This window comes from Symphalangus syndactylus, chromosome 19 (assembly GCF_028878055.3).
Source record: "Symphalangus syndactylus isolate Jambi chromosome 19, NHGRI_mSymSyn1-v2.1_pri, whole genome shotgun sequence".
In the NCBI taxonomy this organism is placed as follows: Eukaryota; Metazoa; Chordata; class Mammalia; order Primates; family Hylobatidae; genus Symphalangus; species Symphalangus syndactylus.
Window position 1 is genome coordinate 91,087,008 of NC_072434.2, and position 276,182 is coordinate 91,363,189.

Below are 276,182 nucleotides of genomic sequence, written 5' to 3' on the forward strand. Positions count from 1 at the left end.
TTTTAGTTTAATAGTAGAAAAAAGGAAAAAATGATACCCAGAAGGGAAAAAAAGGAAAAAAATAGAAGTAGCTACCTTAATTGACAATAAAAGCACTTAGTTTCTGTTGCATATCTAGAAGATCAGCCTGGACTAACTCCTTTTCACTGTGCCATTCCAGCATGATGTGCAGAGCTTGGTATTGGGAGGTAGGCCTGTGTTGTACTATTGTGCAACTTTCAGTATGCTGAGACAACATGTTCTAAAATGGGGCAGCTGGCAGAGCATGGTGGCTCACAGCTGTAATCCCAGCAGTTTGGGAGGCTGAGGAAGGCAGATCATTTGAGGCCAAGAGGTCAAGACCAGCCTGGGCAACATAGTAAGGCCTCGTCTCTACAAATAATTGGAAATTTAGCCAGGCATGATGGTGTGCACCTGAGGTTTCAGCTACTCGGGAGGCAGTGGTGGAGAATCACTTGAGCCCGGATGTGGAGGCTGCAGTGAGCTGTGACAGTGCCACTGCACTCCAGCTTGGGGGACAGAGTGAGACTCTGTCTCAAAAAGTAATGGTAATAATAAAATAAAATGTGGCAGTACATGATGGAATTTCTGAATTGGATTAGCTACTTTCCTTGCTTTTTGTTTCTTTCTCTTATCCACTGGAGATCAGCAAATAATTCAAGTAATCAAAAGTTGCAAAAAAAAAACACCATGATTTTTCATAGATGACTCCCCATGACTTCTTCCCTTCACATTTAGCCACAGCTGCCATACTGCTTCCTAAGCATGGCAAGCTCAGCTTCCTTCTCACTTGCAGCTTCAAATGGACTTTTGGACTATCTGGGTGTTCCTTTATTTGTCTCTTTCTGATTTCCTATGTCAAAGATAAACAAGGTGGAAGGACAGATTTTAATCAGTAATATATTATTGCAATGTGGAAAAGAGTCTAGCATGAACTGAACTCAACTTCTGAACCCAATCAGAGGCATTTTGAAGGGAGGATGAGGGAAGAGGGAAGAGTAAGTGAGGGGTCAGGAGAGTCAGGGAAACAAAAAATTACAAAAAGTAGAAGGGGGGGTGGTAAATTAGTCCATTCTGTGTTGCTATAAAGGAATACCTGAGACCAGGTAATTTATCAAGAAAAGAGGTTTATTTGACTCATGGTTCTGCAGGCTGTACGAGAAGCATGGTGCCACATCTAATGAGGACCTTGGGAAGTTTACCCTCATGGCAGAAGGTGAAGAGGGGGCAGGCATGTCACATGGTGGGAAGCTTACCATCATGGCAGAAGGCGGAGAGGGGGCAGGCATGTCACATGGTGAGAGTAGGGGCAAGAGAGAGAGGAGGCAATACCTGGCTGTCTTAAACAAGTAGCTCCCGCATGAATTAATAGAGTGAGAACTCACTTATTACTATCGGGATGTCACCAGGCCATTCATGAAGGATCCACTTCCATGACCCAACTGAGAGGTGAAGCCAGCTGGGCTTCTGGGCCAGGTGGGGACCTGGAGAACTTTTCTGTCTAGCCAAAGGATTGTAAACGCACCAGTCAGCGCTCTGTGTCTAGCTAAAGGTTTGTAAACACACCAATCAGCACTCTGTAAAAACTCACCAATCAGCACTCTGTGTCTAGCTAAAGGTTTGTAAATGCACCAATCAGCACTCTGTAAAAACGGAACAATCAGCACTCTTTAAAATGGACCAATTGGCACTCTGTAAAATGGACCAATCAGCAGGATGTGGGCAAGGCCAAATAAGGGAATAAAAGCTGGCCACCCAAGCCAGCAGTGGCAACCCACTCAGGTCCCCTTCCACGCTGTGGAAGCTTTGTTCTTTTGCTCTTCACAATAAATCTTGCTGCTGCTCACTCTTTGGGTCTGCACTACCTTTATGAGCTGTAACACTCACTGTGAAGGTCTGCAGCTTCACTCCTGAAGTCAGCAAGACCACGAACCCACCGGGAGGAACAAACAACTCTGGACGCACCACCTTTATGAGCTGTAACACTCACCGTGAAGGTCTGCAGCTTCACTCCTGAAGTCAGCAAGACCACGAACCCACCAGAAGGAAGAAATTCTGGACACATCTGAACATCTGAAGGAACAAACTCTGGACACACCATCTTTAAGAACTTAACACTCACCGCAAGGGTCCATGGCTTCATTCTTGAAGTCAGCGAGACCAAGAACCCACTGGAAAGAACCAATTCTGGACACACAACCACCTCCCACTAGGCCCCACCTCCAACACTGGGGATCACATTTCAGCATAAGATTTGGAGGGGACAGGCATTCAAACTATACTGGGGGACTTGATCAACATGAAACTTCTCTGGGTTTGCTAACTGACTGGTGCTTTTGTAAGCTAGGCACCTAGCCCCCCACGGAGGCTGGGCGACAGGGGCCCTGTCTTCAGGTGTTGGTTAGAACAAGCAGCAAATTCTTGGGGCAGCCTTGAGCTTTCTCTCAGGCAGCTATGTGAAGAGTGGGGGTAGGGATGCTGGGGAAGGGGCGCTGAGCTCTTAGAAACTGTGTTACTGTTTGTTCAAGTCTTTACAGGCCAAGGATGAGACTCATGCAAAACCAGGCTCAGAGGAGCCTGGTTAGAGTTTGGTCACGGAGAGGATCTTTGTCACCTGGCTAGAGTGTGGTCACGGGGAGGATCTTTGTCACCTGACTAGAGTTAGGTCCAGGAGAGGATCTTTGTCACCTGGCTAGAGTTTGGTGGAGGAGAGGATCTTTGTCACCTGGCTAGAGTTTGGTCAAGGAGAGGATCTTTGTCACCTGGCTAGAGTTTGGTCGAGGAGAGGATCTTTGTCACCTGGCTAGAGTTTGGTCGAGGAGAGTGAGAGGTGAAGCTGGCTGGGCTTCTGGGTCGGGTGGGGACTTGGAGAACTTTTCTGTCTAGCTAAAGGATTGTAAATGCACCAATCAGTGCTCTGTGTCTAGCTAAAGGTTTGTAAACACACCAATCAGCACTCTGTGTCTAGCTAGTCGGGTGGGGACTTGGAGAACTTTTCTGTCTAGCTGAAGGATTGTAAATGCACCAATCAGCACTCTATAAAAATGGACCAATCAGTACTCTGTAAAATGGACCAATCAGCACTGTGTAAAATGGACCAATCAGCAGGATGTGGGTGAGGCAAAAGAAAGAAATAAAAGCTGGCCACCCTGGCCAGCAGGGGCAACCCCCTCAGGTCCCCTGCCATTCTTTCGCTCTTCACAATAAATGTTGCTGCTGCTCACTCTTTGGGTCTGCACTACCTTTATGAGCTGTAACACTCACCGCGAAGGTCTGCAGCTTCACTCCTGAAGCCAGCTGAGACCATGAACACACTGGGAGGAACGGACACCTCCAGACGCACCGCCTTTAAGAGCTGTAACACTCACTGTGAAGGTCTGTGGCTTCACTCCGGAAGTCAGTGAGACCACGAACACACCAGAAGGAAGAAACTCCAGACACTTCTGAACATCTGAAGGAACAAACTCCGGACAGACCATCTTTAAGAACTTTACCTCTCACTGCGAGCGTCCGTGGCTTCATTCTTGGAGTCAGCAAGACCAAGAACCCACTGGAAGGAACTAATTCTGGACAAAGAGGATCTTTGTCACCTGGCTAGAGCTTGGTCAAGGAGAGGATCTTTGTCACCTGGCTAGAGCTTGGTTGAGGAGAGGATCTTTGTCACCTGGCTAGAGCTTGGTTGAGGAGAGGATCTTTGTCACCTGGCTAGAGTTTGGTCAAGGAGAGGATCTTTGTCACCTAGGAAACAGTCACAACTGATGTTGGAGGCATTCTTCTATCTTCTCATGTCCCTAGTCCTACCCTTCACCCCCGAGCTTCAGAAGACCCAGCTTCTGATTTTGTGAAGGTGGTGGCTAACAGCCTGTCCATAAGACAAACTTGTCTTCTTTTGGAGGAGAAGGGGGTCTTCCCTTTTTCTTGGCACTAACTTTGGTGCAGAAATCAAGCTGTCTGCTGGCCCCTGGAGAGAAGGAATTCCTTGGAAATCCTTTAGATGAAGAATTGCTTCAAGAAGGGCTAGACCTGGGACTGCTCTACACAAAAGCAAATTGTTCCAAGATTCCTATCCCAGTAAGCCGGTTTTGTGTGCTTTTGAGCTTTAGATGAAAGGAATGACACAGATATTCTCTGTTTGGCTTTCTGTTCGGATTAGTGTTTGTGGGATTCATTCATACTGTTGTATGTCATGATGGACAAAAACATTAAGTTCCCTGGAAGCAACAGGAACATGGCCTCAGTGTCAGAGCTGCAGATGGCGGGGTGTGATTCCCACAGCTGCCCCTCGGGCCCTTCCGAAAATCAGCCCCTGCTCCTTTAAAAAACTTACTATTATAAATTATAAAATAATTATTATATAAATTATTGTTAAAAAGTTTGAACAATATAGAAAGGTAAAATGTATGAACCCCTTTCTCTTGCATAATTTATACAAACCCACTTCCCAGTAATAATCACTGTTACTATTAATAATAGCTAACACTTATTGAGTAGTTACCATGTGTAAGACATGTTTCTAAGCATTTTACAGTTATTAAGATTTATCGGTGGAGCCAAGATGGCTGAATAGGAACAGCTCCAGTCTAGAGCTCCCAGCGTGAGCGATGCAGAAGACAGGTGATTTCTGCATTTCCAACTGAGGTACCAGGCTCATCTCACTGGGGAGTGTCAGAAAGTGGGTGCAGGACAGTGGGTGCAGCGCACCCAGCATGAGCTGAAGCAGGGCAAGACATCACCTCACCCGGGAAGTGCAGGGGGTCAGGGAATTCCCTTTCCTAGTCAAAGAAAGGGGTGACAGACAGCACCTGGAAAATTGGGTCACTCCCACCCTAATACTGCACTTTTCCAATGGTCTTAGCAAACGGCACACCAGGAGATTATATCCCGTGCCTGGCTCAGAGGGTCCTACACCCATGGAGCCCCACTCATTGCTAGCACAGCAGTCTGAGATCAAACTGCAAGGCAGCAGCGAGGCTGGGGGAGGGGCACCTGCCATTGCTGAGGCTTGAGTAGGTAAACAAAGTGGCTGGGAAGCTCGAACTGGGTGGAGCCCACCGCAGCTCAAGGAGGCCTGCCTGCCTCTGTAGAACCCACCTCTGCGGGCAGGGAATAGCCAAACAAAAGGCAGCAGAATCCTCTGCAGACTTAAATGTCCCTGTCTGACAGATTTGAAGAGAGTAGTGGTTCTCCCAGCACGCAGCTGGAGATCTGAGAACGGGCAGACTGCCTCCTCAAGTGGGTCCCTGACCCCTGACCCCCAAGCAGCCTAACTGGGAGGCACCCCCTAGTAGGGACAGACTGACACCTCACATGGCTGGGTACTCCTCTGAGACAAAACTTCCAGAGGAACGATCAGGCAGCAACGTTTTCTGCTTACCAATATCCACTGTTCTGCAGCCTGTGCTGCTGATACCCAGGCAAACAGGGTATGGAGTGGACATCCAGCAAACTCCAACAGACCTGCAGCTGAGGATCCTGACTGTTAGAAGGAAAACTAACAAACAGAAAGGACATCCACACCAAAACCCCATCTGTACATCAACATCATCAAAGACCAAAGGTAGATAAAACCACAAAGATGGGGAGAAAACAGAGCAGAAAAACTGGAAACTCTAAAAATCAGAGCACCTTTCTTCCTCCAAAGGAATGCAGCTCCTCACCAGCAATGTAACAAAGCTGGATGGAGAATGACTTTGACGAGTTGAGAGAAGAATGCTTCAGGCGATCAAACTACTCCAAACTAAAGGAGGAAGTTTGAACCCATGGCAAGGAAGTTAAAAACCTTGGGAAAAAATTAGTTGAATGGCTACCTAGAATAACCAATGCAGAGAAGTCCTTAAAGGACCTGATGGAGCTGAAAACCAAGACACGAGAACTATGTGATGAATGCACAAGTTTCAGTAACTGATTCGATCAACTGGAAGAAAGAGTATCAGTGATGGAAGTTCACATGAATGAAATGAAGCGAGAAGAAAAGTTTAGAGAAAAAAGAATTAAAAGAAATGAACAAAGCCTCCAAGAAATATGGGACTATGTGAAAAGACCAAATCTACATCTGATTGGTATACCTGAAAGTGACGGGGAGAATGGAGGCAAGTTGGAAAACACTCTGCAGGATATTATCCACGAGAACTTCCCCAATCTAGCAAGGCAGGCCAACATTCAAATTGGCCTTTGACGAGTTGAGAGAAGAATGCTTCAGGCGATCAAACTACTCCAAACTAAAGGAGGAAGTTTGAACCCACGGCAAAGAAGTTAAAAACCTTGAAAAAAAATTAGTTGAATGGCTAACTAGAATAACCAATGCAGAGAATTCCTTAAAGGACCTGATGGAGCTGAAAACCAAGGCACGAGAACTATGATTCGATCAACTGGAAGAAAGAGTATCAGTGATGGAAGGTCACATGAATGAAATGAAGCGAGAAGAGAAGTTTAGAGAAAAAAGAATTAAAAGAAATGAACAAAGCCTCCAAGAAATATGGGACTATGTGAAAAGACCAAATCTACATCTGATTGGTATACCTGAAAGTGACGGGGAGAATGGAGCCAAGTTGGAAAACACTCGGCAGGAAATACAGAGAACGCCGCAAAGATACTCCTCAAGAAGAGCAACTCCAAGACACATAATTGTCAGATTCATCAAAGTTGAAATGAAGGAAAAAATGTTAAGGGCAGCCAGAGAGAAAGGTCGGGTTACCCACAAAGGGAAGCCCATCAGACTAACAGCTGATCTCTCGGCAGAAAATCTACAAGCCAGAAGAGAGTAGGGGCCGATATTCAACATTCTTAAAGAAAAGAATTTTCAACCCAGAATTTCATATCCAGCCAAACTAAGCTTCATAAGTGAAGGAGAAATAAAATCCTTTACAGACAAGCAAATGCTGAGAGGTTTTGTCACCACTAGGCCTGCCCTACAAGAGCTCCTGAGGGAAGCACTAAACATGGAAAGGAACAACTGGTACCAGCCACTGCAAAAACATGCCAAATTGTAAACACCATCAAGGCTAGGAAGAAGCTGCATCAACTAAGAGCAAAATAACCAGCTAACATCATAATGACAGGATCAAATTCACACATAACAATATTAACCTTAAATGTAAATGGGCTAAATGCTCCAATTAAAAGACACAGACTGGCAAATTGGATAAAGAGTCAAGACCCATCAGTATGCTGTATTCAGGAAACCCATCTCATGTGCAGAGACACACATAGGCTCAAAATAAAGGGATGGAGGAAGATCTACCAAGCAAATGGAAAACAAAAAAAGGCAGGGGTTGCAATCCTAGTCTCTGATAAAACAGACCTTAAACCAACAAAGATCAAAAGAGACAAAGAAGGCCATTACATAATGGTAAAGGGATCAATTCAACAAGAAGAGCTAACTATCCTAAATATATATGCACCAAATACAGGAGCACCCAGATTCATAAAGCAAGTCCTTAGAGACCTACAAAGAGACTTAGACTCCCACACAATAATAATGGGAGACTTTAACACCCCACTGTCAACATTAGACAGATCAACGAGACAGAAAGTTAACAAGGATATCCAGGAATTGAACTCAGCTCTACACCAAGCAGACCTAATAGACATCTACAGAACTCTCCACCCCAAATCAACAGAATATACATTCTTCTCAGCACCACACCGCACTTATTCCAAAATTGACCACATAGTTGGAAGTAAAGCACTCCTCAGCAAATGTAAAAGAACAGAAATTGTAACAAACTGTCTCTCAGACAACAGTGCAAACAAACTAGAACTCAGGATTAAGAAACTCACTCAAAACCACTCAACTACATGGAAACTGAACAACCTGCTCCTGAATGACTATTGGGTACATAATGAAATGAAGGCTGAAATAAAGATGTTCTTTGAAACCAACGAGAACAAAGACCCAACATACCAGAATCTCTGGGACACATTCAAAGCAGTATATAGAGGGAAATTTACAGCACTAAATGCCCACAAGAGAAAGCAGGAAAGATCTAAAATTGACACCCTAACATCACAATTAAAAGAACTAGAGAAGCAAGAGCAAACACATTCAAAAGCTAGCAGAAGGCTAGAAATAACTAAGATCAGAGCAGAACTGAAGGAAATAGACACAAAAAAACCCTTGAAAAAATCAATGAATCCAGGATCTGGTTTTCTGAAAAGATCAACAAAATTGATAGACCGCTAGCAAGACTAATAAAGAAGAAAAGAGAGAAGAATCAAATAGACGCAATAAAAAATGATAAAGGGGATATCACCACCGATCCCACAGAAATACAAACTACCATCAGAGAATACTGTAAACACCTCTACACAAATAAACTAGAAAATCTAGAAGAAATGGATAAATTCCTCGACAAATACACCCTCCCAAGGCTAAACCAGGAAGAAGTTGAATCTCTGAATAGACCAATAACAGGTTCTGAAATTGAGGCAATATTTAATAGCTTACCAACCAAAAAAAGTCCAGGACCAGATGGATTCACAGCCAAATTCTACCAGAGGTACAAGGAGGAGCTGGTACCATTCCTTCTGAAACTATTCCAATCAATAGAAAAAGAGGGAATCCTCCCTAACTCATTTTATGAGGCCAGCATCATCCTGATACCACAGCCTGGCAGAGACACAACAAAAAAAGAGAATTTTAGACCAATATCCCTGGTGAACATCGATGCAAAATCCTCAATAAAATACTAGCAAACTGAATCCAGCAACACATCAAAAAGCTTATCCACCATGATCAAGTGGGCTTCATCTCTGGGATGCAAGGCTGGTTCAATATACACAAATCAATAAATGTAATCCAGCATATAAACAGAACCAATGACAAAAACCATATGATTATCTCAATAGATGGCACAAAAGGCCTTTGACAAAATTCAACAATGCTTCATGCTAAAAACTCTCAATAAATTAGGTATTGATGGGATGTACCTCAAAATAATAAGAGCTATCTATGACAAACCCACAGCCAATATCATACTGAATGGGCAAAAACTGGAAGCATTCCCTTTAAAAACTGGCAAAAGACAGGGATGCCCTCTCTCACCACTCCTATTCAACATAGTGTTGCAAGTTCTGGCCAGGGCAATCAGGCAGGAGAAGGAAATAAAGGGTATTCAATTAGGAAAAGAGGAAGTCAAATTGTCCCTGTTTGCAGATGACATGATTGTATATCTAGAAAACCCCATTGCCTCAGCCCAAAATCTCCTTAAGCTGATAGGCAACTTCAGCAAAGTCTCAGGATACAAAATCAATGTGCAAAAATCACAAGCATTCTTATACACCAATCACAGACAAACAGAGACCCAAATCATGAGTGAACTCCCATTCACAATTGCTTCAAAGAAAATAAAATACCTAGGAATCCAACTTACAAAGGACGTGAAGGAACTCTTCAAGGAGAACTACAAACCACTGCTCAATGAAATAAAAGAGGATACAAACAAATAGAGGAACATTCCATGCTCATGGGTAGGAAGAATCAATATCGTGAAAAAGGCCATACTGCCCAAGGTAATTTATAAATTCAATGCCATCCCCATCAAGCTACCAATGACTTTCTTCACAGAATTGGAAAAAACTACTTTAAAGTTCATATGGAACCAAAAAAGAGCCTGCATTGCCAAGTCAATCCTAAGCCAAAAGAACAAAGCTGGAGGTATCACGCTACCTGACTTCAAACCATACTACAAAGCTACAGTAACCAAAACAGCATGGTACTGGTACCAAAACAGAGATATAGACTAATGGAACAGAACAGAGCCCTCAGAAATATTGCCGCATATCTACAACTATCTGATCTTTGACAAACCTGACAAAAACAAGACATGGGGAAACGATTCCCGATTTAATAAATGGTGCTAGGGAAACTGGCTAGCCATATGTAGAAAGCTGAAACTGGATCCTTTCTTTACACCTTATACAAAAATTAATTCAAGATGGATTACAGACTTAAATGTTAGACCTAAAACCATAAAAACCCTAGAAGAAAACCTAGGCAATACCATTCAGGACATAGGCATGGGCAAGGACTTCATGTCTAAAACACCAAAAGCAATGGCAACAAAAGCCAAAATTGACAAATGGGATCTAATTAAACTAAAGAGCTTCTGCACAGCAAAAGAAACTACCATCAGAGTGAACAGGCAACCTACAGAATGGGAGAAAATGTTTGAAATCTACTCATCTGACAAAGGGCTAATATCCAGAATCTACAATGAACACAAACAAATTTACAAGAAAAAACAAACAACCTCATCAACAAGTGTGCGAAGGATATGAACAGACACTTCTCAAAAGAAGACATTTATGCAGCCAAAAAACACATGCAAAAATGCTCATCATCACTGGCCATCAGAGAAATGCAAATCAAAACCACAATGAGATACCATCGCACACAAGTTGGAATGGCCATCATTAAAAAGTCAGGAAACAATAGGTGCTGGAGAAGATGTGGAGAAATAGGAACACTTTTACACTGTTGGTGGGACTGTAAACTAGTTCAACCATTGTGGAAGACAGTGTGGAAATTCCTCAGGGATCTAGAACTAGAAATACCATTTGACCCAGCCATCCCATTACTGGGATATACCCAAAGGTTTATAAATCATGCTGCTACAAAGACACATGCACACATATGTTTATTGCAGCACTATTCTGTTGCGGGAAGTCAGAGACCCCAAACAGAGGGACCGGCTGAAGCCATGGCAGAAGAAGGTGGATTGTGAAGATTTCATGGACATTTATAATTAGTTCCCCAAATTAATACTTTTATAATTTCTTATGCCTGTCTTTACTGCAATCTCTAAACATAAAATTGTAAAGATTTCATGGACTCATCACTTCCCCAATCAATACCCTTGTGATTTCGTATGCCTGTCTTTACTTTAATCTCTTAATCCTGTCAGCTGAGGAGGATGTATGTTGCCTCAGGACCCTGTAATAATTGCATTAACTGCACAAATTGTACAACACGTGTTTTTGAGCAATATGAAATCTGGGCACCTTGAAAAAAGAACAGGATAACAGCAATGTTCAGGGAACAAGAGAGATAACCTTAAACTCTGACTGCCGGTGAGCCAGGCAGAACAGAGCCATATTTCTCTTCTTTTAAAAGCAAATAGGAGAAATATCGCTGAATTCTTTTTCTCAGCAAGGAACATCCGTGGGAAACAGAATACGCGCCTGGAGGTATAGGCCTATAAACGCGCCCCCCCCTCCAGGTGTACCTGTCTTTTATGGTCGAGACTGCGGGGGTGAGATAGACCCCAGCCTCCCATAGCGCTCCCAGGCTTATTAGGAAGAGGAAATTCCCACCTAATAAATTTTAGTCAGACCGGTTGAGCTCAAAACCCTGTCTCTTGATAAGATGTTATCAATCACAACGATGCCCGAAACTTCATTAGCAATTTTAATTTTGCCTCTGTCCTGTGGTCCTGCGATCTCACCCTGCCTCCACTTGCCTTGTGATATTCTATTACCTTGTAAAGTACTTGATGTCTGTGACCCACACCTATTTGCACACTCTCTCCCCTTTTGAAAATCCCTAATAAAAACTTGCTGGTTTTGCCGGGCGCGGTGGCTCACGCTTGTAATCCCAGCACTTTGGGAGGCCGAGGCAGGCGGATCACGAGGTCAGGAGATCGAGACCACGGTGAAACCCCATCTCTACTAAAAATACAAAAAATTAGCCGGGTGTGGTGGCGGGCGTCTGTAGTCCCAGCTACTCGGAGAGGCTGAGGCAGGAGAATGGCGTGAACCTGGGAGGCGGAGCTTGCAGTGAGCCGAGATTGCGCCACTGCACTCCAGCCTGGGCGACAGAGCGAGACTCCATCTTGAAAAAAAAAAAAACTTGCTGGTTTTGCGGCTTGTGGGGCATCACGGAACCTACCGACATGTGATGTCTCCCCTGGATGCCCGGCTTTAAAATTTCTCTCTTTTATACTCTGTCCCTTTATTTCTCAAGCTGGCTGACACTTAGGGAAAATAGAAAAGAATCTATGTGAATATCAGGGCAGCGTCCCCAATACTATTCACAATAGCAAAGACTTGGAACCAAGCCAAATGTCCATCAATGATAGACTGGATTAAGAAAATGTGGCACATATACACCATGGAATACTGTGCAGCCATAAAAAATGATGAGTTCATGTCCTTTGTGGGGACATGGATGAAACTGGAAACCATCATTCTCAGCAAGGACCAAAAACCAAACACTGCATATTCTCACTTATAGGTGGGAATTGAACAATGAGAACTCACGGGCACAGGAAGGGGAACATCACACACTGGGGCCTGTTGTGGGGTGGGGGGAGGGGGGAGGGATAGCATTAGGAGATATACCTAATGCTAAATGATGAGTTAATGGTTGCAGCACACCAACATGGCGCATGTATACATAGGTAGCTAACCTGCACGTTGTGCACATGTACCCTAAAACTTAAAGTATAATAAAAAAAAAAAAGATTTATCGTGTATTCTTAACATTTTGTGTGCATATACATACTTTTTTTGTCTTAAATATACTCTTGTAATGTTAGGAAATTTGGAAGATTTTCCATGTCACTATACAGTTCTGTTTTGTTTTTTTTTTTAGAAACATAGTCTTGCTCTGTTGCCCAGGCTGCAGTGCAGTAGTGTGATCATGATTTAATGTAACCTCAAACTCCTGGGCTCAAGCAATGTTCCCACCTCAGCCTCCCAGGTAGCTAGGACTACATATGCACATCACCACACCCGGCTAATTGAAAAAAAAAAAAAATTTTTTTTTTTTTTAAGAGATGGGGTCTCGCTACATTGCCTAGGCTGATCTCAAACTTCTGGACTCAAGTGATCCTCCTGCCTTGGCTTCCCAAAGTGCTGGGGTTACAGGCGTGAGCCACTGTGCCCAGCCTACTTCATTCTTTTGTTTTTGTTGTTGTTGTGTGTTTTTTACCTAGAACCACCTGAATAGTCATACTTCATTCTTTATAGCTGTACAGTTCCTATTGAATGACTAGGACACCATAATTTATTTAATAATTCCTCTGATAAAGGACATTTCAGTTGTTTCTACTTTTTGTTATTACAAAGCAATGCTGCAATGACCATTATATTAGTCCATTTTTGTGTTGCTATAAAGGAATGCCTGAGGCTGGTTAATTTATAAAGAAAAAAGTTTATATTTTGACTCATGGTTCTGAAGAAAGTACATAAAGCATAGTGCCAGCATCTGCTTCTGGTGAGGCCTCAGGAAGCTTCCAGTCGTGGCAGAAGGTGAAGTGGAGCCAATGTATCACATGGTGAGAGAGGGAGCAAGAGAGAGAAGGATGAGTGCTCTTTCAACTACCAGCTCTTGTATGAACTCACACAGAGAGAACGTACTCTTTATCCTGGGGATGGCACCAAGCCATTCATGAGGGATCCACCCCCATGACCAAAACATCTCCCACCAGGCCCCACCTCCAACGCTGGGGATTACATTTCAACATGTGATTTGGGGGGGGCCAAACATCCAAACCATAGCAAGCATTCTTCCCCCCCCAAAAAAATAGATGTATATACATACACATATATATATATATATATATATATTGTTTTTTTAGTTTTTGTTTTTGATTTTGTTTTAGAGACAATGTCCCACTTTGTCACCCAGGCTGGAGTGTAGCTCACTATAACCTCCAACTCCTAGGTTCAAGCAATCCTCCTGCCTCAGCCTCCCAAGTAGCTGGGACTGAAAGTGCATGCCACTGTACCTGGCTCTGTAAGATTATTTTTTAGTGACTGTTTACTCCACTAGAATGTAAACTTCTTGAGGGCAGGGGCTTTATTTGTTGCCATATCCCCAGTACTTTATTCCTAGTGCCTAGTATATAGTTAAGTGTTTAATAAATACTTGAATGCTTACTACTTTATACCCGCCAGATGGACAAGCATGAAGTCTGAGAATACCAAGTGCTGACAAGCCCGTAAAGCAAGAGGATTCTTGTATCCTGCTGAGAGCGAAAATTAGTGCATGTGCTTTAAAGAGCAATGAGATAACTCAAATGTGAATATTCTAGCACCAACCATTTTCATTCCTGACATATATTCAATATACTTTCGCACAGCTGCTTTAGGAGAAATGTACAAGAATTTTATTGTAGCATTCTTTGTATTATATTGCACAAAAGCACTATACAAAATTGTACAAAAGCATTGTAGAATTTGGTGTATTTCTCTCTCTCTCCCTCTCTCCACACACATATCACAGACATTTTTTTTTATTTTGAATCATTTGGGAATAAGTTCACGACATCATGATCAAATAAGAAAGCTGCAGGATTAACATTTACAAAATATTCAAAATATGCAGAAGAGTACTATAGTATTTATAAATACATATATAACAAGCAGAAAGATGGAATAATGAACACTGAATTCAGGCACGTGGCCGCTTTGGGGACGGAAAAGGAAATGTGTTCAGGAACGAATACCTGGAAACCTCGCTATCTGGAGTATTTTTCTTAAGCTGTGTTGAGGGTACATATTCGTTATTGGCTGTACCTTTTTTGCAAGACATATATTTCAAAATTTTTAAAAGCATCCATTTATTCCTATTTTAATGAGAGTTTTTAAAATCAGGAATGGGCTGGGTGCCGTGGCTCATGCGTGTAATCCCGACCCTTCGGGAGGCCGAGGTGGGTGGATCACCTGAGGTCAGGAGTTTGAGACCAGCCTGGCCAACAAGGTGAAACCCCACTTTTACTAAAAACACAAAAATTAGCCGGGCATGGGGGCGCTCGCCTGTAGTCCCAGCTACTCGGGAGGCTGAGGCAGGAGAATTGCGTGAACCCAGGAGGCGGAGGTTGCAGTGAGCCGAGATCGCACCACTGCACTGCAGCCTGCGCGACACAGCGAGACTCCATCTCAAAAACAGAAAAGAGAAAAGAAAGGGAAAAAAAGGAAGAAAGGCAGGAAGGAAGCAAGCTCGAGGGTTCTCGGCGTGGGCCATCCCCGAGGCCATCGGCAGATTTTCTCGCACTCTTTGCTCCACCCCCACGTGCAACAAGAACAACCGGCTGCCGCCTCCAGCTTCCAGCGGGGCTAGAAGATGCGCTGCCCCGGGCGGCCAGAGCCGCGCAGAACAAACCGCAGGACGGAATTACCGGCCGCCGGCCGCGCCTGCCAGGCTTGGACGCGGACTCGCAGCCAGGGCCGCCGCCCTAGGAAGCCTCCCAAGCAAGCCGCTGCCCTGCGGCTCCCGCGCGAGGCGGAGTGGGCGTGGGCGCGGCCCTGGCGCGGCGGCGCGCGCGGGGTGAAGGGAGCGCGGCGCGCTGGCTGCGGCGACGGCGGCGGTTGCTGCGCCGGGTACTGGGGTCGCTGCCTGAGGCGCAGGCGCTGTGGACTCAGCCCGCCCCGGGCCTGGGCTGGCTGTGGACTCGTCATGGCGACCGAGCAGAGGCCTTTCCACCTGGTGGTGTTCGGCGCCTCTGGCTTCACCGGCCAGTTCGTGACCGAGGAGGTGGCCCGGGAGCAGGTGGACCCGGAGCGGAGCTCCCGCCTGCCCTGGGCCGTGGCGGGCCGCTCCCGGGAGAAGCTGCAGCGGGTGCTGGAGAAGGCGGCCCTGAAGCTGGGTACAGGGGCGCGGCGGGACGGGGCTGCGCGGGCGGCTGGGCCGGGGACCCCGCCTCGCCCCAGACGAGCGTTTCTCCCGCAGGGATGCGCCTACGTGTCCCCGAGCCCTGCGTGAGGACAGGATGAGGAGAGGGAGGGATGTTTCAAATATTGCCATAGCTTTGTTCCACCTTCTTAACTATATATATATACACACACACACACACACGTATTTTTTTTTTCTTTCTCCTCTTTCCCGCTTTTTGCATTTCTGCCTCAGTTTGGGGAGCTCTCCTGGCGACATGGTCAAGGACTTGAGTTGTCCCTCTCTCTGCTTCGTCCTGCCCCGCAGCAGGGGCACCTGTTGAGCCTGCGGATTTGTTGATATTCGGTCGGAGAGGAGAGGAGGGCTTTGGTCTCTTGGAGATCGGAGTCTCCCTTTGCCTCGTGTTTTGAGGACGGGAGAGCCAGTCTGAGAGACGGGAGAGTTGTACTGACAGTGTCTTTGTGGCTATTCTCTTTTAGTTTCTTGTTTTGTGTGTAAGAATACTCCAGCAGTCTTCCTCTTCAGAGAATAAAAAGTGTGTATTTCTGGTTTACATGCTTACCTATTCTTTAAGCATTCAGGTAGCATATATTTATTGATAATCTAAGCATTCAGGTAGCACATATTTATTGATAATTAAGCATTCAGGTAGCACATATTTATTGATAATTAAGCATTCAGGTAGCACATATTTATTGATAATCTAAGCATTCAGGTAGCACATATTTATTGATTCTCTAAGCATTGAGGTAGCATATATTTGTTGAGTGACCTTGTCCATACTAAGACCTGTCCCGAGTCTGGGGTGCAGGATGGGACAGAGAGGAGACAGACACACGGATCCTGCTGCCTTCGTGGCTGGGGAGACATCTGACTGACGACTCTGTGGCCTTTAAATTTGGCTATTAATGCCCCACCGTAGATTTCGCTTATACAGACACCCATTAGAGTTCTGGAAATACTACATTGTTTCTGTTTAATCTGCTTTCACACGATGCCCTGCTCGGAGTGCTTTTGTTCGTGGTTATGTACAGAAGACACCACGTAGGCTGGACTCTCCTACAGCTTTTGGTGCTGACACTACCAACACATAATTCTGACCAAAGAGCTTTTTGGTCGTTATTTTTCCAAGAGAAGTAATTTCACTATTAAAATATATGCTTCCATTTCTTCTTCCGTCTCAGCAAGATCCTATCAGTACAGCCTAGTCACTTACCATATATAATGCCCAAATCAAGTTTTATTGTGGGGGATATACCTTCACCTATTGAGACCTGCATCACTTAGTTGAGCCAGTTAATTCCAGTTATTTTCTTATGAGCCTGTGTGTGTTTATATAGCGTGTGCTTTTCACCTCAGAGTTCTAATGTTTTTTGTTTTTGTTTTTGTTTGTTTTTTTTGCCATTCTTCTGCCTCAGCCTCCCAAGTAGCTGGGACTACAGGCGCCCGCCACCACACCTGGCTAAGTTTTTGTATTTTTAGTAGAGATGGGGTTTCACCGTGTTAGCCAGGATGGTCTCGATCTCCTGACCTTGTGATCTGCCTGCCTTGGCCTCCTGAAGTGCTGGGATTACAGGAGTGAGCCACTGCACCCGGCCCTGATGGTTTTGATGTTAACAGTCAGTCCAAGACTCTACATCGCCTACAACTGGATCATAGTAATTGTTTAGTAGTTGATGAGAAACTTTATTTTTTTAAAGACAAGGTCTCATTCTGCCACCCAGGCTGGAGTGCAGTGGCGTAATCACAGCTCACTGCAGCCTTGACCTCTGGGTCTAAGTGATTCTGCCACCTCAGCCTCCTGAGTAGCTGGGACTACAGGATATGCCACCATGTCCGATAACTTTTTTTTTTTTTTTTTTTTTTTTTTTAGTAGAGACAAGGTCTTGCTATGTTGCCCAAGCTGGTCTGGAACTCCTGAGCTCAAGAGATCCTTGCGCCTTGACCTTCCAAAGTGCTGAGCCACTGCCCCTGGCCAAGAAACTATTTTTATGACATAAATTTCTTGTTGGAGAGGAAGTCTGGATAGTTAACTGCTCAGCATTAAAACTTGATTGTGAAATTGTCATGTTACACAGGATTTGTTATTTACACAACGCTTTTATTCGATTTTTTTAAAAGGTCGGTTTTTTAGTAACCTTAGTGTTAACTCAGTTTTCCTCATAATCTTTTCCTTTTGTATTACCTGATTAAAAACAGTTTTATCTTTTGTCTAAGCAGGAGAGCTAGCTTTCAGTACATCAGTGTATTTAGTAATTTGCTGTCACTGATTACTGTAAAAAGAAGATAGGAAGATGTAATCCACTACCAGGATTTACTTTACTTCATTTGTTTCTTATTTTAGGAAGACCAACACTGTCGTCTGAAGTTGGAATCATCATCTGTGATATCACTAATCCAGCCTCGCTTGATGAAATGGCTAAACAGGCAACAGTTGTCCTCAATTGCGTAGGACCAGTAAGTAATCAACCCTTTGTATCAGAACAAACAATCCATTCATTTCTAGCAAAATATTCCAGAGGAACATAAGGACAGAGGACAGAATTGTTGGTTGAAGGTCTTAACCCCATATGGGGAGTTTTTTCTTCTTGGGAGGAGCAGCTGGAGATGACCAAAGTCTCCTGAGAGAGAGAGTGACAGGCTCTCCATGACGCTATCCTTAGGGCATGTGTGCTGGCTTGTTGATTGGTTACATCTGTGATTCTCAGACTTTTCTTTCCTTTTTACTATATGCCCCTTTGGTAAAAAATGTTTGAGTGTGTATCCCTAGTATATTTTTTATTTATAAATTATATTCTTGTATTACTGGGTAAATATATTTTTAAAATACACAAAAAGAAGACTAGAAAACGACTCATTTATTGAATAAATATTTATTGATACTTACCATATGTGAAATGCATTATCGTAGGCACCTGGGACACAATGGTGAACGAAACAGAAAATCCCTCATGGAGATTACATTCTTGGGGAAGACAGAAAAATAGGACTGTAATAGAAGGTAATGAAAAGTGCTTTGAAGAAAAGTGAAGCTGAGAAAGGAGAAAAGGTGTTGGCATATCGGTGTTTTTAGATGGATGGTCAGGGAAGGTTTCTGTGAGGAAGTGACATTTGAGCCGAGATCTGAATGAAATGAGAGCAAATTGCATGAACGTTTTGAGGAGAGACTTTTCCAGGGACAGCAGGCACAGAGGTCCTGAGATGCAAGTGTGCTTGGCAAGACCGAAGAGTGTGACAGAGGCCAGTGTGGCTGGGCTGGGCAGGGCAGAGAGGCGGAGAGTGGATCAGAGAGAAACCCGGGAGCTGGGTCATGTGGGATCTTACAGGCCATGGCCAGGATGTGGATTTTTTTTCCAGGTGTGACCAAGAGGCGTTGAATGGTTGAAAGGAAGGGCTTCATCTGATTTAAATTTGAAGTTCTTTGGCTTCTGAGTGGAAAAGTAGATAACAAGGGATGAGCAATGGAATGGTCCAAGCACAAGCCCTGGGGTCGTAGTGGTAGAGGTGCTGAGAAGTAGTTAGGTCCAGAGTATATTTTCAAAGGAGAACGGCTTTTGCTGTTGTACTGAATATGAAAAAGTCATCAAGTCACAGGCCATCAGACTTTTGGCCTGTGTAACAAGGTGAATGTTGGTGACATTTAGTGATCTGAAGAAGACATCACAGTTGGCAAGATGTTTAAAAATTATCTAAAATATTAATTTTTAATTGAGAGCAAAAGGGTTTTTGAATTGCTATTGAATAAAAGTGTTGTTGATTTAGATTCATCTCATTCTTAACTAGCTTGGATTCCATCCATGAGGTCCACTGCTCCACTCTGTAATGGATGCCCTCATCTATCTCCCTTGCCTTTTTCTCCTCAGTACTCTGGAAAAATCCCAGCCCTGGTTATTCTCTTTGCCTGCTCCTCACCTGAACATGAGTAACACAGTGTGGCTGGAGAAAAATGTATCCCCCTGCTAACTGGTCACACTTCAAATATCTGTTTACAAACCTCGTGTGGTGATCAGCACCTCTGGCAGCTCTGCTCTAGTTCCCTCAGGAATTCTCTCTCCTGCTCTCTGAAGCAGCTCACAGCCTTGTTTTCCTTGAACTTTTAGTATCCCATCTCTCTTTCCTTGTTCTTATCTGATGTTTTTTTTTCTTTTTTTTAAACTATGAAAATAGAAGCTGGTTAATAACAGAATTTCTTTCTTCATCTTCCTACCACCAGATCTATCTACCTGCCTCCCTGTCTGCCAATCTGCATCGTACCCTGTAGTCTGCCATATCTCTTATTATAAGGAAAAACTGGTCCTCTTCCTATTGGGCACAGTTTTCAAAGACTTTATTATCGGGGGAACCAGCCCCCAATATTTCAACATAGGGTCTTTTCTATTTTCCCTAAGTGTTGGCCAGTCTGAGAAATAAAGAGAAAGAGTACAAAGAGGGAAATTTTACAGCTGGGCCTCTAGGGGTGACATCACATGTCGGCAGGTTCCGTGGTGCCCCTTGAGCCGCAAAACCAGCAAGTTTTTATTAGGGATTTCAAAAGGGGAGGGAGTGTACAAATAGGGAGTGGGTCACAGAGATCCCATGCTTCAAAAGGCAATACAATATCACAAGGCAAATGGCAGAGCAAGATCACAAGGCCAGGGCAAAATTAGAATTACTGATGAGGTTCCATATCCCGCTGGGCACACATTGTCATTGATAAACATGTTAACAGGAAACGGTTCGAGAGCAGACAACCAGTTTGACTAGAATTTGCCAGGCTGGAATTTCCTAATCCTAGCAAGCCTGAGGGTGCTGCAGGAAACCAGGGCGTATTTCATCCCTTATCTCCAACTGCATAAGACAGTCACTCCCAGAGTGGCCATTTTAGAGACCTCCCCCTGGGAATGCATTCCTTTCCCAGGGTTATTCCTTGCTGGGAAAAGAATTCAGTGATATTTCTCCTATTCGCTTTCTGCAAGAAGACAAATATGACTCTGTTCTGCCTGGCCCCACAGGCAGTCAGACCTTATGGTTATCTCCCTTGTTCCCTGAAAATCACTGTTATCCTGTTCCTTTTTTAGGATGCCCAGATTTCATATTGCTCAAAGACACATGTTTTACAAACAATTTGTACGGATAACACAATCATCACAGGGTCCTGAGACAACATACATCCTCAGTTTATGAAGATGATGGGATTAAGAGATTAAAGACAGGCATAGGAAATTATGAGTGTTGATTGGGGAAGTGATAAATGTCCATGAAATCTTCACAATTTATGTTCAGAGATTGCAGTAAAGACAGGTGTAAGAAATTATAAAAGTATTAATTTGGGGAACTAATAAATGTCCATGAAATCTTCACAGTTTATGTTCTTCTACTGTGGCTTCAGCTGGTCCCTCCATTCGGGATCCCTGACTTCCTGTAACACTTTATGTTTACAGTTACACATTGTCTTGTCAAATTTCTCCTCTTTACTGGATTATTTCGATCAACATTTAAATATGTGATCTCTCCCATCTTTTAAAAAAAGCTGCTTGATTCCACATACCCTTCCAACTACTCTACTTTTCGTGCCTCCTTTTTAGCAGCCTCCTTGAAAGAATTCTCACAACTCACTATCTCTGCTTCTTCACCTCCTACTCTATCTTAAATGCCTCCTATTGGGCTTTTGTTTTCCTCCCTCCTCCAATGAAACTACTCTGCTAAAGTCCCACCCTGTCAAATCCAGTCTTCATCTGAAAGCTTGCAGCATTCCATCCAGCTGACCACTTTCTCCTTTCTTTTGCTCGGCTTCTATGTTGTCATCTTCTCTTAGTTTTCCTCCTGTCCACCAGCTTCACCTTGGAAGTCCTCACCTCCTCCACTGCGTCTTTATTCCCCCCACTCTAAATGCCTGAGGCCTCAGCGTTTAAGCTTTAGAACCTCAATAACCTCATTGCGGCATTAGGTTGCAGTAAAGTGAAAATGACTGAATGAATGAAGAGTGGTGCTGAGGCCCCCTCTGTGTGATGGAAAGTCTCCCACAACCCCCTCAGGATACCTGCTGTGTCCTGTCTTCAACACATGACCACTTAACATGGCCAGGGAATGGCTCGTAGTCAGTCCATATAGTAACTGTTAATAGAACGTCATGTTTTCCTTTGTGTTTTTTGTAAACATTAGCATGAATAAAAGTTCTGATATTTACTTCCACCCTCAGTGGATCGTTCTGCGCTTCCCTTGGGGGAAGACTACTTGGGAGACCACTGGGTTAGAAGATGGAGCTTTGAGGGCCAGGCGCGGTGGGTCATGCCTGTAATCCCAAAACTTTGGGAGGCCGAGGTGGGCAGATCACTTGAGTTCAGGAGTTCGAGACCAGCCTGGCCAACATGGTGAAACTCTATCTCTACTAAAAATACAAAAAATTAGCTGGGCATGGTGGTGGGCACCTATAATTCCAGCTACTCGGGAGGCTGAGGCAAGAGAATCACTTGAACCTGGGAGGCGGAGGTTACAGTGAGCTGAGATTGCACCATTCTACTCTAGTCTGGGCAACAAGAACGAAACTCCAGCTCAAAAAGAAAAATGAAGAAGATGGAGCATGGAGAGCAGGATTGCAGTTCTGACCTCTGAGCTAATTGGCCTCACTGGGGAGAAGTGTCTCCCCAAGATGAAGGATTGCTACTCTGACTGTGTTCACCTGTCTCAGACAAGCACAGGGAACTAAGTGAAGAAAACTCTAGCAAGTTCATAAAATAGGAATAAGTTAGTGAGAAGTCTCAACTCCAGATTACTCAAAGAAGCGGGCCAGATGTGACAAAATGCAGTAAAAGTAAGGGATGGGCAGACTGTGGCAAATAGGAAAATGCGTTTTCTTTCTAGAAGGAACTACGATTATTTTAATAAGCTCATTAATGCTTCACTGCAGCTTGCCAGTACTTGTAGATAAACTGCCTAGCTGATGGGCTCACTAGCCAGACATGAGAAGTGAGCCTGTGGCTATAAGGCAGAGCCTGGAGGAGCTGGGAGTTGGCCCAGCAGAATGGAGGGAGGATGCTCCAGGTCGTGGAAGGAAGCACACTGGGTGTGAAGAAGCAGCATGCTTGGGGAATTACATGGAATTTAGGACTGCTGGAACATGAGAATTAAGGGGCTGTGGTATGATATGATGCTAAGGACTCTCTGTGACATGCTAGGAAGTTTGGACTTTGTACTATATACTGTAGGGTTTTTTTTGTTTTTGTTATTTTTATTATACTTTAAGTTCTAGGGTACATGTGCACAACATGCAGGCTCGTTACATAGGTATACATGTGCCATGCTGGCCCGCTGCACCCATCAGCCCGTCATTTACATTAGGTATTCCTCTCAATGCTATCCCTACCCCGCCCCGCACCCCATGACAGGCCCTGGTGTGTGATGTTCCCCACCCTGTGACCAAGTGTTCTCATTGTTCAGTTCCCACCTATGAGTGAGATCATGTGGTATTTGGTTTTCTGTCCTTGCGATAGTTTGCTCAGAATGATGGTTTCCAGCTTCATCCATGTCCCTGCAAAGGACATGAACTCATCCTTTTTTATGGCTGTATAGTATTCCATGGTGTATATCTGCCACATTTTCTTAATCCAGTCTATCAGGTTTTAAGAGTAGATATGTTATAGGAGTGAGGCAGGAGGAAAGGTGACATCAGATTTTTATTTTAGAATAACAATTTGTTATGTATTTGGAGATGGGGCTAGCTGGCTGCAGTGTAACCAGTTAGGGCCTATTTGTAGTAAATTAGATGAGTGTTGACAGGGTCTGAACTAAGATATAATTGTGTAGGGGAGAGGAGACTGATTTGAGATATTTTTAGGAGACTGAATTGATAAAACTTGGTGACTTCCAGGATAGGTAGCATGAAAGACTGCTTCCAGATTTTTTTTTTTTTTGAGACGGGTCTTGCTCTGTCACCCAGGCGGAAGTGCAGTGGCACGATCTAGGCTCACTGCAACCTCCACCTCGCAGCAATTTTCCTGTCTCAGCCTCCTGAGTAGCTGGAACTACAGGCTCATGCCACCACGCCCAGCTAATTTTTATATTTTTAGTAGAGACAGGGCTTCACCAAATTGGTCAGGCTGGTCTTGAACTCCTGACCTCAGGTGATCCACCCACCTTGGCCTCCCAAAGTGCTAGGATTACAGGCATGAGCCACCACACCCAGCCTGCTTCCAGGTTTTAACCTGAGAATTATGTGGGGAGTAATGCCATTAATAATAACAAGAAGCCATCTGAGTGCCATGTGCCTGGCCCTGCGCTAAGCTCTATGTATTCTCTTATTTCGTCCTCACAACTACCCAGGGAAGTGGGTATTGTTATTCATCACCATTCTTTGATTGAAGAGGTCGATGCTTAGAGAGGTAAAGTGACTTGCCCAAGGTCACACAGCTAGTGGCTGCGGAGCCTAGATGTAAGTCTGGCCTGACTTTAAAGCCCACACTCTAGACCACTCTGCTGTTCAGCCATTTGCACAGTTTTGTCTCAGAGTCTTCCCTCTTTTGAGCACGTCAGGAAGATGTTAGAAGTGGGACCCAGGCAGGCTGAACTAGAGGCTATACTTTGTTTTTTATTTTTATTTTTTTGAGATGGGGGTCTCACTTTGTTGCCCAGGCTGGAGTAGAGTGGCACGAACACAGCTCACTGCTGCCTCAACCTCCTGGGCTCAAGTGATCTTCCCGCCTCAGCCCTGCAAGTAGCTGAGACTATAGGCTCGCGCCATCACATTTGGCTAATCTTTGTATTAGGGACAGGGTTTTGCCCTGTTGCCCAGGCTGGTCTCTAGCTCCTGAGCTCAAGTGATTGACTCGCCTTGGCCTCCCAAAGTGTTGGGATTAGAGATGTGAGCCATTGTGCCTGGCCATGTGTTTATATATATATGCCATATATATATAGTCCTTATATGTATAATATATATATATATAATATGTATATGGCCTATATATATAGTCCTTAGCATCATATTTTATATACACACACACACATTTTTTTTCTTAGAGAGACAGGGTCTCAAAGTGATCCTTCTGCCTCAGCCTCCCAAAGTGCTGAGATTACAGGTTTGAGCCACCACACCTGGCCTAGAGGCTACACATTGAAGCATGTGCTAGGAAGTGGAGGAGGAGAAATAGGTTTAGAGAGAGAGATGATGAATTCAGTTTTAGACTTGCTGAGATTGAGGTGTCTGCTAGATACCTTGCATCAAGACAGAAAATACAAATAATATACTGTTTGTATATGATGTTTTATAAGTAAGTGAGAAAATCAGGGGGAAGAGAAAATAAAAGGAAAACGTAGGCAAAGTGAAATTAATTTTATGTGTGACTCATGCCATATGTCCTGTGCTCTCACTGGTCCTTTCTAACAAAAACACAGAGAGGGAAACCCTATCAGTGAGCAACTCTAGACATAGAGGTTGGAGGTCACAGCACAGATTTTATTGCAGTTGGGAGAGTAGGTGAGATTTCCTGGGAGAATGTCTGCGGCAGTGATTCTCCATCTTTGAAGTACACAAAAATCACCTGTGAGGCTTATTGAAAATGCGAGTTACTGGAGTCTACCTCAGAAAGCCTGATTCTGGGGGTCTGGAGTGGGACTGAGTGACCAGCATGCGACCCAGGTGATTCTAAAGCAGGTGGACTCATGGCCAACATGAGAAATTTTGGTGTGAAATAACCAAGAGACAGGCCACGAAAGCTCCAAATGAGTTTTAAAATGGATGTGTGCAAACCCTAAGGATCAACCAGGATAATCCACTGGGCGCAGAAAGAATATGGAGCTTCAACTTCTGTTTTAATCTCAACTTTAGTTCTATTTAAATATATTTAAAATGTGTATTTTATTGATTTGGTAGGCAATTTAAGTGATTTATAAGTAAATTCATATAGTTAGTAGGTGATGGATTGGGTCTTACTGCCTTGAAATCCTTTGTTCCATGATACCGTACTGCCTCAGAAGTAAAGTTCTTCATTAATTTCATGTGGTTTGTTAATGGGAGGGTAGGAACGCGAATTTCACACACTTCTCCCAGTCCTGTAATTCCAGTGTTATCCGCCATTCTTGGTGAGAGGCGTGAGGTCTTGGAGTCAGGGAAGAGGACGGCCCATCTGACCTGTTTGTAAAGGTCGATTGTTGCATTGCCCTGTCTTTTAAGTGTCCCTTGTTTCTCAAAGGCTGGAAGAAAGAAACAATTTCCTTTCTCCATCTTTTGCGGCAGGAATGAATAAAGCAGAGGAGTTTGTGCTTCTAATCTACTTCTTCACAAAGGGAAAGACTTGTCATCCTTCTTTGGAAATGGGACTGAATTCTGATGTATTAGCTTTTACATATGAAAATTTTTATTTTAATTCCTTGAGTTTGAATAACATAATATGGGAAATCTAATATACAGGCTCAGAATATCTGCTCTGTTCAGTATCAAACTTATCTTTTGCAAACTCTTTTCTTCCTGTTTGTTTGTTTTTAATTTTGGCCAATACTACCACTGGTTCTTGGCCCCCATGTCCAGCCCAGCTAGTCAGGAAATCCAGTCATTTCTGCCTTTTTAGTGTTGTATGTCTCATCTTTAGTATGTCATCTGTGCTATAAGTCTTATACCACTATCCTGTTTAAAATTCTCCAGGAAAGCCAAGTAAACTAGAAGGGATAAAGTTGAAACTTGTTAGCATGGCACATGTGGTCCTTCCTGATGTGGCCGTAGCCTGCCTTTTCAGACCCATCTCTTTCCATTTCCTACTCAAGTGTATTTGATTCCTGCTTCAAGTAACAGGAACCGCTCCTCTTTCTTCACCTCTGCATTTACTTTTTCCTGTATCTGGATTTTTCTTTTTCCTGGAAAGTTTTTATTTTTTCTTTAGGGTTCTACTCAAGGGAATCACTTGTATGAAACTTTTCCTTTTGTCTTCAGGTAGAGGTAAGCATACATTGCTCAGTAATTCCATCATGCCTTTATTTATTCACACTGTGAGAGATGTTATTGTGCAGTTATCTTATTTTCTCAATTTATCTTTTTGTTTTTGAGACAGAGTCTCACTGTTGCCCAGGCTGGAGTGCAGTGGCGCGATCTTGGCTCACTGTAATCTCCACCTCCCAGGTTCAAACCATTCTCCTGCCTCAGCCTCCCGAGTAGCTGGGATAACAGGTGCGTGCCACCATGCCCAGCTAATTTTTGTATTTTTAGTCAAGATGGGGTTTCACCATGTTGGCCAGGCTGGTCTTGAACTCCTGACCTCAAGTGATCCACCTGCCTCGGCCTGCCAAAGTTCTGGGATTACAGGTGTGAGCCACTGTGCCTGGCTACTTTCTCAATTTATCTTTAGGCTATTTTATTAAAGTTGATTTCTTGATAACTAGGACTGTTTACTTCCAGGATTAGATGGAATTTTATTCATTTAAACTTGTCAAGCAAAAATAACCTCTTTGTTATTTTTATTTCCCTAGTATCGATTTTATGGAGAACCTGTAATAAAAGCGTGTATTGAAAATGGAGCCAGTTGTATCGACATCAGTGGAGAACCTCAGGTATATAAAATGAAAAGGAAAAAATGTAGAATTAACACATAAATTTCTGTTTAATGAAGTGGAAATATTTAGTGCAATTTTGCAGACATATTTAGAAGCCGGCAGCTCCTTTCTGGCGTTCAGAGATGGTATTCGGATGGTATTCCATTGACAGCTCAAAGGAGAGCACTGATGCTAAGGTCTTAGCTTCAGTTTTCTTGAATTTTTTTCCTCCCTACAACGTCATTTCTTTTAGGTGCATGCTTATTATAGCTACTTCATGCTTTAAACTGAATCAATTAAAATAGCAGACTATGCATAATTCTTAGAATCTCATTTCTGTAACGTTTTCATTTTGAATTCCCTTTTAAAAATCAGGTACCTTTAGGCCGGGCATGGTGGCTCACACCTGCAATCCCAGCACTTTGGGAGGCCGAGGTGGGCGGATCATGAGGTCAGGAGATCGAGACCATCCTGGCCAACACGGTGAAACCCCCATGTCTACTAAAAATACAAAAAATTAGCCGGGGATGGTGGCAGGTACCTGTAGTCCCAGCTACTTGAGAGGCTGAGGCGGGAGAATGGCATGAACCCAGGAGGTGGAGCTTGCAGTGAGCTGAGATCACTCCACTGCACTCCAGCCTGGGTGACAGAGCGAGACTCCGTCTCAAAAAAAAAAAAAAAAAAAAAAAAATCAGTTACCTTAATAACGTTACAGAAAAATAAAGGTAAAATTCACTAGTGTAAAATCAACCTAAACATTTTAAATGTTCACATTATTGAATGCTTACCATATGCCCAACATTGTGCTGTGTTTTATGTAACTTTTAAAAAACATACCTATAGAGTAGTTATCTTCCTCCATTTTTTATACATGAGGAAATTAAAGCTTCGAAGCTTAAGTAACTCGCTCAGTAATGCACCTAGTAGGTAGAAGAACTAGGTCTTCAGGAAGTTATGTGTTAACAGGCATTAAGCTCTACTACAGCCTTTAAAATGGTAACCTCATGTGTCTCTGTAGTAACTACTGATTATCATCATCAGTGTGCCAGTGTGATATTAATATGTATTTGCAGTTTATCAATTGGCAAAATACTGGAAAATACCGAGAAAGTGTAAATTACCAAAATTGGTTCAAGAAGGAAGAAACAAACAAACAAACAAAAAAGGCCAGGTGAGGTGGCTCACGCCTCTTATCCCAGCACTTTGGGAGGCTAGGTGGGAGGATGACTTGAGCTGGTGAGTTAAAAAATTAGCCAAGAGTTGGTGGCACACACCTGTGGTCCCACGTACTCAGGAGAATGAGACAGGAAGATCACTTGAGCCTGGGAGGTCAAGGCTGCCATGAGCTATGATCACTCCACTGCATTCCAGCCTGGGCAACGTAGTGAGACCCTGTCTCCAAAAAACAAAAACAAAAAAAAATTCGCAGGTTATTTAAAATAACCCAGAGTGTAGAAAATGGTGAAAAGCTTTCAAGTCATCTATAAACTATGATACAAGTAGTATCGAACCCCCCGCTTTTTTTTTTTTTTGATACAGTGTCTCTCTCTGTCACCCAGGCTGGAGTGCAGTGGTACGATCTTGGCTCACTGTAACCTCTGCCACCTGGGTTCAAGCGATTCTCCTGCCTCAGCCTCCTGAGTAGCTGGGGGTACGGGTGCACACCACCATGCCTGACTAATTTTTTTATTTTTAGTAGCGACAGGGTTTCACCATGTTGGCCAGGCTAGTCTCAAACTCCTGGCCTCAAGTGATCCACCTGCATTGGCCTCCCAGAATGCTGGGATTACAGGCACGAGCCACCGTGCCCAGCCATAACATCAAAACCTAATAAGGAGTTGGGCATGTTGGCTCATGCCTGTAATCCCAGCACTCTGGGAAGCCAAAGTGGGCGGATCACTTGAGGCTAGGAGTTTGAAGCCAGCCTGGCCAATATGGCAAAACCCCATCTCTACTAAAAATACAAAAATCAGCCAGGCGTGGTGGTGCATATCTGCAATCCCAGCTACTCAGAAGGCTGAGGCATGAGAATCACTTGAACCTGGGAGGTGGAGGTTGCAGTAAGCCAAGATTGCGCCACTGCACTCCAGCCTGGGCAACAGAGTGAGATCCTGTCTCAAAACAACAACAACAAACCTAATAAAGAACCAGAGGGCTGGGTGTGGTGGCTCATGCCTGTAATCCCAGTGCTTTGGGAGGCTGAGGCGGGCGGACCACGAGGTCAAGAGATCAAGACCATCCTGGCCAACATGGTGAAACCCCGTCTCTACTAAAAATACAAAAATTAGCTGGGCGTGGTGGCGCACACCTGTAGTCCTAGCTACTCGGGAGGCTGAGGCAAGAGAATCACTTGAACCTGGGAGGCGGAGGTTGCAATGAGCCAAGATTGTGCCACTGCACTCCAGCCTGGCGACAGAGTGGGACTCCGTCTCAAACCCAGAATATATAAAGAACTTTTACAAGTCAATAATAGAAATAAAGACAATTTATTTTAAAAATGGGCAGGGGGTGTAATCCCAGCACTTTGGGAGGTCGAGGCAGGTGGATCACTCGAGGTCAGGAGTTTGAGACCAGCCTGACCAACATGGAGAAACCCTGTCTCCACTAAAAATACAAAATTAGCTGGGCGTGGTGGCAGATGCCATAATCCCAGCTACTCGGGAAGCTGAGGCAGCAGAATCACTTGAACCCAGGAGGTGGAGGTTGCAGTGAGCCGAGTTTGCACCGTTGCACTCCAGCCCGGGCAACAGTGCAAGACTCCGTCTCAAAACAAAACAAAACAAAAAAGGCAGGGGATGAGAAGAGACAAATCTTCTGTGTGGAAGAATTCCAAATAATTTATGTAGCTTCTCCGCATTTATGTGCAAGCAGCTGTGTGTGTGACTGTGTTAATGTGTTTGTGTGTATGTGTGAGTGTGACTATGTTAGTGTGACTGTTAATGTGTGTGTGTATAAGCAAGTGTCTGTTGATTGTGTTCGTGTGTGTGTTTGTGTATGTGCACGAATGAGTGTGTGTGTGGTGTGTGTTTGTGTCTGTGCATGTGCTTGAACGGGTGTGATTGTGTTTGTGTGTCACCCTCTGGGAGAGGGAGCATAAACTGACAGTGGAGAAACCTGGCGAACACTGCCTCAGCCAGGTGTTCAAGTCAACATCAACCCTGGTAAATCATGTTGACAGTGCGTAGCCCCAATGTGATATGATATGATAAGAACAGCACTTTACCCCTGTGGTCTCTTTCCAGAACCCATAACCCCAGTTTAATAATGAGAAAAACATGAGATAAATTCCAGTAGAGGGGTACTCTACAAAATGCCTGACCAGTACTCCTCAAAACCGTCGAGGTTATCAGAGACAAGGAAAGTGTGAGAAACTGTCGCAGCCAAAAGAAGCCGAGGGAGACCTAACAACCGAATGTAATCCTGGATGGGACCCTGGAGCAGAGAAAGGGCTTCAGTAAAAACCAAGGGAATCAGAATGAACCGTGAACTTCAGTGAATTAAGTCATACGTCAGTACTGGTTCATTAATTGTAACCACTGTGCATGTAAAAGATGTTAGAAATAGAGAAAACTCAGTAAACTATCACAAGGACAAAAAACCAAACACCGCATGTTCTCACTCATAGGTGGGAATTGAACAATGAGAACTCATGGACACAGGAAGGGGAACATCACACTCCGGGGACTGTTGTGGGGTGGGGGGAGGGGGGAGGGACAGCATTAGGAGATATACCTAATGCTAAATGACGAGTTAATGGGTGCAGCAAAACAACATGGCACGTGGATGCATATGTAACAAACCTGCACATTGTGCACGTGTACCCTAAAACCTAAAGTATAATAATAAAAAAAAAGATTAAAAAAAATAGAGAAAACTGGGTTTCAGGGTACTTGGGAACTCTCTACTATTCAATTTTTCTGTGAATCTTAAACTGTTTTTATTTAAAAAGTAATTTCCAAAAATAGGCAGAAGATCAGAGCAGACATTATTACCCTGTGCCCTCTGCCATCATCTCCTTCCCTGCTTTCTGTCTGTACATGTGCAGAGCTTTATGTCTGTGATAATGTTCATCTGGGTAATGCTGTTGTGGGGTAATTTTTTTTTGCTTTCTATTTTTTATATTTAATTTTTTATAATAGGCATTACTTTTATATTTAAAAGTCATCCTAAAAAAATTAAGCATCATAAAGTCAGATGAACATCTCTTCCATACCACCTGGTGCGCAGTAGGCTCTATATTTGCCGAATAATTCAAAAAATATTTTGACAGTTCATGTTTTGCTGCAGAGCCACATTGGTTAGCATTTTCAAAGTTTGATTGCTTTGTTTTTAAAGATAAATTATTTAATACTGGTCTATGTCTTTCTGCATAACTCTAATTAAAATTCTTATCCTGGATTTTTTAGTTTCTAGAACTAATGCAATTGAAGTATCATGAGAAAGCTGCAGACAAAAGGGTTTATATCATTGGAAGCAGCGGCTTTGACTCCATTCCGGCAGATCTGGGAGTAATATATACCAGAAATAAAATGAATGGTAATTATTGATCAATAAGCAATAATGGAATTTAACAGTACAGTGCAAAGGCTTCATGTTTGTAACTGTGGTGAACTAAAATCTAGTTGAAAAAAGAAACATAGCCATAAATGGGTAATATTAAAACACGCGTTTTGTTTTTAATATAGCTGCACTTTTAATAAAATGCTATTGAGACTATTGTTGAGACATGGATAATATTGTATTTTACAGTGATATATTATTGTCTCAGTATAGTTTGGTTTGAACTGTAAAATTTCGAGAAAACAACTTTGGCAACCATTATAAATTCACAATTGCTTTCTGTAGGAATCAGCACATTTTAAAGCATGATTTATATATTATAGTTAAAAGGCTTAAAATTTTTAACCATGAAAGCTAGAAAGTATTGAACACAGAATCGGAGACAGTTATTTAAGAATGGAGAAAATAATCAATGTTACAATAAAATATTTGAAGTTATTAATGTTTTGCATATTTAAGAGTGTCTGGTTTAGAAAATTACCTGAGCAGGGCATGGTGGCTCGCACCCATAATCTTAGCTACTTGGGAGGGTTAGGCAGCAGGATCTCTCGAGGCCAAAAGTTCAGGGCCAGTCTGGGCAACATAGCAAGAGTCGTCTCTAAAAAATAAAAAAAAAAATTAGCCAGGTGTGGTGGTGCACAGCTGTAGTCAGTTCCAGCTCCTCAGGAGGCTGAGGTGGGAGGATCACTTGAGCCTAGGAGTTTGAGACTATACTAAGCTATGATTGCAGCACTGCACTCTAGCCTGGGTTACAGAGTGAGACCTTGCCTCTTAGAAAAAAGCTAAAAAAAAAAAAAAACCTGAAACAGGTAACTTCAGTGCCATCTAAAGTGTTCTAGACTTAAAAAATTGGAAAATGTTCCAGCGTATATTGAAAAGTTAGCATAACTATGAAACCAAAGTCCAACAAAGATAGCACACACACACACAAAAAGCTACAAATCTTGCTTGTGAAATTAGAAGTAAAAAGAAAATACTATATAAAATTTTAATAAATCCAGTGCCATTTAAAAAAGTTTTTCAAGAGACAGGATCTTGCTCTGCCATAGCTCACTGTAACGAACACATGGGCTCAGGCAGTGCTCCCTCCACAACCTCCTAAGTAGCTAGGACTGCAGGCTTATGCCACCATACCCGACTAATTTTATAAAATTTTTGTAGACATGAGGTCTTACTATGTTGCCCAAGCTGGTCTTGAACTCCTGGCCTCAGGTGATCCTCCCACCTTGGCCTCGCAGAGTGCTGGGATTACAGACGTGAGCCACCATGCCCAGCTCATCCAGTGGCATTTTAGAAGAACAATATATTGAGACCAAGGTTTAGCATTAGGAAGTTATATAATCATATCAGAGGTGAACAGCTATATGCCCATCTCAAAAAATGATTTGAAAACTGAGAATTCACACCATTTACTGATTTTACATTTTTAGGAATAGAATAGTTTCTTACATAATAAATGTCAGGGCTGGGCACGGTGGCTCATGCCTGTAATCCCAGCACTTTGGGAGGCCAAGGCGGGTGGATCACCTGAGGTCAGGAGTTCGAGACCAGCCTGGCCAACGTGGTGAAAGCTTGTCTCTACTAAAAATACAAAACAATTAGCCGGGCGTGGTGGCAGGCATCTGTAGTCCCAGCTACTCGAGAGGCTGAGGCAGGAGAATCGCTTGAACCCAGGAGGCGGAGGTTGCAGTGAGCTGAGATCGCACCACCGCACTCCAGCCTGGGCGACAGAGACTCCGTCTCGAATGAATGAATGAATGAATGAATGAATGAATGTCAGAAGGCAGTAGCTGTATCATACTTAATGAATGGTGAAACACTAGAACCGTTCCAATTAAAAAGTGAAATGTGAATTGAACATCTTCAAAATATTCAGTGTTCCAATCCTTAGACCTAATATGTCTCCATTTATTAAAATAATGCTTTAAAGTCTGTGAAGTTTAGAAGTTTTCTTCATGATAATCCTGTTTCATGATGTTGTTCTCTGCTTTTATTTTGAATAAGACTTTTTTGCCTTTATAAGGGAGAAATATTAGTTTAAGGTTTGTTTAAAAATTTTTTTCAGATACTGACATCTAGAAGTCAGCATTTTAGCAAGTACACCAGCTGATTGTTGATGCAGGTGGTCCACTTTTATTAGATTTCTGCTTTAGGTGTTCTGTGTTCTTTCTGTGGATTGGGTTAGATCACAGAGCTGCACACTCAGGCCACATTCTTTTAGTAACCATCAGAATCGCCTCTAGTGAGTTATACTTTAATGGTCTGTTTTTTTATTTTTGTCTGTGGTCAGACTAATGACATTTATCTGGCTGTAGTTCTCATCTGCTATAACAGCTTTGTTGATGACGTGGTTATTTATTATTTTGCTTGGTGTCAACTTTGTAAGGCCACATGTTTAATTTTCTCTTAAAATTAAAACCAGGAGCATTGCCTCTTAAGGAATGAATATATTTCATTTATCAGATTTTGAGAGTTAGCCATTATATTTTTCTTTTGCCTCTTTGTTCTTGAGAAACTCAATAGTTAATTAAATACTTAACCACTGTGCCTATGTATTAGTCTTCATGGTTAATATACTTGATGTCCCCTTTTTCCTGGCTTGGTTTCCAATTTTTTATTTTATACTTATTTTTATTTCATTTTAGTAGTCTTGTTTTGAGTGTTTTATAAGCTATCACAAAGGGTGTTTTGATAGTTTTTGTGTACATTCATTTAAGCCACTGTTAATAAGCCTTTTGAAAGCTGTTACATTTTAAAGCAGAATAATTCCCATGGATCTAACTTCTTTTTTTTTTTTTTTTTTTTTTGACAAGGTGTTCTTCTGTCACCTAGGCTGGAGTGCAGTGGTGTGATCATGGCTCACTGCAGCCTTGAACTCCTGGGCTCAAGCAGTCCTCTTACCCCAGCCTCCCTAGTAGGGTGATAGTAGTAGTCCCTAGGACTACAGATACATGCCACTGCAGCTGGCTAATTTTTTAAAAATAAATGGGGGCCGGGCATGATGGCCCACGCCTGAAATCCCAGCACTTTGGGAGGCCGAGGTGGGCAGATCACAAGGTCAGGAAATCGAGACCATCCTGGCCAACATGGTGAAACCCCGTCTCTACTAAAAATACAAAAATTAGCCGGGCGTGGTGGTACGTGCCTGTAATCCCAGCTACTTGGGAGGCTGAGGCACGAGAATCGCTTGAACCCAGGAGGCGGAGGTTGCAATGAGCCGAGATCGCGCCACTACACTGCACTTCAGCCTGGGAGACAGACTCCATCTCAAAAAAAAAAAAGAAAGTGACCCTCCTGCCTTGACCTCCCAAAATGCTGGGATTATAGGCATGAGCCACCATGCCCAGCCTCATAGATCTGTTTGGTAAATGTGTCCTAAAGAGCCTTCCAGAATTCGAGTGAGCTCAATTGTTGCTTTATTGGGAGAGATTCTTACTGTCATCAGTTTTTAAATACTAGAAAAGATTCTGTCCGTACTAGCAGATAGAGTTTATGCTAGACTACTCTTTCTAATGGTTTACCTGGCCATAGCTACTTCTTAAGTCTGTGTACAAAAACATATAAAACTGTTATCTGTAGAGATTTTCTATGTCAGCTGTAGGCTTAGAAAAGCTAGTCCCTAACTGAATACACATTGTTTATTATTACTTGCCCTAAATAATTTAGATTTTATTTTATTTTGCTTTTTACCATTTTCCTACTCTTTTAGGTACTTTGACTGCTGTGGAAAGTTTCCTGACTATACATTCAGGACCTGAGGTTGGTTTTTCGGTTTGTCTTGTGTTGTTTCAAGTTAATATTAAAAATATTTTGGAAATGATACATGCGTCTTTTATGTATGTATAATTTTTAATGTGTGAAAGTCACCATGTTTAATTTTTAAAAAGATACATTACCAAGATTACTTTGACTTAAAATATACTTTATTTTCTTTTTATTTAATTTAATTTAATTTATTTATTTATTTATTTTTGAGATGGAGTTACGCTCTTGTTGCCCAGGCTGGAGTGCAATGGCGTGATCTCAGCTCACCACAACCTCTGCCTCCTGGGTTCAAGCTATTCTCCTGCCTCAGCCTCCTGAGTAGCTGGGATTACAGACATGTACCACCACGCCCGGCTAATTTTTTTGTATTTTTAGTAGAGACGGGGTTTCTCCATGTTGGTCAGGCTGGTCTCGAACTCCTGACCTCAGATGATCCGCCCACCTCAGCCTCCCAAAGTGCTGGGATTACAGGTGTGAGCCCCCATGCCTGGCTATTTTATTTTATTTTTTTGAGACAGGGTCTCACTCTGTTGCCCAGACTGGAGTGCAGTGATGCAATCTTGGCTCACTCAATCTCTGCCTCCCGGATTTAAGTGGTTCTCCTGCCTCAGCCACCTGAGTACCTGGGATTACAGGCATGTGCCGCCACACCTGGCTAATTTTTGTTTTTTGTCTTTTTTAGTAGAGTTGGTATTTTGCCATGTTGGCCAGGCTGGTCTCAAATTCTTGGCCTCAAGTGATCTGCCCGCCTTGGCTTCTCAAAGTGCTGGGATTACAGGCATAAGCCACTGTGCCCGGGCCCTAAAATATAATTTCTTTTAAAAACAACTGCACAGTTCATTGTATTAGAATGAATTATCATGATCTCAACACTAAAGCATTTATCACTGGTGCACAGTAAATGTTGTTAGCCAGGAAAGTTTTCACCTTAGTGCAAGTCAGCGTAGTTTTATCATGCGCCTAACTTAGGTACTGTTGTGACCAAAAAGAGGTGTATGAGGTAAATCTAGTCTTACTGAATCTACAGTCTATTTGGGAACGTAAGACGTTGACATTGGGAACATAAGACAGTTGCATTTCTGGGAAAGGACCATGTTTTATGACAATACTTGTATTGCTGATAGTGCCTAACCCAGTTCTAGGTCTGCACTGTGGCTTCAGAAGTATTTGTTCTAAATTATATTCATCCAACAAATATTGTATAGCGGTGCAAATGCATATAGTAACTGTGCAAGAGAAAGTGACATGTAAATGAGTAAGATGCAAACCCTGCCTTTAAAGTGTAATAATTTAGTTTGGCAGGAAAGAAAAGTTTGTTATTAAAGAGATCAGATGAAATACTGTAGGATTCTGAGAATGGCAAATACATCTAACCTAAGAATCCAGAGATCAAGAACTTTCTGGAGAAGCTGGGATATAGACTGAATTTCAAGGGCTGGTGCTGTGGAGATGTGAAGGAAGAGGAAACAGTGTATCAAAGACAAAGGTGGGGTGGTGCGGGACGTGTTTAATAAGAGGAATGACTTCCTTCATCTAGACTGTGGGTTCAGGTTAATGTAAAGAGGTATGTAAAATGCGCTAAAATTTGTGGTTACACAGACTCTTTAGTGGAGTATAAGTGTAGTAGGACAAGCCACAGACAAAACCCCTCAGACACCGAGTTAAGGAAGGGCTGGCCGGGCACGGTGGCTCACGCCTGTAATCCCAGGACTTTGGGAGGCCGAGGCGGGCAGATCACAAGGTCAGAAGATTGAGACCATCCTGGCTAACACGGTGAAACCCCGTCTCTGCTAAAAATACAAAAAATTAGCCGGGTGTGGTGGCGGGCACCTGTAGTCCCAGCTACTCAGGAGGCTGAGGCAGGAGAATGGCACGAACCCGGGAGGCGGAGCTTGCAGTGAGCCAAGATCGCGCCACTGCACTCCAGCCTGGGCGACAGAGCGAGACTCCATCTCAAAAAACAAAACAAAGAAAAGAAAACAAAAGAAGGAAGGGCTTTATTTGGCTGGAGCTTCAGCAAGGCTCACGTCTCCAACAACCAAGCTCCCCGAGTGAGCAATTCCTGTCCCTTTTAAGGCCTCACAACTCTAAGGTGGTCCACGTGAGAGGGTCATGATCGATTGAGCAAGCAGCGGGTACATAACTGGAGGCTGCATGCACCGGTAATCAGAATGGAACAGAACAGGACAGGGATTTTCACATACAATGTCTGGAATCTGTAGATAACATAACCGGTTAGGTCAAGGGTCAATCTGTAACCAGGCCCAGGGTGTGGAGCCGGGCTGTCTGCCTGTGGATTTCATTTCTGCCTTTTAGTTTTTACTTCTTTCTTTGGAGGCAGAAATTGGGCATAAGACAATATTAGGGGTGGTCTCCTCCCTTATAAGAATAAAAAGAAGTGGCTAGGCACAGTGGCTCACACCTGTAATCCCAGCACTTTGGGAGGCTGAGGCAGATGGATCACTTGAGGTCAGGAGTTTGAGACCAGCCCGGCCAATATGGTGAAACCCTGTCTCTACTAAAAATACAAAAATTAGCCAGGCATGGTGGCACATTCCTGTAATCCCAGCTACTCGGGTCATGGAGACAGGAGAATTGCTTGAACTTGGGAGGCAGAGGTTGCAGTGAGCCGAGATCGCACCACTGCACCCCTGCCTGGGCAATAGAGCAAGAGACTGTGTCAGAAATAAAAATAAGTGATAGTGGGCCTGAGTAATTTGGGAATGCTCCATAGAGGCCTTATTGAAATTAGCTTTGAAAAGTGAATAGCATTTGGAAGGTCAAAGGCAGCAACTGGGACAAAGGCTCAGAAACAAGAATGAGAAAAGCATGTTTGGGACCCTTGGTAGCATGTGTTAGAAACCCAGTTTAGGGGCCGGGCGCGGTGGCTCACGCTTGTAATCCCAGCACTTTGGGAGGCCGAGGCAGGCGGATCACGAGGTCCGGAGATCGAGACCACGGTGAAACCCTGTCTCTACTAAAAAAAAAAAAATAGAAAAAATTAGCCAGGCATGGTGGCGGGCGCCTGTAGTCCCAGCTACTCAGAGAGGCTGAGGCAGGAGAATGGCGTGAACCCGGGAGGCGGAGCTTGCAGTGAGCCGAGATTGCGCCACTGCACTCCAGCCTGGGCGACAGAGCGAGACTCCGTCTCAAAAAAAACAAAACAAAACAAAACAAAACAAAAAAAACCCAGCTTAAACCAACAAAACAAAAAAGAATCTATTGATTCATGTAACCAAATGCCTGCAAGTAAATCATATGGCTGGATCTAGATGTTCAGATGATACTGTCTGAACTCTTTTATTCTCCTGTTTCTCCCTTTTTGTCTCTTTCTTTTCTTCTACTTTTCTCTGTGTAGGCTCCGGACAGAGCAGGGAAGGTACTGGCACCCCCAAGTATACTTTGTCATAAAGGTTCATGATTTCTTGGGAAGAGCTACCCCGTTTTTATGTCAAACAATAGAGAAGATTAGTCATTTTGTTCATTCTTAAGCCAGTCGATGTGACCTGGGGTAATAAAGTGTGAACCCAGAAAATCTGAGACAGGTTCCAGTTAATTAAGAAAGTTAGGCTGGGCACGGCAGCTCACGCCTGTAATCCCAGCACTTTGAGAGGTGGAGGCAGGTGGGTCATCTGAGGTCAGGAGTTCAAGACCAGCCTGGCTGTTAGAAATAAATTTTTGGTGCCGCAAAAGAAATAGCACTCAAACATAAATTTTCTCAGCAAGGCAACTTTACTTCTATAGAAGGGTGCATCTCGTGGATGGAGCAATGGTGAGAGCACACCTGAACAAGGACGGGGAAGGTGTTCTTATTCCTGACACAGGTGGCCCCTACTGCTATGTTGTTCCACCCAGGCGAGTTAAGGAAACGCCACACTTTGAGACGAATTAAGAGTCCTTTATTAAGCCGGCGGCCAAAGAGACAGCTAATGCTCAAAATTCTCTCGGCCACAAGGAAGGGGCTCGATTAACTTTTATACCTAGGTTTAGGAAGGGGAGGGGGACTCAAATGTAATAATTCTACAGAAGTAAAAACATGCAAGAATCAAAAGCAAAATGGTTACAGAGTGATAAACAACTTAAAAGACAAATGGTTATAAGAAGAGCAATGGTACCAGGTGCAAGGTTCTAAATCTTTCATTATAATTAGATACAAGGTCTATGCCAGACACAAACTCAAGGTTTTATGTTGTTATCTCTTGGAGAAAAATACTGGGAACTTCACACATTGTTGGTGTTGGTACCTTATCAGTTAATTGGGCTCCTTCAAAATGCTGAGGATCTGTTTACCCAGGTCAAGTCCTCACGAAAGGGGGTTGGGTGAGGAGCCGGTAGTGTCTTGTAAATTAAGGGGTCAATTGGAGTTTGTCCAGCCTTCCTAGCTAGAGAGAGTCTTATTTACATGAGAAGCAAGGCTAGGTGATTCAAGAGACAAGCAGGACAAAATTCAAAGTAACGAGTTAAAGTAAAAACAAGGTTAGGCATTTCAGTGTCATTCTCCTGTTGGCTAGTGTTGGACCGCACAGTCTAAGCTAATTCCGATTGGCTATTTTAAAGAGAGCAGGGGTACGAGGAAGGGCGGTTACAGAGCAGGTGGCTCAGGATGACTAAGAACAGAGCAGGTGACCGAGGGTGACTAAGATGAGAGCAGGTGATAGAAGCTAGGGGGTTGTTTACTGAAACTAGGAGCAAGGAGATGTAAAGAATGAGGAAGTTAAACTTTAAAGAACAAAGAATGGGAGCGGAACATAACTGACACATTGGTTCTTTGGAGAGGATCTCAGGACTCACTGTTAAATTTACAGGCTGAAACCTTTTAAGAGGAATTTATTCTATCCTACAATTTCCCGCCTTTCAATTTTCATATTACTTCCTCTTCAAACTTTTTTTTTTAAACATATCTTGGCTTTGCTGCTTGATTTTATCCTGTAAAAGAAAAAGCTGATCTGAATAGGGTGGAGGAGAGCTAAGGGAGGTTTTAGTAAGTGCTGCATCTATAAGTCTTTGACTAGCCCAGAGATGCACGGTATGACACAACACCCAACAAGAATGAGTATACCTATTACAGCTGCAAGAGAAGTAAGAATTGAGGCTGAGTTCTTTCCATTTATCAAACCACCTTTCTAGCCACCCGGAAAAAGGGTTATCGGCTCCAGAATTTTAGCTAGTTCACTGGATAAAGCGGTAAGTCTTCGTAAGGCCCTCGTTATGCTCCCAGTGGGGACAGTGTTGTTTGGGATTAAGGTACAACACTGAGTTTCAATCATAACACAAACACCGCCTTTTTTGGCTAATATCCTATCTAGGACCATTCTGTTTTCCTAAGCCATCTGGCTAGTGGGCCCCAATTGTTCTGCTATCCCTTTGACAGTATCCCTGGTGTAATTACTAAACCACTGCTGATTATAATAGATGTAATTTATCCAGTCTTTGTTTTTATTAATTGTCACCCATGAAAATATTGACTTAAATCCTGCAGCTATTTGATCTCGGGCTTTAAATTCATCTGGTTCTCCTCGTGGAACTCCAGTAGCGTTTATATAAACATGGAGGTCAAAGGACTCATGTGGGCACTTCTTCTTTTGTGATTTTCTTTTTTATCGTGTTGACGGAATGCTAGGGTGAAAGGGATTGCCAACTGGACTAGAGCACAAGTGCTGCTCTGATTACTTGCAGAGTCCCCAGCAATAGTCCCCTGTAATACCACCACACACCTGCTCCAGGATGAACAAGGGCAGACTGATGGGTAAGCTCTGGAAAAGGCTTGGTTTCGCTGCACCCTGTTAAGTCTCCATGGAATGCTAACTTTTCCCTCTGCCGTGAAAGGCACGAGGTGAAGTTAATGTCAGGGGCTGGAGGCTGGATGGCTCTCGGGGGCTGACCACAGGGCTCTTGACCTCAGGGAACAGCAGTGAAAGAGTCTTGCATGACTCATTGCCCTAGGCTATGGGGTTTTGGAAGAGAGCTACCACACAGCTCATGCCCGGTCGTGAGAGGACCACCCAAGTGGAAAGGGGACAATTTGGGTATCTGGCCTGCCTGTTGCACAAGCATAACGGTTGCTTTTGTTTAGCATGCAAACAGAATATTTAATCCACTCCAGCCAAGCTTTTGCATCCAGATACCCTGTTTCAATTGCTATAGTTTGTTTTAAATCTTTAACCTCTACAACAGCTACTTAGGTTTTATCATTGGGTATATAACGAGAGAAGGTTTGGTTAGTGGAGAACTTAGAAGAGGGAGAAGGGGGTGCAGGATGTGAGGAGGCAATGAAGCGCATTTCCAAGGATCCTGTGGGGTCCTTCCTTGAGACTTCTACACCGTAGAAACGGCCTAATGAAGGGGAAGAATTCTGGGGAGCAGCAATGGTCATCTGTGCTGGATTACATTGGTTCAGCTGACCATGGGGAGGGGAAACTCCTTTAGTAAAATGAATGTGTTTTTAAGAAACTGCAAGTACTAGTTGGGGCCATCCATCCTTGCTCTTTGGTTTTTCATAGAGCATTGGACCGATTTCGGCAGAGAGGCTCTGCTCTAGAGGACAAGATTCCCAGTTCATACTGGACTCTTCGTCAAAGTCCTCCCAAACTAACTTAATTAACAGATTTCCAGTCTGAGGAGAGCTAGGAAGGATAAAGGTACTTTTCTGAAGTGGAGAGTTGCCTCTGGTTTGACAAATCTTCACAGGGCATCAGAAGGCAGTCGTCAAAAGTAATGGTTTGGGGTGAACTTGACCTGGTTACGCTAATAACGAGAGGACTAGCAATAGAAGGGGAAAAGAAAGATTTGCAACATAAGAGGTTCAAACCTGTTTTCGCTTTAGCTTGGTTGGAGTTGGCCCTGGAATAGCTGTCCATGATTCTGGAGTGGGTGGTGCTCTTTTGACCCAGGTGTGATGAGTCCATCGTCTTTCTGCTGTTCAAACCGTGGTCTCGGTGCTTAGAAGCACTGGGTAGGGTCCTTCCCAAGCCGGTTCGAGTTTTCCTTCCCTTCAGCTTTTGACAATGACATGGTCCTCATGCTGAAGTTGGTGTACTGGAAACTCTAGGGGTGGTACCTGTGCTAAAAGACCTGTAGTTCTGAGGGACGAGAAAGTGGAAGATAAACCAAATATATAATTTCTGAGGTACTCATCTTTTGTTTTGACAGTGGGAGTGTCAGCAGTGGAGTGCAAACAGGGCAACCTATACAACACTTCGTAAGGGGATAAGCCAACATCTTTCCGAGGGGCAGCTCGGATTCTCAGCAGGGCAATGGGATGGCAGCTAGTCTGTGGCACCCGAGTCTCTAGACTAATTTGGTTAGGTGGCTTTTTTAGAGTTTGGTTCATTCTTTCCACTCTTCCTGATGAAGGTGGGTGCCAGGGAGTATGATATTCCCATGTTGTATCCAGTACCTGGGCTAATTTCTTAATGACATGTACAGTGAAATGAGTCCTATTATCTGAATCAATGCTTTCTATTAATCTAAACCTGGCTATAGTATTTTCAACTAATGCCTTGACTACATTACTAGCAGTTGTACTTGAAAAGGGAATAGTTGTACTTGAAAAGGGAATAGATACCAGTAAGGTGATCTAATATTACTAATAAATACTTTAGCCGACCGACTGGAGGCATCTCTGTGTAATGAATCTGGATACTTTGGAATGGCCTTAAGCCTGGACTTCTTCCCCCAAGGGGTAATCTTTTTATAGTTTGTTTATTGGTTTTCTTACATACTGAGCAACTGTCTGTTTGGCCAGGGTATAAATTCCTGTGCACCCATAAACTCTGAGGACTGCGTCACACATGGCTTGGGGCCCCCAGTGGGTCCCTTGACGCAGCTGGAACAACATTTCTCTGATAAGGGATTTGGATAACATTTCTCTCTGGTCTGGCAATATCAATTTTCCTTCAGAATTCTCTTTAACACCTATTTTTATTAATTTTTTAAACCAAAGAAACCCAAACACCATTTTGTATTGGACAATTGCCAGATCAGCTAAATGTCACCTTTCTATTAGTGTGCTATTAATGTTAAACTCAATTTTAATAAAACCTTTTAGACATATTTATCCAATTTTAATGTCTGACCATAAGTTAAGATTTTTATAGATTCTTTTTAACCCTTTATAATTTTTGTTAAAGAACAGGTTAGTACTTTAAGAAAAACCCGTTGTGCTTTTATTTTAATGTCCAGTTTACAGAAACTTTAGCCAATATGTTTACACACAGAATTTCCTTTACAATTAAGTTTTCAAAACTTGCTTAAACCTTCAAAACAATTTTTAACCTTTTAATGTAGGTAAAAATCCACATTCTTATGCCTCCTTATAATCCTTTTACCGAAAGTATATTTTGCTTTCCTTATACACGTTGCACATAAACTGTTTCTTCAATAGTTTTACATTCAGGAGGCCTAATTACTTTTAAATTATACAACATTTTTTGCATAAATTCCCTTTTATAACATTTTTCACGACTTTTACAGACAATCTTTGACATGCCTTAACTTTCTGTCTTGTAAATATCCCTTTCGTTAAACAACCAGTTAATTTACTTTAGGACAAGAATTTACCATATAAGATTCTTTTTACATAAATTCTCCTTTTTTTTTTGAGGTAGCTGGGACTACAGGCTCCCGCCACCAAGCCTGGCTAATTTCTTTTTTGTATTTTTTTAGTAGAGATGGGATTTCACCATGTTAGCCAGTATGGTCTCGATCTCCTGACCTTGTGATCCGCCTGCCTTGGCCTCCCAAAGTGCTGGGATTACAGGCATGAGCCACCGCTCCTGGCTAATTCTCCTTTTTTTTTTTTAATGTCAAAGATGATAACCATTCTTTTCCAAAGCAAACTTCCTTCATGTCTGTGGACTAGACTGTCTAAGGCCACAAGATTAGAAGTTAGGATAATACATGTTAGACTGTTAACTTTCAGCAAACTTTACTTTTGTTGAAAACCTTGTAAGTTTGGGATTTTAATTATGTGCTAGGTGTAGAGCCTAGGACCTAGACAGAAGTGCAGATAAGGTCTGGCTTCTTGTAGCATTTAACTCCATGTGTCCTAGGCTTTCCCTAGCTGCAAAGCAGGCCAGTTGTACAGCTAAGACACGGTAGCCTGTTTGGCTGTCTGATTAACAGCTCTAAGTTCTTGCACTAACCAGTATGAGCCATCTGGCTTCTTTACAGGCAGAATTGGAGTGTTATAGGGAGACATACAGGGTTTAAGCAGCCCATCACAGAGAAGGCCTTCAATTATCAATTACAGGTTTTAAATTTACCCTCGCTTTTAAAGGAATAGGGTATTGCTTTCTTTTTTCTACTTCCCCAGGGGTTTTTAATTTTTTTAATTTAACACGAATGGTAGGAATCTGTAACTTTCCTCGATTCCCGTCTTTTGACCGTACCTTGGGATGAATGTGTTCTTTGCGGTGGGGAGCAAGTTTAGGGAGGGGAGGAATTTTCCCTAATCAATATAGAGGCGTAAGCCAAATTTTAGCACTAAATCGCTCTCTGATAAGTTTGTTCCTGCCTCTGGAATTAACAGAAATTTAATATGAGCTGATTTGCTTTTATATATGACTTTTGTTCTTTTTCCCATTTGGGACATTCTCTTTTGAAGTGACCTATTTTTAATTGGAAACATTTGTTTTGTCCTCTTTCTCTCCCTTTGCCTCTCCCTCTTTGTCTCTGCCTCTCTCTCTGCCTCTCTGTCTCTCTCTCTCTTTGACTCTCTCTCTCTCTCTCTTTGACTCTCTATCTCTCTCTCTCTGCCTCTCTCTCTCTTTCTCTTTGACTCTCTGTCTCTCTCTCCTTGACTCCTTCTGTTCACTCTGTCAGTCTTTCTCTTCTAGGATTTTTTTTTCTCTACCTTTGAGTCTCCTGGCTGTACTCTTTCATCCTCTTTATGTTGCCTGGAGAGTGGGGGTCTAGGTTCTTTACAGGTTCTGGCCCCTGGGTACTTTGTTGTATGGTAGACAGCAGAATTTTTGCTTTCTGCTTTTTTCTTCATCTCTCCTTACATACCCTTTTTGGGCTTCTCTTAGAAGCTCTTCTATAGGTTTATCTTTCCAGTTCTCTATCTTTTGTGATTTCTTGTTAATATCTGGCCAACTGTTAGTGACAAAATGCAGTTTTAACATTCCCTGCCCAAGAGGATCTTCGAGACCTAGACCAGCATATTTTCTCATTTGTTCCTTTAATCTAAAAAATTTATAGGCGCTTCATCTTTCCCTTGCTTTATATAAAATGTTCGGGTAAGATTCTGCGACACTGATTCTTTAATCCCCTTTATTATCAGTTCCCTAAGGTCCTGCGTATTTTCTTGAGGGGCTGCGTTGTTATTGTCCCACCTGAGGTTTTGGGCGGGAAATTTTTGATCCACTGTAGGAACGTTTTGGCCAGAGGGGTGTTCACGTCGCAAGGCCCCCATAGCAGTTCTGCGGATCATGGCTCTTTCTTCCCCCGAGAAGAGGGAAAAGGGACATTCTGAATATCCTTTTTACATTGCTCTATCTCACGTTGAAGTCCTTTTAGGGAAGAGTACTTAGGCTCGTGGTGAGTGGGCTCCTGGGAGAATTCCCAAGAGGCAGGGTTATAAGGAGGGGGACAGTGGGGATAGGAGAAGGGTCTGGGACAGCAGCTGCTTTTTCTTGTTTTTGGTCCTTTCATTATCCTAATAGTATTTTAACATGAGACCTAGGGGGCTCTCAAGGCGAACATCCTTGTTATCTTTGTCCTTCTTGGTCCCATGTTGGGTCTGGTTAGGCCCAAGCGCTCATCTTAGAGATGACTCGCCTATCCTTTAGCGCCACCTGCTGGAGGCTCCTTGCACTCGCACACACTTTCAACCCCCGCGGAATATCCGGACCACCAAGGAAATACTTGGCTGCTCCTGTGACGTTTCTTACCTTGGTCTGTGCACAGAGTTACCTGGTCGCTGCGGTATGTGAGCATCCCTTTCCCCAGGTCGCCGGTCAGTTTCTTTCTGCATTGCCGAGAGTCCGGGTTTATTTGTCACACGGGTTTACCCCTGAGGCCACTGCAACAAGGCAGTGGGGCATGCCTCCTCATGGGAGAGGACCGGACCCTTCCCCAAGGGAGAATGGGAATCCCAGGCGGGCCCCTACATTTGTTAGAAATAAATTTTCAGTGCCGCAAAAGAAATAGCACTCGAACATAAAGTTTTTCAGCAAGGCTGTAGCAGGACAAGCCGCAGACAAAACCCCTCAGACACCGAGTTAAAGAAGGAAGGCCTTTATTCGGCCGGGAGCTACGGCCAGACTCACGTCTCCAGCAGCCGAGCTCCCCGAGTGAGCAATTCCTGTCCCTTTTAAGGGCTCACAACTCTAAGGGGGTCCGAGTGAGAGGGTTGTGATCCATTGAGCAGGCAGGGGGTACGTGACTGTGGGCTGCATACTCCGGTAATTAGAACGGAACAGAACAGGACAGGGACCTTCCCAGTACTTTTTTAATGCAAATAACCGATTAGGTCAGGGGTCGATCTTTAACTACCAGGCCCAGGGCGCGGTGCCGGGCTGTCTGCCTGTGGATTTCATTTCTGCCTTTTAGTTTTTCTTCTTTCTTTGGAGGATGAAATTGGGCATAAGACAGTATGAGGGGTTGTCTCCTCCCTTAAGGCAACTTTACTTCTGTGGAAGAGTGTGTCTCGTGGATGGAGCAATGGCAAGAGCACACCTGAACAAGGGAGGGGAAGGGGTTCTTATCCCTGACACAGGCAGCCCCTACTGCTGCGTCGTTCCCCTGTTGGCTAGGGTTGGACCACACAGTCTAAGCTAATTCCGATTGGCTATTTTAAAGAGAGCAGGGGTCCCAGCCAGAGTGATGGGGTGAGTAGCTTGGCAGGAAGGATGGTTACAGAACAGGTGACTCAGGGTGACTAAGAACGGAGCAGATGACCAAGGATGACTAAAGTCAGAGCAGGTGACCAAGGGTGACTAAAGTCAGAGCAGGTGACCAGGAGTGACTAAGGTCAGAGCAGGTGACCAAGGATGACTAAAGTCAGAGCAGGTGACCAGGAGTGACGAAGGTCAGAGCAGGTGACCAAGGGTGACTAAGGTCAGAGCAGGTGATAGAGGCTAGGAGGGGGTTATTTACTGAAACTAGGGGCAAGGAGACGTAAAGAACGAGGGAGTTAAACTTTTAAAATAAAGAGCAAAGAACAGGGGAGCGGAACATACTGATACATTGGTTCTTGGAGAGGATCTCAGAACTCATTGTACTTAACAGTTTACAGGCTGAAACCTTTGAAGAGGAATTTATTACATCCTACGTGGCCAACATGGTGGAACCCCATCTCTACTAAAAATACAAAGAATTAGCCGGGCGTGGTGGCAGGCGCCTGTAATCCCAGCTAGTCTGGAGGCTGAGGCAGGAGAATCATTTGAACCCGGGAGGCGGAGGCTGCAGTGAGCTGAGATCACACCACTGCACACACTGCAGTGAGCTGAGATCGTGCTACTGCACTCCAGCCTGGGTGGCAGAGCAACACTCCCTCTCAAAAAAAAGTTTATTTTGCCAAGGTTGAGGACACACCCATCCCATGACACAGCCTCAGGAAGTTGTGACGACATGTGCCCAAGGTGGCTGGGACACAGCTTGGTTTTATACATTTTAGGGAGACATGAGGCATTAATCAATACATGTAAGAAGTACATTGGTTCGGTCTGGAAAGGCGGGGCAACTTGAAGCAAAGGCAGGAAGACTGGAAGTGGGGAGGGAGCTTCCAGGTCACAGACAGGTGAGACACAGTAGTTACATTCTTTCAAGTTTCTGATTAGCCTTTCCAAAGGAGGCAATCAGATACGCATCTATCTCAGTGAGCGGAGGGGTGAAGTTGAATAGAATGGGAGGCAGGTTTGCCCTAAGCAATTTTCAGCTAGAGTTTTCCTTAGTGATTCTGGGGCCCAAGATATTTTCCTTTCACAGGAGTAATCAGAATCAGTCTATGATTCAATTTTTTTTTTTTTTTTTTTTTGAGATGGGGTCTCACTCTGTCGCCCAGGCTGGAGTGCAGTAGCACGATCTCAGCTCACTGCAACCTCTGCCTCAGCCTCATGAGTAGCTGAGATTACAGGTGCACGCCACCACTCCGAGCTACAATTTTTTATATATAAATAAAAAGCTTAAGAGAAAAAGGATAAGGAGTAGTTGCAGAACAACAGTCTGGTGCCAGGCCTGGGCGACCTGTCAGGAAATGTGTTAACCCTACCTTAAGATATGTCAGAATCTGACCTTTTTTTTTTTAACCACTTCCCTTGCTACCACCTATTCTACAGTCTACGCTCAACATAACAGCCGCTGTGATCCTTTTCAGACATAACCTAGACCATGTCACTCCTCAGTTCAGAATTGCTGCATTCAGAAAGAAAGCCTAGTCCTTAGTAGTGTGAATGGTTGTAAATGATCTGGCGCCAGTTACCTCTCCAGCCTTCTCTCCCACACTTTGCCCCTGTTTGTTCTCCACTGACACTGACTTCTGCTCCGCTCCTTGAACACACCTGCACACTCCTGCCCTAGGGCTTTTTTACTGGCTGTTCCTTTGCCTGCACACAGTTCTCCCAGATATTGCATGACTAACTCCCTCAGCTCCGTCAAGTCTTTTCTGAAATGTCACTTTCCTAACTGAAGCCTGCCCTGACCATCCTATTTGAAATTGCAAACCAACTCCCTTGCCTGGCACTACCCGTTCATTTTATCTGCTGTCCTTTTTCTTTTTTGCTGTGGTACTTCCCACCTTCTAAATTCTATGTGTTGTATTTTCTGTTGGCTTTATCACTCTCTGTAAATGTGAGCACCGCAAAAGGAGGAATCTTTCTCTATTTAATTCACTGAACATCTAGAACAGTGCTGGTCACATAATAGCATCTCAATAGTTGTTTGTTAAGTGAATTCAGTGGACAAGGCTAGCGTAACTTTGATTTCAAAACCCTGCAAGAACAATTCCATAATGGAAAAAGTTCAGTCTAGTCTCACAGCAACGTAGATGTAAAAATCCTAAACAAAATTTAGTAAATTAAAAGTAGCGATATATACACAGAATAATATATTTTGACTAAGTTGGTTTTAGAGCAGGATTGCAAGGTTTAACACTGTATAATCTCTATAATTTACCTCATTATCAGGCTAAAGTTAGAAAATCATATGATCGTGTCAGTAGGGAAAAGTAGATAAAATGTAGTATCTAATCACGATTAAAATTTATAGCAAACTCACAATAGAAGGGAATATTATTTTTTTTTAAAAGCTGTAACAACCTGGGCGTGGTAGTGTGCACCAGTAGTCTCAGCTACTTGGAGGGTGAGGCAGGGATAGCTTGAGCCCAGGAGTTCAAGGCCGCAGTAAGCTATGATCATACCACTATATTCCAGCCTGAATGCCAGAGCAAGAGACCCCATCTCTTTAAAACAAACAAACAAAAATTGTAAGAAGTGTGATACCCAGTGTTTAACATTAAAAACTTTCTCTCTGACATCAGGAATAAGACATAGATGCCCACTATCATTACTTCAGCCAGATCCTAGCCAGGGGAGTAACGCAGGAAGACAGAAGTGAGCTGCAAATAGGTTAGAAAGGAAGAAACAAAACTGTTTTCTATGGATGATATAACTGTGAATGTAGAAAATTAAAAAGAACCTACAGATAACATTAGCATTAATAGAAGAGTTCTGCGAACTGCTGGAAAAACTCTTTTCCAAATAAGGTCATATTCTGAGGTGCTGGGGGTTAGGTCTTCAACATATCAAGTTCTGATTCTGGGTGGGAATGCAATTCAGCCCATAACAGTGTCCTTCTAGGAATGTGTCTGTTTCACCTAGGTTATCTAATTTGTTGTCATACACTTGTTCATAGTATTCCTTTATACTTCTTTTTATTTCTATAAGGTTGGTAATAATGTTCCCTCTTTTATTGCTGATTTTAGTAGTTTAGGTTTTCTTTCTCTTTTTTTTGGTCTGTCTAGCTAAAATGTGTCAGTTTTGTTGACCTCTTCAAAGAACCAACTTTTAGTTTTGTTGATTTTTCTATTCTGTTTCATTTATTTCCGCAATAGTTTTTATTGTTCCTGGATATGAAGTTAATATAAAAATCAGCTGTATTTCTGTATGCCAGCTACAGTTAGAAGGTGATTATTTTTGTAAAAAACACCATTTATGATAGCATTAAATAAATCAAGTACCTAAGAGTAAGTAATAGAAAGTGTACAAGATTTCTGTGAAGAAAACTGTAAACCTTTATTGAAGGACCATAAAGAAGACATAAATTGAAGGATCCAGCATATTCATGGATTAAAATATGAATCCATTTTGTAGTTAATTTTCTTCGAATTTGTTTATAATCTCATACAGTTCCCATCAAAATCACAAACAGGTTTTTTTGTTTGTTTTGTTTTGATGTGCATCTTGACAAGCTGTTTCTAAAATGTATGTGGAAACTCAAAGGGCTGAGAACAGGCAAGATATTCTTGAAAGAGAATAAGGCAGAAAGACACTCTTGGATGTCAAGACCTGTTATTAAGTCAGCGTAAACGCTTGACATATGGTAAAGGGGCTTTTCCTACCACTTTTCTTTTCTTTTTACAAATCCACTTTTATTGGTATTTATTTACTTTTCACTAGTTCATATCCTTGAGGAGTACAGCATCACGGAGCCACTACGACTGGTGGCCTAAGCAGGAAGGCTGCTTTGGAATTAGGCACACATTGTGCCACTGCTTCCGTGGGCACGCGTTACCTTTCTCCACGTTACTCTGGTTTTGTTTGGTTTGCTGCCAGGAGTCAGTATTATTCTTTGTACACATAAGCGCATCTCCTGCCCAAATCAAATCTCATTTTATCTCAGCCATAAATACCTTCGGTTTTAAGAAGAGCTGTGTCCTCCCTTTGGTTCTGGAGATCCCGCTGACGGCAAAAATGGCCTTGGACCACAGCTTTCCAGGCATACTTGTCGTTTAGAATTCCTCCTCCCAGCAGGCCTCCAGGCTTCAAGATGGCAGGAACAGCAAGGGGGCTTTTCAGTAGATGATGCTGGGACAATTGAGTATCTACTTGGATTAAAAATGGAATTGGATTCATACTTTTGCACCCTGTACAAAAATCAAGTTTAGATGGATTATGGATGCCATCACGGTTGGGAATGGCTTTTACAAAAAGACAAAGAGGCATTAAATGTAATGAAAAAGTGATACACTTGTGTACTTTTAAAATTGAGAATGTTTCCCAAAACACATGGTTAAGAAAGTCAGAAGGCTAGGTGCAGTGTAGGAGTTATTTACAACACAGGATAAATCCTGACATCACAATTTTGAGCATAAGAAGCCAAACGCTCAGTAATAAATCTTGCTTGATTGCATTTCTGTAAAGCTTAGAAACAGGCAAAACTAATTGTACTGTTTAGGGATGAATTCTTAGGTGATTAAACTCTAAAGAAAAGATTTTTTCTTGATTACTGTAAAGGCAGGACGGAAGGAGGGCCTTCTTAGTTGCTGGCTACCTGTAGTTCTTGACCTGGATGTTTACATGTACGTTGGCTTCGTAACATACATGAATATACAATTTAATAAAATTGCATTAGGTACATCTGTATATTTTTCTGTGAAAGGCAAATAGTTTTTTTAATTGAATGTAATTTTTTCCTTTTTGATGGCTTAGTTGTATAAGAAAATATTTTTAGATTTTTAAAAAGCTGTTTTCTCCTGGTGTTTGGAATCTTCACATTTGTAGAGATTCACATAGGCCCTTTTGGCTAGGCTCAGATTGAGTAGATAACAAATCAAACCTTTAAGACTTTAGTGCTGTTGTAGTTTTAATAAAACAGAAGAAATAAATCTGTACCAGAATGAAAGTTAGATTTGGTATCTCTGCTTTTCAGTATCATCAAAGCTGAGATAGGAAAACCTGAATCATTGGATGGTTTTATTGTTTCTCTTATTTTGCTTATTAACAATGAAAGATACCTTCATATCTGCCTCACAGATATCCCTCTTTGAAAATCTTGTGACAGAATTAGTTTTGAATCTTTCTGAATTACTGTGTTCACCTAAACAATGTAAACAACATAGAAGGAAGGACATAATGCAATTATGTACAATCAATATAATAAATTAAGTTTATTCCTGTATTAGAGAATTAAAAGGCCCACCTAGAGGTTGGGAAAGAAAGGTCAGTGCTAGGCCGGGTGCGGCGGCTCACGCCTGCAATCCCAGCACTTTGGGAGGCCGAGGCAGGCGGCTTGCCTGAGATCAGGAGTTCGAGACCAGCCTGGCCAGCATGGTGAAACCCCGTCTTTACTAAAAATACAAAAATTAGCCAGGCGTGGTGGCGGCCACCTGTAATCCCAGCTACTCGGGAGGTTGAGACAGGAGAATTGCTTGAACCTAGGAGGCGGAGGTTGCAGTGAGCTGAGATCGTGCCATTGCACTCCCATCTGGGCGATAAGAGTTAGACTCTGTCTCAAAAAAAAAAAGGGCCAGCACCGTGATAGTAAATTCAGAGGTCGTGTCCTCTCCTGGGGCCTCAGCCACTCGTTTCTCGGTGGCGCTGGAGGTAAGGGTTGGGGAAGCTGTAAAGAGTATTGGTAGAATGGAAGGCACTGACAGCCCAAAGTCTCATGAAAGGATGAAAAATCAGTGAATAAATGAGAGTCTGAGTAAGATCAAGCAAATACTAAGGACTCTGTACTGGCTGTGATACCAAACAGAAATCAAGGGATTGAGGAAAGCAATTAAAATACAAATCATTATTAGTGAACTTTAAATTTTTTAAACAATTATTTTACCAAGACTTCTGTAGGAAGACAGATCTATAACTTGGGGCTAGAGTAAGAGGTGTTGGAGGTAGACGGGGAACCAGGTGTAACAGGATGGAGAGATGGACAGTACACAGTGTATGTATGCATAAATGTGCACACGGACATAGCCGGAAATGTTGAGGAATTTGTGTAGGATCGAGAGAGGATTAGGGTGGCTATTCCTGCAGGTCATATGCGGCAGAAAAAAAAGGATTAGAGTGGCTGATCTTGAAGGAATATGGTCAACTAGTTGAGTAAAATTGATGGACTAAAACTAAATAACTTATTACAGAATATAAAGAATGATAGGAGGGGAGAAGAAAGGGCTTCTCTTGGTGTAAATATTGGGTATGATCAAGCTAATGAATGTGACTGCTCCCTAGCTGGTCATGAAAATTCACCCCAAGATTATTAAATAAGGGATTATGTCTTGTCCAAATGTAAGTGAAATATTGTTTGTAACAATGATAAGTTACTTGGCTTTACATTTTAGTAACTATCCCTTAAGACATGTTTCTTTAACTCTTGAAATATTTTACTAGGGGTTGAGCATTCATGATGGTACCTGGAAGTCAGCAATTTATGGTTTTGGAGATCAGAGTAATTTGAGAAAACTACGAAATGCATCAAATCTGAAACCTGTCCCACTCGTTGGTCCAAAGTTGAAGAGAAGGTATATTAACTTAAAATCCATGTGTTATATATCTAGTCTAAGTATATTGTTTTTGGGTTGGCTATTAATAAAGTATGTTACTAAGAAAAGCTTGGAGACTATTTTGTAGTAAGTTCAGAATTGTTTTCACAGATTAATAAGATATAATTAATACATTACCATAAGCTTAAGTACTTCATATATAATAAAACATTTGAATCCTAGGAAATAAGTAAATTTTATGATGACTTTTCACTATCAATATAGAAATTAACTGTCAACTAAATTTTGTGTGAGAACTTTTTTCTTTTTTAAAAATTTATTTTAGTTTAGTTTTATACTGCAGGACATATGTGAGAAGTTTAGAGGTAAGAATTTAGGGTTGGGCTGTTGAAAGGAGCTTTCTGTTTTTTTTTTTCTTTTGAGACAGAGTCTCTCTTTGTTGCCCAGGCTGGTCTCAAACTCCTGGCCTTAAGTGATCCTCCTGCCCCGGCCTCCCAAAGTGCTGGGATTACAGGCGTGAGCCACCATGCCCTGCCACTGATTTGCTTATTCAGACATTTACCAGCCAAAGTTGTAATTGCAGGAAATGCAAAATATTCATAGGTCTGTCTTTCAGGTGGCCAATTTCTTATTGTCGGGAACTCAAAGGTTATTCCATTCCTTTTATGGGATCTGATGTGTCTGTTGTAAGGAGGACTCAACGTTACTTGTATGAAAATTTAGAGGAATCACCAGTAAGTATATATGGTTTATTTATCAATAAAGAATATTCTGTGTGTGTTACAGTTTCCCTGTCTATTCAGTGTGGGATATTTTTGTTTGTAAGGCAGAAAAAGGAAGAGCTAAATAATACATGTTTCAGCCTCTGGAAATATACAGAATCATTAGGGTAGAACACTGTATTTTGTAGCCTTGTCTTTTGATTCAGATCTGGCTGCTGAATATCTTTTTAATGTAACACAATAGCAGCAAATTCAATACGGGAAATCCTGCTGTCATAAGCACCCCAGAATCCATTTAGCGTTTCAGTTGCTAGAAACTCTTCTGCTTGTGGAAATGTCTGGAACCCTTTGTGTCCCCTCTCTCCTTGCCACGCCTGGAGTTCCATCCTGCAGCTTTTGGTGAGGAAAGTAATTGCTTTCATTGCCGAGACTTCAGGAGGAAATTGTATTTCAAGTTAAAAGGTGGAGGGCATTTTCTCATAGGAGTCTACATTCTGTAATGTATAATTGCTAAGCTCAGGTATATTAGGGGTTATGTAGACTTCTGTGTCCAGGTAGGGGAAGCTAATTACTATTTATAAACAATCTTCTTTAAAAAGTAGACTATCATACTTCCTGTTCACCAGGTCTGACAAAACAAACAAAAAATAGGCTCCCAATGTCTGGTTTCTGAACAAGATTTCAGAACATAATGCATTTGTAAAGTGGAAACTGCTTTTGTTCCACATTTGTGATGGAAGAGAAAGGTACAAGTAGCTAACATTCTTACTTGGTCCAAAATGTAGGGAGTAATGTTCTAACTTTGTATTCTACATCATCTAGGTTCAGTATGCTGCGTATGTAACTGTGGGAGGCGTCACCTCTCTTATTAAGCTGATGTTTGCAGGACTTTTCTTTTTGTTCTTTGTGAGGTTTGGAATTGGAAGGCAACTTCTCATAAAAGTAAGTAAGATTTTATGAAATTAGATTATTTTTATTAGAAGTATTTTCCATGGGTTTTAAAAAAATATCACTGACAGTTTTTTTTTCCCTTTAGTTCCCATGGTTCTTCTCCTTTGGCTATTTTTCAAAACAAGGCCCAACACAAAAACAGGTAATCCTTTCTTTTGTATTCAGACACTAAAATAATATTTTTCTTTGTTTTTACTTTTCCTCAGTGCAATGACGGTATCATCTAACACTTGACAGGGCACTACGTTTCAGACACTCTTTTAAGTTCTTTATGTAAATTAGATTATTCAGTCTTTTCAAACACCCCTTGAATGTAGGTGTTATTATTATCTCCATTTTACACATCAGAGAACTGAGGCACACAGAGGCTAAGAAACTCGCCCAAGTTTCTCCAGCTAGTACATGGCCCAGCTGGGATGAGAACCCAGCCATTTAGCTCCAGAAATTGTGTTCCCTTCACTTCCAGAAATCTCAAATATTCTTCCTCCTCCATTTTTCTCCTCTATTGTGCTTTCCTTTGTGCCTCCTCTGCCCCCAGTTTCACGTCTTCTTCCACATGCCCTGGATTCCGATGGGGGATCAAGCGAGTTTCCGTGTGTCCAGTATCCCCAACAATAGGACTGCCTCATTTGCTACCATTTGGCTTACAGATCCCAACCCTGGCTCAGGCCTTGGGTCATTAGCTTTCACCTCCTTGACACCAGGCACTCCTGGGGGGAATCCCACTGCTGAGCAGATGGTAGCAGCAAGTTCCCGCGCCCCCTCTGTGGAGTGTGAGCATCACTTGCGGATTCTTCTCCTTTCCATTAGTCTTGCCTCTTATCTCCTCTCAGTGGCTTTTTTCAAAATCTACCCAACTGCAGCTGTCTTCCCTATCTGCAAAGTATCCCAACTCCTACCTCACTAAAATAAGTGAGAGCACTGTTTTGTATCCCCTCAAATTCCTACCCTCAGACCTATCATCATTGCTCCCATCCTGACCTTCTTTCCTCCTCTCTGGATGATATATTCCCTTGTACAAGGCTAATCCCCGCGCCTGTGCACTTAATGTAGGCACCGTGCAGGAATGCGCCATCACACCCGGCTAATTTTTTAGTATTTTTAGTAGAGACATGGTTTCACCATGTTGGCCAAGCTGGTCTTGAACTCCTGACCTCGTCATCCACCCGCCTCAGCCTCCCAAAGTGCTGGGATTACAGGCGTGAGCCACCACATCTGGCCTCTTTTTTCTTCTTATTGTGGTAAAATACACAAAACATAAAATTTACCATCTTAACCATTTAAAAATGTTGAGTGGTATTAAGTACATTCAATTTTTGTGCAGCCATCACCACCATCCATGTCCAGAACACTTTTCATCTTGCAGAACTGAAACTCTGCACCCATTAAACAGTAACTCCTCATTTCCACCTTCCCCCAGCCTCTGGCAACCACAGTCCACTTTCTGTCTATGAATTTGATGACTCCAAGTGCCTCACGTAAATGGAATCAGTCTTTGTCTTTTTGTGACTGGCTTATTTCACTTAGCATAAGGTCTTCAAGTTCATCCATATCGTAGCATATGTTCGAATTTCTTTCCTTTTTAAGGGTGAACCATTGTCTATTGCCTGTCTGGATCACATTTTGTGTATACATTCATTCATCACTGAACACATGGGTTGCCTCCAGCTTTTGGCTATTGCCAGTTATGCTGCTGCAAACATGGGTGTACAGATACCTCTTCAAGACTCTGCTTTAAATTCTTTTGGGCATATACTCAGAAATGGAATGCTAGACTGTATGTAAATTATATATTTAACTTCTTGAGGAACCACTAAACTGTTCTGCAGAGCTGCTGCACCGTTTTACCTTCCCACCAGCAGTATACAAGAGATCCAGTTTCTCCGCATCCTCACTGACATCTGTTATTTTCTGTAATGGCCGTGAGGTGGTGTCTCATTGTATTTTTGATTTGCATTTACCTGATGATTATTAGTGTTGAACATCTTTTCATTTGCAATTATTGGCCATTTGTATATCTTCTTTGGAGAAAATATTTTCAAATCATATATTTGACAGAAGATTCATATCCAGAAAATATAGAGAACTAGAACTGAATAAGAAAAAACAACCCAATTCAAAAATGAACAAAAGGACTTGAAAACATTTTCTGTTATTCTTTGGGCTGCCGTTTTACTTTGCGGATAGTGCAGGCTTCCGTCTCGTGGTTGGTAGTGCAGGCTTCCATCTCTTGCTTGAACTTTTCATAGCCTTCCTATGGTTTCTTTCTAATCTGTCTTCCCACTGCTGTCCAAGAGATCTTTCTAAGACAGAAAATCTGACCTTGTCATTGCCTTCTTTATAAACTGTTCCTGACCCACTGCTTCGGCAGTGATTCTTAACTGAGATTTCATATATCAGAATCATGATCGGGCGCAGTGGCTCACACCTATAATCCCAGCACTTTGGGAGGCTGAGGCGGGCAGATCACTTGAGGTCAGGAGTTCAGGACCAGCCTGGCCAACACGGCGAAACCTCATCTCTACTAAAAATACAGAAATTAGCTGGACGTGGTGGTGCATGCCTGTAGTCCCAGCTATTCAGGAGGCTGAGGCAGGAGAATTGCTTGAACTCAGGAGGTGGAGCTTGCAGTGAGCCGAGATCACACCACTGCACTCCAGCCTGGGCGACAGAGCGAGACTCCTTCTCCAAAAAAAAAAAAAGAATCACTTAGGGAGCTTTTTTCACCGACACATGCCCTCGTCCTGCTTCTGGACATTCTGATTCGGTAGGTCTGGAGTGGGGCCTGAAAGCATAGAGCAGTGGTTCCCAACTTTGGAAGAGAACCCAACACAGATGACCAGAGACTCTGGTTCAGTTGGTCTGGAATGCAGCCTGGGCACTGGGGCTTTCTAAATCTGCCCAGTGATGCTAATGTGCTGCCAGGGTTGAGAATCACTACTGTGGAGGAAGGAAGAAGGTTCCAGATTTGAGTGGTTTTGGTACCCACCCCTGGAGCACAACTGGCCGGAAGTCCATCTTCAGAGATATGAGGCCTTCCTAGACCCTTCATGATCTAGTTCTGGATAGCACATAGGTTTCATTCTTCATCCAACTTTGTTTAATTGGTAGTAGCCACCCAGAAACTATGCTAGGTTGGATAGTGTGTGTAGCCTGAGAGAGGATTAGAACCCATTAGTGTGGGCGCCATAGCAGGAGAGGGGACAAGTGTGGCATGTGTATCTGACCTTGTCTGTACCTCTTGAATTGCATGTTCTGGAAAGGCTATGCTACTGCATCCCTCCTTCCCTTTAAATAATGGGTTCTGCTTTCTGGAGTCCATCTACTTTTGGGGTTTTAAAAAAACCATTAAAATGTGTTTGCGTGTGTGTATATATACAGTTTAGAACCATTGCCCTCTGCCCCGGTAGCTTAATAACTCCCTCCTCTGAGCTATTCCTGTATGTTTTAGTTCGTGTCTCATTGTTATTTAATCTGTTTATCTCTCTCTCCCACTTCCCTCCTACTAAACCGTAAGCTCCAGCAAAGGCAGTGATCATATATTTATGTCTCAGGGCCTCACATGGTATCTGACCCTTAGTTGATACTTAATAAAAATGTGTTGATCATGATTGAATTCTTTATCACTTCATTCCTAAATTTAGTGATTGTGAAAGATGCTAGAATAAGTCCTCTAGAACTTAATTTTTTGAGTCAAATTTTTACATCTTTAAGTGGAACAATTATATACCTGTACCCCAGGCCCACATGTCCATTACTTGCTGGCTGTTTTTGTCTTGTCACCTCAAATAGGTGTCTAAAACCAGATTTCTATACTCTGCCCCCCAATAAAAACTATCTGCAGTTCATCTTTATTTCCTCCCTATTTCTTACCACTCCCCTTCCCCCCAACATCACACCAGTCTTCAAAACTTACAGCTTCAAAGAATTAATTTTCGCTCCATGCTTGAATAATGACAGGATATTCTGGCAGATAAAATAATGTTTTCATCTATTGAAAATGTCTCACTTGAAATAGAATAGTCAGTTTTACTATGTTCCAGGAGGAAATGACATATTTATGAAATGCACCCTTTGCTTTCTCTTTCACAGATTGATGCTGCCTCATTCACATTGACATTCTTTGGTCAAGGATACAGCCAAGGCATTGGTACTGATAAGAGCAAACCAAATATCAAAATTTGTACTCAGGTGAAAGGACCAGGTATTTCACATATCACTTAAGAATGCTTGGGAATTTTATACTCTTAAGCTATAAAGTAGAATGCCATTACAATATATTCTTTTTAAAGCTTAATTGTTTTAGAAATACATTTGTACAAATTAAGTAACTTAAAATTATTCTGTCAAAGGAAGATTGAAGTTATTGATATAATCCAATTTTATTAGTGCATCCTTCCCTCTGGCTTTTTTTGGAGTATGATTCAGTAATTCAGAATGGCAAATTTTAATTATTATTAATAGGAAAAGGGATTGGTTAATATTTACCTGTTTGAGTCTCATATGCAAGCAGTGTAATTATAACATCAGTCAAATCTGTGATCTAGGACTTCTTTAGAGTCTCTGAACACCCTGACATTGTTTGTAAAATGTGTATGCACACATGCACTCTTCAAGGGAAGGGAATGGCTTCTGATAGGTTGTTAAAAGAATGTTGCCCAAAAACGTTCAAGAACTTTTGCTATATATTTTAGAGAACTATGCAGAGACAGACAGGTCCACTCGTGAACTGTGGTATAATTATTGAAAGAGACAGACAGGTCCACTCGTGAACTGTGGTATAATTACTGTTAGAGACAGACAAGTCCGCTCGTGAACTGTGGTATAATTACTGTTAGACAGGTCCACTCGTGAACTGTGGTATAATTACTGTCAGAGACAGACAGGTCCACTCGTGAACTGTGGTATAATTACTGTCAGAGACAGACAGGTCCACTCGTGAAATATGGTATAATTACTGTCAGAGACAGACAGGTCCACTCGTGAACTGTGGTATAATTACTGTTAGAGACAGACAGTTCCACTCGTGAACTGTGGTATAATTACTGTCAGCCCTGATAGGTCACAGACTATTATTTTTTATTGAGACAGGGTCTCACTATGTTGCCTAGGCTGCGCTCAGGCAGTCCTCCTGCCTCAGCCTTCTAAAGGGTTGGGGTTATGGGCATGAACTGCCATGCCTGGCCCACGGGGGATTTTAATCAAGCCAGATGAGAGTATGTTTCCATCTTGTCCTTTTCTCAAATTCCCACCTGACTTTTTAAGGTAAGTTGACTGTATTTTCATTATTTGAGAGGATTACAAATGCTAATGTTCCATTTGTTTATGAACATTATTTTAATTTAGTTGACTGTGTTTTCATTATTTGACAGGATTACAAATGCTAATGTTCCATTTGTTTATGAACATTATTTTAACTTACTCATGTTTAGTCGTTTTTCTTTAAGAAAAAATTGAGAGGGTTTTTTTGTTGTTTTTATGTGAAGTGTGTGAATACAGATAGGGATTGGCTCGGTGTACTCATAGAGAAACAACAAACCTAGGATTATTGGCTTCAATGATTGTCAAGAAGCAGTGCGGGGCAGTGGGTGGGAGTGTGGGCTCTGGAACCAGCTGCCTGGGTGTGATTCTGGCTCAATCGCTACCTGTTAGTTTGGGCAAGTCATTTAACCTCTCTCTCTATGGGATAAAAGTAATATTGACCTTAAATAATTGTTATGAAAATTAAATGAGTTTAATAGATCTAAAGTACTTACTACAGTTCGTAACACTTAATAAATACTTTCGATATGTTATTTTTGTTAAGTGACCAGAGTATCTATTGAAAAAAAATCTGCACACTTAGATATAAAATCTACCATTGGATTTTTGATGTTGTTGAATGGATACTTCACGAATGCTTTCTTTTTCCTTGATCAACTGTTTTCTGCAGAGGCTGGCTATGTGGCTACCCCCAGAGCTATGGTTCAGGCAGCCATGACTCTTCTAAACGATGTTTCCGATCTGCCTAAGGCGTAAGTTTGGTTTTCTTACAGTTAGGAGATCTTTTTTATCTGTGTTATATTTTAGCTTATTTTGATTTGATTTTCAGGCTTTGGGTTTGCATGTAAGCATTTATAGTTCAGTTCCTTTGCTTCAGAAATATAGGTAAATAAAAACCGTGAGAAGGACACCCAGAGCTGGTCTCGGAGGAACACCTGTGGAGGTGAATGAGAGGTGACAGAAAAGCTGGGGAGCCATAAGTTAACTTCAGCTCTTGATAAAGATAGCTCAAGTCCAGAGTCAGCCACTCAAAAACGGTCCCTGTTGTTAAGTAGTATTACTAGGAGCCTCCGTCAGTGCCGAACTCTACCAGCTGGCAGTGGTAACCCTGACTGACACCAGCATAAATGGAACCATGGGATCCTGGCTGGATGATTATCAGACGTACTGTCTTACTGGAGCATTTAGCTGTCACCCGAAAACCAGGCCAGCTTTTCAGATGAGCATAGGCCTGCTCCTGAGAAGTAAACCAGGCATGACCTAAAACAGGATTAATAAAATTTGTATGTAGTAAAACCTAATTAAATTTTTTCAAATACTTAGGTCCCCCTTGAAAATATTTAGCATTTATGAATGTCAGCTATTATATTTTTAAACACTTCTTTTTCATCCAATTTAAGTTCTGTTTACACTTTAATAATAATTGATTACCTAAATTTATTCCATTCGGGTCTTTCTTTAATCCCCCTGAGTCTGAGGACCATCCTTGTAAACAGCAGCAGTTCTTCTGGGTGATGGCGCACAGTGCACCCACTGAACACATGCACAGAATGGAAGCAGTATCCCCAGGAGCGAAGCCAGTCTAGATAGGGTTGGCTGTGGGGCAAGTTTCTCCTGACTAATAGCTACTCGCTCATTTGGCTGATTTTAGGAAGGAATCAAAGGTAGCCGTGATTACCATGAACACTTGGGTTTTCAGGGGTTCTGTAGCAATTTGATAATGAGGCCTGTGAAATAGGAGACTGGAGAGGAGCTGAGTGCACTGTTTTCTCTTGTTGTTGTTTTATAGGGGCGGGGTCTTCACACCTGGAGCAGCTTTTTCCAAAACAAAGTTGATTGACAGACTCAACAAACACGGTATTGAGTTTAGTGTTATTGGCAGCTCTGAAGTCTAAACACTGGAAGAATTAACTGAAGTCATAACGTGCGCGAATTAACAGCTTCTCTATTTGATATTTGAAATTCTTCTGTAGGCCTGTCTGAATGTATGTGGAAATGATTGTCAAATCTAAACTATCTATATATTAAAAAGCAGGAAATTGTCCTAGCTTACCCTAAATTTCAAATCTCAGTTGATTTTGTGATTTTATTGCTTATAAGAGAGAACTCACATTTGACATATTTTTTTCATTGATGTGTTCCTGGTAGATTTTCACGAATGAGCTGGCAGGTCGAATGGGGGAGGCAGTGTCCCAGTCTGCGTTGCAGCAGCATTGCCCATCGAGGGTGTGCACACCAGCGTTAGTGTCGGGCAGTAACTGCCGCTTGCCTCGCCGCAGTAGGAAGGAAATCTCACCTTCCAGTGAGCTTCTCCACATACTGTCTTGAGCCTTTGCTAAATTAAACTGCACTTTTTGCTATTTTTGCCTAGTTTTTCGCCAGTCTACACTGATTTTGGACTGTTACTTAAGTTGAAAAATAAAAGGTTGTCAGTCGAATGGTGGTTTAGTGTTTGGACCTGCCTATGTATTTGTATAGTGGTAGAAACATGCGCTGAAGTGGCCTAACCTGTTTCTTGCCAATAAGCGGGCTTATCATTTTATCTTTACCTAATTCTGTATCTGTGACTAGGTTTAAGGATACAGCTTATAAGTTGCTATCAATTTTCACTACCTAAGCAGAATTTTTCTCTAATTTACTTTTTGTATTTTAACTAGGTTTTACATGGAAGCCCTAAAATAAGGCAAAAGACTTTTTCTTTTGTAATAAGCATATAATAAACACATATATACATAGCAATCATGTTGTTCATTACCTAAACAAGACAGCCACTCCTCTATGGAATTTCTGCTAAAAAGTGAGGAACATAAAATATTTAGGAATATTATTCGTGTTGGGAGACCCTTCTGTCTGCCTGTAAGAAGAAGGCAGGGGGGTATCTAACTCGAAGAGGCCTGTAAGAAGAAGGGGGGGTATCTAACTCGAAGAGAGGGTTCTTGGTGGTAGTATTGCCCCCCACCCCCAACCCTCCTTCCTCTGTCCTGGCCTGGTCATCACAAGATACAGATCTTCAGCTGTGCCCTAACTTGTGGGACCTTAGAAAAGGTTTTATCGGCTCTGAAATTAGAAAGCAGTACAGGAGCAATAGAGCCCACGACTAGCTGCACATCTGAATCACAAAACAGGAACAGGTTCCTCAGTGCCTCCAGCAACTTGCGTTCAGGAGGTCGGGAGGTCGGAGCCTCTGTGTTTTTGATGCGCGTTTGGGAACCGCTGGGTGAAGCTACATATCCTGTCCCTGTTTCTAGCTTTGCAATGTATGCTGGAGCATTGACTCCGATTCTGAAGGTAGCAGTGTGACCTCGTTCTCTGGCTTGAGGGACATGTGTGTCTCATCCTGATTTTCCTTTTAATCCCCCAAGGTTCTGCCTGCTCCCATTTGCTGAAAGTATATGACTCACCTCAGGCGAGTAAACTGCTAATTGTCCAAAACGTTGAGGCTCAGTTCAAGAGACAGAAGCCATTCCTGCTCCAGGCCGAGAGGACTGGAGTCTGCCTAGCCTCTGCTGTTACTGGGTCTCACTGACCCAGTGAGTCTTCCCAGGATTCTGTGATGCCTTTGCTGGCCCTGTCCTGGCTGTCACCACGAGGTGCTCCACACTTGGGCTCCAGGGTTACAGCAGTGTTTTTAGTTCACTTGGGTATGTGGTCAGGACCTGAGCTGCAAGCAATACCCATGCCTCCCTTACGAATCCCCGGACCCTGCTCTTCAGCTGAAATCACTAGCCCAGATTCCCTTGTCTTTCTAGAGCTTCCCTTTTGGAGCCATTGACGGCCCCTCCTGCCAGTGCAGCTTTGGCGTCATCCTATTTGACCTTCCTTAACTTCATATTTTAGGGAGCAAGGATTGAGGTTGTCACCGCTTATTTTCTCCTTCCTGATTTTTTCTGCATATCAGCCAGGACTCCCAGGGACAGTCCTGCACCGTCAGGTAGCAGGCCATCACGGTTAGGAATGCAGGCTCTGGCATCAGCCTCCGTGCTTACAGTGGCCTGGGCACGTTACTCAACCTCATCGAATTATTGTGAGAATTAAATGAGCTAACATGTTTAGCACTTGGATTAGTGCCTGGCACATGGTGTAAGCACTTACTAAGTTTCAACATTATCACTACTATTGTTATTAGAAGTCTGTCTTTGGGCTGGGCACGGTGGCTCATGCCTGTAATCCTAGGACTTTAGGAGGCTGAGGCGGGTGGATCACTTGAGGTCAGGAGTTTGAGACCAGCCTGGCCAACATGGTGAAACCTCGTCTCTACTAAAAATACAAAAATTAGCTGGGCCTGGTGGCAGGTGCCTTGTAATCCCAGCTACTCAAGGAGGCTGAGGCAGGAGAATTGCTTGAACCCAGAAGGTAGAGGTTGCAGTGTGCTGAGATCACGCCACTGCACTCCAGCCTGGGTGACAGCACAAGACTCCATCTCAAATAAAAAAAAAGAAGAAGAAGAAGAAGAAGAAGAAGAAGAAGAAGTAGTCTGTCTTTGGCCACAAAGGTTTCTTTTTTTTTTTTTTTTTTTAACTTTTTAAGTTCCAGGGTATATGTGCAGGTTTGTTATATAGGTAAAGTGACATGGGGGTTTGTCGTACAGATTATTTTGTCACCCAGGTATTAAGCCTAGTACCCATTGGTTAGTTTTCCTGACCCTCTCCTTCCACCCACTGTCCACCCTCTGAGAGGCCCCAGTGTGTGGGGTTCTCCTGTATGTGTCCATGTGTTCGCATCACTTAGCTCCCACTTATAGGTGAGAACATGTGGTATTTGGTTTTCTGTTCTTGCATTAGTTTGCTGGGGATAATGACCTCCAGCACCATCCGTGTTCCTGCAAAGGACATGATCTCATTCTTTTTATGGCTACGTGGCATTCCATGGTGTATATCTACCACATCTTCTTTATCCAGTCTACTATTGATGGACTTTTAGGTTGATTCCATGTCTTTGCTATTGTGAATAGTGCTGCAATGAACATACACATGTGTGTCTTTATAATAGAACAAGTTATATTCCTTTGGGTATCTACCCAGTAATGAGGCTGCTGGGTCAGAAGGTATTTGTTTTTCAGTCTTTGAGGAAGAACCACACTGTTTTCCACAACAGTTGAACTAATTTCCACTTTCACCAACAGTGTGTAAGCATTCCTTTTTCTCTGCAACCTCGCCAGCATCTGTTTTTTGTTTGTTTTTTGAGATGGAGTTTTGCTTTTGTTGCCTGGGCTGGAGTGCAGTGGCGCGATCTTGGCTCACCACAACCTCTGCCTCCAGGGTTCAAGCGATTCTCCTGCCTCAGCCTCCCGAATAGCTGGGATTACAGGCATGCACCACCACGCCTGGCTAATTTTATATTTTTAGTAGAGTTGGAGTTTCTCCATATTGGTCAGGCTGGTCTCGAACTCCTGACCTCAGGTGATCCACCTGCCTCAGCCTCCCAAAGTGCTGGGATTACAGGCGTGAGCCACCATGTCCAGCCTAGCATCTTTTACTTTTTGACTTTTTAATAATAGCCATTCTGACTGGTGTGAGAGGGTGTCTCATTGTGGTTTGGGTTTGCATTTCTCTAATGATCCGTGATGTTGAGCTTTTTATCATATCCTTGACTAAGACCCATCAGTCAATTTGTGGAATCAAGGTTGGCTTCAAGATAGACTAACTCCTAGTAGATTTTTTCACTAACAGTTATAATCCCTGAACCGCAGACTCTACACTGAAAAGGTCCCATCATATGGGCACTCCTGCTGCTGAAAAAATTGAACATAACAGTATTTCAGATAAACCTATGAGAAGAGGAAGCTAAGTGGAGGTAGAATTCAAACTTGTTCAGAGAAAGATACAAAACGAGAGACGTGAAATAACCATTGTCTGTAGGTCTGACAGCAAGAAATAGAGATAGAAGAGCATCATTTGAAGTTTTGAACGGTTTACGGTAAAAATATTAATGGTGAATGCTTATCAATCACGTCTGTGTGTCAGGCACTGTTCTAAGTGCTTTATGTTCATTAACCATTTGCAGTAAATACTGTTATCCTTCCCATAAAACAAGTGAGGAAAGAGAGGCTTAGAGAGGGGAAGTCAGTGGCCCCAAATCCTGCAGCTGACAAGTGATGGACTTAACCAGGATTCAACCCTAGGCAGTCTGATCCCAGAACTCCAAGTGCTAATCGTTCACCCTCTCCCTCCTCCCACCCTCCAACCTCAAATAGACCCCAGTGTGTGTAGTTCCCCCCATGCGTCAGGAACGTAGGGCCATTGAAGCAGCCTTTAGCTTATAGAGATGATTTACAATCACGCGGAAGGAGAGTTTTGCTTAAAACTGGTAGAAGAAATAGGTAAAGTAAGTGGGAAATGAGGTAAGCTTCTTAGCTACACAAATCATCTTCACAACTCAAGGCTTGAATATCTTCAGTGTTCAGTTGATGTATCTTCACTATTTGATATGCAATAAATATTCTCTCTTCTTTTTCACTATAAGAGCAACGTCATTTTTCAGTTTCCACAAGCTGGACTCAGGTAGATCCCCCAAATCCTTAAACATCTGTGACCATTGGTATACGACCGGTCGAAGCATTTGATCATCTTCCTAAAAAAAAAGTGAAAAAAATTATAGTGATAGACTTCATGTCATCAGAGTAAAAAATATTGTGTATATATGATGGGGTGCCCATTAAGTTCCCCTTTGGGATAGAAAACTGCTTTTGAAAGCTGCTAGCAGAGGCAGTAAGTCACCTAGGAGCAGCTTTGTTTCGGATGACCCTAAGTTACTGCCAGTAGGGAAAACTGGCAAGATAATTCAAATATTTTCAATTGGAATGTTACTTACATAGTGTTTTAATACTGTCAAAGGAGTATTAAAGGAGTCTTGAGGAGCCAGTGGGTGTAGGAGCTCTCCCAATGGTAGGGTTTTGCCGATGCTTCCCCTAACTGTGGAGGCAAGTACCCCTGAGAACTAGGAATGCCCTGGGGCAGAGTCCTGGAGACAAGTGGTGGAGGAGATGGTACCACACTGGCTGAAATTGAGAACAGCAGAGAGCAGGTAATGTGATATAGTGGAGGAGATGGTACTGCACTGGCTGAAATTGAGAACAGCAGAGAGCAGGTAGTGTGATATAGTGGAGGAGATGGTACCGCACTGGCTGAAATTGAGAACAGCAGAGAGCAGGTAGTGTGATATAGTGGAGGAGATGGTACCGCACTGGCTGAAATTGAGAACAGCAGAGAGCAGGTAGTGTGATATGGTGGAGGAGATGGTACCGCACTGGCTGAAATTGAGAACAGCAGAGAGCAGGTAGTGTGATATGGTGGAGGAGATGGTACCGCACTGGCTGAAATTGAGAACAGCAGAGAGCAGGTAGTGTGATATGGTGGAGGAGATGGTACCGCACTGGCTGAAATTGAGAACGGCAGAGAGTGGCACTGGGATTCAGTTTCTGTTTCCCTGAGTATTAGTGAAATGCCTGTTCAAATCCTTTGCCGATTTTTTTCTAATGTGCTTTCCAACATACTATCTTTTTTTAATCTTAAAAGTAATTGTATTCTGAATACTAATGCTTGCTAAATAATACTAATATATTTTCCAGGCTGTGGTTTATTTGAAACTTTGTTTATGGTGTCTTTCATTTAAGCAGTTATTCTTTTTTATTGTGAGATACGTAGAACGGAAAAGTACCCTAAATGTATTGACAGGCCTAAAGTGAACACACCTGCTCTAGAGAGCCCACTGCCTGGAACTCCTCCTGTCACCTTCTTCCTGTCCCAGAAGCAACTGCCAGCCTGACTTGTGTGGTCACCGTTTTCTTGCCTTTCTCAGTAGTTTTGCCACCTAGAGTATATCCCTAAACAATATATTTTGCCCTCTTTGAATGTTTATAGAATCATACTGGATGTCATCTTTCATAACTTGGTTTCCATCACTATTGGAAGACTATTCTTGTTGCCTGTGGCAGTTGTTCACTTTCATGGCAATGTAGTGTTACACAGCACAGAGGGGGCCAAAATTTACCCATCTTCGGTGAACATATATTAGGGATGTTTCCAGTTTGGGGCTACTATGGAAGAGGGTTTTATGAACAGCAGTGCACATCAACTAAGATTTCTGTAGTGTTTTTCAACTGGCCCCTCATCTGAACCACAGAACGGAAGTGATTTGAATAACTGTTTTCTCAGTTCTTTCAAGAATGGTGTGTAACTAGTGCCATGCTAGACATGTATGACAGAGTTAGCTTATTTCATAGGTTAGATGCCTCAGTGCAGTAGGTTCTCAAACTTGAAGGCAGAATCACGGAGAGGGTTTGTTGAAACACGTTACTAGGCCTCACACCCAGAGATTCTGATTCAGTAGGTCTGGGGTGGGGCCCTGGAATTTGCATTTCTGACAAGCTCCTAGATGCTGCTGAAGCTGCTAGGCCATAGGGCACACTTTGAGAACCTCTGCCTGAGGCATTAGGGCTTAATTCTCTGCAGAACCAGTTCACCCGTGAAGGAAGGAAAGTTGAATTGCAGGCTTCTAGGTTCTAGTATCTTCAACTTTTAAGTAAATGACAAATAATTTTTAAATGGTTGTACCAATTTATACTCCTCTCAGCCACACGACAGTTTCTGTTACTTTATATCTTCACCAAAACTTGATATTGTCAGTCTTTTTAATTTTTGCCAGTATGGAAGGTTAATAATGGTATCTCATTGTGGTATCAATTAGTATTTCCCAAACTATTAATGCAATTAAGCACTTTTCCATATATTTATTGGCATTTTTAATTTCCTCTTTTGTGAAGTTCCTGTTCAAATCTTTTGACCATTTTTTTTTCCTATCGGGTTGTCTATTTTTCTTTTTGGTTAGTAGTAGTTATTTATTTTGGATATTAGTCCATTATATGTTAAATGTGTTGCAAAGAACTTTTCCCATTCCTTCTGGCTTTTTCATTTTGGTGTCTTTTGATGGACCAAAGTTCACTATTTTAATTTAGCTGAATTTATCAGTCTCCCTCTTTAAAGCTAGGGATGTGCCTGTGTGTGTATGTGTGTAATGCATAAGAAATCCTTTTCCACCATGAGGTCGTAAAGACAGTCCCCTGAAGTATCTTCTGAAAGCATTAGAGGCAGGGCATGGTGGCTTATGCCTGTAATTCCAGCACTTTGGGAGGCTGAGGCTGGAGGATTGCTTGAAGCTAGGAGTTCGAGACCAGCCTGGGCAACATAACAAGACCCCATCTCTATTTAAATAAATAAATAAAAGCATTAGGGTTGTGCCTTCCACACTAAGCTCTTTAATTCTCACCTGAAATTGATTTCTGGGGTAGTTTTAGATAGGGATCCAGTTTCATTTTTCCCCATACATATTCCTAATTCCCCAGCGCTGTGTATTGAAAAGTCAATCCTTGCCACATTTATTTGCAGTTCCACTTGGTTGTATATCAAGTCTGTAGTCCTGAATAAATCTGTTTCTGAGCCTTCTATTCTTTTTCTTTGGTTATTTATCTATCTTTGGGCCAACACCTCACTTTACTGCCTCTGTTACAGAGGCATTAAAATGAAGTGTTGATAACAGGTAGGGCAAGTCTTTCTGTCTTGTGCTTGGGTCTGGTCTCATCTTGGCTAGTTTTTGCTTTTGCAATTCCATGCAAATTTTAGAATTATCTTGTTAAGTTCTATTACATTTGATTGGAATTACAATTACACTGATTCTGGGGGGAGAGTTGACAGATGTACAATAACAAATCTTCCAAACCATGGAGAGGTGGCAATTTCTCTATCTATATCCTTTTAAACATCTCACAAATAAGTTTTAAAATTTTCTCCATAGAACTCTTACATATTTTATGTCAGCTATAGGCCTAAGTATTCCATATATTTGATGCAATTATCAATGGTGTCTTTTATTTTAAAAATAATTTTCTGCTTGCTGCTGTTATATTCAAATACAGTTAATTTTTAAATTTTGATTTTTTGTATCCGGCAACTTTGTAATTCATTTATAAATCCTTGGGGATTTTCTGTCTGTACAAGCAGGTCATCTGGGATAATACTAGAGGCAGCGCAGTATAGACTGGGGAACAGCACCGGCAGGGTCTGGACCTCAGCCCTGCCACACATGAGTGATGTGTCTTTAGACACGTTCCATGAACTGTAAAATAAGGTCAATAATAGTACCTGCCTCATAGGGTTGCTGTGAGAATTGAGTCAGTAAATGTAAAGCACTTAGTAAGTGTTACATAAGTGTATGCTATTATTGTAATTACTTTTCTTTCCTTCCCAGTCATACTTTGTATTTCTTGCCTTACTGCATTGGCTAGAACCTAAAGGACAGAGGTCAAGAAAGCTGGCGTCCCTGACCTCCCGATCTGAAAGGAAAAGCTTTCAGTCATTCATCACTAAGCATTGTGTCCACTGTGTGTTTAAGATTGCCTTTATCAGATTAAGGAATGTCCATTTTATTCCTAGTTTGCCAAGAATTTTTACTGTCATAGGATGTTTAATTTGGTCACATCTTTTTCTGCATCTGTTGAAGTAATCAAATTATTTTATCTTATAATCTGTTAATATGATGAATATGATGAATTATATTTGGTTTTATAATGATAAACCAAACAGGGTAGTCTGTATATTGTATTGTAAAGTGAATGGACATCAATCGTGCAGTGACCATGGTTGCGTGGAGCCAGCCGGATGTGCACTAAAATAAAAAGGTCAGAGCAGGGACGGATGGCGGCCTGAGAGGGCAGTAGATTCGCGCTCACAGAGGTCAAGCAAGGCCTCCTCACCTTGCTCTTCTGCTTCTGCATACACGTCCTCAAGCTCAGGAAATACAGTTACATCAAATGTCTAAATTGGATGGAAAGAAATTCTGTGTGCTCCCAGGATTCCAGTTACTTACAAGAGGTTGATACCGTCTGAGTCTGAAAAGCTGCCCTCTGGCTGTGTTCACGCGTTGGTAGAACCTTCAGAGCCTTGGCAATCTCTTGGTCAGAGCCAGCTTGCTGTGTGCACATTTGGCTCATCTCCCTGGCGGATGGCAGTTGCGCAGTCATCCCGCTGATCTTCAGAGTGTTGGAAGGCTTCTGGGCTGAGGTGGAAAGAAAAAGGTAATATTGACTATGGGCATCTCTATATTTATTTATTTTGGTGGCATTCTACTACATGAGCATTTATCAGGCACCAGTTTGGATCCATCCAAGGGAAAGGGGAAATCTCACAGGGCAGAAGAAATGTCCAGCATTTTTTGTTTATGAAACAAGATACGAATTAACTCATTTAAAAGTTTGTTTCTTAAAAGACAAATACACATCCCAAATGTAGGAGTCTAGGGATAAGCTACACAGCCAAGACTGGAGCAGTCTCTCACCTTGACCAGAAGCAGTTTCCGCAAGTGATGCTTTGAGAAGCATGTTCTCCTCTCTCAGGCTCTGTTAATGGTCCTGCTCTAGCTTGAGCAGCTACAGATAAAGTTCTGGTATCTGGTTTGATGCTGCCTACGAGAAAACATGTCAGTTTCGTCTTTTGTTGTATCATCTGCATATTCTTTGATACTGGCAATGTTTGTACCGTGGGAAAATCAAATGGGATGGGAGTGTGTGTTTGGTGAGCAGAGTTGAAGCCCCTCAGGGTACACAGGAGTAAATAAAGAAAACGTTTGTTAAGGGGGAAGGAACGTCAAGCAGCTGTCATCAGAGATTTTCTAGCCACCTGGGATGCCCATTTTAATGTCCTATGTACACACCTGGCTTGTATCCTTCACAGTGGAAATTTTCTTGGTGTCTACCAGGATGTGGCCTTCACCTGTGACCATGAGGCCCAGCTGGGAGCAGCTCAGCTCAGCGCAGCCTTCTGTAGTGGGGAGAGACACAGTCAAAGAAAGAAACATCCCAGTTGCCCAGCTCCAGTGTCATGTGAGAAGTTGTTAAAGCATATAACCACCCTGCTGGATGAGAACCCAGAGGCCCAGGGGAAGAGATGGCTCTGGCCCACCGCTGTTAGGACCCGGACTGCCTCGCTCCTCTACCCCTTCTGCAGCCCTGAATGTATGGCATGTCTGATGAAAGCATAAGTAAGCAAGGTACCTTGAAGGCCCCATAGGTCAACAATAAGGGCATTTGTCTGCAAATAATTCAGAAACTCCTGAGATGCAGTTAAGGCTGCAAATTGGACAGTCTCTTCAATTTGTGGATTCACACTTTTCCATGCAGGTTTGGTATAGATAGTGTTTGGAAGGTCATAAATTCTGTACCTGAGAAAAACATAAAACATAATTTAAAACCAGAAGGGACACATTTGTAAAGAAAAGGGACAGATAAGCCAAAGATTTACAGCCCATGTGTCAGATAAAAGATGACCTATGATTGATTCTCATGTTTATCAGCTCCAACATCTTATTCAACGTGGATATCATCACTATATAATGATTTTTTTAAAAAGCCTAGGCTGGGCACAATGGCTTACGCCTGTAATGTCAGCATTTTGGGAGGCTGAGGCAGGCAGATTGCTTGAGCCCAGGAATTGAACACCAGCCTGGGCAACATGGCAAAACACCATCTCTGTAAAAAATACAAAAATTAGGTGGGTGTGGTGGTGCATGGCTGTAGTTCCAGCTACTCAGGAGGCTGAGGTTGCAGTAAGATGAGATCGCACCACTCCATTGCACTCCAGCCTGAGCAACAGAGCAAGACTGTGTCTCAAAAACAAAAACAAACAAAACGGATTTCAATAAATCCCTTCTACTTAGATAATCAAAAATGGTTAATTTTCCATGTGAGGCGGTGATTTGGTTTTTGTTCTTCAAAGTCTCCCTTTATTGCCTTATCTTTATTTATTTATTTATTTTGAGACAGAGTCTCGCTCTGTCGCCCAGGCTAGAGTGATCTCGGCTCACTGCAACCTCTCCCTTTGGGGTTCAAGCATTCTCCTGCCTTAGCCTCCCAAGTAGCTGGGATTACAGGCGTATGCCACTGCACCTGGCTAATTTTTCTACTTTTAGTAGAGCCGGGGTTTCACCATGTTGGCAGGCTGGTCTTGAACTCCTGACCTCAAGTGATCTGCCAGCCTCAGCCTCCCAAAGTGCTGGGATTACAGGCGTGAACCACCACACCTGGCCTGCCTTATCTTTCAATATCCTTTTAGCCTAATTTGTTTAAGCATATCTGGTGCTTCTGCCATATCATAATACAGTCCTTTTGTTTCCAACTAAAACCCAAAAACTGTTTTGCTTAGATAACATGGTTTTACTGGATATTCTTTCTGATAATTAGAATTTCTGCTTCAGTTCCGTAAAAAGTTCAGTACACACTGACCACAGGCCAGAGACCTGGAGGGACATGTGGCCCCTCTATAAATAGATGGGAAATAGTCGTCTCAAAGTTAGACAGAGAAACTATGAGGGAAAATAGTCATCTTAAAGTTAAACAGAGAAACTTCCTCTATTAAATAGGTGAGGAAATAGTCATCTTAAAGTCAAACAGAGAAACTTAAGAAAACTTTGTGATAAGTTCATTTTTAAAACTTGAAGAAAGACTGGACTGCCCCCCTCAGGGTCCACACGGCAGGTGGCGTGTGTGGCTCTGTTCCGTGGTGCAGGCTGGTCCCCTATCTGAATGCCCCGCTTTGCATCTTCCTTCATCCAGTTGACGCCAAGGCACCGGACAATGTGAATCTGAAAATCCATCCTCTTGCCCAGCAGCTCCAAAGGGTCGGTAACCACATCCTCCTCGCCATGCGTTCTACAAACGGAAGAGGTGAACGCTGACCTCGGGTTAGGCTGGGTCCAAGCAAGTTAAGATTGTGATGTTAAGGGGGTTCAATAGAATCCTTAAGAGAGAGCTAATTTCACTGAAGACAGGATCAGTAGAGTTCATTCATGCATTCAAGAGACACTAAACAAGAGCCCGTTACCCTGGCACGTCAAAGTAAGATCAGGCCTTCTCAAGGATCTCCCTGCCTGGAGGAAAAAGGAAGATAAACAGCCTCATGCGATAGATGCACACAGATGTGGATGCTAAACTTGCATTGAAGATTTAGGTAGGTTCCCAGTGGGACAGAGTGGGAAAGCCAGTGGCTGCCCAGATGCAGCCTCTCAGGTTGTCATCTTCCTTTTCCTTTGTTTCTTTATAGTCTAGAGAGAACCCCAGGCCTACAAGCTCAGAAACTGACTCAGACAGCTTTCCAACAAGGGACTGCTGTCCTATCAACCAGGCTCACAAAGTCTGAAACCTTTCAAATTAAATTCATTAATTTGCAACAGGAAATACAACTTGCAGGGCAGCCCTGAAGCTCGAGGTAGCCAAGTGATCAGAGAGCTGCTTGGAGTAAAGGCAGTGAGTTGTTGGGCAGCTTGGTTTCTTGGTCATGGAAACTTGAGGTTCTCTTCTTGAGCTGATTTCTTCTTCAGAAAGATGGAAAGGTTGCACTGAGTGCCTGTAAGGGCCTGGCACCCAGACCAGGCCCCTGCCAGCCTCTCGGCTTAGGATTGCTAAAAGACTTTTGCTTTTGTAAAAACTGGCTGTGACAGCTGAGTATCCAGAGAGGACAGTTGAGGGTAATGAGGCAATGTTTAGGACAGCACTGATAGCTCAAAACAAAGCCTGTGCCCACAGAAAGGTCAGGTGACAGCACAGAGTGAGGTCGGCTTCATAGTCCCTACCTCGAGAAAAGGGCTGAGCTGGAAAATCAGCTTCTACTTCCGGCTCTTGAAGCAGGTTGGGCCTTCAGCACGGGAAAGCATCCCACGCGGCAGATGCCAGGCCCACAAGGCCAGGAGGGGAGTGTGGCTGGGGAGGCCCCGCAACCCACTTGGCTTCTCTCCTGAGGGTTCATTGTTTGGAACCCACCCAGCTCTTTCGGTTTTGTCCAAGGCTCCTTCCACTATACCTGCCTCTGCTAGATGTCCTCCTCGTTCCTCAGGTCCCCCAGGGGATAGCAAAAATCAAATTTGTTGAGGCCAAATGGTGAATGAATGAGCTCTTTCATTTGTCTTATGAATGACCTGTTCAGGGTACCAAGTTGACCACTCCGTCAGGAGAACTCAGGCCTGCTCTGGATTTTCTGTGTGTGACTGACCCAGAAGTAGGCAGGGGGGAGAGGGAGACACTCACTGTCCTGTGAGGCAGCAGGGTGCTATGCAGACACGCAGCACCGCCTCCTCCAGCCCGTCACAGTTCAGAAACTCCACTTGCTCCTCCAGCTTCATGCAGTAGGCCAGCGACTGGAGCCGGATGTGAGCTGAGCCCAGGTGGACGACCTCGCCAGGATCCCAGAAAGGGTGGTCTTCTTGAGCCACAGGGCCGTTCATCTAGAAAGTGCTGGTAAAGTTCCTCCATTAGGAATTTCCTATTGATGAACTTGGCTTTTGACCATATCCACACCTGGAAACAGAGAGGTAGGTCACCAGTATTTGATTTCATCTGCTGCTCTAACAATTCATCACTCTGATTTTTCCCAGCACGCTCCCTCCATTGACTGGGTTTGGGGTACTCATGACCACATCCCACTCTCTCCAAACCTAGCTTTGCTGACATCAAGAATACCGTATTCATTCCTGGACCTGTTACTTCACCATTGCTTGAGCCTAGGAAATGACTTAGAGGAGATGATGAAGGGGGTAGAAAACAGACCCTCTCAGGAGAAATGAAGGTTTGGGGCTTATGGTGTGCAGAATGGTCCTCAAAGATGCCCACGTCCTAATCCCCAGAACCTGTGAATATATTACTTTTATGGCAAACGGAAATTAAGGTTTGTCATCAGCTGACCTTAAAATACGGAGATTAGCCTGGAGTGTCCAGGTGGCCCCGATGAAATCACAAGGGTCTTCAATGTGGCCGAGAGAGGTAGAAGAGAGATTCAGAAAGAGATATGACAATGCCTGCGGGGTCAGAGAGAGGCTATGTGGTGGCTTTGAAGATGGAGGGAGGTGGCCTCTAAAAGCTGGAAAGGTGCAGGAAACAGATTCTCTTCCTCAGGCCCAGAAAGCAGTACAGCCCTGTCGACACCTTGCTTTTAGCCCAGTGAGACCCAATTTCGACTTCTCATGTGTAGAACGATGATAAGGTAGTAAGTTTGTGTCATTTAATGAGCCTGGTCATTCATTAACAGCAGCCATGGAAGATGATGCAGGGGTAGTTAGTCTGGAGAAGAGCTGAGAAGTGGCTCTCCCACCACGATTGGAGTGCACACGGGCAGACATCCACACACACAGGAGACACTCCCCACAGCCTTCCCAGCCCAGCATGGCAGGCATTCTAGGCTCCATTCTGCAGAGACCCAAGCAGGCGTCCTTCCTTGTTCAGGGGTTCACATCCAGTGCGCAGCAGATCCAGGGCAACAGCCTGCCGCTGTCTTCCTCCTCACTGGGTGAGGACAGGGTCTCTGTCAACACTGGCTCTGGAAAGGGGACAAACCTGAAGCCACAGGATGAGGGATTCCAGGTAGGTCATTTTTAGACCATAAATATCAGGTTAAAGTAGCAACTCCTGTTCTGGGCAACTTGAAAAGCAAAAGCAAAAATCAACAGATAAGTCATTCTATGTATGATGTCTCTTCATAAAAAGGACATTCTCAGGACTCGGAAAACAGATTGCATCTTTTTCTGTTGGCCTCACAGTGAAGAACCATAGTGCTCTCCTAGAGGCGGCACCACCGTTAGATAAGAATGTGGGGGGCCGGGCGTGGTGGCTCACACCTGTAGTCCCAGCACTTTGGGAGGCCGAGGCAGGCGGATCACGAGGTCAGGAGATCGAGACCAGCCTGGCCAACACAGTGAAACCCTGTCTGTACCAAAAATACAAAAAATTAGCCGGGCGTGTTGGCGGGCACCTGTAGTCCCAGCTACTTGGGAGGCTGAGGCAGGAGAACGCCTTAACCCAGGAGATGGAGCTTGCAGGGAGCCGAGATCGCGCCACTGCACTCCAGCCTGGGCGACAGAGCGAGACTGTCTCAAAAAAAAAAAAAAAAAAATGGGGCAGCAGGGAACAACAGGAGTTCTAGTCATTGTGGTTTTTCTGTTTGTGTTTTTCTTTTCTAAGACGTGATCTTGCTCTGTCACCCAGGCTGGAGTGCAGTGGCCCAGTCTCAGCTCACTGCAGCCTTGAACTCCTGGGCTCAGGTGGGCCTCCTGCTTCAGCCTCTGAGTGGCTGGACTGCAGGTGTGTGCCACTGCACTGGCTTATTCTGGTTTTTCTTAAAGACTTTAGGGAACTAAGATCATGGGAATCTAAATAATAAATGAATTCGCTGCCTCATTACCTCTGGATATCAGACCACAGGGCTGGTGTCAGTTAAGATTGCATGTCATCCTTGGCCTGAGGAGGAAACAGGTTGGCGAGGTTCCGGGATAGGCTGCGAGCCCATGTGACTCCCGCCCGCTCCCAGGTGGGCTCTGCAGGCCTGGCTCAGAGTTCCCTGGCGGGATGTGCTGCTCACCAGAGCCAGCAGCTATTGGGTGAATACTGCTGAAAAGTAACCACAAGCTGGCAGCATTTCCAGGTCAAAAAACCCCCCCAACCCTCACGCAGCCGTGGTCTGCTCGTGAGCTTGTCTATGATGTGTGACTCCCAACAGCTGCACAACACTGCATCTTCCCTGAGAGCCGCAGCAGCAGTCACCGTCCACAGGGTCAGCGGGGGGACAGGTAAACACGTACAAGATCAGCCGCAAAGTACCATTTGTGTTTCTAGCTGGGACCCACAGCTGTCTCTGCTGGTCTTCTAGTCTTCAGAAGTGCCTGTCTCACATGCACTGCCCACATCTACACACCGTGTCACAAGAGACCCCCAGACCACAGCCTTCCAGAAGCCTCCATCTACACACCGTGTCACAAGAGACCCCCGGACCACAGCCTTCCAGAAGCCTCCATCTACACACCGTGTCACAAGAGACCCCCGGACCACAGCCTTCCAGAAGACTCCATCTACACACCGTGTCACAGGAGACCCCCAGACCACAGCCTTCCAGAAGACTCCATCTACACACCGTGTCACAGGAGACCCCCAGACCACAGCCTTCCAGAAGACTCCATCTACACACCGTGTCACAGGAGACCCTCAGACCACAGCCTTCCAGAAGCCTCCTGAGGAAAGCAGGGCTTCATCTGAAGACAGATCACTGGCAATAAGCTTACTTGTTTTTTTGAGACAGCGTCTTGCTCTGTTGCCCAGGCTGGAGTGTAGTGGCGTGATCACAGCTCACTGTAGCCTCAACCTCCTCAGGCTCAGGTGATTCTCCTACCTCAGCCTCCCCAGTAGCGGGGACTCCAGGTGCTCACCACCATACTCAGCTAATTTTGTATTTTTTGTAGAGATGGGGTTTCACCATGTTCACCAAGCTGGTCTCGAACTCCTGAGCTCAAGCCATCCACCCACCTCGGCCTCCCCAAATCCTGGGATTACAGATGCGAACTACCATGCTGGGCCTAATCTTACTTGTTTTAATGTAAAAATGGACAGTCTTGAGGATGACAGATTGGTAAGATTCATATCTTCATGAGGAAAAAAAATAGAAAAAAAAAACTGTACGACCCCCTAAAAGAGAACCTGGTGTGTTTAAGCAGAAGCAGTCCTATCAGACGCTACCTGTCCCAGTGACAGGATGCTGGGCTGAAGGAAAATGACGTTTCAGCATGAATCCAGGCCCTCAGCCCTCCCATACAGTTCTCCCAATGATGAGTGTGAGAACACCGTCTCCTGTCCTGTTTCTGGTAATGACAGGCAGGCACTCATGAGTGCCTTCGTGTGCACTCAGTAACCCTTCTGCTAGCAACAGTTTAAAAGGCTATTTTTCGAACTGCCTTAGACTATAATACAAAATGGAATAGCACGGAAAATGGTTTTTTAGAATTACAAATTTTCTTAAAACAAGGTCAGACAAGACAGGAAACCGCCAAGCCAAATTCTACGGGAAAGTGGCCCGAAAGAGGCACGTGGAATATCGGGCACCAGAGCCACTTTGCCCCAGTGGCCTTTGCTGGAAAAAAATGCAAAGTACAAACACTCTGAGGGGTGCCCTCCAAGGCCGCACGGAACGTGGCGGAGAAGTCCAGGCTGACTCCCCAGGGTGAGGGTCTCATGGGAGACCGTCTCCGCATCACACAGACCTGCAGGAAAGGGGTCGGTCTCTGAGGAGCTGGGCTCCAGGGGGATCCTTGCTGGGTTTCCTCCCTGGGGCAGGATCTTGGCAGCCCCAGCACCTGGAGGGCGAAACCCCGTGGATGAGGTGGTGGGTGCACAGGTGCTAACCACATGGCATGCACACACATGCTTATAGTCATCTCATTTCACAATTTTTAAAAGCTTTACAAAAATCGGTCTTGGCCCAGAGCATTTTGGCAATTTTCGGGCGATGAGCAGAAAAGTGAAACTCAGAGAAGCTTCAGTTGCTGAGCAGGGAGAGAGCAGCCCGGGGTGGGGGCCGGAGGCGCAGTCTCGCAAGGCAACTGATGAGTGTGCTGGAGCCGGAAGCCTGAGGGCTGCTCCAGGGGCCTGATGTGCACAAGGGGTGCTGCAAGATGGGCCTGCATTTCTGTTTCCTCCGTTGGAGGCAGAGGGAGAGGAAACAGGGTCTTAAGCTTCTAAAATGGAACCTCCTGATAGTAAGGTCCAGCCAGTGGAGTTGGTGAAACAGCCTTTTCTGGAGTCCCTAGGAGGATGGCTTTTCTCATTGCTGCAGAAAGGCAGTCTGTGCTCTCATGGGCACGTGTACACACAAACACACACTTGCACACACACACGCACATACGTGCATGGACAGACACCACTACCACTTGCATAAACTCTCAGGCTCCCTTCTGGTTCAAAAGCCTTTGAGTCATACTCAGCATGAACAGATGCTCAGCGCAGGCTAGGTTAGGAATGCTCCCAGGAGCTGGTGCTGTGAGGAAGGGTCCAGGACAGGGAACGGGAGAGTGGATCCCCCTGTTCCCCAGAGCTCCAGCTCATACTTGGAATACGTTTTGCCCTTGACTGGGTCTCCGGAGGCCGCAGCTGGTAAAGGTAACCTGTGTCCCCGTGGAGTCTCACCTCCTGAGTCCCGTCCCCGTGGATCCTCACCTCCTGGGTCACGTCCCCGTGGATCTTCACCTCCTGGGTCACGTCCCCGTGGATCCTCACCTCCTGAGTCCCGTCCCCGTGGATCCTCACCTCCTGAGTCCCGTCCCCGTGGATCCTCACCTCCTGAGTCCCGTCCCCGTGGATCCTCACCTCCTGAGTCCCGTCCCCTTGGATCCTCACCTCCTGAGTCCCGTCCCCTTGGATCCTAACCTCCTGAGTCCCGTCCCCTTGGGGCCTCACCTCGTGAGTCCCGTCCCCATGGAGTCTCACCTCCTGAGTCCTGTCCCTGTGGGGCCTCACCTCGTGAGTCCCGTGGTGGGTCACCTTCACCAAGACCTCCTTCTGTAGGTCATAGCTCCTGGAATCTGACGATGCCAAATTCTTCACCTTCGATTCCATGTTCAGTCCCTGGTAAAAGAAACACTTCTCACTAAATAGTCGTACATTCGGCCGGGCACAGTCCCTCATGCCTGTAATCCCAGCACTTTGGGAAGCTGAGGCAAGTGGATCACTTGAGCCCAGGAGTTCAAGACCAGCCTGGGCAACATAGCAAAACCCCACCTCTACTAAAAATACAAAAATTAGCCGGGCATGGAAGTGCATGCCTGTAGTCCCAGCTACTTGGGAGGCAGAGGTGGGAGGATCACTTGAACCCGGGAAGTGGAGGTTGCAGTAAACCATGATTGCACCACTGCACTCCAGCCTGGGTGGGAGATTGAGACCCTGTCAAAAAAAAAAAAAAAAAAAAGAAAAAGAAAATCCTACGTTCACAGCTCATACCACCTTTGCAATTTATTTTTCATTCTCCCACGCTCAGGCTTCCTAAATGATGAATGAATAAGACTTTCTCTAAGATGTCCCACTCTTGCCCCTTGGATTTCCCACTAAGAGGAAAGACAGAGCACCAGATTTTCTCCATTCTCTCCTGGAACTAACACCTGGAGTCCGTACCAAATTGATTGAATCTCTTACAAGGTTCCGGCCAATGGGAGCTCATGTGTCCAGGGAGCTGTCCCCAGCCCAGGTGGTCTCTGTGGCACAGCAGCCATCAGGGCGCCTACACTGGAGAGCTCCCAGGACCATCTGGGAGGGCCTGCTCATGGCCAGCAAGAGTTGATCTGGGATCCCGGTGGCCCTGGTAGGCTGTTGGTGAAAGGAATGGTCCTTGGGACTGGGCCGGGCAGTCTGGCTTCTGTCGCTAGTTCCCTGAGAGTCCTTGGGAAGGCACCGCTGCCCCACAAGGCCTTGAGGCCCTTTCTGCACCTGGCATACCAGCGCCTGGCTCTAGCTAAATTACCTTCTTCAGCTCTTCACTCATTTGATTTGCTTCTGCAACCAGCGGCATCAGTTTGATGTAGTCCTGGAACGCAGCCAGGACACCGGGATCTGCCTTGCCGTCTCCACCGTCCGCAGCACCTGGCAACAATCACAGTGGAGGTGAAAGTCAGTCACTTGTTCCGCCATGAATTTTTTTTTTTTTTTTTTTTTTTTTTTTTTTTTGAGACAGAGTTTCACTCTCGTTGCCCAGGCTGGGGTGCAGTGGCGCCATCTTGGCGCACTGCAACCTCCACCTCCCGAGTTGAAGCGATTCTCCTGCCTCAGCCTCCTGAGTAGCTGGGATTACAGGTGTGCACCACCACACCTGGCTAATTTTTGTATTTTTAGTAGAGACGAGGTTTCACCACGTTGGCCAGGCTGGTCTCGAACTCCTGACCTCAGGTGATCTACCCACCTCAGCCTCCCAAAGTGCTGGAATTATAGGTGTACAGGCATAAGCCACCATGCCAGGCCCTTTTTTTTTTTTCTTTTTAGACAGCTGTCTTGCTCTGTCATCCAGGCTAGTGTTCAGCGGCATGATCTCTGCTCATTGCAGCCTCCACCTACCAGACTCAAGCAATCCTCCCATCTCAGTCTGCTGAGTAGCTGGGACTACAGGTGCAAGCCACCATGCCTGGCTAATTTTTAAAATATTTTGTAGAGATGAGGTCTCACTTTGTTTCCCAGGCTGGTCTTGAACTCCCAAGGTTCAAGCAATCCTCCTGCCGTGGCCGCCCAGAGTGCTAGGATTACAGGCATGAGACACCACACCCAGCAACCGTGAATAAATGTGTATGCTTTTTTGTTCATTGATTCGTTCAGCTGTTCATCAAATATCTACATTTTAAAATTACAAGCATATAATTAAAAAAAAAAAAAAAAAACAGGAAAATGACTCCTTACATGGCTGCTTATCTCGACCCATGAATCCTGGCCACAGGCAGGAGGTCCTCTGCCCCCAGTTCCCATTCTTGGTCTCAGGGTCCTTGACCCCAGGTGGCTCCAGCCTGGAGGAGGGTGGGGCTAGGTGAGACATGGCTGGCTAGACAGAAGGCCTGGAGGTATCCTCAAGCTGCTGCTGGCACAGCAAGCGACCTGTGCTTCTCTTATAGTTGGGGTGGCTTGAAGGAGGGGCTCATGGAGATTATGGGAGGATCAATCTCCCTCCCAAACCCAGGCTGGTACTGCCTCTAATCAGGAAATCTCACCTCTTAGGGACCCCTGGCCTGTGGGTGCACACAGTGCCCTTGGCCCTGAGGTCTGACTCCAAACTGCTCACATAGCTGCTGCCTTGGTGGGGACCCAAGTCTTCCCTAGGGTCCGAGCCAGGGTCTGGGGCTGGTTCAGCTTCATGGAGCCACCAGGGCCACGAGGGCAGCGGCACGGTCAACCTCTGAGAACAAGTCAATGAACAGATGGCTTTTCCGGGCCTGGTATGACAGAGTCTTGCTGGTTCGTTGTTTTGTTTTGTTTTGAAATGCAGTCTCGCTCTTTCACCCAGGCTGGAGTGCAGTGGCACGATCTCGGCTCATTGCAACCTCCTCCTCCCAGGTTCAGGCAATTCTGCCTCAGCCTCCCGAGTAGCTGGGACTACAGGTGCGTGCCATCACATCCAGCTAATTTTTTGTATTTTTAGTAGAGACGGGGTTTCACTGTGTTAGCCAGGATGGTCTCGAACTCCTGACCTTGTGATCTGCCCGCCTCAGCCTTCCAAAGGGCTGGGATTACAGGCATGAGCCACCGCGCCCAGCCTGGTTCGTTTTTAAAAGTCGAGAACTTCAGCAGAAGAAGAGCAAGGAGGTGAATTTCAAATCAATTTATTTTGCTGAGATTCTGAGAGAAACACTGGTGTAGGGAACAGGGAGGAACTCTTTTGCATACACACAGGTGGATCTGCCCACTTTCCACCAGGGGTTTCATTACTGCGAGTTCAGGCAGAGTCCGGGTGCTGAGCAAAGCGTGGGGCCCCTCCAGGAAGCCCGCACATCACTGAGATCTCAGCGGGCTCCAGCCTCACCTGGATTCGGGGGAGCCGCCTGGAGCACGGTGATACGGGGCTGGGGAGAGGGGCGGGGAAGGCGTGCAAAAGCCCCAGCAGAGACAGGCAGAGGCGGGCGGCCAGCGTGGGATACTGCCGGGGGCGTTCAGGGGAGAAGGGGAGATTCTGTCTCAGAAGACTCGGGCTGCACGTTCTTCTGGGCCACGCATTTCCAGCCCAGAGCAGCCCCAGCCGGCCCCTCTTGAGTTGGGCCACTGCTTCTGCAGGCCCAGCAGGTCCCTGGGGGCGGCCCGAGGCCACTAACTGGCTTCTCTAGCTCAGCATTCTTCCCTCATTTGCTGTGTACCCCACTCTCTTCTCTACCCCTTTGAAACATCTTTACCTTCGTCAGGGAACCTTTAACGAGTTGAATGTTTAACGTGTGCTCACTCTATATGGAAATCATAATTCAATTTTGTAAACATCAGACTTTGACAAAACAAATGATGATTTTGTTAAGGAAAGCAGAGAGACAGAGTGTGAAATCGCTGCTCTCAGATCGGCACACGGGAGAGGCCGGCAGTCAGGAGGGGGCTCACCGAGTTTGTGCTCACTCCCTCCACGGCCGCCCTCTCCAGCTGGAAGAAGTCGTTAATGGAACCTGCTGAGGTCCTCACTGCCCCGCTCCGAAGGAAACCCCACGTACAGGTAGGTGCTGTTGGATCCCAAAATCAGGCGGTCCTGGGGAGGAGACGGTGGGCTCAGGAGGGGTTTGAGGCCAAGGAGGGTGAGGTGAACCTCCCCAGTGAGAAGGATCTGAGGAATGTCCTTCCCACAGGGATCCCCCAGACAGGGAGAGACCCAGAGAGGAGGGAGGTGGCCTCTGGCTCCTGCGTTCACCTTCATTGCACCCATTGAGGGCGTGACTCCCTTGGCCCTCCCTCCACGCGTTTCCAGGCTGGTCTGGGCAAGTGCAGCCAGGGCTGCAGGGGGCACCAGGTCCTAACTCAGACTGCAGGCTACAGACGGCCTCTTCCGAGGGGTGATGCCCAAGCTAAGCCCTCCTGGGCGGTAAGTCTTGGTGAGGCAGAGACGGCTGCTGAAAGAAGGGCAGTGTGGCCAGGGACAGGAGGCCGAGGGAGGTCACTGAGGGGGCTTTCCAAAAGGGGAGTGGCCAATCCTCATTTGACTGTCCTGTCTGAAAGGCTCTGGCCACCAGGGAGGGGAGAGGGCTGTTGGGAAGCTGGCAGGGGCCCCAGGGTTGGCAGACTGGAGAGGAAGAGGCAGCGATGTTTGCAAGACGCTGTTCAACCCCTCTCAGTGACAGGCTCTTAGAAAAATCTAAAATGGCACAAAATGTTAGAGCTGGAAGGGACCTGGGAGGACACCTAGTTCAGCCTCCTTGTTTTCCAGGTGAGGTCAGAGGAGTAAAGTGACTTGCCCAAGACCACAGAGCGAGGCAGGAGCAGGCCTGTCCCTCCAGCAGCGGTGCCATGTCGTCCCCGGGCCGTGGTGGCAGAGGAACCGGTGTGAAAGCCCCATCCTGTCACATCTGTGATGTGGGCACCTCACATGACTGTCCCCTCCCAGCTCTTGAGGACCTAGGACATTCTGTGAGCCCGCAGGGAAGTTTACCAAATGCTGCAGCTTTGTCCTGGTGGTGATGGGCACCCCGTTAACGGCAACCTTGCATTTGCTGTGTGGAATGACCATCACTTTACCATCGGCATTTGTGAAGGAAGCGTGTTTATCTGAAATTCTAAGAAGACAAGAGTCAGTCTAAGACACCCAGCAAATGGTGGTTTTCGTGAGCAGGTAGGCTGATCTTTCTCATTTGCACAGGAGGGAAGATCTACAGCTGCGGAGGATGGCAGGTGGCATCTCGGGGCCTCCTGTGTGCTATGGCCCATGATGCATGGGGACAGCAGCGGGTGCAGAAGGACCCTGCCCTTGGGGAGCACGAGGAGCTGGGAGACAGCAGGCAAGGGCTTCACTAACAGAATGAACACCAGCTGAGGGCCTAGCACTGCGGGGAGCCGGCCAAGGCCACACTGGAGTCCTCATGCTCCCAGGCTAGTGGGATGGGGTGGTGGGAAAATGGCAGCAAGCAAGCTTCAGAAGAGACACTCGGGAGGCGACTCTTAACGAGCTCATCTACTCCAGGTACGTTTCTATCTGTTTCTGCGCCCTCACGGTATAAATTCAGACCTTGTAAGATCTGGGGCTGGACATCAGGGGTGTCAGGTTGGTGTCCTCCCTCCCCGCCCCGCTTCCCCACACCGGATGTCATCTGTGTGTCCTGAATGACTGGCTCCCTGCCTTAGCATGTTCCATGTTCCTGCACTCCTAGGCCATCAAGGAATGTTCTGGATGTGGAGACCCGTGTGCATCCAAACCTTTTTTGCATGGGGCCCAGGGGTCCTGTGGGAAAGGTTTTGGCCTCATCACTGGAGTTCAGACATTTACTCACCTGTGCATTGGACCAAGGACGTGGTCTGGACTTGAGGGGGATCCCCAGGGAGAGGTCCCGAGAAGGAGGCTGGCAGTGCAGGACGAGGCGGGGCCAGCCGGCCCCTGGGTCAGCACCCCTCCCGCCACGACGGCCCGTGGGCTTTCGTACGGGGAGGGGTGATCTGTCTGAAGGACGTAGGTGATGGTGCTTCCCAGCTGGAGAGCTGGAAGCAGGAGGAGGACCCTCCAGCAGCGGCCTCCCAGGCAGGGCAGCCACAGAGCTGGGGACAGCTCTCGACTGCGTGAGGCCCGGCAGGGGCTTTCCCAGGGCTCCTGCAGGGGCCTCCTGAGGGAGCCCTTGGGGTCACTCCACAGCCTGGGCTTTCTGTAGTCCAGTGGGTCAGGGCTCCAAGCACCAGGAGAGATCCAAGGATGCACTTATGTTTGGGCCACGCCCGGTGGGCTTGTTCATTCGGCCCCCTTCGTTTCCTGGCCAGCTCTACTTGCTTCTGTTTGTGAAGAATTATTACACAGAATCTAGAAACCAGCTTTCCCTTTTCTCCCAGGGTTGCAGCCCAGGAAGCAAACCAGCACTGCACCCTGGATTTCAGCCAGAGGACGAAAGCCCTGCCCTCAGCTTTCTCAGACCAGCCCTGGAGCAGGTGGCCTGCGGAGACCTGGGCAGTGTCCCTGCTTGTCCTGCAGACTGTGTGGCTCTGCAGATGTCTAGATGGAGGAATCACAATCCTCTAATGCTGGACGAGGACACTGATTCATGCAAACTCACCCCAAACCTTGAATCACGATAGCATTTGAGGCAGCCCGGCGGGCATCACATGAACCTGAAAAGAATCAAGATATAATTTATTTTAAAAATAAATCGGCCGGGCGCGGTGGCTCACGCTTGTAATCCCAGCACTTTGGGAGGCCGAGGCGGGCGGACCACGAGGTCAGAAGATCGAGACCACGGTGAAACCCCGTCTCTACTAAAAATACAAAAAAATTAGCCAGGCGTGGTGGCGGGCGCCTGTAGTCCCAGCTACTCAGAGAGGCTGAGGCAGGAGAATGGCGTGAACCCGGGAGGCGGAGCTTGCAGTGAGCCGAGGTCGCGCCACTGCGCTCCAGCCTGAGTGACAGAGCGAGACTCCGTCTCAAAAAAAAAAAAAAAAAAAAAAAAATCAGACACTTTCAGAATTTGACCATAAGAAGTTAACATGTCTGATGTGTCGGAAGTGACATTTTCTCTACAGTGGATGGTACTGAAGGGATTTTTCCAATTGGGATTTTCAATCATAATGGTACTTAGACATACTTTTCTTTCTGCCTTGTGTGTGGGGGGAAGGGGGGGAGTTCCTAACTTTTTTAAAGTTCCACCTTCTTCCATGAGCATTCTGGAGGAAGACACTATTAGGTCTGGGCCTCAGGAGACCCGCTGAATACTGGCCACGGGAGAGGTTCTGGTGTTTGAAGCTCCGTTTCTGTGTAGTGACTGACCCCAAGGAGTGCAGACATGTCACCCCCCACATCCCCACATCCCACGGCCATCTCGCACGGAGGCCTCACAGCCATCCTGGGGGTGCACGGAGCCCTCGCGGCCGTCCTGGGGGTGCACAGTCGGGGAGGGGAAGCCAGGGGCTCCTGCAGTTCTGGGTGCTGTGTTCCAACCTGTTCAGCACTCATTTAGGTCAGGAAGACGATTCAGCGGCTGATGCTCTCCACAGAAACCGCTAAACAAAAATGTAACAAGAACGATGCCAGGATAATAGATGAATAAAACGTGCTGTATACATCCGAGGGAATGTTTTTCAGCCTTCGAGAGGAAGGAAATTCTCACACAAGCTACACGGATGCACCTTGAGGACATTCTGCTGAGGGCATAAGCCAGTGAGAGAAGGATGAAAAGGTCCTTACCTGAGGTCCCCCCACTGTCAAATCCACAGAGACAGAAGGTGGGGAAGGGGTTACCTGAGGTCCCCCTACTGTCAAATCCACAGAGACAGAAGGTGGGGGAGGGGTTACCTGAGGTGCCCCTACTGTCAAACGCACAGAGACAGAAGGTGGGGGAGGGGTTACCTGAGATCCCCCCACTGTCAAATCCACAGAGACAGAAGGTGGGGAAGGGGTTACCTGAGGTGCCCCCACTGTCAAACGCACAGAGACAGAAGGTGGGGGAGGGGTTACCTGAGGTGCCCCCACTGTCAAACGCACAGAGACAGAAGGTGGGGGAGGGGTTACCTGAGGTCCCCCCACTGTCAAACGCACAGAGACAGAAGGTGGGGGAGGGGTTACCTGAGATCCCCCCACTGTCAAACGCACAGAGACAGAAGGTGGGGGAGGGGTTACCTGAGGTGCCCCCACTGTCAAACGCACAGAGACAGAAGGTGGGGGAGGGGTTACCTGAGGTCCCCCCACTGTCAAACGCACAGAGACAGAAGGTGGGGGAGGGGTTACCTGAGATCCCCCCACTGTCAAACGCACAGAGACAGAAGGTGGGGGAGGGGTTACCTGAGGTGCCCCCACTGTCAAACGCACAGAGACAGAAGGTGGGGAAGGGGTTACCTGAGGTCCCCCCACTGTCAAACGCACAGAGACAGAAGGTGGGGGAGGGGTTACCTGAGGTCCCCCCACTGTCAAACGCACAGAGACAGAAGGTGGGGGAGGGGTTACCTGAGGTCCCCCCACTGTCAAACGCACAGAGACAGAAGGTGGGGGAGGGGTTACCTGAGGTCCCCCCACTGTCAAACGCACAGAGACAGAAGGTGGGGCATGGCTGCCGCGCTGGAGGGGGAGGGGCAGCTCGCGTTTCGTGGGTACGGAGTTTCCTCGGGGAAGATGAAAATGTACTGCAGATGGATGGTGGTGATGGTCACACAGTGTGAATGTACCGAATGCCACTGAGCTGTACTCTTAAAATGGTTAAAATGAACTTTATGTATATTTTACCAAAATGAAAAATATTTAAAAAACAAGAAAGAAAAACATGCCTGTGGGGCAAGAAGCATGAGAAGGGCAGGGACAGGGGGGAGGGCAGGGGAAGGGCGGGGCGGGCGCAGCGGGAGGGCAGGGCGGGGGCAGGGGGCCGGCTGGGTACCAGCTTGAATGAAACCCGGCGAGCTGAGGGTCCTCGTTGACGTTAAGAAGGTGAGGGAAGGTCATCATCTGCTGCTCCTGCAGAAGTGGAGAGGGTGGGCGTCAGCAGTCCGCACCAGCCCACCCGGGGGAGAAATACTTCTTTCCCGTCTCTGTGCACCTTGTCAACCGCCTGGGGAGGGAGGAAAGGTGAGAGGGGCTGGGGCATTGCTGATGGTGGGGTGGAGTCTCAGGCAGTCCAGCCGTCAGGAGTCAGTACATCTGGACCGGACAGTTCCAAGGCACCGTCTCCCTGCTGCCCTCCCCAGCTGTCTGCATGCCCCGCTCTGGTCCCCCGCCTGGGCAGCCCCTCCCCATGTCTCCATGCAGCCTCTCATTCTCCCGAAGTGCTGCTGGCTGGCTGAGAATCAGATGTTGATGGCAAAAAGTGGGGTACGGCACGAACCCTCACCTGGGAACCTGAACATGTCATTCGTCCACACAAGGATTGTTGTGGCGTAGGGATTTGACAGTAAACAAAACGGGGATGATTATGCATGAGGAAGACTTTTACAGCTTGAAATCCTCTCTGACAAAGAGTAAAGAGGGCAAAAATCCTTCCAATTTTTTTTTTTTTTTGAGACGGAGTCTCGCTCTGTCGCCCAGGCTGGAGTGCAGTGGCGCGATCTCGGCTCACTGCAAGCTCCGCCTCCCGGGTTCACGCCATTCTCCTGCCTCAGCCTCTCCGAGTAGCTGGGACTACAGGCGCCCGCCAACACGCCCGGCTAATTTTTTGTATTTTTAGTAGAGACGGGGTTTCACTATGGTCTCGATCTCCTGACCTCGTGATCCGCCCGCCTCGGCCTCCCAAAGTGCTGGGATTACAAGCGTGAGCCACTGCGCCCAGCCCCAATTTTTACTGTATATGCAGAACCCAAAATCACGTATTCCTCCATGTGACCCTACTTGACCCTTGAAGCTGAGCGTCCCAGCCACCACTTACCCAGAACGTGACTCAGCACAGCCTTAACCATCTGGCTTCCTGATGCCACAGACCCCACCCTGCTCCACCCCCGAGGCCCTGAGGCCGTAGTTAGGCCGTATGAGCTTCCGGAATCCCCAGCTCCAGTCCCCAAGTACTCCAGGTCTTATCCTCAACTTTGGGATTTTCCCAGGGCCTCGTGGCCATGGGGAGCGGAGTGGGGTGGAAGCCGGGGTGGCGAGGGGAGGCCAAAATTCACATCACAGCCCATTTAGGGTGTGATCTCATCAGCAAATGCCAGGATCGATACCCGGCCTCACGCCCTGCCAGGCACCGAGGCCTCCCCGGTTCCCTCGCTTGCATGCTCTGACGCTCTCTCCCTAGCTCTGCCAGTAGCATCATTACCAGTCACACGTTACACATTCATTGAAAAAGCCTCGCCACAATCGGGCCTGGCCAGCCGGACCGCAGCCTGTGCCCAGCCCCCTGCCCTGGGCTGAGCCTCCGCAGGTGGCGGGAGTGAAGCTCACCTGGGCCTTCTCCAGCAGGTGTGCCCGGGTCACCTGATCAGGAGCCCCCAGCTGCTGCTCTGCCTGGAGACAGGCCGACGGCTCTGGAAGGAGGGAGGCATTTTAAGCAGCGGGTCTGCAGCGCCAGGGGGAGGCACGGGATAGCTAGGGTGTCTCCGGCTCGGTTCTCAAAGCCCAGGACCCCGGCAGCAGCAGGAATGCACCACACTTATGCGTGAAGACGAGATCTTTCGGTAAGTCCTACAAAGAGGACTTTTAATTCTCCTCCTAATTCGTAAGACGTTAGTGCAAGAAGGTCCTTTAAGGGGGAGGCGTGAGTTCAGTGTTCTGTCTCTTATTTTTTACTTGCTCAGGTTTGTGAGGGCGTTTCACGTGATTCCTCGCTACAGGGATTTCCCATGGGGTCGGGGGATTCGGGAAGAATCATAGGCTTACACTGTTTCCCATATAGTCCGTGTCTGTGCTTGCGAGCAGTGGGGGTTACGTGCTACGTGTAGGTCCACATCTGGCACGTCCAGTTTTTGATGGTACGGAGATTTGTGACAGGCAGAGCCAGGCCCAGGCCAGGACACACACGTGTGCACTGATTCTGATTTAGGGAGCGCTTTGTTGAGGTTGAAGCCTCAGCGAGTCGGGTCGTGTGCCTGGGAATGGGCCAGTGGGGCTCGGGGCTGGCCCACCCTCTGTCTGAGCCTTTGGGTAGCCTGGCGTGATGGGTAGGGCAAGGGGCGCAGGAGGTCCTGCCACTACCCGAGGGCCCCCAGGAGGGAGGGAGCCCATTCAATATTGCTGCTTTGATACCGGACGTTCATGCCAATTTCACCTCAGTAGTTTTATTTTACCTTTTTATCCATCTCATTTTAAATCATTAATGAGCATAAAACGATATATATATTTATGCTGCCAAACTGCAATCGAAGGTCTTTTACCTGTCACAGGGGTTCTCAATAATTGCGCATGTTGGAATCACCTGGGGCGCTTTAGCGCTGACGCTGCCCGGGATTCTGGTTTGTGAGGTTGGGCGGAGCCCTGTCACCAGGTGGCTGGGATGCACAGCCAGGGTGGAGCTCTGTCTTGGAGGAGGTGGCCAACCCTCCGTGGGCTTTCTGCGTCATCTCTCCGCAGGAAGCCCTCTGTGGGCAGACATCAGATGGCCACTGTCCAAATCCGGTAAGGAAAAACATCCTGGGAGAAACGATGATCTCAAAATAAAAACGAGGCTGGTCACAGTGGCTCACGCCTGTAACCCCAGCACTTTGCAAAGCCGAGGCAGGAGGATTACTTGAGCCCAGGAGATTTGAGGCTGTCGTAAGTGGTGATCACACCTCTGCACTCGAGCCCGGGTGACAGAGCGGACCCTGTCTCAAATACTAAATAAATAAACTGTCAATAAAAATGAGAGTAAGATGACCATCTTAAAATGCAGGGCTATTATTTCTCACAACTGCAAGTGAGTCTACGTCTATCTCAAAGTTTTTTTTAAAAAGGATGGAACCACAATATCCTGGACAAAGCCCCAGTGCCCCCCACTGTGCCCCAACCACTCCCTCAGATTCGAATGCAGGTGTTCCCTCCACCCCCAGCCTCAGGCTTCGGCCAGGTCAGAACCCCCGTTGCTCAGGGCATCAGCCCCTAACTCGATTTCCCTGACATTATGGAGTTTCTGCATCTGGCCAGCAGATGACTCTCTCATCAGTGTCCAGGTGTTGACCACTGCTTTGTTCTGGATCTTTTTAGCCCTTTCATGTGCAAAGATAGACACAGTCTTAGGCCTGGAGCCCTTTGCTGGAGCAGCAGCACCCCCAGGACACACTCAGGTCTCCCCTACCCGCCCCAGATGACTTGAGATTCCGCACCAGGTCTGGTTCCATTCAACCATTAAGACCAAAATGACTTGAATCACCTGCACAGTTCAAATAAACACGTGCAGCTCAGCCAGGCCGGACCTCAGCCCCGACATGTCCTGAGACCGGAACACAGCCAATTGGGCTGACTTGGTTAACCTAAGAACCTGCCCAATCCCTGTGGCTGCTGAAATGACTCCTGGCGTGGAGGCTGTCGGCAGGCTCTGCTCTGCGCCTGCGCCGGGCTGGGAGGAGCCTCAGAGGTGTTCTAGGTCACTCCTTTCGATGTCGTCAGAGAAGACAGATGCCCCCAAATGTTGCGTGGGATATACAGTAAAACATTCCTTTTCTCTGAAATTTCAATGTAACCCAGCACCTTGTATTTTTATTTGCTAAATCTGGTAACTGTACCCCTTTCATTTTACACAGGGGAGATGGAATCAGAGTTTACAAGTCCCACGGGCTGTGGGCACCATTTTCTCTTTCCTCTGTATCACATGGTCTCTTGTGTAAAAACTGGAAGCAACGGATTTGCATCTGATAAGCAGGGAGAAAACAAATGTTCTGGATACTGCTTAAGGCAAAATTCGATCTAAAGCTCTGAGCTTGGGCTGGGCATGGTGGTTCATACCTGTAATCCTAGCACTTTGGGAGGCCGAGGAGGGAGGATCACCTGAGTCTGGGAGGTTGAGGATGCTATGAGCCACGATCATGCCACTGTACCCCAGGCTGGGTGACAGGGTGACACCCTATCTCAGAAAATGAAAATAAAACCTGAGCTTGTGTCAGATGCTGGAAGAAAATGCCTCATGGTGTGCCACAATACTGAGGCTGTGCAGTGAAGAATGAGAAGGAAGACATTTGTCACCAACATGCAAGTGCCCCTGTGCTGAGAAGAGGGCCACAGAAAAGACCAGAAGGGAGGCAGTTCCTGGGTGGCATCATCATAACCACACTTCCCAAGCCTGACTCACACACCAGGCAGAACTCTGCTAGGCACAGGCCACACATGACCTCCCGCAGTCCTCTCACCAGCGCTGTGAATGAGGAATGCTCACTCAGTGTAACAGGTGATAGGGGAGAGGTTCTATTTCTTGCCCATGGTCACAGCTGCTAGGGCCAGACTCTGTCTAACCTCTAAGCCCATAGACCTGGTGAATGACATTATCAGGGCTGGCAAGTAAGTTTCACCTCACATGCCAACTCCAGCTGCCCAGAATCAGGCCTGACAGTCCCAATCTCCTGCCCGTACTCAGTGGGGAGCTGTGCTGGTGGATTCCCAAGGCCGGCCTTCGCCCGAGGAGGGGCAGGGCAGCATGTGGGGAGGGTCCTACAGAGGCCACAGACTCCCTTCTCCCCACACCTCCCTTTCTTAGAAGGTTCAGGAGAGCAGGCTTGGAACAAGCTGCAGAGGAAAAAACACGTACTTCAGAACCCTACAGATTCCTTTGCTGGCTCCATGACTATGTGCAAACAACTTACCTTTTCAGAGTCTCAACTTCACAGTGGTAAACCAGTGATAGAAACACATTCCTGAGATGTTATGAGGGTTAAAGATCACAGAGGTAATTGTTCTAGCACATGCCTGGCATGCAATATCAGGTGTTAATATCACTACTGACCCCAATAGACAGAGTACGATGCTAACTCTCTTCTTTTTTCCTAGCTGATTTCTTCACTTGCCTCTAAAATATCAAGTTAAAAAAAATAGCAGGGCAAACCATATATAAAGTTGATGAATTTTACTAACATTGTGAAATCAAATGAATAGTACTTAAAAGTTTACCAAGTTCCTTAAAATGCAATATCTTATTCAAGCTTCCTGACATGGAGACACTGCAAGGAGAGTGTCTCGTCTCATCTTACAGAAGAGGAAACTGAGGCTCAGAGGCTATTTCCCAAAGTCTTAGAGCTGGTGAACAGAGGCATCCAGACTTGAACACAGTCCCATGTTTTCCCCTTATTCCTGCATAGAACGGAATTCTTTTCATTGATTACTGTTCTATTACTGGTACTATGACTTAGGGGACAGAGGTGGTAGGATCATAGCTACATGTAACATTGACCCAGGATTTGTGTATAGCCATTTCTAGATCAGATTGGTGGTATTGTAGAGATCACTCTCTGATGTCCGCCGAGGTACCAGTATGGAGGATCAAAGTGTGCTCTAGTTGATCAAAGATTCTAGTTAGTGGAATGCTACATGAATTGCTTGGTTCCAAAGAACTTATCTTGGTGCGGCCGGGTGCGGTGGCTCACGCCTGTAATCCCAGCACTTTGGGAGGCCGAGGTGGGCGGATCACCTGAGATCGGGAGTTCGAGACCAGCCTGACCAACATGGAGAAACCCCATCTCTACTAAAAATACAAAATTAGCCAGGTATGATGGTGCACGCCTGTAGTCCCAGCTACTTGGGAGGCTGAGGCAGGAGAATTGCTTGAACCTGGGAGGCAGAGGTTGCAGTGAGCCGAGATCATGCCATTGCACTCCAGCCTGGGCAACAAGAGCAAAACTCCGTCTCGAAAAAAGAAAAAAAACTTGGTGCATCCACGCATGGAAAGGGTACTTCAGTTCCTGGTGGTCCTCAGGCTCATGGGTCTGAACGCTGGTCTCACGGTGGTAATGCACAGATGTGCTGCTGACACAGTTCTCCAGGATAAACCATGGAGATGCTCTCATACCTTCACAATTTGCTTCTTGATCAAATTGGGGTCAAAGCTTATTCCTCCGAGCACTGGAATATACTTGAGGGAAAACAGCTCTTAGCCCTATGGGCGCTTTGGGGCTCTGGTAGGCTCACTTAGGCTGGGTGGGGTGTGACTATTGAGGTGGGAGGGAGGCAGGAGAAGGGCACACACGTCCCCTTTTCCTGTTTCTGGCTCTATATGCTGTGGTTGGAAGAGCCACCTTCATCCATAGGTCAAATCTGCAGGATCCTGTAATACCCACCAGCCCATTATGCCAGGGGGAGCCTTCTGCAGGGGGAGCTTTCCGCAGAGCGGCCTTGTGTGGAGATGCCACCAGGGGGAGCCTTCCGCAGGGGGATCCTTCCTCAGGGAGAGCCTTCTGCAGAGCGGCCTTGTGTGGAGATGCCACCAGCTCATTATACCAGGGGGAGCCTTCCGCAGAGTGGCCTTGTCTGGAGATTGGGACAGTGGCGTCCATTTGGCTCCCATCTGCTTGCACTGGATGGTGATGACCAGGTGAGACCGGCTGCTGCTGGCATTCATTGGTGGAAGCCGTGGTCCTTATTTTTGTTCCTTGTTCCATCAGCCTTTCAATTTGGGTATAGTTCTCACAGGGCACCGACTTCAGGCCTTCCAGGTAAAAGCCCAGCTGTTGATCTTCCCTTACTCTGAGCCCACCAGGTTTTTTGGTTCTGGACAGTAAATCTCATATCTATAGAAAATAGAACAAATAATGTAAACTTCAGGAAGGCGGGGATTGTTGTTTACTTCACTGCTGTATCTCTGCCTATATAGATGCTCAATAATAGTTATTGGATGAATGGATAAATTTCTGTAGGTATTTCATAATTTAGCGAAGTAAGAAATAGGGAAATTGCAAGCAAAAGGATAGGAAGACTGCTGTAATTAGTGAAGTGAGAAGCATGGTTTTTTTTTTTTTTACCTGAGACAGTTTTGCTTTTGTTGCCCAGGCTGGAGTGCAATGGCATGATCTCAGCTCATCGCAACCTCCACCTCCCTGGTTCAAGCTATTCTCCTGCCTCAGCCTCCCAAGTAGCTTGGGTTATAGGCATGCACCATCATGCCTGGCTACTTTTTGTATTTTTAGTAGAGACAGGGTTTCACCATGTGGGCCAGGCCAGTCTCAAACTCCTGACCTCAGGTGATCTGCCTACCTCTGCCTCCCAAAGTGCTAGGATTACAGGCTTGAGCCACTGTACCTGGCCAGCTTTTCTTTTTAAGTGTAAAAAAAAAAAAAAATTATCTTTTAGAAATACAGTTTTATTGTTGTCAGGTATATACCTAGACCAATCCAAACAGACTGAGTTCCCTAAGGGTGGATGTCTTTTTACCAGTGGATCCTCACAGTTCCTGACGCAGAGCACACACGATGCTCATTGCATGCACAGTGCAACTAGGGCTGGGCTAACACCTGACACTTAGTTCACTGCACCCGGGGGCCAGGGAAGTGGTCTTTGCAGCGTGATGAGGCATGTGAGTTGGTATCCACAGCGGTCTGTCTATAAATAGGTGCTTCTGGAGTTTTTGCACTTGAACACATTGTTCTCTTATTAACATAAATATTCTCCTAGCAATCTTGTTAACTCTATTTAATTAGCAACTCCTTTGCAGATAGTATAAAAAAAAAACCCACCATAGCCTCTTTCTAAATTCTATATTACAAAGTAATGAAGTCTTAACTTTACTGAGAACAGTGATAAATAATAAAAATAATTAGAAGTTAGTAATGTTCAAAGTACCTAATATACACAGAAGACACATTCCGCCTAGGTTAAGTCATGGCACAACAAATACCACTACCTTGAGATCTCTACTTCCAAGGGAAACTTATTCAGTCTCAATAGTATTTGTGGCCAGGCACGGTGGCTCACACCTGTAATCCCAGCACTTCGGGAGACTGAGGCTGGTGGATCATTTGACGTCAGGAGTTCGAGACCAGCCTGGCCAAGATAGTGAAACCCCGTCTCTACTAAAAATACAAAACAAATTAGCCGGGCATGTTGGTGGGCACCTGTAGTCCCAGCTACTCAAGAGGCTGAGGCAGGAGAATCACTTGAACCCGGGAGGCGGAGATTGCAGTGAGCTGAGATCACACCACTGCACTCCAGCCTGGGTGACAGAGTGAGACTCCGTCTCAAAAAAACAAACAAACAAAACCCCAGTATTTGCAACAGCCTAACCAAACCAGAAAATCTGGGTAATTCTTTGGATTTTATTATGGGAGGTTTGTGTGATGATGCTTACTCCAGGGCCTTAGGGGAATTCCCATGTCCCCTTGCTCTCAAAAAAGCCATGCTGAGAAGGCCAAGTAGAGTCATGCTGGGGTCCCAGTAGAGCCGGAGCAGTCTGTGTTACTTGGTGCAGAGCAACCCAGACTGAGAATCAGACCTGGCTTCTTAGTCCTGGTTCTGCGTCCAACATGTGAGACCTTTAGAAAGTCTGACATTCCCAGTGTTCTCCTTCTAGGAGGACAGATTAAATGATCTCTCAGCTCTCCCCGAGCTCCAGCATCTGTGGCTTTAAGTCCTACAGTCCAGGCAAGATCGCAGATTGAAGTTTGGGGGAAGCAAAATTAGGATAACAGACATAAGGTGCCGGAGATAAAACATCAAAATGGGGACAACTGCTGCCTTAGCTAGGAAGCCTTTCTGTAATTTCCCCCGAGTGATAGAAATGATAGGAAGTGGCATCTCATACTGAAGATATGACTGAATAAGGCTTATTAGAAAAAAGGCAAGTAAGTTTATCTGGATGGAATGAAGTACAGGGACTTGCTGCTGGCAGCAGCACCCTCCAAGTTATGCCTGGAGATCAAGAGTGACGATGGGCCGGGTGCGGTGGCTCCTGCCTGTAATCCTTTGGGAGGCCGAGGCAGGAAGTTTACCTGAGGCCAGGAGTTCGAGACCAGCCTGGGCAACATAGTGACATCCTGTCTCCACAAATTGTTTTTTTTTTTTTTAACTAGCTGGGCATGGTGGTGTGCACCTGTAGCTCCAGCTACTTGGAGGCTAAGGTAGGAGCATCACTCGAGTCCAGGAGTTTAAGGTTACAGTGAGTTATGATCGTGGCACTGTACTCCAGCCTGGGCAACACAGACCTTGTTTCAAAAAGGAAAGAAAGGGAAAAAAGATCACCACACCTTGTCCCTCACCTGGGCCATGGAGAGCCTCCTAACTCCTGTTCCGCTCCATCTGGCACTCCTTCAAGTCCAGCTTCACTCTGCCGCTGGAGAAATACCTAAAACCCCGATCTGATGGTTTTACTCCCCCTTTGGAAGCCTTGCTTGCTTCTCCGTTGCCTGCTCTTTAAAGGACCTTCCTCCTTGGCAGCCATCTCCGGCTTCATCCTCGGATGCTCCCCCTACCCTCAGCGGCCACATACCCCCTCCCGCCACACAGGGCACTCGCCCGACCCGTAAATGCTAACTTTCATGTGTTAATGATTTAAAATACACATCCTGCTGCCTGAAGTGCCACTATTTCTATTTGCACCCTCACTTCTCTGCCTCACCAAACTCACAACCCTCTTTCAAGGCCCAGCCTAACTCCTCTGCAGACAACACGGAACAGCCCCGGCGGTATTAGCTCCACCCCCGCTTCCAAGCCTCAGTCTCGGTGCCACTCCTGTGCCCACCTCGGTCTCGGTGCCACTCCTGTGCCCACCTGGGTCTCAGTGCCACTCCCGCACACACCTGGGTCTCAGTGCCACTCCTGCGCCCACCTGGGTCTCAGTGCCACTCCCACTCCTGTGCCCACCCGGGTCTCAGTGCCACTCCCGCGCCCACCCGGGTCTCGGTGCCACTCCTGCGCCCACCTGGGTCTCAGTGCCACTCCCACTCCTGTGCCCACCCGGGTCTCAGTGCCACTCCCACTCCCGTGCCCACCCGGGTCTCAGTGCCACTCCTGTGCCCACCTGGGTCTCAGTGCCACTCCCACTCCTGTGCCCACCTGGGTCTCAGTGCCACTCCCACTCCTGTGCCCACCCGGGTCTCAGTGCCACTCCTGTGCCCACCCGGGTCTCGGTGCCACTCCTGTGCCCACCCGGGTCTCAGTGCCACTCCTGTGCCCACCCGGGTCTCGGTGCCACTCCTGTGCCCACCCGGGTCTCGGTGCCACTCCTGTGCCCACCCGGGTCTCGGTGCCATTCCCGCGCCCACCTGGGTCTCGGTGCCACTCCCGCGCCCACCTAACATTGTGTTACTTTCTGCAGTGAGTGCTGCATCCTCCACTAAGCTGCTCCAGGGTAGGAATCGTGTCAGGTTTTATTCATCCTCAGAGTCTAGCATTCTGTCTAAAACATTAAGGATATTTAACAGACCTTATTTAATTGACTGCTGAAAGAACTGATGGAAAAAGGAGGCCTGAAAACGATATTAGCGTCAGGCCTCTGAGCCCAAGCTAAGCCATCATATCCCCTGTGACCTGCATGTATATCATCCAGATGGCCTGAAGTAACTGAAGAATCACAAAAGAAGTGAAAATGGCCGTTCCTGCCTTAACTGGTGACATTACCTTGTGAAATTCCTTCTCCTGGCTCATCCTGGCTCAAAAGCTCCCCCACTGAGCACCTTGTGATCCCCACTCCTGCCAGCCAGAGAACAACCCCCTTTGACTGTAATTTTCCTTTACCTACCCAAATCCTACAAAACAGCCCCACCCCATCTCCCTTTGCTGATTCTCTTTTTGGACTCAGCCCACCTGCACCCAGGTGAAATACACAGCCTGTTACTCACACAAAGCCTGTTTGGTGGTCTCTTCACACGGACGTGAGTGAAACTTACGATGCCCGATTCGCTGCTTTTTTTTTTTTTTTTTTTTGAGATGGAGTCTTGCTCTGTCGCCCAGGCTGGAGTGCAGTGGCGCAATCTCAGCTCACTACAAGCTCTGCCTCCCAGGTTCACGCCATTCTCCTGCCTCAGCCTCCCGAGTAGCCTCCTGGGACTACAGGCGCCCGCCACCACGCCCGGCTAATTTTTTGTATTTTTGGTAGAGACGGGGTTTCACCGTGTTAGCCAGGATGATTTCGATCTCCTGACCTCGTGATACGCCCGCCTCGGCCTCCCAAAGTGCAGGGATTACAGGTGTGAGCCACTGCGCCCGGCCCCAGTTCTCTTACTTAGAGATAAGGAAGCAGAATTCCACAGAGATTATCATCATGAGTGGGTGTCAGTAGGGGGATCATGATAAGATGTCCTTCCCCCCATTCTTCCCCGTGAGAACCTGGTAGTAAAGGGAGTAAGGTCAGGGCTTTGGTAGTAAAGGGAGTAAGGTCCAGGGCTTTGGACAATTTCTGGGGTTCCACTGAAACTATTAGCATATGGCTTCTGACCATAAGAAACCTAGAATTATAGGTACATTTGTCAATTTATCCATTCAGCAAACATCTAGGAAGCACCCATTCTAGACTAAATATTGCATAAGTCCTGCAGATGAAAAAGTATTCAAAAGGAAATCATTATTTGGAAATCACATACAACTATGTGAATAAAATTTTAGAGTACGATGTAATAAGTGCAAGGGGAAAGGGCAGAATGAAAAAAAATGCTGAAGATCCAGCTTTGGATAGGCACGGTGTTAGACATTTAAAAATTTAGTACATCTTCAGATGTAGTGTCTTATTTTAAATTCTCCTTATGAAAATGTGAACTGAGCTCTGAGATAAAATGAGTTTCCAAAGTCACACAGCTAGGAAACAGGACAGCTGGGCTTTGAACCACCCTCTTCTGACTCTCCAGGAGCTGGTGAACCACAGCCCGTAAGCAGAGTTCAGCCCACTGCCTGCTTTTGACCCTTGAGCTCTGAGTATTTTTCACGTTTTTAAATGGCTGAAACAAATGTACTATTTTATGACATATGAAAATGATGTAACATTCAAATTTAGCGTCTATAAGTAAAGTTTCATTGATACACAGTCAGTTGCACCTTCTCACGTCTCGTCTATGGCTTCTCTTGAACAATGACAGCGAGTTGAGTGCCTGCAGCAGGCACAGCGTGGCCGCCAAAGCCTGAACTATTGACTACCCGGCCCTCGTCGGGTAAAGTTTGCCAATCCCTGTACGGTGTTGCGCCGACTGAAGCTACCTGCTTCAGAGCGAGGTGCTGACCTTGAGCTAGACCTTCAAGTTTAGTGGTGTCTTTAAGGAGAGAGAAGGCAGAAACGGTGCTCCAGGCAGAGAAAGGATAGATGCGAGAAAGGAAAAGGAGGAACGGTTCCATGTGTGAAGAGAAGGGCACGCTGACGAAGTTGGAGAGGTACGTGGGGCTGGGCGGTCGAGGCCAGGCCAGAGTTTATAGGCAGGACAGGCGACTGTGAGTCCCAGAGGTTCACTGAGCTGCAGAGTCGCCCAGATTTGCAGGTCAGAAACCTCTCTATTACCTGTTCATTATAAATTTCCAGCCTACTGAACGCAACCTGTATGGAGAAGAGCATACAAAGTAAATATTCTTTTGAAACAGTTATTTTGGGGGCGGAGAAGTGATAGGGAAACAACATAAATGTTGAATAACAGGGAAAAAGCTGATAATAAAGCAAAGCTCTGTTTCAATGTGCAATATCAGGTTCTCAAATAATGATATGGGAGAAGTTCTTACTATAATTAAAAACAGATATAGGCCGGGCGCGGTGGCTCATGCCTGTAATCCCAGCACTTTGGGAGGCCGAGGCGGGTGGATCACCTGAGGTCAGAAGTTCGAGACCAGCCTGGCCAACATGGTGAAACCCCACCTTCACTAAAAACACAAAAATTAGCCAGGCAGGGTGGCGGGTGCTTGCAGTCCCAGCTGCTCGGGAGGCTGAGGCAGGAGAGTCACCTGAACCTGGGAGGCAGAGGTTGCAGTGAGTTGAGATCGTGCCACTGCACTCCAGCCTGGGCAACAGAGTGAAGCTCCATCTCAAAAAAATAACAACAACAAAAAGATACCAAACAGTAGTATATTTGTTTTGGTCTCGACTGGGGACAGAGAAAGGCGGTTCTTTCATGTTCACACCCCAACCTGAACATAGGTAGAGAGACTGGTCTCCACCCTCCCATGCAACCTGAACATAGGTAGAGAGACTGGTCTCCACCCTTCCATGCAACCTGAACATAGGTAGAGAGACTGGTCTCCACCCTCCCATGCAACCTGAACATAGGTAGAGAGACTGGTCTCCACCCTCCCATGCAACCTGAACATATGTAGAGAGACTGGTCTCCACCCTCTCATGCAACCTGAACATAGGTAGAGAGACTGGTCTCCACCCTCCCATGCAACCTGAACATCGGTAGAGAGACTGGTCTCCACCCTCCCATGCTCTTGGACTCCTGCTAGCCAAGCTCGCACCTCTTAAGCAGGACTGGGGGACTCTGAATGGCTCTAGTCTAGAGCAAAGGCCTCAAGTACTGGCGTTTTCCCACCTCCCCCAGGAAAAAGCTGGCTTGTCTGTGAGTCACCCTGCAGTAAGTCTTGCTAGTCAGGCCCTGCAGCCACAGAGCTTCCTGTTAGCTTCTGTGTGTCTCATGTTTTTTTATTTTTATGTGTAATATATCCATGTAAGAGTGTCTCATGTTTAAAAATGAACAAAGGGCCAAGCATTAGCAGACAGAGAAAGCCTCCAATATGAGAGAGGGGCCAAGGCAAACAAGTAGAAAGAAGGAACTCGGAAAACAGACTGAGAGAGTAGAAGACAACGTTTTCTTCTTTCTTTTCTTTTTTTTTTTTTTTTTTTTAAGACAAGGTTCTGCTGTCGCCCAGGCTGGAAATGTAGTGGTATGATCTCAGCTCACTGTAGCCTCAACCACTGGGATCAAGCGATTCTCCTGGCTCAACCTCCCGAGTGGCTGGGACTACAGAATCATGCCACCACGCCCGACCAACTTTTGTATTTTTAGTAGAGGTGAGAGTTTGTCGTCTTGCTCAGGCTGGTCTTGAACTTCTGGCCTCAAGTGATATGCCCCCCTCGTCCTCTCAAAGTGCTGGGATTACAGGCATGAGCCACCGTGCTCAGCTTAGAAATATTTTTTAAAGCCCTAGAAGTAATAGCCTCAAAGAAAGAATTATACCCATGGAAGAAAAGAGGATTTTATTTAAAAGAACAACCAGAGAGTGAAAGAAAGTGCTTGTAAGTTAAATTTATGAATGACAGCCAAAATAAAAATGCAGGAGAGTTATAATATCATTAAGGGAATCTTCTAGAATGCAGAATAAAAAAGAGCAGTGGTGGCTCACACTTGGAATTCCAGCTACTTGAGAGGCTGATGCCAGGAGGATCCCTTGAGCCCAGGAGTTCAAGACAAGCCTGGGCAACATGAGTGAGACTCCATCTCTTTTAAAAAAGAAAAGACCAAGAAATAGAAGATAGGTTATAAAAGATAACAAAATTAGAATATTAGTACAAGAGGCCCAAAATCCAATTAGTAGGAATTTCAGAAAAGGAAAACAAGAAATACAGGAGATGAAATAATAAATAATATAAGAAAAGTTTTCCAGAACTGAAGGACAGGAATCTCCAGACTGAAAAAGGTCCACCAAGTGTCCAGCATGAAAAGTGAAAAAAGAATCATTAAGATATCAGAACATCAAGGATAATGAGAAGACCCTGAAGGCTGCGAGAGATAAACTGACCCTCAAAAAAGGTTACATACGAAGAACTGGGGATCAGAATGGTAGCCGACTTCTCAGCTGCAACACTAGAACTTAAAATATAATGGAGATCTTCAATACTCTCAGAATTCTATTCCAGGTAAATGTCAATCACATGTGGAGGTACGAAAACATATTTTCAGTTGTGCAAAGGATGAACAAAAAAGTATTCTGGATGCACCTTTTCTGAGGAAACTGCAGCAAAAGAGAGTGAATCAAGAAAGAAGAATACATTGGATCCGGGAGTCAGGGGAGCCAGTGTAGATGAAGGTTGAAGTCAAGTTCCAGAATGAGGGTTGAGGTAGCCCTGCAGAGACAGTGCTCCCAATTGTGCCAATACAATTAATACGATTGGAATAGGAGAATTGAGGACTCCTGCTGAAGGAGACCCCAAAAATCACGGCACCATTACGTTCGAGTGTATGGAAAAGATTTGTCAATAGGCATGTGACAGTGATTTGGAGCACTTAGAAAGATTTATAGAAAAGTAAACATCATTAAAATGGCAATTTAAAATTCCAAGAAAAGTAAAATGTGGAAAGGATGTATGCATTATTTGGTGCAGCAGTGAACAATACGTGTGCTGTTAAAATGTTAACAATTAAATCCTGAGGCAGAAACTGTTAAGAAAAAATAATAAGATGTCAACAATTATTGATTTAACCAAATGTTATAATAAGCATTGTCCTAAATGTAGGGAGTATGTTGGGGGAATGTATTGTGGTTGGGGAGTATGCGGGAGAATGTACTGTGGTTGTGGACTACGTGGGGGAATGTATCGTGGTTAGGGAGTGTGTGGGGGAACGTATTGTGGTTGGGGAATATGGGGGAATGTACCATGGTTGGGGAATATGGGGGGGAGGTACTGTGGTTGGGGAATATGGGGGGGAAGGTACTGTGGTTGGGGAATATGGGGGGGAAGGTACTGTGGTTGGGGAGAATGTGGGGAGCGTACTGTGGTTGGGAGTATGTGGGGGGAACGTACTGTGGTTGGGGAGTATGGGGGGGACGTATCATGGTTGGGGAGTATGTGGGGGGATGTATTGTGGTTGAGGGCATTGGTGTGGCCGAGTTAAATTATCTTCTACCATGGTGGGAAGACAGTAGATGGTGTCCAGAACTGCTTTTGCAGAAGAGACAAACCAACGTTATTTATAAATATGGAGATGGCTACCAGGGCAAACAGTGAGAAGGTGGAAGAAAGTAACTGGAGAATAGAGGCAAAGGGGAGAGGATGGGCAGGAGACCGGTGGTTTCCATTATAAGCCTTTCAGAACAATTTGAAGTTTGACAGCTTAATTGAGATATAATTCACATACCATATAATTCACCAACTTAAAATGTTCCATGCAATGATTTTTAGTATATTCACAGAGCTGTGAAACTGTCAACAATCTAAATTTAGAGTATTTTGTTTACTGACAAAAGAAAGCTTACTCCCCTTTCTCTGCCTTGTCCCCTCCCCTCCCCTCCCCTCCCCACCCCACTCCACCCCACAACATCCAGCCCAAGGCAGCTGCCAATTTCTTTTCTATCTCTATAGATTGGCTTCTCCTGGAAATTTCATTCAAATAGAATCATACAGTGTGTGGTCTTTTGTCTCTGGCTTCTTGTACTTAGAATGATGTGTTCAAGGTTTGTCCACATTGTAATGTGTTAGAGTTTCATTCCTTTTTAAGGCTGAATCATCCGTTGTAAGGATAGACCAATTTTATTCAACTGTTCATCAGTGGATGGGGGTTTGGGCTGTTTCCACTTCATGGCTATTGTAAATATGCTGCCACAGAAAATTCAGAAAATTGTGTGGAAATATTCTCTCTCTTGGTTATTTGAGGTTTTAAACTAGACTTGTATTCCTTTGAAAATATTTGAATTAAAAATTAGAGGCTGGGCGCAGTGGCTCATGTCTGTAATCCCGGAGCTTTAGGAGGCCAAGGAGGAGGGATTGCTTGAGGTCAGGAGTTTGAGACCAGCCTGGGCAACATAGCAAGACCCCATCTCTACAAAATATAAATATAAAAATCTAAATGAATAAATATTAGAAAGGTACTGAAATGTTAACGATAGTTAGGTGATATTATAAATACAAAATTCTCTAACTTGAACACGTTACCATTAACATCAGAGAAATAAGATAAAAATAATGCTGTATTGCATTTTCATAACACCAGCTTAAACGGTCCTACCATTTTAAGAAAGCAGAACCATGAACTATGCTCACAGGCATCTGTTGACATTCTCCTGTCATGTTTTAAAGCTAATTATGTTATTGGATGCTACACTCCATCTTGAAAATGTCACCAACGTTCAGTGAATCTAAAATCTGGTCTTGGGCCTCGTATGCTAGGGCAAGTAAGAGGCTATGCTCTGTGTAAAAAACAATTTAAAAACGAAGTAATATTCTTCAGAAAGAAAAACAAGTTGATTAAGACTAGAATAGAGCCACAACCTTGGCAGAAGAGGATGGCAAAGGGAGCCATCGACGTGAGTCGGCTAAGGTTTTGTCTTATAAACCAAATAATATCCCATAATAATCCCTTGTTAGGGTTAGCAATTAAGATACCTGCTTCTAGAATATTACACCAGAGTGACTTTCCTTGGATTTGCCTCCATATAACCAGAAAAATCCAACATCTTATTTAGCTGCAACATGATTTTGTAATCATATAAACATTTTGGTATGAAAAACAAACATTATCCTAAAATAGAGATGCTGGGAACTTCCATTTGGGGAAGGGTCTAGAATGAAAAAATACAATTCCTTAAAGAAAGGATTTGAGACTATGTACCTGGTGCTCTTGATTTCTCCCCTGGCTCTCAGTTGCTGGAAAGAGCTCCTCACGCACAGTTGGAATAATACCCTTGTTTAGCTTTTCCCAGAGCCAGTTTGGCCGTAGGCTAGGAGAGTTGCATTGTAGCCTTGCCAAGCACTGTCTAGAATTCCCCTGCCAAGGTCGTGGAAGACATCGCTCTGGAAAGATGACAGGTGGCATATTCAGCACAGGCCAGTGGCGCGCAGATTTCCTCTTCCTACTTTCTCAGTCCTCTTAAATCTGAATAAGTATCCTGACCTTCATAAATCCCACCTCGATTCATACCATGAGACCTGCTTGAAATACAACTCAGATGCTGGCTTAGAACAGGTGGCGTAAAACTGAAAGGGATTTGTCAGTTTGGAAAACACTAATCATTTACATTCATGGATCACATCGGCTACATCCTGAACTAGCTAATCCCCATCGGTCATGCAATTGCGTACTTTATAGTCTTGCCAAAACATGGGCCAGGTCTTTAAAATTAAGCAATTAGACAAAAATGTCAAGGCACAGAAACCATTCAAAGCATCTTCTACTACTTTATTCGTTGACTCAAACAATAACATCACAATATAGCCACACTAATTTTAGTCCTCTGTTAGTGAACTCTTCTCTTTTTCTACTTTTTCCAGTGGTTCTGGAACACACACACACGCACCTGCAACCCCCTTTTTAAAGTTAAAATAGAAATGTTTGTGCCCACAGTTGCTGAAAGAGAGGGGATGTGGTCTGCCTCCTTTTATCATCTGGGCTGTGGCCATAGACCGCAATAGTTATCTTATTTGAGGCTGTTTCAAAGTGTATATTTCTTCCTACTCTCTAATAGCAATAGTAAAGCACTAAGCATTCGATATTCCATTTGTTACAATGTATACATTTGTATAATTTATTTCATGTTTCTGGGGAAAATGCACATACCGACATAGTGTGATTTACATGAGGGCAATAGACAATAACCAACGTTCATGTAATGTTTGAGAAAGGGATAAAAATTATTCCACCAAAAGGGTTAGGGGAGCTCTAGACTTTAAACTGTGGAGTTTCACCAGTGGTTTTCCAGAATACTGTGACCACACTTTTACCAGAAAAATATCTTTTGTATAACAGATGTTGACTCTACCGTGGAAGCTATGTGCTAAACCTAACACATGCCTACTGAGTAAAAGTAACTAGTTTTGCTGTTTTGTTTTCTCAGTGCTATTGGAGATTTGGGAAAACATTTTGTGTGTGTGCTTAATTTTTATGGATTGAAAACTTTAAACAAATAATACGGGCTGGGCGTGGTGGCTCGTGCCTGTAATCCCAGCACTTTGGGAGGCCGAGGTGGTGGATCATCTGAGGTCAGGAGTTCGAAACCAGCCTGGGCAACATGGTGAAACCCCATCTCTACTAAAAATATAAAAAATTAGCCGATCGTGGTGGCAGGTGCCTGTAATCTCTGCTACTCAGAAGGCGGAGGCAGGAGAATCGTTTGGACCTGGGAGGCAGAGGTTGTAGTGAGCCGAGACTGCACCACTGCACTCCAGCCTGGGCAACAGAGGGAGACTCCGTCTGAAAAAACAAAACAAAAACCCCAGGTGTTGGCGTGGCCACGCTGCCTCAGAAGCCTCCCTCGCCTCCCCCTAGCTTCTGGTGGCACCTCCACTCCTTGCTGCTTCACTCCACTTTGTGGCCACTGCCACATGCTTCCCCGTGTCTGAGTGTCCAAATTTCCTCTTCCTTGTAAGGATTGGACTTAGGGCTCACTCAAATCCCGTATGGCCTCATCTGCCAAGATGCTGTTTGCACATAGGGTCCCATTCTGAAGTTCTAGATGGACATGAATTCAACCCATTACAGCACCTTTGTAGAGAATCAGTTGATGTTATGTATGAGGGTCTGTTTCTGGACACTCTATTCTGTTCCATTGATCCGTATGTCTATCTTTAAACCAATACCAGGCCGGGCGTGGTGGCTTATACCTGTAACCCAACACGTTGGGAGGCTGAGGCAGACAGATCACCTGAGACCAGGAGTTCGAGACCAGCCTGGCCACCATGAGGAAACCCCATCTCTACTAAAAATACAAAAATTAGCCGGGCGTGGTGACACGTGCCTGTAATCCCAGCTACTCGGGAGGCTGAGGCAGGAGAATCGCTTGAACCCTGGAGGCTGAAGTTGCAGTGAGCAGAGATCATGCCATTGCACTCCAGCCTGGGCTACAAGAGGGAAACTCCCTCTCAAAAATAAATAAATAATAAATAAAAAACCAGCACCACACCATCTTGATTACTGTAGCTTTGTGGTGGGTTTTACGATCTCCAACTTCATTCTCTTTCAAAATAATTTTGGCCATTCTGAGTCCTTTTTTCAATTTCATGTAAATTATTGAAATCATGTATCAATTTCTACCAAAAATGCCTGCTGGGGTTTTGATTGGGATTGCTTTGTTTTGTTGATCATTTGACTTCTGAATAATGTTGTCTTCTTACTTATTTAAATCTTCCTTTCAGTAATGTTTTATAGTGTTCAATGCACAGTTTTTGCACTTATTTTGCTAAATTTATCCTTAAAGTATTTCATGTTTTTGATACTATTGTTCATATTTTAAAATTTCATTTTCCAATTGTTCATCGCTATTATGGTTTAGAGAAATACTATTGCTTTCTGTATATTGACTTTTCTAAACACACTTATTAACTGTAGTAGCTTTTTTGTTTCGTAGCGCACTTAGAATTTTTATTTTTTAGTTTAGTTTTTGGAGATAAGGTCCCACTACGTGGCCCAAGCTGGAGTGCAGGTGCCGTTCACAGGTGCAATTATAGCCCACTGGAGTCTTGGACTCCCAGCCTCAAGTGATCCTTCTGCTCAGCAGGATTCATGTCATCTGCAAATAGTTTTACTTTTTCTTTTTCTTTTCTTTTTTTTTTTTTTTGAGACGGGGTCTCCCTCTGTCGCCCAGGCTGGAGTGCAGTGACACGATCTCAGCTCACTGTAACCTCTGCCTCCTGGGCTCAAGTGCTTCTCTTGCCTCAGCCTCCCAAGTAGCTAGGATTACAGGCACCCACCACCAAGCCCAGCTAATTATTATTATTATTGTTATTATTATTATTATATTTGTAATTTTAGTAGAGACAGGTTTCATTATCTTGGCCAGGCTGGTCTTGAACTCCTGACCTCAGATGATCCACCTGCCTCGGCCTCCCAAAATGCTGGGATTACAGGCGTGAGCCATCGTGCCCGGCCTTCTTTTTCTTTTATTTTTTGAGACAAGGTCTCACTGTGTTGTCCAGGCTGGAGTGCAGTGGTGTGATCTCAGATCGCTGCAGCCTCTGCTTCCCCAGGTCAAGTGATTCTCCTACCTCAGCCTTCTAAGTAGCTGGGATTACAGGTGTGCGTCACCACGCCCAGCTAATTGTTGTATTTTTTGGTAGAGACAGGGTTTCACCATGTTGGCCAGGCTGGTCTCAAACTCCTGACCTCAAGTGATCCTCCTGCCTTGGCTTCCCAAAGTGTTGGGATAACAGGCGTGAGCCACCTGCCCAGCCTACTTCTTCTGAATCGGCATATTTCTTATTTCCTACCAATGGTCTTTGCCCTGGCTAGAACTTGTAGTGAATATTGTATAGCAGTGATGGGAACAGCCACCCTTGGCTTGCCTGCCGTCCTATGGAGAACACCTGCTTCACCATCAAACATGATGGAAGCTGCTTTCCAGGCAAGTTCTATTTCTAGGAAACTTCCACTCATTTCAAGTTTGTGGAGAATTTTATGAATGAGGGTTAAATTTTGTCATTCTTTTTGCAGCCGATCATATTTTTTCTCCTGTATTCTATTCTAGATCATGAACTTTAAATGTTAAAACAATTTTACATTCCTAGGAAAGGGCCCACTTGGTAGTGATTGAGTTTGATTGATGGTGATAGTAATATATTAAGGCCCACCTAATATGTGATTCGATTGTGTTTGCTGAAACTTTGATAATAATTTTTGTGTCTGTGTTCATGAAAGATAATGGTCGACAGTGTTTTTGTAGTATCTTTGGCTGCTCTTGTTGGAATACTGGCTTCGTCAAATGAAACGGGAAGGGTTTACTATCATCTGCATTTTTTTTTTATTTCTTTCTTTGGTAGAATTCACCAGCAAAGATACCTGGGACTGGAGTTTCTTTGTGAGGTTTTTAGCTACAAATTCAATTTATTTAATAGATACAGGACTATTTGAGTCATCTGTTTCTTTGCATGAACTTCAGTAGCTTGTGTCTATTTGTTGTTGAATATATTGGCGTTAAGTTGTTCAAAATATTTTTAATCATTCTTTTTTAAAAAGGGAGATGGGATCTTGCCGTGTTACCCAGGCTGCTCTCAAGCTCCTGGCCTCAAGCAGCCTGCAGCCTCGGCCTCCCAGAGTGCTGGGATTGCAGCTGTGATCCGGCCTCCTCCTTCTTTTAATGTCCCTAGGATCACTTATGCTCTTGGTATTTGGCTTATTGATTTTATGGATGTTTTCAAAGAACCAGCTTTAGGTTTCAGTGTTTTTTCTCTATTGTTTTACTGTTTTTCGTTTCATTAATTATCACTTTTATCTTTTTTCTTGTGCTGCTTGTTTTATGTTTAATTTGCTCTGTTTTTAAATTATTAATTGGAAGATTACAATGCCAATTGGAGATGATTATTCTCTAATGTAAGCTTGACTGCTAGAAAACCTCCCCTCAGCTCCATTTAGATACATCCCACATATAAAAATATATGTGTGTGTATTATGTGTGTGTATGTGTGTATGTGTGTATATGTGTGTATTTGTGTGTATATGTATGTGTATTTGTATATGTGTGTATGTATGTCTGTGTATGTGTATTTGTATACATGTATGTGTGTTTGTGTATGTGTATATGTGCTTGTATGTGTGTATGTGTGCATATGTATTATTTGTATATGTGTGTTTATGTGTAAGTGTATGTGTGTATGTGTGCATGTGTAGTGTGTATGTGTATTTGTGTGTATGTGTGTATCTGTGTGTGTGTGTATGTGTGTATATGTATGTGTGTATATTTGTATACGTATGTGTGTGTATATGCGTGTATCTGTGTGTATATTTGTGTGTGTATGTGTGTATGTGTGTGTATCTGTGTGTATATTTGTGTATGTGTGTATATTTGTGTATATGTGTCTGTGTGTGTATATGTGTGTGTATGTGTGTATTTGTGTGTGTATATGTGTGTGTATCTGTGTGTGTGTGTATATTTGTCTATCCCTACTGCATACTCCATGCTTGTTCCACACATTTTGACAAGTGTCTTGAGTTGCCTTTTTTTGTCTTTTTTTTTTTAAATTTTGTTATTATACTTTAGGTTTTAGGGTACATGTGCACAATGTGCAGGTTTGTTACGTATGTATCCATGTGCCATGTTGGTTTGCTGCACCCATTAACTCGTCATTTAGCATTAGGTATATCTCCTAATGTCGTTCCTCCCCCCTCCCCCCCCCCTTTTTTTTGTCTTTTAAACATTTTTTTAAACTTATTGTTTATTTTTTAGTAATACTGTTTCTCTGGCCTCTTCCTTTTTTTTTTTGAGATGGAGTCTCGCTCTGTCACCCAGGCTGGAGTGCAGTGTCGTGACCTTGGCTCATCTCACTGCAAGCTCCGCCTCCCAGGTTCACGCCATTCTCCTGCCTCAGCCTCCCGAGTAGCTGGGACTACAGGCGCCCACCACCACGCCTGGCTAAATTTTTTGTATTTTTAGTAGAGACGGGGTTTCACTGTGTTAGCCAGGATGGTCTTGATCTCCTGACCTCGTGATCCGCCCGTCTTGGCCTCCCAAAGTGCTGGGATTACAGGCGTGAGCCACCGCGCCTGGCCGGCCTCTTCCTTTTAAGTAGTGTTTTGATTTTCATTCAGTTAAAAAAAAATGTTTTCTAATTTCCCTAGTGGTTTTTTCTTTAACCAATGGATTATTTAGAAGTCTGTTATTTTCCAAATGCTTGTGAATTTCCCAAATATTTTTCTTCCTGGTTTAACTCCAGTGTGGTCAGAAAATATACTTCATATGATTTCAGTCTTTTTTTTTTTTTTGAGACAGGATCTCACTCTTACTGCCCTGGCTGGAGTGCAGTGGTGCAATCACGGCTCACTGCAGCCTTGACTTCCTGGGCTCGAGTGATCCCCCCACCTCAGCTTCCAAAGTAGCTGGGACCACAGGTGTGCACCACCACGCCCAGCTAATTGTATTTTTAGCAGAGACGGTTTTTCGTCATGTTATCCAGGCTGGTCTCAAACTCCTGGGCTCAGGCGATCCACCTGTCTTGGCCTCCCGAGGTGCTAGGATTATAGACACACACACCACCATGCCCAGCCAACTTCAGTCCTCTTACACTTACATTTATTGAGACTAGTTTTATGATCTGAAATACTGTCCATCACGATGAATGTTCTGTGTGTACTTAAAAAGAATGTGTGTGCTGTGGCTGGGCGGGAAGTGGTTGACATGTTTTATGATATAATTGTCAATTAGGTTGATATTATTCTGCTCTTCTATAATATTACAGAGTTTTGTTTGTCGATTACTGATAGGAGTGTTGAAATCACTAAATACAGTTGTAGATTTGTCTATTTTTCTGTTTCTGTTTTTGCTTTGTGTACTTTAAAGCTCATTTTTTAGGTACATACCCATTCAGGCTGGCTATGTCTCCTTAACGAATTCTTTCCTCATTATTAAATATTTCTTGTTCTGAAACCTATGCAATGTGATGTAAATGTAGCCTCTAGTTTTTTTTTCCTTAGCGTTTGCATGCTCTTTTTTTAAATATGTAAACCAGGTTTTTTAAAATCCTGTGATACAGAAGAACTTAAACCACCCCCTACCCACACACACATTTTGTAGACAGATATAGTTGGATCCTGCTTTTTCTGTCTTATCTGATGATCTTTGCTTTTTAATTGGTCATGTTTAGGCTATTTATATTTTATATAATAATTGATATAAATTATTGGCATTAAATCTACTATCTTGCTATTTGTATTCTACTTATCCCATCTCCTCTGTGTCTAAATCCCAAACATGGCAGGATAAGAGGGGTAAAGAATGTTTTATAGTTCCGTTTCCCCACACTTGACTCATTAGTTAGTTATACTTGTTTTATTTATTTATTTCATATTGATTGCTCTAGGGCACCAGTTCACACAATGCATTCCAGGGTCTGTGAGATCTTTTCAGGGTGTTTGTAAAGTGACACTTCCTTTTGTGATCGTACTAATGTTTGCTTTTTTCATTCTCATCCTCTCATGAACATAGAATGGAGTAACGTGTGCAGTGGGGTTTACGAGGCTACGTAACGTGATTTTATACATGACATGCAGGGCAGAGAATCAAGCTCTTTCATGAAGTCAGACATTACAGAGATTTCAAAAAGTGGAAAAATGGAAAGCAGTGCCATTCTCTTCGGCGCTGGCTCAAGTACTATTTTTTGGCCTGGCATGGTGTTTCACACTGAAGATCCCAGTGCTTTGGGAGGTAGAGGCAGAAGGATCATTTGAGCCTAGGAGTTCGAGACCAGGCTGGGCAACAGAGCAAGAACTCATCTCTAAAGAAAAAGAAAAATAGATCGGGCGTGGTGGCTCACGCCTGTAATCCCAGCTCTTTTAGGAGCTGAGGCAGGCAGACGACTTGAGGTCAGGAGTTCGAGACCAGCCTGGCCAACATGGTGAAATCCCATCTCTACTAAAATACAAAAATTAGTCGGGTGTGGTGGCACATGGCTGTAATTCCAGCTACTTGGGTGGCTGAGGCAGGAGAATCTCTCGAACCTGGGAGGCAGAAGTTGCAGTGAGCCAAGATTGCACCACTGCACTCCAGCCTGGGTGACAGAGTGAGACTCCATCTCAAAATAAAGAAAGAAAGAAAATTACTTTTCATAAAAATATTTTTATATTATGTATGTTTACTAGTAATGGATTTTTAATGTTTTTATTAACTGATGTTTTGTAATAAAACAAACCCTGTGCTCTAGGGTTACAATAGATTTCTTTTTTTTTTTTTTTTTTTGAGACGGAGTCTCGCTCTGTCGCCCAGGCTGGAGTGCAGTGGCGCAGTCTCGGCTCACTGCAAGCTCCGCCTCCCGGGTTCATGCCATTCTCCTGCCTCAGCCTCTCCGAGTAGCTGGGACTACAGGTGCCCGCCACCACGCCCGGCTAAGTTTTTGTATTTTTCAGTAGAGACGGGGTTTCACCGTGGTCTCGATCTCCTGACCTTGTGATCTGCCCCCCTCGGCCTCCCAAAGTGCTGGGATTACAAGCGTGAGCCACCGCGCCTGGCCAATAGATTTCTTTAAAATATTTTATTTTCAAATATTATATTACTTTCTATATAATGCAAAACCTTAAAACAATATACTTCTGGTAGCTGTCTCATTTTTTTGGTGTTGTCATATTTTATTTATGTATTTGTTTTGAATCCCAACAGAATTTATTATTCTTGCTTTGACAATCAATGGTCTTTCTGAAAGATTCAAAATTAGAAAAAATTTTCTTGGGCACAGTGTTCTAGGTTGAGAATTTTTTTTTTTTTGAGATGGAGTCTCATTTTGTCATCCAGGCTACAGAGCAGTGGTGCGATCTCAGCTCACTGCAACCTCCATCTCCTGGGTTCAAGTGACTCTCCTGCCTCAGCCTCCCTAGTAGCTGGGATGACAGACATGTGCCACTATGCCCAGCTAGTTTTGTTTTGTATTTTTAGAAGAGATGGGGTTTCACCATGTTGGCCAGGCTGGTCTTGAACTCCTGACTTCAAGCCATCTACCTGCCTCAGCCTCTAAAAGTGCTGGGATTACAGGCATGAACCACTGCTCCTGCCCAAGGCTGAGAATTGCTTTCGGCTCTTAACTCTCTCCATTGTGTTCTAGCTCGCATAGTTCTGACAATATATCTGCTGTCATTCTTGTTGTTCCTCCATCTTTTCTCACTTGTTTTTAAGATTTTATCACTGGATTAGAGCTGTGGGTTTATAGTTTCCATCAAATTTGGGAAAATTTCAGCCATCATTTCTTCAAGTATTTTTTGCACACACCCCCCTCCCATTCTTTCTGTGACTCCAATTACATGTAGAGTAAGATTGTCCCACATGTCCCTGAAGCTCTGTTCATTTCCTCCCCATAACTTTTTCTGACTGTTTCTCCTTGTCTGTCAAAACTCAGCCTTAAACATCATACCCTTTATTAAACCATTCACCAAATATCCTGTCTAGATTGAATGACCACCTCACCTTTGTACCCCACTGTATCCCATACATCTTATCACAGAACCTGTAACATCTGAGTGCCCTTTTTTCTGTCTCCCCAAACCAAATTGTGAGCAACTTTAAGGCAGAACAGTGCATGGCACATGATAAATGCTCATTAAAACAGAAGTTCTCAGATGCTAAGTGCCTCATACAATTTGCTTATTTTGCTTATCTCAAAGAAGCAAAATATAATTGACTTGACGGTCATACCTTTTTCAAAGTATGTCAATACATTGGCAAATGAACTGATTTGAGTATCTAAAAATTACTTAGGCAATAGCTGTATTTTTAGACCTCATGTTCAGCATAGAAAGGAGTAAATTTAAAGTCAAATTCTCACATGGAGCATATATTTATGCTTGCATAAAATTATTGTACTTTCACACTGTGAACACATAGTCAGAAACAAAACAACAAAAAACTGGCATTGAAGCTGTGTTTTAAAGCAGCTTACCTGGCCTGCAAATTTACTACTAGGATCAGCTGAAATAAGGACATCACCTTTATCCTTTTGAAATCCATCCTGAGACCAATATGCCAGGTCAAAAGTAAATGTCTTCACATGCTCTGGATTCTTAGGGTCCTGTAGAGTGGTGGTGGTTCTGGAATGCATGGAAATCACACATTTGCTCCCAGAGTTCTCTCTCTACAGTCAAATTACAAATTCAGAGTCAATCATTCCAGTTTCTCTTTGTTATCCAAGTTCATTGTTTTGCAAGTCTTCATACCTAGTAAGAAATTAAGCCAAGAACTTACCCTTCCCTCAGTTTGTTCTCTAATTGTGTTACTTTTAGCAGCTATTATGACAAGCAGTTGTTCCTCTACTCCCTCGGAATTTTTGAAAGGCTTGTCTCTGGTCATATTAACTTTCTGACAAGAACTGGCTCTCTAACACCCACCTGTACTAATAACTAACTACAGTAGTGAAGAGACTGACTTCCTGCATAACTGCTGAATTCCCCAGTAAAACTAGTGAAAAATTATCCATCAAAAAATGAAAATGAAAAAAAAACACCTTTTAAAGCCTCTAGAAATGGTCCTAAGGACAAACAGCACGTGAAGAAACATCTATTCATGGCCGGGCGCAGTGGCTCACACCTGTAATCCCAGCACTTTGGGAGGCTGAGGCAGACGGATGACTTGAGGTCAGGAGTTCGAGACCAGCCTGGCCAACATGGTGAAACCCTGTCTCTACTAAAAATACAAAAATTATCTGGATGTGGTGGCAGGTACCTCTAATCCCAGCTATTCAGGAGGCTACGGCATAAGAATCGCTTGAACTTGGGAGGTGGAGGCTGTAGTGAGCTGAGATTGCACCACGGCACTCCAGCCTGGGTGACAGAGTGAGACTGTCTCAAAAAGAAAAGAAAAAAGCATCTATTCAAGAAAATGTACTAAAATTTGGTAAGAAAAGATTTTGTGGTATTTGAAGCAAGATCTTTCCTTTCCTTTCCCTGCCAGTTCAGGAAGGTGGAGATTCCACTCTGGACAGCTACAGCCAGGAACACAGGGTTCTGTCTCCACTCCAGATCCCAGCTGGAGGACTTTCTTCCCAGGAAGATCGAGATACTAGCATTTCTCATTCTGCCTCTCTCTATCTGTTAGTGAAGCCAAGTGTCAGGTTAATTGGGGGTCTCCCTTTCGCACCCAGCTCCCACTCGAGGAATGGAGGCTCTATTTTGGTTGCAGCATACTGAGCTTACTGGAGTACCGACCACTTTTGCCCTGGGTCCTGAGATGGTTCAACACCAGGAGAGACAAGCTGAGAGGACCTTAGGCTAGGACCCCACCTCCACTGAGTACTCAGCTCCTAGAGCAGGTGTGTCATCTGAAGAGCAGTTGACTATTGTTCACACATCCAATTCCAGAGCTCTGGCTTAGAGATTTTGCCTGGGGGGATAATTAGGCCATACAACCCATGGTGCCTAACATCTCTTCCTAAAGGAACTGACTTCATTCGTAACAGATTGGGGAAGTTCAAGCCTAAGGATGCCCTTGAGAATGGTGGAGGTTGTGATGAAAGACAGCTGAGAAGAGAGTCAAATACAAGTAAAAGTGTATGCCCTCTAATTTGCAGGGATGAACTGGAGAATAAGATAGTTGGAAGGTCAAAAATATCAAACACTGGTTTTAGAAACGATTCCCTTCAAAGGTAGCAGAATTTGATCGGATTCATTTGTAAAGCAATTTATACCCCAGGACATTGTTGAAAACAATAATCTGCCAGCAAATAGTGAAGTTTAACAGCTGGGCATGGGCAAGGAAAGACAGGAAGGGGGCCCTACCAAAACCATTGTTCTCCCAGCGTGACTGGGGCAGACCCAAAACTGTGCTTCCTTAAGGAACAACGGTGGGGGCTGGGGGACATAATAGACTTTACTAAAATAATTCAGCCAGTCACTAAACAAACTGGCAAATGAAAGTAACAAGCCACAGAGGAGACGCAGAGCTAGTAGCCAGAGCTGCTACAATATATCTACAATGTCCAGTTTCTAAGAAAAAATTAGGAGGCACGCAAAGTAACAGGAAAGTATGATCCATATACTGGGGAAGAAACAGGTAACAAAAACAGAGTGAGCAGATGCAGGATTTATCAGAAAAAGACTTTTAAAGTAATCATTATAAACATACAGAATGAAAGAAAACTATGATTAAAGAAAGGATTATAAAGGAATACTTTGAACAAATGAATACCAACAAATTAGATAACTTAGATGAAATAAATTCCTACAAAGGCAGAAATAACAGAAATTGACTCAAGAAAAAAATCTAAATAGACCTAGAAGAGGGAAGACATAGAAGTAGAAATGCTGGCCGGGTGCCAGCTCTACCGGCTCACGCCTGTAATCCCAGCACTGTGGGAGGCTGGGGCGGGTGGATCACGAGGTCAGGAGATCAAGACCATTCCGGCTAACACAGTGAAACCCCGTCTCTACCAAAAATAGAAAAAATTAGCCAGGCATGGTGGCAGGTGCCTGTAGTCCCAGTTAGTTACTCAGGAGGCTGAGGCAGAAGAATGGCCTGAACCTAGGAGGCAGAGCTTGCAGTGAGCTGAGATCGCGCCACTGCACTCCAGCCTGGGTGACAGAGTGAGACTCCGTCTCAGAAAAACAAAAAACAAACAAAAAACTAAATGCCGGGCACGGTATCTCACGCGTATAATCCCAGCACTTTGGGAGGCCGAGGAAGGTGGATCATGAGGTCAGGAGTTCGAGACCAGCCTGACCAACATGGTGAAACCATGTCTCCACTAAAAATACAAAAATTAGCCGGGCATGGTGGTGGGCGCCTGTAATCCCAGCTACTCAAGAAGCTGAGGCATGAGAATCGCTTGAGGCCAGGAGGTGGAGGTTGCAGTGAGCTGACATTGCGCCACTGCACTCCAGCCCGGGTGACAGAATGAGACTGCGTCTCAAAAAGAACAAAATTACAAACCATTATCTCTTATGACTATGCATGCAAAAATCCTCAACAAAATACTATGAAACTAAATCCAGCAACATATAAAAAGAATTGCACACCATGACCAAATGGAATTTATCCTAGGGCTTCAAAGTTAGCTCAACAATGGAAATTATTGTATTAATCGTATTTTAAAATTTTCTCTGTATATATGAAAAAATATATACATATGTATAGAAGCTTTGAGACATTTACTTCCCCACATTACCAATCATGATTATGTCATAATTATGAGTAGCTAAGTCTTATATCTCCTCAGGAAAACATAGCACTATTCACTATGGCATCCTATGGAGATCTATACTTTATGACGGTTTGACGTCCTGCAGCTCACCAGGGCTATCAGATTTCTAGAGATAGCAAACAACTTGCCTTTCATATGCAAACCAACCAATCAAAGCCCATATCCCCACTACCTCCTCTATCTAACTCCTATACAGCAATCAAAGCCCACATTCCCACTACCTCCTCTAACTCCCATACAGCAATCAAAGCCCGTATCCCCGACTACCTCCTCTATCTAATTCCTATACACCAAGCCAGTACTTCCCCTGCTCTAAATCACCCCCAAGGCCAGGTACTAAACAACTAAAGACAACTCTTAAAGGTCAGAGCCCACCAAAATTATTCATACTCTCCAATCCTAAACTTGTCAAACTTGTCTCCTCTGCCTTGCCCATTCCTTCCTGCAGAAACTATGGCAAGGCTCTAAGTCCTGCTCTCTCCTTTCTTTTGCCTGTTCTTGGTACTTCCCCACGTGGCTCTGCGTGGTGTGGTGTGCCCCCCTTTAACTGTAAGGCAGTTACATAGAGTTAATTTTGTGGGTACCCACAAAAATAAAAAATAAAAATATAAGGCCGGGCACAGTGGCTCACGCCTGTAATCCCAGCACTTTGGGAGGCCAAGGTGGGTGGACCCCCTGAGGTCAGGGGTTTGAGACCAGCCTGGCCAACATGGTGAAACCCTGTCTCTATTAAAAATACAAACAAAAAGATTAGCCGGGCGTGGTGAGGGTACCTGTAATCCCAGCTACTTGGGAGGCTGAGGCAGGAGAATCACTTGAACCTGGGAGGTGGAGGTTGCAGTGAGCTGAGATTGTGCCACAGCACTCTAGCCTGGGCAACAAGAGTGAAAAACCATCTCAAAAATAAATAAATAATAATAAAATAGGAATACATTTAATGAAAGAAGTACAAACCATTTACTCTGAAACATATACGACTTTTTTTTTTTTTTTTTTTTTTTTTTGTGAGACAGTCTCGCCCTGTTGTCCAGGCTGGGAGTGCAGTGGTGCGATCTCAGCTCACTGCAAGCTCTGCCTCCCGGGTTCATGCCATTCTCCTGCCTCAGCCTCCTGAGCAGCTGGGACTACAGGCGCCCGCCACCACGCCTGGCTAATTTTTTGTATTTTTAGTAGAGACGGGGTTTCACCGTGTTAGCCAGGATGGTCTCAATCTCCTGACCTGGTGATCCCCCTGCCTCGGCCTCCCAAAGTGCTGGGATTACAGGCGTGAGCCACCGCGCCCGGCCAGCTATATGACTTTGTTGAAAGAAACTAAGAAACCAAAGACTGAAAAAACATCCTATGTTTGTGGATCAGAAGACTTAAGGTCATTTGGGAGGCAGTATTCACCAAACCAACATACAGATCCAGCACAATCCCTAGGAGAACCCACGTGACTTCTTTGTAGAAAATGCTGAGCTAATTTTTTTTTTTTTTTTTTTTTTTTGTGGAGACGGAGTCTCACTCTGTCACCCAGGCTGGAGTGCAATGGCACAGTCTCAGCTCACTGCAACCTCTGCCTCCCGGGTTCAGGCAATTCTCCTGCCCCAGCCTTCTGAGTAGCTGGGATTACAGGTGCCCCCCACCGTGCCTGGCTAATTTTTGTATTTTTCTTGGAGACAGGGTTTCACCATGTTGATCAGGCTGGTCTCGAACTCCTGACCTCAAGTGATGCATCCATCTCGGCCTCCCAAAATGTTGGGATTACAGGCGTGAGCCACCAAGCCTGGCCATGATGGGCTGCTTCTAAAATTCATATGGATTGCAAAGGACCCATAGTAGCTAAAACAATCTTGAAAATGAAGAAAAAAGTAGAATTCACACTTCCTGATTTCACAACTTAATACAAACCAACAGTAATGAAGGCAGTGTGGTACTGACAAGGACAGACATACAAATTAATAGGATTGAGTCCAAAAATAAACCCTGACATCTATGGTCAGATGATTTTCAACAAGGCTGCTAGAACCATCCAATGGGGAAAAGAAGAGCCTTTTTAAGAAATGATACTGGGAGAATTGGATAGCTATGTGAGAAAGAATGAACTTGGCTGGATGCAGTGGCTCACACCTGTAATCTCAACTCTTTGGGAGCCTGAGGTAGGGGGATAGCTTGAGGCTAGGAGTTTGAGATCATCCTGGCAACATAGTGAGACCCTATCTCTATTTAACAAAAAAAAGAAGGTTGGTCATAGTGGCATATACCTATAGCCCTAGCTATTTTGGAGGCTGAAGTGTACGGGGAGTGCCTGAGCCCGGGAGTTTGAGGTTACAGTGAGCTTTGATCATACCACTGCCCTCCAGCCTGGGTGACAGAGTGAGTCTCTGTCTCTTTAAAAAAAAAAAAAAAAAAAAAAAATTGAACTCTTACTATATACAAAATTACCTCGAATTAAAAGCCTAAATGTAAGAGCTAAAACTATAAAAGCCTTAGAAGAACAGGAGTAAATCTTCATGGCCTTGGATTGGACAAAGGATTCTTAGATATGACATCTAAAGCAAAGCAATAAAATTGCCAACATTTTAAATGTTTCTGCTTCAAATAACACCAAGAATGTGAAAAATACAATCCACAGAGTGGGAGGAAAATTTGCAAATCATGTATCTGATAAGGATTCATATTCATAATCTATAAAGATCAGCTCAATAATAAAGATAATCCAGTTTAAAAAATGAGCAAAGAATCTGAATCGATACTTCTGCAGGAAGATACACAAATAAATACCCCTAAAAAGATGCTTGATATTAGTCACTAGAGAAATGTAAATCACAGCCACGACAGGCCACTTCACATCAGCTAGGATGACTGTAATTGGAAAGTCAGATAACAATTGTTGGCAAGGATGCGAAGAATTTGGAGCCCTTATGTACTGCTGTTGGGAATATGTTGGCACAGCTGCTTTGGAAGACAATCTGGGAATATCTCAAATGATGAAACATAGTTACCGTATGGCTCAGCAATTCAGTGCTTAGGTATATAACCAAGAGAAATGAAAACAGGCCCACACAAAAACTTGTACACAAATGTGTGTAGCAGTCATTAATAGGCAAAATGCAGAACCAACTGAAGTGTCCTTCCACTGATGAACAAAACTTGTGTATCCACAAAATAGAATACTGAATATTCACTAGCCATAGAGAATGACGTTTTAATATATGCTGCAATGTGGGTGGACCTTGAAAACATGCTGTGTGAAAGCAGCCAGTCACAAAAGACTACATATGACTCCACTCACAGGAAACTTTCACCTAGGAAGGGAAATCTGCAGGGCACATTAGTGGTTGCTTAGGGATGGGAAATGGGGTAACTATAAGGTGCAGAAATTCTTAGGTGATGAAATGTTCTGAAATTGACTGTGGTGACTGTTGCCCATATCAACATATTTAAAACCATTGAATTGTACACTTTGAATTGTAGTACCTCAAAGTTGTCTAAAAGATTATGGTGAAAAACAAAGCAGCTAAAATAGTTGTCAGGCACTGTGCTCTGCGATAGACTTATTTCCTCTGTTACTTACAATAGCAATCTTGTGAAGTGTCAAGAGCCCATTTTACAGATGAACTGAGGCCCAGAGAATATACTATCTGAGAATATATTGCTTTATTTTTATTTTTGAGACAGAGTCTCACTCTGTCGCCCAGGCTGGAGTGCAGTGGTGTGATCTTGGTTCACTGCAGCCTCCACCTCCCGGATTAAAGCAACTTTCGTGTCTCAGCCTCCCAAGTAGCTGGGACTACAAGTGTGCATGACCATACCTGGCTAATTTTTGTATTTTTAGTAGAGACGGGGTTTCACCATGTTGGCCAGGCTGGCCTTGAACTCGGCCTCCCAAAATGCTGGGATTACAGGTGTGAGCCACTGTACCCAGCAATATATTGCTTCTTGTAATGAAAGTGCCATAAAGTAGGTTCTCTGATCCCACAATGAACATAAGCGCTAGATATGGAGTTAGAAAATTAGGCAGTGTCCAGGTCACCTAGGCCCTGTAAACTGCAAAATTCTATTTTTAACAAACTGAAAGGTTTTGAGCAGAGAGCTCCATGATACTAGTGTTTTTCTCTTACTGCTACATGAAGAATGCATTGGGGGTGGCAAGTTCACGTAGGAGGAACTGCAGTTGTCTAGGCAGGATGATCTGTCACTGTCTACAGTAATCCTCCCTTGTCCGCAGTTTCACTTTCTGTGGTTTGTTACGAGCAGTCAACCAGAATCTGAAAACACGAAATGGAAAATTCCAGAAATAAACAACAACTTGTGTTTTAAATTGTGCCACCAGTCTGAGAAGTTTGTGAAAATCTCACGCCATCCCACTGTGCTGCCTGGACGTGAATCATCCTTGTCTAGCATATCCATGTACAGCCGCTTAGTAACCATCTTGGTTACCAGATGAGCGTGGTGGCACTGCAATGCTTGTGCCCTTATGTTACTTAATCATGGCCCCGAAGTACTTATACACTATCATAGATATGTACGTACAGGAAAAAAATGCAGTGTATATATAGGGTTAGGTTCTACCTGTGGTTTCAGGAATTCACTGGGGGCCTTAGAACATAGCCCCTGTGGATACAGAGAAAGCACTCGCTGTACCTTCAAGCTATCTCCCGAACCCATCCTCTTTACTCCTTGCTTAGACTATTCTAGTCTAAACTAGTCAACTTTGGTGGTGAACTTGAATAAAATGCAATCCTTTTGTAAAGGGAACCTAAAGGTTCTGTAAATACATGACTGTTTTAGTGCCTAATCCTACAAATCCTTATCTGCAGTTACTCATGCTGGCAATATTAGAGGCCAGTGAAAACGACCGCAGGAATAACCATTTGCATTGTTGTTGAAGGTCTGGTTGGGCCAAAGTAGTTAATATACTGGTCACAAATTGATTCTTTGGCATTTTTTGATCAGTTGCCTTAGAAGCCATGCTACTTTAGAAGCCTTAAATAGAAGCTACACTTAAAGTTACCTAGTTATACAGGTAACTGGAGTTACATAATTACATAGCTGTGCCCAGCTGTTGAAATACTTTCCACAATATAGATGAATACAGAGACACAGGACAGACAGAACTGATGCCAACTGAAGATGTACAAAGTAATACTGATAATGCAATACTATCAAAAAGCAGCAAGTTGTAGAAGTGGGCGGGGGGAAGACCTCAATAAGGTCAATCCATTGTAGCCCATTCAGGACCAGGTCTTTGCATGTTGTTCTGTCGAGAAAGTCTTGATCGACATTTTACAAACCCTTTATAGTCCTCTCAAATGCTTCTATCTAGGAAGCCTTCAAGATCTATCCAGGCAGAATTAACTATACCTAATCTGAGTATACTGTTTACCTTACTTACTACTATGATACTATCTTTCTGAGTGTATTGTTTACCTTACTACTATGATACTAAGCACCTTAGTTTAACCAATGCTTTGACCATCAGATACATGGTTGCTACAAGGTCCGAGAATATCATTCAGGTGCTATCCTAAAATGTTGTAGCAACACATCTGAATGAGCAGTGTTTTTATTCAAGCTATATAAAGACATTTATACATAAGTACATACATTCATTTAAAATATATATAAAGTTCATTTAGAACAGGCAATTTGTCTGCTTATGATCTACATTCACAGAGGGGAAAAAAAGTACATTTATTAAAAACAGGTACCACACATCTATATTCACCAAATTGCGTTGGTTTAAAAAAGTATTAACTTGACATACATTGCATCCATGTTTATTGTGCTACTTGCGCAAACGAGTAAAATTGTTTACTGAATTATGTTTAGCTCTTTATTCATTTAACAAGTTCATTTAAATAAGTTCAATATTCCATAAATGACAAGCAGCTTAAATACAAGTTTGATAACTATCATTAAAAAAGTAATAAAATCAAAGTCAGTGAAATTTTCAACAAGGCAGCGTAACATCCATCACTAGCCTGACTGACTAAAAGGCCGCACTCGCACTGCTACTTTCACACTGTCAACACTTGGCGTAGGCATTTTCATCAATTTCTCGTTATCCGTATTACTTGGTAGAAAAATAAACGCAGAAAGCACACTGCGTATGCTTCACATTAAAACAGTAAAAGCTAGCCCACAAAAGCAGTTCGTTTCTAGATGATCAATTAGTAATAGTCCATTACACGCTAACCTGTTATAAATTATTTTACAACACTTATTTATTGATGAATGTTAGAGCCTACATCAAGTATCATTGCTTAATTGCACACAGTTGTACTGTAGAGAACAGGGCGTGTGTTTTTTCTCTTCTACATCTATGCTCTCTCTCCCAACCTCAATAATCTGTGCCTGAGGTCCTGTGAGAATTTGCCAGTTTTAAAACCTGAATATTAAGGGATTTCTGTGGTTCAGTAGCAAGCTCCTTCACAGCAATATTATTATTCAGACATCTCATCCTATCAATCAATATTAGGCACATACAAGATGCACTCAATATCCATAAACATTTATTTTACATTTCCCTTTGTCAAACCCTTTGATAAGGTTGCAAGTGAGCAGTGAACCGGTCAATCTAACCTGGATTAGTCTTTGACTAATTAAGACTTTAAAGAGCCTTTAAGCTTGCTGAATAAGAGATGCCAACATTATAGTTAACCAATACTTGGATTATTCATTTGAGGTAGATTACACAAAATTTGTGAAACTACAAAGATGGCAAAATTACATGCCCATAATTCAATTTTAACATAGCCAAAAACAAAAAAATACATTTTATGATTAGAAATCCGAATCACAGAATCAAAGTGCATAAATTATAAAATAGTAACTGTAAAAAGAAATATCAATACTTCAGTCATCCCCATTTTAACACTGGTCTAGTATTTTAATTATAGAGAAAATGAGACCAATGAGCATATAAAACTATTTAAACAGATATCCCCTCCCTTTCAAAAATCCAAAACACAAACAACTGTGAAGTACACATTTTATTTAACATTCCATTAATAAGCCATATTTACATATATAAATGTATGAAGTCTTAATATAAAATAGAAAAATTGCCTGGACTGAAACAATCACTCCATATGGAGTTACTTTACTTATTGAAGACCTTCTGTTTACATAAAAATTTACAATAATTTATATAAATTATTTTCTTCCAAACTAGATATTTAATAATCTACACTATTCTGATGACTTTACAAATAGGTGTACATTAAAAACTCCCCAAGAAATTACAGCATTTTTCTGCGTAAAATTTGCTTTGGATAGGAAGACAGTTTCTTTCTGTTCCTTCCAAGACCTGTTCCTGTCACTTCTGTAGTTTTTCTTGGTTTGCTCTTGACTCCGTCAACTGGGCTAGCCAAGGGGGAAATCAGCCGAATTTCTACGGGAGGAGGTGACCAAGCACTTTCTTTTTCTGTGCTTCTGAAGAAAAAAGATATGATCAAGTACGAACAAACACATTATGCTATAAAATAAAACTGGCTTCCCAACACGTTGAGAAAAACCTTAGGGACTGCTTAGTGCTTTCATTTTATAAAAGATGTAATGGTTTCAAGAGAACTGAAGTGAAGCTTTAAGTCATATAAGCTAATCAGAAGCAGAGTTCAGGTTTCATTAAGGGTAATTTTTTCCTTTTTGATCAGAATATTTACAAACAATTATTCAATTATTGAATTTTCCTCTAAATGTTTCAAATGTATGAAAAAATACTGCTGGATCACAAGGATGGGCCGAGTACCAGTTGTCAGCCCAGGGGATGAGAGCCCCGCAGGCCCATGTGGCATGTCAGAAATGTCAATCACCAAACACCAGCAATTAGCAAAGATGCATAGAATTTCACAAACATGAGTTTCTCACATAGATACACCAGTTTATATGTACACAGTGATATTAGCCATAGTGTCATTAAATCCGTTTTTAAATAAAATGCATCAACTTGTGCTTTTATTAAATTCAACCATGCCTACTAAGCATAGCATAAACAAGTTACTGTGTAACAAATATATCTGAAATGGAGTAATTTTCCCATGGATGCAGTTTTATTGCTTTTTGTAAAATAATTGCAGGATTTTAAAGTGTATAATTGTTTTTTACTAATAGTTACCTAACTTTCCTGACAAAGAGGTAAACCATCCCACTTCCCTCCCTACTTTGTTTTTCTGCAAAAACCAGAAAGATCCACTGGGAACTAAACTGCCCCCACCCTACCATCCTCCTTTTATTATTTTATTCTATTTTATTTATTTTTTTGAGACAGAGTCTCGGTCTGTCACCCAGGCTGGAAGTGCAGTGGCGTGATCTTGGCTCACTGCAACCTCCGCCTCCTGGGTTCAAGTGATTCTCCTGCCTCAGCCTCTGGAGTAGCTGGGACTACAGGCGCCCACCACCACGTCCAGCTAGTTTTTTTTTTTTTTTTTTTTTTTTTCAGTAGAGACAGGGTTTCATCATCTTGGCCAGGCTAGTCTTGAACTCCTGACTTGTGATCCACCCGCCTCGGCCTCCCAAAGTGCTGGGATTACAGGCGTGAGCCACCACGCCCGACCTCCCATGTTCCTTTTAAAAGGACTGGGCTTTCATGCTATTAATATATAAAGAAACCCACCTTCAGCAGTGAAATCTAACAATGCCAGGGAGCCAGTGCTCGTAAATGCCCCTGAGAATCTTTCCTGATGAGCTTAATTTCCTTTTTGTAAAATTAAGGGTCTTCTCAAATCTAATTTTGAGAAACAAATGGATAAAAATTACAGAACAAGGCTCGGCAGTGGCTCACACCTGTAATCCAAGTACTATGGGAGGCCAAGGCAGGCAGATCACTTGAGGCCAGGAGTTTGAGACCAGCCTGGCCAACATGATAAAACGCTGTCTCTATTAAAAATACAAAAATTAGCCAGGTGTGGTGGTGGGCGCCTGTAGTCCCAGCTACTTGGGAGGCTGAGGTATGAGAATCACCTGAACCTGGGAGGCAGAGGTTGCAGTAAGCTGAAATCACACCACTGCACTCCAGCCTTGGCGACAGAGCGAGACTGACTGTCTCAATCAATCAATCAATCAAGAACAGAAAAGAAAGTCATACTTGCTTGCTTGTTTTGTTTTTGACGTCCTGATTCGTTTCGCTTTTGGCTTTCCCACAGTTTCTACTGATTGTGCATCATCTTTCTATGGGTTAAACATTTTAAAAAGTATTAAACACGAATCTAATTTTAAAACTTCTATGCTGAGGCAAGGAATACTATAGCCAAACACTGCTGATGAATTCAAACTCGCCAAATGCAACACTGACTGCTTTTCTCATACTTTTTAGTAGAAACCTTAGTTATTAGGCCTGTTCTTTATTCCTCATTCCTACAATTCAACTAATCTCCAAGTTATGATCAGTTTTATTTTTGAATGTTTCCACTGTCCACTGCCCTTCTGTACCCGCTCCCTTTGTCCATATCCAGGTTCTCACTTTCTAAGAAGTAGACAAACAGAGACTATTGTTTCCTACCCACATTTCATCTTTCATAGAAACTACCTGTAATACACACATGGCTATTCACAATGAACACTCCTCATCTGCCTGCCATTGCCATGCTCTGAGCCTTTGCATCTGCCATTTACTCTGGCGGGAGGAATGCCTGTCTCCTCTAACCTCGGTCTATAAAGTATTTGAAATAATTGTTTTCATCTCTTCCATGAAACTGTGTATCTCAGTTGAACTGTAGGTACCTGACAGACAAGGAATTTGCCTGAATTATTCTTGTGTAATTTGCCCTTGCAGAGTAGCAGACTCATGGCAGATAATCCAATAAATGCTCATGAATTAACATTTATAAACATAAGGGACTCGCACTCAATCCCTCAACTATTCCTTTAAAAAACACCCAGGTAATTCTGATGGACACTAGAATTTAAAAACTCTTCCACAAACAGGTAATTTAAACTGTAACTGTCAGTAAAATATCATCAGTAACATACCACAGATGTGTCTTAAAGGTAGGGAGGGTCTCCAAAGGGGTAGATAAGACCGTTTTGGCTTTTAGTATACGTGACTGTTATCTTTAAGACATTTATTTAAATAATAAACAAAATTTAAAATCATTAAAATTTAAATAAAATTAAAACGATTTTATTAAAACATTTGTTAAAAAAATAAAAAGTATGTTTTAACAAACATACAAATAAAATCATGCATTTCTTACCAGTTCATCTTCAAGCTTGTTCTTATTAGATGTGTTTTTTTGTCTGCTCCTTAAAGCAGGAGGTGAGATGACAAACTGAGAAGATAAATCCGAAACTAATTCTTTCAGCTGCGCAGGAACCTCTATTTTTTTAGCTAAAAAAAGTTGAAAAAACTGTAACTGTATCTTTATATGTGCGCATATATATAAACACAATAAAAACCTGGAACAAATTATGTCTTTTAGAAAGATGCAAACGTCCCCAAACCTGGAAACCATTAGTATTGTAACCTAATTATCCATGTCGGCAGAGAAACGACAGGAAAAATCCCAACATCATTTGGGTGAGCCAAACATGTAGGACTACTGAATGCTTCAAACTAGAAAGTGCTACAATATAAAGACAGGCCATGAAAGCAGGTACAGAACTGTTTAGTCTATTTCCTTTAATCCTTACTGCTCCTCAAGCATTCTGGGGAGGGAAAGCATTAATCCTATATGTAACCTGAGCTAGTCTGTGCCATAACTACTGCTATTCCAGAGACGTTATTTACAAAGTAGGTTTTTTATTTTCAAAAAAGAGAAACTCTAGCCACCTCATTTTGAACTACTTGTTCCTGCCAAAGGAACAGAAAAGTTCATCTCCACAAAAGGAGAAAGTGCCAGGTGCAGTGGCTCACAATTGTAATTCCAGCACTTTGGGAGGCTGAGGCAGGAGGACGGCTTAAGGCCAGGAGTTCAAGATCAGCCTGATCAACAAAGTGAGAGCCCTGTCTCTACAAAAAATTTTAAAAAGATTAGCCAATGTGGTGGTGCACACCTGGGGTGTCAGCTACTTGGGAGGCTGAGGCAGGAGGATCACCTGAGCCTGGGAAGTTGAGGCTACAGTGAGCCATGATTGTGCCACTGCACTCCAGCCTGGGTAACACAGTGAAAAGCTAACAGGAAGATATTCCACAGAAAAATAAAAATGGTTTAAACAACAATTGGTTTAAAATAAGGAATTAAAAACATTTACCACACAGACTTTTTTTTTTTTTTTAAACTATAGGGCCCCCATATTAAAAGCAATTATCAATATAATTACAGAGGAGCACAGTTCAGTTTAACCAGTCTGCCGGAATAAATCCCAGCTTCTGGACTTACTGTGAGACCAGAATTAAGTAACTTAGAGGTGTCTGTGCATCAGTTTCTATAAAATAGGGTTAATAATAGCATCTATCTCAAAGTTGTTCTGAGGATGAAAGTAGCAGAACAATGTGTGGCATGGTAGGTGGTAAGTGCTCTACAGATGTTTGCATTTGTTATTTCAAGAATATCATTTACAAATCCTTGAAATAAAATCATAGTTCAATGTTATTTCAGCTACTGGGACAGTCAAGAGTTCTATCAGATATCAAATTCTGCTTTTAAAGCATGATTCTTTAAAAAAATTTTTTTTGTGGGTATACAGTAGGTATATATAAGCGTATGATTCTTAAAAAAAGAAAAAATAGAGTTGATATCAGATATCAGAAATATATAATCTCTGCTCCCAGCTTGTAAATGGCAATGGCTAGGTCTACTGGTGGTCTCTCTCTTGGCTTCAAGAAACAGATGAACAAAAACATTTCTACGAAAATTATACATTCTATAAGTCTCTTCTAGGCTACCTGAAAAAACAATTTATTTCACTTTTCATAATCTTCACCTAAGCTTTCCTACTCCATTTCAAAGGAATATATAAGGAAATACAAAAATATACTATCACATGCAAAAATAGCCTCCGCCATTTTTTCCATATGCTTCTATTATAGTACAGATGAGACTTTCCTGAGTATATGTCAATTCTTTACCCATCTCTGTTTTGAGGATTAAGGAGTTCAAAAGACCTAGGTTCAAACCCAACCGTGTGCTAGCAAATGACTCTGAAAATTCAAAGAGAGCTCTGATTCGCAGCCTTTGCTGATTTCTAAGGTGTAAATGTGCCTCCTGTGGCCAATGCAAACCATGGCTGGGTTACAAGTTCTTGGATATTTAACAATTGGCTCTTACCAGCCAGTAGTAGCAGTAGTAGCTCCAGGACAACACATCTTATTCCCTGGGTGATGTGAGTGCACAGTCTCAATGAACTTCAGTTTCCTCAATGAGGACAGAAGGAAGTAAAAGTACCTACACTTCACTGGGTTGAAGTGGGAATCAAATGATATATGAATGTCATGTATCTAGTATGACCTTAGGTATATAGCAGGCCCTTCTTAATATTTGCTGTATGAAATGTGGTTTCATATTCATTTAGTAAAACACAGAATTCTAAGATCGTTTCTTTGCTATGTTCAATAAAATAAAGGACCACCTCTAGCCTTCCAATCATACAGTATCCTATACCCAGTCTTCTCTGCACCTGCATCCCTATGTAAAAACGAAGTTTAGAATATAAATAGGCATAAGGGACAGAAAGTATGGTAACAGTATAAAGGGCAGAGGAAGATAGGAGGCTATGTCCTAGAGTGGTCATTGCTTTGTTAAAGTCGTGAATACTCATAAGAACCACTGTAAGGTATGCACTACCACATTCATTCTAGGAGGAGGAAACAAGGCTCATAAAGGTTCAATGATTTTTCTGTCCAGCTAGTAAGTGGCAGAAATGAGAGATCTCAATCCCAAGTTTCTTATCCCTTCCAATCCCATCATCTCCTTCTAGAAGGTGCCTATTTTTAATATTAAAAAATCTGAAAGCAATTCAAATACCCAACAGAAGAGGGTTTAAACAATCTGTGGCACATTTGTGAGATGAAATGTCAATATGAAAAAAAAGATTACGTTTAAGATTTTGAAATATATATACATACAGATATACATATATATATTTTGGAGGGGGGTGGGGAGGTGACAGGATCTCAATCTGTCACCTGGGCTGGAGCACAATGGTGTGATGGCTCATTGCAACCTCAACCTCCCGGGCTCAAGCCATCCTCACACCTCAGCCTCCCAAGTAGCTGGGACTATAGGTGCAGCCACCATATGCCCAAATCATTAAAATTTTTCTTTTGTAGAGATGGGGTCCCACTAAGTTGCCCAGGCTGGTTGGATTTTGAAGAATATTTAAGATTAACTGAAGGCTGGGAACCGTGGCTCATGCCTATAATCCCAGCACTGTGGGAGGCCAAGGCGGGTGGATTTTCTGAGGTCAGGAGTTTGAGACTAGCCTGGCCAACATGGCAAAACCCTGTCTCTACTAAAAATACAAAAAAATGACCCGGGCGTGGTGGCAGGTGCCTGTAATCCCAGCTACTGGGGAGGCTGAGGCAGGAGAATTGTTTGAACCCAGGAGGCAGAGGTTGCAGTGAGCCAAGATCACACCATTGTACTCCAGCCTGGGTAACAACAGCCAAACTCTATCTCAGAAAAAAAAAAAAAAAAAAAAGGAACTGAAAATGCTCATGAAATAAGTAGGGGGACAAAAGCAGAATATATGCACGTACATAAACTGCAGGTTTTTAAAAACCAACCATACATATGTAGCTGGAATGATATATAGGAAAATGTGAATAGTGATTCTTTCGATGGCTGGATTATATACTTCTATTTTCTAGTTTTCAGTAAGTAGGCATGAATTGTTTTTGTTTTGAGACATGGTCTTGCTCTGTTGCCCAGGCTGGAGTGCAGTGGCACATGATCATGGCTCCCTGCAGCCTCAAACTCTCATGCTCAAGTGATCTTCCTGCTTTAGCCTCCCAAGTAGCTGGGACCACAAGCCCTTGCCACCAGGTCTGGCTAATTTTTGTACGTTTTGTAGAGATGGGTTTTTTTGGCCATGTTGCTGCATGTATTTTTAGTTTAACAGAAAAAACTTAAAATTAGTAGGTACAGAAATGAAAAAGATGTAAAGATGACAAAAATCAGAATTACTGAGATGTTTGCTAAGCTCTAACAAAATAACTCTCACTTTTGGTGGTTACTATATTTCTCCAGGTCCTGAGGAGTGTATAAGTTATGTTAATGACTTCCTGCCACTCCCTGCCAATAAAATGTTTTTCATTTTAACTTTTTAATAACACCTTAATATAATGAACTTAAAAAAAGTTGGCTAAAATATCACACATTCTGTCATTTCATTCTCCTTCACGCAAAACATAGGTATATCCACACTTTACTAACACTATGAAGAAATTAAGTTATACTACCAAAATCGAAGATCTAATTAAACATTTTCTGAGTGACGAGGGGAGAGGAGGATCCCCTATAGCTACATATCATTTTTAGGACAAATGATCAATTGTTATGGGGAGAGTCATTTTCCTGGGCTCAAACTGTATCAGTACAACAAGTTATCTACTTTATTTATTTATTTATTTTTTTGAGACAGGTCTCACTCTGTCGCCCAGGCTGGAGTGCAGTGGCACAATCTTGGATCACTGCAAGCTCTGCCTCCCAGGTTCACACCATTCTCCTGCCTCAGCCTCCCCAGTAGCTGGGACTACGGGCGCCCGCCACCACGCACGGCTAATTTTTTTGTATTTTTTTTAGTAGTGTTAGCCAGGATGGTCTCGATCTCCTGATCTCGTGATCCACCCGCCTCAGCCTCCCAAAGTGCTGGGATTACAGGTGTGAGCCACCGTGCGCGGCCAAGTCATCTACTTTATTTATAAGGTCCTGAACTGCTTTGCTGAAATTCAGATATTAAACTGTAACTTAAATTATCAACTACATGGCTGGGTGTGGTGGCTCACGCCTGTAATCCCAACACTTTGGGAGGCTGGGGTGGGTGGATCACTTGAGGTCAGGAATTGAAGATCAGCCTGGCCACCATGGCGAGATGCTGTCTCTACAAATACAAAAAATTAGCCAGGCCTGTAATCCCAGCTACTAGGGAGGCTGAGGTAGGAGAATTGCTTGAACCCAGGGGGCAGAGGTTGCAGTGAGCTGAGATCATGCCACTGCGCTCCAACCTGGGTGACAGAGTGAGACTCTACCTCAAAATAAACAAAAAACACAAAAAAACCCTACATTTTGTTTAATTTTGTTTACCTGACCATTAACAAACACTTTTACAGAGTTACTCTGATGGGATCTATTCAACCACACCAGTGTCTTAACTTTTCAGACATGTTTAAAATTTTATTACTGCAGATATATTGTGTATCTGTTTGTATTCTTAATGCATATATGTGCTCCCTTTGGGGAGAGAGATCACCCCTGTTGAGAAGGTCTGACCTACACCAACCAAATACAGTCCTTAGCTCACCAGTGACAATGAAGGATGGCCTCACTGAAGATGAGGGCATGTAGGTGGGCCAGTTTGTGGGCAATAGTAAATATGGATTGAAATAATTTCTGTATCTTAATAAAAAGCTACTGGTGTTTCCCTTCACAACAATTTCGGGTTGTGGGGATCACTAGGGTGTGAGCCAAATGCAGCAGTACACGGGAGATTAAAATACTGACTCCATTTTGGAAGAAACTTAATTAAAAGTCACTTATAATTTATAAAAGTCACAGAAGAGAAATTACACTATTCTAAAAAATAAATCTATGTTACGCGAGTTACAGGATTTAAGTCACGTTAACCATACTGAATAACTGAACTCAAACTTTGAAACGTGAAACCTTTAAACTTTACTACTAAAAGATCAATTCTGGTTTGAGGGGGAAGGGGAAAAATTCCCTATAAAACCATTTTTAGGACAAATAATCAACCAAATTTTAAGCTGAAGAGTGACTGAGATGAAAAACTGTTTTGCAGAGAAAGAAAAGTACCTTTTGCTTTCCTTGGAACTTCTGACGCTGGAGAAAATAAAGGCTCATTGTTTGGTTCAGAAAGGTCTGGCAACAAGATGGCCTTGCTAGAGCGAGTCCTGGTGCTGCGGGATGATTTAGTGAAGGAAGCTGTGGCGAGCAATCTTTCTTCCTGGTCATTTGTTTCTTTATGTGTCATTTCATCTGTGCGTTCTTCTGATACTGAGTGCAATGAACGTTTTTGGCTTTGACTTTCAGTCTTTTTTGTAAGTTTTTTCTTAGAGCTCATCACCATCAAAAGTTCCTCGTTTGGCACTAAAATGGATTTTCCTAAAGCTGGTTTTCCAACATCAATATTTTCACTTTTAGCTGGGGTATTTCTTGTAGATCTCCTTTTAATGCCAGGAGCTTCTTTCTTCTTGGGGCTTCTCTCTTCCTTAACGGCCTTAGATCCTACATCTTCAGATGGATTGACTTTTCTTGGTCTACCACGTTTTCTGGGTATGGCAGACATACCAAATTCTGCTTCAAGAGTCAACTGAGATGACTCGAGGCTGGAGTCTTCTCTCACATCTGATGGACTCACTTCTCTCCCTCTGACCCTTCTAATACGTTTCATAGGCAGCTGCTCATCACTGGATTTATCATCTTGCTTATTTCCTGTATTTTCAGAAGCATCTAAATTAGCACTTCTCAATTTTCTGATCGTTCTGCTAGGACTTGTTACCGTACTAACTTTTAGATCATTTATGATTTCAACACTTTCCTGATTTTCTACAGATCTTTTAATTCTTCTAGGAGTCCTTTTTGTAACAGATGAAACCTTAACTTCTTTTTTAATAGTTTCTTCAACTGCTGGTTCCAACAGCTGAGATGATTTTAATCTTTTTGATTCCCTACCTGTAGTGATCTGTAATTCTTGTTCCACAGAACTGGTGTTTTCTAGTATGTCCTGATTAACTTCTTTCTTTCTCCTTCCTCTCCTAGGCGTAAGAGAATTTTGAGGTATTTGCTGGTTCTGAGATATTCCTCTGACATCAGAATAGGTGTTTTCAGAAGCTTCAGAAATCTCTTTTGCCTTTCTAGTTTTCTTCCTAACTGACTGCCCTGGCATCTTAGGAGTAGCAACATCTGCTGATGCTTCCTGTTGTGCTGATTTGACATTCACGTTTTGGATACGTTGTCCTCTCGTACGAGTTTCAGAGGAAATCACGTCATCAACCTGGCTGACATTCATAGTCATTGTGCTTGTTTCCTGAGCAGTCTTTAATGCAGATTTGACTAACTTAGTGGGACACATTATGTTTTGGCTCACTAAAGGTATCGTTTCATGAATGGACTGTTCCATTGTATCTGAAGTAATTTCTTTACTTCTTGTGTCTTTAATTACATCTAGTAAATTTTCTGCAATTGCTACTTTAATAGGTTCAGGCACATATGGTAAAGTCTCTACTTTTTGGGACTTTTGGTCACTAGTTATGGCAGATGGCAAATTTGCAACTTGTCCATGATTATCATTTTCCCCACTGCATACAAGCTTTTCTTCAGTTGCTGTGTTAGCTGCTTTAGGTAACACATCAGATGATGCAAAATCACCTGGCTCAACTTCTCCTTCTTCACCTTCCAGTATCAAGGTAAAGTTGCTTTGAGCCACAAAAAGTTCCCCATCTACTTCAGCAATGTCACATTCAGCAGTGTCTTTATTATCAGCTAAGTCACAAAACTGTTGGTCAATAGTATCAAAATTGTACTGAAGCTTAAGTGTTCCAGAGGGATATAACTCATTAAATGAAAGATTCCTAGCCTCTTCTGAATCTTGAGCTTCGAGCTTTTCCTGTTCAATCACCTAAATGAATTAAAGATAAGAGACTGGTTAAAGAATTTTAATATATGTTTTAACTTGAAGCACACAGGTTTTTGATGACCCTTGGCTGTGTGCCTTTTAAAACATAAATTATATTTAATATGGCATATACTTATGGTTTTACTTTACAAAATTATCCCTTTAAGCAATCAGACTTTCTCAGTCAAAATAACTAGATAAATTTTGAGATTATGACTGAAGTTTAACTAGAAATTCTACATTTCCCTAGCTAAAAAGACAGTCAACAAAAGCTTGAAAATTATGATGCTAACAGTTCTGAAAACATTTAAGGACTTATTCTATTCTCACCCAAGAAAAAAAATTAACCGGAGAAAACAGAAACAACCCCCAAACTGTTTTAATGGTATTCCCCAAATTACCTAACTATCCACACTTTTCTAAATAGCACGATCCCCATAAGGTTGAAGAACAATTCACCTACATAAGCTCCCTTGGGCTAGACTCAATCCTCTTCCCTTTGCTGGGGCTGCATAAACCATGAAATTCCTAAGGCTTTCAAGTTCAGTACCTCTCCTGCAAGGGTTTGGTGGAAGAAGGAATGGTCCTTGCATTTACCTTTTGGTAAGGGAAGGGGAGAAAAAGGAGGAGGCAGAAAGTAACAGAGAGATCTCCTGACCAAGAAGGTAGAACATTACCACCCACCTAGACAATGACATTTTCCCACTCCCCAAACATTCAGTGAGATGATAGACTGGAAATAACCTAGAAATTAGGATTCTCACTTACACCATACCCACAACTGTTATTAGCTTCCCAACTAAAAGAATTGGAACTTTACTCATCTATTTGGCAGTGGGAATACTCATTAAGATGAGTATGGATAACTATGACATTTTTATGAGTTAAGAAACTTCCCAAATTCTAAACAATCAAATTTCTATAAATAATTAGAAGAGTTGGTTTTTTATCTTAAAATTTATAACATAAAAGTTGCCTGCTGGTAATAAAAGATTTGGTATAATAGAATTTTTTAAAAAAAACTATGTCTTATTAAGTAGCAAAAGGTTATTTTCAGAGTGTACAGATGTTCGACACCAGCCAGTTGACTATCATTCTCCCACAAGGATGCATGGGGTGGGCGTGTTCATCGTGTTTAACTGTATCCATGTATTTTCAAATATGTGATCTTACGACTAAAAAAACCTTTCATTTGAACCAGATCAGCACAAATTAAATTGATAAAACTATGGCTTCTTTAACACTTCCTTTTGGCTTTCATGAAAACCAGTTTATTTATGTATTTTTTCCCTGAGACAGGATTTTGTTATGTTGCCCAGGCTGGTCTCAAACTCTTGGGCTCAAGGATCCTCCCTCCTCAAACTCCAAGTAGCTGGGACTATAGGCACCTGCCACATCACCCACCTTGAAGGTCAATTTATTAAAGGATGTGTTTTTATATTCCACAAAATATTTATACACTTATTTTTTGAACCCATATTTTTATAAATAAGTTTTTATATAGCAGTCAAATAAATGAACGTGTTAGGTTTGAACTACTTTGTCTTGAAACAAACCAAAACTGAAAGACTGACAAAGAAGTAAAAAATTAATTTTTTTTACATGAATTTCTTGAGTATCAGGAGGGCTGTCAGAAATTGGAAGCTTTTCTTCTGGTAAGTCAACACTTTCTTTTAGTACACCAACTTCTACTTCATGATCTTCTTTCAAGTTCAGCGCTACTTCCTGGTTAAGCCTGCGCTCAGAGACAACAGGACCTTCAGAGAGAGTGAGCGAGGAGTTTCCACTATCACCAAGGACATCGGCCATGGCTGAAAGAAAAATGAGGGAATTTTTTACATTTAAACTGAAAAATAAATCTACACACAATTAAGGAAGCAAACAGAAAGGAAAAGGCTACACTGCACTTGAATAGTATATTAATAAACTACCACAATGCCAGAAAGTCTACAACTTCTTAAACAATACACATCTTTCCACAGAGATAAAACAGAAAAAGATAAATTTCACATTTAAAAATGATAACTGATAAATGATATCAGGAAACTTTTAATATGACGACCAACTGCTTCAAGGAAGTTCAGGTGCTTGTTCCTCATCAATCTGAAACTGTATTCACCAGGTGACCACCAGACAACCAGCTATCCTTGTAGAGTAATTACAGAATTACATAAGGAACATACGACTAGGAAAAAGAATGAACCTCTATTGGCAGAAAGCATTCAAATAGGTACAAATGTACTCTACTACTTTAAAATCCTTTAGTGTTTAACAACAAAACATCAATAAAAAAGCACAAAAATAAAAGATGAACTAGGAAAAAATATTTCTACACTTTCAATGGAAAATGGAGCTGTTATCCCTAACATGTGGATACTAATAAAACAAAATGAAAAACATTTTCCTGTTTGGCAAAAAGAGGATGATGAAAAAACACTTTACAGGCTTCTCATCCAATACATAGAAGTAGTATACAAACTTTATTGGATACAACAATAAAATATTAAAAATCTGGCTGGGCACGGTGGCTCACGCCTGTAATCCTAGCACTTTGGGAGGCCAAGGCAGGTGGATCACGAGGTCAGGAGATCGAGACCACCCTGGCTAACACGGTGAAACCCTGTCTCCACTAAAAATACAAAAAATTAGCCAGGTGTGGTGGCGGGCACCTGTAGTCCCAGCTACTCGGGAGGCTGAGGCAGGAGAATGGCGTGAACCTGGGAGGCGGAGCTTGCAGTGAGCCGAGATCGCGCCACTGCACTCCAGCCTGGGCAACAGAGCAAGACTCTGTTTCAAAAAAAAAAAAAAAAAAAAAATCTGTACATACTTCTGGACCCAACAAGTCCATGGTTATGAATCTACCCAAAAGAAATACTGACACAAAATGTACTGTGCAAAGACACAAGAATATTCACTGCAGAAACAGCAAAACAAACCCCAAAATGGTGATTGGCCCAAATGTTCAGTGATAAGCAATTAGTTAAGCATGTAACATCTACACTACAGAACACTGTTAGAACTGTTAAAAAGAACAGGATTAATCCATATTCCTGACAGAAAAATGTCTTAAATATATTACATGAGAAAAGAAAGCTGCTTTTTTGATAATGATCATTTCTAACAGCTAACATTTACTAAACTTCAGGTACCAAGCTCTAAACAAAACACTTTACATGCAAGTGGCTTAATCCTGACAACTCTAGGAAACGGGTCTTATTAATATTCCCATTTAAAACTATTAATATTTTACCAACAAAAAAAATAGAGGCATAGCCGTTAAGTGCAGAACTGGGTTAGGAACCCAAACATTCAGGTTCAGCCCCCTGCACTCTTTAGGCACCATCTTGTTTCCTCTTTCAACATATCAGGGGAAATGGGCACAGAAAACAAAAATTCAGTAAAGACACTTTAAATTGTTAATTATGGACCCCTAAAACGGGTGATCGGCTTTTTACTTTACATGTTAGACAATTCTCTCTGGATTACTCTGTAATCATGTATTACCTTAATCATGGGACAAAAACTAGTCTGCTGAAGCTTACCCTACACCCCATTCATAATGTACCAGGAACAAAGGCATAACAGTTGAGAGCATGGGCTCTAGAGTCAAATAACAACTATGTCATAGTATAGTGCTGTGAGGATTAAATGAGTTAATAGACACAAGACGATCAGACCAATTCTGGGCATAGACATTCAAGGTGTCTGCTTCCCCTGAATCTAACTGTAAGCTCCTTAAGAAAATCCTATCTTCCTCATCTCTGTATAGCCAGGGCCTAACTGAGAATAGGCCTTCACAAAAATGCTCATTGGATTAAAAAAAAAAAATTCGATATATTTGTTAATTTCCCTGGAGTATATTCAGTCATTTGTGATTATTTTCTAATAATGAAAAGTCAACCTTGGCCTTAAGTTATCACCAACACAAAATAAAAACTCCTCTGAGTCCAAGAAGATCAAACAGCAGGGATGCATTTGGCTGTGGACTAGTAATTTAAGACTTTGAATATTAGAGCCACAGAATGCCTTACAAGCAACCCGCTGTCCGACAGCTTATACATCTCCTTAGAATACTTCTATGCCAGGAAAGCTGACCAGAGAGAGGAATAACTGAGGAGAAAAAATCTGAATAACAGAATAGATTATTTTGTTCTAAAAACAGAAAACTCTTCACTCAAAACACAAAAATGGAATAATCCTAAAGTCAAAATAATACATACATTTATTGTCATTTGCTCTAATTGCAGAGGTGTAGGTTTCAACAGATGTTAATCCTTCGTCCAACACTGGTACCTTGGACTTCTGGGTGAAGATTTTCCTTTAGAAAAAGAAATATATACCTTAGTGTGTAAGAAAATCCCATCTGCTTTTACCTGCTTTGGTCCTACCACCTAACCTGTCATTTTGGTGATGTAAACTGAGGTTCAGAGAATTCAGTACAACTCAAACTCATTCTGAACAATAATATAAAATTTAAAAGTGAATTCAGAAACAATGCTGTACTTGTTTTACCCATTTTCTAATGTTTTACTCTTTTGACAACAATGGCATGGCCTTAAAGTAGAAATGAAATGATTTTAAAATGCCTGTCAGTATACACTATATTTAAGCCAATTTTTAATAATCTGTGGCCACAGTCTTCAAATAAGTCTGTCAAGTATTCTGGAATATTTTCTATGAACTCAGTAGAGGCAAGGTTCAATATTTTAATGCTACCTGGAAAAAGTATGACAAATGACTCAGAAGAAGAGACCAATGAAACCTGTATTAATCCATATGATGAAAACAAATCCTGGAATATGATGACAGTGTTCCTTTAACATTCTAATGACCTTTCTCAAAACCCAACTAAAGCATGCTAATTTAAAAAATTAGGACAAATGGTATTTGAAAGTAAATTCAAGAAAAAGGTATTTGAAACATTTATAGATTTTACAATAAAAGTAACAGTGATACATCACCACAAAATATCAAATAAGCTTGTATTTTAAAAGGAACTAGTTAGCCAAGATAGTGAATATGCACCTGGGTTCTCACTGGTAACTCTCATGTGATTCCTTCTCGTGAGACTGCTCTTTGCTTTGCAATTATCCATCAAAGCCATTGCAATAAATACCATTAGTTTTCATTACAACGAAAAAATAATTCGGATAATCCTTTCATATTGGCTTCTACTTTTTCCATGCAGGCCTGGCAAAGATTCCAGCTAATCTAGATTTCTCTTCTCAGGCGTAAAGCATGTGATTTAGTTCAAGGCACAAGGGGTGACTATCATGATACTGAATTGTGTTAAGTGGTCTGGTAAGTCCCTTTCATTATGTATAAAGTAACGAACCATTTATAATATTGTAAGTTATATTTTGTGTCGGTTAATTTTACTGAATCACCCTTACTACTACTTGATAATTGAAGCTGTCCCTTTTTTGTATCCTCTACAACGGTGTTATTCAAAAGTACGGACATGCAATCTGTGTCAGTCTTGCAATGAGACAAGGAGCTCTTGCCAGAAGGTGAATCAACTGCTTCACTAATCATACTGATTAGTACAGCTGACTTTCCATAAAGGAGGCAGTGCACTGATTTATATTCCAAGGCAAGCTGTTTATCTTGTTGCAGAACATAAACTGATACTCTCACCAATCTGCTTGACCACACTTTGAATATGTCATCTAGTAAAGTGTCAATGAAAATTATTTGGGAGTATGTTTCAAATGGTCGTTAAAAAACACAAACTTAGAGTCATGTATTGAACAAATGGAAGGAAATAAAACTGTCATCTCCCCTGTGCTCTACTATGTCTACCTATGAAAGTCTTGTGCCTGATCATCCTGAAACCACTGGAAAGCAGAGGGCATGGAGGTATGCACAGCTGTGAGCGAAATCTTGGTCTTCCACAAAAACAGAATCACCAGAGTTCTGCCTCAATTTATCGTGTCTCTGTATATTTCCGAAACTTCATAGTAACTACTAAATGACATATAACTGTACAACTAAACTTTTTTTTAAAACAGCCAACATTACCAAAATGGAGATGTTAAAGATCTAAGTGAAATCTAACACGCACAGAATATTTTACTTCCGGTTCACAATTTAATTAAACTTCTTTTAAAAAGTATTTGGATTTCTCTCCATTAACTTACCCTGCATAGACTGATGGTGCACAAAGAGAAGCTTCAGTGCCTTGAACGGGTCTTAAGTGATTCAATTCTGAAAATGCCTCTGCTGCAACTAAGAGATCCTTTGTTTCTGCATCTTCTAAATTGCCTATAAGTCATACAAATAAGAATATTATTTATGCTAAATATTTAGTGGTTGCTGATAGTCTTGCATTATTACTTTTAAAAAAGTTGTTGGGTCTGCTTTTTTGTTCTTTTAGGTTTGCTGCTGTGTTATCAGACTGCTAACACTTTTTTTTTTTTTTTTTTTTTTTTTTTGAGACGGAGTCTTGCTCTGTCGCCCAGACTGGAGTGCAGTGGCGCTATCTTGGCTCACTGCAAGCTCTGCCTCCCAGGTTCACGCCATTCTCCTGCCTCAGCCCCCCAAGTAGCTGGGACTACAGGCGCCTGCCACCATGCCCTGCTAATTTTTTGTATTTTTAGTAGAGACGGGGTTTCACTGTTTTAGCCAGGATGGTCTCGATCTCCTGACCTCATGATCCACCCGCCTGGGCCTCCAGAGGTGCTGGGATTACAGGCGTGAGCCACCGCACCCAGCCAACACTTTCTTCTTCTTATTCTCTGAACCTAGCTCAAGAGCCCCCCTTAACCTCTCGCTTTTCACTTTTTGCTGAACAGGCACTAATGCAACTGTTTTATATATATTAACTCACTTAATCCTCAACATCCAAAAAAAGTAGGTAAGAAAACTGAAGCCTAAGGTTATACTGCCTATCCCAGCTCATGAAGTGTACTCAGTAAGTAGCTGAGCTAGGGTTCAAATCTAGCTTGCTTCACTATAGAGTTTGTGTTGTATGAAACCCCACCCACCACAAACACAATACAGATTTCTGGCCAGGCGCGGAGGCTCACGCCTGTAATCCCAGCACTTTGGGAGGCTGAGGCAGGCAGATCACGAGGTCAGGAGTTCGAGACCAGCCTGGCCAACATGGTGAAACCCTGCCTCTACTAATAATACAAAAATTGGCTGGGTGTGGTGGCACATGACTGTAACCCCAGCTACTCGGGAGGCTGAGGCAGGAGAATCACTGGAACCTGGGAGGCAGAGGTTGCGGTGAGCTGAGATCGCGCCATTGCACTCCAGCCTGGACAACAAGAGCGAAACTCTGTCTCAAAAAATAATAATAATAAATAAATACAGATTTCTATTTGAGACTGCCTAATATTGTAAGAATAATCAGTGAAGATAATGCTATGAACATTCTTTTAATAGCTACCATTTAAACATGTTAGTAGAACAAGGCACATCAAAAGAGCAACGTAGGCCAGGAATAGTGGCGCATGCCTGTAATCCAGCTACTTGGGAGGCTGAGTCAAGAGAAGAGGTTGCAGTGAGCTGAAATAGCCCCACTGTACTCCAGCCTGGGCGACAGAGCAAGACTCTGTCTCAAATAAGTAAGGCAGTGTAAATTTCTAGACATATGCTATTTATGGGCATGGGCCTAAAGTTCTTAGAGCAATTAATAATGCCCACGCTTACTAAGTAAAGATATCATAGTCCAAACTTCAGTGGACTCTCATCTTAAACTACTTAAGGTGCAGATTTTTATGTAAGTATGTAGTTTTACAGCTTTAGGGTTAGGAGTTACCTTTAAATAACCTTGTTAAAACTGCGTGTAGGGTAAGAAACATACAAATAGGCTCAGTTTTCTGACCCACCAATTCTAGGTGAAGTCTCTCCCCTTTACTAGTGTTCCCCTGGCCCTCTTGTTAACCAAACTGGATTCTAAGTGTTTGTCAATATAGTCCACCATGCTCTCTGTGACATGGGAGCAGGTGCCATTTCTACTTGACTCACTGTTTGATCTTCAACACCTAGAATAAACACAGTAGGAGCTAACAGGAATACATACATTAGGAACTCAAAACATTTTTTTTTTTTCTTCAGACGGCGTCTCGCCCTGTCACCCAGGCTGGAGTGCAGTAGCGCGATCTCGGCTCACTGCTAGCTCCGCCTCCCGGGTTCACGCCATTCTCCTGCCTCAGCCTCTCCGAGTAGCTGGAACTACAGGCGCCCGCCATCACGCCCGGCTAATTTTTTTTTTGTATTTTTAGTAGAGACGGGGTTTCACCGTGGTCTCGATCTCCCGACCTCGTGATCCGCCCGCCTTGGCCTCCCAAAGTGCTGGGATTACAAGCGTGAGCCACTGCGCCCGGCCTCAAAACATTTTTTGATCAGTAAAATAATATGAAGATAATAAATTCATGAGCCACTGAACTAGTTTTTTTTTTTTTTTTTTTTTTTTTTTTTGAGACGGTCTCATTCTGTTGCCTGGGCTGGGGTGCAGTGGCGCAATCACAGCTCACTGCATCCTCAACCTTGACCTCCTGGGTCCACGCGATCCTCCCCTCTCAGTGTCCTGAGTAGCTAGGACTACAAGTGCATGCTACCATGCTCAGCTAATTTTTTTTATTTTTTGTAGAGATGGGGTCTCCCTATGTTGTCTAGGCTGGTCTTGAACTCCTGGGCTCCCAAAGTGCTGGTATTACAGCGTGAGCCACTGTACCCAGCCTGAACATTTATTTTCATTGTCCAGTGATTATTTTGGAGGTGAGGACAGAGAGTAGAATGAAATTCCTGATTTCTGGGAATTCTAGAAACTTAACACTGGTGGGTAAGTTAAAAATTGCAATAATTTGGCAGGCCGCGGTGGCTCACGCCTGTAATCCCAGCACTCTGGGAGGCCGAGGCAGGCAGATCACGAGGTCAGGAGTTCGAGACCAGCCTGGCCAATATGGTGAAACCCCATCTCTACTAAAAATACAAAAATTAGCCAGGCGTGGTGGGGGGGCGACTGTAGTCCCAGCTACTCCGGAGGCTGAGGCAGAAGAACTGCTTGAACCCGGTGGGCGGGGGCGGAGGTTGCAGTGAGCCGAGATCACGCCACTGCACTCCAGCCTGGGCAACAGAGTGAGACTCCGTCTCAAAAAAATAAATAAATAAATAAAAAATTGCAATAATTTGTTCTGTAAAGTTATTTCTCATAGCTACTGGAAGGACTTTCAAGTCAGACTATGGCATCTTACATTTCCTTCCTTAAATGTTACTACTCTTTTCTAAATTTCATGCCCAAATAAAAAATGTAACACATTAAGTTCTCTGAAATCTTATACCTACTCATGAAACAATGTAAGCCACACTTTCTAAGCTGAAAGAGTAAGATCTGTGCATTATGTCTAGGAACTAGTATACTGTGAGCATATAATATTTAACTCTCATGCTTTCTTTTTGAGATAGGGTCTTGCTCTGTCACGCAGGCTAAAGTACAGTGGTGCAATCATGACTCACTGAGGTTTCAAACTTCTGAACACTCCCACCATGCCTGGCTAATTTTTAAATTTTTATTTTTTAAAGACAGGGCCTCGCTATGTTGACCAGGCTGGTCTTGAACTCCTGGGCTAAGCAATCCTCCAGCCTCAGCCTCCCAAAGTGCTGAGATTAACTAGTATGAGCCACAGTGCCTGGCTATGATGCTTTTCTTATGGTGGAAAAAATTCTATTATAAACTTTACTGAGGGACATTAATAACAATTTTGAGTGTTCAGAAATGAGTTCTTACCCATTTGTTTCTGCAGGTCTGAAGGAGTTACTTCTGATGCAAATACATCTTTATCTCCATCCTTTTCAGTTTGTTCAGTTACATTAGTAGTTAGTGCAGTGGAAGAACTTTTGGGCTTAGAGGCCGTGAAAACAGTCTCTTCAAGGTCTTCCGGTGACGGTGCATCCTGATACTCTAAGGTGGTCTCATCGGATGTGATTGAAACACTGCTGTTTCCTTTGCTCACATCCAGTTTCTCTAAACTTTGTGACCCCACATCCATTTCTTGATGCTCCTTTTCAGGGCTATTCAGGAAAAAAGATGTGGTCCTATCTTTGCTCTTCAGCCATTCAGTTTCCGCTGGAACTGCATATTTTTTAGGTGTAAATACTTCTAATTTGCTGTCATCTGCAGCCTGTAAAGTAAGATTTTGAAAAGAAAAAAATTAGTAAATATCACAGTTAAGTCTAGTCCTAAGCTACCCATCCCAATCATACCCACACTTTCTTTTATTCTAAATCCATTCTCTTCTAGTACCCAAAAGTTAATGGTGGCTAATGTTTCCCTAATTGGTAATATACCAGTATTTTCAGAAGACTAAAACACAGAACAGGCTAGATGACCAATAATCACTGAAAGGTTCCTATTGACCTACAGTGGACCTAAAGACACGCCCTCAAAAATATACAACTAGTTAGAAACTAAGGTAAAAACAAACAGAAAAGAAGGACTACAAATTAGGAGGTTTGAATCCTACTCCCAATTCTACCACCATATATCTAGTTGACTACAGCCAACTTACTTGGTGCTTCCAAGTCCTATTTATCTGTAAGATGATGGGTTTGGCTTAGCCAATGGCCCTAGTGTTTCTTTCAGAACTAACCTTTTCTTATTTCATTACTGGCTACAAGGTTATATGCAAAAATCTATAGTGGTATTTAAAAACTTGATTTATCTAACTTTTTACTTGTCGGAGCTAATATATTCTTATTTAAAAATGTCTTTTCTCCCAATTATTATCAAATGGCCCTAGTGTTTCTTTCAGAACTAACCTTTTCTTATTCCATTACTGCCTACAAGGTTACATGCAAAAATCTATAGTGGTATTTAAAAACTTGATTTATCTAACTTTTTACTTGTCAGAGCTAATATATTCTTATTAAAAAATGTCTTTTCTCCCAATTATTATCAAACTTACCCCAGGAATCCATTTTGGGTTGACATCTTCTTCCACAAATGAAATTCTGGTTTCTTTAAGTCGTTGAGGAGACCTTCCAGGTGATGGAGAGGGAGATGCTAAAGGTGTTGATCGAAGAGTAGACCTCAGGATGGACTGAGGAGTGAACTCAGAAAATCCAGAAGTAGTAACCGACATAGCCAAACTTTTAGCTTTCTATAGTAAAGAGCAAATGGAATTACACCATTAAAAGTGCTTATAGGCCGGGCGCAGTGACTCACGCCTGTAATCTCTGCACTTCGGGAGGCCGAGGCGGGCGGATCACGAGGTCAGGAGATCGAGACCATCCTGGCTAACACGGTGAAACCCCGTCTCTACTAAAAATACAAAAAATTAGCCGGGCGTGGTGGCGGGCACCTGTAGTCCCAGCTACTTGGGAGGCTGAGGTAGGAGAATGGCATGAACCCATGAGGCGGAGCTTGCAGTGAGCTGAGATTGTGCCACTGCACTCCAGCCTGGGTGACAGAGCAAGACTCCGTCTCAAATAAAAAAAGTGCTTATATAAAAACAGACAGGGTCTGAGTCACAATAGCGGTTATATTCTCATCTCATCTCCAATAAACATATCAATAGAAATATTTATTCCAGATTTCTGCAAAGAAAATACAAAATTCTTCCAGAGCTTTTTATACGTAAATCTACAAAACATAAAACTGCATCCATCTTTCTAAAAGCATTATTTCCAACTTAAATTCAACTAAAAAATAAAGTGCCAATTAGTAAGATAAATTACTTAACATTATAGAATTATACAAATCTAATTACAGAAAACTACAGTAAGACTGTAGTATGTTTCAGAAAAAAATTTCATCACACAAATCCAATAATAACCAAATTATGTATCAGAATCCTCTGAAGATTTAGTATAATGAATACAAATAATCTGAAATTAGAATGTAAATTTATTTAGTAGAGATAATTCCTTCACTTGGCCTCTAAAGGCCTAGTAAACAAATTATTGAATCCCATTAGATTATAATAAATTCTGTTAGACATGTTACAAGATCGTAACAATTCTTTTTTCTAGACTATTCTGGCAGCAGGTATAAAATTACTCCAATTTCATTTCATTTGAACCTAGCTGTAGAGAATACAAAGTGTGATTTATTTTTGACAAATGAAAAAAATACTATACTGAATATTAAATTATTGAAACCTAATCTTTTCAACTTATTTTAATAAGTATTTTAGGAAGAACACTTATTTAGGTATCTTTTATTCAACTTGAAAAATAAGGATTCCCTAGCTTCACTATAAATGCTGGATATCCAAACAGAGAACCGAGGGACAACGGGGAGGGGTGAGGGAGAAATAAAGCTTCTGGGTTTCAATCCAGAACATTAGTCAAGGGGCTAGGGAGACAGTATGTTAAATAAAAAAAAAAAAAATTTAAAAAGACCACCACTAGCAGATACCACAAGTTGAGTGCTGTGATTTCTCAGCTAATAATTTATGAGATGGGAAAAGGCAGTTTAAAGAGGGATAAACCAAAGTAGGAAGGAGTAACAGTTTCGTCAAAGAATTTAAATAAATACAAATAAACCGAAGAACTAAATAGCATTTGATAGAAGAAATAACAGCATAATGATATCAGAAATGGAGCTTATGTAAAAATGAAATAAAAACAAACTTAAAAATCTGAAAGTATTACAAAGGACAAAGGCAAATTCACAACCACACAGAACCCTACATTACATTTAAGAAAATAATGTAATTGTTAACTTTAAGCAGGAAGGGATCAATTTAATCAGCTCGGTTTTTAGAAGATGTGAAAATATAAAGGGATGCTTAAAGCATTTCCCAGCACTCTCCAAACATATCAGTTATCAATTGCTTATTTTTCTCCTTGCTACTTGAAAAATAAGAGCCATCTAGTTTCACTGTGAATGCTAGATGCGTAAATACTAACCTTAACTACAAGAGGAGTTTCAAGCAAATGTAATTCTGAAGCCCTGGAGATGGCCTGAGGCGATCCTTTTAATTGCGAACTTGAGGGCAGTGAACAGGATACTAGGTACAAAGGAGATTTCATGGAGCTTTGCTGAATAAACTCCGAACACTGAGAAGGCCGGGGGACAGGCTGAACAACCAAATCTAGCAGTCTGTAATCAGAATGCGCATTTATTGAGTTATACTGAAAAACCAAAAGAATTTAGTATCCCATTTAATCAGACCTCTATATTCACTGGTAACTATGATAGCCACATGCAAATACAAATTCAGTCAAGTAAGTATATTAATGTAATCCAAAGTGCCACCGTGCACTCAAAAAGTCAGAAAATTATTCATAGCAAAACAGAATTAAGAACTGCACGTAGCAAGTGATTTTTAAAAAGAGTTTGTGTCGTTGTCCTTCCCTTTACCTACATTGACTGAGCTCTTACTACGTGCCTCGCATTTATTTTCAAATGAAGATGAACTGCCGATGATTTAAAATATTAAAGAAAACAGGACAAGGTTTCCCTGGCAATCCATTTACTAAAATTCATTAACATGCAAAATATCCATTCACCTACAGGTAATATATATATATAATGAATATTGGTTCATTTTGCCTTTATGGTTCTGATTACAATAAAGACTAGACTGACAACCCACCCCCACCACCACAACCAAAAGTTAATTTTTTCAAGTCAATGAGTTTGGTGACAAAGTACAACTTTAAGATTCTACTACAGGGTTTTCCGTAATGTCCTAGTCCCAATGATAAAATTGATCCCACTGATTACTTGTACTGAGCATGTATAATCCAAATAAGTTTTAAAGCTTAATTTACAGATAAATGTAAACTCAGAAGTCGAGTTTTCAGGTGGTAATTTTTGGTGGACCATTTGCACAGGTCACTCTTTTCTCGATTTCCTAATAAACAGTCTATCTTATGGTTGTATTTCCTAGGGTAAAAACAATCCCTTTTTACTTCCCCCAAATGCCAACGTGGCTCACCTGAGAATAACCAGAAAAGTAGAGTATGCTTTGGAGCCCAGAAATAAAAACTTGTAGTTGCAGTGCCTTGTCATTCTATCTATCAAACGAGAGCTTTGCTATTAGCAGCGGTAGACCAATGCAGGTGACAATGGGGAAATATTTAAATGTCTTCCCACTTGTTGTTCTGTATCAAACACAGCTTTCAGATTTCCACCAAATCAAGAATATCCAATCAGGCTGCTAGACATTTCTTTTCTTCTAGATTCTCTATCTCGTTTGCATTGAAATTCTGTACTTGGATTCAATCCAAACTTGGAAAACAGTTTGCTCACTTTCATACTGAGCTATCCCAAAGGAACACTGTTAAATGTTTTGCATTGTGTTTATGTTTAAGGTACCTATTTATGAATGAATGCTTCTCAAAAGCAAGGACTATGCAACAAAAGCAACCTACCAAGTCAAAGCAAAACTCCTGTATCATCAAGACTTAGTAGTTTAAAATTAAAGGTTCTAAGAGAAATCTTTTTAAGGTATTTTCTAAATGAAATGTTAAATATTGCACTAGGTCTCAGGTCTTCAACCCTGAGACCAAATATTCTTTCAGAACTAACCTTTTCTGATTTCATTACTATCTGCAATGTTATTTTCAAAAGTCTATAATGGTATTTAAAAAATTGATTTATGTAACTTTTTACTTGTTAGAGTTAATATTTTTTTACCATAATCCATATAAAGAATGCATCCTATATCACATAAAAATAAAACATCAATTACATAAATTAGCACTTCAGCCTTACTATATGATGTACCCACGGATGTTATCTATTCTGCTCTATTTCATTGCAAGATATACTGTCTACCCAGTAATGCAAACTCAGTATGAAAAACACAAGGTAAATATTCAAAACTCAGCTGGCTCTCTTATATCTGAGTTAACGCTGGCTTAAAAAAATTCTCGTAATACTTCTTTAAGGACCTGAGGCCATTAATCAAAGGTCTTTTAACCTCTATTATTGCTCCCTGCAACCTCAGAGCTATTAAATTACAAAAAGACCAGGGAAAGGGGACTTGCAGAAAAAAAATCCAAACTATTGGTAGAAAAAAAGAATGTCGGTAATAACAACTTTCATTTAAAATATCTTCTTTCCACTTAAAATACCGTCTTACCAGAGTAAATAAAGGGAAACAACCTAACTAAATGTAGTCCAAAAAAAGAAAAATCCTTTCAAGCTTTAAAATATGTCCTTATTACACTCTATACTTCTGGCCTCAGTTGTTTGTATGACCTCATCTCAATTATCTTTTTCTTAGTATCAAAAATTCAGATAGTCTTGTAATGATTATCTACAATCATTATAAATACTTTAAACAACGTAATTTTGTCTTTGATAAAACAATCAAAAATTTCCAATGATCCTGGGCATATTAAGGACAAAGAATCAATACATGAAGAGACATACTCTGTTCTCTGTGGTACATAATTATGAACACTTTTCAACTAACCAATGCTCATAAGTAAATACTTGCAATCACAATTTCATCTTGGACACAAAACTTCAACTTAACACCACAGGTAAGATGTAAATGTGCTGCATCGGAAGCAACACAAGACATTTTAGTAGGCACTGTTCAACAGAAGAAAGCTTCAATGAGCTACCCAAGATTAATTTGTAATTAAGTATAAAAACAACCTTCATTTAGAGGTCTACTAACAAGGAGATAACAAGGAAAGTAAGTTAATAGTTTGCTCATGAGGCAAACTTCACTCCTGTCCACTAAGCAGTCTGAAATTATTAAACAAAAATTTTAAGTATACTACCTGATGTAAAATTTCCTAAAATTACTGCTGCCCAAAGTATAATAAAAAGCAAACATTAAAATATTTAATAATTTAAAATAGTCTATAAAATGTTAAAGATAATTAAAAATTACAATTGTAACTATCATCTAACATTGTGTCTCTAAGAATGATTTAATAAACTCTTACCTAGAAATTTTTTGTGATGCTTTTGAAATTGGTGTTCCAAAAAATGCCTCAGGCAGCTCTGGAGCTGGGAGCGAATACACTATAGGAGACGGTTCTTCTATTTTAGAACTACGAAAATAAAAATGTAACTTCGATGTATCACAAGGAGCACTGATAACAAGTGGATGAGATGGGAGAACAAAGGGTTTTCATTCTTTTTACTTTGTACAGTTCTGCACTACTTACAAATAACAATGAACATTTCACTTTCAAAGGTTTTTAAAAATTCTTCTCAGAAACATAGCCAACACATAAAGTTTTTCTTTTTTACATACACTAATAAACTTAGGCAATGAGAGTGGATTGTTGATGAATGCTGTTGATGTCCAGTAAAGATTAACAAGCAGCATGACTATGAAACGTGTAAAAAAACATACCTATTGTAAGGTGTGGTGCTATTTATAGGTTCTTTGCTTGCCCAAACTTCTCCAATTTTAGATAACACATTGTTGATGAAAACAGATCTTGTCAACACAGTTCCTGTTACAACTTGCTTTGGAACGGCTGATAATGGTTTGGGTCTAGAAACTGTAAAATGAAGAATGTTGGAATTAACTGCATCTCTAACAAACAGGAATTTAATAAAAGCATATGAAAGAATGATTATACCCCCCCACACACACACACATTATGTGGTAATAGCAGCTAAAAATTTTAATTATATATATATATATATATATATATATATATATATATATATATATATAATTTTTTTTCTTTTAGACCAGTCTTGCTGTGTCACTCAAGCTGGAGTGCAGTGGCGTGATCTCAGCTCACTGCACTCTCTGCCTCCTGGGTTCAAGCGATTCTCCTGCCTCAGCCTCCCAAGTAGCTGGGATTACTGGCATGACCACCAAGCCCGGCTAATTTTTTTTTTTTTTTTTGAGACTGAGTCTTGCTCTGTAGCCCAGGCTGGAGTGCAGTGGCACAATCTTGGCTCACTGCCAACCTCTGCCTGCCAAACTCAAGCGATTTTCCTACCTCAGCCTCCCGAGTAGCTGGGACTACAGGAATGTGCCACCACGCCCTGCTAATTTTTGTATTTTTAAGTAAAGGGTTTCACCATGTTGGCCAGGCTGTCTTGAACTCCTGACCTCAGGTGATCCACCCGCCTTGGCCTCCCAAAGTGCTGGGATTACAGGCGCGAGCCACTGCGCCTGGCAATTTTTGTATTTTTAGTAGAGACAGGGTTTCACCACGTTGGCCAGGCTGGTCTCAAACTCCGGACCTCAAGTGATCCTCCCTCCTCGGCCTCTCAAAGTGCTGGGATTACAGGTGTGAGCCACCGGCCTGGCCTACATTTTGTTTCATTATAGCTATGCAGGATTTAAGAAGTTGGGCTTTTGGTAAGTGGTTAAAAAAAAAAAAAAAAAAAAGTTATTCTTTGTGTTTTCTAGAAGTTGGACATGTGCCCTCAACTGAAATAGGAGTTCTTTCATTATGCATACACTAGTAAATAAACAGTCAAATCTTCTAAGAAAGCCTTACATTTCTTGGGTTACAGAGCAGCCAATAAAAAAGTACCACGTGATGAATGAGTACAGGTCTACCTCATTTTATTGTGCTTTGCTTTATTGTGTGTGTGTGTTTTTTTTTTTGAGACGGAGTCTTGCTCTGTCGCCCAGGTTGGAGTGCAGTGGCATGATCCTGGCTCACTGCAAGTTCTGCCTCCCGGGTTCATGCCATTCTCCTGCCTCAGCCTCCTGAGTAGCTGGGACTACAGGCACCCACCACCATGCCTGGCTAACTTCTTGTATTTTTTAGTAGAGACGGGGTTTCACCATGTTAGCCAGGATGGTCTTGATCTCCTGACCTTGTGATCCGCCCACCTTGGCCTCCCAAAGTGCTGGGATTACAGGCGTGAGCCAACGCACCTGGCCGTGTGTTTTTTTTAAACAAATTGAAGGTCTGTGGCAACCCTGTGTCCAGCAAGTCTACTGGCACCATTTTTCAACAGCATGTACTTACTCCACTGACTAGCTGTTCCCCCATGACTCTCCCTTTCCCCGAGGACCTCCCTTATTCCTTGAGACTGACAATATCCAAAGCCAACTAATAACCCTACAAAGACCTCAAGTGTTCCTGTGAAAGGAAGAGTCACATGTCTATGACTTTAAATCAAAAGCTAGACCTCTCATGCCAGTCAGCCAAGTTGTAAACGCAAAAAAAGAACCTGAAGGAAATTAAAAGCGCTACTTCAGTGAACACACGGAGAAGTCAATGCCTGGCTTCAAAGGACAGGGTGACTCTGCTGTTAGTAGTTAATGTAGTTGATGACTTTAAAGGCAATCACCATTCCAAAAATCCTAAGGCCCTTAAGAATGATGGGAAATCTACTATGCCTGTCCTCTATCAATGGAAAAAGCCTAGATGAAAACACATCTGTTGACAGCATGGTTTACCGAACATTTTAAGCCTATTGTTGAGAACTACTCAGAAAAAAAAAAAAAGTCTTTTCAAATATTACTGTTCACTGATAATGCCCCTGGTCACCCAGGAGCTCTGATGATGTACAGGGAGACGATTGCTGTTAGCAGGCATGAAAACACAACATCCATTCTGTAACCCTGGATCACAGTAATCTCAATTTTCAAGATATAATTTAGAAATACATTTCATAAAGCTATAGCTGTCACAGATAGTGATTCCTCTGAGAGATCTGAACAAAGTCCTTTGAAACCCTTCTGGAAAGGATTCACCATTCTAGATGCCATTCAGCACATTCATAATTCTTGGGAGGAGTCAAACTATGCACATTAAAAGGAGTTTGTAAGAAGGTGATTCCATCTTTCACGAATAACTTTGAGGGCTTCAAGACTTCAGTGGAGAAAACAACTGCAGATATGGGGGAAAGAGCAAGAGAACTAGAATGAGAAGCAGAGCCTAGGCCAGGCATGATGGCTCATGCCTGTAATCCCAGTACTTTTGGAGGCCAAGGTGGGAGGATCACTTGAGGCCATGAGTTTGAGAATAGCCTGGGCGACACACTGAGGCCCTCTCTACAAAAAATATCCAATTGTGGTGGCACACAATTGTAGTCTGAGCCACTCGGAAGGCTAAGGCAGGAGGATCATTTGAGCTCAGGAGGTCAAGGCTACAATGAGCTATGATCGTACCACTGTACTAGAGCGTCTGTGACAAAGACCTTGTCTCTTAAAAAAACAAAAACAGACTAAAGACGTGATGAATTGCTGTAACCTCACGATAAAACATGAATAAATGAGGAATTGCTTCTTACAGCTAGGCAAACAAGTAGTTTCTTGAGACAGAATCTACAGTGTTGAAATGATAAACTGTAAATGGAGGGTCTCCAGGGATTATAGGAATTTTACATTTAAAAGAGAAAAGTATAATATGTAAGCAATATTTTAATTACTAGCTCCTCTACAGAGGAATCTAGTAAAAATACTGTACCCTAAACTTTCTAGCTAAAAGAGGGTATAAAACCTCAAAAAAAAAAAAAAAAAAAGCCCTAGGCTATGTAATTTCTCAGGGACAGGGGTGTCCTTCCCAGGACAGGAAAATGGCTGTGTATCAAATACCTCCTCCTCAGAACCAAAAATTCTTGAAAATGGCCGGATTCTGTCATACGTAAATTCCCAATTCGGGTATTTTAACAAAGCCTTTTTATAAAAAGCTACAAGAGCTGGAGTCAGACCCTTTTAAATAAGACAAACAATACAACTGAGCCTTCAAAAAACTAAAAACAACCAAGCAAACAGAAAGCGACTGCTGCTCCCACTGTAGCCTTGCTTAACTTGCTAAACCTTTTGACTTATCTGTCCCACAAAAGGCAGGGAACAGCTAGCTGGGGGAGCACTTACCCAAATGCTAGGACCACTGAAAAGGGTGGTGGCTCATTTTTCTAACCAACTTGACATGGTGGCTACCAAACGGCCCCCATGTCTTAGGACAGTGGTTACAACTTGCCTATTAATGAGAAAAGCTTAAAAACAAACCATGAGTCAGACATTAATGGTCTAGGTCCTCAGTTATCCAGAGTTCTAAAAACAGAGACGCCATTCACTTACTGATGGGAAGATGTTACAATAAAAAGTTAAATTAAGAGGCAGCCACATCAAGGTGTGCCAGATCCTTAACCCTGCCATGTTTCTTTCCACCTCCCAGGAACTGCTCCTACACAAATACTCAACTGCTACTGATAAAATGTATTCTAGTCAAAAGGACGTAAAAAACAAACCCTGGCAGAACTCTGAAGTTAACAAAGCCTTTCTTCGTAAATCAGAGTAACATCACAGAAAGGGGCCAAGAAAAACAAGGGATACAATGCTATCCTCACTTGGAGTTAAAGAAGCTAACAGCCTACCTCTGTGAACCCTCACTAGATGAGCCTCATCTTCGGGACAGGCTAAGGCCATCATGTCTCCACAGACTCTAAGTATGCTTTCTCTGTAATCCATGCCTACAGTGCATTTTTTTTTTGAGGCCTCCTGACTGCAGACAATAAGGAAGTTAATAATATTAAAAACATTACAGCTATTAGAGGCAGCAGTACAGTTACCTAAAAGGGTAGCAGTGGCCTACTGCCAGGGTCACAGAAAAATAAAAAATAAAAATTTGAGGTTATTAAAAATAATAACCTAAAGACATAGCTACTAAAAAGACAACACGAACATGTGAACTTTACAAACGACCCTGATCCCAGACATCCTACTCCACAAGTCGCAGCCTCAGTGCTCACCTCAGGAATTAAAGCCAAATGGGAAGGGTATTTTCCACACTTAGATTCAGAAGGATGAACTATTGACAAAAAAAAAAAAAAAAAAAAAGAACCTAGATTCCCAAAAACCTAGGGTGGTCTCTAACTAAATATGGTCACAGATCATCACATTATGGTAAAAAACAAAACAAAACAAACCTTATGCAATTAGTTAATAAAGATACCTGATCTAAAAGATAAAACGGATCAAGGATCTAACAGGTGTCTCCAATTTGTACAACATACTACTCAGATCAGGCTCCCTTGTGACTCCACTAACCCAAGCTGCCCAGCTGGGGTGGCATGCCAGGAAAAGACTGACAAGAAGACTTTACAGTGATGCCCCGCACCCACAAACTTCAGGTACCTACTAGTGTAGACACCTTTACTGGCTAAATAAAAGGGATATACCCTTGTCACACACAAAAAGACAAATGAGGTGGTCAGAGCTTTACTCAAAGACATCATCTTGAGGTTTTGGCTTACTCCGACCAATCCAGAATGACAACAGAACTGCCTTCATTTACAAAGTTACTCAGGGGGTGTCCTCTGCCTTGGAAATTGAGGAGGTTACACATAACTTAAGAAACCTCAGTCATCTAAAAAGGTCAAGCACAGTAATAAGACATAAGGGTCACGCTAGCCAAACTATGCCAGGAAACTCAAAAACTGACTAAAGTTCCTTCCCATCGCACTATCACGGGTGCTGAAAGGAAATGGGACTTGGCCCTTTGCAATTACTATATAGAAGAGCTTGCTTGGCATGATTGAACCTTCGACGTGTGCTGCTGTTGAGACTGAGAGGGCAGTAAAACACACTGCAGATTTTTAAAAATACAAACTCTTAAAATATGTGAAACCACAATCTTCTAGTTCCCACTGAGGTTAAGCTTCACCCATATTAACCTAGAGACTGGGTTCACCTTAAGACTCAAAAATCCAAATCACCTCCAGACCAACGAAACTGTTTGGACCGTGTATTATTAACCACTCACTCTTCTCCTAAGTTTCAGGGGCTCAGACACTAAAAACCATCATTCCTGAGTGAATCCTGCACCAGAGCCCTCAGGCTCTACTAGGTACAACTTATTCCTATAAGCCAGTCTCTGATCTCAAGCTTCTCTTCTGGGGAAGGGATATTACATGTTAAGTAAATGTGCTCTTGCCATACTCTTGATATATTCAAACTTTCCCCCTTATAGAACTCTCTATACTCATTACTCTTCTGTAAAAGAAAAAAATCTTAACCAGTGATAAATCACCATATAAAAAAATAAACTCTTTCTCCCTCTGCTGTTTAGTCCCTTTTATTACTGTGGCTGATGGTCTCTGGAAAGACAATTCACTAGTCAATTTCTCCTGCATCGCAGCAAAGGGAAAGAATCTGTCCCAATACTAAATATACTAGAGACAATACACTAGTCAATTTCTCCTGCATCGCAGCAAAGGGAAAGAATTTGTCCCAATACTAAATATACTAGAGACAATACACTAAGTCCATTTCTCTTGCATCATAGCAAAGGGAAAGAATCTGTCCCAATACTAAATATACTAGAGACAATACACTAAGTCCATTTCTCTTGCATCACAGCAAAGGGAAAGAATCTGTCCTATATTGAAAATACGATAGACACCCACAAGCCTAGCCTGTCCAAGCCATGCAATTTGTGGTGACCCCAAACTTCACTTTCACCCCACAAAACTGGAGCAAGCTCCCCTTTCCTGCAGTTATCCCCTCCACAAAAACGTTCCTTGTGTCACCTTGACTAACATATCTATAGTAAATACTACTTACTGTATAAGTCTACTAAACTATTCAATGATAGGTGAACTATACAGGCACTATGATATTCTTCCAACACAGACTTACTACGCTGACAAAAGATCTGACCCAAAAGGGAGGTACCTGGTTGCTGCTTCTGACACTACCACCTGTCACCTCAATACAACTCACTCCTGTCCTGACACAATCACCATTAATATTTTAATATTAAAAATATTTAGTATTTTAAAATCTTTTTTAATATTAGAGACAACCCACTAAATAAAACTCATGACAGAGTGCCAAACTCCAGTTTCTAGTATATATAAGTAGACATGCCGACAATTTATGATAAAATTTCAGCTCACTAAAGAGACTGAGACCATCTTTGAGGTGGGCCTCTGTTTCCCTTATATAAAGATGACACCTAAAGCCAAATAACATAACTATTAAATGTCTCTATCTTCAGACAAATAAGTGTCCCTCTGAGGCATGTATTCCTCTACATGCCAAGCAAACAAAAAGTGACTGCTGCTCCCACTGTAGCCTTAACTTGCTAAACCTTTTGACTTATCTGTTCCATAAAAGGCAGGGAACAGCTAGCTGGGGGAGCACTTACCCAAATGCTAGGACCACTAAAAAGGGTGGTGACTCATTTTTCAAACCAACTTGACATGGTGGCCACCAAACGGCCACCCAAAAAAATATATACCCCACAGCCAGGCTGCCCTGGATTCCTTCCCTTCACCCTGTTTAACATTAACTTATCCCTACGTCTTGAACCTCTCAATAAAATTTGTATCTTCCAAATTAAAAAAAATTCAACTACAGCTGGTCTTACTACAACAATATCAGCCATTACAACCTATCCTGAGAGATCCTGAAATATATTTAAATTTAGCATCTAAAAATTTTCACTCCTTTAACATCTCCAGACACGCATCCCTCAACAACATTAAAGAGTTACAAGGCCAGGCGCAGTGGTTCACGCCTGTAATCCCAGCACTTTGGGAGGCCAAGGCGGGCGGATCACGAGGTCAGGAGATCAAGACCATCCTGGCTAACACAGTGAAATCCCGTTTCTACTAAAAATACAAAAAATTAGGCGGGCATGTGGCGGGCGCCTGCAGTCCCAGCTACTCGGGAGGCTGAGGCAGGAGAATGGCATGAACCCGGGAGGCGGAGCTTGCAGTGAGCCAAAATTGTGCCACTGCACTCCAGCCTGGGCAACAGAGAAAGGCTCCGTCTCAAAAAAAAATAAAAATAAAAATAAAAAATAAAAAAAAGAAGGAAAAAAAAGAATTAACAAGGGAAAAAGTTACAAAAGAACCTGACCTCCGGCTCTCAGCCCTCAAGAATGAGGAGTGACATATCTCTAGGGGGAGAATTTGTAAACAGAGAGAGTCTCCCAGGATTACAGAAATTTAATCAACAATCAGCCTGTTTTACAGCCTCCTGCTATTTAGCCAGTTTCTTCCTAAACCTTATGTAAAATATTAGTCACCTACTTTGTTAAAACCATCTCCTGACAGGCCAACAACTTATATTATAGATAAACCAGAATGAACTTTCTTTACCACCATACTGAAGTGTCCACCCCAGGAGGTGCTACAATTTCCTTACCATGACATGCAACCTATATACTGACACAGTAACTAAGTCTACACAACTGGGACCACTCCTTTACGTACAATGACACAACCTCTCCCCTCCCCATAAAACCCTCCTGTCACTTTCCCTCAGCTGGACACTGCTTTGGAGAATCCTCCCGGTGTTGTCCTCCTTACTTAGAAGCCAAATAATAAAAAGTCCGATTGACCAAAACCTGCCTTCTTGTAGAGTAGTTTATTACTCACCAGGCATTCAGAAAATTACATAAACTTAAGATGACAGGGCAGAGGCAGGGTTTGAGAGGACTCAGTCATTTTGAAAGAAATTCTATGGCTAAAATGCTATCAAACGGTATCAGACGCTACAGAGAAACTCTAGGGGACGGAAGAGTAAATTGACATGGCAAACTTCACTGCGTCATCGTAAGAAACGGTCACCGCCACCACAACCTTCAGTAATCACCATGCTGATCAGTCAGCAGCCATCCACATTGAGAGAAGACCCTTTATTAGCAAAAGGATTACGACTCACAGAAGGCTCAGTTGATCCTTAGCATTTTTTAGCAATATTGCATTTCAAAATTAAGGTATGCACACTGGTTTTAAGAATAATGCTATTGCACACTTAGAAGTACCGTGTAAACATTATGCAATGGGAAACCAAAACTTCAGAAGACTAGCGTTCTTGTGATAGTCACTTCATTGCAGTGATCTGGAACCAAACCAGCAGTATCTCCAAGGCATGCCTGTATGTGTTAGCGAGAGTAGCTACTTTGAAGGTGGTTTCAGAAAAGTAATCATTCAGTATCTTTTTTGATCCAATAGATTATGATATTCTTCAATGAAATTCTTACCTAATCGAAAAACTGATGATGTTGACAGATGATAAGGCTTAGCTCGTTCAATGGCTAATTTTCGATGGACTCTAGGAAGGATTTTTCCATACTGGTCTAATATAGAATTTCGAGCCAGTGATCTCTCCCTCAAACGAGGATCACGATCATTCTATTAAACATCAAAATTGGTAAAAAATTTAACCTTCAAAATGTTAGGTACTATAATTCTATATTTACCATTTAAAATAAAACTATGAATTTCCTAAAATATCTTCCTTCTACCTACATATCCATTTTTCCAAACCAAGAACTTCATCCACATATCTAATTGTTTTATCAATCCTTACCCATCAATAAATTCCAAATCTCGCTACCAAGCCTTGATTCTTCACAACTAATAAAAACAATGGTTATTAAGCATCCACACGTGTCAGGCAACATTCTGCTTCACACACATCTCTGTGCATCCTCAAAACAACCTCACAAGGAGATTTTATCATTTTACAGTTGATAAAAGCAAGACTCAGGGTGTATCCCAAGCACACAGAGTAAATGAAGAATTAGTCTGACCCTTGAAGTCCAATGATCTTTGTACTATATAACCCTTACTGCTGGCCTCTACATCTTCGTTTTCCCTGAGTGAAATGGCAATATTGTAGGCAGACATCAGAACATAAATGGCATACGTAAAAGAATTACGTGGTAATAGCCTGTTCCCAATTCTGTTACAGAGATGAATTGAGGATTCTCTAAGTTCAAGGTAATGCTAGGCACAGTGGTTACCAAACTGTAAGCTCTTACATAACAAACCAAAAAAGCCTCCAGTTTTCCTTATTCTCTTATCCCCCATAATAAGACAACTTTAATCATACCATAACATTAATCTTCAGAGTTTGGTTCAGCTTCAAGGCAGGCACATAATTGGCACGCTGCAAATGGTGCACTAAAAGGAATTCATGACTCTGAACACTGGCACTGGACTGCAAAAATTTCACTAAACATTCCTAAAAAGAACAAAACAGATTGTAAACTACCAATTTATCTTGAATTTCTGACAAGTTTACATTGGTAAGTAATTACCTGCTCAGTGTCTGTGAACGGTAACTTCAGTAAATCTTCCATTAAGCCCATTTCCTGACAGACTTCATACATGTGCTTCAGTAACTCCTCTATATTCAACCTATTGCAATGTTGCCGCAAAAAACTCCAGGCTTCAACCATGCACCTGAAAGCAGTATTTATCAAAGTTTAGTTTTAGAAAAAGCTATTTAAATGTACAAAACAAGAAATCTACATGTAGAATTTCAAAGATACTTCATAAAGTATCTTTACAAATAATTGAAAAGTACTTTAAAAATTTGTTGAATACTAAGTACTGCATAATAATCTTGCTAAGCATGTCAGCAAAATGACATGTTTAAAGAATTTTATGCTGCTTTTTAGATATAAAATAATAATAAAGCAAAGTAGACAAAAATTCAAAGAAGACAAAAAACTAATGTGGTCTGGATAGAGCTGAATGATTGGCGTGGTGACAGAGGAACGTCGGCTTTTAAAGAAGTGACACTCGGTGGGGAGCGTGGGAAAGACTGAGGCCTAAAGGTGGAAACAAGCACACCGTGTTCACGAAGGGAGGGGGCAGCTTAGCAGCAGATGTTTTTTGGTTGATTTGCAGCAAGATCAGACTGGAGAACTTGGGTTAAATTTGGCAGTCTCAGACACCATGCAGAGGTGCTGAGACATCCTTTTGTGTGCAATAAGATCATTTAAATGAAGGGGTGTTTCTTACACAGAATCTTCCAGAATCAGGTAGGAGCTTTTTTTAAACTATTATTTATTTATTTATATATTTTTTAATGCCAGTGTTCAACTCATACCCCACCGACAGGATTATCTTGAAGGTTCACTTGAGCATATCTATAAAAATTATAATTAAATACAGGTCTTGACCCAATGATCCCAATGCAAAGAATATAGTCTACAGAAACACCAGCAAAAATTGCAAAAGATGGCCGGGCGCGGTGGCTCACGCTTGTAATCCCAGCACTTTGGGAGGCCGAGGTGGGCAGATCACGAGGTCAGGAGATCGAGACCACGGTGAAACCCCGTCTCTACTAAAAAAATACAAAAAATTAGCCGGGCGTGGTGGTGGGCGCCTGTAGTCCCAGCTACTCGGAGAGGCTGAGGCAGGAGAATGGCGTGAACCCAGGAGGCGGAGCTTGCAGTGAGCCGAGATTGCGCCACTGCACTCCAGCCTGGGCGACAGAGCGAGACTCCGTCTCAAAAAAAAAAAAAAAAAAAAATTGCAAAAGATTAAGTATAAGAATATACAGTGAGGGCCAGGAATAACGGCTCATGCCTGTAATCCCAACACTTTGGGAGGCCAGTGTGGGCAGATCACTTGAGCCTAGGAGTTCAAGACCAACCTGGGCAACGTGGTGAGACCCTAACTACAAAAAAATACAAAAATTAGCCGGGCATGGTGGTGTGTGCCTGGTGGTGAATAGCCAGCTATTCAGCAGGCTAAGGTGGGAGGATTGCTTGATCCTAGGAGGTCAAGGCTGCAGTGAGCTATGATCATGCTACTGCACTCCAGCCTGGCAGACAGAACAAGATTCTGTCTCAAAAAAAAAAAAAAAAAAAAATGAATATACAGTGAAACAATGAATTACAATGTAGCCCTATATGAGGAAAACATGTATTAACTTGGAAAATCATTAGTTTTTTAAAAAGCAAGTTAAAAACAGTATGAAAATGACAATTAAAAAAATTAACCAATAAAACTTGTTTATATATTTATTTAAGTAGAAAAGAAAAAGTTCTGAAGATATACACTAAGAATGGCAATGATCAATCTGGCAGTTAAAATTTTTGGAGGCTGACAACTTCCAAGGCAGAATAAAAAATGGCAAGATTGCACTGCCCTAGACTTTCTGTGAATACAAAGTTACTTTGGGAAGCAAATGGACCCACTGTTGGCAGATCAGGGCCATCTGTTAATTTTGTTGTTCTGGGACTAGAGTATTTCCACCTATTCCACAGGGCTTATACAGGCCAACAACTCAAGAAGTACAATGTGTGGAGGTATTCCCTAAAAATTTACACCTGAAATTGCCTCGTACTTCTCTTACTAGACGGTAGAATCATTGTAACTTGAGTGTAGAAGAGCGTTCATCTGTGTGTGTTCGTGTGCACAGAAATATAGTCATTTTTCCCTAAACCCAAATCTAGAAATGTTAAAAGCAGAACATTTTTGTATAAAGAAAAATAGAGGATAAGATGAACATTTCATTATTAAATCTCACAACAACGTTGATTTCCCTAATGTATACAAAGCGGCTATAAATCAGTAAGAAAAATCCCAACAACACAGGAAAAAAAGACAAAGATTTTAATGGGCAGGTCACAAAAGAAATAGCTCTTTAAAAAAAGATACATTCCACTATTATAGTGAGACCAAACATATTAAAACTACCATTTTTACCTATGAGATGAAGAGACAAAAAGTAACTGGTACGCTGTGTTGATAAAAGACATAGCATACGGTAATTGAGAGGAGGATTAAGTTGTCATAACCTTGATGGAGGGTAATTTGCCCTACTTGTCAAAATTAAACTACCAAAATTACGACGGCAAACATCCTTTCACCCTAGGATTTTATTCTATAAATTGGCACATGTGCATTATGTGGTTACTCATCATAGCATTGTTTAGAATGGCTAAAGGTTGAAACAACCTAAATGTTCATTACAGAGAACTATTAATAATTAGGGCAAGCTGTGGCAGCTCAAGCCTGTAATCCCAGCGCTTTGGGAGACTGACACAGGTGGATCGATCACCTGAGGTCAGGAGCTTGAGACCAGCCCGGCCAACATGGCGAAACCCTGTCGCTACTAAGAATACAAAAATTAGCAAGGCGTGGTGGTGCATGCCTGTAATCCCAGCTACTTGCGAGACTGAGGCAGGAAAATCGGCTTGAAACCGGGAGGCAGATGTTGCAGTGAGCCGAAACTGCTCCACTACACTCCAGCCTGGGTGACAAAGTGAGACTCTGTTCCCCCAACCCCGGCAAAAAAAAGGGAGAACTCATTTAAAATAAAATGGTACAGCCATCCAAATAATGAACTACTATGCAATAGTTAAAAAGCAAATTCTTTATGTAATTATAAAATTAGCACCAAACTAAAGTGAAAAATATATTGCAGAAGGGTGTACAGTCAGAAGGGTATACAGTATGCTGTTTTTATCTGTTAAAAGGGTTTAGTGGGAGAGAACATATAGGCATTTGTTAACATTTGTTTAGAAGATCTTAGGAAGAATACACTAGAAGTTATTCACACTACTGGTTACGAAGAGGAAACAGGCAGTTGGGAATTCACTGTGTCATGATTCCTACCTCTTAAACACTGAAGCATATAAATAGCTTATTATCAAAAACAGTATGTTATTTGTTTTATATATATATGTATAATATATATAATAGGCATTATATATTTTAAAAGTTTTCCACTTTAGGCCGGGTGCGGTGGCTCATGCCTGTAATCCCAGCACTTTGGGAGGCCGAGGCAGGCAGATCATGAGGTCAGGAATTCAAGGCCAGCCTGACCAACATGGTAAAACCCTGTCTCTACTAAAAATACAAAAATTAGCCTGGTCGTGGTGGCGCGTGCCTGTAATCCCAGCTATTCAGGAGCCTGAGGCAGGAGAATCACTTGAACCCGGGAGGTGGAGGTTACAGTGAGCCGAGATCGCGCCACTGCACTCCATCCAGCCTGGCAGACAGAGCGAGACTCTAGCTCAAAAAAAAAAAAAAAAAAATTCCACTTTAAACTGTGATACCTACTCCCAGTTGATCAGACAAACTAGCAGGAGTAAGATAAACTTACTTTATGATTTACCAAATATTAATTTGATGATAGTATAGAGAGTATTTTTAACAACAAATGACAAATGATAATGTTCTTTCCCAGTTTCCCCCATAGCAGGAAAACACTTTCAACTTCAAGAAATCCATTGCCAACATTTAACAAATGTTTTAAAACAAAGTCTCCAAATTCTCACTATTCTCTTGCTTCCTACAGAAGACAATAATGATGCTAGGAAGAACAGTAAGAAAATTAATTTATGAAAGGCTAGGCTAGCATGTTGGCAGTAAAAGATATAGAAGTCATTTTAATAGGGAATGCATGGGGGTTCTTGGCAATACAGCAAAGACAGACTGAAAAGCCATCCTGTGGCAAACTCTCTAAACATGCTAGACCAAATGTAAATATGCATTATGAAATGCACGGTGGAGACCACAATACAAAAAGACATTCAAGAGAGGTAAACAACCAACCACTGATTTCTAGTGACTGGAGTAAAGTAAAAAGACTGGGGAAATATATATACAGGATATAAATAAAAAAGGTTATTTGTGTGCCTACATTAACAAGTATTCATAATAAAGAAGGTTACCATATAATAACTTTAAAAGTCATTTTAAAAAAGAACAAATTAAAACTCTTATGTACCTAATATTCAAAATACAAAAAGCTGGCAATATTGTGAGGAACTGAGACATCCACCATTAGTGTCAGCAACTTCACATACTTAGTAACTTACAAAACAGACTAGGAAAAAAAATTATTCAGGACACAGAAAGATTAAAACCATGCAACGAACAAACTTGATCATGGGGACAAATATATTTGACATTTCACCTATTAAATGGAGAATACATTGAGTACTTATCAGTGGGTAAATCAAGTCTTACCAAAAAAAATTTTTTTAAATAGAAGCAGGGTCAGCTGGGCAAGGAGGTTCATGCCTGTAATCCCAGCACTTTGGGAGGCCGAGGCGGGCAGATCACCTGAGGTCAGGAGTTCAAGACCAGCCTGACCAACACAGTGAAACCCCGTCTCTACTAAAAATACAAAAATTAGGTGGGAGTGATGGCCGGCACCTGTAATCCCAGCTACTCGGGAGGCTGAGGCAGGAGAATCGCTTGAACCTGGGAGGCAGAGGTTGGAGTGAGCTGAGATCATGCCACTGCACCCCAGCCTGGGCGACAGAGCAAGGCTCTGTCTCAAAAAAAAAAAAAAAAAAAAAAGAAGAAGAAGAAGGGTCTCCCTATGTTGCCCAGCTGGGTCCTGGGCTCAAGCAATCCTCCTACCTCAGCCTCCCAAAGTGCTGGGATTACAGGGATGAGCCACTGTGCCTGGTCTTTATTATTATTACTTTTTTTTTTTTTTTTTGAGACCGAGTCTCACTCTGTTGCCCAGGCTGGAGTGCAATGGTGTGATCTCTGCTCACTGCAAGCTCCGCCTCCTGGGTTCATGCCATTCTCCTGCCTCAGCCTCCTGAGTAGCTGGGACTACAGGTGTGCACCACCTCGTCCAGCTAATTTTTTGTATTTTTAGTAGAGACGGGGTTTCACTGTGTTAGCCAGGATGGTCTCGATCTCCTGACCTCGTGATCCACCTGCCTCGGCCTCCCAAAGTGCTGGGATTATAGGCGTGAGCCACCGCGCCTGGCCTATTATTACTTTTAAACAGAGCAAGTCTTAGCAAATTTTAAAGGTCAGGTACCACATGGATCACATTATGTGATTACAAAACAATTTAGAAGCCAACAACACAATTTTTAAAACCCATTATTTGTAAATTAAAACTTCTAAATCATAGATAGGGAAAATAACCATAATGAAAATTTAAAAATATTTAGAACAGAATCATAATGAAAATTATGGGATGCTGCTAAGGTGCTATGTAGGACATTCGATTTATATTTTTGTATTACAAAGAAAAAGGGCTGAAAATGAAATAATCATCCAACCTGAGTTAAAAGTACAGAAAAATAAACCCACATAACAAAGAAAGAGGAAAAATTATGCCTATAAAAAAGGATTTTTCGGCTTTCTTGTATATTTATGATCCTAAGACTGAATAATCAATGTTAGTAGCTGAATTATCTATAGCCTTTATTTATAAGTCTGTTGCTGTATGGTGCATCATGGTTAATTTGCACATAAAACAGCCACGCCACAGTTGTGATGGTATGTCCGTATATATAGCTCATAAAATTGAAAAGCTACCAGCATAAAGTTTTAGAGAAATGCAAAGATGCTCTTAATGAGGAAACTCAGGCTCAGAGAGGATAACTGAATTGCTTTTGATCCTATTTCACAAAGTGGCATAGTTTAGATTTAAATCCCAATCTATTTGAGTCCAAACATTTTGCTCTTAACATCTTTGCTACAATAACTGGCTGTTTCAATAACATTATTTGTAAGGGTGCAAATTAATAAACTATCACTAACATAAATTAATAGTTCAAAACAGAGCAAAACCTCCTGAGGTCAGGAGTGAGGCTGTACAGCCAGAAGCGTGAGTCTGGGGAGAGTGTTAGTGTCTGATGCTTTAAATATTAAGACTTTTTCAGCCATTTCAACTATCTTTATGCAATCAAATCATTTGGGTGTTAGACCATTGTGCAGCTTAACTTCTCGGACTTTTAGTTCAAATTTCCCAATTGTAACCTCTATCCATGGTTCAAGGATATACTGATTAAACACTGCTGGACTAGAGATGTAGGTATTTGAACAAATTAGGTGATTATGTACGACCGCAGGAGATACTGAGAAACTTTGTTTTCTTGAATAAGTCCCGGTAAATCAGCTTGTTTTCTTGTTATTTGCTTCCTTCTGATAAAAGTGAAGTGTAAAGTATACTGTTACATCATCTCCTGGGCAATAAACATGGCTGCCTTTTGCAAAATTATCAGTTCAAAAATTTAAGCAGCTTTCTCCTAAGGTGTTTCAATAAAAACTATCACCTGCACTTTCAACAGTGTTCTCTGACTTCTTAGCAACCCTGAAGTCATTCTCTATTTACAGGACTAGTAATTATTTTTAAACATTTCTTAAATCCGAATACAAGCTATCTCACAAACAGCATTTTGAGTGGTTGTTTTTATTTCTGTATTTAATGTATAGGAGCCTTAATGTGCTAGTTTTCTGGGGACTGGATAATTGAGACTTTTTCCAACTTAAAAAAAATAAGGTTTAGAAATTAAACTATTTATTAGTGTTTGTTTACTGTATGGCAAAGGTAAAGGAAATTAAAACTTGGCAAATCAGAGAAACATGCTCTGGATGAATTAAAGAAGGACATCTGGAATCAAAAGAAGGAGAAAAATCAGCAACCTTCCAAACATGTTTCTTCCAAAGTTCCAACACCTGCCTTTCTGACGTAAGCATTAGTGATTAAGTATCAACACTTTAACATCACTAAAGAGATGTACATGCAAATGAAAAAAAATTTATATGCTGGTTTCCAACCCAGTACTAGAACTCTTCACCCATTTATTCAACAGTTATCACATTTAGCTTCTTTAAATTATTTTGTTCTTACAGTAAATCTTATTAAAACTACAATTTTTTTTTTTTTTTTTGAGACGGAGTCTCGCTCTGTCACCCAGGCTGGAGTGCAGTGGCGCAATCTCAGCTCACTGCAAGCTCCGCCTCCCGGGTTCACGCCATTCTCCTGCCTCAGCCTCTCCGAGTAGCTGGGACTACAGGCGCCCGCCACCACGCCCAGCTAATTTTTTGTATTTTTTTAGTAGCGACGGGGTTTCACCGTGGTCTCGATCTCCTGACCTCGTGATCCGCCCGCCTCGGCCTCCCAAAGTGCTGGGATTACAAGCGTGAGCTACTGCGCCCGGCCGAAACTACAATTTTGATCTCATAAAAAATTTCAGTATTGATTCTAGATTAAGCTATCTAAACATTTTTGCTAAGCCAGATTATTTCAACAAGTACTTGCTAATTCATTACTGTTAAGGTTCTATGTCTAACCAATTATTAAACTTCTTTTCTTCTGCTTGAAATGTGTAGATCTTACCCTCTTATCCTTAGAAGTACATGCTATTTAACCAAAGAGAACCAAGAATATGTAACTTTCAGAGTGCTGACACAGAAGTGATAGTTCATGTATAACACAGTGAGGTAAAGTAACTAATTTCTAAAAATATAAAAATGATCAATAGGGTTGAATAAAACCAATAAAAGCGGTATAAAGTAAGTCTAGAAAGGAATTTCAGCTCCAAGCAATTTCTCCAGCTTAGTTCATAAGAAAACCCAATAACCATACCACTGTACTTCCAATCATGCCATTTAGCTTTCTCACAGTTACTACATAGGTGAGACTAATAATCATTATTACGTAAATGGCAAATACACTGATTAGAGAACATTAAAATCTGCACAAGAAGAAACAAAGATATCACTTGCTCAAATCTGGTTGAAGTATTAAGACACGAAACCAGACACTTCCTTAAGATTTTCTTTCTATGAGGATGCAATAGGGCAAATGCAATGACAAAATTCAAATACAAAGAATTCCAATACTCAAACAACCAATATTAACAAAAATATCAGAGTACCATTACTGAATACAAATTCTCAATTTGTCAACTGTATCACTTCATTCTTCCTCTCTATTCCTGACTCCTTTTCAGCATACTAAACCCTCAGCTGTCCAGGTAGGACAACTGTCGATGTTGTCAACTGGCAACAAATATAATTATAAATCTCAATTTGGCACCCCTCCCTTTTATTCAAGGTACTTATCTTATTCTAGATAAAAGGTGTTGTATGTTTTTCTTAACACTGAAAGACCAATAAACATTAAGAATATTAATGCAACAAAAGTAAAATATTATACAGTTGTCCCTCAGTATCCTTGGGGGGACTGGTTCCAGGATCCCCATGGATACCAAAATCCACACATACTCAAGTTTCAAAGTTGGTCCTGCAGAGCCCATGTATATGAAAAGCTGACCTTCCATATATGCAGGTTTTACATCCCATGAATTCTGTATTTTCAATCTGAATTTGATGCAGAACGCACTAATACAAAGGACTGACTTTACTGACTTAACAGCCAACTGTATATTGCCATTGTCTATTTCATCAATTCCATTTTATTAACAGATATGACAAAGACTTTATACTTCCAAAAGATGTACTTACCTATTAAAAAGCAAAACAGTGAGGTGAAGGATAACATCGCTACCACTGGACACTGTTGGCTTCATTGTCTGAATATATCTGAGGGCTTGTCTGTGCTCGCCCTGACTCATGAATGCCTGAATAATCTTTGAATGTTGCCATGACAAAGGTTTCGCAGTAGCTGGATGAAACAAAAGATCCAAACCACTCTGGAAATAACATGAAAAGTGTTAAATATAATCCTATACATTTAGACAAAGTAGGTAAACCTAACACTAAAAACCACAAAAATCAAGATAAGACCTGTTTAAATATAAGCTGAAAAAACCTACTTTAATCTGTGGTATATAGAGTTGGCTCTCAGTATCTACAGGATCCATATCTGCAGACCGAACTAAGTGCAGATAGAAAACATTTGAAAAAATAAAGCTGGGCGCGGTGGCTCATGCCTGTAATCTCCGCACTTTGGGAGGCCAAGACAAGCGGACTGCTTGAGCTCAGGAGTTCAAAACCAGCCTGGGCAACATGGCAAAACTCAGTCTCTAAAACAAACAAAAGTAAGTTTAAAAAAAAAAGTGCAGTGGCTCATGCCTATCATCCCAGCACTTTGGGAGGCTGAGGTGGGCAGATCAGTTGAGGTCAGGATTTCACGACCACCATGATCAATGTGGTGAAACCTCGTCTCTACTAAAAATGTAAAAATTAGCCAGGTAGGGTGGTGCGTACCTGTAGTCCCAGCTACTTGGGAGGTTGAGGCAGGAGAATTGCTTGAACCCGGGAGGCACAGGCTGCAGTGAGACAAGATCGTGCCACTGCACTCCAGCCTGGGTGACAGAGCGAGACTCCATCTCAAAATAAATAAATAAAAATAAAAAATAACAGAATAATGATAAAACATAACACAAATAAAAACAATACAGAATAAACTATTCACACAGCATTTACATTATATTAGATATTATAAGTAATCTACAGATGATTTAAAGATCAAGATCTAGAGACGACTTAAAATACCCAATGAAGTGTAAATACCATGTAAATAATTGTTACAGTGTAATGTCTAGGGAATAATGAAAAGAAAAATGTCTGTACATGTTCAGTACAGGCCCAATTTTTTCCCCTGAATATTTCTGATCTATAGTTGATTGAAGCCACGGATGTAGAATCCATGGACACAGAGGGCCGATGGTATACAAGAGGATGTACACAGGATATATGCAAACACTATGCCATTTTATATAAGAGACATGAGCCTCTGTGAATTTTGGTATGTTTCTGGATCCTGGAACCAATTCCGCACAGATACTGAGTGATAACTGTATTTTAAAGAATAAAAGCCTTATAAAAAACCTGATACCTCTGAGACCCCATCACACTATTTTATAAGATCTTCCCATCACCAATTCATATATCAAGGCCAAATCTTGCCTTCCATGGTTCCCCCAACACCCCAAACATCTCTCTAATATAACGATCACTGTATCTGCACTATCATAATTACTTACTTACTAGTTTCCTTCTTTAAACAGTAAGAAATCTGGGGTTCTGAATTGTTATCTTTATATTCTTGCCTTCTAAAATAGTGCTTGGTAAAGGTACTGATTAAACTGAGTCCTTCCTCAACTGTTTTTAGAAGTAGACTGTATCTTATCTTTTAATACCAAATTTAAATTATGTGCATTTTCTAAAATTCTAGTAATTCATGAAAGTTTACGCTGTAAGTGAATAGACTTACCTCATAGTCATTATGATCTATCAACCAAAACCCCTGAATAAGTTTAACTTGGCCCCAAGAAATGGCAAATATAGTTGGGAAAGATTCAATGGGAGTGTCTGTTTTGTTGGGAAAGGAATACATAATATCAAGTAGCAAATATATGGTCTTTTAAAAAGCAGATTAAGGACAATAAAATACAACAACAAAAACTTCCTACATATATATTTACAAGAGGTAGCAACAAAATGTAGCATTAAAAGAGACTTGAAAGGCCTGTTTTTAGTGTTTAGAAAGCCATCATGGAGAGTCAGCAATGAGAAGATAGTTTTAGTAAATGTGTGTACAACCAGTCCCACACCAACTTCACTCATTCTCAGTATTTTATTATCAGCACCACAAAGGAAATAAAGCGTATTTTTATGAAGTCAGTAGCTCAGTATATACAAGAAACAAAGATATATGCGAATTTCTAATGATCTAGCAAAAGATGGCAGCTTAATCAAACATCATCTAGCTTATAAATTATAAATGGAATTATACATTTTTAGACTAACTAACATTAGCACAAAAATATTATCACAAAGACTACAGGATTCAAATAATGCCTAAGGTACTATCATGCTAACTTATAATGTACTCATTTCCAGCACAGAGGTTAATGCCATTGATAGTGACCACTTGGTAGCAGTATTTTAGAGCAACTGTTGTTAACTTTTTGAGTGTCTTGGACACATTTAAGTATCTGATAAAAGCCAAGTACCCTATACCTAGAAAAACAAATATAAAACAAAATTTTGCATATAGTTTTAGGTTGATCATAGGCCATCTGAGCCCAAACAACAGATCCTGGGTTAGCACCTCTTCTTAAGAAAACAAAACCAAAATTCAACCTTGCAATCAGATATGTCAGGTTTCTACTACTCTTGAAATTTTATAATTTTAATAATACATAAACAATGGATAAAACTTAAAAGGATACAATAGAATGTTTCGCTGCTTCAGTAACGCCGTCTAATAGGTACATATCAAGTACTGCCTATAACACAAAGGGATAAAACCTTCAGTGGATCTTACACAGTCATTGATTCATTCATGCTTCTTGTTTTCCTCAGTTTGTGCCAGACACACAGCTAAGCACGTCTCCTCCCTCCCCAGCTTTGTAGACTCTAAATGATAGCATATTACTGCAAACCTACATGCAGACTAGCAGGAGGATATTTTCCTGTGCCTCCTTCATCTCGTTTCCACAACTTCTCAATTCGCTCTCCTAACTGAGAAACCAGTCCATCAATCATCAAGCAATCGGGATTCCACTTCCCTCTGCAATCAGGGAAAAGTCAAGACTTATTTTAAGTATCAATGTTAATATCAAAGCAACCAGCATCAAAATACTAAAAGTAATAATCTCAACTACCAAAGAGAGAAGAGGCTGGGCATGGTGGCTTATGCCTGTAATCCCAGTGATTTGGGAGGCCAAGGCAGGAGGATCACTCAAGGTCAGGAGTTTGAGACCAGTCTGGGCAACACAGCAAGACCCCAGTTCTAAAGAAAATACAAAAACTAGCTGGGCATGGTGGTGTGCACCGGTAGTCCTAGCTACTCAGGAGGATAAGGAAGGAGGATCATTGGAGCCCAGGAGTTTAAAGTGAGCTATACACATGCCACTGCACTGCAGCCTGGGCAACAGAGACCCTGTCTCTAAAAACAGGGAGAGAGGAGAGAATGGGGAATTGGACCCTAGTTAGCATGATTAGAACTACAGACATCAAGGAGAGTTAGTCGGATAAGCCCTTAAGTTGCCTCAAGTTCAGTCATCAACAAGCCAGTCAGTCAAGGTGAGGTCCCCATGTGGTCCATCCAGCCAGTGACCATTCTATTTTTCACCATATTAAGCAAACTACCATAGAGTATAAAGCCCAGGGTAGTGAAAATAATGAAGTTCAAAGACAGAGAGCTAAAGTTTCTGTTTCATCACTTAGGTTAGTCTTTTATCCTCAGTGATTCCTTCACTCAAATATCTATTACTGAGCGCCTATGATGCAACGTGCAGATATTGTCCCTATTTCCTTTTCTTTTCTCTTCTTTTTTCCCCTTATTTCCTTTTCTAGTTGTGAATAGCAGCAGCACTTACTACTCTTTGTGGTTGTCCAATGAGTCAGGCACTACACTAGATGTCCTACACATACTATTATATTTAGCTTTATACTGACTTTATAACTTATATAACAAATAGGATTAGAAAGCATAACAAAGCTGCCAAGGATATACACTTAGGAAATAACAGATCTAGAATTTTAAAATATGCATAGTCAATCTCCCAAGCTAATGTTCACTCTCCTAAATTGGTCATTCTAAAGCATTGGTTCCCACAATTGCCACGCAGCAGAATTACAGCTGGCACAGATTTTAAAGTACTGATTGCCAGGTGATTCAGGTGTAAGAAACCTGGAATCAACGTTTGTGAATCATTGCTCTAAATGTTATATGCTTTGTAATTTTGTCATTGCAACTCAAGGAAGATGACTATTTCCAGAAGTGTGGTCAAGACTCTCAACACCACTCTTTCTTTGTCTATTACCTTTACTTCTTTATTTCAAAGGAACTAAGTAGGCTATTCGTGTATTCTTTTTTAAAAAGAGAGAAATAAAATAGTAACGGTAATAGCAAATTCTGATACTTTACTGAGAATTCTACCCATTTAATCACTTTGTAACATGATGAACACTGTTCTGAGAAACTTTGACTTCTTACAGATGTAATTTCTAAAATTATTCTACTATACCTTGATAAACGCTCAAACTTCTGTCGACGACTGGTGTAGTAGTTCTGAATTACAGGGTAGTTGTAGCATAACCTTGACAACTGCACAGAATCATCTAGATTTTTAAGAGTTGGAAACAAAGCTGGTAATAATTCCAAAATATCTCAACAATACATATTAATATTTTACTGTAATTTAATATTTACAGCAACCCCTGGTGAACCCACAGGGTGGTTATATTTAGGTAATAAAAGGTCACTACACATCTTTTTATTTACAGATGCACAAGTGAGAAAATGATCTGTCATGAAAGTCTAACTACATGGATGGTGGCTTAAAATCTCAGAAACTGTTCTAAATAACTTTACTCCTTAGGCACAAATAATAATTTGAAAGCAAGAAATGTTCACTACAAATCAAAATCTATGAGAATTATGAAAAAATAAGATCAACAATTATGTACAGTGGCAGAGGCACTTCTAAATAAAATCTAATGGCTTCCTGGAAATGCAAGAAGCTGAAGGTTTTAGAAGTTATATTCTAAACAAATATAGCAGAAGTCAAATACCAAGAATTCTCTAATTGTTGGTACTGGCATAAATTACTAGATAAAAGGGGATATTTAATTGAAGAAATATTAGTAACCATATTAAAAGGACCATTACCAGGAAACAGGAAAACTGAGTTATAGAAACTATAGTTCTATGGATCTAAATAATAGCTAGTAATATTGCTGAACTCATTTTCAGGAGCTATGTTTTCTCAAATTTGCTTTCCTTCTAAATGTTATTCAGTCCAATAAACACGTATGAGCACTGTGTGTCAGGCATAGGATGAAGATACAAAGGAAGGAAAAATGTAAGAAAAGAAGGTAAGCATAAATTAAATTAAGGAGAAAAATAAGTGAGGTGGAAGAAAAGAAATCCAAAGCATTAGAATAACAAAATTATAAAGATTCAGAATGTCTTAATTAATACTTATAGATTAAGTAAATATTTTACCTATGCCTTCTGGTAAAAGCCCAGAATGAGAGAACCAAAGAACCACTTGTGCATACTGACAGATGAGGTGGGAAACCACAAACTTATTGCTTAAGTCTATCAGTCCTGTAAAGAAGAGTTAACATCAGTTGTTTACTTACAAAAAAAATCAAGATGCTCCACAGTTTTCAAAATTAATCACTTGGTAATTTACATAATATGTAAATATATATTTTACATATATGTATTTATTCAAGATATACGTATCTCTCTTGAACTAATTCACCTTTGTATCTAGTTTACTTTGGTCCAAAATGATGTCAAGCAAATCTCCAAAATGCTAAAATAAGTAAGTCACTCCCTAAAATAGACATTTTAGGTAAATACACTTCCACCTCAGCTACACTTTCATTTAGCTAATTCCAGAACTCAAATTTACTCATTAATACAAACTAGCATAGTATCACTAATAAAGATTGTTCACAACAGGCATTTAAATGAAATTAGCTTGTTTTCGTCTTGAAATTGCAAAACAGAAAAAAATTATAATGAGTTCTTTGAATTAAAAAAACACACGACTTAATTTGGAACTTTACTGCAAATATATTAATCTTAATAATCATTAACTTCAGAATTCCCCAAGTTTATTTAAGCATGGGCTCATGGCATGCCTAACAACATTCTGTAGCTTTTCATTAAAACAAAGAAACAAACAAAAACCCTAGCACTGAAGAAATAACGTCCTCTTTACATAAGGATCCATCTAAGACATGGGAAATGTATTCGTTTCTCTAAGGCAAGAAGTAAAATTTCATAAAACACTCATTTGATAAAACAAAGAGCATACCTCTCTCAGTGATCTCTCGGGCTTCTGATGCAAAACAGCTCAAGACTATATTAAGATTGCTAAGAAGCAAATAGCATTGCTGGATAGACTGTATAGTTTGTGGATCCATGAAATGACACGAACCATCAAATAATGGCACACCTTTCAAGAATAAAATACAAGATAAGTTTCCATACAGTAAATCTAAATAAATTAGAATCACAATGCAAAAGTTCTCAAACTCCTATCACTCAAAAGAATTATTCTATTCATTATGAGATTTATAAACACAAGCTAGAAATGGCAAAACCTCCAAGGAACCTAAAAAGTGCTTTCAATATAAAACTAGCAAAAGCCAAGAGTGAGAATATGAACCCAAATCATCTAGATCTAGAGCTTATCCTCATAACCAGCACACATCAAAAGACAGGGATTTACTTTAATGACACATTTAGTTACATCAATATTTAATGTGTCATGGTCTAGAAAACAACTGTCTTCATTCTAACATCCTTCTTTAAATCAAATTCTAATTTGTTTTATTTTTTATTTTTTGGAGACAGCATCTTGCTCTGTCGCCCAGGCTGGAGTGCAGTGGTGTAATCTCAATCTCCGCTCACTGCAACCTCTACCTCCCAGGTTCTCCTGCCTCAGGCTCCTGAGTAGCAGGGATTACAGGCATGCGCCACAACACCCAGCTAATTTTTGTATTTTTAGTAGAGATGAGGTTTCACCATGTTGGCCAGGCTGGTCTCGAACTCTTGACCTCAGGTGATCCGCCTGCCTCAGCCTCCCAAAGTCCTGGAATTACAGGCATGAGCCACTGTGCCCGACCTAATTTGCTTTACTTCTAATACTTTTTTTGAGATAGGGTCTCACTCTGTCACCTAGGCTGGAGTGCAATGGTACGATCACAGCTCACTGCACTCTCAAACTCCTGGGCTCAAGTGTTCCTCCTAGCTCAGCCTCCCAAGGAGCTGGGACTATAGGCATGTGCCACCATGCCCAGCTAATTAAAAAAACGAATTTTTTTTTTTTTCTGCAGAGACAGGGGTCTTGCTATATTGCTCAGGCTGGTCTTGAAACTGCTGGCCTCAAGCAATCCTCTTACCTCAGCCTCCTAAAGTGCTGGGATTACAAGCCTGAGCCACCACGCCTAATCTCTAATACTTTTAAAATACTTACTACGCTTTGTATTTTAATTATTCTTAGAGGTTTTTATTTTTATTGTTTAAAAAACCCAACCTACCAGTAATAAAGCTCAAAGCAGCAACAGCTGAACTACTGAGTTAAACCCCCAAACACTGCATTATCCTCAAAGAATAACAGTCATACAATTTATGAATTGAGTTTAATTTCTTTTTACAAAACATAATGAGCTCTAACAAACATTTTCCTCTTAAAAAAATGAAGACATTTTTACTCTGATCCTAAACACCTGATAGTGTTCTTTCAGACTTCAATCACGCTGATTACTGAAATACTTAAATTATTTCATGATGATAGTTTTACAAGTATAGTCTAAAAACACTAGAAAGTGCCATGTCTTCCTAACGAACTTGATTGGTTTAAAAATCCTCTACTAACAGTAACTTACATTGTGAAAAGCTATCTATAGTCAAATCATTTCAAAAGTCCATTTGTTTACTCATCATGACACAAGAGAAATGACTAAAACATTTACCTCTAAATAAACTTAAATTTTACTTTCACTTACAGTGCAACTGTATCTCTAACTACTAGTACTTTCAGCCTTATTTTTGCACTAACTGGACATGATAGGTTTTTAATATTCATGACATACCTCAAGACTCAATCGAAATGAACAACAGACTAATAAAACTGTCAAGAAGGAAAATGATCTGCCACAATAATAATGACATCTATCCATGGAGGACAGCAGTGATGCGTTTTTACCCTGCCATTCAACTTCATCATTTCTATCAATATGTTAAATAGAAAGTGAGTAAGTACAGAAACTTCTGAGGGTTACCTAGCACATTCCCCTTACTCCATCATCAGTATATTTAGTAAATTAAACTCCAAAGACCAAAAGACAAGTTATAATCCTAAAACCTGTTATTGTAGGCATATCAGCATGTTGCCAGTTTAATGACCTGCTGCAAAATCTTGGTCAAAAATTACTTTTGGCTGGATGTAGTGGCTCACGCCTTGTAATACCAATACTTTTGAAGGCCCAGGCAGGAGGATCGCTTGAGGCCAGGAGTTCAAGACCAGCCTGGGCAATATAGTGAGACCATGTCTCTACAAAAAATACAATTAGCTGGGTGAGGCAGCATGTGCCTGTGGTCCAAGCTACTGAGGAGGCTGAGGCAGGAGGATGACTTGGGCTCAAAAACTCAAGGCTGCAGTGAGCCATGAACTCACCACTGTACTCCTGCCTGGGCAAAAAGTGAGACCATGTCTCAAAAAAAAAATTACTTTTATCACTTTAATGTAAAAAGAAATAATTTTCTTTTGGGACATCTTCAAATTTTAAGAGTTTACAACTTCAGGCCGGGTGCGGTGGCTCACGCCTGTAATCTCGGCACTCTGGGAGGCCGAGGCGGGTGGATCACGAGGTCAGGAGATCGAGACCATCCTGGCTAACACAGTGAAACCCCGTCTCTACTAAAAAATACAAAAAAATTAGCAGGGCGTGGTGGTGGGCGCCTGTAGTCCCAGCTACTCGGGAGGCTGAGGCAGGAGAATGGCGTGTGAACCCAGGTGGCGGAGCTTGCAGTGAGCCGAGATCGCGCCACTGCACTACAGCCTGGGCGACAGCAAGACTCCGTCTCAAAAAAAGAAAAGAGTTTACCACTTCAAAATGATTAAAAATTATGTACCTAAGACATAAACCAAGGTTAGTATTTTGATATTAAATTCTGTCCTACATCTAGACATCTAATACTTACACAGTCTGTCAAATTCCTCTTTTGTGAGAACCACTTTATTCCACGTCCATTCAAGAACAAAGCGCAAATTGGTGGCAGAATTCGGTTGTTCTTATTTGTAAATACAAAAGGGAAAAAATAAAGATTAGTAATTACAGAGTTCTAAATTGTTGGTGGAGAAGCATGGCAGACAGCACCCTAACCGAGTGAACATCAACAGTTCATGGAGGCAACATGGGAAAACGGACGTTTTCAGTGCACCACACCACAGAGCACGTCATTTCAGGTAGTGCTGCCGCCAAAAATGCAAAAACTGTCATTTAATCATGAGGAGAGACGGCAAGCGCAAACTAAAATGCAGTCTATAAAATAAGGCCTAATTCCTTAAAAAAAAAAAAAAAAAGTCAATTTTTTGAAAAACAAAGTGACAAAATGTACAAGATTAAGGGAAATTATAAAAACAATTACATACAAAGTATTCTAGATCTCTTTTCCAAAAAAACTAAATACAAAGCATGATTCTGAACTCTCTCTCCCCTCTAAATTGAAATAAAGGACATTACTGGGATTTCAATAAGGTCTCTAGGTTAGATAAAAGTCTTAATTTTCTTGATTTTTTATTATCACAAAGTGGTTTTGTAAGTGCATGTCCTTATTCTTAGAAGCAGCAATACTGAAATATTTATGGGCTAAAAAAGCATGATGGCTTATCAAATGGTTCAGAAAAAAAACTATTCTCAAATGGTTCTGAACAGAAGATAATATATATTCGGGGTGTGTGTGTGTATGTGTGTGAAGAGTAACAGTGATACACACAACAATTTGGATGAATTCCTACAGAATTTTGCTAAGTAAAAAAGATAATCCAAAAGGGTTACATACTGCATAATTCCATTTATGAACATGTTTAAAATGACAAAATTCTTGCCAGGGGTTAAGGATGGGGCAGAAGGAAGGTAGGTATGGCTGTAACAGCAACATGAGGGATCCTGGTTGTGGTGACTGTACTAAAGGTTTGTCAGATCACAGTACTGTGGGCAAATGTGCTAAAGGCGGGAGGATCTCTCTACTGCATCTTAACAACTGCATGTGGATTTTCAATTATATCAAAATTAAAATAAGAAAAAATACAACAAATAGCAAATTGATAACTTTAAAAATACCAAACATTTTACTTGTTAAAAATCAGAATCTTACCTTCTGTTATCCATCTTTTGATATAACCAGTCAAAAGTCCCAGGGAACTAGTCTGAATTGCTGCTGACAATATAGCTTCTAACTGTTCTTCCTAAACCATGCATTATAGAAAGAAAAGAAATGGAAAGAAAGAGGGTGTGAGATCATAGGCAAGTTCTGGTTCAGAATTTAAAAATTTTAAGGCTAAAAAAATCAGTGTGACCCATAAGAAGGGCTACAATGAAAAGACAGTAAGCATGGTAAGGATATGTTAAAACTGGAACTCTCATACACTGCTGGTGGGAATGTAAAATGGAACAGCCACTTTGCAAAACAGTTTGGCAGTTTCTCAATATGCTAAACACAGACTTACCACATGACCCTCCAATTCCACACCTAGGTATGTAACAAAAAGAAACAAAAATACAGGCCCAAACAAAAATTTCACATGAAGGTTCACAGCACCATTATTAATAGCCATAAAGTGGAAACAACCCAAATGCCCATTAACTATAGATAAACAAATTATGGTATGCTCATACAACAGAATATTATACAGCCATAAAAGGAGATGAAGTATTGATACTTGCTATAATACGGATGAACCTTGAGAACATGCCAAATGAAAGAAGACAGTCCCAAAAGACTACATATTATTTGACCTATTTACATGAAATGCCTAGAATAGGTCAATCTATAAAGACAGAAAGTAGATTAGTCGTTACGTAAGGCTGGGTAGGATGGGGGAGGGCAGGAAGGTAAGGGAAAAGGAGTGACTGTTTATGGGCATAGAACTTTCTTTAGAAGTAATAAAAATGTCTTAAGATGGAATGTGATGACAGTTGCTGAATTCTGTGAATTAAAATCACTGAACTGTACACACTTGAAATATGTGAACTGCACAGTATATGAAATATCTCAATAAAGCTGATATTTTGAAAATCACTGAGTCTGGTTTAATATCAGAGGAAACTATTAATTTCATTCATTACAGGAGCAAATTAAAAGATGTTCAAAAAGGAATCACATGAATGTAAGTTAAATAGGTACAGAGGAAATTACATAATGGTCCACAAAACCTAAGAAGGCGTGACTCTAAACGGAGACTCACCGAAGCCATTTACATTTAATACCAGGGACAAAACAAAAACGTCTGCTACTAACATTATTATCCTATAGTTTATAGAAGTTCTACCACATTGCAATGAGAAAAGTCAGTAACTGGCCAGGCACAGTGGCTCACACCTGTAATCCCAGCACTTTGAGAGGCCGAGGAGGGCAGATCACTTGAGGTCAGGAATTTGAGACCAGCCTGGCCAACATGGTGAAACTTTGTCCCTACTAAAAATAAAAAATTAGCCAGGTGTGGTGGCACACACCTCTAGTTCCAGCTACTCAGGAGGCTGAGGCAGGAGAATCGCTTGAACCCAGGAGGTTGGAGGTTGCAGTGAGCCAAGATCGTGCCACTGCACTCCAGTTTGGGCAACAGAGCGAGATACTGTCTCAAAAAAAATAAAGGTAGTAACAAACAAACGAAAAAAGTCTATTATTTGCTGATGGTCACATACCTTGAAAGTTATGTAGGTATCAAATAAATATACAAAAAGGAATTGCATTTTTCCATACAGCCATGTGTTGCTTAATGATGGGGATACATTCTGATAAATGTTTCGTTAGGTGTTTCATTGTTGTGCAATCATGGTAACAGCGTACTCACACAAATTTAGATGGTGTACTCTACTACATATCAAGGCTATATATCTTGCTCCTAAGCTACAAACCTGTATAGCATGTTACTGTGCTGAATACTGTAAGCAACTGTAACACAATATGAAGTATATGTGTATTTAAACATAGAAAAGGTACAGTAAAAATACATTATTACAGGCTGGGCAAGGTGGCTCATGCCTGTAATTTCAGCACTTTGGGATGCCAAGGTGGGAGGATAATTTGAGGCCAGGTGTTCAAGACCAGCCTAGGCAACATAGTGAGACCCTGTCTCTACCCAAAAAAAAAAAAAAAAGGCTAGGCATAGTGGTGCCTGTCTGTAGTCCTAGCTACTTGAGGAGGCTGGGGTGGGAAGATCGCTTAAGCCCAAAAGGTTGAGGCTACAGTGAGCCATGACCATGCCACCACATTCCAGCCTGAGGCAGCCATGAGGTGTTTCCTGTCCTATATCCTTCTATATAGCTAAGTCAACCTGCTGCCAAGTTATGGCCTATTGGGTATTAGGAGTAGGAATTTTAAACCAAACCTAAGACCACAACTGCTGATCACCCAGAGTCAGCATTACACTACTTCACCTACTTTTGCAGAAATTATCTAATACATTTTTATTATAATAGAACGCTAATAATGTGATCCACCCAAAAGAAACAATAGAGTTAAAAATCATCTCACTTGGCTTAAACTGGAAGGCTGAACATCAACAAATCTTGGGGAAAGAAGGCCAGCTACAAGACATCGATTATAACCATCAGGAATGACTTCATTGAGTGATGGCCCTGATTTCTTCAAAAAAGTCAAAGTCTGTAACAGATAAATTAGTAAGGCATCAATCAATGCTCAATTTGAATCATCAAATTTAAGATTAATAAATTATACTTAAAATTTAACTAAAATTTAAAGATAGCAAATGGAAATTATGAAAGACTATATTTCCTTGCAAGAAACAGAGTTTATAGGTTCTTAAGCTTAACCAATGCTTGCTAGTTGTGAATAATACTATTAGCAAAAAGTAGCTTATATATTTTTATGAACTGTATAGCCCTGCTGTCTTCTCTAAAGCTGACAGATTTGGTGACATCTTGACAAAACACACACACACACACACACACACACGAAAACTCCTGCAGTCTACTCCTCTTTATCTAACGTGAAAGAGATTTGATATCAAGTATAAATATAGCATTCATCCACATCTGGCCGATTATCAATGAAAAGGTCTGCCACATCATGCTTCCCTAGAAAAGTATTTTTCAGGCCAGGCATGGTGGCTCACACTTATAATCCCAACACTTTGGGAGGCCGAGGCAGGCGGATCACCTGAGGTCAGGAGTTCGAGACCAGCCTGGCCAACATGGTGAAACCCCATCTCTACTAAAAATACAAAATATTAGCCAGGCGTGGTGGCGGGCACCTGTAATCCTAGCTACTCAGGTGGCGGAGGCAGAAGAATCGCTTGAACCTGGGTGGCAGAGGTTGCAATGAGCCGAGATGGAGTCACTGCACTCCAGCCTGCGCAATAAGAGCAAAACTCCGTCTCAAAAAGAGAAAAGTATTTTTCTAAATTCTTTTTTTTTTCCTGTGCCAGGCACTATACCACGGTGCTAGGTACCTTCTTTGCATTACTTCATTTCCTCATAAGGTTTCTGAGGAGACAGAAAGCTTGAGGTTCAAGTAGCTAGCATCTACATAAATTAGCTGCTAAAAACATTCAATATGTCTTCTGGCAGGCTGTCATTAGTAACTGATACTACTAGTTGCTAATCTCATAAACCTAGGAGAAGCTACCATTTAAGCTGAAACAACTGTCAATATCACTAACACTAAATAAACTTAAATCCATAAATCAACTATATTCCAAGATCGGACTTCAGTTCAATTAAGAAATCACTAGTTGTTACCTACCTCCTTCTGAAAGCCAGTACAAGTTAAATGAACAACTCCTGAGTTTAACAAACAAGTGGCATCTAAAAAAAAGATTTAAAAAATAATCCACTTACATATATTTAAAATGGTATTAATAGAACAAAATTTATCCAAGTAACAGACTGCAAGGCAAGGTGTCAAATTATTATATGTAATAAATCTTTAAATAAACTTTTCTAGGTATTTTCATCCTAAGAATAGATAACAAACCTATTACACAGCAAAACAAGAAAAAAGCAAAAAACAAAACCCAAAAAACTCCAAGCACAGTTGAGAAACACAGCAAAAAAATAAAAACTACTATAAAATGCACCAGATGTGGGCCGGGCGCGGTGGCTCACGCTTGTAATCCCAGCACTTTGGGAGGCCGAGGTGGGCGGATCACGAGGTCAGGAGATCGAGACCACAATGAAACCCCGTCTCTACTAAAAAATACAAAAAATTAGCCGTGCGTGGTGGCGGGCGCCTGTAGTCCCAGCTACTCGGAGAGGCTGAGGCAGGAGAATGGCGTGAACCCGGGAGGCGGAGCTTGCAGTGAGCCGAGATTGCGCCACTGCACTCCAGCCTGGGCCTGGGCGACAGAGCGAGACTCTGTCTCAAAAAAAATAAAAAATAAAAAATAAAAAAAAAAAGCACCAGATGTGAAATACTTAATATCTTTCCTAGCAAGTTTAAAATAAGTCATAATTCCTTTATAAAACATATAAACACTAAATTTCTCGTGTGTATATGTTAATTTCCTAAGTTATCCATATGTTAACAGTGAGATATAAACAGGTAACACTAAATGAATAAACTACACAACATATACATTTACATACTTTTGTGCATTACTTTTCTTAAGAGGTAATGTTAAGGAAATACATACCAAAATTATAAGTGCTTGGGTTAAAAAACTGCTCGGGAGGTGGATATGAAGGAGGGACTCCTCTATTTAAACTTCTCTCATGTACTAATATATCCAAGATGCCATGTGGAGAAGTCCTACTTACAACAGACTCCAATGACCACAGTGCAAAGTAAGGGCAATTATGTAGATATTCTCCTGACCTAAAAGAAAATTTAAAACATTACTAAGTCATTGATCAGCTACACATACAAAGAGAAAGGAGAGAGAGAGAAAAAAAAAAAGAATCATACCTTAATGAATCTGGCATTTGTGCATGATACCAACGATTTATATCAAAAAGCCCCAAATATATAGAAGGCTTTCCCTGTCCATATATATTCACCTGCCAGGTAAAGACTGAAACACTAGTGTCAGGAGATAGAGCTGAAAGAAAAAGATAATTTTTAAAAACAGAATAAAGAATCTCAAGGTAAAATCACCTCAACAGAATTACAGCAAGATTTTCTCATAAATTAAGACATTTAATTCATATTTCACTTGATTCATCAAAATGCATTTCTATCATTTGTAAGACCAGATTCATTCACTTGCATCTTGACTGTTTCTCAATTTTAAGGCCTTATTAAAGAGCAGTCACTCATCAGAAGTTATATCCTAGCTTGTTTTCAGTTAATACTTGAGCAACATTGAGGTATTAGAGGCAGAAAGTAGAAAATGATTTGAATAAACAGTCTCTCTCCCAAGGACGGTACGGAGCTAGCACTAGAGAAGTTAATTCACTACCTAAAATGGATGCCTGTGGGCATTAAGGCTTTATTATGATGAACCTTAGCTGAGAAGGACTTATCCAGTTATACGGTAAAGGAGGAAAAAGAAAAGTGCTTGGATGGTGCCTGTGGAATGGAAAGACAGGAATAGAGTAAGAGACATCAACAGGAGAATAAGAAAGTAAAAATCTCCAACACTACTATAAGGAAATAGAAAGAATGGGGAATAAGAGAGAGCATGGCCAGGTGCAGTGGCTCACACTTGTAATCCCAGCACTTTGGAAGGCCAACGTGGGCAGATCAATTGAGCCCAGAAATTCGAGACCAGCCCGGGCAACACAGCAAAACCTCACCTCTACAAAAAAATACAAAAATTAGCTGGGCATTGTGGCATGCACCTGTAGTGTCAGCTACTCAGGAGGCTGAGGTGGGAAGATTGATTGAACCTGGGAAGCGGAGGTTGCAGTGAGCCGAGATTGTGCGAGTGCACTCCAGCCTGGGCAACAGTGAGACCCTGTCTCTAAAAAAAACAAAAACAGGTCGGGTGCAGTGGCTCACGCCTGTAATCCCAGCACTTTGGGAGGCTGAGGCGGGTGGATCATGAGGTCAGGAGATGGAGACCATCCTGGCTAACACAGTGAAACCCCGTCTCTACTAAATATACAAAAAATTAGCCAGGCATGGTGGCGGGTGCTTGTAGCCCCAGCTACTCCGGAGGCTGAAGCAGGAGAATTGCGTGAACCCGGGAGGCAGAGCTTGTAGTGAGCTGAGATCATGCCACTGCACTCCAGCCTGGGCGACAGAGCAAGACTCCATCTCAAAACAAACAAACAAACAAAAACAAAAATACCCTGTCACTACAAAAAATACAAAAATTAGCCAGGCGTGGTGGTGTGTGCCTGTAGTCCCAGTTACTTGGGAGACCGAGATGGAAGAATTGCTTGAGCCCAGAGGGTCAAGGCTGCAACGAGCCAAGATCATGCCACCACACTCTGGCCTGGACCGGTCTGGGCATCAGAGTGAGACCCTGTCTCTAAATAAATAAATAAATAAATAAATAAAAATTTTAAAAAGACGTGAGCTCATGACAAGTTCTGTTTTTCACATGTTTAACTGGATCTGAAAACTGGATCAGAAATACAGATACAGGCCCTAGCAAAAAGGGCATTTCTGGGATGGGTAAGTTCACTGTGTGATTTAATACTCACAACTACCCTTTGCAAAAGGTCTAACTGTATGATCCCACTTACAGATGGAGAAACAGGGCTCTGAAATGTTAAGCAATTTGTCAAAGGTCATCACTAGTGATAGGGCTGGATTATGATAATGCTGGCTTAAAAAACTGATGCAAAAAAAACTGCCAGGAAAAAGCGATGACACTAAAGGAAACAGAGAAAACATTCAAGACAACCAAGGCATGTATGCCATACATGGCTCAAAAAATACACAGGTAAACTTCATTCAAAGACTACTCACACTAGTTCAGACTAGGGATCACCTGTTTTGAGAACTAGATTAAAATAAAAGGGTCCTTCATTACCCTAATCTGTTTTATTTTTTAGTTATACATAGCAATCTGGAGAGGAAGAAATATCTAGTATCTCACATAGAACTGAATAAATTCCGTTAATTACTATTCTAATTTTCTGAACTGCCAGGAGTATGAAATCTAGAAAACAATACCTGTCATAAATTTTAAATCCAGCCTTCACATGACATATTTCAAGTACTTTAACTAACCTTCATTCACCCCTTCCTCCCTGTCACCATGAGATCGAAATTTCTCTATACTCTGGCATCCCAACAATTTGGTATTACTCGTCTGTCCCCTCAAAGGGAACATGCCACCTGTCAGGTCCAGGCTGTATCTTTCTTCACAGTATTCTAACCCCTGTAACATAAAATACATGCAAATATTAATCTGATTCTAGGCAAAAGGTCACTCTAAAATTAAATATTCTCCAAATTTAAAGACTGTTCACACAATACAAAGAAAACAATTTAGACTGAAGAGAACCAATCAAGGAAAAAGGCTCTAAAATTTTACATACTTTAAAACAAATAAAAAGTGAGATTTAGTCTCTCAAAAATAATTACCAACAAGTCTTCTAAAGTTGTTATTTAACGCAGAAGCCCTCATGCACTACTGGTTGATATGTAAACTGGAATAACCATCAAAATTATATATGCATACATCCCAGACCAGCAATACTATACCTGTGTTCTCACAGAAATTCTTGCTCTAGAATGGTTCTCAGACTTTTAGCTTATTGATACCTTTAAGAATCTGACATAAGGCTATGAGACTTCCCCCATAAAAATACAACACATAATTCAGGGACTTTACTGATTCCCTGAAACCCGTTTCTATACCCCTCAAACATTTGGTTAAGAAAAGTCAGTTCTAGAGACAGGTATGTGAGGGTATACAAAATATAGCTATTAGCAGCACCCCTCCTACTTCCTCAGGAATTCAGCCAGAAAAATAGGTAGTCATTTAGAAGTCTAGATGCATATACCCTCTTATAAAAATCACCCCATGGCTTAATGCTTGACATGTTAGAGCAACAAAGTGGAATTATTTTTCCCAGGTACCAATTAAGCCACAAGCTTGAATCTAGTCCAATCCCCTCATTGTAGAGGAAAATGATATCTGAGAAGTTAAGAATGCTACCTTGGTAAATAGGTAAAACAGATCTCTAATTTAATACTACTTCTACTATATTATGAATACAATATTAACTTGAATGTAAGAATTGCTTTTCACAGCCAGGCGCGGTGGCTCATGCCTGTAATCGCAGCACTTTGGGAGGTCGATACGGGTGGATCATGAGGTCAGGAGTTCAAGACCAGCCTGGCCAAGATGGTGAGACTGCATCTCTGCTAAATATACAAAAAAATTAGCCAGGCATGGTGGCAGGTGCCTGTAATCCCAGCTACTCCAGAGGCTGAGGCAGAGAATTGCTTGAATCCGGGTGGCAGAGGTTGCAGTGAGCCAAGATTGCACCACTGCACTCCAGCCTGGGTGACAGAGCGAGACTCCGTCTCAAAAAAAAAAAAAAAAGAATCACTTTTCAGTATCTTAAAACAAAGACAACATATTTAAAATAGAAAACAACAAAATGGTAATATAAACCCATAGTCCAATGACCATTTACCTCATATAAGATTTGTCCTGATGCCAAACACTTTCTATTACCAAAGGCCAGCTGCAGCAGATGCAAACTCAAAACATCCCCTTCACTGAAACAGAAATTAACCAAGACGCACTAAATATATTAATACATTAAACATCTCTTACTGTCCAAGTAAGTTTAGTTTGCTTGCGATGTTGAGTGCATTGACAAAACTAAGATCACTGTGAAAAATTTAGTTTTATTCGGTAATTTTCATAAAATGTAGTCCTTTAAAGTAATAACTGATATTTACTATTGATTCTAATCAACTAAATTGATGCTGTTTGCACACTGTAGGAGATATCTTATGTGGCAAAGACTGATTACTCAATATTCTTTCTCAAATATTCCTTCTTCAATGGGTATACTCTACTTAAACACGTGTTTGCCTAAAGTTCTGTAACATTTCCCAGCTTCCTTTGCAGCTAAGTGCAGTACCCTGTGGTAAAGTTGTGGCCAGGATGTAAACAGAATTATCCTATGGCAACCTCAGAGAACCTTCCTTAATGAACAAAATATCCTTTGTGGGCCGGGCGAGATGGCTCATGTCTGTAATCCCAGCACTTTGGGAGGCCGAGGCGGGTGGATCAAGAGGTCAGGAGATCAAGACCATCTTGGCTAACACGGTGAAACCTCGTTTCTACTAAAAATACAAAAAATTAGCCGGGCGTGGTGGCGGGTGCCTGTAATCCCAGCTACTCAGGAGGCTGAGGCAGGAGAATGGCGTGAACCTGGGAGATGGGGCTTGCAGTGAGCCGAGATCACGCCACTGCACTCCAGCCTGAGACAGAGCAAGACTCCGTCTCAAAAAAAAAAAAAAAATCCTTTGGGCCTTCATCCTGGTCTCTTCCTCCATCTTGCTATTTTTACTTAAAATGTAGAGGTTCAAAGGACAGTAGGGAGTATGGGAAGGAGAAAGAGTAGTTGGGGGAAGGGTGGGGAAAAAACATTTTTTTTAATGTGGATGTTGCCCTCGACCATGAAGACGAGGCCTATCAAGACACAAAGTGAAGACACTAAGAATCAACCCTGTAGTGAACTCAAGCACAAAGCATGCAGTTAGTGTTAACAGCATAGATTCCAGAGCCACATCATCTGAATTTGAATCTTAGTACTAGTTAAACTCTTTTTTTTTTTTTTTTTTTGAGACAGAGTCTTGCTCTGTCACCCAGGCTGGAGTGCAGTGGTGCAATCTCGGCTCACTGCAAGCTCTGCCTCCCGGGTTCACGCCATTCTCCTGCCTCAGCCTCACCGAGTAGCTGGGACTACAGGCGCCCGCCACCACGCCCGGCTAATTTTTTTTTTTTTTTTGTATTTTTAGTAGAGACGGGGTTTCACCGTGTTAGCCAGGATGGTCTCGATCTCCTGACCTCGTGATTCCACCCGCCTCGGCCTCCCAAAGTGCCGGGATTACAAGCGTGAGCCACCGCACCCGGCCAAACCCTTTTAATAATTCCTATTACTAGTTCTTATTTCTTTTACTTGCCTTCTAGCACACCACACCTTCCTAATATTCCTCATACCACACTATTTACTCCTCAGTCCTTTGCTGAGTACCCAGCTCTCTTATTCTCCATCTCCAAGTATATTTGAAGAGTAAGAGAGCAGGGTACTGAGATTGAGAACAAGACAGCAGGGTACTTGGAAGATTCCAAGACTCTCTTAATCTGTGAAAAACATTCAAGTAAGTCGGCACAATTTCTTTTAACCGATATCTCAGAATTATTCAAGCATGTAGAAACAACCATTTAACTTCTAAAATAATTTCAACTACTACTCACTAATTCACGGAAAGAATTGTGTTGCCTTCACTAAAAAAGACTACATAACTACATAGACTACCTGTTCTATTTTTGACTAATTTTTAAAGACTGTATGTATCAGGCCAGGTGCAGTGGCTCACGCCTGTAATCCCAGCACTTTGGGAGGCTGAGGCGGGCAGATCATGAGGTCAGGAGTTCAAGACCAGCCTGACCAACATGATGAAACCCTGTCTCTACTAAAAATACAAAAATTAGCCAGGCGTGATGGCGGGCACCTGTAGTCCCAGCTACTCGGGAGGCTGAGGCAGGAGAATGGCATGAATCCGGGAGGCGGAGGTTGCAGTGAGCCGAAATCAGGCCACTGCACTCCAGCCTGGACGACAGGGCGAGACTCCGTCTCCAAAAAAAAAAAACAAAACAAAAAGTTTGTATGAGACCTACCTATCTTGTGTAGACTGAACAGCCCACAAGTAACAGCAATTCCGAGGATCATTCTCAGGTTCTTGAAAAGTGACAGCATAGACAGGAACTTGTCCACTTTCCAACTGTATGTAATATCTGAAACAAATTAGTATATTTCATATTTTTAAGTTATTTTATAGAAAGGAAAAAGGTACATCATGTAAGAATTTGGGTTAGGCAACCACTGTTCATACATTCCGCCAAAATAAGTGATCTGTGGGCTATGGCCAAGTCATCTTATCTGCAAAAATACACAGGCCACAAGACATCAAGACTATGGTCATGGCACCCATCCCCCAGAGACAGAACTGAGAAGAGTTAGAATTACTCAAGCGGATGCATTTATGTGTGTGTAAACTGGTCCTAAGAGTCATATTCAATGCCCAAGAGGTAGAACTGGGGAATGTTAGAATTACTCAAGCATACGCATTCATGTCTGTGTAAACTGGTCCTAAGAGTCATATTCGATGTACACTCCTACATACTGCTCCACCATAAAAGGTGCCCTACAAAGAGACGTGATACTGCCACAAGACTTTTCAGCTGTTTGGGTTTAGTGTCAGTTTCCCCACTATTACAACAGAAGATGAGTTAGAAACTGAAGAGTTCCCATAAACTGCTAAAAAAGCAAAACTTGACCAAGAGATGATAGTGTTAGAGAAAGCACTGCTGTAGAAGCCAAGTACTGCAGGTATTTCTTTAGGAGCAAATTCAAAGATGAGCTGACAAACCAGAGGCTGGGCGTGGTGGCTCACACCTGTAATCCCAACACTTTGGGAGACCGAGGCAGGTGGATCACAAGGTCAGGAGTTTGAGACCAGCCTGACTAACATGGTGAAACTTTGTCTCTGGAAAAAAAAAACAAAAAAAAAACAAAAACTAGCTGGGCGCAGTGGCGCACACCTTTAGTCCCAGCTACTTGGGAGGCTGAGGCAGGAGAATTGCTTGAACCTGGGAAGTGGAGGTTGCAGTGAGCCAAGATCATGCCACTGTACTCCAGCCTGGGTGACAGAGTGAGACTCCACCTCAAAAAAAAAAATATATAGAAAAAAAAGAAAAAAAAAAAGACCTGATAAAAGGATAACAGCAAAGAGAGTTGAGATACACTTCCCATAAGATAAATTACTCAATAAAATATAACAATATGCCTAAGGAAAAATGGAGAAACAAATAAATTGACAACTTAAGGGCCAAATAGGCATCTACTTAACTCTCAACACAAATTAACTTAGCTACAAAGTATCAATAATTATATTTTTGGGACTTTTTGACAGCATAAAAAATTTAAAACACAAGTATTTTGTAACTTTGATTTTTAAAAATCCTTTTTTTTCCCTCTCAACTGAGAATTCTTTATTAAGCTGTTACTTTACATAGATGATGATTAGGAAGATACTTCTGAAAGAACTCATACTATATAAACAGAGTCATGTGTCATTTAACGAAAGGGGATCTGTTCTGAGAAATGCTCGTCAGGGATTCAGTCATTGTGAGAACATCATACACTCTAGTAACACAAACCTAGATGGTATAGCCTACTATATACCTAGGCTAGATGGTATAGCCTGTTGCTCTTAGTCTACTAACCTGTACAGCATGTTACTGTATGGAACACTGCAGGCAACTATAACACAATGCTAAGTATTTATATATCTAAACATTAAAAAGGTACAATCAAAATACAGTAAAATTTGGAGACCCCTAAGATCTGTTGTTGACCAAAACATCGTAAAGTTACAAAGTCAGGCTTTACTAGCATGTTAAACACAGGACTGTAATGCCTTTTAAATAAACACTGAAAAAAAATCAAGCTAAATTCATGTGCTAAGTCACTCCTTTATGGTATTCACATTGATTTAATGCCACGAAAAATTAGTCATACTCAATCATTCATTCAATCATTAATCTACCCACCCTTTTCTCACTATGCTAACTTTCAAATATTAGTAACTGAGTACAAGCTATATGCAAAAAGAACCTACCTATAATCAAATAAGGGAAAAAAGTTATACTTACTCTCTTTTCATGCTTTTCATGTTCCAAAGTGCTAGATAGCCATCAGAAAAACCCACAGCAAGCTGATTTGTCCTGTTTATGTAACTAAGAGTTGAAACAGCTGTTCCTGTTGGACTTACTAACTGGAAACACAGATGGCGCCCTTCTCTCATCACACTTTCTCTAATGTGTGGTACTTCAGCTGGGATACCAGTTAGAACTTCAAGATCTAAAACCACAAATTAGACAAATGAAGTTAAAAAACTAGAAACAGCATTAAAAGCAAATATGTCATCCATTATTCAAGCTGCTAATGAAGTCAACTGAGTTAAATGAAGTTAATTGAAATTAAAAGATTAGTGATAATGAAAAAGTATGTTAAACTAGAAAATTGCCATCCTTATCTATTTAAATGCCATAATTTAAAAAATATATTCAATTATATAGTATTAAAAAATTCTCTCAGTACATCTCAAATATTATCTAAGGTAGAATTTTTTTAGGGTTAACAACCACAAATAAAACTGATTTATTTCTTTATTGAAATTTAGAACTACTACCTAAATACCTTCCTTGGAGCAATGGCTGATTCCAGGTCAGGGGGAAGAAAATACATAAAATGAGGCTGGTACAACTTATGCCAGTAATCTAGGAAGCTATCACAGATGAAAGGGAATGTATCAGAGAACATGAAGGGGCTCTCATACCAATGACAGGACATTTTGGGCATCAAAAACAATAAAATTAATGAAACATATTAAATATGCCAAACCCGAAAAATTCACAGGGATACCAAAAAAAAAAAAAAAAGAGGGGTGGGGCAAGGGAGAAGCCTACTCTCCCCACCTACAGAAGACCTTATGTTGAACAACTGGAAGTAACTAGGTATCACCTGCTTACTCTGAAAATTAGTACTTAATACTAAACATTTATCCTGACTGTTCTGTACATATTGTATTTCAGAGTGACCAGAAAGCCCTAATTAATGAGAAATTATTCTTTACATTGACAGAACATAAAAATCATCGTTTTGCAGCTCTTAATGAAAAAAGGGACTTATCCAAGAATCTTAACGCCGGGCGCAGTGGCTCACGCCTGTAATCTCAGCACTTTGGAAGGCCGAGGTGGGCGGATCACGAGTTCAGGAGATTGAGACCATCCTGGCTAACACTGTGAAACCCCGTCTCTACTAAAAAAAAAAAAAAAAAAAACCAAAAAAATTAGCCGGGCGTGGCGGTGGGCGCCTATAGTCCCAGCTGCTGGGGAGGCTGAGGCAGGAGGAGAATGGCGTGAACCCGGGAGGTGGAGCTTGCAGTGAGCCAAGATCGCGCCACTGCACCCCAGCCTGGGTGACAGAGCAAGACTCCGTCTCAAAAGAAAAAAAAAAAAAAAGAATCTTAATGAATGAAACAATTAGTTCAAAGTAGGGTTTTACAATTTTGGCATTACAGTATCCCCTCCCATTATTTGCAGTTTCACTCTCCAATTTCAATTACCTGTAGTAAACCAAAGTCCAAAAATATTAAACAGATAATTTTATATATATATATATATATATATATATATATATATATATATATAAAAAATATAAAATTCAGCTGGGCAGGGTGGCTCATGCCTGTAATCCCAGCACTTTGGGAGGCGGAGGCGGGTGGATCACGAAGTCAGGAGTTCAAGACCAGCCTGACCAATATGGTGAAAACGCGTCTCTACTAAAAAAAAAAAAAAAAAAATTAGCCAGGCATGGTGGCGTGCAACTGTAGTCCCAGCTACTTGGGAGGCTGCGGCAGAAGAATCACTTGAACCCAGGAGGCAGAGGTTGCAGTGAGCCGAGATTGCACCACTGCACTCCAGCCTCTCAAAAAAAAAAATTCCTAAGTTTTAAATTGTGTGCTGCTCTGAGTGGTATGACGAAATGTGCTACCATCAAAGGGACATAAATCATCCCTTTGTCCGGTGTATCCACACTGTATAAGCCACCCTTAGTAGCCATCTTGGTTATCAGATCAACTGTCACAGTATTGTAGTGCTTGTGTTCAAGTAACCCTTATTTGACTTAACAATGGCCTCAAAACACAAGGGTGGTCATGCTGGCAATTCAGATATGCCAAGGAGAAGCTGTAAAGTGTTTCCTTTAAATGAAAAGGTCAAAGTTCTTGACTTAATAAGGAAAAATCATGTGTGCAGGGTTCAGTACTAGCCGTGGTTTCGGCATCCACTGGGGTTCTTGGAACGTATCCCTCACAGATAAGGGGGAACTACCCTGCAGAGGGCTATCCTGTACCCTGTAGGATGCTAAGCCACATCATTAGTCTCTAACTACTAGTAGCAAGTAGCACCAGCAGTAACAATCAAAAATGCCTTCTAACATTGCCAAACATCTCCTGGAGGACAAAATTCACACCCCGTTGAGAACCACTAGTTTAAAGTTGATGGGAGACTTTAAAAAGGATGGATCATGCTGTCACCATGTGAATCCACTGATCGCTAACTGAAACTACTAGACACTATGTGTCTCCTGATGTGATACAATATGAAGTACTCAACACTTCCAAAATCTATAACCAGAGCTAATTTACATTTGCAGAAAATCGAAAATGATACCACATGAAACCACAGTCAATTCCGAAATGTGAAACATTCTATCAGATAACTTCAGCAAGTCAATGGCATTAAAAATAAAAGCACAGAGGACAGAAAGAGGATTGCTGTACATTCAAGGAGACTTGAGACTTAACTGTCAAAAGCAATTAATGTGCAGACTGTGTTTGAATTCCAATCCAAACAATCCAAATGTAAAAAGATGCTTTGGATAATCACATCAATTTGATTATAGTCTAGATAACATGCTATACCAAAGAAGTGTTACTGGCATTATGATTATGTAATAAAATATCCGTATTTGCTTTAAATTAACACAGAAGAAAAGAGGGAAAGGAGGGAAGGGGAATTAACTAAACAGACACACGTATAGTAAATGCTGAAAATTAACTTGAATTTGGGTGACGGGTATATGGGAACTCTTGTATTCTTCTATCTGAAGATGTCTGAAGTCCTCAATAAAAAAATAAAAAAACTCAGACTCATATATTAATATAACCACTGTGCAAGAGCAGATTCTCTCATTGTTATAAAGGGGGAAAAATCGTATTACACTGTCCTAGAACAGAGCCCCCATCCCCAATCACTTCTGCTTCTGCTGTCTTTTTCAGAGAAGACGTGATTAGATTTTGCCACAATAAACAGTTCACACAATGGGATACTACAAATTTACTCAAAAGAAATGGGTAAGCCCTATGTGTTCTGATGTGGAAAGATGTATAAGAAACCGGTTAAGTTTGGGGAAGTTGCAGAACAATATTTATGCTGTATGTTTGGAACTTCGTTTCCTACCTTGGTGTATTTCAGTGAAGCCTAAACAGTTGTAATGATAAATTACTTTTGTAATCAATAAAATTTATTTTGCATTAAACCCTAAAGCTTAATTTTTTGTGCTATAAAGTCCAACTGCTTCCTAATTCTCAAAATTGAGAAATGGTTCTGATCACAATCCAGAGACTTTCGTTATAAAATTATCCTTGTGCACCTACTGATTACTGACCTCTGAAATGAAGGATGCTTTAACGCTACCATATTGACTTGAAGGGAGTTTTCATTATGAATATAAGCATTTTAATTAGCCTTACACCTATAACCACAAAATACACTCTGAAACAAAAGCCCATCAAGCCTACTTCTTTGATCTTCTATAAAAAGCAAACTATTTCTGATAATCTATAAATTCATTTTTAGTTATTGTTTTTGCTAATCAATTCTTTTCATTTAAACTTTACGCAAAAATTTTATTAATCAGGTTTGTATACATACCAAATTTTAAGGTATAGCTTCTATCTATGAAGATTTTTTTTTTTTGAGACGGAGTTTCACTCTTGTTGCCCAGGCTGGAATGCAGTGGTGTGATCTTGGCTCACCACAGCCTCCACCTCACAGGTTCAAGTAATTCTCCCGCCTCAGCCTCCTGAGTAGCTGGGATTAGAGGCATGTGCCACCACGCCTGGCTAATTTTATATTTTTTAGTAGAGACGGGGTTTCTCCATGTTGGTCAGGCTGGTCTTGAACTCCCGACCTCAACTGATCCACCCGCCTTGGCCTCCCAAAGTGCTGGGATTCCAGGCATGAGCCACCGTGCCCGGCTCTTCGATGAAATATTTTAAAGTGCATGTATGACCATTATTTCTGCCAAATCAAATTTTTTCAGGTCTGATTTTGCATTATTTAAGTTTTGTTCAGATGATTTTGGCTCTTCCATTTCTTGTTAAGTATAATTTTTACCACTTGCAGTTTTTTTGTTTTTGTTTTCTTTGAGATGGATTCTTGCTCTGTCGCCCAGGCTGCAGAGCAGTGGCGTGATCTTGGTTCACTGCAACCTCCCCCTCCCGGTGGTTCCACCACTCGCAGTTTTAATCGGTTTTTTTATACACTGACAATTTTTATTAGTTATGTTCATCATAAACTAGATAAAATGTTGATAGTTTGTATCTATTTCTGAGCTGCTCCATAAATGAAAAGAGCTACACTGATATTCTAGGCTTGCTTTAAAAATCAAGAATGTGCCGGGTGTGGTGGCTCACACCTGTAGTCCCAGCACTTTGGGAGGCCAAGGCAGGTGGATCATAAGGTCAAGAGATCGAGACCATCCTGGCCAATATGGTGAAACCCCGTCTCTACTAAAAAAAAAAAAAAATACAAAAATCAGCTGGGCATGGTGGCATGTGCCTGTAATCTCAGCTACTCAGGAGGCTGAGGCAGGAGAATTGCTTGAACCCGGGAGGCGGAGGTTGCAGTGAGCCGGGATTACGCCACTGCACTCCAGCCTGGCAACAGAGCAAGACGCCATCTCAAAACAAAACAAAACAAAACAAAAAAAACCCGAGAACATCCTCACAAAGCCAAAGTCAAAATTGTTTAGGGTCAAATAGTCCTTTTCTAAAAATTAAGAGTAAAAAATACATTTTAAGGTTAGCTCTTCCTTTCTTCATAAACCAGAGACTCCTAACTTTCAAAAACTGAAAGCACTTGAAAAAAAGTAATTTTATAAATACAAAAGCATTTAAAGGAGAAAAAGTGTTTCATTTTCTTTGAATCTGAATAGAATTACTTCTATCTTAGGATGTTATTTTGTGAGAAAGACTTTTAATTACTGTTATTTCCTATTATTTTATTTCTATCTTGGTGTTACCACAGAAACATAAACAATACACCAAAAACACTATGTTAGATCCTACATTGCTGGATAATTTCATACTGGCTGATAGGCTCAAGATTTCTTATATTTAGCCCTTATTCTAGCATTTACTTAAGAATACATCTTATTCAGGTATGTACATGGAAACAAATAAAATCAATTATCATTACCTTTCTCAAGGCCTACTTGAGAACATATGAACACTTGATCAACAAAACAGTATCTTATGCAAGAAATATCCACTGTGCTCAGGTCCAGACAGTAAAAAAGATTTTAAAATACCTTTTTTTTTTTTATAGATAGGAAGGTATCTTTTATTTTACTCCAGCTGCTATAAAAAAATTTGGCTACTTTAAAAAATATCGCATCAGAATATCCAGGTGCTCCACTTTTGGTTTCAAGTAAAGAACGGATTACCTGATGCTTCAACTTCATTTTGATTGCATGACAAGTCATCCAAACATAGGTCAACAAGAAGGATCTGTCCGACATCAGTGACCACAGCTGCCACTCCAAAAAGCCATCGCAGACTTGGATGTAAATGCTGAGTGCTTGCACTGGCTCCTCCATGATTAATTATGGGTTCAACAGCTGTTACCTAGAAAACATAATACACAATTTGCTTTTCTTCTGCAAAGAAAATATAATCAACAACACAATAAATTTAAGTTAAAGCAGGTTATCAGTTATAACAGATTTAAGATTATAAAATAGAGTAAATTTGCATTTTGATACCTGTGATCTGAATAATGAAATTTTCAGATATACTAGGAATTACACCATTACTCAACACATAGAAAAATCACGCAGGTGGACTAACAATTGATGGTGACTGAGAGCTCACTACATGCCAGGCATTGTGTTACCTGGCTCATTTAATGTTCGTGACAACGCTTCGATAGTAAACTATGTGTGATTACTTCTTTAAAGATGAAATAACCTGAGGCTTAGAAAGTTAGTCTAGTTATTCAAGGCATAAAATCATTATGCATAAAACGCAAACCTAAATTGTTCTCACTTTAAAGCTCTTAAATAGCTACTTCAGGATTCTATGGCCTCTTCTCCTAAGAGGAAAAACTAATCATTCCAGAAAAATTTACTGTTTACTCTTTAAAAAACAACAACAAAAAAGATATTTTAAGTTCTCTTTATACCTTAATGACTGAAGAGGTCTACCCTTCTTTCTGTTGGACTTCATATAAAGCTCTGGCAGTCACTGGATCACTGACACTTAACAAGAATTGCTATTATTTAAAGAAAACTATACTTTAGCTATTTTATGGAGTCATATTTTTCCCCTTCACCTCATGAGTCAAATTTTAAATGTCTGTAACTAGTCATCCATATTTTATACTTGTCTTTCCTTCAGTTTCCTATTAATTCATAAAAATTAATTAGGTATGATATACGAAAAATGTTTGGTGATTTCTACGCTAATACAGGTTGAACATCCAAATCCAAAAGTCCAAAATCTAAAACATTTCTAGTCCCAGGCATTTCAGAGAGGGGGTTCTCAACCTGTACTGATGAATGTTCTGGCAAGTAAAGAAAATATCTGATATCAATGGTTTACGTGTTAATAAGATTAAAAGTTTTTTTCAGGCTGTAACTTACTACAGACAAAAGCCTGGCTCTTTCTCTATATCAGTATACAAAACATTACTCAGTGTTTCTAATTCTGAAAGCTGTAACTTCATCACTTTTTCTTTTCTAATTACTGTAATAATGTCTATAAATACTAAAGCATATTCAATTCCTCAGTGAGGAGTAGCGAATCTAAGTTTGCACTCCTCATAAAAATACTATATGAAGTGACTAATATTACCTTAATTTTAGAAGACAATTAAAAATAAACATATTTAGGAGTGTATACTGCACCCTACCCAAAAAATAGCTAGTAGGCTGAACTTCTGAAAGTGTCTATTGCTACTCCCCCATCTTTTCCTTATTCTACATTCTTTCTTCCATACACCAACCATCCATTCAACTGAGCAACCAGCTCAGGAACCTTGTTTCTTCTCGATTCTTCACCCGAATGATCAATGAGTGTCCATGTTTCTTTCTCCACGTGTTCCGAATCTGCCATCTTCTCCATTCCTACTGTCATCTCCTTGGTTCAGCTCCTCATCATCATTTACCCAAATGGCAACAGTCTCCTGGTTTCTATTCTCACAATATCCTCTCTGTCCCAATCCAAGCAAGCCTTTTACATGAGAGTTCTACTTAAAATTACTTCACCACTGGCTGGGGGTGGTAGCTCATGCCTGTAATCTCAGCACTTTGGGAGGCTAAGGCAGGTGGATCACGAGCTCAAGAGATTGAGAGCAGCCTGGCCAAAATGGTGAAACCCCATCTCTACTAAAAATACAAAAATTAGCTGGGCATGGTGGCGCACGCCTGTAGTCCCAGCTACTCAGGAGGCTGAGGCAGGAGAATCGCTTGAACCCGGGACACAGAGGTTGCAATGAGCCGAGATCGTGCCACTGCACTCCAGCCTGCTGACAGAGCGAGACTCTGTCTCAAAAAAAAAAAAAAAAATTACTTCACTGTTGATTTCAAAGGAGCCCCTAATTACAAACAAGGCCATTCACAATCTAAATCCTCACTGTTTCTGACCCCCTCTTCTTCCTTCCCCTCATCCCTCCCTCAGCCATTCTAAATCAAGTCTAATTTCCCAAATGCTCCATGTACTATTATTTTTCCATGCCAGTCTCTGTATCTAAAATGTCCAACTCTTTTGACTAGAAATTACCCATTCTACACGTTCCACGTGCTTAAATTTATTAAAGTATTCACTATATGTATGCTAGTCTTATTCATTTGTTTTCTCCCACTAGACTATAAGCTCTCTAAAAGCACAGACCAAGCTCAATTTATTCATCCTGGGAATCTAACATATTTTTCCATAATGCTCCAATCCAAGACTATTGTCGCAAACTTAAAAGGTAAAAATATTTTAAAAATTGCATAGTAATGAATACATTTTTATAAACTTTGAGTGTCCTCATAGAACACAACTGGAGATAAGAACAAAATTTAGATGATACTTTTCACAAAAAAGGAGTATTAGAACATTAGATGTCATTGCTATTTTTACTCTGGAACGTTTTAACCAATAAGAAAGTTACATTTTAAATGTTAAGTTCCTTGAATAACGTATCATCTTTAACCTTTTATTCTAAACACTTTACCTAAGAGTAACACATTTACATAAAAGTACACAAATTGTAAATGTTGCGGGTCAGTGAAATTTCACAAAGTAACACACCTATATAACCAGCAGGGGTTCAGTTTTGAAAGAGAATGTCCAGGTATCTTAAACAGTACGTACCCTTCCAGGAAGAACAACTGCTTTAACTACTTTTGATATTCCAAGGTCATAAAGACAGAGAACACTCCCTTCTGTTTCTTCCAATCCTATTAATAATCCAGTTCTCTTCTGCCAAGAAAATTCTTTCACAGCTAAAACTACAGGAGGCTGTTCACTGACTCCACTGAATCTGTAAGCAGACAATCGCTCTCCTGTGATAGAGTTTACTACCTCAAGTTGTGGGCCACAAGCCAAGCAAGCAAGTCCATTTTTCCCTAGAAGAAAAAAAAATTGCTTATTTTAATATTGTATATACACAAAAGTGCAATAATGGTTAGCTCATTTACATACAACTATATGTTCATTACATAAAACTTTACATATTCTCTCCACATTGAAATCTAAGCATTTATACAACATAGTGATCCTCAAACTTTTGATCAAGCAACTATCATTACAATAATAATAGTCATTCAGTGGCGTGAACCTGGGAGGCGGAGCTTGCAGTAAGCCGAGATCGTGCCACTGCACTCCAGCCCGGGTGACAGAGCAAGACTTCATCTCAAATAATAATAATAATAATAATAGTCACTCAGTAAAAGCCACCATGGTATGTGCTTGAATATATTATCTCATTTATTCCTTATCACACCTCAATGTAGAGATAAGGCAGCTAAACCTGAATACAGTTAAACCTTCCCAAAGTCAAAAAGTAGCACAGGCAGAAGTAGATCCCAAGCCTGTTTAACTCCAAAACTCATGCTTTAACTACTAAGGCTTAAACAATTTAAACTATTAGTTATGGCAGTTATAAAATAGAACATATTATTCTATCCCTAAAGAGTTCACAGTCCAATTGAGAAATTAAGACATAACTAGCAAAACGATAGGAAGCATCAGAACCTCTTCTCCACCTATTAGTCATGTTTGGATTTTACTCTGCCTGCAATGTAAAGTCACAGAGGTGACTATCTGATTTAAATCAAGTCAGTAACTATCTGATTCATTCATGTTTTTAAATGTTACTCCAGCTGCTAAGCAAAGAATGGACAAGGAGAAGCACAGAGTAGCAGCAGTGGGTGGAAGATGACACCTGCTTGGTGACTGGATAGAGAAAAGTGGGTTGACTGGAGATTCAAGTTAGAGATAGAACTAACTGGATTTGCTTGCTGATGAATTAGACACAGGGAGGTGAGTAAAACAAGAATCAAGTACAGACTCCGAATTTCTGCTTGAGCAACCAGATGAATGGTAACTTCTAAATTTGAGATGTCCATCAAGCATCCAAGTACATTAGTTGGATATGTGAGTTTATAGCTAAGGGAGGCCACAGTTTAAGAAAGTAGCATGGCACAGTGGGGTCTGAGAACGCCAAAGTTCCAAGATCCTTTCTGCCACTTACCTGTGTAACTGGGATCAAATAAACGATTTCATTCTCAGTTACACAGAACAGTGGCTACTTAGAAAAGTTTTACACCTACTCCAACGAAGTCATTATACAATGCCTGGCATCTAGAAAGTACTGTTGCTCCTTTTAACATTCAAGAGAATGGCACTGTAAAGAGAGAAACGACTGATACATATGTTTTGCTCTCTGCCTGCTGGGAAGATGGCTACGAAACTTATTTTCAGAAAAGTCTTCTGCAGTATCTTTCATTAGAACAAGACCTATAAGAGAAAGCCTTCTTTAGTATGGTTCTCTGGTGTATTACACAATCTAAGTTACACATTAAGATCTTATTCAGGTAAATGAAATCAGAAAACGAGATTTTCTGAAAATTTTATAACATCTGAGACCCTAGACTTTTCTACTCATGACACTGTTCAGGTTCTAATCCAAACTCATCACCAATAAAATTTCCTAACTATAAAGAAAAACTAGTTGCATGTTACTTCTACTTCCCAAACATAGATAATACTAAGATACAAAATACATGAGATTTTTAATAAGGAAAAATTAACTATAACCCCCCAGAGGTTCACTGATAATGTGCTCAAGAGTTTATAAATGTTATATATGTAACTGTAGATGTTATATATTTAAGATCACTCAAGTTCTGCTTTTTCTTCTTCCACATAAAGAAACTACAATATATACTTAATATTACTTCTCTTACAAACCAATTGTATTAGTAAATGTTCAGTAACATTATGTTTACCCGCAGCAAACTTTCCACGAAGCACAGATTCTAATGTTATTTCGTCTTCTCCAAGGGCTTGAAGAGTCACTTCTGGAAATGGCAGGAGACCACTAGTCACTTGAGCTCTTAAGTCTCGCATACTTCCACTGTAAATATTTTTAAAAGAAAACATTATTATGACACATTTGTAGACAACATACTTGATTATCTCCAGCCAGGAAAAACAGTAAAAGCCACCAACAAAATAAAGAAAAACTAAAATCTGGTTACAAAATACATATTGGCCAGATGCGGACGCTCACGCCTTTAAGTCCCAGCTACTTGGGAGGCTGAGGCAGGAGGATGAACTGATCCCAGAAGTTCGAGGCTGCGCCTCCAGTGAGCTATGATTGTGCCACTTCACTCCAGCATGGGCGACAGAGCAAAATCCAGTCTCAAAAATAAATGACATCCGTCTGGGACCAAGGTATTCTATTGTCTCCTAAGAAAATATTTCCCAAACAGCTTTAGGAAAGTAAACATTCATTAAGCCAGATGTACTAAGGATATACATTATTCCCTAGATTCTTTAAACACTAGTTCAGTGCACTTCATCTCATTGTCTAATCTCCTTCCAAAGAACACTTCACCACCACCATCCTCCCCACAGAAAAAAGAAAAAGTGATTGGTGTCTTTCAGAAAAATCACTTCTTCAGTAAAGGGGGAGAAAAGTCCATGAAAAAAGTATAAATTCACAGAAACCCCAGAAATCAAGTTTGGTACATATCTTTTGCAGGATAGAAAAAATATATGCATAAAATTGTCTTTCATTTAGAAGATCAGATTCCCAGAATGACTACTCCCATTATAAACAACCAAAAATACTAGTTAAAATACAGAAAGATTTTAGCCATCTGAGTTGGTTAGTTATCAAATCCAGTCCTAGGAACCCCGATCTTTTTCTGGGCACTCTAAGATCCAGGGGCAAACAAAAAAGCCTAGGGCAAAGAGAACTAATAAGCGCCTCCCTCAACTCCATTAAACTCCACCAGGCTACATGAGCCTAAAGGTGAGCAAGAACAATACCCATTGTACAGGATGGGAATAAGGCTGTCCATATTGACCGTGGCTCTGAGTCTCTTACTCAGAAAGACAGCATTTTCTTTCATACAAATGTGTGGCCAGAATTTGAGCTAGGTTATATGGAAATCCTCAAGAGGCCGGGCGCGGTGGCTCACGCCTGTAATCCCAGCACTGTGGGAGGCTGAGGCAGGCGGATCACAAGGTTAGGAGATCGACATCCTGGCTAACATGGTGAAACCCCGTCTCTACTAAAAACACAAAAAATTAGCCAGGCATGGTGGCACACACCTGTAGTCCCAGCTACTCGGGAGGCTGAAGCAGGAGAATCACTTGAACCCCGGAGGTGGAGGTTGCAGTGAGCCTCACTGCACTCTAACCTTGGCGACAGAGCAAGACTCCATCTCAAAAAAAAAAAAAAAAAATCCTCAAGAGAAGAATTTATTATCAAGTATTTTCAGGTTGGTTGCTCCAAGCAATCCACAGAAACAACCACATATCCTCTGGAATCTCAAAGAATTCTCAAAGTTAAAGCAATAAAGAAAATAAGCTCACAGAGCCGGGCACGGTGGCTCATGCCTGTCACACCACTTTGGGAGGCTGAGGCAGGTGTATCACGAGGTCAAGAGATCGAGACCATCCTGGACAATATGGTGAAAACCCGTCTCCACTAAAAATACAAAAATAAATTAGCCGGGCATGATGGCATATGCTTGTAATTCCAGCTGCTCAGGAGGCTGAGGCAGGAGAATCGCTTGAACCCAGGAGGCAGAGGTTGCAACTGCACTCCAGCCTGACGACACAGCGAGACTCTGTCCCAAAAAAAAAAAAAAAAAAAAAAAAGAAAAGCAGCTCACAGTCCAAATAACAAAACACAAGGATATCAACAGCCAGCAGAGTCAGATTATCGAGGACTTCAGATATTGAAATTACCAGAGATTAGAAAGTAAATATCTAATATATTTGTGTAAATCAGCAATTTAGCTTGATAAGGAAGAAACTGTAAATGTTATAAAGGAAAAATCAAGATTTGAAAAAATTTCTAAAAATGAAAAATTGAATAAAAACTAAAACTCAATGGGTACAAAAATTCAATGGAGCAATGAGAGTGAATCACAGCTACATGCAACAATATGAATGAATGTCAGAATATATTATTAAACCGGCCGGGCGCAGTGGCTTACGCCTGTAATCCCAGCACTTTGGGAGGCTGAGGCGGCGAATCATGAGGTCAGGAGATCGAGACCATCCTGGCTAACAAGGTGAAACCCTGTCTCTACTAAATATACAAAAAATTAGCCAGGCATGGTGGCACGCGCCTGTAGTTCCAGCTACTCAGGAGGCTGAAGCAGGAGAATGGCATGAACCTGGGGGGCGGAGCTTGCAGTAAGCCAAGATCACGCCACTGCACTCCAGCCTGGGCGACAGAGCAAGACTCCGTCTCAAAAAAAAAAAAAAAAAATTATTAAACAATAAAAGCATCTAGGCACGGTGGCTTACACCTATAATCCCAGCACTGTGGGAGGCCAAGGCGGGTGGATCACCTGAGGTCTGGAGTTCAAGACTAGCCTGGCCAACGTGGTGAATCCCCATCTATACTAATAATACCAAAAAAAAAAAAAAAAAATCAGCTGGATGTGGTGGCGCATGCCTGTAATCTCAGCTACTCAGGAGGCTGAGGCAGGAGAATCGCTTGAACCTGGGAGGTGGATTTTGCAGTGAACCAAGACCACGGCATTGCACTCCAGCCTGGGCAACAAGAGTGAAACTCTGACACAATAAGTAATAGTAATAAAAATAAAGGCAGCAGAAAATACACGCAAAATGACATTTATATAAGGCTAAAAAGACACACAGAACTAAGCAAAATATTGCTTAAGGATGCAAACATGACGAAACTATGAAAAAAACAAGGAAAAAATAAACACAGAATCCACAGTGGATTTGAGAGGGAAAGCGGAAGAATATACGAGGGCCTCTGAAGTAGTGGTAATGTTCTTTCTCTAGAACTTGGTGCTGAGTACACAGGTACTCACTGCACCATGATCTTCTCTAGCTTATATTCTTTTGCACCCACTCACCAAATAAATTATTTTGTACCTACTTAATACTCAATAAAAACAAACTCAAAGGATAAGTAAAAAAGTAAACTAGAAAGCCCCCAAAACTTATTCAGAATGCAGCACAAAGGGATGAGTAGTTTTAAATTATAGATAATATAAGGAAGATCTAAGATATGCCTAATCAGAATCCCCCCAAAAATATAATACTAATAGGAAGAAGCAATAGATTTCCCAGATTTATAGACACACCAATTCCCTGAGTCAGGAAGTCCAATGAATCCTAGGCACTACCAAAAAAGAGAAATGACTCAACAACAGTAGTGGAAACCAGAATTCTGGAATATCTTCAGAATCTAACCAAAAGTAACTGCCAACATAATTACATATTACTGAAAAGATCCTTAACAAATACAAAATATGTTTTTAGACAAAAAAGTTTGCTTAAAGGAAATGTTAAAGGATTCAAGAGGCTTCAGGTAGAATAGAGATCAGACAGAAGGTCTGAGAGGCAGCAAGAATGATGATGTCAAGATACTGGTACATATACAGAAAAAATTCTCAACACTGACTACACAACAATAATAATGGCTGTGTGGGGTTTAAATAAACCATACAGAGTCTTCTTACTGCCTGAGAGAATAAAGATACATTGGTATATTTTAGACTTTGTTACATATCCATGTTGAAAACATATACAGGGCTGGGCACAGTGGCTCACGCCTATAATCCCAGCACTTTGGGGGGCCTAAGCCAGTGGATCACCTGAGGTCAGGAATTCGAGACCAGCCCAACCAGTATGGTGAAACCCCGTCTCTACTAAAAATACAAAAATCAGTCAGGCATGGCAGTATGTACCTGTAGTCCCAGCTACTCAGGAGGCTGAGATTGGAGAATTGCTTGAACCCAGGAGGTGGAGGTTGCAGTAAGCAGAGATTGCACCACTGCACTCCAGCGCGGGTGACAGAGCAAGACTCTGTCTCAAATAAAAGGGAAAAGACACGTGCAAGAATGTACACTGTATATCAACAGTATTCTGTTGCAGTTTTTTGGGTTTTTTTTAGACAGGGTCTCACTCTGTCGCCCAGGCAGGACTGCAGTGGCATTATCAGAGTTCAATGCAGCCTCAACCTCCTGGGCTCTAGCAATCCTCTCGTCTCGTGCCACCATGCCTGGCTAATTTTATTTTTTTTTTAGTAGAAATGAGGTCTCACTATGTTGCCCATGATGGTCTCGAACTCCTGGGTTCAAGCAATCCTCCTGCCTCGGCCTCCCAAAGTGCTGGGATTACAGGTGTGAGACATCTATCAATAGTATCAATAGGCCGGGCATGGTGGCTCACGCCTGTAATCCCAGCACTTTGGGAGGCCGAGGCAGGCGGATCACGAGGTCAGGAGATCGAGACCATCCTGGATAACATGGTGAAACCCCATCTCTACTAAAAATACAAAAAATTAGCCGGGCGTGGTGGTGGGCGCCTGTAGTCCCAGCTACTCGGGAGGCTGAGGCATGAGAACTGCTTGAACCTAGGAGTCAAGGGTTGCAGTGGGCCAAAACTGTGCCACTGCACTCCAGCCTAGGTGACAGGAAGACTCTGTCCCAAAAATAAATAAATAAATAAAATAATTATAATAACTGAAACAATGTGATATGGGCTAGTAATGGACAAACAGGTCAACAAAACAGATAAAATAATCTAGACACAGAATCACTAAGTTCAGCAGATGAAAAAAAGCTATTTGGATATTTCAATTCAGAGGGGACATGTAGACTATTCAACAAATATTTCTGCTATAATGTGCTACTCATCTGCAGCAAAGACATTACACACTGATAGAGTGAAGTGGCAGAAGTGACACATTACTTTACGTTCCTCCCCTACTATCTAGCAAATGAAGTGCGTGCGTGTGTGTGTAGCACACAGAAGCAGGTACAGAAGAAAGAAAGTGAGTTCACAAAATCCAGAGAATTCTAACATCCTTCAGTGTGTGGGGGGTGAAGTGAAATGAAGGGGGAAATAGATAACCCCGGGAAAACTCCAGGTCTGGATGTCCCTAATTACATACTATGCCACGGGACCTGAGCAGAGGGCCACGTGTCAGGGAACTGTGCTGCTGTTTTGGGAGAAAGGTGAAGGCCCAAAGGCGTAGAATATAAATCTGGCAAAAGAGAGATCCGAGGTACAAGTCATTACCGTTTCTCAGCACTCCCCCTCCTATCTATTGAGTGCAGAAAGGACTACATTCAGTTCCAACACCCAGCCCAAGCCACTCTCATAGAAGAGAATCAATACTATCAAACTGAAACCTGTGGTAAAACAGGATAACAGCCACTTCTAACAGATGTGTTTAACTTTAAAAAATTTATAAAGAAATATTTACATTAAAAGAACTATTATAAATTTAACAATTCCTTTCCTTTCAGTTTTCTTATGAAATTAACTATTTCTAAAAATTAGCATTTCATACAATAGTCTCTCTGAATTCTTCCATCTGTTTATCTTCAAACAGAGACGTCCGAAATATTCACAAAACATTAGTGCTGTTTATTTTTGTGTGATGCAAATTTGTGATTTGCTCATTTCAGTATGGCCTGGATTTCTTATAAAATCAATAATTACTTAAAGAATTTTAAAACATATATATACAAAATAAAAATACAACTTTAAAAATACAGTAGATATTTATGTAGCCTTAGGATGGGAACAAGGCAAAAAATCAACCTAACGTTCTTTCTTGTCATTCTTAGTCTCTCCATATCTTAGTCCCCTCCCCCAAAAAAATTTACGTGAAAAAAACATTTCAAAGATTCACTCAAAAAATGAAAATATATGAGTTATCATTTTCTGTTCAGGCTATAAATGCTATCTCCTAGACAAAAACTTGATAGACTGCCTCAAAAACTTAATTACATATGTCACCATTAAGTCACAAAACCTAAAAAGTTATGTTTGAGATTTCCAAGTCATCAAAAGTAGAACTTTGCTTTTTATTATCCAAAACAGATCCAAAAGTCTAACCTAATATAAAGGGTGTGTGCATCAATAGGAAGCTATGACCATTAGCCTCCAATACAAAACCCTCATGAGGGTCCTATACTCAAGCCTTAGTTGCTCTTATATACACAAATTGATCCTATTCATCTCCTAAGTAGCTTAGTACAAAAAAATTTTTAGAGAAACACATGGAAAAGGCCAGAATCACATTGTTACTATGTTGTTTTCCCCTCTGACAGCCTTTTATATAGCTTGATAAAACTAGTTTAATGATGAACTGAAGTTAACACATTTTTCCTACTAAACTTAAAACCAAAGTAAGTCAACCAGAACCAAAACCTTCAGAATTCCATGCAGTAGCTTTTTACAAAGTGTATTCAAAAGAGTGCTAATGGATAATGAGCAAAAAAGTTCCATGATCCCTATACTTTAATCAAAATCATCTCAATAGAATTTTTGAAAGATTTTCACAAAATCCAAAGTCCAAAGGATAACACACAATAAGCATTTTTTGGAAAATGAAATATAGTAAATGTTCTATTTCTTAGGCTGGGTGAGTTTTGTTATGTTGTTTGAATGCAAAACAAAGATGATACAGAAGTACTAGCTCAAAGAGAATAAAGCCACAGTATTTAAACTGTGGCCAGACATGATGGCTCATGCCTGTACGCCCAGCACTCTGGGAAGCTCAGGAGGAAGATCACTTAAGACCAGGAGTTGGAGGTTGTGGTAAGCTATGATCAGGCCACTGCACTCCAGCCTGGGCAAGATCCTGTTTCTAAAAATATAAAAAATAAACCTAATGTGGTTTGTATAATTGTCCCCTCCCAATCTCAAACCAAAATGTGATCCCCAGTGTTGGAGGTGGGGCCTGGTAGGAGGTGTTTGGGTCATGGGAGAGGACCCCCTCATGAATGGGTTGGTGTGCTCTTCACAGTAATGAATTCACATGAGCTCTGGCTGTTTAAAGCCAGGCATGGTGGCTCCCAGCACTTTGGGAGGCTGAGGCAGGCAGACTGACTCAAGCCCAGGAGTTCGACACCAGCCTGAGCCACACAGCAAAATCTCATCTCTACAAAAAAATAATTAGTCAGGTGTGGTGGCGCATGCCTGTAGTCCCAGCTACTGGGATTGCTTGAGCCTGGGAGGTCAAGGTTGCAGTGAGCCATAACTGCACCAATGAATTCTAGCCTAGGCAACAGAGTGAGACCCTGTCTTAAAAAAAAAAAAAAAAAAAAAAAAAGAGGCCTGGTACCTCCTCACTCCCCACTCTCATCATGTGAGTATCCTGCTCTCCCTTTGCCTTCCAACATGATTGGAAGCTTCCCGAGACCCTCACCAGAAGGCAGGCAGCTGTTGGTGTCATGCCTGCAGAGCCTGCAGAACCATGAGGCAAAATAAACCTCTTTTCTTCATAAATTATCCAGTTTCGCATATTCCTTTACAGCAACACAGGGTAACGTATTTCTAATTCAAACTTTGAATCCAGGTTCTAGCACTTAATAATACATGTAACATTGTGCTTTACTATATTCTGTCTTCCTCCCTTTCATATCCAAGCTTCTAGAAAAGAGGAGTACTTATTTCTCCAGACTTCATCATGGTGCCTAGCACAAAGGAGTTCAAAAAAATGTTTAATAAATCAAAGTTTTTCAAATTTAACAGCCTTTGAATCTATAGGGCAAAATTGGTTTTAAGACTTTTCCAATTTAAGCACACTACAGAGAACATCAAAACACTCTATTATTAGAAATAGGGGCGGGAATGGTGGCTTACACCTGTCATCCCAGCACTTCCGAAAGCTGAGGTGGGTGGATCACCTGAGGTCAGGAGTTCGAGACCAGCCTCACTAACAGGGTGAAATCCCGTCTCTACTAAATACAGAAAACTAACCAGGTGTGGTGGCGCATGCCTGTAATCCCAGCTACTTGGGAGGCTGAGGCAGGAGTATCACTTGAACCCGGGAGGCGGAGGCTGCAGTCAGCCGAGACTGCACCATTGCACTCCAGCCTGGGCAACAAGAGTGAAACCCCGTCTCAAAATAAACAAGTCTCAAAACAAACAAACAAACAAACAAAAGTGTATGGCCGGGCCGCGGTGGCGCACGCCAGTAATCTCAGCACTTTGGGAAGCTGAAGCGGGCGGATCACGAGGTCAGGAGATTGAGACCATCCTGGCTAACAAGGTGAAACCCCGTCTCAACTAAAAATACAGAAACAAAATTACCAGGGTGTGGTGGCGGGAACCTGTAGTCCCAGGTACTTGGGGGGCTGAGACAGGAGAATGGCGTGAACCCGGGAGGCGGAGCTTGCAGTGAACCGAGATCGTGCCACTGCACTCCAGCCTGGGCGACAGAGAGAGACTCCGTCTCAAAAAAAAAAAAAAAAAGAAAAGAAAAAGAAATAGGCCACGCACTGTGGCTCACGCCTGTCATCCCAGCACTTTGGGAGGCCAAGGCGGGAGAATCGGCTGACGTCAGGAGTTCCTTAGAGACCAGTCTGGCCAACATGGTGAAACCCCATCTCTACTAAAAATATTAAACTTAGCAGCCAGACATGGTTGCATACGCTTGTAATTCCAACTACTTGGGAGGCTGAGGCATGGGAATCGCTTGAACCTGGGAGGTGGAGGTTGCCGTGAGCTGAGATAGTGCCATTGCGCTCCAGCCTCAGCAACAGAGCCAGACTATCTCAAAAAGAAAAACTATATTATTAGAAAGAATATCTCATATAAAGGTATATGAAAACACAAACACACATGAAACATCTACGTTCAGTACTGTACAAAATTAAATAGAGTCCCAGCCTTTTATGACATGCCAGCATTGGCAACCTATAAAATGTAATTTACAAAGTTTCAACTCCTTTCCAAAGTCTAGATAGGCAGAGCAGGAATGTTCTACCGGCTTTGAATGAAGTCACTGTTCATGGCCGGACGCGGTAGCTCACGCCTGTAATCCCAGTACTTCGGGAGGCTGAGGCGGGCGGATCATAAGGTCAAGAGACTGAGACCATCCTGGCCAACATGGTGAAACTCCCCTCTACTAAAAATACAAAAATTAGCTGGGCGTGGTAGCCCGCGCTATAGTCCCAGCTACTTGGGAGGCTGAGGCAGGAGAATCGCTTGAATCTGGGAGGCAGAGGTTGCAGTAAGCCAAGATCGCGCCACTGCATTCCAGCCTGGCGACTGAGCAAGACTCCGCCACAAAAAAATTAATTAATTAATTAAATACTGTTCAGCCAGGTGCAGTGGCTCACGCCTGTAATCCCGAGGCGGGCGGATCACGAGGTCAGGAGATGGAGACCATCCTGGCTAACACGGTGAAACCCGGTCTCTACTAAAAATCCAAAAAAAATTAGCCGGGCGTGGTGGCGGGCGCCTGTAGTCCCAGCTACTGGGGAGGCTGAGGCAGGAGAATGGCGTGAATCCGGGAGGTGAAGCTTGCAGTGAGCCGAGATCGCGCCACTGCACTCCAGCCTGGGCAACAGAGCGAGACTCTGTCACAAAAAAAAAAAAAAACAGAAAGAAAAAAATCATTATTTCTGCTTGCCTGTCTTCTCCACTACACTATGAATTCCTAAAAGGCAAAAATCACCAAATCTTATTCCTGGGCATTCGACAAGGTCACAGTGCCTTTGGACTAACAGGTCCTAAATGTAATAAATTAGGATAACAGGATACTGTATAGCAGGATATTATTAGGATACTAGCAGAGACAAGAAATAGGCATGTTAAACAATAAAATCAATTTTTTAAAACTCAAGATTGAGCCTAATTATTTTTAAGTATACACTGGTTCAGTATTAAGCAAAACAAAATTCTTAAAATTACTAGGCCAGATATTAAAAACAGAGTACTATAAATCAGTTTTCTGTGTGAAATACACAAATTCCTGCAGTAACTGAATTCCACCACAGAAAATGGAACTCTAATCTAGTTCAACAATTATACTGCAACATGCACCAAGCAAACATTTCTATAAACCACTTTGTATGCAATGTTACTTTTTTCTTTTTGACTAATAAAAAGACGAATTGTCATTTAAATGTAAAATACCAGTGGACCCAGAAACTTCAAGCCTTTCAGAAATTTCTTTCCAACTTAATTCAAACATTTTAAAATCACGAACTACTTTTAAAACACCATGTTAGTAAAGGAATGCAAGCGCAAGAAGATAACCTACTTCCTGACTTTAAGGAGTTTACAATCTAGAAAAAGAGATACATAGTCAATTATCAGAGTATCAGACACAAAGAACAAATGCTACAACAGAGGTACATATGCCGTGAGAACCCAGTAAAAAAGTGGGATAAGGGGAAATAAAAGAGTACAGTGGGCTGGGTGCGGTGGCTCACGCCTGTAATCCCAGCACTTTGGTTGGCCGAGGTGGGCAGATCGTCTGAGCTCACCCTAGGCAACATGGTGAAACCCCATCTCTACTAAAATACAAAAAATTAGCCGGGTGTGGCGGCGCGTTCCTGTAGTCCCAGCTACTCGGGAGGCTGAGGCACGAGAACCGCTTGAGCCCTGGAGGCGAAGGGTGCAGTGAGCCAAGATGGCACCATTGCACTCTAGCTTGGGCTACAAAGTGAAACTCCGTCTCAAAAAAATAAAAATAAAAATAAAAATACAGTGAAAACATTGGATTTAGAAGGAGGACCTGAAATTTGAGAATTTAAAAAAGGAAAGATGGCGCTCCAGGATGAAGGACATGAGCAAAGACACATCAGGGTGGAAACATCTCTTCCACGGAATGGGCCCAGGATTGGTGACGATTCCAGAATAGCAAAAGCATAAAATTTGTTAACATATGAGGATAGATAGTAGCATATACTTATTGTAGAGGCCTTTGAGCTAAACAAGGGAAGTTACACTTGATTCTGGGAAGAAAGAAAAGTCCCTGAAAATAATTAAGGTAGGCGTGAAAGACACAGTGTTTTGCTTCCTCTTAAGATGTATCTATACCAGCCGGGCGCGGCGGCTCACACCTGTAATCCCAGCACTCTGGGAGGCCAAGGCGGGTGGATCAGAGGTCAGAAGTTCAAGACCAGCCTGGCCAGTATGGTGAAACCCCGTCTCTACTAAAAATACAAAAATTAGCCGGGTGTGGTGGCGTGCGCCTGTAATCCCAGCTACTCTGGAGGCTGAGGTAGGAGAATCGCTTGAACCTGGGAGACGGAGGTTGCAGTGGGCCAAAATTGTGCCACTGCACTCCAGCCTGGGCAACAGAGCAAGACTCTGTCTCAAAAAAAAAAAAAAGATGTATCTGTATCTATGAAAAAGGAGAGGCATAAAAAGAAAAAGTCTCAAAACTGATGTTTAACGATCTTTTTTATTTTATTTTTTTTTTAGCAACAGGGTCTCGCTCTGTCACACAGGCTGGAGTGCAGCGGCGCGATCCTAGCTCACTGCAACCCTCGAACTCTCAGTTTGAGGCTGAAGCTCAAACGTTCCCCCCGCCTCAGCCTCCCAAGTAGCCGCGCGACTAGAGGCGCCACCAATGACCGGTTGACATGATGTTTTAAAAATTCTTTAAAGATAATTATTGTTGTTTGCAAACTCGTGACAGTTTGGTAGTACGTTACTGAAGGATCAGGATCCAAAAATCACAGTACAGAGACAACGTGGACTTCCCATAGCGCTTGGCACACTTAAAACATCCCTTCAAGTATTAACCTTAACTGGGCTTGTCATCCCTGGTCAAATCCTCCGAAATAAGTAAACCACTCTAATTTCTTCTCTCCTAAGAGACTATCAGTGAAAGCTCACAAAACAACAGTTTAAAAAAAAAGGGGGGTCTCGCCATGTTGCTCAGGCTGGTCAAACTCCTGGGCTCAAGCGATCCTCCTGCCTCAGCCTCTCAAAGTGCTGGGATTACAGACATGAGCCACTGCGCTCAGCCAAAGACAGTTCTTAAAATCTACAGGTTCTTTAGGATATTCTGAGAATAAACTATCGTTTAGGATTTCCCCAAAGGATTTACGTTTTGTTCTATGAAGAACCCAGTTCTTCCAAAAATTTCTACAACTGACGATTTGGAAATAAAAATAACGCTCATCTCATAAAACTTTGCACACAGTGTGAACCTCGTAAGCTTTGAGAACAAAATTTCCCCATCTCTCAAAACAAAACACCCAAACCAAAACAGTCAACCAGTGGCAAAAGAAACCGTCCTCAGCTTCCCGGGTGGGAAAAAGGAAGGCAAAGCACCCCAAGATGTGCTTTTATTTTAAATCTCCTTGATCTGACCAATCGGGTGAGCTGGAGCCTCACGTCTGAACCCCGAGTCCAACTTCTTCCCCGCCCGGACTACTCACTGTGGCCAGGCCCAAGCGCATGTGGAACACACGCCAACACAGGACAGGCTCAGCACGCCGGCCACTTCCCTCGGGGAAAGGCCCGCCAACGAGTCCATCGCGTGGGAGAACAGCGGGAAAGGGTCGCGGCCCCGGCCGTCCGTAAAGGACCCGGCTGCCGGCGCAGGACGCGAACCCACCAGCGCCGCTCCGCCGCCATGTGCCACCGCTCCTCCGGTCCGAGGTTATGTAACGAAGCCCGGCGCCCGCGAGCCTGCCGTACCCGCCACCGCCAGCGCTCGCCCCCTCGAGCCCCATCCGTTGGCCCCGCGCACGCCCAGCCTAGGCCCGGCGCTTGCGGAGCAGAAGCCCCGCCACCGCCGCCGCCGCCGCCGCCGCGGGCCCAAGCCGCGCGACCCGCCCTCCGCCGCGCGGGCCCAACCCCCTCCCTCCCTTCCCCCTACCTGAGCAGGGCGGGTGAGCGCGCCGCCGCGGGCCGAGTCCACCGGGTCGCCAGGCCAGGCGAGAGCTCACAGCATCTCCCGGGAGACGTGGCCGCCACTGGCCGGGCTCACACCCCTCCGCCCGGCTGAAGCCGCTCCTCTGCGCTCCGGCCGCCGCCTGCGACCTCCCTGGCCACCTCAGAGCCACACGCCCCCAAGAGTGCCTTCGCGGGCTGTGGGCCTGCAGACCGCTCAGCAGCTACAACGCAGTCGCTGCTCCCGCCGCGGTTCTGGGCCCTTCCCCTTGCAACGCTGCCTACTCGCCGCGGACAGCGCCGGCCCCGCTCTGCGCATTACCCTGCGCCGACAAAACCGAGTTCCACACGCCCCGGAAGGGAGGGAGCGGAGGAAAAGGGCGGAGAGGGAAGGGAGAACTGACGGAGATCGCGGCTGCAGGGACCAGAGTTCTCGCGATGGTTCCGCGCTCGAGCGCCGGCTCCGCGGGAATTTTCAAACTCTCGGTGAAAGAAGGAGGTGGGAGGGAAAGGGAGGAAAGAGAAGCAGGGCCTGGAAGGGCGGATCATTTACAAAAAATCGGGTCTCTCCGCTTCCGAGGAGCTGGTGGGGAGAAAGACTACGAGTCCCACAGTGCCTTGCGCGTGAAGCCGCCCTGGCGGCCCCGGTGACGCGCCCCGTGCGCAGTTGGGAGTGGTAGTCTTCGCTGGGGGTCGCGCCGGGCTCTGCCAGCCGCCTGCTGCGATTGCAGGCAGACACTCTCGTCACGTAATCGTGTGGCCCTGCCAGCTGGGGGCCGAGTGATAATCTTTCTCCCATAATTGGCAGCTTGCATTCTGTATTTTCTGTTCTGTGCTCCCACTTTTCTTTTTTCCTTTTTCTTTTTTTTGGAGACGGAGTCTTGCTCTGTTGCCCAGGCTGGAGTGCAGTGGCACGATCTTGGCTCACTACAACCTGTGCTCGCGCTTTTCATGCCAAAGGTGGGCTCCCAGACTTCTGGGGAAACGCTTTTTCCACGTGTTGTTTTTTCTAGCATCCTCCTGTGCTTTCATGGCCAAAAATGCTCGCGCAGCCTAGCCTAATCTTTTTAGTCGAAATTTTACCCCAAATCACTGTTATCTTTTTGGTCACCGCGGTTTTTCATTGTGGAATTTCTTATTTCTTGTTAATATCTTCCTTTGAAGCAAATCCCAGCGCCAAACATGTTTCAAACAGATAGGGAACATGTCCTTAATACTAAGTAGTAAGTAAAAGGATTATAAGATGAGGTAGAGTAGGGATTTTAAGAAGATGCTCTTTTATCAGGAAAGTTTCTACTTTTCTGTTACCTTTCATATGTGCTTTTTAAATTTTTTTATTTTTGAGACAGTGTCTCGCGCTGTCGCCCAGGCTGGAGTGCAGTGGTGTGATCAAGGCTTATAGCAGCCTGGAACTCGTGGGCTCAAATGATCCTCCTACCTCAGCCTTCCAAGTAGCTGGGACTATGGGCATGGACCACCATGCCCCACTACGTCCCATTTATTTTATTTATTTATTTATTTGAGACGGAGTCTCGCTCTGTCACTAGGCTGGAGTGCAGTGGCACAATCTCGGCTCACTGCAACCTCCGCCTCCCAGGTTCAAGAGATTCTCCTGTCTCAGCCTCCAGAGTAGCTAGGACTACAGGCGTGTGCCACCACACCCAGCTGATTTTTGTATTTTTAGTAGAGACAGGGTTATCGCTTCTTGGCCTTTTGGCTAAGATCAAGTGTAGTAGAGACAGGGTTTCACCATGTTGGCCAGGATGGTCTTGATCTCTTGACCTTGTGACCCACCTGCCTCAGCCTCCCAAAGTGCTGGGATTATAGGTGTGAGCCACCGTGCCCAGCCTTATTTTTTATTCTTTGTAGAGACTGTCTCACTGTGTTACCCAAGCTGGTCTCTACTCCTGGGCTCAAGGGATCCTCCTGCCTCAGCCTCTCAACATGCTGGGATTACAGACATGAGCCACCATGCACAGCCTATTTTTATTTTTGTAGAGACTGTGTCTTGCTGTGTTGCTCAGACTGGAGTGCATGGCTATTCGCAGGCACTGTGGCCTCATCAGTGCCACTGCTGACTCCAACTTCTAGGCTCAAGCTATCCTCCCACCTCAGCTTCCCGAGCAGCTGGGACTACAGGCATAGATATCATGCCTGGCCCATATGCTTTCGGAGATAATGCTGCCTTTTGGAAATGTAATTTTCTTTTTTCTGTAATTTTTGTTTCTTTGGTAACAGCAACCTCCATACATATCATGTTTGTTTGCACAAGGTATTGGACCAATTTGTGATAGAAACAGTTAAAAAGAGTACTGCTTTTGCAGTAGGAGGTTTGGGGTTCATTGTCTTAATTATTTTAAAGAGACCTCTTCGGCCGGGCGCGGTGGCTCACGCCTGTAATCCCAGCACTTTGGAAGGCCGAGGCGGGCGGATCACGAGGTCAGGAGATCGAGACCATCCTGGCTAACACGGTGAAACCCTGTCTTTACTAAAAATACAAAAAAAAAATTAGCCGGGCGCGGTGGCGGGTGCCTGTAGTCCCAGCTATTCGGGAGGCTGAGGCAGGAGAATGGCGTGAACCCGGGAGGCAGAGCTTGCAGTGAGCAGACATCGAGCCACTGCACTCCAGCCTGGGCGACAGAGCCAGACTCCATCTCCAAAAAAAAAAAAAAAAAAAAAAAAAAAAAGAGACCTGTTCAAACAGAAACCACTCTCTGTTGGATGTGCTGATTTATGTCACATGCTCCACATTCTACACTTTCTTTGGCACTATTTTATGCCCAGTTCATGAGTACTGTACCTCTCGGTAGTCAGAAGACATGAATTACCAACTCAGGTGTGCTGCTAGTGAGCTGTGTGACATTAGGAAAATCAAGTGACCTTTCTGGGCTTCAGTTATCAGATGTGTAGAGCAAGGGATTGACTGATTCATTAGACAGGTATTTATTAACTTTGCTCTAAGAGCCCTTCCAGTTGTGAAATTCAAAAATCTACTTTAATTGCACATATTATCCAGATTGACTGTTTACATAGTCTTTCAGATTTTAATCCTTTCCATCATTATCAACAGAATGGTTTCTGTATGATTGTCTATATTTTTACTATTTACTTATTTTGAGACAGGGTCGTGCTCTGTCACCCAGGCTGGAGTGCAGTGGCACAATCTCGGGTCACTGTAGCCTTGACCTCCTGGGCTCAAGCAGTCCTCCTACCTCAGCCTCCCAAACAGCTGGGACTACAGGTGCGTACCACCACTCCTAGCTAATTTTTGCATTTTTTGTAGAGACAGGGTTCCATCATGTTACCCAGGCTGGTCTCGAACTCCTGGGCTCAAGTGATCTGCTGGACTCAGCCTTCCAAAGTGCTGGAATTACAGACGTGAGCCACTGGCCTGGCCTGTGTAATTGTCCATAATCTAGACCAACTCTACCTGTCCTATTTTATTTTCCTCTATAGTTCCTGAGAGCTTTGTTTTGTTTTGTTTTGTTTTTTAACTCTCCAAACCTGTTTTCTCTTTCAGTGTCTCCCAGCCTCTTCTCTCCCTGAGTAAATCTTAACATCCTTCAGGGGCCAGCTCAAGCCTCTTTTCTCTTCCCAATCTTTTCTTCAGCTTTAGCCCACATGAATCACTAAAAACTTGAGCGAAATATGCTGTCTGAATTGTTTCATGTCTGTTTCCCTTTTTGCCTCTGACTCTCTCCATCCACCCACCATCTCCATCTCCCAGCTGCACTGGGAGCACAGACTGTATCTTTTTAAAATGCTTCCCCCATAACTGCTAGTTTTTTATTTTAGTTGCTTTGCAAACTGAATTTCCAATTTAAAGCTCTCATTCAATCCTTTTTCTTCTTTCTTTCAGTCATTTAACTAAGCAAATACCGATTATTTTAATTGGTTTCAAGAGACGTTAGTAAGTGTTAAATGAAAAGAAATCTAGATTTGGTAATCAAATGAGTTTGGGGAAAAGCTGATTAAATAAAAATAAAAATGTATTTTCTGTAAGACTTCACTGGCTTTAATATGCTTGGCATTCCCCAGAGTTGCTTGACCATGGCATCCATTTGCACTTGTGTAACATCTTGCCTTATTAGTGCTCCACAGAATAGACTTTGGTAAACACAGCTTCAAAGCTTTCTCTCAGTGGAAGAAGCATGGTGTGGTGAAAAGAATGAAATCATTTGGAGACAGACAAACTTGGGTTTTAATGCGTTTCACTACTTTCTAGCAACATGACTTTTATTAAATTACTTCACTCTCTGAGCCTATTTTCTCAGCTAAGAAGAAAAGATAATGTCACTTTCTTTGCAGAACGGTTGTAAAGATGAAAGGGAAGTACGTGCCTTCCTTAGAACCTCATTCTGTTTTCACCTATATGGTCCTAAGTTATGTTGGTGAAAGGCCTAGAAATGGATAATAACTGGTACAAATCCTCATGCTTCCACCTGGAATATATGATTCAAGAGACAATATTTTTTAAAATTTTATTTATTGATTGATTCTTGAGACGGAGTCTCACTCTATTACCCAGGCTGGAGTGCAGTGGCATGATCTCAGCTCACTGCAGCCTCTGACTCCCGGGTTCAAGCGATTCTCCTGCTTTAGCCTCCCACTGGGATTACAGGCCTGTGCCACCACTCCTGGCTAATTTTTGTATTTCTAGTAGAGATGGGGTTTCACCGTGTTGCCCAGGCTAGTCTTGAACTCCTGACCTCAAGTGATCCACCTGCCTTGGGCTCCCAAAGTGCTAAGATTATAGCATGAGCCACTGCACCCGGCCAAGAGGCAATATTTTAATACCATCCAGCATCCTGGGAGTGACTAGCGGCCATCCGATTTCAGGGAATTCAGGACTTCATTGAAGTGTTCAGAATTAGATCTCCAATTGTTTTGCAAAGTAACAGGGAAAGCCTTATTACTTTAACAACAACAAAAACGGAGCTTATCTGTCTCAAATAGAGAAAATTGTCTTTGTCCTAACAGGTACATTTTCATCATTTTTGTGGAGATGATTGGTTATAGCAAGCAGTGCCTACCCTTGATTTCTCCAAGTGACAATAAATTAGGTGAATGAACAATCATATTTTTCCTGTTCCCCACTGTATGTCCAGTGATGGCACAATGGCCAGAGCATAAATACATACTAAAGTAATTGTCTAGTGACTAAGTAAATAATAATTCATCATTCAAAGCAAAATATGCAAAAAAAAAAGCAAAATATGCAATATTAGATTATAAGGAAACTTAGAGATATTCTAGGCCAAACACCTTATTTTATAGGTGGGGAAATGAATTGTCAAATGATTTGCTACAAATTTTTTGGGATGGATTTTTTGTTTTGTTTAAAAAATAGGCCGGGTGCAGTGGCTCACAGCTGTAATCCCAGCACTTTGGGAGGATGAGGCAGGCAGATCGCCTGAGCCCAGGAGTTCCAGACCAGCCTGGGCAACATGGCAAAAACCCATCTCCACAAAAAATACAAAAGTTAGCCGGGCGTGGTGGTACATGCCTGTAGTCCCAGCCACTTGGGAGGCTGAGGTGGAAGGATCACTTGAGCCTGGAAGGTCGAGATTGCAGGAGCGGTGGTCATGCCACTGCACTCCAGCCTGGGTGCCAGAGCAAGAGACCCTGTCTCAAAACAAAGAAACAACAACAAAAACATTGTAGGGGCAGCAAAACTCTACCTTTACCCTCTTAGGCCCTCTGGCTGGGTTTGAGAATTAAATTGACACAAGTTAGATTCACAGGAGAAAGGGCTGGGCAAGGTGGCTCACACCTGCAAGCCCAATACTTTGGGTGGCTGAGGCAGGAGGATTGCTTGGGCGTGAGCCTGGGAGTTTGAGGTTGCAGTGAGCTATGACTGGACCACTGCACTCCAGCTTGGGCAACAGAGCGAGATCCTATCTCTAAAAACAAGAAAAAAGTACACAGATTTTTACACGTACATGGGAGCCCCCGTAGGAAAATGAAGACTCAAAGACATGACAAAACCTAAATGCTTCTACAGTAGGTTGAACTAAGAGTGACAGTTGTAGAAATGTGTTGGGAGGCTAAAGATACAAGTTAATTTAACAATTAACTTTTTTTCAGATTTTTCTCATCCTTGACCCCACGTCTCTGATGACTAGAATGTGTCTTCTCTCCTGGGACAAGGAAGGCAGCGTGTCCCTTTTGTATCAGCTGTTTCTCAAGTGCCTTTAGCTCAAAATAATCCTTATGCCAAAATGCATATTTTGGGGTGGCATCCTCTGCCACCCTTCAACATTTTTAATTTTTAATTTTTAAAATTTTTTAATTTTTTAAATTTTTTTGAGACAGACTCTGGCCCTGTCGCCCAGGCTGGGGTGCAGTAGCGTGATCTCAGCTTACTGCAACCTCCTACTCCTGGGTTCAAGCGATTCTCCTGACTCAGCCTCCCAGGTAGCTGGGATTACAGACATGCACCACCATGCCCAGCTAATTTTTTTTTTTTTTTGTATTTTTAGTAGAGATGGCGTTTCACCATGTTGGTCAGGCTGGTCTCGAACTCCTGACCTCAGGTGATCCACCCACCTTGGCCTCCCAAAGTGCTGGGATGACAGGCGTGAGCCACCACGCCTGGCCTATCCTTCAACATTAAATCAAACCTACAGTTATAAAAGAAGAAAAGTAATAACAAACATTTAAATTGTAAAATATTTTTGTCATCATAGTCTTTATGCATTTGAAAAATTGTTTGCGTGAATGCTACCCCCGCAAAAGCCAGATTATATTTCTTTCTCCAAACACTGGTAATATTTGTCATTAATAGGTACCACAATTAATCTATTCTTTAAAATTTTTCCTCTTTCTACTTCTCCATTTTTTTCACATTATTTTCTTCAAAAGTTACTTTAAAAAATCTGTGTGTGGGCTGGGCACGGTGGCTCACGCCTGTAATCCCAGCACTTTGGGAGGCTAGGCGGGCAGATCACGAGGTCAGGAGATGGAGACCATCCTGGCTAACACAGTGAAACCCTGTCTCTACTAAAAAGACAAAAAATTGCCGGGCACGGTGGCTCACACCTGTAACCCCAGCACTTTGGGAGGCCGAGGCGGGCGGATCGCGAGGTCAGGAGATTGAGACCATCCTGGCTAACACGGTGAAACCCCGTCTCTACTAAAAATACAAAAAAAAAAATTAGCCGGGCATGGTGGCGGGCGCCTGTAGTCCCAGCTACTCGGGAGGCTGAGGCAGGAGAATGGCATGAACCCGGGAGGCGGAGCTTGCAGTGAGCTGAGATCGCGCCACTGCACTCCAGCCTGGGCGACAGAACAAGACTCCGTCTCAACAACAACAACAGCAACAACAACAAATCTGTGTGTTTTAGCTAAAACTATTCAGGTTCTGATTTCTCTGTTACTTAAACCCAAAGAACAGCCTTAATGACAGCTCTTGAAATACAGTTACATGTCACTTAACGATGGGGAAACATTCTGAGAAATGACAATTTCATTGTCGTACAAACATCAGAGTGTACCTACACAAACCTGAATGGTATAGCCTACTACACACCTAGACTATATGCGATAGCCTGTGGCTCCCGGGCTACAAACCTGTGCAGCACGTTACTGTACCAAATACTGTAGGCAATTGTAACACAGTGGTGAGTAACTGTGCATCTAAGCATAGAAAAGATACAGTAAAAATGTGGTATGAAAGATAAAAATGGTCCACCTGTCTAGGGCACTTACCATGAATGGAGCTTGCAGGACAGGAAGTTGCTCTCAGTGAGTGAGTGAGGAGTGAATGTGAAGGCCAAGGACGCTACTGTACTCTACTGTAGACTTTATCAACACCACACACTTAGGCTACACTACATTTATAAAGAATCAAGTAATTATAGTACAGTGTCAGTGATGGCTATGTCACCAGGCAATAGGAGTTTTTCAGCTCCTTTATAATCTTCGAGGACCATAGTTACATTTGCAGTCAGTAGTTGACCAATACCTAGTTGCATAGCGTGTGACTGTCCTGCAATTGCTGACTAGAAGCTGTGTACTCAGATGCCATTGCGTTTTTTATTTAATTTTCAACCTTTACCTCAAGACTCATGCTTGCCTTCTGGTGTTGTTATGTTAGATTCCAGAGGGCACAAGAGAGTTATAAGCTTCTTACAGTCAGTGGTATTGCAGGTATTGCTCATGAGCTGCAAATCTGTGACCTGCCTGAAGCTCCCTGCCTCTAAGGAAACCCAGCTAAGAAAAGTTGGTTCCAGCCGGGCGCGGTGGCTCACGCCTATAATCCCAGCACTTCTGGAGGCTAAGGCGGGTGGATCATAAGATCAAGAGATCGAGACCATCTGGCCAACATGGTGAACCCCATCTCTACTAAAAATACAAAAATTAGCTGGGCGTGGTGGTGGGCACCTGTAATCCCAGCTACTCAGGAGGCTGAGGCAGGAGAATCGCTTGAACCCAGGGGGTGGAGGTTGCAATGAGCTGAGATCGTGTCACTGCACTCCAGCCTGGCGACACAGCGAGACTCCATCTCAAAAAAAAGAAAAAAAAAAAAAAAAAGTCGGTTCTGTAGTAGAAAGTGATGGAAATGAGGACAGTCAAGTCTGATGTTCCATTGAGGGAATAGGTCACCCATTAACAAATGCTTTGTGCCACATTTATTAGATAGATTCCCGGTCTTATTCTGTTTGGTGAATTTATTTTATTTTATTTTATTTATTTTATTTTATTTTATTTTATTTTATTTTATTTTGAGACAGAGTCTTGCTCTGTCACCCAGGCTGGAGTGTTATTTTATTTTATTTTATTTTATTTTGAGACAGAGTCTTGCTCTGTCACCCAGGCTGGAGTGCAGTGGCAGGATCTTGGCTCACTGCAAGCTCCACCTCCTGGGTTCACGCCATTCTCCTGCTTCAGCCTCCTGAGTAGCTGGGACTACAGGCACCCACCACCATGCCCGGCTAATTTTTTTGTATTTTTAGTAGAGATGGGGTTTCACCGTGTTAGCCAGGATGGTCTTGATCTCCTGACCTCGTGATCTGCCCGTCTCGGCCTCCCAAAGTGCTGAGATTAGAGGCATGAGCCACCGCACCCGGCCCTCTTTTTTTTTTTTTTTTTTTTTGAGACAGAGTCTTGCTCAGTTGCCCATGCTGGAGTGCAGTGGCGTTATCTCGGCTCACTGCAACCTCCGCCTCCCAGGTTCAAGCGATTCTCTTGCCTCAGGCTCCCAAGTAGCTGGGACTATAAACATGGGCCACCATGCCTGGCTAATTTTTGTATTTTTAGTAGAGATGGAGTTTCACCATGTTGGCCAGGCTGGTCTTGAACTCCTGACTTCAGGTGATCCACCTGCCTCAGCCTCCTAAAGTGCTGGGATTACAGGCATGAGCCACTGCGCCCAGTCTGGCGAATTTATTTTAATCCTATTGAGTTTACACATCTTATTTTAATTATGGTGTTTGCATGGTGTTTTAAGTTTTCAATGCACTTTAAATTGCTAGTCAAAACAATATCTCTACTTGGTTTAAATTGTACTGTGACAGGGTAGGGCTTGTTTTGATTTTGCCTTTTCTGATCTTTTCTTCTTCTTGGGTCCTCTACATGGTTCTTCAATAAACTTTGGTTAGATTTGTTGGATTTGATTAGGCATAAGTGTAAGTGATGTAGTATCAGTTTTTCACTGTGTACTCTTTTTTTTTTTTTTTGAGACGGAGTCTCACTCTGTCGCCCAGGCTGGAGTGCAGTGGCGCGATCTCGGCTCATTGCAAGCTCCGCCTCCCAGGTTCACGCCATTCTCCTGCCTCAGCCTCCGGAGTAGCTGGGACTACAGGCGCCCGCCACCGCGCCCGGCTAATTTTTTGTATTTTCAGTAGAGACGGGGTTTCACTTTGGTCTCGATCTCCTGACCTCGTGATCCACCCGCCTCGGCCTCCCACAGTGCTGGGATTACAGGCACTATGTACTCTTTCTGAAAAAAATTCCTTTTAATTTGTATGTATTTTCATTTTTTTGTAGCGATGGGGTCTCATTATGTTGCCCAGGCTGGTTTTGAACTCCTAGCCTCAAGTGATCCTCCTGCTGTGGCCTCCCAAAGCAGTGGGATTACGGGCATGAGCAATGGTGCACAGACCAAAATTAAAATAAGATGTTAACTAGGATGCCGTATGTGGAGAGCCAGCAATGGAATGTATCAAATAAAATTCAACGTACCTTAAACCACTCCTCTGAAAATAAGTTAAAGATCTTTAGGATTTAGAAATGAATTATTTATTAGCAGACCACATGATGAGTACAGAAAACAATAAAGAACTTTAATGAAACTACAATTACATGGTTAAAACTCTAAATCATGATTCTCTTTTGTTTTTGAGACAGGGTCTTGCTCCGTCTCCCAGGCTGGAATGCAGCGATGCAATCCTGGCTCACTGCAACCTTCGCCTCCCAGGTTCAAGTGATTCTCCTGCCTCAGCCTCCCAAGTAGCTGGAATTACAGGCACTTGCCACCACGCCCAGCTAATTTTTGTATTTTTAGTAGAGACGGGGTTTTGCCATATTGGCCAGGCTGGTTTTGAACTCCTGACCTCAGGTGATTCACCTACCTCAGCCTCCCAAAGTACTGGGATTACAGGCGTGAGCCACCACGCCCAGCCTAAATCATGATTCTATGGTAGTATTTTTTTAGTACAGTTTTACTTTGTTTAAGTTTCTTATCATTCATTTATTTGTTCAGTTGTTCATCCATCAGATATTTATTGAATATTTGGGGTAGGCATCATTCAAGGCACAGCTTAAGAAGACCAGTGACTGTGTCCCTCAGCAAAGCAATCAGAACATCATTCAATGAAAACATTATTATGGCCGGGCTCAGTGGCTCACGCCTGTAATCCCAGCACTTTGGGAGGCCGAGGCGGGCGGATCACGAGGTCAGGAGATCGAGATGGTCCTGGCTAACACAGTGAAACCCCATCTCTACTAAAAATACAAAAAAATTTGCCGGGCGTGGTGGCGGGCGCCTGTAGTCCCAGCTAGTCGGGAGGCTGAGGCAGGAGAATGGCATGAACCCAGGAAGCGGAGCTTGCAGTGAGCCGAGATCACACCACTGCACTCCAGCCTGGGCGACAGAGCAAGACTCCATCTCGAAAAAAAAAAGAAAAGAAAACATTATTTTTTTCTTTTTTTAAATTTTATTTATTTTTAAAAAACATTTTTTGTTTGAAATATTTTTATAAAGGCAACTTTAAAATTAAGGAGAGCTACAGTTCTCTCATAAGCATCTTGCTGATAATTACAATAAACATTCAGCATTCTAGTCAGTCATAGAAATGTTTAATCCCACATTCTGGTTTTGGTTAAGCCATTAATTCACTAGAAGTGGTTGGGTCACAGACTCATTCCTCACCAGTTGGATAAAAGGCACTTTTTTCAAATGACAGCTCTATAATCATCTTTTAGACTTCTGTTACTCATATGATTCTGAATTTCCTTATTTTATTTTTTTTTCACAGCCAGAGATAATGTTTAATTTTTTTTCTGGCCTGGCGCAGTGGTTCCTGCCTATACTCCCAGCACTTTGGGAGGCCGAGGTGGGTGGATCACGAGGTCAGGAGATCGAGACCACGGTGAAACCCCGTCTCTACTAAAAATACAAAAAAAATTAGCCAGGGGCAGTGGAGGGTGCCTGTAGTCCCAGCTACTCGGGAGGCTGAGGCAGGAGAATGGCGTGAACCCGGGAGGCGGAGCTAGCAGTGAGCCGAGATCGCACCACTGCACTCCAGCCTGGGCAACAGAGCAAGACTCAGTCTTAAAAAAAAAAAATTTTTTTTCACATCCAATTGATTTCTTAAAACAAAAAAAATTACAGAGACAGGGTGTCACCATGTTGCCCAGGTTGGTCTAGAACTCCTGGGCTCAAGTGATCCTCCCGCCTCGGCCTCCCAAAGTGCTGGGATTACAGATGGAGCCACCATGCCCAGCCCCTGAATTCTCTTATTTTAAAAGGGCCTAATTTTAAAGTTAGGTAACTACCCTTCATTACCTTCATTATAGATCATGAAAGTTTAATGCACTTGGCAAATTTTATTTCATTTTAATATTTTTATTTTTATTTGTTTTGGAGACAGAGACTCTCTCTGTGGCCCAGGCTGGAGTGCACTGGTGCAATTTTGGCTCACTGCAACCTATAAAAATGAATCTTTTTATTTTTTAAAATTTCCCACAACACTGACATAAACACTTGGCAAATTTAATTGTATTTATTTATTATTCCTGGAAACAGTCTCACTCTGGCATCCAGGCTGCTCTCGAAGTCCTAGGCTCAAGCTGGCCTCCTGCCTCTGCCTCCCACAGCACTGGGATTACAAGTGTGAGCCACCACATCCAGCCTATTATGCAATCTTTTAATTCTATCTCAAATATAAATTGCCTCTTCAGTGGAGCAGCTTTTGGAAAACAGACAGTTGATGAATCTTTAGTAAATAAGGCTGGGGAGATGGCATTTCAGTGGAATAGAGAGTAGAAAGTGGGAAAATTTAACCTCCAAAAAAGAAGGGTGGAGATAAACACACCAGAACCATAGTCTAAGAATTATTCTCTTTGAGTTACAGTCTTCAAAGATAGGAAAAGAAGATCAAGAGTTTTGGCTGGGCATGGTGGCTCACACCTGTAATCCTTGTGCTTTGGGAGGCCGAGGTAGGCAGATCACTGGAGGTCAGCAGTTCAAGAACAGCCTGGCTAACATGATGAAATTCCATCTCTACAAAAAAATACAAAACTTAACCGGGAGTGGTGGTGGGCGCCTGTAATCCCAGTTACTTGAGAGGCTGAGGCAGAAGAATCGCTTGAATCCAGGAGGTGGAGATTGCAGTGAGCCGAGATCGCACCATTGCACTCCAGCCTGGGTGACAGAGCGAGACTCTGCTAAAAAATAAATAAATAAATAAATAAATAAATAAAATTTAAAAAATCAAGAGTTTTTCAATTTGAAGATCATGAAGGTTTCAAAGAGTGAAATACGGTCCTGCACTTCGTAAGACTCAGATGGAGTCATGCTGCGGAAACACTAAAGGATAAAATGATGTGTGAAAAACAATTTTGGCAAACTTGAGTATAATTTCAGCTGATGTATCATAGAAACCATTTACATAGAATCAATCTCAATAAGACATTCAATGGCAGTTGTTGGTGAAGTCCTTAAGTGCTTTTGTAAACATTATTTAATTAGAATCATTTCTTTCCTTTGGTATTTTTGGGGGCACACTTCAAACCTGCACACTGTCAACCTCCTGGAATGGAGAAGATCTGAAACAGTATCTCCAGCTTCGTGTCAGCCTTCAACTCCCCCGAGACCATCAGGTGCCCACAGGCCAAAACATCCAGAGTGGGCCATGTGCTATTCTAGCCCAGACTCCTAACACAAATGCAACAGGTTCAACCCCATTAGCACATTCATTTTTAAAATTTATTTTGAGATGGAGTCTCATTCTGTCGCCCAGGCTAGAGTGCAACGGTGCAGTCTCGGCTCACTGCAACGTTCGCCTCCCGGGTTCAAGCAATTCTCCTGCCTCAGCCTCCCAAGTAGCTGGGATTACAGGTGCCCATCACCACACCTGGCGAATTTTTGTATTTTTAATAGAGATGGGGTTTCACCATGTTGACCAGGCTGGTCTCGAACTCCTGACCTCAGGTGATCCGCCCGCCTCAGCCTCCCAAAGTGCTGGGATTACAGGCGTGAGCCACTGTGCCCGGCCTAAAGACTTTTTGTAGAGGCGAGGACTCACGATGTTGCCCAGGCTGGTCTCACACTCCCGGCCTGAAGTGACCCTCCCACCTCAGCCTCCCAAAGCACAAGGATTACAGGTGTGAGTCACTGGACCGGCCGGGAAACAGTGTATTGAAATATGAAAAGTCCTGAATTTGGGCAAAAAAGATGTAAATTTGAATTTTGATCTCTGATGCTATCCTATGCCGCATGTGCATCCATAGATAAAGACCTTAAGCTAGCCAAGCCTCAGTTTCCTTATCTATCGTGAGGATTATGTGTGAAAATACATAGTAAGCTGAACTGCTACCAAATATGTGCAATCGCAAATACTGTTCTTACTTCTACAGCTTCAATGAGTTATCTGATATGCAACAAACTGTGATAGTATGGAAGATATTTCTCCATTGGTTTGGATGAATTATTCTGCATAAATGTCAGGCTATATTCCATCACTGTATTATGATTTTTCTTTTGAGTTGCTGGTCATTGGTTTGGAATGTTAGTCGACCTAATGTATAATTTCTTATATAAATAATAGATTATCAGAGTCGGGCCCTTAAAAATTACCTACTCCATCTTGTTTCAATGGGAAGATTTTTGCTGAACATCATTTTTAGTTTTTGGTAAACCTAGACAGAACCACCAGTGGTCCCTCAGTCCCTGTCTCTCTTTTTCTTCTTTAGAAGGAATTACCCTTATGATACAACTGCAAACAAAGTAAAATCTATGATCATGCCCACTTTAAAACATCAACATGGATAATTAGATAGGAAACAAGTTTACATATGAAAGAGAAACAAAACACTTTCAGCTTAATGAACTAGAAATAAAATCTTACACTATAATTAATTGCTGCTATTATCTGATGTGTTAGCACCAAGTTAATCGAAGGAGCACTCCAGACAAAGGAAGTTAATGAATCATGGTGTGACCTGCACATGCTTGAGAAGCCTGGTGCCTTGAAATAGGAAATGGAACAAGGGTCCATTACAGCATCCATCACGCTATGTTCTAATTACTTTTTATAAATTATTTTCCTGACTACACTGTGAGCTTTGTTAGGACAAAAAAAAAAGTCTCTTGAGTTGGGGTGTGGTGGCTCACGCCTATAATCCCAGCACTTTGGGAGGCCGAGGCGGGTGGAACATAAGGTCAGGAGTTCAAGACCAGCCTGGCCCAAATGGTGAAACCCCATCTCTACTAAATATACAAAAATTAGCCGGGTGCGGTGGCAGGCGCCTGTAATCCCAGCTACTCGGGGGGCTGGAGCAGGAGAATCGCTTGAACCCAGGAGGTGGAGGTTGCAGTGAGCCGATATCGTGCCACTGCACTCCAGCCTGGGTGACAGAGTAAGACTCCATCTCAAAAAAGAAAAAAAAAGTCTTTGTCATCTTTTTTTCCTTGGTGTTTAGCAAAGTACCTAGCGTAGAGTTGGCATTCACAATTTTTTTTTTTAGATTCAGGATCTCACTGTTGCCCAAGCTGGAGTGCAGTGGTGCTATCATAGCTCACTGCAACCTCAAACACCTGATATCAAGCGATCCTCCTGCCTCAGCCTCCTAAGTAGCTGGGACTACAGGCATGCATCACCATGCTTGGCTAATTTTTAAAATTTTTTTGTAGAGACAGGGTCTCCCTATATTGCCCAGGCTGGGTTGTGAACTCTTGGCCTCAAGTGATTCTCCTGCCTCAGCCTCCAGAGTCGCTGGGATTACAAGCATGAGCCACCACACTCAGCCGTTTTTGTTTGTTTGTTTGCTTGTTTGTTTTGAGCTAGAGTCTCGCTCTGTTGCCCAGGCTGGAGTGCAGTGGCAAGATCTCAGCTCACTGCAACCTCTGCCTCCCAGGTTCAAGCGATTCTCCTGCCTCGGCCTCCCAAGTAACTGGGATCACAGGTGCGCGCCGCCACACCTGGCTGGTTTTTGTATTTTTAGTAGAGTTGGGGTTTTGCCATGTTGACCAGGCTGGTCTCAAACTCATGACCTTAGGTGATCTGACCACCTCGGCCTACCAAAGTGCTGGGATTACAGGCATGAGCCATTGTGCTCAGCCTGTTTTTTGTTGTTTGTTTTTTAGACGGAGCCTTGCTCTGCTGCTAGGCTGCAGGGCTGCAGTGCAGTGGCACAATCTCGGCTCACTGCAACCTCCGCCTCCTGGGTTCAAGTGATTCCCGTGCCTCAGCCTCCCGAGTAGCTGGGATTACAGGCACCTGCCACCATGCCCGGCTAACTTTTGTATTTTTAGTAGTGACAGAGTTTCACCATTTTGGCCAGGATGGTCTCAATCTCCTGACCTCGTGATCTGCTTGCCTCAGCCTCCCAAAGTGCTAGGATTACAGGTGTGAGCCACCGTGCCTGGCCCTTTTTTTTTTTTTTGAGACAGAGTCTCACTCTGTTGCCCAGGCTGGAGTGCAGTGGCACGATCTCGGCTCACTACAACCTCCGCCTCCTGGGTTCAAGTGATTCTCCTGCCTCAGCCTCCCGAGTAGCTGGGGTTACAGGTGCCTGCCACGACGCCCAGCTAATTTTTTTTAAATTTTAGTAGAGACGAGTTTTCACCATCTTGGCCAGGCCGGTCTCGAACTTCTGACCTCGTGATTCACCTGCCTCAGCCTCCCAAACTGCTGGGATCATAGGTGTGAGCCACTGCGCCCAGCCTTTTTTTTTTTTTTAATGAATGAATACACTGCATCTGTGTAGTGCAGAAAAAAAGTGAAACACTAACAAAATAAAAAAAAAAGAAAATTAAAAAATGAATTAATACATTTTCTTTTCTATTCATAGAGTTAGGACAACCAAATAAAAAGGGAAAAAATATATTTCCAAATATAACATGGAAGAACGATCTTCCTTTCACATCTGTTAGAAATAGATTCTGTGAGAGGCGTGTTTTAAAAAAAGAGATATCTCAATAAAAACCAACACGGAAGAAGGATCTTCCTTTCACATCCGTTAGAAATTGATTCTGTGAGAGGCGTGTTTTAATTCAGAACTCGGGCTGACCGAGCTGGACCTGGTGGAAATTCGCCTCATGGAGCAGGGAGTCCAGGCGCTGTATTCAAGCAGCCACAGAACCTCCGCAGGGTCTTTAAAGCAGCTCGATGGTCAACGACTGGACCCTGAAAAAAAGAAAGAAAAGCAGCTTGGCCGGGCGCGGTGGCTCACGCTTGTAATCCCAGCACTTTGGGAGGCCGAGGCGGGCGGATCACGAGGTCAGGAGATCGAGACCACGGTGAAACCCCGTCTCTACTAAAAATACAAAAAATTAGCCGGGCGTGGTGGCGGGCGCCTGTAGTCCCAGCTACTCGGAGAGGCTGAGGCAGGAGAATGGCGTGAACCCGGGAGGTGGAGCTTGCAGTGAGCCGAGATCAGGCCACTGCACTCCAGCCTGAGCAACTGAGCGAGACTCTGTCAAAAAAAAAAAAAAAAAAAAAAAAATCAAAGAGTAAATGGGGTGATAGGGTTTTTTGTTTATTTTTTTTGGGGGGGGTTGGTGTTTTTTTTTTTTTTTTTTTAGAGACAGACCCTCCCTTTGTCGCCCAGGCTGGAGTGCAGTGGCTGTTCACAGGCACTGTCATGCCTGTCATATAGTGTGCACCATAGCCTCACACTCCTGGGCTCAAACAATCCCCCTGCTTCAACCTGTTGAGAAGCCGGGACTATTGGCATGCACCACTGTACATGGCTTGGGATTGTTTTGAAGGTTTGGGAAGCCTGGTGACTCACAATTGCCTCTCAACAGAGAACAGTCTGTTCTAGTTCAACACAGCCAACTCTGGGTCTCCGACTTCCTTTCCCGCACTGGGTTTGCTACTGCCATTCTAAGCACAAGGTCATTCCACACAGGGCACAGTACAACAGATTGGGTTTTTGCTGATGAAGCTACAATCAAGCTTTTCTCCCTGGCATTGTTTCTGGGACACTGTGAGTGGTATATTGGGCATTTCCATGCATCTCAACCACGTTTATTCACACAGTCTCTTGATTTAATCCCACGGGTGGATAATTCTATCCATAATGGGTACAGACATCACTTGTTTTATTTTCAGAGGACAATCTTATGCCTTTAATTTCTGGTGCTCACCTCCATGAATTACCATGTACCAGTATCACAGCCTTCTATAATTCTAATGGAACACTTAAGTAGCTATTGTTTTTCTAATATAACATATATGCTGCAAAATTGCAAGGAACGGGACAAGGAAAGCCCTGTGGCAGAAGAAAATTCTGCAGAGTTGTTTGCTGAGGCCGTGATTTCATTTCTTGAATACCGGAAAGATAATGTGGCATTGGGAAGGAGCACAGTTTGCTTGGAATTCTGTCTCCACACTCGTTACCTGTGAGGTGGTGAGTGGCGTCATTGACCTTTTCTTTTTTTTTTTTTTTTTTTTGAGACGGAGTCTTGCTCTGTCGCCCAGGCTGGAGTGCAGTGACGCGATCTCGGCTCACTGCAAGCTCCGCCTCCCGGGTTCACGCCATTCTCCTGCCTCAGCCTCTCTGAGTAGCTGGGACTACAGGCGCCCGCCACCACGCCCGGCTAATTTTTTTGTATTTTTAGTAGAGACGGGGTTTCACCGTGGTCTTGATCTCCTGACCTCGTGATCCACCCGCCTCAGCCTCCCAAAGTGCTGGCATTACAAGCGTGAGCCACCGCGCCCGGCCTTTTTTTTTTTTTTTTTTTGAGACAGGATCTTACTCTGTCACTCAGACTGGAATGCAGTGGCGTGATCTTGGCTCACTGCAACCTCTACTTCCCAGGCTCAAGCAACTCTCCTGCCACGGCCTCCTGAGTAGCTGGGATTACAGGCGCTCACCACCACGCCCGGCTAATTTTTGTATTTTTAGTAGAGATGAGGTTTCGCCATGTTGGCCAGGCTGGTCTTGAACTCCTGACCTCAAATGATCCACCCTCCTCAGCCTCCCAAAGTGCTGGGCTTACAGGTGTGAGCCACTGCACCTGGCTGTAATTGACCTTTTCTAAGCCAATGCCACTCCAAGTGTGGATCCCAAACTGTCTGTACAAGTCTGCAAGGAGATAAGGGGCTTGTACCAGAAAATAAAATGACCCATGTCACTCAACACACTACTTAATTTGGCTGACTTTTTTTTCCAAAGTCAGACTTTCTCAATGAAGGAAACAGTACCTTGATTTACATTCTGTCCCAGGCTCCTTAGCAATAAAATTGGAAAATAATACTAACTTCACAGGGCTGCCACTGTAGAGATTAAATTAATGGTGATGCATGCAAAGTGTCTGGCACGATGTGTGTACAATAAATAGTTGTTTTACTGTGTCTGAGTTGCACAATTTAGCACTAAGAGCAAACTTTTCAAGCAAGTTTAAAACCAGCAACAGGCTCATAGAAGACGAGAGAGGTAAGAGGCTAAGGGCTTTATACCCTGCCATTCGCCTCATTGCTCTGAAGACCCTAAGCCTTGCCTCTCCCTAAGCATCTATTCCCTCATCTGTAAACTGGAATAATAATAGCGCCCACTTCACAGGGCTATTCTGAGAACGAAATTACATACCCTATGTAAAATACCTAGAATACTGCCAGATATTTAGTAGGTGTTTGATGAATATTAGTTTCCTTTTTTGCACTTCAACGGCATTGAGGATGCTTTCAAGAATATTTGCATGATATTTAGGGAAACAGCTATCACATGCAAAACTTTTCTAGTGGTAACAGCAACTCCAGAACTCCAGAAAAGAATTAAAGATTGGAGTAATGAAACAGAAGGGCCCTGCTGGTAAAAATGAAAATAGGAAAACCATATGATGGTATTTTCTTTTAAAATTAATTCTGTGAGAGGCAGGTGGAATTTTTAGCTCTGGTTCAATCCATTTATGTTGGATCTAGTGAGACTAGTATCTCCTAAAGAGCTCTATCTCTTGGGCCGGACCCGGTAGCTCACAGTTGTAACCCCAGCACTTTGGGAGGCCGAGGCAGGCAGATTATCTGAGGTCAGGAGTTTGAGAGCAGCCTGGCCAACCTGGCAAAACCCCATCTCTACTAAAAAGACAAAAATTAGTCGGGCATGTTGGCGCATGCCTGTAGTCCCAGCTACCTAGGGGGCTGAGGCAGGAGACTCGCTTGAACTCGGGAGGTGGAGGTTGCAGTGAGCCGAGATCGTGCTACCGCACTCCAGCCTAGGCAACAGGGCAAGACCCTGTCTCAAAAAAAAAAAAAAAAAAAAAAGGTCTATCTCTTGTTCCTTCCTGACTGAGCTGCATGTTCTTATTCTTACAGGTCCCCGACAGTGACTGATCTTTCCACCTCATCAAAGGTCCCTTACTTCCCCACACCTTCTTGCTATTGAGTTTGTGGTCAGTGTGACTTTTTGAGATATTATTTTTTTACTTTGCAAACAAATGGAAAAGACTAATTTACTTCTCTATTATATAGTATAACCATCAATTACATACTAACAATTTTGTATGTGTCTTTAAATACAATCGTATAAAAGTGACATTATCTAGCAGGAAAATGTATACAGAATTAATTCGGCTTCAGATTTACTGCTTAAGTAATATTTTTATTATCTTATGCCACAGAAGAGATATTTGTGTCTTTATTTTTAAAGTGGCTATGTGCCTCATTTTACAAAGTAAAATCTTATTGTACTAAAGTCATATACTAGGCTTCAGTTACTGAAAGCCAAATGAGGTCATGAGCTCCCGATGTAACTCACCGAAGAGCCTATGCATTAAAAGGAGAATATGTTTCCCCACTTTTATCTGGTTGCCTCCTGCTTTTGCTTAGTTTCTTTTTCTTTTTTTTGAGACAGAGTCTCGCTCTGTCACCCAGGCTGGAGTGCAGTGGCGCGATCTCAGCTCACTGCAACCTCCACCTCCTGGTTTCACGCCATTCTCCTGCCTCAGCCTCCTGAGTAGCTGGGACTACAGGCACGTGCCACCACGCCCGGCTAATTTTTTGTATTGTTAGTAGAGATAGGGTTTCACCGTGTTAGCCAGGACGGTCTCGATCTCCTGACTTCGTGATCCGCCCGCCTCGGCCTCCCAAAGTGCTGGGATTACAGGCGTGAGCCACCACGCCCGGCCAAACCATAGTATCCTCTTGTGTACGCAGTCGGCACTCAGTAAGTGCCCCTGAAGAGCATTTATTTATTTATTGCTGCGCGAAGGCTACGGTGGCAGGTGGCAAGCACCACGCATGAGTGGGGACTGCCAGATTGTTTTATGGCCAACCTCAGTGGTGCCACGGGAGATGGACATGGGAAGGCTATGACGTCACAGGCCCTGTGACGTCATGGCAGGATCCGGGCAAGAGAAGCCAAACGAGGTGACGAGCTGTGGACTATAGCAAGAATATGGAACGCTTCACGAATTTGCGTGTCATCCTTGCGCAGGGGCCGTGCTAATCTTCTCTGTATCGTTCCAATTTTAGTATATGTGCTGCCAAAGCGAGCACTGCTTAGTTTCATAATTCGTGACCTTTTGGGAGAAAGACAAAATTGGTGTGTGCTTATGACCAAGGACTGTGCTTGAATATACAACTAGGAAGGCCTCTCAAATGGTTTAAAAATAATTACTGAAAAGATTCAGACTTGCCATTCTTTTTAATTATACATAATCCTTTAAAAATAATCCACCCAGGCCAGGCGTGGTGGCTCATGCCTGTAATCCCAGCACTTTGGGAGGCCAAGGTGGGCGGATCACCTGAGGTCAGGAGTTTGAGACCAGCCTGGCTAACATAGTGAAACTTCATTTCTACTAAAAACATAAAAAATTAGCTGGGTGTGGTGGCACGCTCCTGTATTCCCAGCTACTCAGGAGGCTGAGGCAGGAGAATTTCTTGAATCCAGGAGGTGGAGGTTACAGTGAGTAGAGATTTCATCACTGCACTTCAGCCAGGGCAACAGAGCGAAACTCCGTTTCAAAAAAAAAAAAAAATCCACCCAATATAGAAACAAATGACAATTACAGGGATTTATAAAGCTGTTAACATTTCATTGCTCTCCTGGCTCTGTCTCTTCCTAGTTGAGCAGCTTTGGACAAGGTACTTGACCACTCTGTCTCGGTGTCTTCATTTGTAAAATGCAACATGACAGTAGTTTCATCCTCCTAGGATGAGTGTGAAAATTAAATGAGTAAACTTGTAAAACACTTACAACAGTAGCTATTCTTATGACCACTCCAAATTGAAAAATATCAAACAGGTACACCTTGTTTCTCCAAAGTCATGCCAACTTGTTTACCATCAAACAATATACAGTTAGTAATAAAACAAAGGTATGATTTCATGTCCCTTTTGTTACAGAATGAGTGCAATTCATATTGTAGGAATATTGTGCTTTTTACTCAGTTTAACTGTTGTCATATATTGGTCTGAAATGGAGGCACTAAGACACCCTCAGTATGTGTCATTATGTCATCATTATAAAAATCACCCTAGCAGGCCGGGTGCGGTGGCTCACGCTTGTAATCCCAGCACTTTGGGAGGCCGAGGTGGGCGGATCATGAGGTCAGGAGATCGAGACCACGGTGAAACCCCGTCTCTACTAAAAATACAAAAAAAAATTAGCCGGGCGTGGTGGCGGGCGCCTGTAGTCCCAGCTACTCGGGAGGCTGAGGCAGGAGAATGGCGTGAACCCGGGAGGTGGAGCTTGCAGTGAGCCGAGATTGCGCCACTGCACTCCAGCCTGGGCGACAGAGCGAGACTCCGTCTCAAAAAAAAAAAAAAAAAATCACCCTAGCCCTTGGGCCTGGACTCTTGGTCTCTGTTCTGGGCTGAACTGTGTTCCCCAAAAAGGTATGCTGAAGTCCTACCCCCAGTATCTCAGAATGTGACCTTTTTCGAAAATAGAGGCACTGCAAGTGCAATTAGTTAAGTCGTCATGCTGGAATAGGGTGGGTCCTCATCCAATAAGAAGGGAAAACAGACACCGAGGGGAGATGGCCACGTCAAAGGTGGTGGAGGTTGGAGTGATGTTGCCACAAGCCAAGGAACGTCTGGGACTACCAGAAGCTGGGCGAGGCAAGGAAGGGTTCTTCCCTAGAGGCCTTGGCAGATGTCAGGCCCTGCTCACACCTTGATTTCAGACTTCAGGCCTCCAGAACTGAGATAATACATTTCGGATGTTTGAAGGCACACCGCTTGTGGTGTTTGTTATAGCAGCCTTAGGAGACTATTACACGCTCCTAGACCAGAAACTAGAACAAAGCGGCAAGTCTCAGGTCAACCACAGAGGTCCCGGTCCTTAGCTGCAAGGATCCAAGTTGTCAGGAAAGCCAGCTTCTGTGTGGAGGATCCTTCCTGTGGGAACTGCTGAGGCCTGGTAAGCCAGGTGCTGGCACAGCTGGGCCAGCCCTTTGGGACTAGAAAGGGATAGAATGAGCCCTATAGGCTTTGTCAAAGAGGTTTCCCTGACCCCCTACCTAGAGTGCACCTTCTCCCCTCGCTCTTTGTCCTTTTACCTTGCTTTTTCTTCATAGCACCAGTTCATCTTTGTCTACTGTCTGGCTTCCCAAGTACCACTATATATTTTTGAGACAGGGTCTCACTCTGTTACACATGCTGGAGGGCAGTGATGTGATCTTGGTTCATGGCAGCTTTGACCTCCCAGGCTCAGGCGATTCTCCCACCTCAGCCTCCTGAGTAACTGGGACTACAGTCGTATGTTACCACATCTGGCTAATTTTTGTATTTTTAGTAGAGACAGGATTTTGCCTTGTTGCCCAGGCTGGTCTCGAACTCCTAGCCTCAAGTGATCTGCCTGCCTCGGCCTCCCACAGTGCTGGGATTATAGGCGTGAGCCACTGTGTCCAGCCCCCAAGTACCACTTCTACCACCAGAGTGGAAGCTCTATGTAAACAGAGACCACAGATGATAATTTCAAATTTTCTTTAGTGTCCTTTGTATTTTGCACAGGAGATTTAAACATTTTATTTATTTTGTGTCTCCCTGCAGTTTGCAAGTTGTTTTCCTCTTTAATCAGACAAAGGATATTAAAAACTACAAGCTGTCTATAAAGTTTTGTTCACAGTTCATATCTCCAGCACATATTAGGTATTCAATGAATATTTGTTGAATGAATGACTAGAATAAATAATGTCATGCTTCGTCTTCTTCTTTTTTTTTTTTTTTTTTTGAGGTAGGGTCTCACTGTGTTGCCCAGTTTGGAGTACAGTGGTGCAATCACAGCTTACTGCAAGCTTGACCTCCTGGGCTCAAGTGATCCTACTTCCTCAGCCTCCTGAGGAGCTGGGGCTACAGGTGCATTCCAGCATGCTGGTGTTATGCTTCCTTTATTCTCCATGTTTAATTCATCTTTTATTCCTCAACAGTATTCAGCAACTTCTTTTTAGAAACTATTGATTTTTGGCCAGGTGCAGTGGCTCACATCTGTAATCCCAGCACTTTGGGAGGCTGAGGCAGGAGGATCACTTAAGCCCAGGAGTTCAAGAGTTCAAGACCAGCCTGGGCAACATAGTGAGGCCTTATCTCTACAAATTTTGTTTTAAAAAAGAAATTATTGCCAGTCTCAGCCACACTGAAGAAAACCTAGGAAAAGGATTTGACCCCACTTGAGCCACAGTTTAGAAGGGCATGTCCACACCACAGTCCTCTGAGGTTCCCAGAGGCTGGATCGTGATACTCTCTAGGCTTCTGCTGTAACACTAAGTTCTCTCTACTCTACCAGGTACTTTCTTGTCATACGCTCAACTTCAGGCCTCCTTTGGAGGGAGGCTTAAGGGAACATCGGCAGATTCCAATGTATTTAAATAATTAACATGACATTCCTAGCTATTGTTTTATTCATTGATGAATTTTGGAATGTCATTAAAAATTGTAAATTTGGACCTAGATGCTGATTGCTTATTTTCAGAAAACCTATAGAATAACCTCAGTAATAAAAACAAAGTGGGTCACGCCTATAATCCCAGCACTTTAGGAGGCCGAGGCGGGCGGATCACGAGGTTAGGCGACCTAGACCATCCTGGCTAACATGGTGATACCCCGCCTCTAGTAAAAAAATACAAAAAATTAACCAGGCGTGGTGGCACATGCCTGTAGTCCCAGCTACTAGGGAGGCTGAGGCAGGAGAATTGTTTGAACCTGGGAGGCAGAGGTTGCAGTGAGCCAAGATCGCACCATTGCACTCTAGCTCTGGGTGACAGAGCAAGACTCCATCTCAAAAACAAAAAAACAACAAAGAAATGGGCCCTGCATAGTGGCTCACGCCTGTATCCCAGCACTTTTGAGAGGTCAAGGTAGGTGGGTCACCTGAGGTCAGGAGTTCAAAACCAGCCTGACCAACGTGGTGAAACCCCGACTCTACTAAAAATACAAGAATTAGCTGGGCATAGTGGCAGGCACCCGTAATCCCAGCTACTCAGGAGGCTGAGGCAGGAGAATCGCTTGAACCCAAGAGATGAAGGTTGCAGTGAGCTGAGATCGCGCCACTGCACTCCAGCCTGGGCAACAGAGCGAGACTGTCTCAAAAAAAAACAACAACAAACAAGCAAAAAAAAAACCCAAAAAACAAAGAAACCTAAAACTCAGGGTGAGTGTAGAGCTTGGGACTCTGCTAAGACTCAACAGTGCCCTGGAGGATGGCCATTCAGTGTTATCATAAATCCTGAAGTCTTTCATTTTGCCATCCTGAAAACAACTGTTTCTGAGCACAAGGACACTGGCACATGAATGAACAAATGACTTCAGTTTGTCCTCAACTGGACAGACTATCCTGCCAATCAGGCCAACCCTAAAGCTACAGAAGGAGCTTGTTCTGAATTTCCCTGAGAGCCAACAGCACTAACAACTGTTAAACCAGAAGAATAAAACCCCAGGTATTGGCACACACTCCCCAAACACGTTGCCCAGCAGTTGGAAGCCAAGGACAGGAACAGGCTATGCCTGCCAGCTGTTCCAGGGGAAAGGGTCCAAACTGATCTTAGACTCAGCTTTGCTTGAGTTCAGCCCGTATTGCTGGAGAAGATCCACCAACCTTCCAGTGGCCTAAGATTGATCCAAAACTGGCAGTCACCGTTCCACAAAGGTGATACTATTATTTCAGCTCTCACAAGACAGTCAAGAAAATCCATGTAACTGGAAGATGAAGAACAAAGATCAGGATAACACAAGATTCTGATTGTCTTGTCTAATGTACAGGATTTGAAATCAGGCTTCTACATATGGAAACCATGTGTGTCTAGAGCCTTAAGTTTCATGCAAATTCCTGTAAAATGATCACTGATCAGATCATCTGTAAAAATGTGGAATCTGGATTAGATGATCTCTCAGGCAATTTCCAGCTCGAAACTCTGACTTGCTATCTCTGTATTCTTATAGGGTTTTCTTGCTCACTAAGTTTTTAGGAAAATAATAACTGAGAAAATAAAAATTTAATACAGTCATACAGTCTTCTCAGGATACATTCTGAGAAAATCATTGAGTGTACTTAAACAAATCTATATAACATAGCCTACTATACACCTAGGCTATCAGGTAAGGCCTTGATATGGTTTGGCTGTGTCCCCACCCAAATCTCATCTTGAATTGTAGCTCCCATAATCCCGTGTCATGGGAGGGACCTGTTGGGAGGTAATTGAATCATAGAGGAGAGTTTTTCCCACACTGTTCTCATGACAGTGAGTGAGTCTGCACGTGCTCTCTTGCCTGCCACCATGAAGATGTGCCTTTGCTCCTCCTTCACCTTCCACCACGATTGTGGGGCCTCCACAGCCATGTGGAACTGTGGACCCATTAAACGTCTTTTTCTTTATAAATTACCCAGTCTCGGGTATTTCTTCATAGCAGTATGAAAATAGACCAATACAAGCCTATTGCTCCTAGGCAACAAACCTGTACAGCACGTTACTGTACTGAATAGTAGAAGGAAATAATAACACAATGGTAAGTATTTGTGATAGAAATTTTTCAGCTCCATTATAATCTTAGGGGATCACTGTCGTATATGAGGTCCATCATTGACTGAAACGCTGTTATGTGGTGCTTAACTGTATTATGTGACAAAATGCGCATAAGTAATTTTATGTAATTAAGAGTAGAAGTTCTCCTGCAGTGTTCTGATATACTCTAAGCTCTAAAATTACCATTCTGCTCAGTATTGCTGATCTCGTCATTGAGCTTGTAAACAAACACACAGAACAGAACTAATTAATTTTAATCTAAACCCATTTTCTTTTGTACAAAAGAGGTTTTTTCCCCAAGATTTGTTTCAATCCTTTAGCCTAAAACGATAACCCCCTATATTTACCTCGCGATGTTAACTTTTCAAAGTACATTCTTTTCTACCATCTCTCTAGAATGCAGGCTCCTAAGAGTACTCCTGTCTTCTGCACAGTGTCCAGCACACAGAAGGTGCTCAGTAAGCTCCAGCGGAAGAAAGTGAATAGGATGCTCAGGAGAACTCCATGGGTAGACAAGGGTCTCATCACTAAGCCCTTATTTGACAGATTTAGGTACTGAGGCACAGGAGCCAGATGAGGAAATTAACCAAAGATATCCACATGCCAGATATTAACTTTGATTGGATTTTTTTTTTTTTTTTTTTGGACAGAGTCTTGCTCTGTAACCCAGGCTAGAGTGCAGTGGTGTGATCTCGGCTCACTGCAACCTCCACCTCCCAGGTTCAAGCAATTCTCTGCCTCAGCCTCCCAAGTAGCTGAGATTACAGGCTCTGGCCACCAGTCCTGGCTAATTTTTTTGTATTTTTAGTAGAGATGGGGTTTCACCAAGTTGGCCAGGCTGGTCTTGAACTCCTGACCTCGTGATCCACCAGCCTCGGCCTCCCAAAGTGCTGGGATTACAGGCGTGAGCTACTGCGCCCAGCTGATTGGATCATTATTTTAAAAAAAATCTATAAAAGATGGTCATGGGGGCCGGGCACGGTGGCTCACGCCTGTAATCCCAGCAATTTGGGAGGCTGAGGCAGGCAGATCACTTGAGGTCAGGAGTTTGAGACCAGCCTGGCCAACATGGTGAAACCCCATCTCTACAAAAAATACAAAAATTAGCCGGGCCTGGTGGCAGTCGCCTATAATCCCAGCTACTCAGGAGGCTGAGGCAGGAGAATCACTTGAACCCGGGAGGCAGAGGTTGCAGTGAGCCGAGATTGTGCCGCTGCATTCCAGCCTGGGGGACAGAGTGAAACTCTGCCTCCAAAAATAAAAAAAAGGTCATGGGATAATTGGGGATATGTTAATATTGAATTGCCCATTCTATATTATTAGATATCATGAAACTATTATTATTATTTATTTTTATTTTTGTACAGATGTGGTCTTGCTGTGTTGCCCAAGCTAGTCTTGAACTCTTGACCTCAAGTGATCCTCCCACCTTGGCCTCCTAAAGTGCTGGGATTACGGGCATGAGCCACTGTGCTGGGCCTATTTCTTTAGATGATAATGTTGTTGTGATTACTCAGTACAACGTCCTTATGCTTAGGAGATGCATGTTGTGACTGCAACATTTACAGGTGGTGTCATGATATGTGAAATGAACTTTCGATTGGTTCAGTAAGAAAAAAAGAGATAAAGCAAATATTGAATTAATAAAATGTTAATATTATCTACATCTATATGGAGAATAAATGGTATTCTTTGTACTACTCTTTCAAGTTTTTCATTAAAAATTGGGAAACAGGCCAAGTGTGGTGGCTCATGCCTGTAATCCCAGCATTTTGGGAGACGGAGGCCGGCGGATCATGAGGTCAAGAGATGGAGACCATCCTGGCCCACATGGTGAAACCCCGTCTCTACTAAAAAATACAAAAAGTTAGCCGGGCGTGGTGGCAGTCTCCTGTAGTCCCAGCTACTTGGGAGGCTGAGGCAGGAGAATCGCTTGAACTCGGGAGGTGGAGGTTGCAGTGAGCCGAGATCAGGCTACTGCACTCCCGTCTGGGCAACACAGAGAGACTCCGTCTAAAAAAAAAAAAAAAAAAAATTGAGGAACACAGGCAACGGAAGAAACCACAGCAGAAAATAGTATATATGACTATAAGAAAACTTTAATCTTCTCTAATTAAGGTTAATTTGGGTGGTAGGACTATATTGGACTATTCTTTTAATCTTTTTCTAAATTTTCCATGTGAGCAGATATTATATTTATAATAAAATATTTTAAAATTCAAATTATGTAGCAATATGAGATGAACCTTCAATACCTTTCTAGAAACACATTGTGGCAGACTGTTTTTTGTTTTGTTTTGGTTTTTGTTGTTTTTTGAGACGGGGTGGCACTCAGCTTGCCCAGGCCGGAGTGCAGTGGCATGATCTTACCTCACTGCAAGCCTCGAGCTCCTGGGCTCAGGTGACTCCCACAGTAGCCTCCCCAGTAGCTGGGACTACAGGTGCATGCCACCATGCCTGGCTACTTTTTTGTATTTTTAGTGGAGACAGGCTTTGCCATGTTGCCCAGGCTGGTTCCAAACTCCTGGTCCTACAGACACGAGCCACCACACCCAGCCTCGTATTTTCTAAAGGTGGTTGCACCTGTATATTTATCGCTACATGCATCCTACATGCCTTTCCTATGATGAGTCTGACACTTCTCCCACAGAGACGTGGGATCTACGTTTCTTCTCTTTGAATCTAGGCAGCGACTTGTCTTTTTTTTTTTTTTTTTTTTTTTTGAGACGGAGTCTCGCTCTGTCGCCCAGGCTAGAATGCAGTGGCACGATCTTGGCTCACTGCAAGCTCCGCCTCCTGGGTTCACGCCATTCTCCTGCCTCAGCCTCCTGAGTAACCGGGACTGCAGGCGCCCGCCACCTTCCCCCAGGCTAATTTTTTGTATTCTTAGTAGAGACGGGGTTTCACCGTGTTAGCCAGGATGGTCTCGATCTCCTGACCTCGTGATCCGCCCGCCTCGGCCTCCCAAAGTGCTGGGATTACAGGCGTGAGCCACCGCGCCCAGCTGGGACTTGTCTTATGATTGCCCCAAGTATTGAAGTTTGGCAAAAAGTCACAAAATATGTGACTTTGAAGGCTAGGTCATAAAAATGAAGCAACCTCCATTTATTTTTCCTTCTCTCTTGGGATCCTTACCCTCAGAACTCAGCCATCACATAGTAAGGAGACCCGGGCCACAGATAGGTCTAGTGAGGAATTCTGGCTGACATCCTCAGCTAGTCCCCAGCCATGAGCAAGCATCAGCTGCTGTCATGATCCTGAGTGAAGATCCCTCAGAGTCCAGGCGTCAGCCTTTGAGTCTTCCAGCTGATATCCCTGACCATGTGGGTCAGAAACCAGCCGTCCATTCTATGCCTGGTCTGAATTTCTAACCATGGAAACAGTGAGAGATAATACATGATGTAATGCATGACTGTTGTACTTTAAGCCACCCCAGTTTCGGGTGATTTGTTATGCAGCCATAGTAACACACTGGGATAGTGAACTCCTCTAAGGTGAAAAGTATGTTTGCTATTGCTTTAAGAAAGCGAGTGCCACTCACGGGGAAGAAGAAGTGTCTTGTAAACTATCACTAATCTCAGATGTCAGCGAATCAGATACTGTCTTGGCCAGGTGCGGTGGCTCACACCTGTAATCCCAGCACTTTGGGAGGCCAAGGTGGGATTGCTTGAGGTCAGGAGTTTGGAACAAGCCTGGGCAACATAGCAAGACCCTGTCTCTACAAAAAAATTTAAAAATTAGTAGGCCGGGCGCGGTGGCTCACGCTTGTAATCCCAGCACTTTGGGAGGCCGAGGCGGGCGGATCATGAGGTCAGGAGATCGAGACCACGGTGAAACCCCGTCTCTACTAAAAATACAAAAAATTAGCCGGGCGTGGTGGCGGGCGCCTGTAGTCCCAGCTACTCGGAGAGGCTGAGGCAGGAGAATGGCGTGAACCCGGGAGGCGGAGCTTGCAGTGAGCCGAGATCGCGCCACTGCACTCCAGCCTGGGTGAGAGAGCGAGACTCCGTCTCAAAAAGAAAAAAAAAAAAAATTAGCCAGGCATGTACCTGTAGTCCCAGCTACTTGGGAGACTGAGGCAGGAGGATTGCTTGAGCCCAGGAGTTTGAAACTGCAGTGAGTTACGATCTCACCACAGCACTCACTCCAGCCTGGATGACAGAGTGAGACCCTGTCTCAAAAAAAAAAATATATATATATATATATTTTATATATATTTTAAAATAAATATATTTTATATATATTTTAAAATATATATAAAATATATTTATTTTAAAATATATATAAAATATATATTTTATATATTATATATATTTATATATTTTATATATATTTATATATTATATATTATATATTATATATAATATATATAATATATAAATATATTATATATTTATATATTTCTACATATTTTATATATAATATATATTTTATATAATATATAATATATATTTATAATATATATTTTATATAATATATAATATATATTTATAATATATATTTTATAAATATATAATATATATTTATAATATATATTTTATATATTATATGTAATATACATATTAAATAATTTATATAATAAATTATATTATATATTATTATATATTTTAGATATATTATATATTATATATTTTAGATATATATTATATATATTTTATATATTATATATTTTTATATATTATATATAATATATATTTTTATATATTATATATTATATATTTATATATAATATATTTATATATTATATATAAATATATAATATATAATATATATTAAGTTAAATTAAATAATTTATATTATATATAATATATTTATATTTATAAATAATTATATTTATAAATATTTACAAATTATATTTTATATAAATAAATATAAATATAAATAATAAATATAATTTTAATAAGAAATAATTTTAAATATAATTTTAATAATTAAATAAATATAATTTTAATAATTAATAATAAATAAATAATAAAATGGTAACAATAAACAATAAAATAAAATAATTAATAAATAAATATAATTATATGTCATATAATATATATTAAATTAAATCAAATAATTTATATTATATATAATATATATTTATATTTATAAATTATATTTATAAATATTTATAAATAATTATATTTTATATAAATGAATATAAATATAAATAAATTTTTATATAAATAAAAATAAATATATAAATATTTATAATTATATTTATATAAATATATATTTATAATTATATTTATAAATAATTTATATTATTATAGATAATACATAATTAAATTAAATAATTTATATTATTATAAATTATATTATATATTATTATAAATTATATTATAATATAATATAATTTATATTAATTTATTATATTAAATTATAAAATTAAATAATAATTAAATAAAATTAAATAAAATATATATTATATATTTTATATATAATATATATTTTTATATATCTTATACATATTTTATATATAATATATATTTTTATATATCTTATACATATTTTATATATAATATATATTTTTATATATCTTATACATATTTTATATATAATATATATTTTTATATATCTTATATATATTTTATATATAATATATATTTTTATATATCTTATATATATTTTATATATAATATATATTTTTATATATATTATATATATATATAAAATCTCTTTTCTGAAAGAAGCATTTAAATGTTGAAAACACATTATCTGCTTATTCTAGAGAAGCCCAAAATGGGCATTTGTTTTGTTTTGTTTTGTTTTGTTTGAGACAGAGTCTCACTCTGTTGCCCAGGCTGGAGTGCAGTGGCACAATCTCGGCTCACTGCAACCTCCACCTCCCGGGTTCAAGCAGTTCTCCTGCCTTAGCCTCCTGAGTAGCTGGGACTACAGGCAAGCACCACCATGCCCGGCTAATTTTTGTATTTTTAGTAGAGATGGTGGTTTCACTATGTTGGCCAGGCTGGTCTCGAACTCCTGACCTCATGATCTGCCGGCCTCAGCCTCCCAAAGTGCTGGGATTACAGGTGTGAGCCACCGTACCCGGCCCAAAATGGGCATATTTTAGACTACTGAACTTGTCCCTTTTTCTTACAATGTGCCACATTCCGCGCCAATGACTCAGGAAGTTAGCAGCTAGATGTTCTTAGTTCTGCCTCTCCGCGGCGGTTCTGAAGATAGGCGGTGAAAGTGGATTGTTCCTCAGAAGCAAAAACTCTCCAGTGTTTCTGATCCGTTAGCTCGGTAGCAATGTATGAGTTTTCCTAACTATGGTTAGATATTTTGGTAGGTTGCTGTCTTCATGAAATAGTCAATTTCACTGAACCTCAATTCCTCTAAGTATGTTAGATTACACATTTCACAATGTATTATTTGAAACAAACCAATCTCATTGAAAAACCCAGTTGAGAAGCTTCATGAATAATTTAATTGCTTGCTTTTCCTGTCAGATTTCACACATTTTGCCATGTCATTATTTAAGGAAACTTTCTCATATTGTAATACTTCCTCTTTTCTATTCAAAGAAACTGTAAACATATCAGCAAAAAGGGAACCATAGTTTTATCTGGAACACTAATATATTTAGAGAGTGAACGGCACTGCCACGCTGAGATTTCCCAGTAACCTAGATGCATTTTGCTGTACTCAAGCAGGCTGATATGACTGCAGTTTGGGGAAAAATGTATATTATATATAGTGGGGTTTCTTTTGGAGGGGCTTGCTAATTTCTCCAATGCTGTTTGTCATATATGTAAAAGTAAAAACAGTTGGTATTGTGTAGCAGTATAGAATACTACCCATGTTCTCTATATATGCCCCAGAGAACCATTCGTTTCCATTCAGAGTGATAAGGTTGCACAAGACCTACTTGGCCATGCAAGACAAGTTCTTTTCTTCATTTATGTCTACAAATTCAGATCATTTCTCAATAGCTCAAGATAGCTATCTATCCTTCAAAGAATGGTACAACCCAGGCATGGTGGCTCACACTGTAATCCCAGCACTTTGGGAGGCTGAGGCAGGTGGATCCCTTGAGCCCAGGAGTTCGCGACCAGCCTGGGCAACATGGCAAAACTTGTCTCTACAAAAATATAAAAATTAGCTGGGCATGGTGGTGCTCACCTGTAGTCCCAGCTACTTGGGAGTCTGAGGTGGGAGGATCACCTGGGCCCAGACTGGTTGAGATAACGCCACTGCACTCCAGCCTGGGTGGAGACCCTGTCTCAAACAAACAAACAGAAAACAAAAAACAACACAAAGAATGGTACAGGGAGCTGCAAAAGTAAAGAATCTATGAAGGTCTTTTGAGCTCAAAAATGTTTTTATTTCAATTACCGTTTAAAAGATGCTCGTTATGAAGGTGGGTCTCCTGACTTGATTCACTCATTGAAATTCATAGTAGGGTCAGTTCATGACCAAGAAACTTGGCTATTTCAAAATCACGGGGTATAAGTCTTAACATCAAATAATGCATATGTAACTCAAACTTCTCATCTTTAGCATCATCATTTCAAAAATTATATACATTACTCCTCTAATTAGGCATAACACTTCATTAGAAGTTCTAAATGCATTCAAAGCCACCTCCAGCTGCACCAGCCTATAATGAGCTGTTTATTTGTTCATGTGACAATCTTATATTGCTACCTATTATTTCATGTGCATGTAGATACTCGATAAAGGCTTTTAAAATGAATGAATGCAAATCTTCTGCCTCCCACAGTGCATGTTCTTAAATCCTAAGCCCCATTATTGCTATTCCCTGCCACCGCCATTCCATAAACTGCAGGGCCATTGTTCTGTAAGCTGCTTGAGTTTAAGTGTGTTGCTTTCACAGCTCTCTTCATATTTACAGGAAGGCTCTGCTTCTCCTTCCCAAGACACTCAGGGCATCTTTCCAGGATGCTTCCCATCCACTCTACTGAACTCACCTACTCCCTCTTGCAACCTCTGCTTATAGTATTTTGCTTCAGACCCGATTGTCACCCACCGGTCCCTCAGATAGGCAAAAGATGCCTTAGACTATTTTGTTGGGTGCTGCCCTTGGGCTCCACATCCTGCAGCCTGCCTCATTCCCATCCTGGAAGGGAGTTCAGACAGCTTGAACTTAGTAAGGGTGATCTGACTCCTGTGATCATTGACTTCCGTGTTCAGCAGGCTGGTTAGCAAAGGGCCCTCTTCATCACTCCCTTCGTCACTCAATTAAGGGAAACGATCTCAAGAAGGCAGAGGCATAGAGAGGCGCCTCAAGGGCACTGTGCTTTGCAGACATATGAGTTGTCATGGCAGACGATGGTGGTGACAATCACTGCTGCCTGTATCTTTATAACCTTAGAGAAATCTGAACTTCTCTTTAAGGAAATCCATGTGTAATTTCCTTCTCTGGTTGCTTCATAGGGCAGTCAAGGTGGCAGGAAGCCGCAAAGCCCTGGCTAACAAATTAAAGCAATGTTTACGTGATAGGCTTGGTCCTTCCTAATGAAGGAGAGGCTGCTGACTAATGGGGCTCAGGTCACACTTCCTGTCACCAGCTGGGCTTGCACACGTGGTGAACAGCGATGAATGGCTTGCACTTTGTGCCCCATCACCACTGGGCCCTCATGGCCCAGTAACAGGAATGTGGCTGGCCAGGCAGCACGGCTGCTTTACATTTGAGTTCAGGGAAAGGCACCACATCCCTCCAGTCACCCAAGCAAGAAGTCTGGTTGTCATCCTAGCCTCTTGCTCTGCCTCATACCTCACAGCCAATTTGTTTACCGAGTCATAAAGATTTTACTTCTTAAATACCAAACATCCCTTTTCCTCTCAATGGCTCTGGCCACTGACTTAATTCAGGTCCTCATCAATTGATCATCAGAGTTACCAAAATTAGAAGCAAGTGGCTTCTGTGGGGCTGGCCTCTTCACCTCTAAACTGATGTTTTCTGCAAGAGTGATCTTTCTAAATTACTAACATCAGATTTCACCACCTCTCTGACCCCCTTCTGCCAGCTTGAAATCTTTCTCTTTTTTTCTTTTTTTTTTTTTAAGATGGAGTCTCGCTCTGTCGCCCAGGCTGGAGTACAGTGGCACGATCTCGGCTCACTGCAAACTCCGCCTCCCAGGTTCACGCCATTCTCCTGCCTCAGCCTCCCAAGTAGTTGGGACTACAGGCACCTGCCACCACGCTCGGCTAATTTTTTTTTTGTATTTTTAGTAGAGACAGGGTTTCACCGTGTTAACCGGGATGGTCTTAATCTCCTGACCTCGTGATCCGCCCATCTGGGCCTCCCAAAGTGCTGGGATTACAGGCGTGAGCCACCGTGCCCAGCCTTGAAACCTTTCAGTGATTCCTCGTTGCCTTTAGGCTGAAGTCCAAACACCTTAGCAGGCAAACCAGCTACTGGCTCTTGCCACCTTTCTCCATGCCCCTCGTTCCAGCTATATTCATCTAATGTCCATGTCCGATCATGTCACACTCCTTCTGCCTTTAGTGCTTTTCCATGCTATTCCCTCATCCGGAAGTGGCCATCCTTCACTAACTAGCTCACCCCTGCCACTGCTTCTGCATTCATTTATTCATGATACATTTACTAAAGGTGACTGTGTGCCAGCCACTAATCTAGGTGCTGGGCATCAGTAAATCAAACAGACAAAACTGGCCATGTGCAGCGGCTCATGCCTGTAATGCTAGTACTTTGGGAGGCTGAGGCAGGAGGATCGCTTGAGGCTAGGAACTGGAGACCAGCCTAGGTAACAGAGTGAAACTCTGATTTTACAAAACATAATAAAAAGAAAAATAAAAAAACAGGCAAACTTCCTGACTTGTAGAGCTTCCCTTCCGGTGGTGGTGATGGTGGTGGGAGGGGAGAAACAATGAAGCGAACAAACAAGTAAATTCTACACTAGATGACAAGAGAAGTGCTATGGAGAATAATCCAGCCGGGAAGAAGGCTGGCAGTGCCAGAGCGGGCACAGGGGTTACTGTGATTTTAAATGGAGTGGGGTACAATAGGAAAAACCAACTGATTTCTCTTCTGCAGCCATACTTGTCATAGAATACTTCCTCCCTGGTTGCTAAAATGTGTGTGGAGTTTTCCCCACACCGACCAATTCTCCAACACCAGCTGGGTGATCTACAATTTAACTCAATTCTGACACTATGTACCTGGAGTTAGAGTCAGATCGCACAGCTTAAGGACTTAGTCCCACAAGACTGCCCCTACTTTAGATGCCAGTCATAAGCCCCAGGCTGTGACCCGTGTTCCTGACTGACAGGCTGTACACTGGAGTTCCCATGGTGCCCTCCTAGGATTTGAGAATTTGCTAGGATGGATCACAGAACTCAGAAAACCACTTTACTTATGTTCACCTGTTTATTGGGAAGGATATTACAAAGGATACAGATGGACAGCCAGATGGGAGAGATGCATCAGGCCAGCTATGGGGGAGGGGGCAGGTGGCTTCCATGCCCCCTCCAGGGTGCATCGCCCTCCCAGCACCTCTGTGTGTTCAGCAGCCTGGAAGCTTTCCAAACCCCACAGTTCAGGGATTTTCATGGAGGCTTCATCACACAGGCATGACCAATGACTAAATCAGGTTTCCGCCCCTCTCCCCTTCGTGGGGGATGGGGAGTGGAGCTGAAAGTTCCAAGCTTCTAATCATGGCTTGGTCTTTCTGGTGCCCAGCCCTATCCAGGTGCCCACCAAGAGGGGCCCCATGAGAAAAAAAGACGCTACTATTACCCAGGAAATTCCAAGTGATCAGGATCTCTGTGTCAGGAACAAGATCAAAGACCAAATATCAGAACAAAAGATTCTCCCAATGCCCCTATTTTCAGGAAATTAAAGGGTTTTAGGAACTCTGTGCCAAAGGACTGGAGACAAATATTGCTATGGTGCGAATGTTTGTCCCTTCAGAAACTCATATTGAAACTTAATCCCTGGCTGGGCCCAGTGGCCCATGCCTATAATCTCAGCAATTTGGGAGGCCAAGGCAGGTGGATCACTTGAGGTCAGGAGTTCAAGATCAGCCTGGCCAGCATGGTGAAACCTCGTCTCTACTAAAAAAAAATACAAAAATTATCCAGGCGTGGTGGCACACGCCTGTAATCCCAGCTACTCAGGAGGCTGAGGCATGAGAATCACTTGAACCCAGCAGGTGGAGGTTGCAGTGAGCTGAGATCGCGGCACTGCACTCCAGCCTGTGCAACAGAGTGAGTCTCTGTCTCAAAAAAAAATTTAACAAAAAATAAATTAGAAAATAAAAACTTAATCCCCAATGTGGCAGTACTGCAAGATGGGGAAACTTTAAGGGGTGATTGGGTCATGGGGCTCTGCACTCATGAATGGATTAGTCTACTCATGGATTAATCCATGGGTTAATAGATTAATGATTTATTATGGGAATCAGACTGATGACTCTATAAGAAGAGCAAGACAGGCCGGGCGCAGTGGCTCACGCCTGTAATCCCAACACTTTGGGAGGCCCAGGCGGGTGGATCACGAGGTCAGGAGATCGAGACCATCCTGGCTAACACGGTGAAACCCCGTCTCTACTAAAAATATAAAAAATTAGCCAGGCATGGTGGCAGGCGCCTGTAGTCCCAGCTACTCAGCAGTCTGAGGCAGGAGAATGGCATGAACCCGGGAGGCGGAGCTTGCAGTGAGCCGAGATCGTGCCACTGCACTCCAGCCTGGGCGACAGAGCGAGACTCCGTCTCAAAAAAAAAAAAAAGAGCAAGACAGACCTGAACTAGCACGCTCGGCCCATTTGCCATGTGATTTCCTGTGCTGCTCAAGATTCTGCAGAGTCGGCAGGGCGTGGTGGCTCACGCCTGTAATCCCAGTACTTTGGGAGGCTGAGGCAGGCCGATCGCCTGAGGTCAGGAGTTCAAGACCAGCCTGGCCAACTTGGCAAAACCCTATCTCTAATAAAAATACAAAAATTAGCCAGGTGTGGTTGTGCATGCCTGTAGCCCCAGCTACTCAGGAGGCTGATGCAGAAGAATCGCTTGAACCTGGGAGGTGGAGGTTGCAATGAGCTGAGATCACTCCACCGTACTACAGCCTGGGTGACAGTGCAAAAAGCGAAGAAAGAAAAAAAAAAAATCTGCAGAATCCCCACAGCAAGAAGGCCCTCACCAGGAGCAGCCGCTCAACCTTGGACTTCTCAGCCTCCATAACTGTAAAAAATAAATTCCTTTTTGTTAATATAACTTGTTTCAGGTATTCCGTTATAAGCAAGAGAAAACTAACCCAGAAAATTAAAAAATATATATATTTTATATATATATATATATATATATATCTTTTTATAAATCACAATATCACAGGTAGTCAGGGAGGCCTCAATGAGAGGGGACATTTGAGCAAAGACTTGGTGGAGGTTGCAGTAGGCCAAGATTGCGCCACTGCACTCCAGCCTGGGCAACAGAGCAAGACTCCATCCCCCCATTAAAAAAAACTCAAAGTGAGACTGGGCACAGTGAGTCACACCTGTAATCCCAGCACTTTGGGAGGCTGAGGCAGGAGGATCACTGTGTCCAGGAGTTCAAGACCAGCTTGGGTAACATAGCATGAACCTGTCTCTACAATTCTTTTTTCTAATCAGCTGGGTACGGTGGCACACTCTTGTAGTACTAGCTAAGAGGCTAAGGTGAGAGATCGCTTGACTCTGGGAGTTCAAGTTTACAGTGAGCTGTGATCACATCACTGCACTCTAGCCTGGGCAAAGAGCAAGACCCTGTTTTTAAAGGAAAAAAAAGTCAAAATGAGAAAGTTAGGGGGAGGTCCTGTGAGCCACTGCAAGGTTTTACTCTAAGTGAGATAGTGAGATGAGGAGTTACTGGAGGGTTTGAACAGAGGAGTTACATATTAAATAAATCATATTATATGTTACTTTTTTAGATTTTTTTTTTTTTTTTTTTGAGACAGAGTTTCACTCTTGTCACCCAGGCTAGAGTGCAATAGCGCAATCTTGGCTCACCACAACTTCCGCCTCCCAGGTTCGAGGAATTCTCCTGCCTCAGCCTCCCTAGCAGCTGGGATTACAGGCATGCAGCATCATGCCCGGCTAATTTTGTATTTTTGGTAGAGACAGGGTTTCTCCATGTCTCTACTCCCGACCTCAGGTGATTCGCCTGCCTCGGCCTCCCAAAGTGCTGGGATTACAGGCTTGAGCCACCACACCCAGCCTAAACGTTACATATTAAAAGGGTTACATATTAAAAAGCCACTGGGTTGAGAATAGATTGTAAGAAGACAAGGGTAGAGGTAAGGACACCTGTTAGAAGACTGTTGCAAAACCCCAAGCTAGAAATGCTGGTGGCCTGGACAAGGGTGGGAGCAGTAGAGGTGGCAAGACATAGTTGAATTCTGGATATAGCTTAAAGGTCAGATAGGATCTCCTAATGGAATGAATGGGGGATAAAAGAGAAAAAGAGGTGACAAGGATGATGTCAAGGTTTTGGGTCTGAGAAACTCTAAGGATGAAGTTGCTATTAGCTGAGATGGGGGAAGACTTGCAGTGGCAGGTTTCAGGGGAAGATCAGGAGTTCTGACCTGGCCTTGTGTATTAATCCGTTCTTGCATTGCTATAAAGAACCACCTGAGACTGGGTAATTTATAAAGAAAAGAGGTTTAATCAACTCACGGTTCTGTGGGCTTTACAGGCTTCTGCTTCTGGGGAAGCCTCAGGAAACTTACAATCATGGCAGAAGGCAAACGGGAAGCAAGCACATATTCACATGGCTGGCAGGAGAGAGAGAGCAAAGGTGGAAGTGCTATACACTTTTAAACGACCAAGTATCATGAGACTCACTTATCATGAGAACAGCAAAGGAGAAGTCTGCCCCCATGATCCAGTTACCTTCCCACCAGGCCCCTCCTCCAATATTGAGGATTACAATTTGACATGAAATTTGGGTGGGGACATAGAGCCAAACCATATCATTCAACTCCTGGCCCATCCCAAATATCATGTCCTCACATTTCAAAACACAATTATGCTTTCCTAACAGTCTCCCAAAGTCTTAACTCATTTCAGCATTAACTCAAAAGTCCAAGTCCAAAGTTTCATCTGAGATATGGCAGTCCCTTCTGTCTATGAGACTGTAAAATCAAAAGCAAGTTAGTTACTTCTAGGATACAAAAAGGGTACAGGCATTGGGTAAATGCTCCTGTTCCAAAAGGGAGAAATTGGCCAAAACAAAGGGGTTACAGGCCCCATGCAAGTCCAAAACCCAGCAGGGCAGTCATTAAATCTTAGAGCTCCGAAATAATCTCCTTGGATTCCATGTCTCACATACAGGCCACACTGATGCAAGGGGTAGGCTCCCAAGGTCTTGGACAGCTCTGCTTCTGGGGTCTCTGCAGGGCTTAGCGCCCCATGGCTGCTCTCACAGGCTGGTGTTGAGTGCCTGTGGCTTTTCCAGGCACATAGTTCAAACTGTTGATGGAGCTACCATTCTGGGGTCTGGAGGACAGTGGCCCTCTTCTCACAGCTCCACTTGGCAGTGCCCCAGTGGAGACTCTGTGGGGACTTCAACCCCATATTTCCCCTCCACAGTACCCTAGTAGAGGTTCTCCACAAGGGCTCCGCCCCTGCAGCAAATTTCTGCCTGGATATCCAGTTGTTTCCATACATCCTCTGAAATCTAGGTGGAGGCTCCCAAGCCTCAACTCTTGCCCTCTGAGCACCTGCAGGCTTAACACCATCTGGAAGCCTCCAAGGCTTGTGTCTTACACCCTCTGGAGCAGCAACCTGAAACATATCTGGAGTCCTTTTAGCCATGGCTGGAGCTGGAGCAGCTAAAACACAGAGAGCAGGGTCCCAAGGCTGCACAGAATAGCAGGGCCCTGAGCTTGACCCACAAAACTATTTTTCCCTCCTAGGCCTCCAGGCCTGTGATGAGAGGGGCTGCCACGAAGGTCTCTGAAATGCCTTGGGGGCATTTTTCCCAGGCTATTAACATATGGCTCCTCTTTACTTACACAAGTTTTTGCAGCTAGATTGAATTCCTCCCCAGAAAATGGGTTTTTCTTTTCTAACACATGGCCAGGCAGCACATTTCCAAACTTTAATACTCCGTTTCCCTTTTAAATGTAAGTTCCAGTTTCAGATAATCTCTTTCATCAGAAATATGAGCATACACTGTTAGAAGGAGCTAGGCCATATCTTGAATGCTTTGCTACTTAGAAATATTTTCTGCCAGATACCCTAAATCATCTCTCTCAAGTTCAAAGTTCAACAGATCCCTAAAGCAGGGGCACAATGCCACCAGTCTCTTTGCTAAAGCATAGCAAGAGTGACCTTTACTCTAGTTCCCAATAAGGTCCTCATCTCCATCTGAGAACTCCTCAGCCTGGACTTCATTGTCCATATCACCATCAGCATTTTGGTTACAACCATTCAACAAGTCTCTAGGAAGTTCCAAACTTTTCCTTTTCTTCCTGTTTTCTTCTGAGCCCTCCAAACTCTTCCAACTTCTGCCTGTTACCCAGTTCCAAAGTCACTTCCACATTTCCAGGTATCTTTATAGCAATGTCCCAACTCTCTGGTACCACTTTTCTGTATTAGTTCATTCTCACATTGTTATAAAGAACTACCTGAGTCTGGATAATCTGTAAGGAAGAGATTTAATCAGCTCATGCTTCTGTGGGCTGTACAGGCTTCTGCTTCTGGGGAGGCCTCAGGAAACTTACAATCATGGTGGAAAGCAAAGGGGAAGTAAGCACATCTTCACATGGCTGGCAGAAGAGAGAGCAAACGGGGAAGTGCTACACACTTTTAAACAACCAGATCTCGTGAGAACTTACTATCACGAGAACAGCAAGGGAGAAGTCCACCCCCATGATCCAATCACCTCACACTAGGCCCCTCCTCCAGCACTGGGGATTACAATTCAATGTGAGATTTGGGTGGGGATGCAGAGCCAAACCACAGGCCTTGTAAAGTTAGAGATACTTAAAAACTCAACTTGAGTATCTTCTCCTAAGAGCCTTTGCAGTATTGCTATCACAGCACTTAGTAGAGAGCAGCTCTTTTAACGCAGGTGTTTTTGAGTTTTAAAATACACATTAATTCAAAATGAACTAGTGTTAAGAACGCATCGGTAACTTCTGTTCTGACAGTGAAAGAGTGACTGAGATGACATTCCCCTTCTGGCATAGACAACTAGAAAACCGACAAAATATATAAAACAACTGTATTCAGATATTAGGACTGTAGGTAGTGTAAAGTGTGATCTCGGAGAGGAGGAAAACAGAGAAGGTGAGCCCTACAGTCACCCCAGTTCTTTGCCTGAAGACAATTTTTGAGTTGTTGTATAAGGAATCCAAACAGATCCTAAGAGATCTTGCTGAGTTGAGGAAAGACTGGAGGTGGGGATGGCTAAGGCAGTTTGCAATTTGTGAGGCAGAGTATTGAAGAGGAAGAAGCTATGTAAAGAGAGCTCCAGAAATCTGCATACGAGTCCCCTTGAGACTTGGCATGAATACTAATCTGGCATGTATAAGGTGAAACTCACCAAGCCTGGCAAGGAACAATTAACTGATGGGAATCTATAAGCTAAACAATTCCCAAAGCTGACACAAGGCTGGTAAATGTGAGGTCCTACCATGCAGAGTGGAAAGCCCTTGTTGAAGACTTAGGGTGAGGAGTAAAGACCCTTAGTAGAACAGCTAAAAACAAAATGTTTTGCTTGTTTGTTTGTTTTTGTGTTTTGAGACGAAGTCTTGCTCTGTCGCCCAGGCTGGAGTGCAATGGCCCAATCTCGGCTCACTGCAACCTACGCCTCCTGAGTTCAAGCGATTCTCCTGCCTCAGCCTCCCGAGTAGCTGGGATTACAGGCGTGCGCTGTAAGGTCCAGCCCTGCTAGGTCTGTGGGTTTTTCTCCTCATGTGCGAAGAAGAGAGATTGTAGAAATAAAGACACAAGACAAAGAGATAGAAGAAAAGACAGCTGGGCCTGGGAGACTACTACCACCTAAATGCGGAGACTGGTAGTGGTCCCGAATGCCTGGCTGTGCTGCTATTTACTGGATACAAGACAAGGGGGCAGGATAAGGAGTGTGAGCCATCTCCAGTGATAGGTAAGGTAACGCGAGTCACGTGTCCACCGGACAGGGGGCCCTTCCCTGTTTGGTAGCCAGGCAGAGAGAGAGAGAAGGCAGCTTATGTCATTATTTCTTCTACGCATTTCAAAGACTTTAGTACTTTCACTAATTCTGCTACTGCTATCTAGAAGGCAGAGCCAGGTGTACAGGGGTGGAACATCAAAGCAGACGAGGAGTGCGACCACTGAAGCACAGCATCACAGGGAGACGGTCAGGCCTCCCGATAGCTGCGGGCAGGCCTGACTGATGTCAGGCCTTCCACAAGAGGTGGTGGAGCAGAGTCTTCTCTAAATTCCCCTAGGAAAGGGAGACTCCCTTTCCCGGTCTGCTAAGTGAGGGGTGCCTTCCCCAGGCACTGACGCTACCGCTAGACCAGGGAGCCCTCTAGTGGCCCTGTCCAGGCATGACAGAGGGCTCACACTCTTGCCTTCTGGTCACTTCTCACCGTGTCCCTTCAGCTTCTATCTCTGTATGGCCTGGTTTTTCCTAGGTTATAGTTGTAGAACAGAGATTATTATAATATTGGAATAAAGGGTAATGCTAGAAACTAATGATTAATGATATTCATATATAATCATATCTATAATCTATTTCTAGTATAACTATTTTCTATATATTTTCTTTATTATACTGGAACAGCTTGTGCCCTCGGTCTCTTGCCTTGGCAGCTGGGTGGCTTCCCGCCCACAGTGCACCACCACACCCGGCTAATTTTTTGTATTTTTAGTAGAGACGGGGTTTCACCATCTTGAACTTCATCAGGAGTTCAAGGCCAGGCTGGGTCTCAGGTGATCCGTCCGCCTGGGCCTCCCAAAGTGCTGGGATTGCCTCAGCCTCTTCCCTCCCCCTGCTCAGATAACTTGCCCCTGAGGGCAGGGGCCTGCTGGCTTATTTAAAATGGATGGAGCCCAACAAGTGCCGAGAAGTGCCACCACGCAGGGAGAAAGCGCTGTAGGAAGTCGGTGCTCCGCCTCCTCTTGCCGCTGCCGACCGAAGGCTACTGGCCTGTGCCTACTAACCAGGCCTCCTAGGTCACCTGGTTACCAGGAACCAATCACTCCTAGAGTTCCTGTCCCAGGCACTTGGCTCACAATGCTCTGTGGCTGCCCAAACCGGTGGCTGTCCCCTCCCACAGCGACCCCCCAAGTGGTTGCCCTGCCCCACCATTATTCCAGTTTTCCTTCCTTTCTGGCTGCTGGGAGCTTTTAAGTTTCTGCGTTGTTATGAAGTCTGTCTGGATCATCACCTTACAATGGATTATGCTTAAATTACTACTGTAATCAAATCTAAGTCTTGTGCACTACTGAGAATCCAAAAAGCCTCCTCTCCCCAGTGGCCTCTTTTTTTTTTTTTTTTTTTTTTTGAGACAAAGTCTCACTCTGTCGCCCAGGCTGGAGTGCAATGGCATGATCTCGGCTCACTGCAACCTCTGCCCCCCAGGTTCAAGCAATTCTCTGCCTCAGCCTCCCAAGTAGCTGGGATTACAGACATCCGCCACCACGCCCGGCTAATTTTTGTATTTTTAGTAGAGACAGGGTTTCACCATGTTGGCCAGGCTGGTCTTGAACTCTTGACCTTGAGATCCACCCACCTCGGCCTCCCAAACTGCTGGGATTACAGGCGTGAGCCACCGAGCCCAGCAGCCTCTGGGTTTTTTACAAAAGAGAAAGAACACCGATTTCTGCAGGTGCTTTCAGAAAAAAATTTGTCATGAGTCAATTCTACTCTGTGATATCAACTTATATTTTTAATGTGTATATATATATACTATATAAATCCTTACGTTTTTCTGAAAATATCACACACATTAAATCAAACAAGAGAAATAGGAAATTTCCTAAAATGTGTACACTAAGAACATACATACACATATATATATATATGTCTTTTTTTTTTTTTTTGAGACGGAGTTTCACTCTTGTTGCCCAGGCTGGAGTGCAATGGGGCAATCTCGGCTCACTGCAACCTCCACCTCCCGGGTTCAAGAGAGTCTTCTGCCTCAGCCTCCCAAGTAGCTGGGATTACAGGCATGTGCCACCACACCAGGCTAATTTTGTATTTTTAGTACAAGAGACAGGGTTTCTCCATGTTAGTCAGGCTGGTCTCGAACTCCCGACCTCAGGTGATCTGCCCGCCTCAACCTCCCAAAGTGTTGGGATTACAGGCATGAGCGACCGTGCCTGGCCGAACATCACGTATTTCTAATGATTGCTTTGATACAGTAACTTAGAATCTATGGTTCCAACAAATAAGGAGGCTTATGTAAAGTAAAACCACTACATAATGTGAGATTATACATATGATTATCATTGCTACTTGCGACTAGCAATTATCATGTGAATGTGTACTGTGAGTTACTATGTGGCCACGGTGATTTAATCTTTCTGATCCTTGATTTAACTATAAAAAAATGATTACTGCAGACTTTGTTTGCTCTAAAAATTAAATGAGAGAAGGATGATACTCTTCTATGTATTAAACATAAAATTACAGGCATTTTGCCCAGATTTGTACACAATTATCTTGTTTAAGCCTCATAACAACTTGAAAAAGGCATCTTTTATAGATGAGAAAACCGAAGATCAGAGGGGTTAAAAACACATCCACAATCACATAATGATGAACGACGGAACTGGGATTCAAATCCAGTTCTGACGGACTCTAAAGCTGGTGCATCTTAAGAACCAAATTATACCCGGCCCATGTAGGCACTCAATAGATGTGAATTCTCTTTTATTACCCTATTATGTGTGAATGTCAGTGCCTTTCATGGCCTCAGTATAACCATTCACTCCCTCCCAGGTTGCCTGTCAGTGGTTTCCTTCTTCCTGAAGATAATGAAGAATTATTAATTATTTTAAGTATTTTTAAAGTATTTTTTCATAAGCAGATGTGTTGATAATGTAAGGCTTGGGTAATGAAATTTGCCTAGCTTATTTGGAATAAAAAAACAAAACAAAACAAACAAAAAACAACAACAGAAAACCTATTACATGTTAAAAAGAACCCACAGAGCTTGTGGGGAAGGAGTCTGAGCTATGCTGCAGGAGCGCCCCTTACTATCAGTTATTCGGGAAGATCAGCCAAAGACACAAAGCAAGAGAACCTCTAACACGCATTGGAATATCAGAACTCTGGCCTAGGATTCAAAACACTGGGTTAGGAGTCCCTCCAGAGCCAAGATACAGTAGACTAACACCTGCTTTTGGCTCTGGAGAGAAGAAACAGAGGCAAAGATCAAAGGTACTAGAAGATTCTAGAGATTTGTGGACTACCATGTACATATAGTTAGCTACATTGTATCATACATCTAAAATTTTCCTAAGGGAGTAAATTTCATATTATGTGGCTTTTTTAACCACAATTAAAATAAAAAATACAGATACGATACTATAAAAGAGAGTGGGGATAACGGAAGAGTAACACTCAGGTGAGAGGGAGAGAAGGAGAAGCCTTGCTTCCCAGGACAAAGGGAAAAGGGAAAATCAACGCAGATATGGAATAACAGGTACCTGAGGACTCTGAGGTAGAAATAAGCTTGGTAAGTTGACATCGTCTAGCCTCGATCTTTCCAGAAAAGCAGGACGTCTAGTTCCAGGCATTTCATTCCTCTCACCACCTCTCTTGTTGACCCACGGCCACAGTGGCCTTACTGACTTTTCTGGAACATGGCCAGCTTTCCCTTGCTTTTGGTCCCTTTCAACCTTGTAACTTCCTGTGATTGGAATGGCCTCTCCTCAGGTCTTTGCATGGCTGACTCCTTTCATCTTTCTTCTCCATTATTACATCCTCAGAGAGTCCTTCCCTTCCCAGTCTCATGGAGACCCACTCACTATACCATTATTCATTTTTAGTTCCTTCGTTCCAATTATTATTTGAAAATATCTTAATTAGTTGTTTTTGCATTTATGATTAGTCTCCTTTAACCACATCGTGAGTTCCATAGGCTAAGGAACCTTATATATATTGTCATTCACTACATATACCAATTCTTAGGACAGATTTTATGACAGTGTAGGCATTCCATGAATATGTACTGCATTCATAAACAAATAAATGAGTGACATGCTGTTGGCAAAATGAATATAAGCAGAAATTGTAACTTTGGAACACTGATATCCACCAATATTTATTATTAATTTATTGGATAATGTATTTTCCATATATTTATGTGTCATGACCTACATTTAACTCCAAAGGGAATATGCAATTTATATAAATCCGTTTTTCTGCCTTCTAGAAGCTTAGTCTACTGAGGAAACATATGAACACAGATCATTAAAATACAATGTGATGAAGATTTTAACAATTACAATGCACTGAAGTTCTGGACTGAGGGCTGTGGGAGCAATAATAAAGTGCTTCGAACTTAGGAAAAATGAAACAAGAACAGTTTTACTAACATGCTGAGAACATGAAAGTTCAGAGTTTGGCATGCAAATGCTGAGGGCTGGGGAATCATCATGAGGCCAAGGAGCTAGGAAGCAGATACAACCCTCCCAAGATTTTCACTGACAGTAAGGAGTAAGCTAGGGTGTAAACCGAGCGGGAGACAGTATCAAGAAAATGATTTTAATTATGTCTCTGAGGGAATTAAGCCAAGTGAAAGAAAAATCGAAGATAACTAAAACAAAAGGGAATCTTCAAAGAGGCTAAGTCTCAAAAGAGGTAAAACAGAATAACTTACTCTATTAGGCAGGAGGGAAGGAGGAAACAATGGGCATCTCTGAAGGGAAGTCTGAAGACTGAGGGAGAGAGGCTTACCAAGCATACACTGAACAGTTTCTATTTCAGCCTGTGGTCCCAGCTACTTGGGAGGCTGAGGCAGGAGAATGGCGTGAACCCGGGAGGCGGAGCTTGCAGTGAGCCGAGATCATGCCACTGCACTCCAGCCTGGGCGACAGAGTGAGACTCCGTCTCAAAACAAATAAATAAATAAATACATTACACTGAATTTATCCTGAAGAGAAAATGCAAAGCCAAATAAGAGACCCCCAAATCAGACTGAAAGTTTATTTGCCTCTATAAAGTTCAGGAAACCAGAATGAGAAGCAGCTACTTTTTAGACTTTAGACATTATAACTTTACAATTCAACATGAGATTTGGGCAGGGACACATATCTAAACTACATCAATACTTACGAAGTCAACCTCACATCAGTTATGCACATATTCTCTATCATTCCCAGTTCCCTGCCATTCGCAAAGTTTATGAGCATGTTTGATGTTCCCTCAAGCCCCAGATATAAATGTAACAGCTTTGTGCCACCTAACAAAAACTTTCATATGTGCCAAAATAAATCTACTCATCAGTGCCCACTAGTATTTTAATGGCTCAATAGAAATGTTTTGTACAAGGTCGTGAAGGCCTTTATGAAAGGATAAGTTTTTTGTTGTTGTTTTTGAGACAGCGTCTTGGTCTGTCGCCCAAGCTGGAGTGCAGTGATGTAATCTTGGCTCACCGCAACCTCTGTCTCCTGGGTTCAAGCGATTCTCCTGCCTCAGCCTCCTGAGTAGCTGAGACTACAGGTGCCCGCTACCACACCTGGCTAATTTTTGTTATTTTTTGTAGAGACGGGGTTTTGCCATGTTGGCCAGGCTGGTTTAGAAAGCCTGACCTCGTGATCCGCCCGCCTCGGCCTCCAAAAGTGCTGGAATTACAGGCGTGAGCCACCGCACCCGGCGAAAGGATAAAGTTTTTAAAAGTCTTTTAGGATAGTTCTGTTATCAGGCATATAAGCTTAAGAACACTCTCTTCCAGCATCTCTATTTGTCAGAGTTTTTATGACATTGGAGATTTCATTTTGATTCTAAAAACTTTCACACATCTCATTCTGTAGCAATTAGTTTCTGTTCGGCTACAAAGAAAAGACTTTTGTATAGTATCAGAATATATCAGGTGTACTCTTACGTACTTGGGCAGCAGAACTGATAAAATAGAGCAGTGACCTTATAGTGTACCACTTTCTTTCCATTTCCTCTCTCTGAAATTGTCTACACCTGGTCATTGTGCTCAAGCTCACTCCTTCAGAGCCCAAGTTGGCTGATCCACCTCCAGGCAATCAAACCACATTCCAAACAGCAACAAAGAGAAAAATGTGAAGCTGACAGGACACAGGGAATTTTATTAAAAACCAGTGTTTTTTTAATTCAGAGAAGGCCAACCTGTTCAGGCACTTCTCTCTAAATCTCACTGAGCAGAACGCTATCGCTTGGCCACCAATATAAGCAGACACATTTCTCTGTAGCAGAACACAGGAGACATGATTGGGAGTGGCTGCTGCTACCTGTACTATCATGAGTTCTGACAAAAAGGCTATTTACGTTGTGCACTGGAACAGGGTGTTGTGAAGAAAACCCTCAAATTCAGAATACATTCATCCCAGATTCACAATAATTATGTATGCAAATGGAATGCTTATTCTTTAGAGGTATAATTAAAGAGCTGTCTAATCATTTGATTACTTATGACTTTGTAATGAAAATTATCAAACACAACAGTGAGAATGTAATGTTCAATCCTACAATCAAACATAACCTGTTAATCTTTTGGAATGCTTTACATTTTGATGCAATGTTCAATAAATTACAGTGCTTTGATTTGCATTATGATGATGCGACCCATAAAAGCAAGTGATCTACTTGAAAGGTGATCCCAGGAACAGAAGGAAGCAGTGAAGGAAGACGGGAAAGAGCAAGAAACCAATAAAGGCTGTGGAGTCGGTCAGACCTATTTTTGTTCACACATCTTTGGAGTTTTGAGTCCACCTCTAAAGTTACTACATGTGTATGGTGTACCCCTATTATGATTATGTTAATTCAGGATAAACTATGGCTTAGGTACTGCAGAGGCTGCTGCACGTAGAATGGACCGGAAGCACCCGGAGGGCTGTAGGGTAACGGGTTGCTGGGCCTCCCCTTCATGTGACTCGCTCAGCAGTCTGGTCTGCTTTTGTTGCAAATTTTCAGTTGTTTCCAAAGCTGCTTGTCGGGGGAAATGACTTGAAGAACTTGTCTGGCTGCACAGTATGATGACGTTCTCCAGTAAAGACAGTGGCCCGTATGAGATGCAGCAAGATACACAGTGATCATGAATGCTTTTAAGTGGACTCTGGTCTTGTTGATCCAAGGGTGAGAAATGAGGTCATGCGTGTTGGACTTCTGTGGTTTCACCTTGGAAGCCTGACTGCTGTTCAAAGTCTGGAGCAGTCAGGTACATATCCATTCCGGGTATACACGTGTAACCTGGGCTAGGATCTAAAGTCTTTACATGGCCTGGGCTGGAATCTGTCTCATATCCTAGAGACCTGCTCTGTGTGAACACACCTGGAGGAAACACTGAGATCTAAGAAGGGAGATAATTCAAAAATAGGGTCCTTTGTGGGGTTGATTTTAAAACTGCTCCTGTTGCTTTGGGGGTGACATGGGGGAGGGTGTGGAGAAGATCGTGCTGGTGACAATGGAGGTTTGAGGGGTACGGGACCACACCCAGACTTAGAATACAGCCCTCCTTTCTCTCGATTCTGCTTGTCACAGCCAGGAGAGCATCCTGGGTAATTTACCTAATTAGAAGAATCTCACCCAGGGGACTGGGCTTTTGATTTTGCCATTTCAAGGAAAGATGTGCATCATACCATGGACACTACAGATCCTTGAGACCTCCTTCAGCTCTCCTCTTCTTTCACCTCCTTGAAAATTATCTTTTAATTGATAGCCTCAGAAATGTTATTGAAATCTTTACTGCCCATTCACTAGGTGAAATTATCTAAATGAATTTCTCATTCCAAATCTAACCGTATTTCTTAAATTATGAATATGGTTGAGAAATTTATTTTTAGGCAATCTTTTTGTTTCATATAATTTGCTCATAATTGTTAGTTTTGAGTATTCTTTAAAACGAATTATCCCCATTACTAAATTATAATTTGACTGTTTAATCTTTCTAAAAAAATTAGAATATGTCTTCTAAATAACTCGTTAAGTTTTACCTTATATTTATAGAAGACTTCCCAATTACTCATATAAAAACCTTATGCTGGCTGGGTGCGGTGGCTCACGCCTGTAATCCCAGCACTTTAGGAGGCCGAGGCGGGTGGATCACGAGGTCAAGAGATCGAGACCATCCTGGCTAACACGGTGAAACCTCGTCTCTACTAAAATTACAAAAAATTAGCTGGGCATGGTGGCGGGCGCCTGCAGTCCCAGCTACTCAGGAGGCCAAGGCAGGAGAATGGCGTGAACCTGGGAGGCGGAGCTTGCAGTGAGCCAAGATCGCGCCACTGCACTCCCGCCTGGACGACAGAGAGAGACTCCGTATAAAAAAAAAAAAAAAATCTTATGCTGTGTTTGAATACATAATTTGTCAATCAGTTATATATTTTTAAACAGCCTTGAAATACTTATTTTATTCTTATAAAATGATACATTTAGTCAATTTCTAGTTATAGACCTGTACTATTTGGCTGTTATACCTAAAGCTGTTAATTTCCCTTTTTAAAGCAGTAATGAAATATGCAAACCATAAGATTTGCCCCCTGACACTTTTTTTTTTTTTTTTGGAGACAGAGTCTCACTTTGTCGCTCAGGCTGGAGTGCAGTGGCGCGATCTCAGTGCACTGTAATTTCCATCTCCCAGGTTCTGGTGATTCTCATGCTTCATCCTCCCAAGCAGCTGAGATTATAGGCATGCACCACCACGCACTGCTGATTTTTGTATTTTTTGGTAGAGACGGGGTTTCACCATGTTGGCCAGGCTGGTCTCGAACTCCTGACCACAACTGATCTGCCCGCCTCAGCCTCCCAAAGTGCTGGGATTACAGGAGTGAATCACTGCACCCGGCTGAGTTTACCCATTTTTGAGTGTACATTTTAGAGGCATTAAGTGCATTCACATGGTGGTATACTCATCACAACCATCCTGAAACTCTGAAACTATTTTGAGAAAACGTAAGGTAAAAGTACCATGACATTAGTCTGGGCAATAATTTTTTTAGATTTAATGTAAAAATCCCAGGCAACACAAGTAAAAATAAATGAAACTTCTTTCAACTAAAAAGCTTCTATACAGCACCAGGTACAATCAATGAAATGATGAGACAATCGAAGAATGAAAAAATATTCAAATTATATGTCAGATGGGTTAATATTAAAAATACATAAGAACTTAAACTATATGACAGAAAGATATTAAAAATGGGTAAAATATCTAAATATGTTTTTCAAAAGACCTACAAATGACCAATACATATATTTTTAAATGTTCATCAATAGTCATCAAGGAAAGGCAAATCAGAACTGCTATGAGGTATCACCTCACTCTTGTTAGAATGACTATAATCAAAAAGACAGAGGGTAAGTGTTGGCAAAAGTGTGGGAAAAGAAAAACGCTGGCACACTGTTGGTGTGAATGTGGACCAACACGGCCACTGTCAAAAACAGTATGATGATTTCTGCAAAAAAAAATACAACTACCATATGATACAGCAATTTTACTATTGGATATAAATCCACAAAAATAAAATCAGTAGGTTGAGGAGACATCTTTATTTCCCAATTATTGAAATAAATATTTCCCAAATTTTGAAATATATAATATTTGGGAAATAAATGTTTCTGTCTTTCTCATAAACTCAGTGGAAAAGACTCAAAAATACAGTTTTTGTGATGTTTTTGTTCTATTAGTCCGTCATCAGTACAGGAGCTCAGGTATTCACCAGTGTGCTCAGGGCCTAGCACAGAACATGGGAAGGACCAAAGTATTTTAGAACTTTTACGTTAAGCTTGGGGTACCTGGAGCTGCTGTTCCTGATGGTGATGGTATAGAAAACAGTAAAGAAGCAGACAGTGCTAACGGTCCCAATTTTGCTATTGTAGAAACACAGAAAACAATTTAGCACCCAAAATCACTGCGGAAATGTTTTAATCCCAAAGCCACCATGATCTCTGAGATCTATTTAGAGTGAATGACCAAGCGGTTGGGTAGTTAGGTGATTAAGAATGAAGACTATGGACTGTCAACTGCACCCAGTGAAATATAGGAAGAAATTTTAAAAGTTCCCAAGATTGCAAAAATAAATCTAAAAGAAAGATTATTTCAGGCCAGCCACAGTGGCTGACGCCTGTAATCTCAGCACTTTGAGAGGCTGAGGTGGGAGGATCACATGAGGTTGGGAGTTTGGGACCAGCCTGACCAACATGGAGAAACCCTGACTCTACTGAAAATACAAAATTAGCCAGGTGTGGTGGCACATGCCTGTACTCCCAGCTACTTGGGAGGCTGAGGCAGAAAATCACTTGAACCTGGGAGGTGGAGGTTGTGGTGAGCTGAGATCGCGCCATTGCACTCCAGCCTGGGCAATAAGAGTGAAACTCAGTCTCAAAAAAAAAAAAAAAAAAAAAAGATTATTTCAAATTTTAAATCCACAGAGGTCACTCTATTATTCTATTATTGTTCAATACAACATACACATTCAAAAATAGGTTCTGCATGGAAACATAAGGTGTGCTATAAGTGTTTCATAGAAAATTAAATTCAAAATTATCCACTTATCATTAACTCTCCTTAAGAATTTCTAAGATACATTTGCTCTTCAGAGATTTCCAAATTCTGACATGCTTATTTACACAGTGCTTAAAATACACAGTCCAATATTATTAAAGCTTTACCTATTCTAATTAATTATACATTCACCACACTTTGTGTCAGGATTTTAAAATATTTTCTTTTAACAAACAAACAATGCTAATGTCCGATTTAATTCTCTGGCCCATGGACAGTGCACCCCTCTCCTCCATTAAGAGTGTTGCTTGGCCGGGCGCGGTGGCTCACGCCTGTCATCCCAGCACTTTGGGAGGCCGAGGCGGGAGGATCACGAAGTCAGGAGATCCAGACCATCATGGCTAACACAGTGAAACCTCGCCTCTACTAAAAATACAAAAAATTAGCCGGGCATGGTGGTGGGCGCCTGCAGTCCCAGCTACTCGGGAGGCTGAGGCAGGAGAATGGCGTGAACCCAGGAGGCGGAGCTTGCAGTGAGCCGAGATCACACCACTGCACTCCAGCCTGGGCGACAGAGCGAGACACTGTCTCAAAAAAAAAAAAAAGAATGTGTTGCTTGTAGCTGGGCCACATGGTGGCACATGCCTGTAATGCCAGCACTTTGGGAGGCTGAGGTATGTGGGGAAAAGAAAGAGATCAGATTGTTACTGTGTCTGTGTAGAAAGAAGTAGACATAAGAGACTCCATTTTGTTCTGTACTAAGAAAAATTCTTCTGCCTTGAGATGCTGTTAATCTGTAACCCTACACCCAACTCCGTGCTCTCTGAAACATGCGCTGTGTCAACTCAGGGTTAGATGGATTAAGGGCTGTGCAGGAGGTGCTTTGTTAAACAGATGCTTGAAGGCAGCATGCTTGTTAAGAGCCATCACCACTCCCTAATCTCAAGTACCCAGAGACACAAACACTGTGGAAGGCCGCAGGGACCTCTGCCTAGGAAAGCCAGGTATTGTCCAAGGTTTCTCCCCATGTGATAGTCTGAAATATGGCCTCGTGGGAAGGGAAAGACCTGACCGTCCCCCGTCTCCCAGCCAGACACCCATAAAGGGTCTGTGCAGAGGAGGATTAGTATAAGAGGAAGGAACGCCTCTTTGCAGTTGAGACAAGAGGAAGGCACCTGTCTCCTGCCCGTCCCTGGGCAATGGAATATCTGGGTATAAAACCCAACTGTATGTTCCATCTACTGAGATAGGGGAAAACTGCCTTAGGGCTGGAGGTGGGACATGCGGGCAGCAATACTGCTCTGTAAGGCATTGAATGTTTATGTGTATGCATATCTAAAGCACAGCACTTGATTCTTTACCTTGTCTATGATGCAGAGACCTTTGTTCATGTGTTTATCTGCTGACCTTCTCCCCACTATTATCCTACGACCCTGACATATCCCCCTCTCTGAGAAACACCCAAGAATGATCAATAAATACTAAGGGAACTCAGAGGCCGGCGGGATCCTCCATATGCTGAACGCTGGTCCCCTGGGCCCCCTTATTTCTTTCTCTATGCGTTGGCTCTGTGTCTTTTTCTTTTCCAAGTCTCTCATTCCACCTAACAAGAAACACCCACAGGTGTGGAGGGGCAACCCACCCCTTCAGAGGTAGGGGGGTTGCTTGAGTGCAGGAGCTTGAGATCAGCCTGGAAAATACGGTGAGACTTCAGTTCTACAAAACAATAAAAACAATTAGCTGGGCATGGTGGCATGTGGCTGTACTCCTAACTACCCAGGGAACTAAGATGAGAGGACAACTTGAGCCTGGGAGGTTGAGACTGCAGTAAGCTATGATCACAATGTCAGTTTTGTAACATATAAATGACCTCGAACTCTCCAGTTAAAAGTCAATCTATTGGCTGGGCACAGTGGCTCACGCCTGTAATCCCAGCACTTTGAGAGGCCGAGGCAGGTGGATCACCTGAGGTGAGGAGTTCAAGACCAGCCTGGCTAACATGATGAACCCCGTCTTTACTGAAATTACAAAAATTAGCCAGGCATGGTGGTGCGTGTCTGTAATCCCAGCTACTTGGCAGACCAAGGCAGGAGACTTGATTGAACCCAGGAGGTGGAAGTTGCAGTGAGCCAAGATTGCACCACTGCACTCCAGCCTGGGCGACAGGGTGAGACTCAGTCTCAAAACAAACAAACAAACAAAAATCTATCATCACATTAAAAAATTTCAAACTTCCAGGCCAGGTGTGGCTCATACCTATAATCCCAGCACTTTAGGAGGCCAAGGCAGGTCAGTCACTAGAGCTTAGGAGTTCAAGACAAGCCTGGGCAACATGGTAAAACCTCATCTCTACTAAAAAAAGAATTAGCCAGGTGTCGGGATGCACACTTCTAGTCTCAGCTACTCAGGGGGCTGAAGTGGGATGATTGCTTGAGTCTGGGAGGCAGAGGTTGCAGTAATCCAAGATTATACCACTGCACACCAGCTGGGTGACACAGTGAGACCATGTCTCCAAAAAAAAAAAAAAGAAAAGAGAAAGTTCAAACTTCCTGTTGGAATGTACAAAGTACTATATAAAATGACATATTGTGTGGAGAACAGTGAGAAAGTGTAGCCACAAAACAGGTTTTAAAAAAAAAAAAGGGCTGGGCGCGGTGGCTCACGCTTGTAATCCCAGCACTTTGGGAGGCCGAGGAGGGCGGATCACGAGGTCAGGGAATTGAGACC

General features: G+C 42.4%; 3 protein-coding genes and 1 non-coding gene across 10 annotated transcripts; 1 reads left to right on the top strand and 3 right to left on the bottom strand.

Annotated features, from left to right (window-relative positions):
• The first annotated feature begins 14,764 nt into the window (after positions 1-14,764).
• SCCPDH (saccharopine dehydrogenase (putative)) lies at positions 14,765-63,249 on the top strand. Its single transcript, XM_055234691.2, has 12 exons — positions 14,765-15,590; positions 17,961-18,073; positions 27,047-27,127; positions 31,516-31,645; positions 35,379-35,428; positions 53,764-53,894; positions 54,493-54,610; positions 55,421-55,540; positions 55,635-55,691; positions 59,642-59,753; positions 61,482-61,563; positions 62,601-63,249. The coding sequence occupies exons 1-12, from the start codon at positions 15,068-15,070 to the stop codon at positions 62,704-62,706; spliced, it is 1,623 nt and encodes a 540-aa protein (XP_055090666.2). The 5' UTR covers positions 14,765-15,067; the 3' UTR covers positions 62,707-63,249.
• A 3,979-nt stretch (positions 63,250-67,228) lies between these two features.
• On the bottom strand, positions 67,229-126,130 carry LOC129458299 (kinesin-like protein KIF28P). The gene is given in 29 exon segments (XM_063613597.1): positions 67,229-67,381; positions 71,672-71,735; positions 71,737-71,860; positions 72,140-72,262; positions 72,511-72,621; positions 72,855-73,015; positions 74,367-74,507; positions 75,879-76,064; positions 76,066-76,148; positions 81,123-81,230; positions 82,120-82,238; positions 84,713-84,770; positions 84,772-84,858; positions 85,753-85,876; positions 87,356-87,410; positions 89,649-89,736; positions 89,819-89,886; positions 91,032-91,232; positions 92,758-92,934; positions 94,190-94,398; positions 94,476-94,526; positions 95,943-96,221; positions 96,223-96,392; positions 102,077-102,112; positions 107,109-107,188; positions 107,191-107,290; positions 116,843-117,030; positions 123,836-123,843; positions 126,066-126,130. Coding segments are annotated over 29 exon segments (3,417 nt in total).
• On the bottom strand, positions 125,627-219,599 carry AHCTF1 (AT-hook containing transcription factor 1). Of its 7 annotated transcripts, none has more exons than XM_055234678.2 (36): positions 219,224-219,599; positions 206,367-206,494; positions 204,229-204,482; positions 201,315-201,495; positions 195,674-195,881; positions 193,637-193,753; positions 191,415-191,499; positions 189,997-190,147; positions 187,780-187,912; positions 187,508-187,689; positions 186,619-186,680; positions 185,389-185,517; positions 183,010-183,100; positions 181,834-181,923; positions 178,940-179,080; positions 178,114-178,218; positions 177,134-177,227; positions 175,548-175,671; positions 175,331-175,387; positions 174,370-174,516; positions 172,656-172,843; positions 163,724-163,868; positions 163,516-163,647; positions 162,662-162,812; positions 154,093-154,243; positions 153,677-153,784; positions 150,674-150,866; positions 148,726-148,920; positions 147,549-147,942; positions 143,953-144,076; positions 142,033-142,130; positions 139,415-139,623; positions 135,991-137,815; positions 130,273-130,406; positions 129,165-129,247; positions 125,627-127,513 (listed from the first exon to the last, which is right to left on the bottom strand). In XM_055234678.2, the coding sequence occupies exons 2-36, from the start codon at positions 206,485-206,487 to the stop codon at positions 127,321-127,323; spliced, it is 6,795 nt and encodes a 2,264-aa protein (XP_055090653.1). In that variant the 5' UTR covers positions 206,488-206,494; positions 219,224-219,599; the 3' UTR covers positions 125,627-127,320. The 7 variants fall into 7 exon arrangements, 6 of the variants coding, with proteins under 6 accessions (XP_055090653.1, XP_055090648.1, XP_055090647.1 ...); XM_055234673.2 differs by lacking the exon at positions 219,224-219,599 and adding an exon at positions 218,781-219,169 and having other exon boundaries at positions 125,627-127,510; XM_055234672.2 differs by lacking the exon at positions 219,224-219,599 and adding an exon at positions 218,781-219,169.
• A 20,698-nt stretch (positions 219,600-240,297) lies between these two features.
• Positions 240,298-240,404, bottom strand: LOC129459018 (U6 spliceosomal RNA). The gene has a single exon (XR_008649837.1). It is a non-coding gene; the product is annotated as a U6 spliceosomal RNA (small nuclear RNA).
• Between the last annotated feature and the right edge of the window lie 35,778 nt (positions 240,405-276,182).

Excerpts from the sequence above, each read along its gene's own strand:
- SCCPDH (XM_055234691.2), top strand. The coding sequence starts at position 15,068 with ATGCGCTGCCCCGGGCGGCCAGAGCCGCGCAGAACAAACCGCAGGACG. Across the intron at positions 35,429-53,763 it reads CTATACATTCAGGACCTGAG|GGGTTGAGCATTCATGATGG; the intron begins GTTGGTTTTTCG and ends ATATTTTACTAG. Across the intron at positions 61,564-62,600 it reads GTTTCCGATCTGCCTAAGGC|GGGCGGGGTCTTCACACCTG; the intron begins GTAAGTTTGGTT and ends GTTGTTTTATAG.
- AHCTF1 (XM_055234672.2), bottom strand. The coding sequence starts at position 218,878 with ATGGACTCGTTGGCGGGCCTTTCCCCGAGGGAAGTGGCCGGCGTGCTG. Across the intron at positions 142,131-143,952 it reads GCACCATCAGTCTATGCAGG|GAAAATCTTCACCCAGAAGT; the intron begins GTAAGTTAATGG and ends CTTTTTCTAAAG. Across the intron at positions 139,624-142,032 it reads TAGAGCAAATGACAATAAAT|CCATGGCCGATGTCCTTGGT; the intron begins GTATGTATTATT and ends TTTTTCTTTCAG.